The 288,009-nt window shown below is 40.6% G+C and overlaps 2 protein-coding genes across 5 annotated transcripts; both read left to right on the top strand.

The window, feature by feature from the left end:
* The first annotated feature begins 65,709 nt into the window (after positions 1 to 65,709).
* Positions 65,710 to 180,692, top strand: NRP1 (neuropilin 1). Of its 3 annotated transcripts, none has more exons than XM_054189441.1 (18): positions 65,710 to 65,837; positions 66,007 to 66,490; positions 69,780 to 69,954; positions 112,332 to 112,513; positions 117,197 to 117,424; positions 125,055 to 125,210; positions 127,981 to 128,147; positions 145,632 to 145,787; positions 148,678 to 148,822; positions 150,249 to 150,580; positions 155,530 to 155,674; positions 158,601 to 158,684; positions 161,695 to 161,754; positions 168,904 to 169,041; positions 172,886 to 173,160; positions 173,662 to 173,755; positions 175,388 to 175,447; positions 176,936 to 180,692. In XM_054189441.1, exons 2-18 carry the CDS (start codon positions 66,424 to 66,426, stop codon positions 177,223 to 177,225), a joined length of 2,754 nt encoding a protein of 917 aa, XP_054045416.1. In that variant the 5' UTR covers positions 65,710 to 65,837; positions 66,007 to 66,423; the 3' UTR covers positions 177,226 to 180,692. The 3 variants fall into 3 exon arrangements, with proteins under 3 accessions (XP_054045416.1, XP_054045414.1, XP_054045415.1); XM_054189439.1 differs by having other exon boundaries at positions 158,601 to 158,705; positions 172,889 to 173,160; XM_054189440.1 differs by having other exon boundaries at positions 65,711 to 65,837; positions 172,889 to 173,160.
* A 56,663-nt stretch (positions 180,693 to 237,355) lies between these two features.
* ITGB1 (integrin subunit beta 1) lies at positions 237,356 to 281,419 on the top strand. Of its 2 annotated transcripts, XM_054189452.1 has the most exons (17): positions 237,356 to 237,587; positions 257,323 to 257,392; positions 257,638 to 257,723; positions 259,200 to 259,422; positions 260,156 to 260,326; positions 260,644 to 260,882; positions 262,220 to 262,375; positions 263,363 to 263,458; positions 264,374 to 264,463; positions 265,206 to 265,346; positions 265,476 to 265,678; positions 267,673 to 267,911; positions 269,410 to 269,632; positions 270,872 to 271,104; positions 273,083 to 273,249; positions 274,111 to 274,191; positions 280,195 to 281,419. In XM_054189452.1, exons 1-16 carry the CDS (start codon positions 237,579 to 237,581, stop codon positions 274,183 to 274,185), a joined length of 2,421 nt encoding a protein of 806 aa, XP_054045427.1. In that variant the 5' UTR covers positions 237,356 to 237,578; the 3' UTR covers positions 274,186 to 274,191; positions 280,195 to 281,419. The 2 variants fall into 2 exon arrangements, with proteins under 2 accessions (XP_054045427.1, XP_054045428.1); XM_054189453.1 differs by lacking the exon at positions 274,111 to 274,191 and having other exon boundaries at positions 237,357 to 237,587.
* The last annotated feature ends 6,590 nt before the right edge of the window (positions 281,420 to 288,009 follow it).

Below are 288,009 nucleotides of genomic sequence, written 5' to 3'. Positions count from 1 at the left end.
ACCTTTTTTGCTGTTCCTACCTTCTGATATTTGTTTGTAATTTGTGCCCCGGACTCCTAATACATTATTCAAACAATGAGTATCTCCTAATTTCCACTATCTTTTCTGATAACCTTGAGCCTCTTTTTATCTCAAAAACTAAGTGAATGAGCCTGTTTTATTTTTAAATGCTGTTTGCTGAGCCTCAGCTAAGCTTCAGGTTTGAAATACTCAGACTTACTGGAACCGTAGGTTTGAATACAAGCAGGTTAATCTTTCCGACACACATAACTGAAGTGCAACAGTGTTGCACAGGAAATAAATTATTTCTGAAAAGCACTCCCGAAATGACAGGCTTTGCATGGGCACCTTAAAATCGGGTTTTCTTAGAGGCCTTCTCTTCTCAGAGAAGATGGGTAAGTTCTGAAGACAGACCCCTTCACAAACCATAATCTTTGACCGGCAGGCTCCTTTTTCTTATTAGAGCTTAGAAGATATATTGTGGGTCTGCAAAGATTTCTGCTGCTTCAGTACAACACAAAGAAAAAAGTAGTCTCTCAAGGGAGAAATTAAGCTAGTTAGTGTATCGTAAATCCAAACCAACACTCTAAACTCCACCCAAAAATCAATAAGCAATCAACACAGATCACAGGGTACCCAAAATATAATCATCTCGACATTCCTCCAGTGAACAGCTGGAATCCTTTTCTCTGTACCAACCAAATTATTCCAACAGATTTAAGAAGCAGAGTTTACATAAATCATTGTAGTGCAGGTTTGCACCTATGTATGAAGATTGCACCTTCCTGTCCTCACACGAAGATAAGAAAGTTGTTCCAGCTCCTTTTAAGATAATAAAGGAATGACTGAGAATAAAATCAGACTATTCACTGGTAAAACAAAAACAAATGGTTGACAAACACCTGCAATCCAACAGAAAGATAGATTCTTCATAATAATCCCAGTTTTTTTAATTTTATCTAGTTTAGGCACTGTAACAGGATGCCAAACTGGCTACGGTGGGACTGGGTCTAGACCATTCATTGCTCTATAGGGAAATCCTCAAAGAAGACCAAAGACAGACCAACCAGCTTTTATTTGGGAAAAGAAAAAAATAATAATACAACTTTTCAAATAAGGAAAATTAAGTAACCAAGGACAAATTAATAAGACTTCTTTTTGTACACAATCTCTCTCTTCATCCACTACATCCTTGCTTCCAGGGAACTCATTACCATGGAATAGTAACAAACTTCCCTGTACCCTTGTGTTCCTAGGAAACTTATTTCCGTCTTCTCTGAGGCCTGGCTGGCTTCTCTCAGCACCATGCCACAAGCCTCCGGCTCCCTGTTCCTTTGCCAGGTTCGTCCTGCACTTTCTCCATCACATTGTGTCCAAATGTGCTCATAGGCCTGATGGGGAGGAACCATCTCCCCTTTCCCCAAGCCCCATATCACCCAGCCACTGTCTTCAGCAAAGATATATATAATAGTGAAGAATAATACATATTATAATAATATACAATATTATATATTATTATTATAATATAATAAAAATACGTAGAACACAAGTCTCAATTAACTTCCATATATCCATGTGGCAGTCCCAGCCAGACCCAGGAACAAGGATTTAACTGTGCCATCTGGAGCAGAGAAGAGAAAAGATAACGCTAACTTGTGTCTGGGCATTGAAGGCAAGCTAACCAGGTGTTCCTACCAGCACCTTCAGTAGCTTGTTTTCAAGCCGAACAAGAGAAATAGAGCAGGAAAAACTCTACCAAGAAAGTAGTTCTCAGAGGAGAGAAACCACCTGTCTGACATGACTCACTAGTGCTTTCTCTGGGTAAAGAATAAGAGCAGACCGGTGCATACCACTCAGGTTTATAGGTATTTTAACAGCATCACATGAACAGCCAAGCGGATATGCTAAGTGCTCTGACTTCATCCATCAGAAGAAGAAAAGTCATCTGCCAGCTAAACAATGTCAGTCTTCACATTGTGGTCTGACAGGAAGCTTTGATTACACGTATATATGTATATTATATATGTATACGTGAGTGTGTACACAGATAAAACGTGCAATTTTCATTTCACTGTGACCCTGTCAATAAGCTTCATAAAAAATGAAAGAGCTAACAAAAACCAAAGCTTGCCAACCCTCCCACCCATGTCTCATTAACACAAGCCATATCACTGCTGTTTAAAGCAAAGACGCTGGCCTGGGCTCTTGAAGTAACTATTCCATTTGCACAGGATCTGGTGCCTCCTGTTAGGATTTAATAGCTGTGAAACTCACTTTTTCAGCCTCCCAGTCATGGCCCAAATGTCACCAATCTCTTTGCTACTACACAGAGCATGACAAGGACAAAAACGAAGCAGAAATATTGTAGCGTTTCTGCTGGGAAGATTTTGCACTAGCTCCACAGAGACGATGTCCATCTGAAAGCAGTCTGACTTTTCTCACAAGTATCTCATGTCAGTCGTGGAGTGGAGCCAGGTAGGATTTTCCTCCTAGATATCTGTAACCTAAAGCAACTGGGGGATTTGGTAAATCCTATGGGCAAGAATTCTCTTCTTTGCTTCCAACGTTGTGCTCATATTAGAGTTTTTACCACATTTTTGCAGCAATCGGGTAGCTTTTGCTTGACAACCCTCCAGTGAGGGCTCTGCCTGCTTTCTGGGCCTGCTCTGGAACTGCTCTGAATGATCCCAATCAATGTGATCTCCAAGGGCAAAGCCATCTTGGAGTCAGCTCGAGGTCTGAATCCATCAATAGAGTGCCCATGGGAGGATAAATTATCTTCCTTAGGGTTCAAACATGACTTTCATCTGTCTTTTAGAACAAGCCATCAAAACAGGACTTCAGTGCTGACAGTAGAGCCGTGACCAAATTTCTGATTACCAGCCCAAAGGGAAAAATACGCCAGTATCCAAACCTGATCTTAGGTCAAACAATTCAAAAACTCCTCAGACCCCAAACAACAGCTAACTCGCACCATCGGCTGCCAGAAGCAATGAAATAGAAAGCTTCCCTACCCATACCCCCCTTCTCCGGTGGCTTCCCTTCTGCAGAAACTGACTGAGTCCCTAGCCACCTGTCAAGTCATGCCTTACCTCCTGTACTCTTGGCATCTTGCTTTTTTCTTCCTACATGTCACTCGTGTGCCAGCAGAGCTGGCCACCCAACAACTTCTGCTGTGAGTCATCCCTCTGAAAAACACTGCAGAAGATTCCCAATTCTTCCAACCATTTTAAAGAGCACTTCAGTAGTTTTTACAGTTGGTGGTATTTTTTTTAAAGTCATGACCTTTTTTTTGTCTGTTGCTAATCTGCAAAGAAGGTTAAAAACTCTGTGAATATATACACTGCTGAAAGTTATATTGGTGGTGTATGTTTAAGTTATCACAAAGACCCGTGAGAGGAGAAAGTGTCTCAACTTCTAATTGCGAAAGCAAAAATCTTCAGAAGGGGAGCAGCAGGGAAGATCAAGGAATTTGGCAGTGTATATATTCTGGAAACAAATGATTTTCATTTCTTTCAAGGGTGAATAAAAAACGAAATATTAAAGGAGAGAGAAAAAAAACCCTTTTACAATAACTTTAGAGGTTATACCTCATCCTGATGTTTCAGTAATCAAATACTTTATCAAGCAAAAAGAGATTTTAATTTGCTATTTTAAAAGCTCCCCAGCTGGAAACAGTCTAATCTCTAAAGGAAGGAGTGCCAGATGCACAGGACAAGAACAGTAAAAGCTCTAACCCAGCAGTCTTCCTCTTATCTTCACTGGTAAGAGGAAATGAATGAGTCAGCAGATCAGAGAGGGAGAAATCGAGTGTGTCGCTCCAGTAGTTCTAAAACATATGAACCCAAGAAAGTGTCTGAGTTATCAGGCAAACTTTTAATGTTAATAAAGAATCTCATTGGAAGTCAATGGAAGAATTTCAAGTTTGACAGCGTAATAAGCCAGAGTTTCTTTGTACCAGTCATTATTTTGTATCTTGGTTTAGTAATAATACCTAGTTCTCACATAGCATTTGTCATCATTTGATCAGAAACTGCTTTATCAAGGAGTTCAGTATTTTTACTGCTATTAAATTGAAGTAAAAATAATCTAAAAAAAGAAGTGAATGTTGTTTGATAAGACATTTCAAGAGCTACAGGACAGTGCCATGTGATCAAGACCAAAAGAAAAAACACACATTAGTTACCATATTTGCCTTTTATTGCTTAGATTGTGCTGTTCTCACAAGGATAAGCATGTTAATTAAGATTGTAATGTGTTTCTTAAATGGCAGTAAAGTCTCAAATACTATAAGATTAATTTAGTTTTGAAAAAAATGTTTAAAAAGAAAAACATTCAAGGAGAGAAATAACCAAACCCTGTTTAAAGTAAAATTCCAAATGTTTCAGAAAATTTTAGATAAATATTCCATACCTTCTGTACATCAATTCCATTTCCTCTAACCACCAATTTGATTGTAAAGCTGCAAATCTCACAAATTCTCACAAGATTTCAAATATTATTTGCTTTCACACAATTTGGAATGTTCTCAAAGTACAAGTCTTTAAAAATACTTCAGTATTTCCACTTGTGGTCATAGATACATGTCGTGATTAAAAAAAATTTTCCACTTTGGATTAAAGATATTGACTAAACCGCATTAAGCCTGCTAGGAGAGTTGAATTTTTAACCCCCCTTGTATTTATTTAACTTTTCATGGGTAGAATCTACTTAATATATTTCTGATGACCTGTATATCAAAGGTACTTAGAATAAAACCAAATAAGGGCTCTTACCATTTTCCTGTTTCCCCACAGTAAATGACTTGGGAGACTTAATAGTTGACCAACTATGACAATCTAAACATTGTAGGACGTTCTTTCCATTCTTAATTTCATATTTTAAATGCCACTCTCTACAAGAAAAAAAAAATGTTATGGAAGATAAAAAATGAACAGTCCAAATTTAAAAGGTGGCTTCGTGAGGCATGCAGAATTTCCAGCTTGCTTTGGTAGCCTGTAAGAAGCCGAAATTCGAGACCAGTAGTTTTCATTTTGCTATGTACTGGTTAGACAAGTGTGGCTGTAGCATTTGGAGCATGTGAATTGCTTTTTCTGAGGAGCTCTGACATACTGCGCACATGAGATAAGATATCCCAGACCCTGCTGTTACACAACCAAGCCTCAGAGATGTAGATTGAAATTCTCCTGCTCTGCAGAGGTCTGCCAAGCAAAAGCCACGGGCTTTTCCAGGACAGTTTTTTCAAGTGCATGTAGGGGAATCTGTTACCTACAAAAATATGAGCATTTATATCTCACTGGTTTCAACCTTTTGTCCAAGTTCTGGTAGTGATCACAGTAGTATGCACTGTGATTGCATTGACATTGCACTCTCTGAGCATGGATTCCTTTCTAGTTTCACTATAATCACGCTGTGCAGATACATTTCCTTTTCATAATGAAAATATATAGGCCCCCTGCCTCCACGGTGCTCACCAGGCCGTAAGGGTGGCCATGAAGGATAGTGGATGCTGCCTCCCCACACCCCTGCTCCTTTCTTTGCTGCATTTGCTTGACTTTCACTCTCACTGGCAAAGTCAAATGCGGAAAGCGTGGACCCGTTAAGAGATTATTCCCAAAATCTTAGACTGAGAGTCATCAATAAGCACGCCTGGAGAACCACTTTAAAATAGCAGCTCCTGGACATGCCATCGCCAGTAGCTAATTCTCATTCAAATGAAACAATGTGAATGAGGCTCTCGACTGCTTTATTAGGAGTAGAATCACTCAGGCATGGCTTTCAGCTTTGGTGCAAAATGAGCTTTCTCTAACCAAATGGCTTGCTTTAGCAGGGTAAAGTGACCACCTGCTATTCTTTGAGCTGCAACCAAAGCACAAGGAGCACTTTTTTATTTTAACTAGCTTACAGCCTGAGTTGCATATCCCCATGGATATTAATCAGCAAATTTAGAGCTGTAGTGCTACAAAAAACCTAACATTTTAAATTTATTTTTGCAAAGTACAGGGTCAAAGTGAACATTAATCTTTAACGGGATGAAAATATGTCATTTCCTTGTGGGAATTAAAAAGTAGACATAATCTATAACTGATTTATAAAGTAGACAATAAGGCAGTCAGCTTTATCCAGGAATAAAATATTTGGCATTTTAGAGGAGTATTTTCTATGAATTATTCGAAACACAGATAGAACTATGCCTCTGCTGCAAAATTATTTCCTGGCATTTGTCAAAGCTCTTTTCCACTAATTAACTAAATATCTTTAATCAGTGATTTCTGTGTTTATTTATTAAATAGACCACAATACTTTGTAAGCCATGTTGCCAGGTTGTCTTTTATTTTAAAGAAATCATGTTTAGAAACTAAATACAGAATTATTTAGAAACTAAATACAGAATTAGAATACATGCCTCTGAATTTCAGGGTGCCATCCAGGTATTAGTAGAAATTACTTATCTCGGTATTTATATATTACTCTTCTGCTACCTGTGGTGGGATTCCCACTCTGGAATTCAGCATATTCTCTCTTAGATGATCTCTCTACAAAACATGAAATTTCTTTAAAATACCTGACATTTAAGTGCCTTACACAATTGTTTGATTGGTCAGTGCTTATCTATAGTTTGATCTCCTTAAAGGGAATCAGGCAAGAAAGTTTAAGAGTATCTGTAAAGAAGCAGAACATCAGTCCTGACAGGTACTAGGGACACTCTTTTTAACTTTAATTGTATTATGCAAATATAAAACTAGAGTGGTAGCGCCAGTTACTTTTCCTCATCTTAATTATGGTTTAGATGGAATGATGGATTCAGGATGTGCTAACGAGATTAAAAACTTATGAGTTGTTTTGTATTAAGATAATACTTCAAAAGTTCAGAATGTTGCAGAAAAATACACACTCCTGCACAGAAATCACTACGTCCTTTTCAACAAATAATAGACACTTCTGGGTAAAGACAAATCTACTGTTCAACAAGTCACAGTGCTGCTACATAGCAGAATGAGAAAAGTGGGGGCCCCAACTCACCCTCCTATGAACAAAAACCTGCTTTTATGCCCCTTTAGTGCTGCTTCTTTGCCTTCCTCTAAATAAGGTTCAGGTCCAGATGTTCATAGCTCACCACTGCTGTGGGGCTTCTGGTGGGACTTGAGCTGGAGAATGGGATTTATTCTCAGGGTAGTAACATTAACAACATTTTCTCTGACTCTTTTGTTTCGTATAAATGGTTGAGAAAGTAAACATAGGTGTCAAGGTGGCCCACCTAGAGAGGGGTGGGGGACTGCAGGGGCTCCACAGGGCAGGCAGGAAAAGACCTGGCAGCTGGGGCCCATCCCACCAGCCCAGCCAGGGAGCAAAACAGCCTCCTTGGGGATGGGGATGGCCAAGGCTGGGCAGGACATCGGCCCACAGGGGCTCGCTGTGGCGGGAGACCAAGCAGGGCACAGCTGTGGCAGGGCTTGAGATGGCGTCCCATGGCTGGGGCAAGGACTGATGGCCTCAGGCTGGGTTGAGGTGGGACCAGGGGAGAAGACACTAAGGCCCGTGGATGCCCTCAAGGCCCTTATGGTATGCAAGATTGCTTGTTACAGAAAACAAAGGGATTTAAAATTATAACAGTTGTCTTTAGAACAAATATTTCTGGTGGAGCATCATCAGCAAGGAGATGAGGGGGTGAAATTCTTAACTAGCTGGCTCTGCTTTGTGCCAGCTATAAGACAGCGAGGAGTGTTTCCAGGCATCCCCTTCTAGAGGAAGGAGTCACAGACTAGAGACACTCTCACGTGCTGACTGTCTTCAACCAGAATTTGGAGAAACGCTTCAGAAAACAGATAAAGAACCTTAGTGCACATTAGAAAGTACACATCTTCAAGCTGAGGAATGACTGCATGGGCAGAAATTTTTCAAAAGCAAGGGCGTACCTATTCAGTTCAATACGTATATTTCCATCGTTATGTGGTATTATTAACTAATGAACAGCTTCTGTTCTGCTACACCTTATTTTTTAAATAAGCAGGATACTTTTCAAGCTTTTCGGTAGGTCACTCAAAGTGTTCTTGATAGCTTTTCTCCTTTTTAAAAAATTCTAAAAATTGGTCAACTTAAAGAGAGAAACTTTTTTCTACAAATCTTGTTTTGCTCAATCTTCAATTTACCTTTTTCACTGTTGTTGAGTGTTAGGTTGATGCATTCAGAGAACTGCCCACAGTGGTTGTGTCTCATAAAAATATGATTATAACCCATGACTGTTTACCTGGAACAAAACTTACTTTTTTTGTGCCCACTTCCCTGCTTTCATTGCCATTGAATTTTCTATTGAGATGTTAAGTTATTCTCTAGCTGTTCATGACAGTGAGATCTTTTTGTAGCTCTTCAGAGTCAACTTCAAAACAGACTATGCCAAAATGTCTGTACAATGTAGAGACTTAACAGTGACTGACAACACATTCATCCTCATTTTCAGATCCAGACTATGCTGAACTTACATATGTCCCAGTACTGATCTTAAGAAGATTTTGGGGTATCTAACTGTTTTCCATTTCTCCATTTTATAAATAAGTCATTTGTTTCTAACCTTCTTTGATCATCCATTAATCCATAAGAAAAATTCCTCTGTTATCCCATGAGTGCTTAGTTTCTTTAAAAGAGATTTTGTCAAATGCTTTTTGAAAATCCACACGTATTATATCCTTTGGATCAGCCATATCCACATGTGCATTTATTCTCTTCTCAACTATAATAAAACTATGTCTTTCATCAAAAGCCTATTCCCAAATATGTCATATTCCTCACTGCATTGGTAAATTTATTCATTATGATGTTTTTTAATTTCTACTGTTTTGTGGAAATCAGATTTACTGATTCATATTTCCCAGGATCATGAGTGCAGCTTTTCTTCAAAGTCTGATGCCATGTTTCCCATCTGCTTTCCTCTGACAATAAGACAGATGTAAACAATAATCACAAGTGTCAATTAGCCATTCAACAATTTTATATTTACCTTTTTTTAGAATTCTAGAGAAAAAGCTACTAAGTTCTAGTGATTTGTTATTCTTAAGTGTATTAACTTATTTTAAAACTCTTTCATTGACACATCAGTCTGAAATGTTTCCTCAGGCTCATTCCCTATAAAGAATGACTGTGATATGGCAATGATTCAGTCAACCTTTCTGCAGTCGTTATATATTACATAAATATTCCTATCATTTCTTAACCATATCTTGGAACTACACTAGCTTTCTTATTCTGATAGGTTTGAATAAGAAGCAGCTTCTGTATCACTAAAGATTAGTTTCTCCAAATCTTTTTGGCATGTTTTCTGTGATTTCGGTTTTAACTTGTCGAGGATTATGGTCCTTTCTAGTCTTCTTTCCCAGACATCATTTCTGCTTTTTGGTTTTGAGATATGTTCCAGACTTCACCCATACGCTTGTACTTTCTTTTTCCTTTACTCTAGCTTTCACCTTCATTTTTAAATTAGCTCCCTTTTAAAACATTCTCTTTAGTTGCCTTTTTTAAAACTTCCACATTACTTAGAAATGTAGGAGATGGGGTAGAACTCTTTCTTTCTCACATGTGGAATTTGAATACATACAATTTCTCCAAGAGAAAGGAGATCCTTCAGGGGTTTTACCTGAACAGAGAACACACCAGCAACAGGTTTATTCTTTATGTCTTCAGATACGAATGGAATACCTTTAAACAAGGCTTTAATACATTTATGGAAATGAATTAACAGTAGGTGGCCTTAAAATCTTGCTAAAAAAACTCGAATCTCTGAGCTGTAACTTAAGAGTCAAGCTTTAAGATAGTGGGACCTTACTCATTCCTAATTTTCCCATTCACCTAAGCCTACTTAAATAATCAGGGTTTTATAGCTTTCTGTGTAATTTATAGCCTGATAGTTCACATGTGATAAAACTGTAGAATTAATATAACTAACAGATATAATGGATTCTCTGATTAATAGGTTCCCTATATCTCTGGCAATATTTAGCACACAGCAAATAATATACTGCTTTTTAATTAGCACTACTGAGAGAGAATTTTTTCCATTTCAAATTATTATGGTTATTTTTCATATAATTTTTAGGAATGAAAACTTCAAAAGGTTGAGCAATCTTGTTTTGCAAGGACCATAAGATTTCCTGAGAGTGTCCGAGTTTTTTCCTGGTTCTTCAACTGCCTCTTCTCTTCCTTTGGTCTTCTGTCATACATCTCTTTCAAGGGAGATTGTCTCAATCCCACAAAGATTCTCTTTTCTGCCTTTGAGCGCTTATCTATGTTCTTTTGTCATATTTTTGACTTTGTCTTTGACCTTCCAACCAGCTGGGTCTATTAGTGGAATTCTAAATTCAATAAGCATTTTGGCTGACTCATGTAGGTTCTTCCAGTCCCTTCCTACCCTCTTTTGAGGCTTCTCTTTTACCCTTAACCGCATACTCCTTCAGCCAAATCCCATTGAGCTTCTAATTTTTGTCCCACCAAACTGTCTGTGCGACAGTAACAGATGTTGCAAAGTCTGCATAATAACATTGAATCTGTATATTTTTTGCCCTACATCACTTAGTGCATATGACGTTGGACATCAGCAGCCAGCCAAGAGATGATTCGCTTTTTGGCTAAGGCCTTCAACAGAGGGGTCAAATATCAAGAGAAATGTTTGGGGTGGAGGGTAAGTCAATTGTGGGAGGTAGAGTCAGAAAGTGATTCTTAGCAGGGCAGTGATAGAAGCTGGAGGTTAAAATTTCCACTTCAACTTACACTTGTGGTTTTTCCAAACTAATTTATCCCTCTCTAATTAATACTAAGAAATAGTCATGAGCAACATTAGAGTGCCACCACTTAAGATAATGCTAGTATTCCCTCAATACAAATCTATAAAAATTCACTCTCAGTCAGAGGTGCTTAGCCTTTTGTGCTGCAAAATGCAACATTTGCAACTCTGACAGCCTAAGGGTTGAGTTTAATTTGCATAAAATTTTAAATACAATTACATGCACTTGTCCTGCAAATAAACGGTAAAATCCAATACTTGTTATTAAGACTTAACTGAAAATAGTAGTGAAGGTTGTATTTAATGACAAAAGAAAAAAGACAAGACAGAGAGAAAGTTATGCTACGTATAAACCTTATGCAATGTTCTTTCACTGAATATTTTATTTACAAATGAATTCTGGCTAATCTGAGGATGATTCCATAAGGAGCATACACTATTCCATTCCAGATCAAATCTAAAATGTGCCTGGTATGTTACTAGAGGTCGATGGTTTTTCAATACTATTCACCAATTCTATAAAAGTTCTTCTTTAAGTGACAATTCCTTCCAGGAAAATACAACAAACAAAAAAAAACGATCCAACAAACAAACCAAAAAAATCAAAGGCATGAAAAAAAGAAATAAGTTGTCTTTTTAATTTTTTTACTAACTCTTTCCTTCTTTCCCTCTCTTACCTTCTTCCTCCTTTATTTGAAACAGCACTTAGACAGTTGCAATTTCAGTATGAAAGCATATGGATATTCCTGGGTAACCAAACGAATAGTGAGAAGAAAAAACAGCATCTCAGAAAAGCAAAGTTCATTACAGCACCCTGTAGTGAGAGCTGTCAGGACCATGCACTAAGAGCTGTATGTGAATGGCTCTTCTGAACATAAATTTTTTCATTCTACAGAGAAAGGCCACTTTCCAGAAAGATGCTCACAACATGGATTTGTACTAGAGCTTAGTCTGCAAACAGGTCTACAGGAATGTACCTTAATGGCTGATGAGCTTTGTGATAGAAATGTAATACAGATGGAAGCTATGCTGTGCCCCATAACACACTGCTTTACACATTTGATGAACCCTTAACAGAGGTGGAGGTATTGACATCCTAAGGAAACCCCAGTGCTGCTTTGAAGAAGGTTGGTTGTGCTTGATGACCAGTGATTGGTGCTTGCTATAGCATAGATATCCCTGTCAGATAAGTCTGTTTCCGAAAGATTTGGGGTGGATCACTCAGAATGTTCCCCAAAAATAAGGATGTGACCTGCTTTCTCGGTGGAACAGTTTTTCTTATCCCTTTCCACACATTTCCTCATGGGAAAAGGCAGTCAAAAAAAACATAGTGTCTTCAAGCTTCATGTTCTTCATACCCCTTGGTTTTGCTCTACATCCAATTTTAAGATATAGATGTATATTTACTTCCATGTAGGTAAATATACCTGTGGAGTGTCAGTACAATATATCTGTACAGTGCTGCCAAAATGCTCATAATAACAGTACTGTTTTATCTGTCTCAGATAGCCTATGAATTTAGTCATGGCCTTTATTGTCTTTAGCTGATAAATGGCCTCTTCCATTAATATTGCTTTCATTACATCAAGAATCCAAGGCTTAACCCATAACATTGACATTGTCATACAGAGGAGAGGTATTTCAATTTTAGCAGGCAACAAAGGTAGTGATTTTGTTGGTGGGACTAATTAAATGTTTGTTATATTTATGTTGCAACTGATGCATCATGGTCTGGAGATAATTTCTGGAGCCAGTCAGTTTTACTTAATGTTCCTTAAAAACAGTCAAGGGCATCCATAGCTTAAGACTGGCATTTATTTTTTTGTGTGTGGGTAGAAATCTAAGTAAGGTAAATTCTCTTCTTCTGTCAGTGTAAATCTAGAGTAATTTCATTGAAACCAGAAAAGTGAGTTAGATTTGTACCAGCAGAGTAAAGGCAAATTCAGACCTCATAATTTCTTCATTTCTATTCCCAATGCCATGCTATGAACTTGAAGAAGATAGACGTGTCTCTGTTTTCCTTAGTGGTAGCTGACAGCATCTTCATAAGCATGTGCATCTCCATGAACATTTCCATGCTTCAGGTAAGAAGATGTCCATATTAGCACTGGAACTTGAAATTACCACAGTGTGCTAAGTTATCATTCTAAAATATTCCACTGGTTCAGTAGTCACAAAGGTTTTGACAGGAAAAAGTTACAATTCTTCAAAAATTTTGTTAGCGATTTTTGAGGTTTTTTAATCTACATTTTGGCAGATGCAGGAACTGTTCAAACCCACCTATGTCCTTTCTTTCCAGCTGGAAATTTTGCTCAAGGGGACTGTTAGGGCTGTGCACACAATCAGATTAAAAACAAGATTTCCCAACATCCAGCAATCAAGTTAGAGCAGCGACAGAGCAGTATGGAAATCCTGGCTACGTCCACGGCACACATGGAGATCAAGAGGGCAGCACATGCACAGTAGGAATGGCCCGTCCAGATAGCACCATACCTCTTGCAAATGTACAGACTAGTGGTGGGAGCACATGAGCATAAATCACATAGATCAGCTTATGTACTTCATTCTGTCTGAGAGAACCTGGAAAAGGGTATGCCAGCCAGTCCTTATCTGCATTCCCCTTGCCAAGGAGGCAAAGCAATGGACTCTCACTGGGAACTGATTCTCTTTCTCTCTAATACAAAGCACAGGCAGTTTCCACTAGGGATACAACCTTTTCCATCTGAATACTCGCAGACTGGAGCATGGAATGTGGGAGACTGTTCAGTGCCTTTCTCAGATGGAGATTATTCAGACTCCTATTTCTCACCTCCCAGAAGGGTGTCCTAACCACAGAACTAGAAATGAGAAGCCTCTGAGATCCTTAAAGCAACAGCCATGCTGTAGCTGTATTAAAGCAAGCCCACATCTGTCTCCATGAACAACAACCGCTGCGATCAGACTGTTCAGCACAGTTTGACAAGGTGCCCAGATTTCAAAATTTAGATTTACAAATGCCTTCTGAGGCATCATCAGGATTTCTATGCTTCTCAGGGACTTAGGGGAGCCCCTTAGGTCCCTGGATATCACTAGGCATCCAGTTCCCTGCTCCAGCTGATGTGGCTGCTTGTGTGCGTGTGTCAGTCTCGTATGTCTGCACAACTTACCCTGTTCTGGAGAGTGAGATGGGGTCTGGTATTGAATATGCATCAGGGACACATGGATCTGAGCCCATGGCAACCTTCACAGGAGTCCTGTGGAGCAGACAGAGAGGCTGTCAGGCTGACACAGCCGAGTGCCTTGCATATTATAATCTGTTTCTTCCAGTCTCCAGCTGCCTCTGTTACCGACGGTGTTTGCCACTGGGGTTTAGATTTGTGACCGACTCCCCCTACTCCACCCCACCTTAGTCTTCAAATCTGTATTTATGCAGTCAGTTTAGTAAAACTGCATTAAATAGCACCACTGCACCTCACACTTTCACCATTCCTTCACGTCTGTAATAGTTTAACTGGGGTCAATAACATTTTTAAATGACTTGCAGCAAATGTGGTAAGTACTTAAACAATAGACTCCATCAGTTCCAGGGAAGCTGTTTTATTCTACTAAGTCAATTATCAGTGGTTTTAAAAGTCCCTAAATAAGTAGTTGTCTGACAAATCATAATGGCTCCTTCTGTTACTCTATGCCAACTCATATACTGCTACAGAATAATTTGTCTTACTCTTTTGTTTAGGATTTGAAAAACAATCATATTGAAAGGAAACAGAAGAAAAATTATAAAGATAATGGAATAAGAAAACAAAAGCAATTCTGGGAAAAATAAACTTCCTACTCTAAATATTGCTGAGATCTTTTAGCAGTGTATTTTGCCATACGAGCAATGGATTTACCAAAGCTCTCAGTTCTCTGGCAATCGTATTAGTGTGCCACAGTTGCATTGGCTGAAATCATCTGCCCCTTATCCCCACCAGATTGGTGTTCACTGCCAGCCCCTTTCACAACTGATGCTGAGCCTTAGGGAAACCACCTGGTTGCCTGTGCTGTGAGGGAAAAACCTCACTTCTTAGATCTCTTTTATGCCAAAAGCGTTGAGACTAGAGGTAACACTGCCAAAAAAAAAAAATTAAAAAAAAAATTTGCAGTTTTATTAACGGGTTCCCTTCAGGTGTGCTGTACCCTTTCACTTTCCGTAATTGCTTTAGGGACCGGGCTTTGCTGAGTGTTCACAGAAGCCAGACTTCAGGTCAGATGTGCAAATGGCTGTGGCGCTTTGATTGTCCAAGGTTAGCTTGTAGGCTGCCCAGTCAAGGCAAGAAAGCAATACTACAAGACCAGTTGTGACTATCCAAACCAGGCAGCATACACGTTAAGAAAAACCTGTATGATCACTTGCCAGACATTCTTTGGATAACGTCTGCAAATCTACAGGATCCCTACAGATGTCATGGACTATGGACAGGCAGACAGTCTCCGAGATAGCAGCAACCAGAGTTGTCTGCAGCTTGAGGGATGAGGGCCAAGGGAGGGGAACGCTGAGCAATGCAGAGGCCGCAGCAATGTGCTCCTTGTAGCCTATGGCAGCAATAGAATGAATAGATGAAAGTCTCTGAAGTGTTTCCATGCGCTGTCCCAGATACAGGAAATTTCACAAATAATGGATGGAGAAGCTGATTACATGCACAGCCAAGGCCAAATTTTAAGATGGCAAGAAGCCACTGATTCCCACCTGTAGCAAGAAGAGTTGGAAGAGTGAGGGTTTATTCCCTTCCATTGACCATCCAAAGTGTCTGGGACTAATGCGTAAGAGAAACTCAGTCATTTAATGAACTGAGGCACATGCTCTCTTTTGTCTCCTTCTCCCAATCATCCGCATTATTTCAGCCCTGCATGTATCCAGTTTGAGCCACTGCATCTACAGACAGTATCTGCAGGCAGTGTGAAAACGTTGTGGTAGAACTAGTGCACAATGAGGTATCCATTTGGGTGAGGATCCCCATGCTTCCAAATACTGTTTGTATGGACTTCTACTATCTGCCTTTTAGTTCACGAACACCTGCTCATTCCATGAACTTAGAGGTGGTATAGTAACTACTGTAAAAGAAATTATAAAATAAACTGAGATGGACACGTGGAGGCCCCTTTCCAAGCAGAAATCCATTTCCAGTGGAATAATACATAAAAAAAAATCAGTGCAATATATAACCACAAATCTTCAAAGAATAATTTAAGCTGGCTTTACCTGTGCTTTTTGCTGAGCGGAGAAAAGCAGCCAAAAATTTGGCCCAGTGTTTTTGCTTAGCTTATACTTCATATGCAGTTTGCTGTTTGCCTTCATACCATAAAAGCATTTTCAGAAGAGCCTTTCCATCTCTGTGCATGATTATATTCCTACTATCCCATGTTTGGTCAATTGCTATACACAAATCCAAACATTTCTAGCAATTCCTGGGTCATTTTTGGAGAAGTTCTTGAAAAAACATGCATTTATGGGTTTGCTTTCTTTGTCCTCAGAAATTTTCCCTCTTTCTGTGTGTATTGTGATAGGGGAAAACTGAAGGAAATAATCTGTCTCCTTCATTAGAATTCGAAAACAAAGTTTCTTTGATGCTTTGCTCATTATTTTTATAAATAGCCATAAAATAGTGCATTCTTTATCCATAATTTAACAGATCACTATGTTTATTTCCCTGTCCTTTTTTTTTACCCTGCAAACTGCAGATAAGGAGTCACTCATATGTGGCATAAAGCTCTTTTTAAAAAAAATTAGTCATGGTGAGTAATAGTTGGAATCTTTCAAACTTCTGGCTATTCAGCTACTAGATGATTGAGATGCAGAATCAAAAATTCATAAGAAATATCGAAAACCTTTTGTCAGACTGAGAAAACCAAAGGAGTATGAAGTTGTATTATCTCAGGCACAGCGAGATGAGAAACGGTAGCATCCTCCAAATGAGAGATTTTAAAAGGTTTAGCCAACAGTACTCAATGAACACTGCTTTTTCTTAAGGCAAAATTATCTGAAATAGTTTGGGAACACTGCCTAAGGTTACCTTTCAGGGCAAAAAAAGAGGGGATATTATATATTATTACTGTTGTTGTTTTAAATACATTTGACCACATGCCATCGAAGCAGATGATAATGGATTTTTTTAGCAGGAACATGTTTTCCATGCGTAATAAGTAATGATGAAAAATGCATATGAAAAGGAGTAGTCCAGTGATAGGAGACTATTTGTGGGTTTTCTTACTGTAATGAGAAATGGACTTTTATGACTTCTCTGAATGTATTGAGGAAGGCTATTTTTGTCTACCTGGCTGTTGCAGTCCAAGTAACCTCTATGTGAGAGGCTGTGCTAATGCCATGTAGATCTCAAAACACCACTCTCTGGAAGAATAATTCAAATTTACCTTGGAGATATCTGAGACATCCCTCTCTTCTAATTTTTTCTGAGTGGACTTGCCAGCCAGACTGAGTTGTATGTAGTCTATAAGAACTGTCGTCCATTGGTAACTAAACAGGCTAACACCTTAGATGTCCTCCTATCTTTTTGCCAAGACTCAAAACATGGCTTTTATTCTAAGATGAAAAATGCTTCCTGCGAGAACATTTGAACCACTAGCAGGAGACCAGACAACTTGCTGTGCTTTCTGCAAGTTTTTTGTTTCAATCATTGGGATGTCTTTCACAGAAAGGTGTTGAAGTCCTCAGAGCTATGTCTCATGAAACTAATCTTGTGTCAGAGGAAATCTGAGAGAAAGAGAAATCTGTGTCAAAAAAAATCAGAAGAAACTGCAGATTTATATCTTCTGTGCCTCACAGGAAGCCCCCCAAGACACAATCCTTGGTGGTGCCCCCTGAATTTCCTTGTTTGGAACCTCTTCATACCTCTGTTAGCAGCTTCTCTCTGCATTGTACACAGCCTTTCTTTCTTAGTCCACCTCACTTTTAATATTCTGCTCACTGCTTCTCCTATTGGTTCCTCGGTAATATCACCATTTCTAAATCTGCTTTCAGGATTTTACCTCTCCATCACATTCTTTACCCCATCCACCTTGTTCTTTTTTTTTTCAAGGTGCTTGTATCATTCTTATTGTCCAGGACTCACCCATCCAAATCTTCCCTACTATTTGCATGGCCCTTTCTTCTTAGGCGTACAGCCATCTTCCAGCTCCTAATTAGGTCCAGTATTTTAAGAGCATGAACCCTCTTCTCCCTGTGTCATCACTTACCTCTCGTGCTTGTCCTTCCATCCTCGTGCTGCTCTGCATACATTGGCTGGGCAGCTGCAGAAAAGATTAAATGGCCATTCACTTCCTTGCCTAGGGGCAGAATTTATTAGACCTCAGAAGGCTTGATTCTCTTGAGACAGTTCAAGACACAGGGCCACGTTCTCAAGAAATGGGTTTTATGGGCCAGACTACACAAAAGCAGTGTTCAGGCAGGCGGTGTGGGAGGATCAGAGAAGCAGCGTCTCTCACCTCCCACAGCTGGGTGCTTGCAGTGCGAAGCAGAGGGATTGCAGTCTCTTGCTTCCCATCTCTGCTCGCCTCGTAGCAGAAGAGGTACAGGTTTCTCTAACTGTCCAAACTGTTTATGAAGCTGTATTGTACCCCTCCGGAAAGCATAACACCAAAAGTATCAGCTTTTCTTTGTAGGACAGTGCGATTTTCTGCATTCCTCTGGCAGGCAGTGCTGCGAATAGCCTTGACTTACCTAGTGAAAGCATGATATTTCTGTATGCAAACCAATGTTTTAGAGTTCCTGTGGCTGAAAGTCTGGTATCTGAAGTCTAGTACGGATGGAGAAAAATATGACCCTAAACTAATGTTCAAATTTAGATTAATATTTCCCCAAGCACTCTTTCCATTAGTGCTAATACAGGAATGCATAGATCATAAATTGTCCTTTCAGTCTGTGACAATTCTAAATTTAGTGCCAGTGTTAATTAAGCAAGAGAAAATTAGGCAAAGCAACAGATTTGGGGAACAGGCAGTGGAAGGGGAGAGCTGGGTCATCAGTTTGAGGACTTTGGGTGGTAATAATTTCGTGCAAAAACAATCATGAGGATAGACCTGAATACGTCAGTGCTTTTAATAATTTGTAGCATTTAAGGACAGTAGATTATTTTTGGATTATTTAGATTCCACATGAGTAGAGAATAATCTCGATTTACCCTTCTTCTGGCCTTTTCTGTGTTGACAGAAAGAGTTCATTTGTTACTCTGACATACGTGCTAATTACTATACCCATATGTACATACTGCACTTTTTATTGACTACTGTGTGAGAGAGATTTCGGTGGGGTTAACAAATGTCAAAAATCTTACGTAAACATTTTCTTGTCTTTTCTTTCATATAATAGAGGAGTCTGGTTAATAAACCCAAAATCAGTATAGGGTCACAATGTGTTTGGCTTTAAAATTGAAGTTAGGGTAAGTAATTACAAAGGGCCCACTGTGTTCCTTATTTAGTTGCATATAACACAGAACTGAATGGGATGATTAATAATCATGTTCTACACTGAAAGAATGTAATTTATAATAGTTTATGTAAATACAGCAGCAGTATTAGTTGTTCATTTACCATTGCCATGTTAGCACGTATGGGAATTCTAGCATTTTTAGAAAGCAACAAAGCCAAGATCCTCACAGGAGTTCTGTGCTTAAATACCTTTGAGAATGTGGGCCCAAGGTACTAAAATAGCTTAGCATTATTGAATGTTTAGTTAAAATTAGACAGAATACTGGCATGTGTAGCAATGTTTGCTAAGAAGTCTAGGTTATACTGAGCTATGTTGGCAGTGAAGGAAGACGGGAGAGAATTAAAAGCTTTTACAAGATCACTGAACTAAAAAAGAGCAAAATAAATAAAAATTAATCATCAGCATAGCATAAATTACATTTTAAAAATGAAAATAACTCAGAATCTAGTACAGGATGGTCTTTTAATTAATTAATTAATGTCAAAATTTCAATATAAATTATGATGAATTATTTTTTTTAATCAGCGTGATCTATGAGAGGCCTGGGAGAAAATGAGTTCTCTCCAGCTTTGCCATAGCCCATGGCGCACTCTCACGACAGTAGTGAATTGGTACTTACCTGCAGCCTTTGATCAGCAATGAAATCATCGCTAATGATGCTCTGTCATGTTTGTGATAGTAAGCTATGTCATGAATTTAGAGCACACCAGATGCATCTCTCTCACCTTCTGCATGGATGCTCTTATTACACACAGGTTCACTGAGGCTAGAAAGGTTTTGGCTCCTAAGTATCTTAGTGAATCCAGCGGTTAATGAGCACTACATGCAAGGTAGCTACTCCCTTTTGAGGGAAGAGTAAAATTTGCTTCACCGTGCCCTTATGAAGACCTGGTGCTAAATAGAAAGTATTCTATAATTTTCACTTTGGAATACAGTGTGATTGGTCTTTTATGAAGATGATCAGGTCCTGGGTTGTACTATGCATTAAATTCATTATGCTTTTTACTGCTATTCATAGATGTTCCTGTTCAGGAAAAATAGCAGGTTTAAATCTATTTGTGTTTGAGACCATATTAAACTCTTAAACGTGGTGCATAAATGGTGTGCTAAACAGGGTTGCCTTCTTGAATGAAAAGCCCTTGGTAACTAATTGACCAGGTAATTAATGGAAAGTGCTCATATTCCATACAGCAAAGGCTGGATCATGCACCGCCGCAGCCAGTGGGAGTTCTGCCACTGACTTCGGTGGGAGTGCAGAACGAGGCTGTTTTGTTCCTCATTCAGTTTGGTTAATAAGATTTGTGCTGCAGGCCCTTTTCACCAAAATGCTGGCAGGCTTCTTATAGTATTGCTGGAAACTAGACCCTACACAAATTACTAAGGCCTTTTGTATTTTAATGTCTTTTTTGTAATGATATTCAGTCCTTCGGGGCAGCTGCCTAAGAGAGACATTTGTCAACTTCACTTTGTTTTTAGGACAGATGAGCCAGAGCCAAAACCATAGACCTGAATAACTTGAAACTCCAGAGGAGTTTGGATCCAGATTTGAGCCCCGCGATTTGAGGCCCTCGCTAATTAGTGGACCCAAATTTCAGCCTCTCATGGTGTGCTCTGCATTAACCACAAACTGGGCTTGCGCTTACAAAGAGGCTCAACGTTTGCTGCCAGCGTCATCAGTGCAGTAACCCAGCGGTAAGAATACCAAAACCAGCTGAGCAACGTCGAAACGAAAGGCACAGCGTCCTGGCTCTGACACTGTCCTACAGCTATTGCCTATAAAAGAGCACAGAAGCAGGGCAAGCACGTAGTGATACTTCCCCGGCACAGCCTCCTCATCTTCAGCAGCACACTGGGGTGGAGTCTTTGTGTTGGCAGAGAGAATTTTCTTTGTTAGCACCAGCCACTCCTTTCTGAATTATCTGTCACTGCTCCTGCTCCTCTTGCTCCCGAGGCAAAGAGCTAGAAGGGAAAGCTTGTGAAATCCCGGCGCTGCTCTATATGCACGTGAGAGAGCTGAGAAGGGCAGGCCTGAAATATGGGTCATGGGGAAGAAGGTAGCGAGGCAGAGGAGTGGCTGCAGAAAGTCTGTGCTTGGAAGGACTCAAATCCTGGGCTCTAGGATACCCACGATGGCTTTTCGCAAGAGTGTAACTACAACCAGTTAGAAAATGGCTGAAGTTAAATCAGTACGGCATTCTACCTTAGATAAAGCCATAATTCATAAATGCAATTCTGCATTTTTAGGAGAAATTACATGCACACAAACCAAAAAGTAGTGATAGTAAGGGCAAAGTGATCAAAATGTTGCCTGCAAAATGCATGTGCAAAACTAATTAACTTATAGATGGCATTTGTCCATATCCCCCATGTGATGCACTGAGAATCTCACTGGTATTGTAGAATGCAAATGCTTTGAAAAGAAATTGCCCAAGGGACTGAATGTCTTTCCTTTACATTGTTTTTAAAAGGAAGAGTTTCTCGCACTGTGTTTATTTGCTGCTAAGATACTGTTACACTAGCACCATCGCAGCCTGTTTCTCACTGCAGTATCCCATAAATTAGATGGTTGCAGGGAGTATTAAGAATGTACATACGCTGCCTGACTAGAGCAATTTTATCTGAATAATGTTTCATGACCTTTCTTGCAACAAGGTCCTGACTAGAAAAGCATAGATTTACCAGGCAGCCTGGCTGTACTGAAAGATTGTAATTACCGTTCCATTTTATCAGTATTAGCAGAGAGAATTCCTGTCTGACATCTCCTCTCCAAACACAAATGAAAAGTTGGGAAGCTGTGTGACTCAAATAATGAAGTTCATTAAATCCAGGTACCTGTTTCAAATCCAACAATTGTGGAAATGATGGAAGAGCCATCGCCATCAAGATGACTTTCCAACAGGCTCAATGAGATGGTTTTGTGGCCACAGTCCAATTCTTAATGGAGAAGAGTCCACATTACAAAAAGCAACACACAACTGGCAGTAATTGATACTCTTTTGGCACTCAACAGAGATGCGAAGTATTGAATGAGCATGAAGAATGGACTAACCTTTCACCTCCCCGCTATTCCAGGTCAGGGATGAGACATCTGATAGAGCCACATAGGAAGCTTGGGCTGCTGCTCTCTGTGCTGCCCTGTGCTGTACCCAAACAAAGGACTTCTTTCTTAGCAAGCATCAGGCTGACACTTCTCCTGAACTCTAAATTCATGTGAAAAATTTGGAGGCTTTGGAAGTTAGTGTTTAATCTCAGGATTCTGCCTAAAGAGTACAAGCTACTGCTTTGCATAAAGCTGTGTCTTTCTGATTGCCAGCTGCATTAAAAACTATTACACTAATTCCCTGTTATATATATGCCTATATAATGTGTATGTACATGCGTAGCAAGAGTAAACGTATTAGTTATTCATGTATGTGTATACATCATAGGAGAAGTAAAGCCTTTAGCTAAGATTGGCTAATGCTCCTTTGTAAGAACTTACTTTCAATTAGTTATACAGTTTGCCAAAATTTAACTGTTACAGCTTAAATTTTCCATGGTGGGTGTCTGACTCTAACTGAATTGGTTTTGGAAAGTTTTCACTAAAATGGCTCAGATAATTCCAAGTTAGTAAAAATACATCCTTTTAGTAACATTAAGAACTCTTGTGACTATCATGTTGAGAGACTCTAGCATGTCTGAGCTTCGGAGCTAAAGTTTGAAACTCCATAAGGAAATTGCTTTGATGTGAAGACTTATCTTCCGTCACTCCTGTGGAAATCTGATCCAGCTGTAATCTCCTAAAAAACTAAATTCTCATGCGCTCATGTTCTGTTAAAATGTAAGTTCTCCAAAGGCTTTATTTGCAGTAAGCATGCTGTCTTCTCATACAACTATGACATCTTGTGCACAGTGTATATTTGCCTTCTCTGTAGAGAATACCCGCACATATACATACACACATACATATATAAATATTTAGCTAGTCCAAGGCCGCTCACAATGTCATTCATACACATTGCATAAATCAGGCGTGATAGCCCTATAGACCCATCTATCAGCAGTGTTCAGAGTTCAGCTCTTCTCAAGGACAATGTAGATTATTTTAGTTAAAGCAATGAGGAGAGAAAACACTTGCAACAAGGATCGGGAAGCACTTGCATCATGGATCAATGTGCTTAAGTCTATTCTTAAGACTCCTCTTCATCTCACAGTGAACCCATACGACAGATGTCAAATATCTAGTGTCTTAAACAGGACATGCTTAAAACAAGCCGGGGGCTGCCCTGATAGGTCTGTATGACTGCAGCAGCCAACCGCTTTGACCTGAACTTTGCTAAACCCTCTGGGTGAATCAGATATTGCTCACAGGGTGCTTTACAAACAAGTTTAAGGAACCGCATAGTAAAAACATGAGCAGTAAACATATAGAAGGGTCATTAACTTCCGAAATATTCAAAAGTGAGGAAGTGCTTGAATTAACATTGTCCTTTCAAGAACCCCAGTGTGAGGGAGTGAGTTAGAAATCTACACTTTTGTAAGCACTGAAAATGAGAACTAGAAGTCAAAGCATCTCAAAGGGGTCTCACCCTCTGATCATGATATAAACACACAGGAGGAGGTGTAAAGATTTTTCTGGTGACAGGGGTTTGAGTAGCGTGTATTAAAAACAAAAGGCTTAAAGACATCACAAAAGGAATTTAGTCAGATTAAAAAACCATCAACATCTCATTCCTCTTCTGTGAGCTCTCCGAGTCCAGTACATTAAATAATCTGAGGGCCAAATGGAAAAATAAGTTTAACACATGTAATCAAAGGTTTGTTTAAATGCATACTCAGGGGAAGGACAAATTAAGGCTATGCAGACTACCTGAAATCTAGTATTTCCTCAGTTTTAAATCCTTGTCTCTGTAAAAAGGGTTGGACAAGATGATCTCCAGAGGCCCCTTTCAACCTCAACCATTCTGGAGCCCTAACATTCTCTTAATATAGTTTTTGGTATGATAGAGACATGTGTTTAATCTCTAGATGGCCCCCCAAAAAGGGCCATCTAGAGAGACTATGTACAAAACCTAATGTTTTCTTCCCTTTCTATGCCATATTTCGAATTCCATTATGCAAGCTAACACTCAGGTTGCAAGCACTTTCCCACTTTGCCAGACAAATGACTACGATGAAAGGACACCTGTAGGCATATACAGAAGCCAAGAACATGCTGTACATCTATTATTTATTTAGTTCTCTTCTTTAGATTTTGTTTATCAAGAAAAAAAAAACAGGTAGAAAGAGGGAATAAAAGTTCATCTGCTATACAGCTGCAGTAAGAAAAAGCATAGAAAAGAACTAATTTTGTTACCTTGGCAAATAAAATAAGAATGTTCTCCAGTCTGCAGTCTGTGCAAAGTAAGTCCCACAGGAATTATGCAAGCACGTTCTCATTACGATAGTTATGATTTAGATTGCATTACAAAAGTAAAAACAATCATTCAAATAGGCTTGGGTGCAGTGATTTGGAGAGAAGCTGCCACTCTGCCAAATAGAAAAAGAGAGTGAAGGGGTGGGTCAAGGGAAGAAACAAATCTTGCCAAAATGAACTCATGTGAGGGTGAAGCCAAAATGCCCAGAGGTACAGATTAAATGTTCTTATGAATGTCCCAAATGTGTGTAAGCAAAGTGCCCAAAAAAGGTTTTGAACTGAAAGCTCAGGCTTCTGCTGGAAACACCCGGAAACACACAGATTAGATGTTGTTTGAAGAAAAGGATTCTGGTTTGGTTGTCTTGAATGAGCATTTGAAAATCACACTTATTCTGAACAGAGCACATTTTAATGCAACAGAAATGTTTCCAGGCTTTTTTCAGTAACTGAAAATCAGTTCCTAAGTAATTCCATAGCATGAGAGGCAGAGTACCACAGAATTTGCTTCCTTTTTGTTCCAGTTGTTCTCCGTTTGGGTTTTTTTTATTTTGATGTCTCCACCGGCCATTTTAAAAAATGGAATCATTCAGATAATTCTTTATTGGCCCTGACTTTAATGAAAAATTCACAGGAGAAAAAAGTTCTTATCTTAAACATAGCTGCTGACTTCCGATATCTCATTTTTCTCTCACAATAATCCCAGTGTTCAGAGTAGGTATTGTATTTATCATCTTTGTATGGAGCTGAATTTCACTTCACTTTTCTTTATGGTCTTATCACATCGTTTACAAACACTTTATCTCTGTAACTGAAAATAAATGAAATCCTAGGCTTTCGATGAAATGCCGTGATGAAATGGATGGTCCAAAAATCTATATTTAGATGACTGACTCCTGTTTGTAGAAGACATGATAAATGTTTCATGCATATAAACTGAAGGATGATGGATTTAATGATCATAGTCTAACGGGGAAATGTTATTTTGGAATAATTAAGTGTTCTGTCATTTGCAAGTCTAAATAGTCCGTTGTTAGATTGTGCTTTTGTCTGTCAACAAACCATTCCATTTTGCGAGGGTTATTTATCATTAAAACAATTGATGCAATGGAAACACACCACCAGTATGTGTTGTTAACAACACATTTTGTGAGACCTTGATTTGGATCCATATTTCAGGGACGGTTAATTGACATATGTTTCTGTCTTACAGAAGAAATATATGACAAGAACCATTGAAGGATTAAAGGTAGCTTTCTTATTTGAAGTGTGACATGTGAATTGCATTTGTTGTCCTTCCTAGAAATATTTTCAGAGTTATCTGGGTTTTTTTCAGTTTCAAAGTTTCAAATTTCAAAGTTATCAAGTATATCAAAGAAATATATTCAAAGTTATCAAAATATCTTGATTTTAAAACTCACATGTGCAAACAGATTACACTAAGGTGTACATGGTATGTGCAGACCATGGTTTGTAACTGCTGGCTCTTATAGCTGTCCTGGACACCTCAGATGGTATCTCAAATGGACATCTCTGTTTAGACAGGTTAGTCTTGCCATGAGGAATACCTCATGGGAAGTACAGGCTGCCTATTCTGTTTTATGATTTTTAATATCTGCATCAAAAAGTGCAATCAAGACAGTTACAGTAGTCTGATTTCCCCTGTTGTGCACACACAATTTTTATTGACTTTGTGTACAGAACAGAGTACGAGTGTCTTTTTTGTTGACATTCAAACAAAAGCAAATAGTAAGGAATATAAGTGTTGGAAAGTAACAGAAAAGGGGAATTATTTTGACAAAAAAAAAACCATCAGCAGCTATACATTTGGGTGTGTGAGAATAGTGTCTGATATTTAATATCTGAATGATTGTCACAGCATGGGAATGTATAAACAAAAGATTCAGTTTTATTTTAATCACAAACACTATTTCCCGGGTAGTGTGATATTTATAAACACTAAACCACTTCATGTATCTTCTTGTTTCCTGATTCTAATAGCCAGCTACTTTTTACCACTCGATCCCAAACTAGTTTTAAAAGCATTTGATATCTTTTCTTCATGTTATAGATTAAGGACTGGAGCATATGAAGGTGAGGTGATTTGCCCAAGATCACTGACAAAATTTAACCGAGGGCCTCGATCTCCTGACTCCCCACTCAGTGGTCTGATCAGTGGTGGCTCTGTGAAATGTCCTGTCACACCAGTTTCTGTACTTTGCCAGATATGGAAGCCTTTTATCACAACTCTCAGAAGTAACAGTTTCTCCTTTTTACCGGCCAGTAAATTACCTTTGCCACGAGTCTCTACTCTCTGCATTTGTATATCCACAAGACTTGTGAGCCCTATTAGTCAAGAAGAAATCTCAGCATGCACAAGTGTGGAAGCTGTGAAACAGATATATCCGATCACCAATGATTTGCCCTGGGCGGTCAGAAGAAGAGAAGTACTGAAAGTATTCCCGTAAGTCTGGAGCTGGGATCAATGGTTCAGATCTCGACAAAACTGGCTGATATGTTGTGGCATACATATATAAGTCTCAGAACTCTTTAGAGATCCTTCTAGCACTTTTCCCCATGAGAGAGTCTTCTGCGTCACTGCTTTCCAGGTCATTTTCTTAATCCTGGGTGTAGACAGTGAAGAATGTCTTCAGCAGACCCTTGAGAAAAGGAAAAGGGGAGGCAAGGGGGAAGCACATCTACTCTAAGAGAACTTTGAGTAGAAGATTATAGAAGGGGTTGGTTTTTTTCTTTTTTAAGAATAAACCTTTTTTGGTGTTTTTGTACTGAATGACTTTTTATTAGTCATAAAATATGCTAAACCCTGATACTAATCATAAGTCTTGATTTAATAAATGGGTGGCATTTATCAGGCAGGCCTAGGTTACATTTTGTTTCTTAAAAAGCATTTTGGCACAATTTTTTTTAATTATTCCGCAAATGTATGTAAGGCTAGCAATTATTTAGACGCATTGTACTGATGAGACAGATACCCTGGAGCTTCAACACTGCTTTCAGTACATAATTTTATTGCAATATAATTCTCCATTTATCTTTTTTGCCATAATATCCATACCTCGTTAATATCAATTTTTTATTTATGGGAATAATCTATTCAATTCTATGCTCCATAGCCTAATTACATAGCAAAGATAAACTTCGTCCCTTTTGGAGCAGGCTTCCCTGAAAGCCTGGATTTCAACTCCGTAAAGCCAGGACTATAGAAATCAGACATGCTTTGGATGGCATCACCCTGAACTCAGAGCCGTTATCTTGAAATTAAAGCCAGTAAGGGAGGCTGCTCCAATTGTCAACAAGCACAGTTCCTTAATGACAATAGTGTAGGATAAAGAGCTAGCGGGACAACGTCTGATCTGTCCCCTCAGCCCACCCTGGTTATGCTGAGGCTGCTCAGCCTTGATCGTCTTAGAATGCGAGCCTTTGTGCCCACCTTCCAGCCAATGGGAGAAATTGCCACTTGCAAAGGAAAAATAATTTCTAGTCTTTCAAGCAAAAACTGCTGAAGTATTGCTATTATTTCACTCATTGCTAGTACTCCAAGACCAATCACAATTTAGTTAAAGTAGATGAGGCCCAGAAGAGCCCTGAGGACCTCAGCCTGTGCAGATATGAGCCCATAAACATCAAGGCAAACAAATAACCTTTGAGTTCCATTAGTCACAGAAATTAAGAGACTGAAATGCTCAAGCACTTGCAGAATCAGACATTTTGCTGGTAGATTCCTCTAAATACGGCATAAAGAATAGGTCAGGAGGACTGATTTCAGTATTAAGTCTATTTTTTCATTCCTTAAACAGTGAAAGGCTTACCAGCAAACCCATGAAAATTATTTTCGTGGCACACAGTGAATACTTTGAATATATCAAGTCAAGGTTTCAGTTAAATGTGTGCACATGGCATCAAGGTTAGCAATTTATCAGAGAATTTTTACCTAATTTGATGTAATTGATGTTAAAGCCTTTTTTCCTTTGCCTAAATATGCTGTTTGTGTATTCCTTTTAAATGAGGATAAGAATAAACGGATTTGTAGAAGATGTTTTTAATTGATTCCAAAGGGAATACCTACCATGGAATCTGCTGACGAGTTCTGTGTGGCTCTACACTGCAATCATTCAGCATCTATATTTTTAATGACAAGATGCTACAATGCTTAAAAAACTGAATTTAAATTATAAGCACAGATAATTAATGTCTGGTCTCTCCTAATGTCTTATCAATAACCACCAAGCCTCCAGCTAAGGCAGGGACCTCTGCATTGTCTTAGAGACCCAAATTGCATAAAAAGCCAATGGGAGTACAGCTTCTATCAAGCTCTTTGAGAGCTTCAGTCAGACACTGCGTGTTAGATCTTTGATTTTCAGTTACAGGCTGAAGATATCAGCACAATTTATACAACACGCTGTTTTATCATTTGCCACCCCTGGTTATTTGGGCATTTGTTCTTCCTCAGCTTTCACACAGGTTGATATTCTTTCAAAATTAAATAGGACTAATCCTTTGGCCAGCTTCATGGTAGTCATCCTCTTTGTGTGAAAAATCCCACTAACTCCAGAAGAACTAATTGTGTGACTGAAGGTTGCTCAGAATTAATAATGATCAGGCTTGGCACTTGTAGTGTGATTTAAGGCTACCTTCAGGCAATAGGAAGCAAGACCCTTGGGATGCTGCTGGCATTGATTCACTGTGTAACGACTGGGCAAGAAGTTTAACAACATAACTTTAAAACAAAACCAGCAATGGTGTTATGCACCACATAGCTGTGGCATGATTTAATGAATGCTCCATATTACATTCTGTAGAATCATCTGTACCAACTGTATTTTATTAAGATATGAATGCGTAAGCAGGAATGTAGCTTACAGGATACATTCAGTAATCCATCACTTCTCTTTGGCAATGACTTCAGCAAGAGTGACTTCTCTTCAGCAGGGACTTAGAAGTATTTCTCCTAGTTTTGGCTACTACACTCCAAAAGGGCTGTGGACTAATTGCAACAGAGGTGCAGAAAATATGCACTATCAGGAAAGATTGACAGAAGAGGGGACATACAGCTTAAGGCACAGAAGATTGAGGTGCAACACACTAACAAGCTTCAGGTGAAAGTGAAAAGGAGACTAAAGCTACATGCAAGTAAACAATGACCTAGTGATATAAAAAACAGGGACGTGCAACAGATTTCTTGGGGATAATGTGTTATATCACTGGACTTCTTGAAGGAGAAGACACCTGCCAGCAAAGGCAAGTATAGTCAATGTGGCCTGTGGGCAGGGACAGAGTAAATGAAACTTCACATTGCTTTGCAGTCCTACAATTCTACAGCTCTGTGATTGAAAGGTGTTACATAAATGTAAATTGCTTTTGTATTACTACATTTTCACTGACCCTTATCAGGTAGATAAAATTACCGGAGATATAGGCATCATCTGTACGTGGAATCTGTAAAAAAAGTCCTATGCACTATTCCGTTGCTATGCCAGGATCCCACCTATCACTGAAAGATATATTGTGGCTAAAGAGTACCCAGAAAAACATAATGACTCTATGTCGGTAGCTTAGAAAGTAGGGCAAAATATTCTGCTACTTCCACCTCGGCAAGGACAGATGGAGATGCACTCTGTCCATGCAGGCATGAGCAGAATAGAAGTGACCTGAAGCAGAAGGCCTGTTCAGACTGTCTGGCTATGAGGTCCCGGTGAAATAACAGTTCACTTCTTATTTAACTCCTTATCTCCAAAATGTTTCCAAGACCTCAAGTATTAGTCAGGTGAAAATCAGACAGAGTCTGCCTTTAAAGGGTGAGCAGATGGGCACATCTGTTTGTTTGACAGGAAAACGTATATGTTGCTTGACCCGGCAAACATTTCTTGGTGCAGTGGAAGAACTGCGCAAAATATCTCAGACAGTAACTGAAAAGTGTCACCCAGATATAGCTCAATAATTCGTATATGATGGTACAAAGCCCACAACAAAATGGGTTTGATAGTTCTAACTCAGTTAAAGGAAGATTGTTCAGCTTGATAACTCTGAAATTAGCTGTGCTACCTGTGGTAAATGACGCTGTCTTGCAGTGTTACTCATGGGAGCTGTTCCTCTTTTTTTTTCTTTTCTGTGGAACAAGTTGTATGAGAATAAGCTTTGATGGAAGCAAACCAGAGACGGCATTTTCAGAAAGCCCCATCAGGGATTTTCTGTTTGTTCCTTCTCCCCATCCCTGATGATGATTTTAGAAGGTAATTGGGCACCTTTCTTGCCAAAGTGATACTGCAGAAGTTAGCTTTTACTGGCTCAGGCCTAGCACCATGCCTCCAGTCTTAGCTTTCAGAATCATATAATGAAGTCAGTTTCAATCTAAATCTGAATTTAAAAAAAAATAAAAATCTATTCCTAACCATCATAATTCCAAGAGAGTGTCTGATACTTGCAGTGAGATCTGCTGATACCCTCAATATCAGTAGCGTCTTTGCCTAGCATCAGGTGTTGGCACAGAAGATGAAGATATCTAGCCCTGTATCCATGAGAGCAGATAATCTTTACCCTCCTTATCCTTGAGCTAGTACTGGTCAATCTGGTATAACACAGCTCTGATTTCTGTTGGAAATATTAGCTCCAGTCCTAAAAGCTGTATAATTACATTAGCATTGTTCCATGCCTGAGGTAATAAGCTCTGCCTCACTGCTGCGTGACCAGCCGAAGCTCAGCGCCGCTACGACTGCTGCACCCAAAGTGGTATCCGGCACTGGCACAGCAATAAAAGCCTCACCCAGAAGACTTTTTACAATTTTCTGTTGGTGCCACATTTTGACCAACAAAAGAAACACGCCGGGAAGTTTTGGAAGTCCAGAGTACCTAACTCTGCCTGTAAAATCAGTAGAAACTATAACATCGCTGAAAATCAGATCCAGTGCCCATATCATGAGGGCATCTGGAATGCTAGTCACGCAAGTCTTGCTTACTCACAGCACTGTCTCCGGATATTTTTACAAAATCTACATTCTCAGCAATAAAATATGTGTTGCTATGGGGCATCTGTTTATGTTTTTATGTGAACTGATAATTACACTGGAGTTCCTTCTGTCTGCAAAAATGGTAGGGTTTTTCAGTGAGCCTACAAACAATTATCAGTTAAATGTAAGGATGCTCCTGATTTTATATGAGAAAAAACAAATACATGGGATAAATCAGTGCAAGCAGTTATCCAGGCAATTGCAAGTATGAATCATATGTTTGGCACACGTGACAAAATACAGTTTTGTCCTTTTATAACCTTGTAAGTTAATTTCTCTGAGCTCAAGACCGTATTACCATATTCACCTGTCAGCTCTCAGAACTCACAGCAAACTATCCCAGGCTGGGTGGATCTCAGCCTGCATTTCTTCCAGCAACAAATGCCAGGAAAGTGCTAGAAATGTGACGTCATTCAAAACAGATAGGTAGATGGGTAGATTTTATATGTTTGAGACAATTCTATTATGACATTCCCAAACCTCAAAGACTGCAAAAATAGAATATTTATTACAAATAAAAGAGCAAAACGAAAGTAAAATAACTCATGCACTGCAAGCAATAACTCTGTGAGGCAAAATCTACAGGAATAAAGAGTCTCTTACGGTCCAGCTGATTAATTTGTTTTTTGATCTTTTTGCCCCAAAGACACCCCAGCACTACCATAGATACTGATGCAGATGCTGTTTGCTAACTGTCCCCTCGCTTACATTCTTTTGGTGAACCCAGTCATGCTGCTTCGTCTGAAATTTGTCTGCTCACCCCTCTAAGTTCTCTGAAAATGCTACCAATGGTCTCAGAGTTATATGAGCAATTTGTGATCCTGGATTTTTGTCCCTGTGTCGTGGAGAGTCCCTCTGAAACTGAACGAGGATAACGTCTTTTCTTCAGAGATGACTTCCAAATTTTATTTCAACCTTCCCCAGGTTCCTGCCTTAAAAAAAAAAAAAAAATCATGGATTTATAACCTAGTTATTCTGGTTAGAGGTTTCAATTTGTGTCCAGTTCATTTTTCCCTTAAAAAAATATAGGGTTCATGTTTTCTTACAGCTTCCCAACTTTGTTCTGTTCTGTGTCCGATGTAATTGCTGACAGATTAATGCCCATCTGTCACAGTTCCACACTGTTCATTTTTAGTGAAAATATTCTGTACTTACTCTTCTGGGTGTTACAACCTGAAAAGAACCAAATCCAAATCCGTAATAATAACATTACCAGAATTAGATAGATATCAATGACAAGTCAAGGAAGTATTACATATGCATATACATATGTGCTTTGAAACACCATGGCTGGGCAGAGTAAATTACCAAAGGCTCTAGGATAAGGGTGTGTGTAACAGAAAGCAACCAGAAAGCTGGGGAGACTTTGGAAATACAGGAATAGGAGGGGTCCAGAGACCCAGCACACAGACCCATGGATGGTCGTTGATACAGAGGTGTAGCAGCCTAATGAAGCTGCCCATGCACCAGTACACGTTAGGGGCTGACCTGCTGGAAAGCAGCTCTGCAGAGAGACATGGGAATCCTGTTGGACAAGTTGACCATAAACCAGCAATGTGCCCTTGTGGCCTGGGGTGCATTAAAAAGAACGTGGCCAGCAGGTCAAGGGAGGTCATCCTCCCCCTCTGCTCTGCTCTGGTGAGGCCACGCCTGGAGCACTGTATCCAGATCTGGGCTCCCTAGTTCAAGAAAGACAAAGAAATACTGGAAAGAGTCCAGCAGAGGCTGTGAAGATCATCAAGGGAATAGAGCACCTCTCTTATGAGGAAAGGCTGAGAGACCTGGGTCTGTTTAGCCTGGAGAAGAGAATACTGAGAGGGGATCTCATCAATCCTTATAAATATCTAAAGGGCGGATGTTAAGAGTGCGGGGACAGACTCTTTTCAGTGGTGCCCAACGAAAGGACAAGAGGCAAAGGGCACAAACAGGAACACAGGAAATTCCATCTGAACATAAGGAAAAACTTCTTTCCTTTGAGGGTGGCAGAGCACTGGAACAGGCTGCCCAGAGAGGTGGTGGAGTCTCCTTCTCGGGAGATATTAAAAACCCACCTGGAGGCGTTCCTGTCCTACCTGCTCCAGGTGAACCTGCTTTGGCAAGAGGGTTGGACTAGAAGATCTCCAGAGGTCCCTTCCAACCTCTACCATTCTGTGAGTCTGATTCTGTAACTCTGTGATAATGGATAGCATAGGTAGAGTATCTTTAAAATCTACCTATAGCACAGACACAAAAGCAATTGGTTGCCTTTATTCCGTACTTCAGAATCAGGTGTGCAGAACATATGGCACAGATCCTATCCTGAACTCCCGCCTTAGTGCTATGGTAGTAGCACAATAGTACTAAGTACTATGGTAATACTGTCTTACTACCATAAACATAACTGTGTTTTAGTACCTGATTGTGCATGACTGATCTAGTTACCTACTTGTGAGGACTGGCTGTTAATTCTGCAAGCAGCAATTGGTGGAGGATGTAGACAACCCAGGAAATTGAGTACTAATGAAAATCTGCTCATGATCTAACTGCAATTCCACCCCAACAGCCTAAATACCTAGCTGAAACATTTGTCTTTTCACCTTCACCATTTGGTAATAACAGTTTTAAGTATCCAAACAGCCCATGTAATCAAGAATCAGTTAGCCAAGAGGTAGTAATAAGACCTGTAACAGAACAAAATTATCAATGGATTGAGAGGATCACAACCTTTGTCTTGTCGTCTCTAGGATACGGGAAAATGAATTCTCAACTAGAATCACAGATCTCACAATGAGGTTCAAATCCGTGGACAGAGGATGCTTTCCATGTGTCATTCCAAAATGCAGAATGAATTCTTAATGTCTAAGTATTAATATGAAATGAGAAATTTAGTTACAAGCATCCAATGAGTCCAAAAGATGAGCCACTTGCGTATTGCAGTGCACAGGAGAAGAAACCAGAGGTAGGATAGAAGACACTGAAAATAGAAACAAACAAAAAAACACCCAAAGAAACAAAAAATGGAATAAAAGAATAAAAAAAAAAAGTTGAGTAAAAGAAGCTGAAGATTAAACAAAGGAAGATTAAATAAAATTAGAACCAAAGCCCAGGAGATGAACTTCGGGAGTCGAAACAGAAGATAGACGAAAATAAACTCAGGTCATGTAACACAAAAGGATTCTGAGCAGCAGAAATGCTGAGGTTTCTAGAAAAAGGAACATAATATAGAAAAAAAAAAAGTAACCAATTCCCATAAGAGGAAGCAAGAGCTAAACCAAAAATTAAGTGAAGCCCAGGCTACTTTTCAAGTTGTGCTGGAGGATAAAAAGAGGAATCAGAGGAGAAATCTGATCACGTGCTGTGTTACCAGGAAATATGACAGTTTAAAAACATTTTAAAAAATACCAACTTTAAAAAATAAGCAACAGCTGTACAAGTGGAGAATAACTTAATTTGAATGGAGATGTCTGGTATGACCCAAATTTTGCAGGACTGAATGAGAGCCCACAAGAACATAATGCACTCTCTTCATTAAGAAGAGAATGCAAATTAGTAACATTACAACAAGTACAAGAAATGGTAAGACTACTGACCACCAAATTAATTTCCAAACCAAGGACAAATGCACAAATCACTGTTGAAACAGAATTTGACACTAATCACGTTAGAACAACCAAAAAAGGGCTTAGGATCCTTAAATAGGAAAAACATACAAATTGGCTAGTAGCACTGGAGGAATATCCAGGACTAAACAGTGAAGACTAACTTTAATTGATCAAGCAGCCCCAACAAAATTTGTCTAGGTTTTACTTACTCAAAATGCAAAGTAATACAAAAGGTAAAAGTCTTTTAAGGTAGGGAACTTGACAGGTTTGACAGTTCATTTAAGGTGCTGGTAAATTGTTGGTAAGTTGTTTCACACTGCAGAACAAAGAGCAAATTAAAATAGCCAAGGGATATGCACAAGTAAAGAAATTTTTGGGGACTGCAGCCAGGTTAGTGATTGAGAACATTGGGGAATACTTATAAAGAGAGTTTCAAACTACCCATATACGAAGGGCTAAACCAGGCTGAGAAGATGACTAAGCCCAGTAAATCCAGCAACAATGAAGTTGGAGAATTTTGTAGATATTATTTGAAGAGATGAAGAAAATTTATAAGAAGGATGTGATACTTAAAAACCTACCAGGCTAATAAAGCGGAGTGGGGGCGGGGGGGGGAACTATTCAAGTAGCAACCTTCTCTAATCAGTGACTAAAGGGTCAAAAATATTAACAGGTAAACAGGATCATGGATATGACTGTAATAGAAACAACCGTGTATCCAGCAACCAGGGTGAAAATGTTAGCCTGGTCCTAAAAGATACGACAGACAAAAGCACGGGATGGCAAGAGAAACAGGAAAGTAATAAAGTGAGGAACTGATTGATTGTTATTCTTGAAGGGATGTGAAGGCCTACATAATTGAAGCCACCATGCAAAGCTAAAAGATTTTTCAAGTTTAAAGAGTTGCATACTGCACAAATCAACTTAAATATTCCTTTGAACCCAAATTTTTGAATTATCAGCTGGAACATATTTTGGGCTAAACCCATGCAGACAATGTATTAAAAAATATATGAGTAGAATGGAAAGATAGAGACCTAAGTACTTTATTGAGAAGTGTAAGGGTAGTGAGTGGCACATTAAATAGTATAGAACTCAGATCCATACTTAATGTATTGGCAGTTATCATTGATGGGCAATGACACGATGAAAACATTCCTACAGAGAAATGGAAGTTTGCACATTTTAGAACATGACAAAGGAGACCCATCTTCTTTCTAACATCCCTTTCTTCGTGAGTGTAACAGAAACAGCAGAAGAATCCATCTGGATTATGGCCCAACCTGTGTGATGTGCTGGTATGCAAAACTTGTTACAAAATATAATTTTCCAAGGCTTAAAAGAAGTGAAAATGCAGAAATGTCTGCTTTGGTAAATTTTATTTCAGATGGTTGCACACCCTTACATGCAGCTTTACAGCATTATGATTGGGAAAGAGGACAGTTTGTGTAGTGTTATATCGTGAATATTTTAAAATACGTATGTATAAGTTAATGGCCTCACATTTGTCTTAAGAAAATACTAAGAAATGGTAGAAGCTATAAATTGCCTAACTCTGGAGATATACTGGTAATCAAAACACTACAAACCTGTATGATATGCAAGCATGTACCAATTTAGTAGAAAGATGCTTTTGTTTTCAAGGAGGTAATCAAGTAGCTTTAGAGATGTCCAACAATTGTTCTCCTGCTTCAGGAAAACAGCAGCAAATATCCATCAGCATGAAGGATCACTCAATGCAAAAGTTATCTTTTTCAGTCTGGAAAAAGCACACACTTTATGTACTTTGTCATGTGGTATCTTGGCAGTTAGACCACACTTTGTAATTGAAAACCAAACTTTATCCAAAGATGTTTGGTGCTCTGTGCACTCAGTCAGATGGATTCAAGTGCATAATCAAACATACAATTCTGCCATTACAGTAATTGAAAACAACACACAAGCTTTAGGCTGGTTTCAAAATACTCCAACAAAGCCAATGGATGGAAGAAATTATGGAAAAAAATCTTATACCTATGTCTACAGTGAAATATTCAATAACAGAATTCCAGCAAAATTAAAAGATTGAACAAACCAGCAAAATGTCACTACATGGGCATCACAACTTGAAACAAAGTATGGCGATTTTTTATGCTTTTATATAATTTACAGTTCTACAGCATCTAAACTATTACATGTATTATTTCATCCACTTATTCTATTGTTAATAATACAGGCTGGGATCCTGCTATATATCATTATAATACGTAACTGTTTATCAAAAACGCTTGCATATTTCAGCAAGGTTATTTGCAAATAATTATCAAAAAGTCAGTACCTGGTGAGGCAACATCCAAGCATTCAAAATACACTGTCCTGTCAGCAGGCACGGAGCAATAACCAGCCAACGCAGATCAGGGAGCGTACTGTTTACCCCACTGAATCAAAAGATCACAGTTACCTGAATATGTCCCTGTAAAGGGAGAGATGGTTGTAACCTGAACAGAACCAAATTCAACCCCTTTAACACTGCAATAATGAGATAAATACCTCTAAATAAATAAAATTAATTTGTTGTATATGTGTATGCTTCGAAACACCATGGTTGGGCAGAGCAAGTTACTGGTGTCTCTAGGATAAGGACATACGTAGCAGAAAGCAATCACAAGGCTGCAACAAGAGACCCCCGAGAAAACCAGGGAGCAGAGACCTTGGAAGTACAGGAAGAGGAGGGGGCCAGGGAACCAGCAGACAGACAACGTGGACGGTCAGTGATACAGACGTGTAACAGCGGAATGAAGCTGCTACAGACATGTAACATCGGAATGAAGCTGCCTATAACTGGTAGCATACGTGGGGTGTTCTTAAGGTGTATTTATTAAGACTGCCACAAAGGCAACAGGTTGCCCTTACCCTGTCCTTCAGAGTCATGCATGCCTACCACATGGGTGAGTACTGTCTGTGTAGTACCTTTAAAGGGACCTGTGCTTTGGTGCTTGGTCTAATGTTTTGTTAATTCTATTTAGCTGGTTTGGTTGTATGCTTTTGAGGACTAGCCATTAAATTTAAATGCATGGGAGATGACTGGCTGAGGAGACAGATTAAAACTTTGCTTTTTTGTCCTTTGTCTTTGAAGTTCGCAGTTTTTGAGTCTGTGTAGGTCAAGAAATTCAGAGTTCTAAGTATGACTGTTAACCTCAGAAGGCTGGTCACCACAAGACAAGGACAAATTTGAACGGTTCAGAGGGCAATACAAATGAAAACACATTGCTTTAGTTGTGGTGAGGCCATTGGCTTTGGCACTGTTCATTTAAGAGTAATTTGTCATCCGTGTTAGGAACACCGTTGCTGGAGAATTTAATGTGATTGCAGGGATGTCTTAAAACAACTCCCAATATAAAATGGAATCAAAGAAACTTGTGGAGCTCTTCAGTAGAGAGAAATCCCTACTGAGTTGTATAGAAGTGTGTTATAAATGAATATGGAGTGTCTGAGCTGTGACCAAATACCCATTGCTAGCCAACTTTATTTTGTGGTGGATTAATCTTTCTTCTTCCAAAGCTCAGCATTCATAAATTGTTCTGGAAAACATCAAAGTTATTTGAAAAGGTCTATAGCAGTATAAATTTCTCTATGCAAAATGGCTGTTTAACAAGATTGCCTCCTTGAACTTTTCACATGATTGTGACAGCCACTTTCATTTACTAATGGAAGTTTTATAGCGGATTTTCCCACTACTCCCACATATGTGTTTACTATTATTTTATGGAGAATACTTTACAAATTGGGTCTCTGAAACAAAGGAAGAGACATTTGGTGACATTCCCAGACTTCTATGTGGCTTGTTAGCAGGGCTGCCCAAGAGACAGCATGCAGGAGAACCCCAACTCACATGGGCTGCAACGTTGGGCTGCACCTAATGGTCCCATCTACATGGAGGTTAATTCAACAGTCATTATGGTCATTGCTGAGGAACTCCTTTGTGTTAGCCCTGCTTAGATTCAAATTAGGAAGAACAGAAGGTTCATGAGGAATTTTTGCTCGTTATTCATGGTGTAGGCAGCAAAAGGATCATGTGTGTATAGTTAAGTTCTACAGGGATAGTGATCATTTCAGTGAAAAAGGAAAAGAGAGGTTTAAGGAGTGAGTGTTTAGGAAAGCATCTGAGGCTTCATGTATCCAACATCCATCATACCGTAGCTGGATGAGTTTTGGAACTGACTATTTTCTCATCTCATCATGCACAGAAAGCATTCACTTGGTATTTTAGGAAATGCCTCATGTATTCCATCTGGAGAATCCCTGGGTAATTTTACGTTAAATGGTTGAATTCCCTCAGGGCAAGAAGTAAAGATGTTTTCAATTGCTTGATGAGGGAGAAGAGAGTAGAACGGAAGAAAAAATATCTGGAGAAGAGAAGAGACAGCTAAGTGTAGAGTAGCGTTTAGAGAAGCAGAAAAGAAGTGTGAATAACAAAAGTGAAGGAATGATTTGTTTACCTTTTATTTTTCCAAGTTATATGTCTCAGCAAAGTCTCTGTTCCAAAAGACAAACCTCAAGTTTGCCTGATTTGCCATTTTTCATTTTATGAAGGTTTTTCTTTTTTTTTTAGAGAAAGACAGTAATATTTCTCCTAGCAAGTAAAGATTATTTTTTTTTCTCCAACAAGTTGTAAGTGTGAATTAAAACAAAATTGTGACATGCTTTGATTTTACACTTTGTTGAAAAGTCTCATCTTTAAAGGCAGGCATCTTCTTTCTGAATAGTAAAAAAAAAATAATATATTTACAAATATCTTTTTTTTTAGCAGAAAAAGTAGCTTTTGTTCTCGGTGAAGTTCTAAAATTTCAGAGAAGCCTTAATTTTTCTTATCAGCCCAAAAGAATATTTTGCACTTTCCTAAATGTGACATGATGAACAATTCTTAACTTTTGAGGCTGGGTCATGCTTCTGAACCAGGGTCATCCAAGGTCAAGGCACTATCCTCAGCAGTGACAGTGTGAAGCTTATGATGAATCTTTTCTACACATGGGATAAAGGCATTAGACTGCATTTTTCTTCCAGATGTACTCATTAAATTACACAAAAATTAGTGGGAAAAAATCAGTCTTGAGACACACAGAATGTCATGGCTCTAATTGAGATGTCTTGTGCTTACTTCAAGATTGAATTTGATATAGTGGTTCTACATTGTTGGCTAAATACTGTTTTGATTCTGGCTATGTGGTTTCATAGCAGCAACCTTCACTTTAATGCATACTGGCATCGCTGAAATTAAATTTAATTCATAAAAGAATGATAATTTTTAAAACTTTTGATTTCTTTTTGTTTCTGTATAAATACTAACATTGACAGTTTTAAGCACATAGTATGCACAGCAGGAACCAAGCAACTAAATATGCAGTCCTACCTCCAGACCCTTAAATTGCCTACTGTTGAGGCACATCATCTACATCAAAAGGACAGAATTCCGGGAGAGTATGTCCTCATTCGTTACTGTGGCAAGTGAGGAGATGCACGATCAGATTACAACTACACTATGTAAATAGAAAGGATCAGAATAGGACCTCAAAGACATATATTCTACGCTTCTCAAGTAAAAGAGTTCCTAAATGTTATGCAAAATAATATGTGGCATTTAATCTTCTAAGAGATGTAAAGGAAATGTCTTCTACTTTATACATTTAAAGGGAAAAGTCTTTTGTTCATCACATTGGACAGAACTTTTATCCTTAAACTGTCAAGATGATAAAGGCATCAGCATACATTTAAATTCCTTACCTCAAAAGATGGTAAATGATGTATGCAAAAGAAAACCAGTGTGCGCGAGAATTTTCTTTACACAGAGTTTGTACTGTGGAAGAAAGTGAATGTAAAAAAATAGGTGTGTTTTTTTAAGCTAATGCTAATGCACGATGAGGTCAAGTGACAAGCAAATCCACCCAACCACAAGCTTTTTTTTTTTAATAAGAGAAAGGGGCTTTTTTTTGAGATAGAAGATTATTTTTTTTCTTTGCTTTTGCTCATATTGATGGACTGTGAATGTCAAGAATAGATTGATCCACAGAGGCCAGTAAAAGTTAGAAATAATTTAATTAGAGTTGTCCAAATCTGAACTATCTTTTAATCCGATTATATACTTATTTCTTGAGGGAGAGTGTGTGCGTATCTATATTTGCTATAGAAAGACACTTTTTTGTAACCTAAAAGAATTCAGTTATCAACTCTTTTTTAAAAAGCAGAATGTGTCAAGAAAAAAAAATCCCTGAGCATTTTTCTATAGCTAAAAATTAGAATATGTTTATATTAGTTTATATTACAAATTAATTGTATGTGTGTGTGTGTGTGTGTGTATTATGTTTACATTACATAAAATAGTCTTGTTGAGCCCAAGTAAGCAGAGACACTGTTGGTCAGATGTGCCATGTGAGGATCTATTTTAGTGCTGCACTACCTGCCTTACGTAGCTCGTGTGATTCATCATAAAGAAGGACACACTCCGGGACATTTAAAGAGATGTAATTTTGTGTAACTGTCCTGATATTAAATGGACAAAATGCTTTCTGTGAAGAGCAAGAATGTCATCCATCAAAGATTTTTAATCCCAGCTTTGCCATGGTCATCCTTTTAGGGTTTTAAGGGTACAAAATGTACAATAACTGTCAGCACAAAAACTGAGGTGACCCTTAACAACTGTGAAAGCCAATGAGGCATCATATGAAGGTGAATACGCTGCAAATGAGAGCAGAGAGGCTGGGAAGCAAATGGTAGTATCCATTGAAGGGCAGCACAATCTGCATTACAGAGTCCTGAGCTGCAGAAAAAGGTCTTCTTCTCACCACCTCAAAACAGTAATGCTCCAGAGAGGTTTCTGAGGACATCTCTCACCCTCAGATGAGGAAATATTGCAGCCCTTACTAGCATAGTAGAACAGGATTTGCCTGAAAAGTGTTCAGTAGAAATCTTGAGGTAAAGTAGATCTGGGTATAGAAAGCACAGGAGTGTGAGTCCCTTCCTCTCCCTAAGTCTATTTGTGGCACCAAAACAGAAACAAAGGGGGTTTTTTAAGACACTGAGTTATATTTTTTAAAATGTCCCTCCCTTTCATTTCTTGAATACAGAGACAGAAATAGCAGGGCTGAAATTCTGTGAGAAAGGCCATCCTTGCACTTCTGGGAAATACCATCGTTATCTCTATAAAGTCTGCTGCTCTGAGATTTGGAGATGTTTTGCTGACTGCAGAGATCTGGACGTTCTTCAGATAAGGCATTGAAAGTTTGTCTCATTACTGGACGCAAACCTCCACTCTAAGGTCCACCCATTAACAGGTTGGACTGTTGAAGTATATTGAAGTACAACTATTTTACAAATCCAGTAGGGCCTCCTTGACATGAATGTTTGCAACACTGCTTTCAAAACATCTATAAATATGGATGGAGTGGTGATGTTAGCCAGCATGATTAAGATGGTCTCTAAATCAATGCTACCACTGAGTTGCCCACAAATAGTACAGAAATTATTTTATTTTGATAAAGAGAATATCGGAGATAAAAAGCCCTGTGCACTGAGTGCTGTGCCTCCTGAGCTTTTACTTTTTTACCTTAGATGAGCAACTGATACAAGCAGCGATTAAGGTCTTACTTTAAGCAAGAACTTAAGTTCCATGTGCTCAAGTGCTTTGACAAGTAGGAATGAGGCTACTCATATACTTAAAGATTTGTCTTACTACTACACAAAGAATTCAAAATTTGAAATTGTATCCATGCAAATCCCACCCTCATATAACAGTTTCACAAATCAAGAAACGCACTGTGGTTTTTGGAGCTTGCCGCATCCTGGAAAACAGAAAACATATTCTTCTGTCTCACTGGTTATTTCACTGGGTAATTGAATTTCTTGACAAGTATTGGGCAGACCATGCATTCCTAATGAAAAATATGCCAGCATGATAACAACTGGTTTTACCTTGAATGTTTCCCTGGATAGTGATTTTTTTCTAAGCTGCTAATAATATGGCTCACTCTCCCAGAGGGGTAAAAAATACTTTCCTAGGAGCTGTGTTAGTCCATGCTGAATGAGGGCCCTAAGAACAACCCCAGTGAGAAGTCGCACGAAAGCTTTTTTAGTAAAGAAAAAAAAAAAAAAAGAAAGAAAAAAGGCTGGCCTAAAAGAGTTTACACAGCTGTGAGTGATAAAATATAGCAGCCATGGCAACCCACTCTCCAGTATTCTGATAATGCATCAGAAATGAGGCTATTAGAATTATTAATTCACATTAGTGGCTATTAAAATTACTACCTGCAGATTCACAGCCTGAAAATCCTTTTCTATTTCTAAGAGAAGGTTCAATTGCAGAAGGAACCTTTTTGCTAAATAGGTGCACCGTATTGTATGCTAGACCTTATGGGAAGTCCAACAGATAATAAAGCTCACATTGAGCTTTATGTAGCTGCTTTGTAATGCAAGGGTAGCAGATGTAATACTTCATTCTTTTAATGATGGCAAAGAACCAATACAGCCCCAATAGCAGTAACAATAACTGGACTCTTACTGGTTCCCTGGAAGCTAATGCTAGAAATCCAACTTACTGTAGGGCATTTCATTAAATAGCAAGTGACATACAAAATATCCTACTTTGGTAGGTAATAAACAAAGCCAACAGAAATCAGCAGAAAAACTGAGCCAGACCCATAGAAAGGTTTTGTAGAGATGCTGCGGTGAGACTCGGGGAGTCCTGTAGAGATTTGGCTACATCCTTTCCATCCCCCATTAACTTAACTCAAAATGCAATTGCATGCTGTTTTAAGTAAAAGAAGAAACACTATTACACCAAGGCCACAGCGGGAAATAATCATGGGGAACAGCAACATGGCAGAGAAAGAACATTTTATTTATGGAAATGAGCAGAAAAAGTAACACACAAGCTAGAAGCAGCCAAATAGGTACCAGTAAAAATAACAAACAAGCAAAGAACATGAGCTTGGATGACAACCAGTTTTTAGGAATTCACATCACAGTCTATCTCCTTTAAGATCCCATGTACCAAAAATGGATATGACATCCAGTGTTCTTTCTAAAAATTATTGTTCTCAGAAAGAGAAGAGGAAAACAAGAGTGACTGCAAAATGAAATTTAGCACGTCCCCACAGGCTAGAGACAGCAAATGATGTAGGCATATACAATGGGCCTTGAGTAGCCTTTACACTAAATGCTATTCTGAATTTTCTCCCCCTGGTTGCCACCTAAGTCAAGAACAGCCTGAATTCCTTAGGGACTTTTTATTTTTTTATTCTTTTTTACAGGGTTCCCTCAGTGCCTACAGACATTTCTTTCTCCTTCCTGCAAAACTCTACCAGTAATGCCAACAGGTATCTGGAAGCAGATATTTATCCACCTAAGCTTCCTTTGGAGCATGGAATCAGGTTCTCAAAAATACAGACATTCTTCAAACACAGTGGCAATTACATTCCTAACAAATAAAAAGGTGGTACTAGTTAAGGTCATGAATAAGAAGACCTGGGATTGATTTCTTCCTGGGGATGGTTCAAACTGACAAACACTGTGTGTCCTGATGGCAAGCTCCCCAACACTCTTCAGGCTATGCCTAGAAAAGTTTGTTTAATTTAGCTGTGCCACAAAAAACACCAACTGTGCGTGCTCTTATAATGTTAAGAAGGTGAACTCAGAAATTTGGTTTAGTCCAGTTTGGCCAGCAAAATCAAAGAACTTTTAGCCCATTGGGCATGCCAGAAAGTGTTACTGATGATCTTCATAAGAGATGATCAAGTAGCAAAACTATTTGTCAGTGACTTTATTTGTAAAATTGCCAAAGACTACGATTTTGTGGTATCAGTACCCTGCCCTTTTCCCATTTTTCCTCAGGCATTCAGACAAACATTGGTGGATATGGTATTATTCATACAAATAACAGTATCCCTCCACAAGCAAAGGGCTTCATGCATGAACAGAAGTATTTGTTGTTTCTTTTTCACTACTTGCTGTTCATCAGCTCAAGTTCATGTCAGCAGGATGACTCATGTGCTTCTGTTTAGCGCGTGCTTAATGCTCAGCTGAGTGAAACAGAGTCCGCTGTGGCCTCCAGATGGGCCAACTTACCAATGAGGAGGGGAGAGGAGAAGAGCTTATGCCCCATGGACAGCCGCTACACGAGCAACTAGCTGAGCTGCCACGGAGGATGTCCAACACTGCTCCACACGATGGGGAGCACTCTCCCACATAGAGCCATACCTTCTTAGCTCACAGAAGTGTTGGGGAAATATTTTTGCCTAAGAGACTTTATGAGACTTGCTGTCTCATAAAAAACGAAAGGTCTGGCAGAAGTGGTTTGGTTTTGAGATGTTGTGACAGAGCCCTGACCAGGTCTCATAGGCATACCTGCCCACCAAGCCTCTGTTGGCAGTCTCCTTTGTTTCCTGGCATTGCAGCTGCCCAGCTTCTCCATAGCCACTGTGGGGCGTGGAGAGCCTCAGCATGACCCCACAGGAGCAGGGCCCTTCGCGAAATATCTTTTCTTTCCTCCTTTTGAAACCTATGATTATTTTTTTCTTTTTCCAAATTACAGATGGAAAAACATATTAAAATATTAAAATCTTCTACAAGGCAAAATCATCTTTCTCTGTACAGTTTGTGTGTAATGGACTAACAAGCAGTTATTTTTCCCTGCATCAGAAAGGAGATTTTTAGGAAACATTTAAAGTGAGAGACAAGAAACTTTGCAGGGTCTGGCTGGGGAGATCACATGAATCAGAACAGGCAGTAGAAAATTATAAAGTCAAGAGTAGGCAAAAAACACAAGTGGAGACCCCAAAAAGCAGGCTGAAGGGGACAGAAGAAATAATGGAGGTGACACAGCATTTCCCTTTTTCTTCCCACACGCCATGAGTACATTTCCAGAGATCACCAGTGTGACATGATGAGCCCCCTAAAAATGCACCAAAGGACATAGCCCAGAAAGCAGCCCTGCACTGGAAGAAGAGGAACAGTCAAAGTATGAAAATACATTATTATTCCTTACAAAAGTGTCCAGAGTTTAAAGAAAAAGTTGAGTTTTGCAGTAAAATTCAGGTGCACAAATGCTGAAGGGTACGTGATGAAATTCTTCAGTGGGTCGAGGGAGACCAACTGGACGAATGCACAGGTCGCTCCAGCCATGATTCCTGGGAGATGCTGCCCATGCCCCGCACGTCGCTGCCCCAGAGCGGCTCTGCAGAGGAAGCGAACACTTCCACAGCAAAACAGGCTTTCCCCAGGAAACTATTTCTGCTAACAGTGTCATCTGACAAAGACAGTTTAAAATCATTTGCTTCTTTCTATTTTAACATTTTCTGTGTGTTTTCCTTCAGAACATCCTTTTTGAAGTCACCACAAAGGCGCAGCTTTCCTACATTGCCCATTGACTAAATGGCTGCTGCTACTTTTAGTCGTTTTGATTTTAACTTAATCTCATATTAAAATCTAAATGAGGGATGATTTCAATTTCTTCTTGGAGGCTGGAAGGAACAGCAATGTGGGACTGTACCAGCTGCAGCTTTAGAGCTTTATTTGGAAGGCTACAAGGACACACTTTATTTCCTTATGGATCTCAAAGGCCTGGACTAATTAGTACTTATTAGAAAACAAATTAGAAATGCATTTTATTTCTCCATATGGTGAAAACAGGAGCTACAGTAAAGAGATAGGATATCAGAAGAGCTGAGATAGTGATTTGCAATGCATAATTTATTTGACTAATTTTGCCTTTTTTTATGCCTATGCATTGTCTATGAACAGGTAACAAGTTCCTTGAATGTATCCATTGTAAAAAAACAATTCTTCAAATAATTTTTCCTTTGTAGTTTGTCTGTGAACAATTCATTGCATGTATTTGATCACTAAAATCCAAAGTTGCAGTGCCAAAAAATGACAGATATGTAAGTGATAATGTTTTATTTGATAATGTGGATACTACTATGACCTTTTTTATGTGAGTGTGCTTGATTTGATTTTTTAGGTTTTTGCCAGTATAAATTCTTCAAAATTAACTTAAAACTACTTGATTGCCAGTAAAATTGCTACTGAAGTGAAAACAGGCACTACCAGCATTAAGCAGAATTCACAGGAGCTTAGACCTTATCCTCACGGTTTTGTGAATGTTTCTCCCATGATGTACTTTATGTATGTAGGAGGTGACCCTGGCAGGTGAGTAAACACAGTTAAAGTAATTTGATTTTTAAAAGTTAATGAATACCCAGAGAAAAAAGAGAAGTGATCCCAGTAGCTACTGTCAGAGACACCTTATGGCAACTCTGTCATAACTGATACATTATTTCTGTGTTTGTAAAAGACAAAAGCTTTAACTACTTTGAGGCTGAAATAAAGAACGAGCTGTTCGTAACACCTTGAGTACATTAGAAACAGGAACAGTGATCACTTTGATGATCTCCTTCTGATACTGTTGAGCAACAGGATGACTCCAGCACTAACGCCTGCAGAACACCATCACACACAGGCTACGTCCTGGTGATGCTGGACGTCAAAGCATCTCAAATCCATGGCTCTTACCTCCCTTTCCTGAGCAGCACGTAGTGGCCACCAAGATAAACCCATGCTTTGCAGACCAAATCTTGACCTTGGGACTAGTTAATGTATAGAAAGGTGTTCTTTTCCACATGGCCAAAGCTCAGGTCTTTAATTTCTGAATAGACTACTATTCAATAGGCTTGTATATGAACTGTTTCTAGCAACCTGCCAACCACATTTGTTATGAAAGTCATGTCGTGTGGAAGTCAGTATTGCCAATGCGCTAGATGTGCTTTCATCATGCTCGCCTACAAACCAGGGTGCCTCAGGGGAGCAAGGACAGAAATGCCAGATTTGTTCATCCCAAACAATTTCTCCCATTTGTCTGCTCTGGGCAATTTAAAACAGAGAAAATTACGCACAGATAGAAGCGAATAGAAGTAATTATGTCTATATGCATGCTGACCATGCAATTGCATGAACAATTGATTCCAGATACTCCTTTTATAGCCCCTACACCTGGCTGACTCTAAGCTGTCATCTTTAGACCCCGGTACATGGAGGGCACATGCAGCCTAGTCCCATTAGTAAGACATCTAAACCCCTTGGAAACAACCCTGTACCCTTCATACTACTAAATGCTCCAAGAAAAGGCATTCTATACATTCTACTTGTAGAAAGAAATGTAAAAAGAATCTGTGTAAGCATGACAATTTGGGGGAATTGATTTTATCCCTGGATTAAATGGTTTTGTTCGCTATTTGTAGATTCCAGTCAGACATAATCTATTTTATTCCACTGAGAGGAAAAGCACAGGAGATCTGTTATCTTCCTTAAAATGTTTTTTGGCTAGAAAATGCCCCTAATTTGTATGATGCATTACTCCATCGATGTTATAGAACTATATGCTTAATTTATACAAACTGTAAGTATGCATGGATAATACGTAGTTTTTCAAATCATGAAAGACTTTTTGACTTGTTTTTCTCCGTTGATTTCCTTTACTGACAGGACAGAGCTTACCCTTCAACCACCTCTTTTAACAGCACTTTGCTAATCTATAGGTAGTTTATAAACTCTGTTCTCTCTTTGAAAACGTTTTCTCCAATATGTTCCGCATTCAGATCTGTATTTCAAAGTGCCACTTTAATCCTTTTTATCTTTCTGATAAGTTAGAGTATTGGTCATTACTTGGTTATTCTGGTCACATTTCACTGTTCTTCACTGAATCTCAATAGAGAAAGAATGCTTTAGGCAAAATGAACTCTGAACTTTTGTGTCATCAAAATCTTAATGTAAGTATATTGAATACAGCCTGAACAGCTTAACCTAAAATCATAAGGAATACATTCACATTATAAAGTTTGCCCCGGCACACAAATGGAAGTTTTTGAGAAGGAGAAATTCCATTTCTCAGTGTTACTTCTTATGACCCTGGGTACTAACTAAATCTAATAATAAAAAAAATTTGAAAATATTTATATAAAATCCAAGAATGGCAATGCAGAGAAGATAACAATAAGAACTTCCTACTACCTCCTATACAAACCATAATGCTTTTTACTGTCCATAAACTATTAAATGATTTGGCTTTCTACAATTACAAAGCTAGGACATTGTCTTCATGTGCCACATTTGAATACTTACAGGTCATGATGACACCATAAAAGTTAATGTGCATACTCTTTTTTAAATACCATTACTACTCCAAGGAAGCAGTGCCTATCATAAAATTGTGTTTAAATTAAAAAGAGATATTAGCATGAGTTAAAGTGTCCTTTTCTCTTTCATTCTCTTAATGCTTCATCCCTGGGGGTTTGTCAGAAAACTACTTGTTTTCTAAAATAGCTATTTCTGACATAGGTACTTTGTCGCATACTTTTCACATATATCCCCACATCGTTATTACATTAAATCACCATTTCTGTAGCGGATTTTGTCTTCTCCGCTTCACCTTCTGCATTAGTTATCAAACCTGCTGCTCCCTTCTGGTACAGACCAATTTCTGACAGCTTAATACTCAAATTATTATCTTAAAATTCCTAAAATGCAGCTCCACCATGGCTTAGCCACTTTTGCTGCTTTTAAAATTGCTACTTATTAATGTTAATCATGTTAGAATGCGGGGTTTTCTTAACTAGTATAAGAGCTTAAGTTTTTAATCTGAGTCTTTTTTTTCACTCACGAATTTCCAGAAAATTGCTAGGATTAAAATACCATAAAGATTTTCTTTCAACTCCTGTGAGCCTTTAGCCCATATTGCTTAGGAGAGAATCTTTTATGCCATTCAAAGGACATATGTGCAGACTGATGTAAAGCATGATGTGTAGTACATGTGTGTCCACTCCATCGGGACATTTGCACATCTTGCATGCTGCAGTCAATAAAAATGTAGGAACTGAGGGAATTGTGTTACAAGCAACTGTTTCTTCCCTTCAACTTCATCCTGTATCGATGTCGTCACCCATCTTTTATTCACCTTTTGAGTGTCACCCTAGGTGAAATGCATAAGGCTTTTAAGCTGTACAGATCCCAAAGGGTAGTGAAAGCAGGGTTTCCATTCAGAAGAATAAAGGTGACCCTACAGGGGAAGCCAAGCCAACCTACCTCATTGCAATTAATTACCTGGCAGAAAAGAGATGGACAAACGAACTCTTCACCCTCAATGCTCTCCAAGACAAGCAATGCCTCCATCTGTGGTCACACAGCTGGGACTGGAAGAGATAAATGTGACCTCTTCTCTGGTAATATGTCAGCCACTTTAAGCAGCAGCTGTTTTGAAGTTTGAGGAAAGACTTCATTTTGCAACCTGGATTTTGGAACCCAGTTGAGCACAAATGATCAGGTATTTCTGTTTCCTTATGAGAACTAAACATGGTCTCTTTGCAAAACTATATAGACATTGTTCTTTAAAAATGCATGTCTCAGTATGTGCAATTCTGTTATTATCACATTGCTGAACAATCTCCTTTCTAAGGGTCTCCAAGAAGAAAGATGAGACTAGATGAACCGGTCTGGAACCTTAATCTGTCCTTCATCCTTTTTTTTCAGGTTAATTTGAGTTAGGAGAATAGCACAGAGACTATTCTAGTCTCACTAACTGTTGGTTTCTCCCTAGTAATGGGCAAAATCTCAGATGTCTGTTTTAATTTCTTAGATCAGTCAGCAGGCTTTGATACCCATGGTCCTTGGTTGTGATAAACAGCATAGCTTTTACGCTATCACTCACTTGAGTGATTTTGTTCTTTCCTCTCCAAATGTCAACTCCAGTTCCCACTGAACTCAACTACAAAACTGCTTCAGGCTTCAACTAAAACAGGTTTGGGCCCCAGGAGATGAAAGAAAGTGATTTTGATCAATTGCTCATCTGCCCAAAGAACACTTTCACACAGGTTCTGCCAGGCTATATTTTAGCGCCCCTCCTCTATGTGATGCTGAGAGAGATAATAACACAATTTGGGTTGTTGTGCTATCAAGATGCAGATGACACGCAGCTCTATGCCTCATTTTCATCAAACCCAGATGGTGCGGCATCTTTGCTTTGCCTGTGCCTGGCAGAGATTAATACTTAGATAAGGGCAAGCCGACAGAAGCTTAATTTGGACAAGATGGAGGAGGTGCTATTGTGTAAGGGAAAAGAGGCATGATCTTACTTCTTTTCCCTTCCCATCTGGGAGGATTTTGACCTGGACTGTGTTTGGATTCCTATTGCTATTTGAAATAGCAGGTGGCTTTGAAGGGCCCAAGTCAGTATTTCATATCTTCTTCAGTTAGACATCTATCACATTTCTTCTTGGCTTCAGACAGTGCCACCTCCAATCCATGCCTTTGTAAATTCTAGACTTAATTATTGTGATGTGCTCTATATGGGGCTACAGATGAGGACCAACTGGAAACAATAGTGCGTGTTGAAACCAGCTGCTTGCCTGGCTGGCAATGGGAGCCATTGAGCACATACTAGATAGCTTCCCTGGCAAAAAATCTGTCTCCCTCCCCACCGAAGGGATGGTTCCCTCCCTATTGAATCTGGCTCCTACACTGAATTAGTGTTAAATGACCTGGGTCCTATCTTCTTGAGAAAACATTTCCTGCCAAGTGAACTCTCAAAGCAATTTCTGACAATATAATGTTAGAGCTCTAGAATTAAACAAATAGGAGGCAGTAGCAATGCTTTTAAAACAAACAGCTCTCAGCTTCAAAATTGGCTTCCCCAACTATTCCAACAGAGACCAAATGTGTTAAGCTTGGCACAGTAAATGACCCTTCACTTTTCCCTAGCTTTGGATTATCACCATGCTTATCACAAAGGACTGGTTTGGGAACCTCATAGTAATTGCATCTGCATTCATGAGCTTTTTAACATCATCATTAATATTGCAGTAGAGTTATGGGCTCCCCATGAAATTACACTAAACTGACACCAAGAACTCAATCTAAACAGACTTGAACTTTGGATTCTTATTTTAAAGATTCCATCCGTGACCCATTGCTCCTCAAAATGTGTGGTTCAGATAAGCACTCCCAGGATTCAATATTTTTCTGACCTGCCTCTTGGGTCAGCAAAAGTGGTTTGGAAAGCTCATGAGAGTAGCCTTATTTATTACATTTCAGCACTTCTTTTTCTACTCGTAGCTAAAACCAGGACCTACAGAGAGGAATTCTTAGGACATTAAAAAACTCCTTTCGAATTCCAGAAGGACTTTATGTTTAGTCCTAAGATGGGAAAAGCTTGTCACTTCTTATTGCAGCCAAATCATCCATTACAGGGGAAAGTTTAAGTAGAATACTGCAGTAAGAAGTTGTACTACTGCGTATTTAATGCAGAATACTGAAAAATCTTTTCTTTTGTTACCTGTATCCATGTCAGATAATGCTATTCTCCATCAGTAGTAAAACTGACAAAATGGTATAAGATCCTGAGGACTAAGCTATCACTTTATGAGAGTAACAATGGCAGAATCTGTTTTTTATGATAATAGACCAAGAATCAAATTCCTTCCTCTGTTGCTCCAGCTGACCAATTCAGACCTCGTTATTCGAATACAATATCTCTATCTCAAATACTCTAAGTAAATGGGATTTAGAAGTAATTTATAATTCTTGGAAGGGAAGATATTTCATTATTTCCTATATAGACTACATATACCAACAACAATTTAAATTTCTAAAGATATGCAGGTGCTTGGATAGAAAAAGGAGACATTTTGATTCCTTGGTCTCTACTTTGCTTAATTGGATTTTACTGAGCATTTTAAATCGGCTGAGACTTTTGATCAACTGCACATCCACCGTCACTTCCAAGAGCTTTCACAACACTACAGACCTGAATATCTATCTGACAGACATATTTTTGAATCTACTAACAGTTCCTTACTAAGATATTTTCATCAAAAATGTAAAACCTTATAAAAAATTCAAATGTTTTGGTTCAGTTGAAGCCCTCAGCTAGAATAATGTCATCTCATGTCTATATGGCATGGTGTTGTTTTTATTTGGGGGCCTTTAACGCTACAGTGATAGTGATTTCAAAGGTTCTAGCTCCTTTTTAAGAGATAACTGCACTATTCTTGATTTTGATCTGTCACCACCTTGACACAGTACAATATTCCAGGTTTCTTGTTTTGAGTAAATGTATTTTTTTTATCATTGCAGCTTGATAAAACAGAAGCCCATTTTGAACAATAAAGCATAAGTAATGTATTTCTATTTTTATATGTTTTCTTGGATATGATTGCAATTTATGAGAAAAACCACTATAATTATGAATGCAAATGATTTCACAGTTACTGCAACAGATTTTGTTTATATATGTTAAACTATGCTGAGAAAGAGCCGGCTTTGATCTGGGAAACTCATTAATGTCTTTGCAAAACAGCAATCAGAACATGGTGTACAGCATCGATACTGACCACGGTTCACCATGATGTGACTCAAACCACATCAACTTTGAAATTCAGACACCTTTTTGTGTCAACACAGAGGTGAATCATAGGGAAGATAATAAGTTTTTTTTTAATTAAATTGTTTAAAAATTGTGTTTCTAGCCTGGTACTAGGACTGTAATTTATTAAAGCAATAGAACCATGTTTTCTACCAAGGAAAGGCAGAAGTTCCAGTGAAGACTGACAGTGCATATCCATTTCCTGTGAAATTAGAAAGGGTGTGTGTGCAAGTTTGAGCATTCAGCCCTTGATGTCCACTCTGCATTCTTCTTTGTAGTGGTTTGGACTATTACCCTTACATCTCTTCAAGATGAAGCTTGGGTTCATCCTGGGGCTAGCTTCCACCAAGGAGCAGCGTGGACGAGGCCATACCATGTGTAATTGTTTCCATCTGTCACCATCCTCCAACATTAACCCAGAAGATCTCGTACTCTCACATGCAACCCAAAATATTCACACAACGCTCTGGGGCATGTGTATACTCTCCACATCACACTTACTAAAATCCCACTCTTGAGGCTGTAAGGCAGTTTCCTCATTAGCAGCCTGGCTTATGGACCCACTCTTGACGACAAGCGTTGTTAACACCATGTCAACAAATGTCTGAGGAGTACTGTGGAGCCAGCCTGGGCCTCGCAGAGAGAGCAACACTCCTTTCAGCATGCAAAAAGAAAGCCCAGGAGGGGAGGGCCAGCCAGATGCCCCAAAAGAAACATCAGGATATTGCACCATCCACAGGCCACATGGGTAGCACCTCTCAAGTTCAAAAAACAACAGTTACGCTGAGAATATCCCAAAGGCAATGTCTAAAAGACATTCCTGGCCTTCACCTTGCACAGTTTCCTGATATCTATCCATACTCCAGTGTTTAACTCATTCATAGTTGGCCCAAGTGAGCTTTGAAGGATCTAGCTATGCCTTACACAAGGCATAGGGAATATTTGTGGGTGATCCAGTATACAGGGGCAAGATGAGCACCCCACTGGACAGGTCCAAGACCTGGAAGAGGAAGGCAGGAGATATGGCATGAGAAGGGTCATCTCCCACTGCCTTCAATGTTTTCCCAGAACTCACCATCACATAGATGGGCTTCTACTGTGAGGTGGAAAGATACACATGCCCCTCTTACAGCAAATGTGACAACCACTCCTGGATGTGGTGGAGGCACAGTAATACAGGGCGGTGCCCCTCTGTCCCTCCCAAAGGCACCCTCCTCCCTCCCAGTAGGGCATTTGAAACTGTAACAGACACTGGACCCACTCCCCATTGCCAAAGAGCAGCTCATGCTGATGAATGCTGAAACACTTCCTAGACCTTCTGCTAGCCAGAACAGTTGGAAGCCCTGTGCACCCTGGCCTGGCAAGACAGAGAAATTTGGGCTATCACCTAGTAGCTGAATAATAGGAGTCTGAATGGGAGAGGGATGATGAATCTTTTGCATGTCCTCATGCTCGAGACCCTCCCAGAAACCCTGCCTGGAGTATCTGCAGGGCCTGATCCCTAGGTATCAGCCCAGGGACTGCTCTCCACACTGGGGAGCTAAGCAACAGGTTGTAGTACATAGGTTCACCCTTCACTTTGATTGCTTCCTCTCCGCACAAAAAAACATGTTCCGCCAAAAAGTAGCCCTTCATTTTGGTTATCTCTTACTTTGATAGTTTTCCATTTGCTGGACAGCACCAGTTTTGCAAAGATGTAACTGTCTGCCCAGCTACTAAAACTATGTGCTAGTTGATGAAACGGTTCAGGGATTGTGCTCTGGCCTGATGGCAACTTAACCTAGTCTCATTTATGCAGGACAGCTTTGCCCAGACTTCCAATGGGGAATGGTCCCTGGCCCATGCTGACTCCCAGACTTCAACCAGGCGTTGCCTGCAAGCACTAGCTTGCACTGACCAAAAACGTACTGAAATCACGTTGGCAATTATCAGCTGTGCTCAGGTCCACACTGCACCTTAATTAGTTTATCAGTCTAACTATGTAATTCACCAAAATATCAAGCTATTTCAAGTTGATGTAAGTGGGGATTGGAATGACTATAAGTTAAAGAGCAACACTCTTTCCTTGTTCTATCCTTTAGAAAAATAAACTTCTCTTTGGACTCAAAAATAGGTTGACAACTGAAAAAAAAATCCTAATCTGTTTTAATATATATTAAGTTAAATTTCATTAAGAGAAAAATTTCCAAGTAAGCAAGCAACAGAGTCTCCCAGAAAAACTGACTTATTTCAATGAGTATTTCTCAGGTAAATCTTCTGATTAGTTGCCAAGGAATTGTTTCTTTCCAATGTTTGTAATACCTTCCTCTTCAATGAGAGCTGATTATGGCTGGCAGCATTGTCATCCTGGGGCAGTAGGTCAATAGGTTAATATCTTGGCTAAAGGACCTGAGCGTGCTTTACTTGGCAACGCCACAGCGTGCTGCCAGAATGCAGCAGCAGATGATAATAGTGAGCTTAACTTCCCCAGTTACACTCCGCTTCGCCAAGGGAAGCATTCCACACAAATAACCCCAGCCTCCTTTAAATACCTTCTACTCTTCTTCTGCTGGGTTTTGGCTTCTACCTGCAGTCTTGCCACCATGTCTAGAGACAGTAAACTTTTAAGCTACATTTTTATTTTTGAAACCATTCAGTGTATAAAATGTTCAGATTTCACCTGCAAAGGTGTGGGCCTTTGGAAGGATGAGCACCATTTCACCTCTGGTCTTTCTTAGCCATAAAAAAGATCACATTTAAAAGCAAAAATTGTTTGCCAACACTGTCTCATCATGAGCTTCATTTTTTTTTCTCCAAATACCACATTTACATAATTAAGAACCATTCATACACTTTGGTTTTAAATTTTAATCCACATTAAACTCTGCAAAATAGAGCGTCTATATCTTACTTGAATGGAAACCTGAAGAGATTCTGAATATACTGATGAATGCAAAATGTATCACGTTGATACTGATTGCATGAGGATCATATACGTATGCCACAAAATTATCTTGTAAGACAAAAATAAAGGCAGTAAACATAAAAGAGTCATTTTCAATAAATCCAGCAAGTTCCCATCACTCTCAAAAATTATATTTTAATTATATTCAGGGAGTGATACTGCGTATGTCAAAAAATCAATTTCATTAATTTTCTAACGTTTCATCCAGATACTGTATCACAAAGGTCTGGCAGTCCTTTTCTAATTATGGGTAATTGGGTGAAAGAACATTTGAATTTACATTAACACGTGAACTTTCTGCATGAAGGATACAGAGCTTTCCAGCAAGATGCTCAGCGTTTTACTAAGGAGCTGAAAAAACATCAGCTCCTATTCTGTGTTGTATGGCAGCTGAGGTTACACACTCTTCTATAAGATTGCTCCATATCTTGCAGGATTAATTTGAAGTGGGTTCTTGGCCATTGGTCACAGCATGGTATTTTCTGCCTAGCTGAAATCATCTTCATTCCAGTCAATAAAAACCAAGCACCTTTTTGGATTCACTACATGCAGTTACCAAGCCGTTAAAGTGGGCTTTGACCTTTTTCCAGTCTATATGTGGTACCTGGTTTTTGTCTGTTTATTACTCATTAAGGTCTTTGAAGAATTTGCCCCAAAGGAGGAGAAAATAATTGAAGGTTTTATGATACGCTATGGCATGATGAACAAGCCGCGAAGGAAATCTCAAAAACAACATAACATAGAAATATCAGGGAGTTTTCATTCAAATACAAATCTCACCAGAATAAATCAATGACTGTTACTAATCAGAGTCTGAAATAACCTTAAAAAACAAAGGTGTGCATAAGATTATAACTGCAGGGATGAAAAAGGAGACAAAGTCATGCTTATAAATTCTACAATGGTGATAAAGAAGCTTCAAGACAGTAAAGCCAAGGGAGCAGTTGAAAACAAAAAAGCAATGTCTCCGGATAGATTTAGAAAAACACTGAATTTAATTTTTTTTTTCACAGCAAACAAGATGTTCTCTGGCAAATGGTATGAATCCTTTGTCAAGGCTGTCCAGATGGCCTTTGCGAATAAAATACTGCACACAGCAGTGACATACTTGTTGGACAGATAACTTACAAATTTGGAAACAGCCTGTTGGAGAGCTTCTTCATTAAACTAATAATGTTTCTGGTTATTTGGTTACAAGAAGCCAAGGGCCTGGTGACAATTTCACAAAAAGGAAAGTTTTAGCTGCTATGACAACCTGGACAACTGTGTTTCTCCTCCTGACAACCTGCCTGAATTATATAAAATCATGAACCCACTATGAAAACTAGATTCCAGAAAGGTATCTAAGAAATGTAAAACCATACCTGGGAGATTACAAGAATCTAACAAAATGATTCTGTTACCCTTTTCATGAAATAAGATTGAGAAGATTGTGAGATGTGTTGAAAACTGCTTTGGTTATTGTTTAGAAGCATCTTTTAGAAAACTTTTTTTTCCACAAAGTAGATAATAACTGTTAAGTCGACTTTCCTCAAAACAGGAGTTCTTCAGTTGACCTTATTGGCAACTAAATGGTCCCAATAGAGGTAAAAATGCAGTAGAAAAGACAGGGCAGAAGAAAAAGACAAACTCAACAAATTTCCAAGGATGCTGAAGCCTTTTAAAACACAATTTCCTATTCAGTCAGCCCTTGTTTGGGCTCTCTTTTACTTTCTTTTTCTTTTTCTAGTTACATACCAGAAAGCCTACCAGTACAATTTTCTATGACTGACATTGAGTTTCTCTGCCATCCCTCTACTGCACCCTACAAATTCAGATTTTAAAAAATTTTCCCCCCATGTTCCATAGACAAAATGTCTTTCTGTTTAAACCGCATCTTCTTGATGATGTAACAAAACAAAGTATTACTCTGTGGGTTTGTTTTTTTCAAAGCAGTTTTATAAGACACAACATTTCAGAGTAATTTTTCTACAAACATAACAATAAGGAGAAAATAATAAAAGAAACCAACATTCTAAAAATGAACCCACTAGACCAGACCAGTTATATTTCTTGCTTGCCACTTTCAAGCCCCAGTATGAAACAAAATTACCCGTACAGAGCCTAACAGCTCCTTCCAGATCTCAGTCCATATTCTTAAGGTGCAAGACCAACAACAGCAGACATATAAACTAATTATATTTAATTTTTTTTGAATAATACTCCTACCACTATATGTAATCACCTGAATAAAGATCTGTGTGTTAGGGGTTGCTTCCATCTCCTCCAATGAAGCTAACTGACTGGGGGTAATCCATTGCCTAAGAGTTAATCCCTTTGAATACGATTCCCTGAATTTCTAGTTAATCCACTATAGTCTACAAATAGGTTCTCCATTTCATGTATAACATCACAGTATGCCAATGTAAATGTTCTCCAGTTAATAAATAACCCAAACAAGCATTTAGCTGAAAAGCCATTTAACATCAGCTGTAATAAGTGACAAAGAAAATTATGATAGAGAACATCTCTTGAAGAAGATGAGAGATGACTGAGAAAGGGAATCTGATCTGTAATGAATGCAGTACGGCTGCTTGTTTACAGTGATTGCTGCATTGTAGCTAAAGGGGGTGCGTGACAACCATGCAGTGTCGCTGCGACAGCTTCCATTTCCCTAATAACATCGCGCACCCTTCCTAATATTATTCTATCAGATGTAACACATATAAAGTAGTGCATATAATTTTCAATAATATGATATAATCATACAGGCCCACGCAGAGGAATAGATTACATGAGCAGGACACTCATTTTCCAGCCAAAAACAGAGCAAGACAAGAAATACAAAGACACATCTAACACTATTTCCACCTACTACTTAATGATTATAGACCTTCAGTCTGGCAAAGCCTTATTTTGAAAGGAACTGTTATTTTGGCTTTTTGCGGCAGTTATCTTAGTGTAAACACAGGCATTGATATACCCATTGTGCAACCAAATGGAAACAACTGAAGTTGATAAAGACAAGTTTATAATCTTATGGTCCATTATCATCATACAGGGCCTGCTTTTCTCCTTTGAAGTCAGTGGGATTTTGTCATTGCCATCAATGGAAATATAATCAGATTCTTAGTCCATATGGGTAGACTTGCTACATATTACTTCCCTCATCACAGAAACAGCTACTTCAGAACCCCTTGAGTTGATCAGACATTATTATTAAGGACACTACCATAAATCATATGCTGTATATGTCCCCCACTTCCTATTTCAGATAAAAAACAGATTACACTGAGAATATACAAACATTACTGAAGAAAAGGAGTGGGGCAATCTGGAAGAACATGGTGACCATGCTTAGATTTTGGCAGCTGTAGCAACGCAAGCAGAAGAGGAATTAGGCCTAGGATAGACCTGACGAGCTTGTTGGCAAATTGGAAATGGGAGTAGAATGATATGTGTGATGATCTGCCTTTGACACAAATGAAAACATTTGACTTTTGATAATCAGGTAACCAGCTAATAAAGCCTTGGGCTGTGCTAATTTGTTGGAGTGGAATGTGTTTAGACAGGATGATGAACATGTTTTGATAAGGCATTTGTGAGATGGCACAGTTGTGATTCCAAGGAGTTTGGTAAGATATTTGTAAGTCACTCTAACCCTAACAATGTAGTCAGTGTGGAGATGATGTAAATGCAAATGAATCTGATCTCTAACCAATGGAGTATAGCATCTGGGTGTATTTTGCAATACATAGCCATATGTAAATTTAAATTATGTATAAATCAGATGGCATGGTTTATAAAAATACATGTATTTGCCGTGGTTCTTTGGAGAAGGGTAAAATGTGCAGTGAAAGAAGAGTCATTTAGACACATGTGGCTGTGTGTGGAAAAGAGGTGTAACGTGAGAGGACAAGGTAAAAAAGCATTGGGTGTGAGAGACTGAGTAGGAGGATAAAAGATGTAGGAGATAAAAGGGTTGAGAGAGGAGAGATATAGACAAGGGAAAATGTATGTCTGATCTTCAAGATAAGGGTAAATAGCTTTGGTTCAGTACAGTAAGCAACAGGAAGCCAGGTAGTGATTCATATGGCCAAAGCAACAGGAGAGGAGATGACACAGAAGCCTAATTTTGGAGAGATTATTGGAGAAGATAAGTGAAAGAAAAGGAAAACATTAGAGGGAAGGTTATAAATGAGCACCAGACTATATGAGAAGCTATTAGTAGATACTAGTCATAAAGCAAGTATATTTCTATTCTCCACTAAATATTTGTAGGAAGTCTCCATTTTCAGGCATTTAATATTATGGATGGGTGTAATTTGTTGTGTTTCTTTTTCAAAATACTGAATAAAGGTGTCTTCAGCCACCGATTAATCATTTGCCAAACTTAGTTTTTAATTAAATGCATTACCGTGCTATATGAGTGCATAAAGGAGTAAACATCAAAGTTGCTCTGTTCTGCTATTGTTAAAATGTGAAAACTGTTTTTTTCCTTTGGAATTTTAAGTTTTATATTACATGATTTAGCCCAAGGCAAATATTTTTTATGGCTGAATTATAAAGTTCTTGAGAAACAGGTTTATAACAGAAGTGCAGACAAACTTCAAAAAAGCATCATAAGCACCAAGTCGAATTACGAAGGAAAGATGGGCCTGAACCCAAACCCCAGAGCTAGCCACTCCATTAACTTTTACATACACTGGATTCAGATTCAGTCTTTGTAAAACTAACTCATCCTTGCCATAAAAATCCCATTACTGATGTGAAAATGGAGAGCTGAACAAATGTGTAAGCAGTTGCAGGATCAGGACCTAAAATACCGTGACTAAAATGTGAGAAGTGGATTATAAAAAGAGACTTCTGAATGTTTCATTTGATGCCAGTTTATATTCAAGATGATTAAAGATTAAACATTTTCAGATACATATATGTAAACCAAGGATAGAATGCCTTCACTCATCATTCCAGGGCAATTCATACACGGAAGAAACCTGCTCCAGTACTTGGGAAACAGAGAGAAAAAGATAGTTAGAAAAACTAGACTAATTCCATTCACATTATGATAGGAAAGGATGTGAATGTACCAGAGTCTGCTCTATTTCCTAGGCCTAGAGAATTCACAGAATCACAGAATGATAGGGGTTGGAAGGGACCTCTGGAGATCATCTAGTCCAACCCCCCTGCCAGAGCAGGGTCACCTAGAGCAGGTTGCACAGGAACGCGTCCAGGTGGGTTTTGAATGTCTCCAGAGACAGAGACTCCACCACCTCTCTGGGCAGCCTGTTCCATTGCTCTGCCACCCTCAAAGTAAAGAAGTTCCTCCTCATGTTTAGGTGGAACTTCCTATGCTCAAGTTTGTGACCATTACCTCTTGTCCTGTCCCTGGGCACCACTGAAAAGAGCCTGGCCCCATCCTCCTGACACCCACCCTTTAAGTATTTATAAGTGTTGATAAGGACCCCCCTCAGTCTTCTTTTTTCCAGACTGAAAAAACCCAAGTCCCTCAGCCTTTCTTCATAAGAGAGGTGTTCCACTCCCCTAATCATCTTTGTAGCCCTTTGCTGTACCCTCTCCAGCAGTTCCCTGTCCTTGAACCGGGGAGCCCAGAACTGGACACAGTACTCCAGGTGTGGCCTCACCAAGGCAGAGTAGAGGGGGAGGATGACCTCCCTCGACCTGCTGGCCACACTCTTCTTTATGCACCCCAGGATGCCATTGGCCTTTTTGGCCACGAGGGCACATTGCTGGCTTATGGTCATCCTGTTGTCTAACAGGATTCCCAGGTCTCTTTCCACAGAGCTGCTCTCTAGCAGGTCAGCCCCCAACCTGTACTGGCGCATGGGGTTATTACTCCCTGCAGGGATGTGGCACCCTACACTTGCCCTTGTTGAACCTCATTAGGTTCCTCTCTGCCCAAATCTCCAATCTGTCCAGGTCTCGCTGTACGGCAGCACAGCCTTCTGGTGTGTCAGCCACCCCTCCCAGCTTTGTGTCATCAGCAAACAAGCTCTACCCCTTCGTCCAGGTCATTGATGAATATATTGAACAGGACTGGACCCAGTACTGGGGAACAACAGGAAAAAAAATTCGCAGTGTGAAATCCAAAATGCCCATGGAGTACTGAAGAAGGCCAGAAAACCTCCTCCATGGGCCACATTAGCCACAAGAGGCCATTCCTGTTCAGCTGTCTTTGCAGCCTGGTGCACATCTCACCCTGTGAAAGAGGAGGAGACACTGTTTGAGACATGACCATGCTGAAATAAACCTTGATATATGGATTAGTGGTTACAAGGTAGACTGAGGTGATAAAAGCAACCTTCATCATTAGTCTTACAATTTATCACTTTGTACCATCTTCACTAATGTACATGTTCTGTCTGCATTTAAGTGTTTAATTTTTCTTTCAGAGAATGGAATGTCTTTAAAATATACTAGCTACTAATACGATGTGCCTGCATCTGTGGAAAGTGACTTGTTAATCTGATAGGAAAACAAATGGAAAAAAACACCACTGTTGGTTGGTTGGTTTGGATCATCTTTATGGCATACAACTGAGAATGAGTATTTCCGTCCTGCAGATTCATGGAAATTACCTGACAGACAATGCTAATCCCAAAGGAAGAGAGGCATCATCGTCATGTGCTAAGTGTAATTTTTGATATACACGCTCTATGGGTATCTGCTTACTACTTTTCACTTACAGAATTAATCTTGGTTTCTAAGACTGGCTTTTTAAAACAAACATGTATGCATATGCTTCCACAACCCCCCAGTAAGCTACCATCAGCAGGTAATTTCTGTTTTCAGAAATAGATGTACTTTATTTTAAAACCTATATTGTCTCTCAGTCAGTTGCAGACTACGACGTGCTTCAGGACAGAACCAATTTATCTCAAGGACTGTCCAGCAGCATGAGAGTTTTAATAATCAGAGAGCACTGTTAACTCTCCTCTTCCTCCTTGTTCTGGGAACTTCTCTAAAAGAAAAAAAATAAGGGGGCTTAATGTGGTACCCATAAAATATACATCCAAATCAATCAAGGAAATGCATAAGTATTGCATATGATGATCCAGGGACTGCCTAAAGACGGGGAAATGAGACTGAACCCAATAACTCAGTCTGACTACATCCAGCCTGCCTGATTCCCAGCCTGCCTGCAGACACAGGCAAGGGTAGGAGTAGGGGCAAGGGCAGGAGCAGAGGCAGGAAAGAATGATGTGTACAGACAGTATAACGGGAATAAACCGTGCTTTAGTGCCTGATATTACAGAACTGCAACCAGGGAAGAGAAGGGGAATGTCTGGTGAAAACTCAGAAAGCAGTGATGAGAGAGTGTGCAGTATGAAACCAGCAGACAGATTTCCTACTGACTTAATCTCCAGACTTCAGCTGACCTTAAAGTCGGGGCTTCAAAAGGGCAGCGAGGGAGAGTGAGAGTGGAAGGCTTAAACTCGGGACTGGAGACAAAGGGATGGAGGAGGCTGGATCTGTGTATGATTTCTGAACACAGATGTAACACATTTGTAGTTAATCTGTGTGGCTGCAGACTTACAACTATGTTTGAAAACTATTTCAAACATAGTTACATCTTCAGAGTGGACAGGGAGTTACTGCTGCGGCTGCACTGGGAGGATGACCCTGCCCCCAGCAAAGCCCACTCTTTTCCCTCTGCATCCTTCAGAAAGATGTAGAGTAGGTCCTCTGATGGGCCTTTTTCCTGATGAAGCGTTAACAGAGTTTGCCTCGGCTGTGCACCAGTAACAAATTGTTTTCAAACTCTGCTCTGGGAGATGAGAGTGGCTGACATCCACCGTTGGCCGCAGGTCATTTTCCTAGCGCAGACCCATCTTTGGGGACCATTTAACACTGTGTTTCAGCTTTCAGCCTTAGAGCTCTTCCTCTAAGCCCTACCCCAGCGACACTGCATTGCCTCCACACACAGGGAGCTCAAAGCACTTCACATAAAAGAAGCTGTGGGATTCAGCTAGGTAATCACTCTCCCGGTGCAGGGTCAGCCTGTCAGGCGGGGCAATGGGGCAAGGAAGGGACAAGCCCCATAGCTGGCGAGCACCAGACCGTGCAATCAAAGCAGCAGGATTCAGAGCCCACTCTGTCCCCGCTTTGTGCCTGTCCCCTGGTGCCAGCAGGGAAGGGATCGCTCAGAAGGAGACACACAGTTCCCAGTGGGGATTTCATGCCACCTGGGAAGCAGAGCCAGACCCAGGGGACGCCAGCAGCTGCTCAACCCCACAAGAGGCTTCATGAGAGAAGAACAGATTGGGGTATCAAAGCAGCAAGAAAAGCTGAGACAAGTGGCAATGACAGCCAGGGTGGGCAAGAAGGGGCGTGGGAGGAGGGTTGGGAGGCAGAGGGTGCAGGAAGCGCCCCGCCCCCCCCACACCCCGAGATGCAGAAATGCAAAGGTACAAGGGTCTGGCTGAGCCTGGCACCTGGGGATCCCCTCACAGAGGTCCCCACAGCTCAGCCCACACCAGCGTGGCCAGCAGCCCGTAGGGGATGGTGGTGTCGCACTGGGGGACCGCAGGGACAAGCGCGGGGCCGGGTGCTTGGCTGCACACTCGCACGAAACAAAAAGAGAGGGTTGGTGGGTGGCGGTTGCGGGGTGGGGGGGGGAAAGGCGGCAAAGGGGGAGGCCCGGAGGGGACGGGGCAGGGTGCCCGCGGGGCAGCGCGGAGGGAGGGAGCCGGGAGGTGGGCAGGGTGCGTGTGTCTGCCTGTCTGCGTGGGGGCCGGGGCGGCGGGGGCGGCCGGGCAGGGCACGGCAGGGCAGGGCCGGGCAGGGCGGCGGGGGACCGCGGAGGGGCCCGCGGGGGCGGCGGGGCGCAGGTGGGTGCCTCCGCCTGGATCGGCTCTACCTGCCGTGGCGGGGGGGACACCGCCCCTCGTCCCCCCTCTCCCCCTCCGCGTCCCCCCGAGCCAGCCCCCGCCCCGGCTGGGTGTCAGGGATGGGGCTTTGCCGTGTTTGTTTGTTGGTTCTTCCGCGCTGCCGATGTCTTGGGGGGCTGAGGAGGAGGAGGAGGAGAAGGAGGAGGAGGGCGGGGAGGGGGAGGGGACTGGGGCTTGGGAGACGGCGGCTCCTCGGCCTCTCTTATTGCCGCTGAGTTGCGCTCCTCTTCCTCAGGCTGCGAGCAGGAGCCGCCCGAGCGCTTCCCCCTTCCCCGGCCGGCCGGGAGTCCCTGCGGCGGCAGCGCGCCCGCACGCCTCCCGCCGGGGCAGGTGAGTGCGGGGCGCCGGGCACCGCCGCCCCGGGGCTACCGGCCCCGCGGGAGCCGCGGCCGCGGGAGAGCGGGGCAGGCGGTGCGGGGGGGGACGCAGTTTGCCAAACTCCAGCGCCCGGCTGGTCCCCGCTCACCGCCGCTTTCCCTTCCTTCTCTCCTCTCCGCAGAGCACCCCCGCCCCGTCCCCCGGAGCCCGCCCCGGCAGAGCGCTCCCGAGGTGCCAGCAGCCACCAGGATTTTTGTCTGTCTTGTTTGTGTGTTTGGTTTTTTTTTTGTTGTTGTTGTTTATTTTTTTCCCCCCTCGTTTTCATTTGGCTTTCTAGTCTCGCTGGGAATGGCAGGGGCAGCGGCGCCTGGAGAAGGAACAAGTGTGGGGAAAGGGAGAGGGAGCCGGAGCTAAATGACAGGATGCGGGCGACTTGAGGCACGGAAAGAAGCCAGCCTCTGCCCCCGGGACTGCCCTTGCGCACCGTGCTTTCTGCTCCTGACTCCGACTGGAGGATTTAAGACCTAGGAAGAGTTGTGCGTGGAGGGCGTTTTTTATTATTTTTTTTTTCCTCGTTTCCCTGCTGTCGGAAGGGAAAATGGATTGGGGACTTCTCCTGCACTGTGCAGCCCTCACCTTCACCCTCGCCAGGGCTCTGCGAAGCGGTGAGTGTCACAGGGGACGGCGGGTCTCATCCTAGGCAGGCAGCTGCGGGGCTGGGCTCTGGGGCGGGGGGGGACACGACGGTGGGGCCGGCACCAACCTGAGCCCGGCTGGGGGGAACTTTCTGCCGGAGGAGGGAGGCGGCGCGGTCCTCGCCCGCCCAGGCATGGCCTTCCGACTTTATTTTCCGCTCTTTCGGGTTGTTGTAGAAAGCAGGCTACTCGTTCTCACTAGATCAGGACAGCCAATTATCTTAATAATGTTTCCTCCCATAGGCAATTAAATAAGTCTCGCCTTCGATATCTGAAAGATGATGAACACTTTAAAGAGAAGGCTTTATCTCTCCCCCCTTTCTTTTTCCAAAGCATAAGATTTCAGATTATCGTGCCTTTTACTATCTGTGTGTGTACCTACAGATAGTCTTCAAACAGAGAGCTCTCTAGACTACCCCTTTCCCAAGTCTGCAGTTTACGTGCAACTTGCACGGTGCCAAGAGAGAGCTTCTCTGTGAAGGCTCAAGACTCCCTTCCAAGAGAGAAATCCCATAACAAATGACTGATGTAGCTAGTGTACTATCAGGCAGCCCTTGAAAACACAACTAATTAAAAGCAGCGTGCTCCTCCTTCCCTGAACAATGCCAGGGCACTGTGAATATTTCACTGCATGATGCATTTTTAAAGACGGTCTAATTGTGGGACTGCTTGACGTTTAGCTCTTGCACATGAAACAGCTTGTGTGAGTTTTCCTTTCCCGACAATCCTGAGCAATTATTATTAACTAATTATCAAATATTTACTTTTGCCTGACTGGGTTTTCAATCAAAGTAATTAAAAGAAGAGAGCACCCTCCGCTTACGCTAGTATATTGTTTTAATAAGGGACTGCAAGTGGAGTGTCATGGAAGAGAGAGTATTAAAATCGCGTGGTTTATGATGGAAGTTAATCTCTTTCCCAATATGTTTTGAGGAGGCTGCTTAATTTAATCAGGATGAGCTGCCTTCTCCACTGCCGTGGCGCAGGAGTGAAGGCGCTAGAGGCGTGTGCCAAGCCTGACTTGGGGATGCTACGAGAGGTGCACTTTGCTCACCCCCTAGCCCAGGTGAGGGGTGCGGGCAGCCCCTCCCCGGCTCCCACATAAACCAGGACTGCCCCTAGCCCTGCACCCGCAGAGGACTGGCGGCGGGGGGGTTGGGGGGCAGATGGTGCTCTTCTTGATCATTTCTCCCCATTAAAAGAAGGGGAGTAGGGCAGGTTGCTGGGCAGAAGGCTCCACCATGAGTGGTTAATGTGGTGGCCCTGCTGGAGTCACCAAGGCCATTAACCTCCTCTGTAACCTACCAGACCTACTAATGGCACCTTCACCTACAGGCAGTAGTAGTGTCCACTAAATTAATTCATTAACCCTATTTAGAACTAATGGTCCAAAGTCATTAGAAACTGCTCTTCTTAATCAAGTGTGAGAGAGATTGCACAGAGCCAGGGAGTCTAGCAGACCGCATTATCTTATTACACTGTCACTTTCCCAGAAGTCGCAGATTAAGGAGCACTGGTGGTAGTGAGTCCACCGCAGCGTCCTCTGAAGTGACTCTGTCAAGTGACTAGAAGCAGCACTGCTTTATTTCAGGCATTTAACAGATGCCAGACTCTGCCATGTTGTTTGCAGGGCTGGAGTGGGCTTAATGAGACAGGATCACTTTCCGAGTGTGCTTACACAGGGAGGAAAAGGCAAGATTCCCTGAGAGCCCCAGACAGCGGATTAGCAAGATCACCAGTGACAGCTTTTGAGTTTTGAGCTGCAACGCCTTTTGTTCTGACCAGAGGAAAATAGCCTGTTTTTGCAAAGGCAAAGCAGAAGTAAATAATAAGATCACCTTTTTGAGCAACAAGCTTAGCAGTGTCTCTGTTTTGACCATACGGCTGAGTACGTATCATCCCCTTCCCTCCTAATTTATGGCAAATAATTTCTATAAAGAGTGTAGCTTTATGCATTTTTGATGTGTGCTTCCTCATTCATTTCCATTTGACCTGTTTTTCCTACAATAAGGTCCCGTACATTTATAAATTCATGCTGAGAGCAAGGAATGCCATTTTGCTTTTGCAGGGAATGTATTAGATACAGTGCTGCAGCCTGTATATGCTATTATTGGGATGTAGTGATATATAGTCTTGCTTTTTAGTGTGGACATTCTTCCTGTCTGTAGCTCGCTGTCATATTTTATTGCTCTAAATTAAACAATCAACGTGTGGAGAAAGTTTTCCTCTCTGAATATCTACAGAAAGAAATCCATAGTAGTAAAAAAGTGGTAACACAAACCTGCACTGGACAGTGAAGTGAGTGACCGTGTAGGCTGGATTTCCTGGCCCTTTTTATTTTTCCTATAAACCTTAAAATGCAACCCTGACAATGCTCGCTAAAGGAGCAAGATGTAGCATACCACATTTCACAGTCACACTTTGTGATTGTGGAAACTTTTGCAACTATTTTGCTATTAGACATAAATCTTTGTTGTTGTTCGGGGGGAGGAAGGGACAGAGGGAAGAGGAAAGGATGTTGTTCTGCTCCATTACTTTGATGCAGTCTCCAAGCATGAACAAACTTCCTTGAAGGAATAAATAGTGGATGATTTCTGCTTCACTAAAACCACTTTGTTCTCTGCTAGCCTGGGTTTGAAGAGCACAGATAGTTTCGACCCGCCTAGATTTATGGACTGATAAAACAAAGGGAGGGTCTGCTGCGAATGAGCTTGGATCCACCAAGACAATCCCAGTGGTCAGTGACACAGACCAGGCTTATCCCATAGCTGGACAGGGGGTCAAATGGCATCCTTTTAGCTCTCCTCCCAGCTTTCCTTAACACTTCATACTTAAGGAAGATTATACTTTTAGGAGATAATTGAGTCTTGGACACCCTTCTGAGCCAACATTAACACTCTTGTGAGGATGCAAGGTTTTAACACTGTAAGGGGCACAGTTTGCTCAGGACGGGGGGCTTTTTAAAAGGATATTGTTTAGAAATGGGGTATCTTCTGATACCTGCTGCCTGTGCAGCTGCTGGACTTAAGGATGGACAGGGAGAGGCAGGCCTCTTTCCTTCAGTAACAGAGATGCCTTTGCATTAAAGGCATAAGGATGCAGCAAAAGTTTGCTTGAAGAAGGCTGCAACCCCCTCCTCCCCCCAGCGTTCCCACGGTGGTCAGCTGTTTCGTCGCTGCGGGCTGAACCCGGGTGCTTGCCAAGGAGGGGGAACTGAAAAAAAAAAACCAAACGCCAATCTGTTTGCTTCCCCTTGCAGATAAGTGTGGCGACACGATCAAAATTGTAAACCCCGGGTACCTCACCTCTCCCGGCTACCCCCAGTCCTATCACCCCAGCCAAAAATGCGAGTGGCTGATCCAGGCGCCGGAGCCCTACCAGCGCATCATGATCAACTTCAACCCCCACTTCGACCTGGAGGACCGCGACTGCAAGTAAGTGCGGGCGCCGCGCTGCGGAGCGCCAGGGCGCCACCTGCCGGCCCGCCGCCACGCCGCCGCCACGCTCTCCGCGGGGCTCCGCGGCGCTCCGCGCTCCTCCGCTTTGCCGGGGCGACACGCAGGAGGCGCTCAGCGGAGCATCCTTCGGGGCGGGGAGGGGCGGGGGGGAAGGAGGTTTAGAGGTTTAGAAAGATCTTTGCAACTTTTTGAGCTTTATAAAGTGTATTCGAGTTCTGCCTGCCTGACCGGGGAGGCAAGTGGATGGTGGTGATGATGCTTGTTATGGGGGTGCGATTAGGGTGAGGCACCGTGGCGCATTTGTTGGCCTGCTTGCTTCTTTTTTAGTAAGTTCCCAGAGTTTTAAAATTAGTTCCCTTTCATTTTGTATCCCCACAGCTACAAACAGTCTTTGGCAGAAACAGGCAATTTATAAATTGCCAAATCCTCTTAACACAGAGTTAGTCTGGCATTTATTTAAGGGGCAGTGGACTTCAGGACCGAGTCATATTTCCCCCTTTCTCCCTTTGCTGCTGATTTATAGCCAGTAGCTCTTCTTTCCCCTCCTCCTGCGCTACTGTAATGCCCCGAGAGGAGGAAGGGGATAGCTGAGGCTCCCTTTGCTCCCCTGTCCTGGCATTCCCTTTGACCATCTATTTCCAAGAGTGAGAAGGGGAGTCAGACCCTCCCCAGAAGCTGTTCTCTCCACTTTGCCCCCAAATCTGTAAACCACATAGCTTGCACAAGGCAACACATGGTCAGATCATTCCCCTCTTCAACGTGCCCTCTAAATTCAGCCTACTTGTTTCATGAAGACAATATTTTAGTGATTCATTATTTAAAATTTCCCTGAGTATCATGGATTTTTCATCCCCTTCTGACAACTGCAAGAGAGAGTTATTGTTCATTAATGCTACCAGTCAAGATTTTCTCTGCATGTCAGAAAGAGATTAAATTCAATAGCCATTGGTGTTTGGCATTTAATGGGACTATTTGAGATTGTACAGGATTTGGTCCTGTGAAATGATGCTCAGCATCATCAGAAGTGGTTGTAACAGACCATGAGGTTAGAGTGTTGGACTTAGAGAAAGAAAGCGACTGTACTAAAACACTTAATTTTTACCATGTGCATCTTTGCTCTTATTACTTACTAGATTGATTACTTAGATCACAATTATTTATTTGCCTTGAAGTTTCCCTAATGAAGTTCTTTAATGATGCGGTGTGGTGCTTAGTTGCTTTTTTGTTGTTATTTATAACCTCTTATACATCAGCATTTCAGTACCATAGTTGAGTGATAGTGCAGGAAAACCCTATGCTCATAAAACTGAACTGACTCTTCGTTAAAATGAGTTTTTACTGTGGTGCTGGAGCTGCAGCTCATATTCACACCATATGTTCACACGCTGACTTCCCATTCTTTAATTTTTAATTTGTTGTACTCAGGCAATGGTTCACTTCCCTGTGTCTTCTTGATACAAGTTTTGCTTTCGTTCTGTGGGACAGTGCTGATGCTTTAAAATGTTTGTCTGTCTCTCTTTGTCTCTCATATAGAGATTAGGAAATTAAATGAAGCATATTTCAGTGTCAAATCCTTTTTGTTCCTTGCTAGAATACATGTTTTTCCAACGCTGTAAAACCAACATGGTCTTTGACAGCAGTAAAGTGGTGTACAGCATACAATTATTTGAAGAACAAGTAATCTTTGTGGCATAGTGTTGTGCTGAACAGTGCTAGACTGAGCTGAACTGGGTCCAGGGAAGGGATTGACTCCCTCCCTCTGTCGCTCCCTTCTCAATATTCATTGTCCACTCTCCCCCCTGCATTATTTCTTCCTCTGAAAGGGGGCCCAGTGCAGTAATGAGATGGTAGTGGGTGGAAGGCAGTCTCTAAACAGGGTTGTTTGCACTGTCTTTGCAGTGTGCGATGGTGACGACTTTACCGCTATTTGGTCTATGCTGAAATGCTTGTCTTCTAGGCTATGCTAAAGTACTCAGCTGCTGCTTCACTTATATTTAAAATTGTTCTTTTTAACTTGAGAGGGACTGTATTTGTGCCAAAAAACTTAGGACTACAATGATAGAAAATGATTTCAGCAACAGGAATTTGTCAGCAGTCTCTGTGGTTTGAAATTTCAGTGTCTACTTACAAAATTCACATTCCTTGTACCAAATATTGGGTACAACAGGAGATTAATGCAATAAAAGATATCACAAGATTTTTTGGTTTTGCAGCTGAGTACATTTTGATTTCCTAATATACTTAGTTTATTAGCAGCTCAGTCTGCAATCTAGAAATGTGCAATTTAGGTTACACTCCAGTTTATTGAAAGGTTTAGCACTGGAAATTAATAAGCACTTAAATATGAAATGCAGATAGAAAATGAGAGATAGGGGAATTCATGTCTGGGAACAAAAAATGCCCCATACAATTAGAGTAGACTAGAGGAGAAGATTAGCTTGCTGGCCTAGCTCCCAAAATCCTCTTTATAATGCTGTTCATTGCATCTTAGACCTTAGTTAGTGCTGAAAACAACTTTAATAACAAGGACCCCCTGAGCCCAGGGAGGGAAACAATATGACTTTGGAAAGGTTACCTTCTCGTTCTGTAGTGCCAACAAGAAAATCAAGAGACCTTATCTAACTTTTTTTAATATTACTCTATATAAGGGCTAGATGTATTGAAATGTAAAACTGGTGAAAGGTTAATTCTCTGAGGAGAATCAAAAGCAGCAAATCTAAGTATTGGCTGTACGGAAGCTGTTCCCAGTTAGTCTCTTTGTATGTTAGGGTTTGGAATTAATTTTAAAAATATGCCCTTGATTTACCTACTTATTATGCGATGCTTTAATGAATAAGTATTTCTCAAATGACTCCTAATAAAATTCATATATATATGGTTTTCTGACAATCATAACCGTTTGAGTTGTTTTAAATTTCAAGCAAACATGGTGAAAATTCCTGTTTCTCTGGAGGCATTCCAAAGGACTCAACTTTCGCAGTTTTGAAGAATAAAGATACGCAAATAATTAAAAATACGCTCACACAAGTTAGGTTCATCTAATAAAAAAATCTAGCCAAAACTACTGAACCAGCATAATGGAAATACTGGGTCTCGACGGGAAGTATACAATCATGTCAACCACAGATTGTTATCAAGGACATACATAATGAAAAAATACACAGTCTCTTTTTAACTTTTAACTTTAATGAGTGTTATGCCTCCTCCTCAGGAGCCCAAGAAACAGAAATTATGCTTGTACTTTAAGAGAAAAGTAGTTTCTGTTTGCCCTTTTGCCTTTTCTCAAGCAAGTCCCGATAATAGCCATGCATTTTTGGAGTCAGGAACGCGCTTAAGATGAATAGAAGAGACAAAACATATGGCTGCATATTAGTTAAAATGCTCCAGTGTTTGTTGCATGTGGTAAATGCTTTTCAGCACTTTGTGCAAGCTGTACAAGTCTCGTGTTGGTGAAGTATCCTACTGTGTAAATGTAGCCATCTTGAATCTAGTAAAACTTTATACCTAGATAATAAACAAGAATGTCACTGATACAGTACTTTGAATTTATGGAACTTTTCCGGTTTCCCAGCAATGCACACTATCAGCATGATAATTTATAATGGTTTGTGACAAATGTTGCTGAGCAAAGAGGTGTGTGGTTACATTCAGATCAGATGTCATTATCTAGGGAGCAATAAAAATTTCACAGACACTAGGTTAAAAACATTAAGAAAATGAATGTGAAGCTTCAGAAGAAAAGGGCTTAAGAAAGGTGGAGGGTTGGGTAGAGAAAGCCCAATAGTGGTTTGCTTACTGACAAATTATTGACTTTGTTGCCAGACTTGACTGTATTGTTTTACAAGGTTTTCATAGATACACCACACAGCACAATTGTTTTATCGGCCATCATTTATAGACCTAGAGAATAAATATCATCCTTGACAATTATAGAGTGTATACACAACACTGTCAAATCGCTTAGAATGGAAAAATTGCCCATTTTGGAAACATTTGAGTTGTAGAAGGAGAAATGTCATAGATAATTATTCTTTATATTGCATTTACCAGGGATTAGTTACACTGATGAGATTAGAGCTGTATAGAATTTGCAGTCAGTTATAGAATACAGAGCAAAAAATACCTGTGTTTGTTTATACAGAAGAAAACAGCTCCTCCAGATCCTTGAGTAAGGAAAAAAGCATAGCTATCCAGACCTACAGAGTGAAACTGTAGCCCCACAGAACTCCTATAGACCTTAATGATGTTAGAAATTCATCCATCCTTTTTATTTCTAAATAATGTCAATGGATTTATGCTATAAATCTGTAGGTATAACAAACTGAGTCTGGTAAAATAAACAGGAGCAAGGCAAGCCACGGCTCAGCCTTTCTTTAGTTTCTGCAAAGTTTAAGCTTTCATTCATTTGCTTTTGTCTAAATCCTGGTTCCTATTCTTGCACCCAGCGAGGTCTGCTTTGTGCTGACTTTGTGCCTTGTGGCACCCCCCGCCCTCTTGTGCCGGGGCGGTTTGAGCCCTCTGGGTTGAGCTGATGGGAGTAAGAGAGTGCACGTCCTACGTCCTACCCGTCTAAAGGAGAACCACCTGGAAAGGAGATGGCTGGGCTGCCCGTCAAGCCTTGCCTGTCAGAAGGGTCCTGTCAATGGCTGCACACGACAGCTGCTTTCTGACTGCCCAGAGGTGTGGCCGGAGCCTGTCTCTGGCCTCGCCATCCCTGAACTGCTCCCACAGACTGCACCAGGGACATCTCGGGTGTAATGGAGGGTCTGGGCCCAATGCATGCCTGTTGGAAGTGATGGGAATATTGCCCTCCGCTTCCATAGAGCTGTCTCTTGTTGTTCTTTAAGGCTGTGAGGAGGGGTGCAGCGCAGGCCCTGTAGGACTAGTTTGTGACCGTATCAGTCGTTTTGATGGCAAATGACAGTCAGAGCTTCCTAATTCCCTCTCCCTCCGCGGCTGTTGAGCGCGGCAGGCAGTGAGGTGCCAGCAGCTGACATGGCAGGGTAGGCAGCCCAGCTAGCAAAGGAACAGATTCATTCAGGCCTGTGACAGGCAGGGACCATATTTGCCCATGATTGAGCGGAGAAGTCTGAAGGAGCCAAGGCCTCTGTGCTTTCAAACAGAAATACGGTTTTAGTGGCCTGGCCCCGCTCCTCTGGGTGTCAGCACTGGGCTTTCAGCTACCTCAGGAGGAGGTACCCGGGAGAGGTGGAAAGGCCCCCCCACACCTGCTGAGGGCAGCTGGAGGAAGGGCTACGCTCCTGTGTTTGCCCCAGTTTCAATTAACGAGATCGCCCAGCCCACACACCTTGAGCCACCCCACTGCGCGCTTCCCTGCAGGAGGCAGCCTCTCTGCCCGAGCCAGGCTCCACACAGCCACGGGCGGGACGTGGGGCCCAGCACCCACCCGCTGAGAAGGCCGTACCCGGGCCAAAGGGGCGGCTTCTCCACCTCCTTGTCTCCCTCAAAAATCTGTCCCTCAAGAGCTGTTTGCGGTTACAGAGAGATCATTTGGGATGAAGGGGACCGTCTTTCATTCTGTCCCCCAAACAAGAAACAAGTATCTTTGGCATAGTCTAGGATGAGTCATTGCAGTAGATTTGAGGGACATACGACGTGTCATGTTTGTGGGTGCACTTCGAGGGCATTTCTCTATTTAATGTAAAGCACATGAAAGACTTTCTGAGGGAGCATGCTGCTGGACCCCAGAGAGCCCTGCTGGTGACCACCGCTGTTTGATACCCTCTGGAAGGCTACAGTTAACCGCGCCAAGGAAAGGAGTCAGCCCAGAGCCCGTGCAGCATCAGGGAAGCAAAAAACACTTGTTGGAGTAGACATGGAGCACATTGCAACACAGACATGCTCAAAAATCATGCTTTTTCTTAACTTAAAGGTTCTGGATCATGAAAGTATGTACAAGTATGTGCTATTTGCTACAGGATTTAGCACATATTTGCACACAAGTATCAGATGCAAGTATCTAAAGATAATGCTGTTATTTTATTGTGCTTAGGAGACTAAATAAGAGTTGAAGGAAGCTGGAAATTATATTGTTTTTCTGATTACACAGTGTAATAAAATGACTCTCTTGTTGTTTATCCAAGCAGTTAACTCTTGTGAAAGTCTCTATTGCCAAACTGTTTAACAATTCTTTGTCTGAGAGTAGCGGTTTGAATTTTCTCGGGAAAAGGTATTAGGGAAACCATGACCAAGCAGCCTGGTCACAGCTACAGGGTCTGTGCTTGCCTGCGTTTTGGGGCTGAGAGGTTGGATGCAGAGTCTGGTTTGCGCTCTATGCATATGGGTGCATTCCCTGGCACGGTAGAGTCTTGACTTGGGTCTCTGTACAGTAGCACATTAAAATTATAATAACAATCATATGCAGGTGTTTCTATTAATCCAGAAAGTTAAGTGAATTGTAGGGAGAATTCTGTCTTGATGTGCTACAAGCAGATGCCCTTCAGACAGGAGAAAATTTGAGGGTCAAATATGGATTCCCATGAGCCTAATTCTTCATCCTTTCTGTGGACAGAGATAGTCAAATTCAGAACAGAGGGCTGAGTCCTTTCTAAATTGAAATCCAGAGTCGTTGGCATTAGCCCCATGAAACACTCAATGTGTTTTCAGTCAACCCCACCCTGCTCTCCTCTCCACCCCCCTCTCCAGCGCTAATGTAATTAAAACAAAAACCTGTGTGTCGCTGAAAATTAATTTCTTAATTATAGCTTATTGCAAGCTATAACATTGGATCATAATTCAATAATTATGATATAGAGATTTTTATACAGCTGATGTAAAACCAAATTCAATTATTTTCTTTTGTAGTATTTCCAAAGAATGAAATTATGTCTGAAAACAGGAGTTGCGTGCACTCACATGTTTATGTCTAGACACATATATCACACAGGACTACTTGGATATAGGCATATGTGTTACATGCACCTCTTTAAGACTTTGCATTATATACACATGTTTATACATACAGTATAGATTTCCTAGTTTATGTAAAAGTTCCTAAAGTAAATCTACTAATTAAAGCGCTAATACCCATCTTAAGGCTGATAATTAGGTATAAAGAGAAAAAGAGACAGGATTAGTGTTCAGATCATGTTCCAAATGCCTCTTAATTGGGTGTTTGTAATCAATCCTGATTGCAAGAGGCAATGGTTTGGCAGAATAAAGAATGAAAAAGGCTTAGCCCTACTATTTTCCTGTTAGTTGACTTGGCCGTAGTATTTAGGTCAGGATCCAGTGTCAAACAAGGTAATTTTGTCAGCCTTAGCGATCCTCATAAAACATTTAAAAATCTTTTCTAATGCTATTTTTTCAAGCTAAATAATCTCTCAAGCTAGAGAGTTATTTTTATCCAGAATCTTAAAAACTGTTTTCAAGTGAACCACAGGAAAGACTTTGTTCTCCTGGCCTCCATCCACCACTGACTTCTGAAATCAGGTCTGGGTTCACTGTGGGTCTTTCATTGCATTGACCTTGGCACTTTTCTCACTAAGCCACAGTTTTCCATCACAAAACCACACAGCTTGGTATAATGATTATTTCTTTATCCCAAGTAACCAAACAATTTTTTAAACAGGGTGACAGATTTCCCTCTTGCACTGTGGGAAACAAGCACCTGGCCATTTCCAAATAGAGTTTTAATGAACTTCCTGAAGGAGATTTGAAAGAAGTTTAATAAGTCACCTGCCAACTTTTTGGGAGCGTAGGTCATTTGCTTTTCTGTAGGAATTCATGAAAATGTGAGAATAACCTCCTTCTCAAGTCCTAAACTTCCATGGAGGAAATTGATTTTCATGGGCAATATCTAAGTTTTTTAAAAACGTAACCTCAAAAAATCAAATTTCTGATTGTTTCTCACACATAAAGTACTGTGAAACTCTGTGATCCACAAAGCTGGTTGTGAGCTGTGTGATCTTTATAATAATTCATTTAAACAGGAAAGGATTGTGCATATTTAGGCTCATCTTGCATGTTAATAGCATTACAAGTATTTTACGTAATGCTATAAAATGAAGAATTTAGATGGCTCAAAAGGACCATTGAGAAAATATCTCCATATGTGGAAGAGACACCCATTTGACGTGGTGATTTCTTCCAGAAGAAACTATGCACATCCCAGAAGCACAATAACCAGCTGTTGTATAGGAGAAACTGGGCGGTTGTCTGCTGCCTTCCATGCTGGTGTGGAGCTACAGTGGCCACATGCCCCGTGTCTCCCCTAAATACAGATGGGCCAAGCCTCAAACTGAATGAGAGCCTGGATTAATCCCTTCCTTATGCTCCCAGCAGCTTGGGCTCCATTGCACATTTGCACTGTGGGCTGCTCTGTGTCCCTGTGTGAATACGCAGCCCATCAGAGCTGTGGGGTGGGAGGGGGTTTGGAGCACCCCGCTGCAGGGGGGGGACACACTCTGCCCTCACAGCTCAGCCCTGTGCTGGGGACATGCCCTGTTGCTTTTTGTGTTGGAAAAGAAGATACAGATAGTTCTTTTTCTTTTTTTTCACAACACTCCTTCTTAAATTGGAAGTTGGTAACTTTGAGAAAAATAGAGATCTGTTCACACCCGTGTGATTATTCTGCCTCAAGCTCTGAGAAATGCTCCCTCACAGCCAAAGTTTTGCTCATCTTATTCACATAAACAGTCCCGCTGAAGTCAATTAAAACAACAGACTCACTTGTGCAGGGCTAATAGCTAGGACATGCATTTATGGCACTATACAAATTAATAGTTACTTTTTATAACAGTGGATTTCAGATGCTTGCAGAGTAATTTACAATGCAGTGGAAAATTCAGCTTCCTTCTTTTTTGTCCTCTCAATTCACAAATCACCATAAATAAGTTATCATTTCTTCTCCAGAATCTTAGCTCATAATAGTGAAGGTTTGGGACAAGCTGCAAGTGCATGAGTAAAAATCAAAGTTGGCCTTGTTGTAGGATCTTGTGCCAATCTGTCATTAAGCCAGACAACTTCTACCGACTTTCCTCTGATGTATTCATCTGTAACAAGGGGCGCCGATCAGCAATTTAGAAAAGCTTTAGCTTGATCACCATGCAGAAACATAGGCTACGCTGCCTATTTCCATAGCGATCACTCCACTTTGCCAGATGCAAAATGAGAGGCTTACATCCCTCGTGCTAAAAAGCCTTCTTAGAGGAAATCCTAGGCTGTCGCTCCATTTGAGTAGCTTCAGTTAAGTCTGGAAAAATATGCAAAGGTAGCTCTTAAATAAAAGCTCTTTTTTTCTGTTTCACAGCCATCTCCATAATCTGTTTTGGAGATTGAGGCATAAGATGTATTAACATGGCAGGCATATGTTCTGATCGCTGAGTGTTTTTTGACATTCCCACAAAACCCTTGAGACTTTGTGTCACAATTCTATAAACTTTATCTATTTGTACATTCATATCTGGGCTTAATCCCAAAACTTCTTTACATACATTTACAGCAAACAGTTTAGGTTCATCTCCTTGTGTTTCAGATGGCAAGCAGTTAGAGCAGGTACACATTTTAACTACTCTATATAGTCTAACATTCTAATGCATTTCAAAAATTTTCTGTTGTGTTTCAATAGCGCATACACTATATAATGCAGGTATTTAAAATGGATACGGGGTGACATTGAGCTGCGAAGCAAGTGAAGACAGCTCCACTGATGCCAATAGTGTTGCACCTGCTAATAGCTCGAACACAAAATACCATAAGCATATCGTATTATGTTCCTTACTGGTTTCCATTTTCATTTATCCTCCACAGCTATACTAGATGATGGCCTTCAAACAGTATAATAGTCTTCTTTATCTCATTTCTTTGACATCATTTTTAAGTTCCTTATTACTCTTGAACAGTGTAGCTAATAGTGCCCAAATTGCCTCTCATTCTTCTCATCATAGCATGTCATTATTCAAAAAACCAGTGCTCTTCAGCCTTTCCCACACAAATAGCTCTCCCCCAAACTAAACTTAAAACTTACTTCCAAGAGCCAGGCTCACATTTCCCAGGCGATTAGGGTCCTTCGACTGGCTGTTACATTTTTACTTTGCACATGTTTACACTTTTTAATTAACCATACCTGTGTACTCCTCGAGACTTGAATCTTTGTCTTCTAAAGCCTAGTCTTCATACACTGATTTTTGTATTGATTTAATGATTTCAATTAAGGTTTTGTTCGTGTATAGTTAAAACAATTCAGTACACACTGGGGGATACATGTATTCTAGTATAAAGATGTCTTATGTCAGTACTTTTTCAGAAATAAACCTTGCTAGTGTCGGTAGTTTGTAGCAGGGACTGTACTGCTTTATAATGCTTTCTAAACTGGTTTAACTAAAGTGGCTGGAAAAGCAATGTATAGACCTACTTCTTTGTTACTAGTCACAAATGCTAAAGAGGTTTTTGGATACTGTATTTGCTAAAGTTGTTAGCAAAAAAAAAAAAATAGATTTCCTTATTGATTGCAAGTTGCAAATTGCAATATATATATATATATATATATATGCTGATATCGGTGGACTTACTGACATGTCCATTTTCTCCCAGCTTTTAGTCTTTGAACAAAAGCTTAGGCAAAGTGTCTAAGCTAAGCGATTCCTCTGCCTGCTGTAACTTATGCTTTCCAGGAAGGTTTTTTTTGACCTTGCCTCACTAGGCAGCTAGATAAATTACTGTGATGTGACCTTCAAGCACCTCGCTTACTCCATGGAAATTGTCCATATGCACACTCTCACCCCGTGATATTCCATATGACGTGAAAGGTAGTTTATCCCTTTTCTTAGTTATTCCGCCCTCCACCCTTGACATTACAAAGTAAAAACATGCTCATAGGTGTAACCACAGCTCAGCTGATGCTCTGAAATCAAACTCTGAGTGCTCTGAAAATAAACATCTGATCACCGGGTAACTTTTGCATGTCCCCATATGCTCAGCATAGAAAGGAAAATATATCCTTCCTTGCCACATCCCAGCTTCAGCTCTTTCTCATCTGAAAAATATGAGATAATTTTGATTTAAATATGTAAAGAAAGGAAGCTGTTTTCCGTGGGCCATATTCTTAATTCATCCAAAGATCGTTCTACTGAAGTTAGTGGAGCACCAGTGATTTATATCGGCTGAGTGAGGAGCTGACTCTACATTTCTACAGTTCCCTAGAAATTCTCAGAAGAAAGGCCAGTATTGTAGCTGAAATGGCATTAACTCAGAGTGAAGTCAGTTAAAGTTTTGCCATTCAGCAAGATCAGACTTAAATACTCCTGCAGAACGTGTAGGAGCTTCTTAAAAGTAGGTGGCATAAAGACCAGAGTCCTTCTGTCATGTGTACAAACCTTTCTTTCCACTAACGGCTTTAAAGAAGCACACGGGATTGGGTGCTGGGGCACTGTGGCTGTTTACAGTGCTAACGCTCTCCTACTGCTTGGTCTTGGGCCAGTTAATCATCATCTTTGTCCCTCAGTTTTCTCAGAGATGATAATATTTCTCTGGTTTGCAAATATCTGAGGACGCGCTTATTAGTGTTTGTGAAGTCCTTAGAGACTGCTGGGTGGAAATGTAGTGCAGTATAATAGTTATTTGCCATTGTTTTGTATTTGTTCATCTTCTAGCTGTTAATTTTTTTTTAACAATATACTGCTGTGTAAAAATGCATGTGGCAATCTTTTGACTTTCAGAGAGAAGTGTTATCCAAACAAAAATAAAGAATAGGACTCATGCTCACAAGAGACACATTATCCGTGATGAGAAGAATCTATAACAGACACAGCACTAACTCAAAACTGAGCACCAAACAGCATCCAAATGCAAGCAATTTCAAATGTGTGCATACTGCCAGTACAAAACCAGGCCATTCTGCAAACGCAGCGTCCCCAAGGAGTAGTGAACCTAGCAGCAGCAACGCTAATGGCCGTCTTCTCATGTGCAGCGAGGGAAAGCAGCACTTTAGAGCCGCCTTGGGCAGCTGTTAAGTTATTCATTCTTAACTTACTTCTATAAAGCTGTTATTGGGTGGAAGCAGATGATACAAAGATTTTGGGCCTGCTCCGTCTGCTGTGGGGGGAGTATTCCCCATCCTTGCACATAGGGTCAAATTCTGGCTTACTTCAAGTCAATGGCAAAATTTCTCCCCGATCTTGCTGAAAAAAATTATTTTAGGCTCCAGAAAACCCTTTTTTGAAGAGCATTTTTCTGCTGCCAGCGTATCTTGTAGAATTTTCCTCAGTTTGGACATTACTTTCTTTCCAGTGCACACAATGCTTGTAGGGGAGCAAAGAGGCCCATGAGTTTTCAAATGTATTTTTACTGCTAGATCAATGATGAAATAAAAAAAAAATACCCAATTTTCTGTTGTTAGAGTATACCTAATCCGTGAAGTACGGTGCTAGGTCATCTACCTTGTTTCTTAACCTCCTTTCAGAACATTTCAGGCTGTTTTGTGGCTTGTTCCAGCTGATGTCTCATCCTTCCCTATCTACATTCTAAAAGCGATATGAAAGCTCACACTCTCCTGAGCAAAATACAGTAGTTTTCTTTCTCAATATTGTCCACTCCAAATTTTGGACATTGTAAATCAGGCCTCAAAAAATTGTGAAACTTTATAAAAATCCTTGTATCTCAAAAATTACTGTTGATTTCTTTTTCATTTTCCATCTCGTATATTTTTGAGGATTTCCTCTGTGATAGTAACAGCCAGAAAATTCCAGCACCTTAAATGAGAAGTTCGGCAATACCTTGATATCAGCAGCTAATGCTTTAAAACCTGCAACCAAATTTCATGATACTCCTGATAAAAATCATGAGAGCTGGCAATGTTGGATTCTTGCTAAAGTCCCGACTTCCTGATGCTGTTTTTGTTCTCAGTCACAGCCCTGAAACCCGTCCCACTCAAGTGATAGATTTATACAAGAAAAGTAGAATCAAAAGAAGATGGAAGTATTAATTTATATTGATTTCACTGTTATGTTTCTTCACCCCTCACTGCATGATCAAAACTTTCAGAAAGCAAAATTAATCACAGCCAAAAAAAACTCTCTGAGTTTACCACCCTTTTCTCTGAGTATACATAAAATAGCATTAGGAGTCCTACTGTTATGGAGGCTAAATGCTTGGTCTCAAAGCCAACTTACACCAATGAGAAGAAAATTGATTGAAAGCCATTAAATACAAGGACATGACTTTTGGCTCAGGAAGACCCTGATCTGCAAGTTGCTGGCATATCTGGGACAAAGATCACACCAGCCGCTGCAGGATCCTTACACTGTCCCACTGCTATCCCCTGGCAGGCATGCTGGTGATAAATGAGGTGGACGGACACAGAAAAAACTTTCTTATGCGCTATTCTTTTACGTCTTGTGCAGGCTTCTGTTTTCAGGGGTTCATTCTCTTTCAAATATTACACAAAAATACTGTGCAAAACGGCTAACATTGTTGACAGTAAGGGTCCCATCCTCCACCTAACTATACCATTTTTATGTCTGCATGTTCCTAGTGAAGTCAGTGAAGTTGTGACGGACTGCTTTGTATTTCCTTTATGGTTTGGATCCTTCCCTGCTGAAGTTACAATAACTGCAGTAGGTGTAATCTGATGTGCACAAGCTGAGAAGTGGCCATATAGCTCTAAACTCAGGGGCTGTTCTGAGGACACAACTAATTTTCAAAACATTTTTATAAACTCAAGGAAATCTTAATGTCTTTATTCTGTTATTACTTTAAAATAATAATCCCAAACTGACCTGGGAGCTATTACTCAGTGAGCACTGGCCCCTTGGAAGGTTTCAACTTGACAAGTTTAGCCATTTTTTGAGCGCACAGAGGAAGTCATTAAGGCACATCAGGCTGCTGATTGCTATTAAATTCTGCAGAGAGTTCTGTGTAAAAATCAATGCCATAACAGGGCTACAAGAATCTAAGAGGCAGGAAAAGCATTTCTTTACCCTCTGGTAACTCAAAAATGGATTAATAGATTTTGTGAAACCTCAAAAAAAAAATTACCTATGAGCTAGGGGCCAAATGTAAACCTCTGTGACGAAATAATACAGCCCAGAAAGCTCCGAGCACGTGAAAATGGGATTATAATGGAACCGTCACTGCTGTAACCTCAACTGTATGTTTCTGTGCTGGAGAAATCTCACACATCTGCACATATACGCATGTACATGCTTATTTATTGTATCCCAAGGAACACCGGTTTTGCTGTATCGCCACTAAGGAACCTGGAGGGAAAATGCATTTTTAGTAAAGTGTGACCTTATATAGCTTTTGCCAGAAAAGTACTACAAGAATTTTCCAGATGAGTTCAGTCCCGGCATCAGCGAAAGTTTTCCTTAGATGGCTGGTGAGTTTTGCTCGTGTGGGAACTGCACTGAAAAATGTGACACAGCTTGCTACTGGTTGAAGAATTTTGTAGAAAAAATATTTTTCGTGGGAAAAACTAGTTTAAATCACATTAGGAAGTTTTATTGTAAACATGTAGTATATAAACCAGGCAAAGCCCATTATCTGGCTCAGAGGCCAATTGCCATGGAATGGCTTAAATTCAAGCTGTCCAGTTCTCTTCCTTTCAAAAGCAGAGTGGCAGCATTCAATTAATTTTTTTGGCATGAATTTTGCTCAATTTTTGATGATAAAATGTTGAAACATCTTTTTAATTTTATTATTTTTCTTTGATTCTCATATGAAATAAAATTTTACTGAGCTGTACTAAATTTGCTTCATTCTCTCATAGGATCATTTGGGTTGGAAGGGACCTCAGGAAATCATCTCATCCAACTCAAAGGAATTACATTTTATATAATACAAAAGCTAAAATGAAGCAATCCATGTAAAACCAAATGTTTCCATAAAACCAAAGAAGATCTAGCTAGGATGTTTCAGAACCTTTATTTCATAGCCTATCCCAGCCTTTCTGCTCAAGTAAATACTAGTTTCTCACCAGCTCTTCTTGTTCATTTTCAAATTCTAGATTTCATGTTTTTGTTGAAAAGAAGGTTCCCTTCTGTTTTTCCATTTTAAAATACATGGAAATATCATGTGGATTTGACCCACCCTAGGAGGAGGGCTGAGGGATAGGGCCACAAGCATGTCCCTACATGGTGGCTGCAGGGCCCCACTAGGTCATGATCTGATGTCTCAGCTAAGCCCAGAAAAGACCTTTTTAAAGAAAGAGCATGAGGGTGAGCCATCTCAGTATCAGGGCTCAGGGCAGGCAGAACTTAGGACCAAAATAGCCCACTTTGGTCCAGAAGGAAGTAATTTTTGCAAAAATTCACCAAGGCTGCAGGTGTCTGACAGCTTCCACCCTCTCCTGGGGAGCCACCACTGTGCATCCCCCAGAGTCCATGGTGAGAGCATGTTGTCGTGGCTGCCGCCAGCATGGCAAACACACCCAGAGGTTCTGGGCCCAAGACTGAAACCTGGAGAAAAGGATCAAAAATAAGCTTTCTGTTAAGGACCGTATCAAGCACATGCAATGAAAACCCTCGTAACGAGTGAGTTGTTAAAGCCTGTTTTAGTGCCTATGGTCTGGATTGGCTGCAGCAAGGGGGCAGATTGCAGACCGTTTCCCCAGCACGGTGCTGAGGATGGAGGCTCCTATACGCTCATTGTAGCAGGGGAAAATCCACTTTTCTTGCATGGATAATTTGGAAGTTATGAATCAGCCTGTTGTTTTTATTTCAGCGGAGTACAGACAACAGTTGTGTAATATGAGGCTGCTGCCTGCCTGTCAGGCAGCCGTAGTTTTTTACCCTGCAGCCTCTTTTAATGTGCATTCTTGGTGAATTCTGAAGAGAAGCAGTCACAACTGTGCGCTCAGACGTTAGAGCAGATCTCATACCCTAGTCATTGAGCCGGGGACTTCACTCATGCATCACCCTGTGTTTGACGTGTCCATTAAGAATCCTGACCCAGTAACCAGAAAACTGAATTGGTGTCTAAGTTAAAAGGCACTGTAAAAATATGCTCTTGAATCATCTCGTTTTGAACAGAGATTAATATTTTCTTGCAGTGTGTCTACTTTTCCCAGGTGTTAAATAGACCGTTTGCTGTCTGCTGGTTTTTAGGGTTTTTTAAAGTAGGTGTTAAAGGCTATTCCAGCCTAACTCAACAGGGTTTAAAGCGTGAGAGACAGTTATCTGCAGAAAAATGCCCATCTCTCTCAAATAATTAGCAATTATCTGTCAGAAAAGCTTCAGAACTGTCTACAGTAAGAAAAACACTTTTCATCTTCAGCTTTTTTTGTCTCCCTCTTTCCCCCTCCTCTTCACCTCCCTCCCACCTTTCCCCCAGCATTTTCTGAGCAGTCTTTGCCAAAGGAAACACTGATGAAAGTAACTTTCGGTGGCTGAGCAGTTCCCTCTGTCACCTCCTCCCTGTCCGCCCCCTAGATTGCAACAGACATCTGCCTTTGTACACACCATGTCAGAGTCCAGCGGAGACATTTCATCTTCATTGTTTCTCCAAAATAAATAAAAGCCGCACAGACGATGCGAACTGGCTTTAGGCATCCCATTGCTAATAATGGAGCTATGTTGGTAATTGCTAATAATGATGCAGTGTTTCAGCATGGGAACACTGTTCTAGCTGTAAAGTGGATCTGGCCTGAATAAAGTGACACAGATGGTAACATTATTGCATATTTCTTTGTAGTGGAAGTTGAAATTTTACTGTGGGAAAAAAAAAACATTCCTACATTTCCTTCCAGTTATTTCTTTAATATTAGCAGCACTGGCATGCTTGATCTGTGAACTGTGTCAGTGCCACCTAAGGAACTTGAAGAGGAGTTTGCGAAGTGAGGAGAAGCAATTGTTTCCACTTAGCAAAGGAAGCACTTAGATGCTGTTTGACAGAATTGCATTTGCCTCCCTTGGTAGGGATGACCCATTTTGATCACACGCAACAGCCAAACAACAAACAGCCAATTTGCAGTAAATCAGACTTTAAACATCTCTGTAGCTGCTAGCTGAAAGACTGGTTCTGGAGTCCTCTCTCATGAACCAGAGCTCCCACATCTGTACCTCAGTCGTTCGGGAGTGCTTCGTTGCCTTTTTGCAGGCTGCAAACAGCGGGAATACATGCTTTGTGGGCCGGCTCCCGGGTTTCAGCTTCCTTTGATGCACACAAAGTACGTGCTCCTCTGGGAATGCCCAGCATCCTCTGTGCTTACGTGCACAACCACTTCAGCACCCTGTTGAGCCAAAACCGGTGGAAGCACACACTGATACTTTGGCCTGACTGCAACATGTTTCCTTTGAAAGGTGTTTGTAAAGCTGTGGCAGCATGTCAAAGATAAGAGAGGCAGGAATTGCTCATATTTGCCAAGCGCCTGCCTTTGTTGGCTCCGTCCGCAAGAGCAGCTACCCTCACTTTTGAACTCCCCGAACTTGCTGCATGTTCATCCACAAAAAATGGCTAGCTCACCCAGACCTAGAGTGTCAGGGCCAGAGTTGTCCTTCCTGCAAGATTAGGTCACAGCATTAGATCAAAGTCCTCCTATGCCATTTTACACCACGTGGATGCAACAACCAGCCAAGTTTCAAGTCCCAAGTGCAGGTGTCTAGTAACTGTGCGATGCACACATGAAAGTTAGAGCCAGAAGCCAAACTTACAAGCTAAATTTCATCTTTTTCCCCAACATCACACCTTTCTTATCCACCCTTATAACTGCATTCCCAATTTAAATTTCAGAAGATTGTTGCTAATGTCTAAAACTTTCCCACCTGTCTTTCCTTTTCAATTTTCTCTCTTCATCTGGCAATACAAACTGAGCTTAATAATGCCCTTTTAAACAGTTGAGAAAGGGCAGTCCACCAAGGAGGCCTCTTCCTGGCAAAAGAAGTGGTGCACAGTATTAACTGCTGTGTAGAGGGAACATGTAGCAGAAAGCAGTGTTGGCATGTGCATAGGAAATAAACACTGTGTATTTGCTGCAGTTGCCGTGTAGCTGGAAGTGCAAGGCATGAGCAGGAGGGACAAGCAACTGCCATTTAGAAATTATTATGAGGAAAAATAGTGAGAAAGTGCAGAAAGAGCACCTAATTTCACCTAATTCATCCTTCCAAAAGCTGGATGTCTCATCTAAACTGGATATCTGAGTTTCTCCTGTGGTTTATGGGGAGGGAGATACCTCCAGCAAAAACATATCCCACCTTAAAACTGATCACCAAGATAAATCATTCTTTCAAGGTGCCTCTGTCTCTCTCCCCAGACTACCAAGGGATAACTATCTCAGCATATGTCGCTGGGTTTTAGACAGCTACTGTAAGGTGAAATAAATTCCACCCGAAGTCCTCAGGAATGGCTGCCCGAAGTGGACAGGAAAGCTGGCAGACTTAGATAGCTGCAGAAGCTCCTTTCTGTCATAGTGGACACAGAGCTGATTGCCAGGGTTGGTACAGTATTGCCCATGTCAATGAGGTAAAAAAAAATCTTGCAACGCTTTGGAAATTGTTTGCCATGTCACAGGCTTAAGGCTTAATGCTCAACAAGCTGTATAATTGGGTTACAAGTGAAAATGAAAACAGAAAATGAGCACAAGACCCTTATGTTCTGTTCATATAGAAGTAAACATTTTCTTCAAGAACTGAAACTGTTGACTTAAAATATATCACATGGTGATGTACTTACAGTGTAAAATTGCTTTTGTTTGGGCAGTGTTACCTGCAGCTTCTGTGGCTTGGCTCAAAGCCCTTTTGAATCTCGCTGGGGCAGGCTGACAGACCTGGTCTGTGGCATTCAAAGTCACTCCTGCAGAGCACATGCGCCTCAGGAGCCCACTGGTCAGCAGTTAGAGATCTCCTGTAGCAAAGAAGATACTTGATAGGACATAAAGATATGAGCAACATCCCTGAAATGGAAGGCAATGGAAAGGAAAATACCAGAGTATAGTGCACACAATATAGACTGCCTAATTCAGCAAACCCAATTAATTTACTTGAGCTTACTCAATCTTCTCTCAGCACACACTCAGCCCTGTTTAACATATGCTCGAACCCCACATTATTTAATGTAGCCAACAGGTGCTTGCAATTAGGCACATGCTTAGTAACGTGACTGAATTAAGGCCCAAATATTCCTGCTTCGACACATGAACATGACTGTTTCTATTAAGATGGAGCATTGCACGCTAGGATTTGTAATCACTGCAGACCACACCGCGTGGATGATGAGGCACTATGAAATGCTTCTATTTGGAAGACTATTCACATGCTTCCATTTAGGTCTGAGCTCAAAACCTTTCCTTAATCAGGGTCAAAGTAATGATTGTGTCTTAGACCAAGTTATGAAGCCCAGATCCTGAAGTTCTGGATGCTGCAAAACTCCCACAGACTTGAAACATGCAAATTGGATGCCGTTCATAGACTCCTGGCAGATTGTCAGGGCAGTGTCCTAAGTTTCTGATGTTTTGCTAAATTGTAATAAGTCGTCCTGTGGTTTAAAATTCAGGAAAAATAGAGGACACTGCATTTTCACTTACAGACTGATTTGTTGTCTCTACCTTATGTAGCTAAAATAGGGTGGACTTAAGCAGCAATAGGTTAAGCAGTAATGACGCCAGTGTTTTCTTTTGCTGAGACTTTAGCCAAGCAAAGGATGCAATGCTAATCTAGACTTGTTTCTCTTTTTCCTTAAATAATATTTTTATTGAGCAAGAAGCGGATGCCAGAATGGCCTTTTGATCAGCTAAAAACAACAGTGTCTCTAAGGGAATCTTTCCTGTTTATTGTATGCTGCTGCATTTGAAAAATGCTAGCCTACAGTAGAGCTAGACTCCTTAGCATACAAGAAGCAGGGCAAAACAGGATGAGGCCAAAATGGGAACTGTATATCACAGGAACTTGGAAAGGCAGGAAGTAACAAAAGAAGTAGAAATTCTTGATTAAAAGTATAATTGTACCCGCTTGTGCAAGAGGATAATGACTTTCAAATGTCAGCCTTTGTGCCTGTTCATAATGATAAAGCTATTAAACCGTATGTACTGTTCTTAATTCCATTTCTCATGGCAAGTCATTTAGGATCCACAACTGTTCTGTCCACTGAAATCTAAAGTATTTCTTCAGCAGTATATTCAAGCAATAGATTAGAAGGAGTGCTAACTAGAGCAGTGCCAGCCAGGACTGCTGCACAATAGTTTAAAATGTGTTGGAGATTCTGTTATTAGCCCTAATTTCAAGGATTTAAACAGTCACTCCCAGGATAAAAGTCAGCCAAGGAGTGAATGTTTAAACCTAATTTGTTAAAATAAAATGACTTGTTTTTTGTAGTTTAGAAGTTTTATGTGTAAAAAGGAATAAGGTCTTTAAACATTTTTTTGCAGATCTGTAACTGAAAAGTAAATCTATTTCAAAAGTTAACTCAAGAAGAAATGAACTTTTAAAGCAGTAAATGGCTTTGTTACTTCAGAAAATTAGTTATAGCAGAGATAGTCACAAACAAGTTACCAAGTTTTAAAACCAATGCTGCACAATTGAGCTTGGTCCAGCTCTGCGTTGCTAATGGAAAAACCCCATTTGCTTCAGTGGTAATTAGATCAAATGCTAACTTCCTCATCAGGAAGTTAGATTCTGTAAGAAAAAGTAAGAGCTCAGTTTTGCAATCACAACACTTGGTAAAATGTTCGCCTATAACATCAGTAAAGTTGCCTCCAAAGACAGGAAGACAAATAATGTGCTGGTGTCACCGTGGGTGCTTTAGCCTTCCCCAGCATTTCGGTCAGTGTCAGTGCTTCTGATCCCAGGACGTGGGATGGTGTTGCTCTCAGACTGAAGCTGGTAATAACATGTTTTATAATTATAGGCACATGCCAACAGAAAAGCTATAGCATAAATTGTCGTTACCAGATGGTTCAATGTTTCGGGCGGGAAGATGTTAGAGAGAATTCTGCATCAGCTTCCGCAAGTCCTACCCAGCAGGTGATATTTATGGACTGTTTATAAGATTTTCACATATGGCATTCTGAAGAGGTTTGTAACTTTTATACTCTGCCATCCAGTTTATTTATTTTACAAAAATCCCACTCCAAAGGTCAGCTATGTTCTGTCTGTCACAGCAACTCCAGGCCTAGGGAAAAATACTGAACTTAATCTCAGCATGGAGTAGTTAAACAAATGTGCTTTTAAACATGGTAGAGGTGGTTTTGTGTCTTGTTCTCATATATCTTAGACCCTGTGTCTGTTGGCTTTAGGCATCATTTAAATGAGAGCACTGTTTAGCACCTCTTTCACATTCAAATGATATATTTGTGTTCTTTTGCGTGGAAATGTCTGTATATTTTCAACACTGCTCAATTCATGTGAATGCAGACAGGAACAAACCAAAGAGACAAAGATTATGTCAAAGTGGGTGAACAATACTGAAGTGATCATGATACATCTATTCTTTTCAAAATCTTCAGAAGAAACCTTCCTTTCCTTTCCCACCTTCCAAGCAGTGCAGGGAAGCTCATTTCAAACCCTTCCAGCGTGACACTCTGCTCTTGGTATTGGATTCCTGTCTCTGAGCCTCCTCCTCTGCTCCATCTGACTCCGGCGTGGAGGCCAAACCCAGTACTGACTTCCCTGCTTACCTGACAGCAAAACAGAATACCTTCTCTTTTTCTTACTACACCTTATCCATATACCTGAATAGATCCCATGCTAAGTAATGAATCGCTGGTGAAATTCAAGTGGTGCAAATGCCGCTGCTCTCATCTGGTCAATTAATTTTGCCGGTGCAAAACACACTTGCACACAGGGAAACCACAGATCAGCTTTTTGAATCGTATCCTAAACGTCACTGTAGCTGGGAGGCATTAGTACCTCAAAGTTATATTTACTGTAGAAGACCGATGATAAAATTTCAACAACTGATTGAATAGTTGAATCTCTGATTCACAAAAGCAATGTGATTACAGGGTAACTATTATTTATACAATGTCTGATTTGTGATATATGTATATAATCAATTGCAAATTATGTGCTTTTCAAACATCTGCTGTAGTTTATTGTGAGTCTATTAGAGGATATCTAATACCCAGTAAGAAATGATGTGTAAGAAATCCATCACCTCTTTTCTGACAGGAGGGCCTTGTAGCGCAAACAGATGCTGTCTATCGTCTTTGTTATATCGACCCTCTGGGTTTGAGGATCTGAGGCTTTCTGCTGAACCATCATGAAAATACCTTCATGATATGCCATAATAATCCTCTTTTCTGAACAAGAGTACAAAGCAGCTATATAGTATGCAAAAATGGGCACAGCTGTAAACCAGGCATTAGTTCAAAGTCATGAAATAGCGCTGTTAGAAAAATAACAAAATCCATGTTTTTGAGTCAAAAACACAAAATTGTGATTTTCATCATCTGGTAATATCACAAGCACTATTTCTTTTAGGAATACTACCCAGGAGTATAGATCCCCTTTGCTCTTAGGAGTCTGATGTACAAACTTCGGGAGCAGGATGTGCAGTTGCTTGTTGGATGCATAGGGAGGTTTGCGATTTCTGGTCTTGCACAAGTTTTGTCAAACCACCACAATTTACGAATTCCACATTCTTCACTGGAGGAAGAACACTTGAAACCACATTTCAGCTGCAAGGTATAAAAGCAGCTATTAAATATACCTACTGCTACACGTTTATAGGTGTACTAAGGAGGACTTGCCTTGGGGTACCCCTCAGCGGGTTAAATTGCACCCACTTAAATTAATAGAACCGTGTCAGTTTTCAACTTCGGCGGAGCTGGAGCAGCAGGACAGGACACCATGCAGGTCCTGCAAGCAGGACCAGAAAAGCTCTGTGAGAAGGACTGGAACATATTTTCAAATTGCAGATTTCAAATTGCTGTTTGAGAGCCGAGATTCTTCAATCAGTAACAGCTCTTCTCCTCCTGAAAATATGTGGCTCTACCAGCAGACCCTGCATACTGCCCTGCCCTCTGTTAGCAAGGTCTGCAGAGTTTCACAAAATGCCAGAGGAGAGTGCAATTGCAGAGTGATGGTTTTTTGGGTTCCCTGTTGTGTAAAGGTGTCTGCCACGGTCCTGTGCCCAGGATGGCTGCTGGTGGCTCCCTTGGAGCTCCTGGTCTCAGACACGTGGCAGACAGTCATAGGCCCGTTTTTCCCTTTTCTTTTCGTCTCAGCCTGGAAAAAGTTCTATTATCTCTGTGAGAATTTAACTTATGCAGAGACCGTGGGATCAGGACCGTGGCTTACTCTGTTATACCTAATTAACCCTGGGAATTCATTTCCACAACACAGAACCAGGCCAAGAATATAGGTAGCTTTACGAAAGAAAATGAAGGATTTACAATGAAGACGTGGAATATCTACAATTACATTTCATATGATACGAAATAATTAAGGGATATAAGCCATAATGGTTCATCCAAGTTCTAACAGATGGGGATACGATGAAATTTCCCCATGGGAAAGTGATTTTGTAATTGTAGAGGTGGGTGTATTCCATTTACTTCTGTATTTATTTTAGCTGTGTGTTTATATTTGTATAAACATTAAGGAAAAGCATCAATCTATAACCTCTGGGTATTTTTACCATTTCTTTAAAATACAGAAGTAATTGCTGCATACTTCTTAAAGCATAAAAGGGAAAAAAAAATTAAAACCCTCATTTTTCCCCACCCACACATTTCTCTTCACTTCATATATCCCAGCCCTCAGATTGCCCCTCCCTCTGCAGAAGCCTGGGAAAAGATTCACAAGCACATGTGAAAAATGATAGTTTCACATGGCTGTAGTAGGTTCACATCCTTATTATGTAAATGAGTGGTTTTGGTTTGGGCGTCTCTTTTGTGGTTTTTGTGCAGATGGTTAAATACTTAAACACAGTGGGCCAAATTGTTCCTACTGGAATTTCACTGGCTTTGGCTAAACTACACCAGGAATCGAAATAGGCCGTGGAACCGAAATCTGCTTTTGCATATAATGAAATAGCCAAATGGGTAACGGGATTGCTGCACAGTAGCAGAAAGGAAAAAGCAACCATGAACCCTTTGTCGGTTCAGTAATTAATGAAGTACCTGGTGATGGATAGATCTGAGAAACCTCGCTTTGCTCCTGTGATCTACACTTCCTCCAGACAGGTAAGCGCAGAGCCGTGTGTGCTGGAGACTGATTAATTAGCCCAAGCCAGTTGTAAAATCTTTAGGAAACAAGTGGTGTCTGTTTTCTTTTGCACAGGATGCCAAGAGATGTATTTAAAGTGTGAGAGTCAAAGGTCAGCTTGACATCACGTACTCTAAGAAAGAGCCCTCGCTTGGATCCCTGTTTCATGTTAGAAATACTGTCTGCGAGCCGTGAAGCTATTGTACTTGATAAGAGAAGGAGTGGGATTAATCTGCAGCAAGGAAAATTTAGGTTAAATATTATGAAAAATGTTGTAACTGTGAGATCACTTAAGCAAAGTAGCAGGCTGTCAAGGGAGACAGTCAAGGCTGGAAGTGACACTTTTCTATCAGAGCTGGTTTGGAGAATAATTAATAAGCATTTCTCTTTGAGCAGGGGGAGGGGTGCCAGGCTCCGCTAGAAGTCTCTGCCAAACCAAATGAGCCTACGAATCTCACAGACACGCTGTGAGTTAATGCCTATGTACAGATAAAATGGAGCTCTCTGAAAGGACTTTTCCAGCCTCTTCTCAGCTTGTGTTACATATTCTAAATGTAAATTGAATGCAAATACTTTGAGCTGTTCGCCACAAAGCAGTTTACAATCTCCTACACTAAATCTGACCCACTGGAAATTTAAGGGGCCATAGTAATGGTTCATATATTTCTTTCAAAACTAATTGGGTTACAACAGCGAAAAAGTCTGCCCCAATCTCTATGATTTCTTCTGCCTGTTTCATATTTATTTTCACAAATTTCTGGTTATAGTGTAATATTTCTAAGTTTTCAACTGGTCTCTTCCACTATCAAAGTTAATGAATGTGTTAACATTGCATTCAGTGAGAAAATGCGTAAGCTAGATGCGTGGCTCAAGTTCTAAATATTCTGCTAAGGTTTTTATCTTCAGATTGTTCAGGCTTATCCGCTTGCACTGAACCAGCGATAATAAGGTATCTTTCTTTCTGTCTTTGCTCTGGAAAGATAAAATTTGTCATTTCCTAGCATTATATCCAAGTGCAGCAAATTGCAAAACAAATGCATTACCTCTACATTATTTTGGGGGTGCAGTGTGTGTTAAATTCATTTTCAAAATCAGATTACAGGAGGTTAAATCTCATTCCCTAATTTGTGCCAACGAAATTGGCAAATCATCTTAACAAAGGGCCAAAGAATTATTGCCTTGATAATAATAGAAAATTTGAACTTGGCAGTTTTATAGATTGGCCCATGTCTAAAAAGCCTTAGTAAAGGTTGCTCTGCACCATCTCCAGTGGAGTGGTACTTCATAAAAGCAAACATTCATTTTGCCCACTAAAGGGGGTCTTGGCAAAGTAAAGGAGGGCATAGGCAACATGAAATTTAATCCATAGCTTTCCATCTACTGCACCCTACAGAGCCACAACCCAGGGAACCAGAAGAAAGAGATCAAAAGGCTTTAAAAATGTCAGGCAACAGGATCTTATTTAAATTATTAGGTGAGATGCCCTCTTGTTTTTAACAATAGCAAAACATACCACATAGTCTGTTTTGCTCTCTCCGTTTTATGCTGGTTTTGACAGGCTGATGCAAATTGCATATAGAAATTGTATTTCTGCTTTCCAGCATCTCTTTGGACAACATTTGAAAACATGTTTTTGTAAAACAATGTAATATTCAAAGGTATTCGAATCATGTAGAAGCTGGAGGATTTGTAACAGGTTCTTAACCAGTATTGACTGAAATAAAAGTAATTTGATGAAAAACCAGAAACCTGCGGCTGATAAGCACTTAGGGAATATAAGAAGGTTTATCTGTAATTCTGTTAAGTGATTCAACTTTAAGAATTACGCGTTTCCAATTCACATACATATGCTAAAAGTGTTTTTGAGTTTCCAACAATTGAAATCGTTAAAACCACATACATAAGAAGAGATTTTTTTCTTGTTATTTATGTTGGCTTTATTGCAGAAAGATAGATACTGTCCCAACCTGATGTCATACTGCAGAACAGTAAAACCTTTCTCAAGCTCTGTGTGTGACTTCTATGCTGCTAAAGCATTGTGCACATGAGCAGTCTCACTGACATCAGCAAAAGCAGGGCTGCACAATCTAATTCTTAAAATATGTCATGTACATATCAATTCTCGATGCTGGCATTTTTATCTCAGATTTTGTAAGGTGAAGCATATGGCCTGAATATGAGACTGGCTGAATATTAAACTGCTCTAGCTTACTGAGTAATTCACGTTTCTAAATCATATGAGTAGTGGATAGTGCTGATTTAATAAAGCACCAATCAGACAAGACTGATGTGCTTAAAATGAAAGAAATACAAATAAAAGGTCATCAATATACACATGATTAATGATCACACTTAAAAGCAGTTTTCACCATGCCTCCTAATCATGGATTTGCGTGTTTGTGTGTCTACATGTATGAAGGGGGGGCTGAAACGAGGGAAAAAAGATCTCTGCACCATTCTGTCTTCCTTACTTACGTTAATACCTTTGGGATTCTTTTACAGAATAACACAGATTTTGCAGATTAAGGAAAACAGGATGGGCTATTTTTAGGATTCAATTCATATGAAGCCATTTTCACTTACCTTTTAACAACTTCCTGATCTTTTTCTCACAAACTGTGTTGGCTGAAGGTAGATGGGCAGGGGACTGCAAAATTGAAGTGAGTGGGACTTGCATCCTTAGGGACTAAAAGCATCAAGAGACAAAACACATGTTGGAGAGGAGCAAGCTTAAATTCTGGGTGTAAAGGGCACTGGTCATACTGGATGACAGGCATTTCACATTCGGAATGACTTGCCATAGTGAGGTGTTTGCTAATGTGCTCGCTTCCTCTCGCATTGCCCCAGGTATCTGAGACAGTTCCTAGATGCAAACAGAGGGAGAGTCATTTATAACGTGACAGACTCATGCTAAGGCTGGCAGGGAATACTGTTAACCTCACAAGCCTTGATGTGACTGAAGAGGCTCGAGATCTGTATGGGAGACAAGTCTGAAAATTAACAGCCTCATTAATCAAATCACAATGTTTTGACAACTTCATGGTGTGTATGTAATCTATCCTGTATACAATTTGGCTAGGGCTTTTATGCAATGAAATGTTTTTTGCAATAATTTTATGTGAAAAGAGTCCACCCCACAGCACAATTACTGGATTTTATGCTGGTTATCAAAGGGTGAAAATGCATAATCATCTGAGATTCGAATAGAAAATACTGCCAGGATTATGAAGGAGGTAGCACATCTCCTTGTTTCCTATTCTGGTTAACTGACTGAAGTATAATCACCATCGTAATTTAGAAAGTCTGGGGGAAAGACGTCCAGCCTCTCACACCTGAGCTCAGGTACAGGAAATACCCCTCTTCAAAGAAGAAATCCTTTGAATCCATTTGCCCAATGTGTTTAGTCAAGAGTGAAGAAGTGTGGATAACCTGCTGGGGCACCCTGCCAGGACACACCAGAGAGTCTCCCTTAGATAACCAGTTCTCCAGAGCAGCAGGATGCTCAGCACAGGGTAATTCAGACCTATTCTGGTTCCCTCAGATGTCAGACAATTATTTTCTGCTTAAAAACAGACTCTCCCCCAAATTTTTTGTTCTTCAGACTCCTTGTAAGTACCCATTTTAAGGAGCTTAGGGATATGCAGTAGCCTCTTTCCACACCTAGGGATTTGTGCAGAAGGCTTATTAATACTTTGGAGTATTAATTGTGTAAATCCCTGCACATCTAGACAAGACTACATCCATGAGTATTTCTGGGTTATAAAGAAATGTTTTTACTTGTTATAATGTGCTTAGTAGAACAAGGTTTGATGTAGTGGTAAGAGTAGCAAAATGCCATGTTTCACTATGAACATTTTGAAACAGAAGCTCACAAAAAAAACACACAGTATTTGAAGTCTCTTTGTCCTTCTTGTTCATTGTCCATCTGCAAAGGTAAAAATTTTAAATCAAAGCTAAAAGGGTTAGGAGTAATAATGCAGAGCTGTCAACTAAATATGTCAATTTCAAAAGACTTATTAAATCACAAATTTAATGACAGTATCACTAGTACTGTAGCCATCTCAGTTCATCCAATGCCTTCAAACTCTTTCAGCGAAATATCAATATCTGACTTTCCAGACTGGGAAACTGAGGCACAGGGAAGTTTACTGACAGTTGGCCTCACTGAATAGCGATGGCATAGGAACAGAGCCTGTGCTTTCAGCCTCCCAGTCCAGTCTCTGCCCACTTTCTCCCATCATTTCCCATCTCCCTAAACTACCTCAGCCCCATCGTACTGAGGGCCGTCTAGGCTCACATTTGCTTGCATATGAAGCATGAAATCTCAACTCTTTCTTTAATGTCCTGGCTTTATGGCCCTGTTAGCTACTGTGTGAGCAGTACGGAGCTGTAACAGCACAGAAAGTTTACAGGTGACTAAACAGGACACTGGGCAGCATGGCCATCCTGCCCGATTCCCTTCCAGTGCTCCTGCCCTCCCAGCCAGTGGCTCTCATTAAAGCAGGATGACTCCCAGCTTCCAACCTGCCGCATGTTGGACATATGCATCCGTGCTGCAGTCAAAGACGTGACTGCGGCATCCATAATGGTTCCAAATCCTTACCCACTTAGTGACAAAGCTGCGGTGGCATAGGTTTTATTGTCCCCAGTAGGAACGTTCAGCACTGAACAGAGTCTATGACATTATTAGTACCTCAGCCAGTTAAATAAAAATAGTTCAGACATGTGTCCCTGCGTTGTAATCACATCTCCAAATGCAAGAATAGCAATTTTCAGTAGAGTTTATCACTGCTCTGAGCAACACTGTTAACAAGCAATATTGTTATTTTCCCAGAGCATAATGCTGCATAGAAACCTTACTCAGGTTCTTTCCAGCTGATACATCCTTTTGTTGCTGGCATGAGAGGCTGTTCCATCATCCTTATCCCTGTGGGGAAAAAAAGAGACAATCCTTCATCAGTTCTTCTCTTATCCCTCTGCTAGTTCTGATTTTTGTGAATTCCCGTGTGGAATTTTCACGGGAGAAGGGGCAAAGGTTTGATATATGTCTCAAAGTTGCTTGGCTGGGTTGGTTCCTACATTAGACGTGTGGGAATCAAGCAAGGGCAGAGGATACTTTGTGGTATCTGTTTGAGGGGAAATGTGCAGCAGTTGAGGAAAAGCTGAAATACGGGCTGTTATATGCCAAGTACATGAAAATTCAACTCACTGGAGCTGTTTCAGGAATCTGTTCATCTCAACATGTGTCGGTACTGTGAGTCAGGCAGGATTTTGCCTCAGCAATGGTCTGTTAGTCTCCTAACATCCCTTTGTTCAGAGGGGGAGAAAGGACTGGCTTTACAGCGCCCCTGAGACCAAATCCAGGTTAAAGCTAATGAGGAATGCGTACGTTTAATTTGTTAAAGGGTTTTTTCTGCATGTTTCAGGAAAGAGGGGGGATTATTACCATTTCACCCCTGTAATAAAAAACAGGATCCTGTATCTTGGAAATGTTTACAATGCAACAAAATGAGGTTATGTTACATTGTAAAATTTTAAAGGGGACTATGTGCTGACACCTAGCCTGGGCGGCATGGAACACATGAGCTGTTCAGACAGGAAGGGTTTGTATTTAAAAATTATGAAAATCACGTTTCAGTTTGAGAAAAACAAGTGCTCTTCACAAAAAGCTTGAGATTCCTGCAACTGCGTGTCCTCCCCCTGCCAGGTACCAGCTGTTTGTATTCAGAGTAGGGGATGAACACAGTGCGTGTGTCATCTGGCTCGAAGCTGGGTGTGATGTTGGTTATTTGGGTACCTTAGCGCTGAGGGAGCAAAACCGCAGGTTTCCCTTCCATCAGCATGCTACGAGGTGTCAGCGTCGGGCTGTACGGCTGGCAGAGGGAGGACGGCTCCAGCGGTGCCCCGTGCGACCTGCCGTGCGCCCCGGGAGCTGCACCCCCGCAGGCACAGCACGGGAGGGTTTGCAACAGAAGGATGGAGGCTACGCTGCCAAAAGGAGTCCCCAGTTCCTTCTGAGCAAGCCAGACATCTCTGTGAGCCAGCTCAGGGGGCTCAAAGTGAGGAAAGGGATGGGGCATTATCTCATTTCCTTCCCAGACTTCCTACTACTGTTTTGGGCAATTTATACCTTTAAGAATGCATAAGGCAAACAAAGCTTGTTCTCCCTAGTGTGCGAAAGGCTGCATTATTAAACCGCAAAGGAAAGCGTGGTGTTATCTCGCTCAGATTCTCTGCACGTACAAGAGAATCCGGCCCAAATATATTTCATGGCTTGTCTGTCTGGGTTAGCGTGCTGCTTGCCATGAGTGAGGGAGAGGAAAGAATCAATGCCTGATACCACAGGGTCTTATACAGATTGTTCTTGTATGCTTATCACTACTAAGTAGACAAACAAAAGTAAAAGCATTAATAGATACCTGACTAGAAGTGTAAACGAAACAAAAGCCATCAAATCAGGATTTTATCCATTTAATTGCAGAGTAGGTGTTTTCATCAGCCATGTAATGATTTATTGCCTTTCAAGGCTTATTTATTGTAATTGATTAATGAAGACTTATAGCAGCACTCTCTTAGGGGTAACACAAGGAAAGAAGGTGCAACACCATTTATATTTGCAATTCATTGAGTTACTACAGATCCCCTTGATATATCAGGTAAGACATTATTGTAGCTCCATGTCAGACTGTCCACTTCCCTGAGTAGAAAGCAAGGACAGAAGCCTGACCCATGAAATGCAGAAGACAAATCAACATCATTATCCGATGCTTTCTTGGACCTAGTAACAGCCCTTTCCTGAAGACTGTGTTTTTCTGGATCACAGTTGTCAAAGCAGCTAGCACAAGGTTGAGAGGGGGTGGTTCTAGGAGAACATTACTGCTGACCTCAAAAGCAGCAATTTCTGTGTGAGTGTGTTAGTCCTGACTTAGGTTTTGCACTGCTCTGATTCCAAAGGCAGGGGTCATCTCACAGCCATGCGGCTCCAAGCAAGATTTAGCCTTCACTAAGTATAGGTCCAAATGCTCAGCAGATTTAAGACAGTGTATCTCAAGAAGTTGCACTGATGAGGGAGGAAAAGGAAGTGTAAAGAAGACAAACTCGGTCCCATCTAATGAATACTTCCTTGACATTTGTGCAGCTCCCGCTGGGGATTTGAGCTGGTGCGCATGTATGCGGTATGGTCCCAATTACTGAAGCCCACGAGCTGTGTATGTGTTTGTGTTGCGTGTATGTTCATTACCCTGCTTGCTTTCACAAGTAAGTATTTAGTACCAGACGAAAACTACGCAAAATTCTTTAGCAGACACTTGTGAGTTCTGGCAGGTTTTCAACTTAGTTTTCCATTTTAAAATAGCATAGGCCGATCCGCCTCTGATGCAACTCCACTAAACTCTGTAAATTTGTACCAGGGATGATGCTGATCTGCTGTGCACGTTTTCCTTCCTGTAAGTCATTATCACATGCCTCTCTTTCTAAGAAAGACATTTTTATGAGAGGTGGATCACTGGGGTGGGTTTTTTTGTATGGCTGGTTTGCCCCATGCTCCAGCTATAATAATGCAGTTTCACTAGGCGCTGGGTCATACGGCTGACCTCAGCTAACAAGCTGTTCCTGTTTTTAGGCTACTGGGAATGTTTATTGGCCACTGTTTTCCTCCATTCTAAACACATAGTTATTTCTCAAGACCCATATAAATCATAAGGTCACAAAACTCATAAAAACTGTGACATTTTCTGTGATATAGGGTACAAACGAACTAACTTCAGGCTTAGCAGCTTTAAACATCCATGGTATATTTTATCATAATATAAATACATTCATTGAAGTTATATATACTTTTCAGTTCAAGGATACACACAATAAAATAGTAATAAAATTGCTCAATAGGACAAACTTTTATATACTGATGTTTCAGATTGGTACAGTTTAACTGTGAGCTCTATTACAAAAACAATGTACTGTAACTCTGTATAAGTTTAACAGAAATACCGATCTGTTTGCAATAAATGTTAAGTATTCACGTACTTTATAAGAAAATGATGCTGAGGATGCTATTGAATTTCCTAATGTAGATTTCAAGAGCCGAAACTCATGGGGAGGTCTGTACTAACATGCTGGATTGACACACTGATGTGTGCAAAACCCAACTACACCTATAAGGAAACATACTAAGTTATCAATAGGAGTTTTATTCATAATGTCTGTACTGAAATTGGACAACAAATTAATAGAAAAGCATTAGTAGCAATTACTATAATTACATTTGCATAGAGGTTTCCACTCTGCTTCCCTGTTCTCATTTGCTGTAGCTGGTTTGAAATGCACAGCTCCCAGGCTGAAAGTTTCCTAGGCTGCTCCTCTGTTTGAGAATGAACTTTGGAAAGAAACCGCTAAAAAAGATTCAGGTCCTTTTTTTTGTGCAAAGAGTATAAAAATATATACACAGAAACTCGCACACATACGTGCATACACATGTCCCTGTTGCAAAACAGAAGAAGAAGAACCGTGGGAGTTTTTCAGGCAGCTCTTCAGCCACACTTACTTACATCAGGAGGCTGAAATTTGAAAGCACCGTCCACAAGGAAATGTTCCTTGCGCTGTTCTTGTGAAATATCACTTAGATTTCACAAAGCCAGGGCTGCTTTAAAGTTGCCGGCTATGCATATTACTCATGCTGCTTAAGGGTTGTTTGTTGAAGTGGCAATGTACACAACCAAATGATTTTGTGCTGAGATAACGGCCCGCCAGGAAACACGCAGACATGGTAAGTGGGTTGATCTCCGAACTACAAATGCTTCTCATTCAGCTTTGTGTGCCTCCTGTGCCAAAGAGCCCTTCTAGATGCTATGGCCAGGCACTTTGTCTTTCCAAGTCTGTATTGTATGAAAGAAGTAAGGAGAGGTGGTTTTCAGCTTTAAGTGTTACAACAGACTGCTAAAGGTCTTCTCAGCATTATGAGAATATTTAGCTAGTGATGCCACACAATTCACACACTTTAAGACTCCATTTTCAATCCAGGAAAGCCTTGAAAGTTTTCATCACCTTTCTATAATTCAAACTTTTTTCCTTGGTGATAGTTTAAGAGAGTCTGCCCCCCTCCTCCCCTAAAACAAAGCACAGGAAAAGCCATAATACGTGTACATGATTAAACACTGACAAGTCAAAAGTTTCAACAACAAAGCTGTATTTTTTCCGATAACTCTGCTTGTTTGTATGTGCGGCTATATACAGGTTTTACGTACAGTCTCAGCAAAAATCAATCCACTCATTTACATGTGTCACACTTTCAGGCCCGGAAGACCCATAGCAATCATTGATATCAATACAGACTAGGTATGTGAAAACACTAATCCCACAGTGGATTTTTCACTTGGCCAACAGTCTGTCCAAAGGGAATGTGATGCAAAAATCAGAACAAAGGGAACAACACTGAGAAATATTGAGTTCCAAGTGCCTAACGCTGCATCCTTAATACTCTCTTAATATAGTTCCTAACTGGAAATAAATGAAAATACTCATCATTTTACTGCATTTACAGAGCTTCAGGACACAGTTGCCATGGAAGAAAATTGCCATAACTTGTGTTCTCAAGCTGATTCTTATGTCTGCAATTTCCTTTCTCCTTTAGCCTCTTTTGGTTTTGTTAATTGTGGGTGTTGCTCAGAGAGGTTGTAGACAGCCCACAAGGGACAAATATTTGAGTTTCAAAAGCGTGGAACTTATTTTATGTTCTGAACTTTCACAGTTTCTGTGAAAAGCTAACATCTACCTAATACTTTTAAAAGTCAAGTTCCTAAGGTTATGATTAATATACCACAGAGATCCCAACAGGATAATTACAAATTAATCAGCAGTTCAGAATTCCCAAGCGGAGTGCTATAAGGTTGCCATCACTTTAAACATTCCTTTTCTACTTTCATGGAAAGAAAAAGAAATCAGAAATTATTCTGGTCTTCGTTTGATACAACTCTGTTCTTTAGGCATTCGAGGAAGAAAACTTGAAGCTTCTATAACTTACCAATTAGGCAGGCTTTTTAGTGAAGTCAGCACTGTACGCTAACAGCACTAATCCAACCACGAGTCATTAAACTAGTTAGGCACATGAAAACAATGTTTAATGGATATAGAGACATACAGATAGTGTTGGACTCCTTGCAGCAGTGTGAGTGCGTGTGTATGCCTGAGTCTTTGTATGCAAGCAATTTAGTCTAGTTCTCCTACAGAAATCACACAAACGTATTTGTGAAACTGTGTGAGACTTTGCAGCCCCTTCTTCCAGTCATTCTATGGCTTAAGAACACTTCCAAGTTTTGAGCCTCTGTTAAGGAGCTTTATTCAAAACCCAGAGAAGCCATTAGGAATCTTTCTGTTATTTCAGGAGGAGCTAGACTGGGCTCTTATATTTAAAACCAGCTATCTAGGCTTTGTTCCTTGCTGTTCGCAAAATTTCTGGGAGACTGTTGGCACTCAGTCTCTCTCTTCTGTCTCCACATATGTAAAATGAGAATGACAACTTTACCTCAGAGGAATGTTGCAAAGCTTCACTTATAAACAGATTGGCATACTTGGATGAAGTTGCTCAACTAACGAGAAGTTTTCTGATTGATGGGCGTCTCCTGGGAGGTCATACAAACGAAAACAAAACTCTTAATTGAGTTTTTCAAAATAATATTTTTTGGCTTACGAGCACCTACTCTTACGCAAGATGACTGCTTCTGCCATCTTTTTTCTATCTCCTGTCACCTGGAATATCTTTCCGAATCTAACCATGTCAAATTAGTGGCTAAATACCAAACAAAGCCAAGGCATAAACCTCACACCTGAAATGTCCATATGAAAGAATATAAAGTTTAAGGTATAGTGAGTAATATGAAAATTACTTTTAATTTTCTTTTTCCAGTTTCTTAAGCCCTTAGCTGGCTCAATGTAGATAAAGTAACTATGAAAGAACCAGTAAAAATTAGACTGCATTTTATTTTGTGAAGAGCACTGGAAAGTTGGCAAGAGGTAAGATTTTGCAGTGAAATGGGGAGGTGAACAAGTTGTAAATGACTCTAATATCTTCCAGATGGCATATTTTACTCGGGAACTGAGTTTAGAGTAATTAGAGGCATGTGAATTTCCTATAAATACTAAACTTCACCCGTATGACACTAGAAAGCTCCTTCGTCTCTGAAGTCTTTAAACTGCTAAGTGTTTCTTTTTCCCCCACTTAAAGTGGAAGTCATGGATTTGTAAATTTGTCTTATTTGACAGACAGAAACCTTTTTCCATGAAAAGATAGCATTTTTGTATGCCAGAAAGTTATGAACTGAAGTTCCTTGCTGAAGAGGTTTAAAATTGAATGTTTCTTCCCAGAAGAGGTTTTCATTTTTATATACTGGGATCATTATATTATAATTTATTACTGTATGTGGCAAGCAGTGAAATCAGTGGAGTTTGCCCTGACTTCAAGATCAGACCTTTTCGTTGGTAAAATGATTTTTACAGATAGATATGCTGAAGACCTTAGCAGATGAATTTTGCTTTTACTTCCCCTAGGACATTGCAAAATGGCAAAACCTGCCCCACAACCTCGGATTCTTCTTCGCTTTCTGTATGACATTGTTACATTCATTCGCAGAATGAATCCTGGTGTTCACATTTCTGTTGAAGAGTTTTCCAGGTTTTATTTGGTGTAAATAGAATAGAACTAAATAAATACAAGGTAAAATATTCTGTCACCACTTGCACCCTCTTTGGCCATATATCAGTGTAAACTGGCTTAGATCCATTGACATAAGGGGGCTAATCTCATTTGCAGCAGCTAAAGATCTGTCTACTGTTCTCAGTGGAGCTGTATAGATAAAAGTGCAGATATAATCTTGCTTATTTCGTTCAGATCTTCAGTTCTGCCAGTCCCAGGTATTCAAAAGGCAGGAGCCAAACAACCAGAAGCATGTGATAAGATGAAGGATAATCAGATTTTAAAATAGTAGTGATTCTTTTTATTACTTCTGGGTTTTGAAGTTTTATTGGTTAAGGTATGTTGTATTTCAGATTCCTTTGTTCAGCAGAGAATTAAAAGCTTAATTTTAAAATGAAAGGGCAAATCCCAAAGCATTAGGTGATTCCAGAAACCAGTGTAATAACAAAACTGTTGCTACCGTTAGTCACAATCGAACTGGTACAGTGGGTAACTGTAGATCTTCATCAATGTCTTTGTTACATCTTTTGTCTTTTTCACTACAACATTGTCTTGTACTAAAATAGACCCTCACTAGTTCATTCTTAATGGAGACCCACTGTCAGTTAATGGCATTAGTAAATTACTGAACAGTGGCCAAATCCCAATGGCCTTATTCCCAGAAATCTCTTAGGTTGACAGGACCTTTGTATGAGTAACTTCAGTGAATTTTGGCCCTGGGTGAAGACCATAAAAACATCAGCTCACAAAAGACCAACGGAAACAAAGGCCCCCCAGACTGACAGGGATTTCAGTAAATTACAAATCGTTAATCGATTGCAAATTGCGTAATTAAATATCCAGCACTTTAGAGAACTGTGGGATTCAGATGATATGTTGTCTCCCGTAGAGGGCTTCATCTGCACCATGAATCCAGTACAAGCAAAACCAGTTTAAAAGCTTCCTTCCATGGGCACTCGCTCCCACCTCCCCCTTTCTCATGGTGTTTGCTCTGCCTGGCTGGTGGTAATTCAGCTGTATGTGTGTCCACACTCGGCGAAATGATCTGTTGGGCTTTTTAATTGATTTGAGAGAGAGACAGACCGAGAGAAAGGGAGAAAGAAAGAAGGAAGGCAGGAAAGAATAAAAAAAAGGTCCCTTCACTCATTCTGTCAAAGATAGATCCACACCAACAGTTGACTTGGCAGGATGGAGGAGGACTTCTCCTTTGGGAAGACCACAGTGTGTGATGGGAGCGAGAAACCAGGCAGGAATGCACCATGCAGGACCCCATGGCACCAAGCACGCTCGGAAGGGGATAAAAAAAGCCAAAAAACCCTGCAGTTCCTTGCAGTTCCCATGCATCCCAGTTCTCAAGGAGTGCCTGTGCCCTGCTTAGGCCTGGTGGCTAGCTGCCGACGCAGCCGTCATGCCGGATCCTCTGAGACCCACATGGTGCCTTAATCTCCATCAAGTTGTGTTTTGAGGGCCACAAATGGAGAGTTATATCCTCTCCATGTGGATACCTGCATGCACAGTCCAACTGCCAGGGAAGGCTGACGTGTCTCCATGGGAGGGGGCTGCCCCTCCAACACCCATGAGATGGGTCACTTTGCCCAGGTGGGGCACAGGAGGCCCTGGAGAGCAATCAGGCTGCACAGAGGCTTGGATGGAGAGCAACCCGACAGATGCTGAGGTTACAGGCAGAAAAACAGCCCATTCGGGGCTGTGCTTAATTTTTTTATTTTTAACACCGTGTACTTCTTTTTCTTGTTGCTAATAAACTGGGATTAAGGTTGGTGTCTCTCGAGTGCCTGCAGTTCTTAAGCTTTTAGCTCTGGGATACAGATTGCCTTGTGCCACAAGCACCGCAGTAAATCCCACACCGCTAACCCTCAGTCACTAACGGGGCACAAATCCATGGCGCAGAACAACTCGGAACTCTTTATTTAGATTTCCTCTTGCAATGCCTTCTGTTCAGCTAAAATGGAGCCTTACAAGGAATTAAAAAAAAAATCTTTATAAAATAAAGGCAAAAGAAAGATGCATACTAAGAAGCAAATTCTCAGAACCAAAGGTAGTCTGACCAGGGTGGATAATTTGTGTTGGGGAGACATTTAGCAGCTTGGTGGACGTGGAATCAGAGCGATGAAAGAAACAGAGGTAGAAAATCTTTTCATTCTAACAGGTGAATAACCAAAATACTCATAACCACCCTATAGATGCATACCATAGTAGGCTGCAGAAAAATATGGCATATTCAGATGTAAATTATATTTGTATATGCTTCACTGATTGTTTCATAAGGTAAAATGGCAGATATTTAGATTTCAGCTTAGTTCTGCATACGTCTTGGGAAGGAATTTTTTTAGGCAAAAGGCGTAATATCTCACTGCCCTAATAATAGGAAAATGTGTCGAAGTGGAGCGTAGCTTGGCAGAGGGCTGGCTCCAGCAGCAGGCAGGGCTTCCCAGACTTTTCACTTCACTTCCTGCAGTACAAGGTGCTATGGTGCACTTCAGGGGTCTCCAGCACGTTCAGAACTGAAACCAGACATAAGCACTGTTATCACCTACTAGAAACTGGAAATAGAAAATTCACCAAAATCTGTATTCTGCAGCTGTTTATGTTTTTCATTGCCTGGTGCTCATTTTATAGGTATTGCTTGGCCTTTTCCTTGGACCCATAACTTACGCTTTCCAAAATAAGAGCAAGTTTTTTGCAATGCCAGCAAGAATTCATAGAGGAATTCTAGAGTCCCTCATCTTTCCAGTGGGAATCTGTCCCAGACATTGTTCTACTGAACGATAAAATTAGGACCGTCTAGTAATGGCATGCTCAGGCCCGGGCTGGGAGGAGCGGGGGGAGCGTGCGAGCCCTGCAGTGCGTTTCAGCAGGCTCCCACCCGAGAGCCACGCACGGCCCTCGGTGCAAGGTGCAAACAGAACGTGATCAAAAATGAGATATCCAGAAAGAGTCAGACAAGCAAAAAGGGACCGCCATGAACATACCCACCAATTACCCCCAGCGTCTCCTGTTTCTGCACATGAACTCCTGCTCTCGTCTTTCACCTGAAACCGCACTCCATGGTTAGCGCCATGTTTATATTTACATCTATGTGCCATAAACCCTAAAGGACTATAACATTACGAGAAATATTTGCCACACCATTGGCAGCAGTAACTGAGCGAAGAATTGCCAAGTGGGAAATCCAAATTTGCAAACTCAGTATCCTGGGCTGCGCGCCAATACTGTCTGGGCGCTGCGGAGGTGACACATTCAGTCTCCTCACAGGGGTGCCACTGTGCCAACTGCATCCCTGGCACAGCATCTTCTCCTGACAAACTTATGGAGAAGAACTGCTACCAAGTCCAGAGGGAGATGCAAGCTGCTTTCTGAGCTTCCTTGGCAGCAGCTCCATTTGCAAGTTGTGACTGTACTTTCTCCTATTTACAAGAACAGTTGTTTGTGATACACTGTGGCCTCTGGTAGGATTTTGAAAAGTGCAAAAATGACAGAAGGACATTGGTTTTCAAGTATGAACTAGTAAAATCCAGAGTAATTTCATTTCCCTCAGAAAAAAATAATATAGATGCTCACTTATAGCAGCCCAGATATCAGATGCTGCCACCAGCGTGGGACAATCCAAATCTATTTGTTAGCTGACAAGTGAAAGACATGATTCTTAGAATATGAAGGTTGTAGGGCTGATCTCTAAAGTTTCCCCTGTTCAAATCGCACTTCGTACCTATTGTCTTACAGCCAAACTTCTTTTCCGTCTGTCAGTAATTTTTCAAAGCAAAGAAAAAAAAATTGAAAAATCCTCCAGTCTTCCACAGGGCTGCATGACCTATAACTTGCAAAATCCATTAGAAGACAGCCTTTTAGTAACCAAATTGTGTCATTTACAATTGCACAGCAGCCAGAAAGAGCACCATAAATTACAATTCTGTCACTATAAGGGACAAAAGAAAGGTGTGGGCAGGCTATTGCTATAAAGGAGGAAACCTGGGCGAGTGATAGAATTTAATTTGAATAATTTTTGCTGAATGTACTTCATATAATAGTAAAATTGGTACTTACAGGTTAATTATTTGTTTGGCTGTATCCAAAATACTTAGTAAGACTGTAAAAGATTGTTTATTTTTAAGACGTAGCAGAGTAAAAATACTGAATTCAAACCTTTGGGTTTTTTTTTTTCTTTTTTATACATGAAGTAAAAAAGCATGTAAAAATTTGCTTAGCATTTTTAGTTAAAATTTTTCACGTTATTTAATAATTCAGAAATAGGGTTCTTCTTGATATTCATTTGAAAAATTACCTACTGTGGAGGCCTGAGCAATGAATGGTGCCTGGGCAACCAGTGAAATAAAGTCATCATGGAGAGAAGAGCAAAGACTGTCACTCAGATGCTGTCGGTTTATGTGGTTACTCTTTCTCTTTAACAAGCAATTAATTATTCAGAGAAAGGTTGTCTTGTTAAAAATTCTCAACATTCATTTTTTCCCGGAAGTATAAAAACTAGCAGCCTGCATTCCTGAGTGCTTCCAATAGGTTTTGCAGGGAACCCAGAGCTGGTATTCTTAAGGACATTTCTAAAGGAAAAAAAAAAATAAACCCACAAACCAAAAAAACCCAATTCTGAGGTCCTTTTACAACTCTCCTCTCAAATTTCAAATCCTGTTATACATATGTCATAAAGAAATTACAGAAAGAAGTCTTAATTTTTAAAAACTGCAGGTTATGTAAAGTATCTGTAACAGTGTCTCAGAAATGCACTTTTCCACTTTGTGTTTCCACCAATCTGCAACGGGGCAGCGAAGCTAACTAGCTGAGCAATTGCTACTGGAAAAATCAAATACATAGGAGGAAACGCAGTTAACACAATATTTCACATATGTTAATGCTTACAGTTCCATCAGTGTCAGCTTTATTTTCTACTTGATATACACCAAAGCTGGCACAGAATTTTAACTGATGAGGTAATGTCATTTTTAATTTAAGGAGACTTAAGCCGTCCACTTTAACTAGTGATATCATCTTTGCAGTTGTCTCGCGGGGCTTCATGTAAACATAAGTAATGTGCCCTGGACGGTTTGGAGCAGGGTTGTTAAAAATGACATTGGTCATCATGAAGACATTTTTTTCCTTTGATCTCTTTAAAAATGTCAGGCACACTTTATTGTCCTGTCACTTTTAGCTCTTCCTTGTATATTAATATGCTCGGAAATTTTCAGGGAACATAACAGTAGAATAAAGGTCTAAACCAATTAATGGCAACAATTTTAATGTCGGTCGTGGTAGGATAATGAAAAGTAAATGAGATTGTCTGGCTAACAGCAACTTGTTAAATAAACCGGCAGCAGGGCTGAGACACGAAGACGCAGGGGCAGAGAAAAGCCTTTTGCCGCAGTCCAAAAGAGGCTCAGAGCACAATCCAGGCTCCAAATGCCACCACCTTTTCGTAAAAGATTAAACTGATTCTACAAATTGCGTCTGCTCCTCCTTCCCGTCCGGGGTCGAGTGAAATCATCTGCTAATAAAACTTAAAAGCAGACCTGTCTCCGCACCTGCAGCTTCTGCCTCCCCATGGCTTGTATTCTGCCTTCTCTCTGCTGTCTGGGTGCACGGAGCTGCTGGGCTCTCCTCCGCCCCCCGCAACCCAACCCGCCCCACCAAGCCCTGCACATTGGCATCTCTGGTGACAGGGCTGAGGAGCCCCAACATGACTGCTCCTCCCAGACAAACCTTTACCATCAATCATTACTGCGTTAGTATATGCTTTCCCTTATAAATGGAAATTCCTCCTTATCAGTTCCTCCTTAGGAATGAAGCAAGGAACCAGGGGAGGGTTTAGGCCAGCCTGTTCAGTAATCACGCGCTCTACAAGTACGAATATTATAATGTGCACTTCTTGATTCAAATACCTAAGCAAAGATGATTTCTAATGAAACAAGTTCTGTCTGAGAAAAACCAAGTGCTGTGACTGGCGGGTGGACTTTGTGATTTGCTCAAAACTATTTGTCCAGCTAACAAGGAAAATAACAGATTTTTCTACCGCTGATCTGAAACATGGTGGAGTTTTGAATAAAATCGGATGTTTAGGGATTTATTTATTATTCTGTGGACATATGTTTGGAGGACAGCATATGGAAATCAAAGTATTGTTCATAAAGAGCTCCAGCCAAAAAGACATTTTTGAATTCATAACAGAACTTCACAGTTTGAAAAGAATGCTATGCATTATGTATTGATAACAACACTACACAGACAAAGGAACACAATTTAATAATACAGAATTGTGCTCATGAGATTTCCTTTTTTTTTGTTAATTGGTTACTTTAGCTGACATTGTCTGCAAGCATAATGGACACCATTCTTCCTAATAGTTCCATGTTGCCAGATGATGTCTACAGACATAATGTAGTCCATTTTAATTATTTCATTTTGCTTACATCTTTCAGCATAATGCATTTTCCAAGCAAGCTAGCATTTTTCTTGATTATCTATGTTGTGTTATGGTTTCTAAATTAATTAGGTCTCCTTCTTTCCTGGAAGTTAAAAGTTTCTTCCTTCCATTTATCTACCAGGTATGATTATGTTGAAGTGATTGATGGAGATAATGCTGAAGGACGCTTATGGGGAAAGTACTGTGGAAAAATTGCTCCCCCTCCTTTAGTGTCTTCAGGACCATATCTTTTTATTAAATTTGTTTCCGACTATGAGACACACGGAGCAGGATTTTCTATACGCTATGAAGTTTTCAAAAGAGGTGAGAAACGATTCATTGTTATATAGTTCATAACCTGTGATTTTTTGCTTTCATTCACCGTAATTCTTTGGGATGGAGGGAATACATGAAAATGCTTGAAAGGGAAAATGGTATCAGGCTTGTCATTCTAAGGCGGGGCATGTATTAGTGGGTGTAAATCATTATGAATCAAATGGGTCAGCTGCATCTGAGGATTGACTCCTCTGGGTGTAATGTGATAGTCTTCATCAGCTGTTTGTTTTGACCTTCTTAAAACCATTAGCTTTCTTCCTTTTTTTTTTTTTTTGGTGATAATAATTACTGTATGATTTACAATGTTACTGCCTTAACACCATTGTAACCTTCTGAGTCCCTGACTTATTTTGGTTAGTGTTTTGTTCTGCGTTCCCGAGAGATGGCTGTGGGTTCAGAAAGGGCCAGAGTACACGTGGGCAGCAGATGATGGGGTTGGTTTTTTTTTGCTTTCACAAATCATGTTTGGGAGGTAAAGGAGAGGAGAAGCTCACACTGTTCACAGGCATGACCTGCTGGATGCTTGTTACCAGGGGCTCAGTGCCGGTGAGCACAGGTAGCTCTGTGTGGGGCACAGAGAAAGCCCAGAAGAACAAATAGTCCAGAATTAACCAGACCTATAGACAGTCCCTCTTTCAAAACTGTCTTTCCGAGTCAGAATCTAGAAGGGGAGTAAGATCTCTTTTTTTGGCATACACCTTCCCTATACCTGGATGGAGATAAATAATTCCTATATTCCATGCCTGGATAATACAGGACCAAAGCTCATAATATATAAAAAGGCAATAAGCTTAACTTTATAGAAAAGAAAAAAAAAAAAAAAAGACTTCACCATCAATGTTTAGGGTCATATTTACAGAAGCAGCTCAAAACTCCAGATTTACGATGCACACCACTCCCAGACAGTGCCCCATTTTCAGAACCAGTTCAAGTCCCTTTTACGCACCTAAACCAGAGCTGGCTTTTCAGCTGCGTTCAGCACGCGCGCTTGGTGGCAGCTGTACTGTTAATGAGGAGAAGCACGGTAGTGAAGTCTCTTTTCTATTGCATGCTCTTGCTGCTGCGCACAGTGCTAATTGGGGCCACAGACCTCTTGTTCACCATCTTCCCTGTCTGTAAATCCACTCTTGGATCCCAGAAATTCTTTTGGTGACCTGCAGGGTCACATTTTTTGAAAGAACTCAGCATCCAAATGACACCAAGCTTTCCTGAAAAAATATCTCTATTTATTTTGGTGTCTTTAGGAGGCTAAATTCTTGAAACTGTGTCCCGAAGTTTCTCAGTGCTTATATGTACAGTACCATCTTTTGTAAAGAACAAGGCTGAAATACAAGAACAAGTGAAAGAACGACCTGTGAAACAATCTATTTTAGCAACTGAGCGTTTGCAGGAAAAAAGCTTTTATTTATTTCCTAACAGTGTAGTGGCAACTCAGAGCTCTGACAGGAATGTTGTGTTTATTTCCTTGTGTGGTCATTTACATCTCTCAGTGATACACATTAACCATGTTAAGATGGCATTATGAATGTGATTTTATATGCACAGAAGTCAGAAAACTCAGAATTATGGCTCCCAAAGCAACTTTAACTCTAGTTCATTCCACATAAACTGTATATTAAGGCAGGAAAGTTATCACCAGGTACAGTGTTAGAAATGCTGTGTGTACACAAAGGATACAAGTTATAGTTGCTGTGGGAACCCAGCCCTTTTTAACTTTTGAGTTAATGCATATATGCTATTCCAAATTTACATTTTAATTTCTGTACCGAATAAAGCTGACCAGTTTACCCTGTTACGCAGGTGAAGCTCAGTTGCTCGCACCAGACTAATATGCTTCATTATAGCATATTCACAACTTAGCTCATCATTTTCCAGGTATAAGAAGTATTAAAATGATCCCAAGCCCAAGGTCCTGTGGTGCTGACCTGAAGGCTGATCTGCATTCCAGCACACAGTATATTTTTGCCCATTATTCCTGTGAGAGCATCCTTATTTTTTGAAAAGAAAAACTGCATTACACTACCTGTGTCCTAAGCTGAATTCTAAACCTGAAGCTTAAAATGCCAAACACCATGGAAATTGTAAGGAGAGACCAGCATATGTAATGACTGCGATAGATGGGCTTTGAGAGTAGGAACTGCTTTTACTTCTCATCCAGCTCCTTAGCCAGAAAAACACTGAAGAAGTTGAATTCCAGACTAAAACCTTAAAGCCATATTGCCCAATGTTTAGCCCATCTGAAATGTCCATCATTTTGGCTCGGGCAGCCAGCCTGTCTGAGGATGGATGAGTAGTCTATTCACTAGAAGAGGATCTACGCGGTTCACACTCAACATTCCTAACTGTAGTCGAGTAAATTTATGGTGTAAACTGAAAGAAAAGACAGTGTCAACCAGGAAGACAAATGCTTTTCTGGCTCAGTGACACCTGCAGAAAGCAAGTGAAATTATCTCCAGTGCCATCTCTTTCTCTTTCTTTGCTCTCTCTTTTGCCTCCTCTCTCTCTTTCCTTCAGTTCAACTCTCTTCCTTTATTTCATTCACATGCCCGCATGTAGTTTCTCCACCTCACAAGTACCTATTCTGTCCAGTCTCTGCTGAAACCTTTCCTGGCAATTTTCCGTGAACATCACCCCACGGCGCTCCTCATAGCCTTAGTCCTTCCTGGAGTTCCTTCCTTCACAGTGTCAATAAAGGGTCAAAATCTGCGGAGGGCACTTCAGTGAGGCAGCTCTTCTGAAAACAGTTTTTGTTTCTTGCACCAGATTGACTTGAACATGTTTAAAATAAAGCAAGCTGGTATTGAGATACCATGTGTGAGCGTAAGGAGCCTGACGATTGTGCACTCACAGAGCCAGGATCTGGCTGTATTTAATAAAGCAATAATGATTCTGGCTTGCATTTTATATTGCATCTTTTATTGGATTCCAAGAGGAGTACAGAGCACTTTATGCTATGAATGGCATAGCAAAGCTATTTTATCCTGGAACAGCAGCTACTGGTGGGAGTGAGGAGCAACACCAGAATATAACCCTCCTATACATGACAAGGAGACGAGGGAATGACAGGGAGAGAAGAGAAAATATCCAACTAATGTGTAAGGGGGCGATTTAATTATAGGCAAAATGTAATTTCCCAAATTGGAATGGGTCAGGTTACGTGACCATTAATATCTACATCTTCCAAAATATGCCATGAAGTGCTCTGAATATTGATGTGGTAGCTCAAGCGTTTCCTCTCAGTGTCTGTTGAAGGACAAAAATACCTGAACCGACTAAATTCATTTAGACCTCTCTCTCGCATGCTGAATTTAGCTGGGAGGTGGCCAAATCTGTGGGGGGTAATATGTTTGGCACATTCACAAGGAAAACATGTTCTATGGTGAAATAAGAGTATTCATATATGCAACCAGCCAGACTGTTTTCCTTCAATGATCTGTGTTAAGCATTGGAAATCTTCTAAGGCTCCTGACTACAGTCTCTAAGGATGCAGGGCATCCTCATCCAAATTGAAACCTCGCGCACACTCATCCTCCACCACAACTCTGTCGCCTGTGCCCTGCCTATACTCCCTGTCCGAAGACCTTCATCTCAGCCATCCTACCCAAACTCCCCAGGCCAGCTGCTAACCACCAGTGCCCCAAATCCTGTAAATCACTTTCCATTAAATCGAGAGCGTCGAAAGTCAGAGAGGGAGGGGTACCTGTGCTGACCCCATGGGAGGATGTGTAGGTAGTGCCTGCGGCTGACTCTCAGCACACCTGCAGATGTGGGATCCACGGAGACGATTCCTAAGGGACCTAAATAAAGGAGAAATGTGACCTGTCAACAAGAGAGGAGCTCCAGTTTTAGTCCCCTGTATTCACAAAGGCAAATCCAGTGATCTGGCCTTTTATACCCTTGCTTCTTTACTGCCACTTTCCTGCTCCACCAAAAGCAGTGTTTGGAGCATCCCATTATGCCACGGTGGGGACATTGGGGAAAGCTGGTGTGTCAACATTGACATTAGGTGACTTCTAGCAACACGGCCTGTAATCACACAGTTTATCATGCCTGCACTAACAGCAACATTTTACTGGTGCACCTGTGTCAACACCACTCAGAATGAGTCACTCACCCTTGGTACATGTACGAATTACCTTTCACATTTAGTTTGTCAAGGAGGCATAGGTCACATCTGGCAGAGTTACTGAGTCAGTGCTCCAGGAATCTGAAACCACTACTCCCTCTACTGAATTCACTCACCCGCTTTTGTAAAAAATTCTATTTCACCAATAAAAGCCTGTCAGCCATAAGATTTAAAGATTTGAGCTTGAAGGGGCTATAATTATTTCTCTAGGGCTCTGTCGAGATTTCTGCAGCTTACACTTTCATTGTTCCCACATGACTTTGTATTTGTCATAATTTTTTCTAGAGCTGGTACAAGTTTTCATATTGTTCCATACAAATTGAAAATTGGAGATCAGACAGTATATGCGAATTGCGCTTTAAAACCTGACTATCAATAATAGGAACAAGCTGGCTGAATGATTAATACAGCGATTAAAATGAGGTGTTTCATTGAAAAGCCACCTTTGCTGCTGGAGAGACAATACGACCTAATTGGTTTTCCAGCTAACTACTTTGTTTAGTAGCATAGTGTTAACCCAGGTGATTTTTCTCTTTCTCTTACAGGACCTGAATGTTCCAGAAACTTTACTTCATCGAGTGGAGTGATAAAGTCCCCTGGATTCCCTGAAAAATATCCCAATAGCCTTGAATGCACTTACATTATCTTTGCACCAAAGATGTCAGAGATTATACTGGAATTTGAAAGCTTTGAGCTAGAACCTGATTCAAATACTCCAGGGGGAGTGTTCTGTCGCTATGACCGATTGGAAATCTGGGATGGATTCCCTGATGGTAAGAGAAAAATGGACTGTGATATGCATAACCATTACTCTGAAGTGGGCTGCAGAAGGCATATTCTCATTTTTTTAAATGTCAGAGTAGAGAGGTTCTTGCTAGATTTATGTGAAAAGAGTCGAATTAAAGAGAAATGGGGAAAATGCTCTGTAAATTCATTCAGTAAAGCATATCACAGTGTGAATGATTTTTTTTATGAAATATGTTTAAATTTGAACAGTTGGCTTGGGGAAAACCTCTATTTTTAGAGGGAATATGTGATGGATGTCCTACACTAAAATAAATTAAATATGAAGCCTTATAGTGGATCCTCAAACTTTCACAGCTAACACGGGTATTGTCCAGAGATTTCCAACAACTTGCACAAACTGGACTTCAGGTACTAACCTTGCAGCTTGAGGAGGAACCAGGGTACAGACCAGGTGTCAAAGCAGAGAATTTCTTTACCGGGGAAAATGCGGTGTCTATACAATTGAAATCATAGTGACGAAATGATTACCCAGGTCAGTAAACAGTCGTTGAGTTATTCATTCAAGTGGCTTCGGTGACCAGGCACTGCAGGGTTTCCTCCGCTATAGTGCTCTCTCTTCCAGCAGTATAAGCAAATCCAAAGGTTTTAGTTTAATTTGTTAATTTGTAATCTCTGATTAGCTGGGCACATGTGTCAGGGTGGGTGTGTTGGGTACCCTTCTGGAACTTACTTCTCTGCCATCCCAGTAATTTTCCACTTAGTTGTTGACCACACGTGACCTTGTGCAAATTCACTGTGTGCATAGCTAGATATTAGCTAAGCCTATAGAGCCAGCGAGCCCTCATTTCACCCTCCACCCAGCCTCATAGCCCTGCTTTACACTGAGACTGAAGAACGGAATAGCTGCATGGTTTCTCTATGTTTTTTCATATATGGCAATGTGTCTGAAAGATGCAAGCCCCCTCCAGGCAGGGCAGCCATGTACCAGTTCTCCAAGGACTCCAGCTCGATAAGCTGCAGCTCCAGCCTAAAAGGGACTGTTCAAGCTGAATGCCGAAACTTTAGGGTGCCCAGACACCTACAAACTGTGCAAACAGCTGTGTAAAAGTGTTTGTTTGTGATGCCTTTTTCACTGTTTCTACGTATGGCATAAGCTGATAAAGAGAAGCATCTTGAAGCTGTCCTTTTTCTTCTTAATTTTGCAACTTGTAGCAAAATTCAGTGGCTGAGAATTTATGTTGTATGTGTCGGGCACTAATTACAGCTATTTCAGTTTTCCACTGGTGTGATAACCCATATTAATAGATATTTTCTTTGCTTTTATGAACAGAAGTGGCAGTTTCTGCAAACTGCTAATCCTACATTAATATTTCATTTAAATGAAAACGTATAACTTAAGGAACATATCTTAATAACACATTTAAACTTGCCTGTTTTCATACGTAAATCCCCAATATAATTTTAATTAAAGCTTTTATTAATGCTACAGTAAATAGGTATGTGCTTTTTAACGTATATTTGTTTTTCCTTTTTGTTTTATGCTTAATGGGTTTATCATGGCTCTTTTCAATCCACTCCAATAAATAGTGAAGAAAGAGCCATAACAGTAGCCGAAAAACTGTGTAGTATTTAATGCCTCAGTTAGAAACACTGTATTGTAACACTACAATAATGATGTCTGGAACATTTAATAATAGGTTTATTTGTGTATAGGCCAAATCTTTCCAAGCTGAATTCCTGTAGAACTTGCATTTAAACTGACATGTGAAAAGATGATCCAATCAATCAATTTATGTGTAATATTACCAAAAAGAAATGCATTATTGTTAGTGTCAGAGGGTTTCAAAGCGGTAATTTCCTGGTTCAAGAAAGTGACTGAGCCACACTGAAGAGCAATTAACAACAGGCATTACCAGCCTTCCAATTCCCGCACAAACTGTCTAAAGCCAAAATGATCCTGACATCCAATAAGGGTGTTTACATGTTTGTAAATATTCCACTGAATTTGTAGACTAGAAAGGAATGTTTCCTAGATACAAACTACTGGAGGCTGCGTCCGCTGTAGGGAAATGTTTGCTGCATCATTTCACTGTGGGACGATCCTTAGCCAGCAGTCAGTCTCTCTTGCTCAGCTTAACACAGCGAAGGCAGAGAGGACGTGATTGCTTCTCTGTAAATGCATCACAGGATGGGTCCCTGGGAGAAAGAAGAAATATTTTAACTGAAGAGCAAAGCTGACACAGGAAACCGCCGGCCACAAACTGAAGATAGAAATGAAAAGTTTCTAGATATCAAAAAGAGAGCATCCAGATAATCTTGCAAAAAAATAAAAGGAGAAAGGAAAGCAAAATAAATCTGACTTGCGTGCACATGGAAGCAATAAATTTCTGAAAAATATTAGACAGTACCATTTCCTTTGATGAAGGGGGGTTCACCTAGGGTGAGTCTTTCAGCCATTTGTCCATTTCCCTTTAATCCAAGAAAAAGTATTTTGATGCTGCATCTACACTATTAACTGACATGGGGCCAAGGCATGGTTGTGTGTATTTCTTAATTGCTGGCATGCTCCCTTGCACAATTTTAGCTCATGTCAGCTTGCGCTTTGCCCAGCAATTCCTAAACATGGCTTAGAAGACAGCAAAAGCCGGGGTTCATTCCCAACAGGCAGGTTGGACACGACCATCCTGCTTCAGAGGGAAGAGCCCTATGGGAACGAGCTGTGTCACGCTCTTAGTCTGGTGCCAGGATCAGTCTCAGGCCGCTGGCCGCAGGTCTGGAGGGTGGTCCCTGGCCTGCACTGTTTACTAATGCAGATATAGCCATAAAAAGGGAAGCTATTTTGCTTTGTTGTACTGCATTGCTGCTCACAAGCCCACTTGTGTTAGAGGTTAAAGCCCCCATTGCACTAATCCAGTAGAAGGATTTTTTACATGTTTGGAAAAATGTATATCCTTCAGTTCAAACCTTTGTTCCACAGCAACACAGCTGTGGTTTGCCGGGATGATGGCGGTATTTTAGTAGGACACAGAGACAGTTTGATGTAAAATAGTTGCGGACACAACCAGGGCAGAATTAGGTGGACACCCCCCTGAACATGCTGCTCTCACCCAGCTCTGGAAACCAGGCGTCGGTGTTGGAACCAGGCACTGTCAGCCCCCCCGTTCTCAGCAGAGAACAGCACTCCGCTCTGATCTTTCGCAGACATCTACTTTAGGGCACAGTTAATGGACCTCTGGAGGTTCTTATCTCATTGACTGTACTGGGAGCTATGGATTAGTAACTCAGACATAAACTTTAGATACCGAAGTTAGAGCAGATGAAACCCAACATAAGTGGAAAATGTTTTCACTGTAGAATTTGATCAGCTACAGTCGCTAGAGAACGGCAGCAAATCACTTTGCTGTTTTCTACAGCTGTGATTCTTCTTTTCCTTCCTCCTCAGAAAGCAGAAAAACAAGAGAAATGTTCTCTTAAACAAATTGTAACAATGATGTTTAAAAGAATATGTCAAAATCATTATGCTTCCATTTACATTTTGCTTCTACATAATTGCCGATTTTCTGATGGAAAACAATTTTCTATTAAACAATTTGCCAGCAACTGTAGCAGTCATTCACAGAGGCGTTAATGCTGAAACGCTCTGTCATGATCACAGAGTCCTCAGCCTACCTGGTTGTTCATTTAGTGGACTGAATCTGGCAAGTACTATCTGCTGAGTACTTGGATCTTGATTCTGCAAAACACGTGCTTATCCTTGAAGCATGTGAGCAGTTAGATTGACTTCAAAAGGAATTTACTGAGGACACTTCTGGGTCTGAAGTTAAACACTAGTGTAAGTGTTTTGCTGGTTCAGGAGGGGAATGGTAGGCATTCAGGAATGCCTCAAACTGGCATTTTGTTTCTGCATAGCTGCATGCCAAGGGCCCCCTTTGGTCTCTTCTTTAAAACAAAGCAACAAGTGAAACAAACCCTGATGGAGAATATTTGGGAACTACAGACGCACGTTGCAAATATTGTGCAGAAAAGGGGCCATGGTTTGAAGGAGGTAACAGGTGGAGTTAGAGCAGGAAAGTGAGTATGTCACAGAATAGAAATATGTGATTTTGCATGAATAAACGAGACACCAAAAACATCCTTGCCCAAGGCACAAATATACCTCAGCCAGCCTCAGCTGAGAAGAGTCCATTGATGACTTTGAAGAAAAATAGCCCACTCAAAACCAGGACTAGCTTAAGTGATGAATTGCACATATTCATCATGCAGCTCTCTTTGAAGCTCTATAGACTGTCTACTAGGGGCTCAAAAGTAATTTAAAGAAGTTTACATATGGTTTGAGAACCGCAGGCTAAGCATTGCTGCTTCAGTCAATACCACAAGAGCTTCCACTGAATTACAGAGCAAAACAGAATGCTTTACTTCAGTCGTTAACATCAGTGCAAATGAAGGTTGCTATTAATCTAGGTGTGTTGCTCCTCTGTTGTGATTGCTTTCTACACTCTTGTGAGAAGCTGTTAAGATATAAGAGTATACACAAGCCCAGCGTAGGTGACTACTGGACTGGGAGGATGGGATTCATGTTTCAGTTCTTTTCTCTTTAGCACCCTAAATTGTGTGCAAATGTTCTGTCAATAACAATCATGTGATGCTGTAAAAATACTGTTCGCAGCACACCAACACACTTTTAAAGACCAGCTTTAAAATTCAGTAAAATGGCTAGCTAACATAAAATTTCCTTTAATATTTTAGAAGTTTGATATACCATTTTTTTTTGCTTGTGTTTTGTTTAGTTTTTTTTTAACTGATTTCCAAAAGCCAAGATTTCAACCGGATGTGCAAATGTGTATTTCAATAAGTCTCAAAATTTCCTGGTATGGATACTCTTTGTCCAGAAGGGCAAACAATAGAAAAGAAAAGAACAATTAGTAAGGATAAGGTTTCTGCTTAGTCTGAAACCACCAGCCATATTCTATATGTTCCACACTCAGACCTTCAAATGTACATATTAAGAGTAATCAAGGATTTATTCAAGTTCTAGAATTAGACTCTGCATTTTGGTAAAAGTTTGCAAAACAGGTTTCTTAGTTGCCCTTCTGTCTTTTACCTTGAAAGTTACTCAGTTTTCCACTATATCATACTATGCCAGTGGAAAGAGGTCCCAGAAATAACTACAGCATGGGCAGTCAAGTGAAGTAGCTGGCTCACCAAGGTGTCTCTGTTCTGCGGATGATGTAGAAGTGTCCTTAAGTGAGGAAATTTCCAAGTGACTCATATTTGGAGTAAACCTTCCTGGGGGATGTTGACAAAGCAATGTGATGGTCTACAGGTAGAGGCTGCAAAGAGCTTTCTGGGACTAATGACTTTTCAGCACCTGCCCCCCTAAAATTCCCATTTGGAACTGTATATGTTCTTTTATGAAAGTCCATCTCAGTTCATAAGGAAGGGTCAGGAAGATGGTTTAAAAAAAAGCAGTGGCATAGTCTGCCTAAGCAGACAGCAGTATCAGCCCCTGAATGACTGCTCAGATGGTGTTCCCCACACAGCATTTATTTGATGTGGTGACAACTGAAACATTTGTCATTGAAAAGTTTTCAAGACTTGAAAGGAAGAAGGAACTTTGTGTTAGCTATTTATGTAAGAAGAACAAGAATCTCTATTTCATCCATTTCTGCTGAGATCAATACCGTATTAGCTCAGTAGGCTAAGGTTTACACGTTGTGCAAAAAAAATTCAATACCTCTTTGTGTCATGTTCTACAAGTTTTTGGCTCTTTCATCTACACAGCTAGCAAAGGGAATAGTACTGTGATAGCAGGGCCAATCTGTAGAAGACCAAAATGCAGAATCACTAAATATGTCTTAAAAATTATAAACCAGTGAGTCATGGGGAATCTTAAAGCCTGTCTGCTTTAAACAAAGTTCTCTTCTGTTTGTCATTTCAAAGAGGCTTCCCTACAGGAAATGGGAGGAGGGAGGCTCAGAGTGCCATAACGTGGTTGGCCTTACCCTCCTTATTTTCTTGCAGTTCAGAGCAACATCAGCAGCCATAATGTTGAAAGGCCATCACGGCAAAGAGCAGGATCAGAACTGTTTGCACATAGAAAATGCAATGAAAAAAAAACCAACAAACCTGCAGCAATTGGAGTGGGGGCATTATTTTGTGGTTTTATAAAGACACTAATGGTAACAGTCTCAAACAACTTTCTCACTCCATATAATAAAACCGTAAAGCTTTAGTGATTTCTAGGACGAGGAAGAATTCAACTCATATCCTCTGTAGGGTGTTTCATTCTATCGATACTGCATTGACCAGCCCTGGTGGAAAAGGGCTGAACTGGCAGGTATTTTAAATGCCATGGGATTGCCAAGGCAACTGAAGACTAACTATGGCCAGAATACGGATAGAAAAGCACATGCTGGCAGCAAGAGCTATAACATCTGAGCTCCCTCTTTCTGGCAACTCTAGGGCCTTACAGAAATGTGTAGCTTACATAATAAAGTTATTCCAAGCTGGAACTGTTTTACTTGTTGGAAAATGCCAATAAATGACTACAAAATTATGTTAGCTGAGGATTTTCATTGAACTGTGAATAATTAGGATATATAAACATTTTATATTTTAAACCGAAAGTGAAATGGACTTCCTAGAGAAATGACAAGGTGTTAATTTAAGCCTGGAAAGCCAGTGGTGTAAGCATTAGAATGACGTCTTATGATTATTTTCATGATTGACTCCATGGATGGGTTTTAGCATTATCTTTTCTTATTGTTTGTAAGCACAGATGTACCACTATTCAACAGCCTGGGGACCTATCTGTAGGGAATGCTCAAGTGCTAGAAGGCTACATATGTTGGTTGTGAATTGAGTAGCTTAATTAAGGAAAAAGATTATCTCACTGCACGGGAAATCCAGAAAAATATCGGAAACTGGTTTATACATTATTAACACTGAGGCAGATCATGTGTGTGTGTTTATGTGTGTGTTCTGTGGCATGGAGATATACTTAAGAAATCCTTGCTCTTTTGAAAGGATTAAGATTTTCCTCCTGAATTCTTTTACAGCGTTCTTTAATATTGAGCATATGGGCAAAAGATCCGTGAGGGTGTGCTGAAAGCCTAAGTAGGAGGGGATAAAGAGTCATTGGTCATAGCCCCAATATGACTGCAAAAATGTTTTTTCCAAGTTCACTATAAAATTAACAGATTATCTGCAGTATTGAGCATAAATCTTGGAAGGTGATGTTTGAACTCCTATTCCCAGAGCGTCTTGTAGACTGAGTGGGCAAATCAGGACATTCGGATTTCCTTGTCATAAATAGGTGCTTCAATCACACTTTGGAAAATACTTCTGGTGTTTTGTACCTGTAATTTTGTGCATGGTTGCCCTCTCTGCACAGTTTAAAGGACACTTTTTGAAATCCTGGTTCTTTACATTTTCAGAGGTTTATGGAGGGCTGTCTGGAGCATTTTAGAAGTAAGATTACTAGGGCAGGATAAGCCATTTATTGTTCGCCACTAAGTTATTGATGATATTGTGATTTTGAACTGTTGTAGAGGTTCACTATTTCCTGCTGAGGGACTCTCTTTAAGTCGCTATTGTAGTGGCATCTATTGTTGTAGTAGAACTGGTAGTTTACTATTATATCCTGTCTCTTTGCAGTTGGCCCGCACATAGGGCGTTATTGTGGGCAGAACAACCCAGGACGTGTCCGGTCTTCAACAGGGATTCTTTCAATGGCATTTTACACCGACAGTGCAATAGCAAAAGAGGGATTCTCAGCAAACTACAGCGTGTCGCAGAGCAGTGTATCAGAAGGTCAGTATTTATCTATCCCGCAGAGCTTCTTGGAAAATATTCTCTGTTATGTCTTCTTGCACACCAGGTGTTGCATGAAACTTTAAAGAAACCTTAAATAAATAAGGTGGTGGGGAAGGGTTGGTTCTGTTTTGCCTTTTTTTTTTTTTTGCTTTCTTTTTTTTTTTAAAAAAAAAAAACAGCTGCCCTTTGAAAAGCAGTGCAAGAAGCAGAATTCTGCTTACAGTTTTATTCTGCAGTATTGCCAGGAAGTTGGGATAATTATTGTGAAAAACTGTGCTGACCAAGGAAATGCAGGAATGCAGAGCAATTGAACACTCGCATTAAAACAATGAAACATGAACAATGAATGCACTATCCAAAGCCTTCTTTTATTACATGGAATAAGCTTTGATGATCGATTTCTTGAATAAAAAGAACCCATTTAATATATGTGCTCTTGTTAAAGCATTTCATAAGCTATCTAAGCTTTGTTCTCTGTCTCGTATTTTTTTCCCAGTTGCCTCATTTTCGTGCTTACCCTTTGGACAGAGAATGAAACAAAGTGAGGGAGATGCAGGAAAATAACAGGCTGTGTTACACCATGTCCTTGCCGATTTCCTTACTTTGCTCGATGATAAAGCAAACACTTTAAAGCAAACTCTTTCCTTTCTGCGACTTACTGAGTTTTGAGCAGATTCACTCAGATCTGATGTACTTGTTTAGTCAAAGAAGGAACAAAATAAAAATGAGTAAACTGAAATTATCCCTGCTACTCCCCACCTCTCCTCTGCCCCTTGGCCCTTTAATAGCTTTCTCGTATGTGCATAGCCAGGAAGAGGGAATGGGACGTAGCCCGGCCTCTGCGGATGGGAAGCATCTCCTCTGTCTCTCTCAGATTGTATCTCCAGCTAGTTTGCCTTCTCCTTATGTAGGTGCTGCTCCTACCCCTTCATTAGCTGACACAGGCAACTTGGGTTCCCATGTCCACCAGCTGCACAGTCATCCTCCTGGGGCTGTAGAGCATCATCACACTGGAGGCAGAATTAATAATATCTGTTATGCTGGGATGCCTTCAGCTCTTAAACACAGGACAACAGAACAGGAGAAGTTAGGGTGTGTGAAAACCCTTTTGGATGATAAGGGGAAACATTTTCTATGATGCAGGCTTAGACAGAGAAGTGATTTCTCTCACTTAATTTCAGCCACCCTTGCTCTTTGTGTTGTCACTATAGAGAGGGTCACCTCCAGAGGACAACTCAGCCTGCTTATTCCAGACACGTGAGGTGTCCTCAGGAGGAACTTGTCCCCTCAGTAGACTACAGGGAAAGGCCACATGTCTAGATCAAACTAGACACCTACCTTTTAGATATTTTAATGTGACTCCCACCTACCATGTCTGGAGTTCTTTGTAGTGGCCTATGGCTGTCCTCCTGGCTGTCCTTCTGACTCCAGGCAGCAGTTAATTTACTTACCCTAAAGTAGTTCAGTTCCAGTACTTCACCCAAGGCCCCTAATGTATTGAAGCAGCACAGAAATAGGGGAAAGGGTGGTGTGCCACGGGAAATGCAGTTTGGCAACAAGTTTGATAATTCAGTTATGGGGCACCCTAACTGCAACTCCTATATGGTACCCTGGTAGCATTTCTGAATATAAGCTTTTGGGTCACAGATAAAAGGTTTTAAACATTTTTTTCAGAATATTTTCATTTTCATTGAAAAATTAGAACTTTTTTCCCAGCTCATAGATTTTGAAACCTTCAGCTCAGCACCTAACCCTCTGTTAGGGATACACCAGCTCCACAGAAGGTGTAATAAAAAAGAGTGGGTACACAAATGTCAGGGATTCGACTTCACATACTGGTATTTTACCTTAAACTGCTAATGAAGAAATTAATTATATTAATATACTATGAAGTCCCTGAACAGAAGCATAGGCACATGTTATTTTCTCCTGCCCTTGCAATGGGATTGGTAAACCTCTGGCAGCAGGGTGCATGAGCAGCTGGGTGTGAGGTTCTGTCTAAAGCCACCCTCCTGTCTTGCTTTGGTGGGGGTTGGAGCTCTTCTTTTTGAAGAGTGAGAGAAGAATTTAGTCTCCATGCTCTATCGGCCTTTAAACTCACTATAGTGATTGGGTTGTCAATAGATTCTAAATTGTCTTGGTAATTTTTATGTAAACAAAAAGAGATTGGATGGAGATGCTCAACTCCTTTAAAATACATTATGTTATAAAAGAGGTGGTAATTCCCTTAGGTCAATACTCCTCTGGCCTGGATTCAGATTTTGCTGATCTGTTTCTTTCCAGTGTCCAGGATCAAAAGAGAGTGGCTCAAGTTTTAATAATATTTTTAAAACATTTTATACTTTTTGCCCTGGAGTAAATAGTTTTAAAATAAAATTATTTTATACAGTCATCTGGTTTGTCTTTCCTGGCTTTGTGCATAATTATGAGTTGAACATACGTTGCTTTATATTATGAATCCACAGAATTGCCTGTGCTACCCTAGAAAAGAGAATTCTATTGTCCTGTATTGAAATGGCTACAATGCTGGGCTAAAAATATTTGTATAGCTTTATTATTGCAGGAATTGCCATGGCAACTCGAATGACAGTATTAAGAATGACACCATAAGCCCAATACTGCCTCACTTAAAGTTGCTAAAGAATTCAAAGTCACATAAAAATAAATTCTTTAGATATTCATATTCAAAGCAGGAAAATGTTCTCATTATTCAAAGTCTAAATCAAAAAGCTGACCATAATAATGATGGTAATTTATTTTTCTTCAGATTTCCAGTGCATGGAACCACTAGGTATGGAGTCAGGAGAAATTCACTCTGATCAAATCACTGTCTCCTCCCAGTACAGCACTATCTGGTCTTCAGAAAGGTCCCGGCTAAATTACCCTGAAAATGGATGGACCCCAGGGGAAGATTCTATCAGAGAATGGATACAGGTAAAAAGATAACGTTTTAAAGATATTATTAATAATACCCTGCAGAGTTTATTGAATGTGGAGAATGCAAAAGAAAGAAAAAAAAATAACACAGTAAAGTACTTCTACATAATCTAAGAGTCATTGCAAGTGAATAGCTCACATTCCCTATTAGACACACAAAAAAAGACTGACTCCCAAAGGTATAAAAAAAAGAAAAGGTCAGGAAGATTAATTCCTCTGGTTCCCACATCTATTGTTTTTTCAGTCTTCTGGGCACAAATAACAGAGATTTTGGTTTAGTGGAAAAGTCAATATTAGTTTAACATGCACTTAAAGTGGAATGTCCCAGTAAACTGAGCATGTGCTACGTCTCTAGCTGATTACAGTTAAGCATTAATACCGCATGGTGTTTTCATGCACTCAGATTTCACCTCAGAAGACCTATGTTCCTTCTAGAATATGTTACACATGAAACAAGTTCAGTGGTCCCTGTCTAGTGGCTATTCTTCCACATCCTTAAATACAACATTCATTAGCGAGACTGGCTGCCCTGGCTTTGCTCTGTTATTACAGGAGAAGTCATGCAGACATTTGTCGCCACGAAGAGACTCCTTGAATTCAGTCAGTGTGCTTGGGCTTCTTGTTTGCTATGTGTTATCAGGCCCATAGCTCAATGGTGCATGATTCCTGAACAGGTTAAAATTATTCATATGAAGTGCTGTATACAAATAATCTATACTAGCAGGCAAGTATTAGTATCATTATGTGAAAAAAGCACTGATTTGTCTCAATTGTAGGTTGACTTACACTTCTTAGTTGTAACCCAGTTTCTATTTCTGTTGGCAAAAGCTAAGAGAAAGGCTTGATCATATTAGATCAATATTACTAATATTGAAAACTTGTTCATATATTTGAAACATTCCTCCTGCTTCTGTTGTTTTGTATAGGAAATTACTAACTGACATATAAAAACAATGCCTTATTAGCCGGCCATACAAATGTTCACATTGGTGTTTCCTGTGAGGTTTGCTGTCTGCAAGAAAGCTTAAAAACATGTTGAGTAGTAGTTAGTAAAGGGAAGAAAAGGGGGGGGAAATCTTTCATTTCTGATCCTTGGCACACAATGGGACTCTCAGGTGTCCTGCTTAGGGGCCCCTACACATCCTGAGCTCTTGGCAACTTGTTAATCATGTATGATGAACCTAATCAGACTTTAGAGTGGCACAAAAAAACTGTTGATCCTTTTTCCTTACTTAGGAATAAATGTTAAAATCTCCCCAGCCTTATCTAAGTGCAAGGCTTGTTATTAATCATTGCCGCTTGCAATCCATGGAATGCATGTAGAAAAAGGGTGGAATGCATCAGAATCAAATTCCATGTGTTTCATCTGGTCGGAGGGCCGCCGCTTTTTCTTTATTTCCTTCTTTTCTGCTGTCACTTATGCATTTATGACTGGATAATCAAAACAAGAGAGCTGGTCAAATCTCATTCATGTGTTCTGTGTGCTTATTAACTTTATTAAGTTATGATGACTACGTACATATATATACCTAGCTTAATCCTTTCACTCAGAACTAGATCTTTCTGAGAAAAAGTTTCAAAGGACTTTTTCTTACCATTAACTTTTTTAAATAACAAACACATAACAGAATCCAAGCTACTCTGGGGTTTGTGCTTAAAACAACTCAGGATACCTCAGGCCTCCTGCCCATGAATTTCTCAACCTCCTTTGCCTTCTGCCATAACCCAGGGTTCTCAGGGGGTGGAACAACCACTGAGCATGATTTTTAGCGGCTTTACACTGCCTCCAGCTACCACATCAGGCAAGAAGTTGGTGGTTATTTGTATGCTGTACTGCTCAGGCCACAGGTCTTCACCGAGCCCCTGGTTTGAAATAGGTAGCATGAACCATTTCCCTGAGCAATCTAGCTCTAGGGCATCTCCTCCACCACCCAGGGCCCATGTGGAGGGACCAACACCCCTAAGGCAGACTTCATGGCAGAGCAACTGGGATGTAGCAGCCTTTGCTGCGAAGCTGGGGCTTGTTTGCAAGACTGAGCCTACAAAGTCTTGCTTGGAGATTCGTTGCATCAAATGGGCATGCTTAACACATGTTGCAGAAGACTTGTTAATCACTTCTACCATTCAGCCTATGTAGCAGAAGCAACCGAGCTAGTTTGGAGAGTATGCCATCCCCTGGCTTTTCACAAGGTACAACGGTTTAACTCGTCTTTGGTTCTATTATTTGTGTCATTCTTATACGGATTTATTATTGTTTAATTAAATACTATCATAGTTTATTCAAACTTCCAAATGTGCTCTAAATGTTTTCCTGTTAAACTTTATTGACAATCTTGAGATGGGTGCTAAGCGCTTCGGACTATCAGGCACCTCAGTAACGGGGTCCTTACACATGTGAACCCCTACCTTCTACAAAGGCTTGATGCCATTGGCAGTAAGCACATGTTGCAAGTTTGTACCTGGATAAAATATTGAAATCCTGTGTTTCCTCTGTACAAATATCCCCAGGAACAGATGTTCCGCTCCATAAGAGCTTACAGACAAACAATCAAGGACACGCAGCTAATAAAATACTCCGAAACTACCCGTTAAAAAAAAATCGTAGTAGTTTATAAAAGGAGGAAGACACTTGGATATGAATGACTGAGGTCACTTTGTTCTGTTTTGTTCTGTATGCTATTGTAAACTAGTCATTTATTTGAAGTATTTGTTTTTATGCACTACAGCATAAATAGGTTTTTGTTGCACAGTGCAAGAACTCTAGAAAATATTCAACAGCAAAAAACAGTCTGAAGGATATAGCAATGCTGAACTTGGAACTTTTAAAGTGAAACTTTCTGCCTATATGCCCTTGTCTGAGAGAGAAAGATTTTGTGTGTATCAGTATTCATTAATCTTTTCACGATTGCAGGTTTCCATACCTGCACACACGCTGCAGCTGGTTAATAGTGATGTCTGCCTTCAAACTGCTAATATGCATATGCAACTACGGCATGTATATGAGATAGGTACAATCATACATGGGCAAAGCAGCTTGAAAATTCAGCTTCAAATACTACTTTCCTTAGTGTATAATATTTTTTTTGTATAGGGGAAATATTATAGTTCTCCTTTCCCTTCCTTTTACCCCTCCCTTCAAGGTTAATGTTTTTACTAAGACAAAAGAAACAGAAAACCTCAGTTAAGTATCAGCAAAGGGAGATTTGTATCTATAGAGGACGTCTAGAGGGCATGCGATATGATTGTCTCCTTTGAGGTGTTGACGTCTTTCGGACCATTTCGCTCAAAATAATTAGGAAAATAGTGTTGGCTGGTTGTTAGTAATGGATTTGCATGAATTCCATCTGTGGATGTGAAACCCATTCTTTGGTGGAAAAACTACATTGCTTCTTTGTGGCTGACAAGGTACTAATTCCTGAGTTCATCTGAATGCCGCCTGCTTAGCGGGCTCTGCTAAGCAAAAGCTGCCTGAACGTTCCTTTCCTTAGTTTTTTGGAAATAAATGTCAAAGCTTAGATTCAAAATATCCATAGCACAGTCACACCATCAGTCTGCACCGTACTTTCTCCATTTTATTTTTACCCTCAGACACACTTTTGAAAATTGCTCAACTAACTTGAGATTTGGAGTGACTCCATAATCAGAAACAGAGTCACTCCAGATTGAATTTCTTCTTTAAAAAAACATTAATAAAGTCTGTGGATTTTCTAATATGAATGGAATAAAGATATGCAAGAGCCAAGGGCTGCCAAAAATGAGCATGAAGTTAGTTTATTGTCATATGGGATGTTATTACCTTCTCAACCTTAAGCTCAGCCTACTTGTTTATTACACTTACGTTTCACACACTTGACTACGCTTCAGTGTGAAATAGCATAATTTAAAATAAAAAATAAAAACAGCCCTTTAATTTAATCAAGAGCAGGGAACTGCCATTGCAACATAAGTCATTGTCCCTCATTAACGTATCCTTTCACAGGAAAAATAGTATAGTGTTTCCATTTCTGTAATCTGAACAACAAACATGTTAATAGGTATCAATTACCAGCCAGTTTCAGTACTCAGAACCAGTAAGAAGGCCAGTGCGAGGGTTTCACATCTGGTTTTAGTGAAACTGTTCCTGTCTGTGGTATTTAAAATTTAAAGAACTCCTGTTATTGTGCAATTGGGAATCCTAGGGGAGTACAATGTTAATGAAATCCATAACGTGCAGGGATTTTATGATTGCATTTTCAAGGCATTCCTTCAAAAGGGACGACTGATTTCTGCCATGGCAGCAGTAATTGTATTTTTACAGAGTAGATTTAATGTTCGCATCTAAGAACAGCGGTTACGTTTACACTCATCTGAAAAAGTAACATGCAAAATTTTTATATTTAGGGAACTTTTTGCGTCTTGTTTCTGAAGCCTTTGAGCAGGAGCCATGGGGCAAGCTTGTGCCTTGGGGACGCCCCGACGGGTGGTGGCCAACAGCCCCCTGGGGCAGGGCAGGGGCGGGGAGCTCCGGGAGGAGCACCCCAAGGCAGAGGTGCCACCAGCCGAAGACACTTGAGACCCATGTGCGTGTGGTTTTGCGGAGAGACTGATTGCCTATTACCGGGGTCACTGGGAACCTCTGCTATCATCAATCCTCATAACGGTGTGCATTTTCAAACCTGCAAGGAGCAACACCTTCTGGGTACTTTTGCTGCAGAATCTGTATGTTTTCTATCAAAATGTTTCTTCTAATGCATAGAACACAAATCTTTACACTCCCACGAAGCTGGATGGTAGTTTCTGGGTGGCACAATTTTTCTCTCATCCTGAAACACTGAGTGAGACCTCCAGCTTGCCCAGAAAGCAAAGTATGTTTGTTAATAACACGGGATCTTCAGTTCATATTATGGCCGGGGTTGGACAAAACCATAAATCCAGCTTTAAGAATCCTACTATCAGATCAAAACTTTGCAGCCATAAAACAAAAAAGCACTACTCTGGTATAAACACACTCTGCCAGTTCAAATTCATTCCAAAAAGGTTAACAGGAGGTTAACATAAATAGACATTATACTCTGGATTGGGTATTATCTGTCATTCTGCAGCTGACATAAGGCCATATACTAAGATGAACTCCCTATTGTGTGTCCTGGCTAATATGACATAAATGGCTAATCCAGCCCAAATTTGTGCTGCGGGGTTTCTGAGCAGGGCACAGATGTGGTATCACATGGAAATGGCCAGAGTCAGAGGGTTGCAGAGGGACCAGGTCTGGTCGCTCCCTCTGGGCTCTGCCTGCCCACCTCCACCTCATCCCCCACCCATCCCTTTGGCACCTACGACTCTTGCAGAGTAATTCTCTAGACCGGGCAGCCCGAGGAATATCAGCTGATCTGGTGCACGGTTCTCCCTCGGCATCTTGCAGCATTTAGGGATCTGGAGAAAGGCCAGAGAGAGGTAAGAATAGGCCCCCGCAAGAAGCAACCTGGGAGATCCCCCTCGCCTCCACTGATTGAAATATCAGTTGTTTATTTAACATTAACTCTCCCGTTCAAGGAAAATATACTTCCATTGATTTAAAACACTTCTATGTATACACTACTTCTCCAGAATGAGAGGGACCTCTGAGGTGGAATTTTCCTTCCACATTTGTCTTCATTCCTTTACATTTGCAGTAACCTACGTTCTTCATTATTTGTTCCTTTGTAAGTGAAACCCAGAAGCATGCATTGCTGAGGTGAACTGGTATATAGATTAGTACAGATTTATTCCTGTAGCACTTCTGAAAATAATTGCAGTTCATCATTTGGTGTCTCGACCTTTCATCTGTGTCATAGCTTATTTCCTTATCAGGTATTCCCTTACAAATGTAGTCGGTATTTATATATGCTGCTGCACAGCACATTTGTTTCATTAACAGGTTTATTCTTACATCAGGCAGCTGTTTAGGTTGACTTTACCAAGCCAGCTTATCTAAATATTTCACATGAAAGCCCAAGGAAGTGCAAGTCAACAATGCCTGTTATTTTTATTCTTATTATTTCTGTTTCTTTTGGAGTTTGGTATCGCAGTGAAGTGCATCATATTACTGCACAGAATAACATGAAACCTGGGAAACCTCAGCCTCCCAGTTCTCCTAGCCTTTGAAGGACTGCCTGAGAGCTGAAGTTCAGAGGCTTTGTGGCAGGGCTTGCCCATCATTAGGGAGCACACTGACATGAAAGCACAAAATCTGTCAGTCCTTTGTCTTCTCTACCGCTTTAGAATACAAGTCATGTATTTGGTTCATGACATTTTACAGTTCATAACTGCACTCCAGAAATTACAAAAAGCAGAGTTAGCTTTGTGTGGAAAAGTGTTACAGTTATCTTACAGTCTTAACATACTTTGCACATGGGCAAAGAATGACAAAAGAATATTCCTTTCTGGAAATCACAGCCAGTACAGACTGTGACACAGCGCAGAACCGGGGTTAATTGACCCAGCAGGATACATTCGTACCTTTATTTACTGTGACATGCGAATAAATGGTAGAGTTTCACAAAGGCAAGTACTGAAATTAGACAAGAGGGAGAGGGAGAAATAAAAGGGCCCTACAAAGTATGAAGGTTTTTTTGATTATTCAAAGTGCTTTAAGAGCTATTTTAGTACCAGAAAGTTCCCAGCCATAGATTTATCACTCTGGGGAGGCTGAAGGGATGCTCAGAGAACTGTGCAAAACCATTGGCAGCCTTATTGCTCCAGAAGTGCAGGTGCAAAATGCAGTTTAGAAGAAAATTCTCTCTACCTCCCCCTGACATGTTTCAACATCAGCCCTAATGCAGAGGGGAGTCCTGCGTGGCTTCGAGCAATCCTGCGTGCAACATATGGAGGAGCAGCAGAAGCGGAGCCCCTCCGAGCCTCCGCTACCAGCCTAATCATTATAATAGTTTCAGTTCTTTCAGGGGATCCATTATGCCGAGATCTGAGTAGTTTGTATATAACTCTGTAATTACCTATGCATCCACTTCCCAGTCCAGCCCTACATCCCCTCAACGGCTGTAAGACAGATGGCCCTTTAGAGCTGAGATGGCGAATTAAAAATGTGTCCAGCAAAAGCACTGATTCAGCATCTACTAAAATAATTTTGTAAATTTATCTCACTTTCACTGTTTGGTTCCAGGAGGCAAAGAAGTTAAAACTTTTAAAAATGTTTTTAAACTGAGTACCACAGTTTGCTGGGTTTTTTTAAATCACATCTTTCTTTTCTGCTTTCTTTCACAGAAATTAAAGCCACTTAAAAACCTCTGTATAAAATTATTCTTCTCTTTTTTTTTTTTCCATATTCACGTGTCTGGCTTTACTCAAAACATTTATTATTATTTGCTGGTTTTTCAAACTGCCATCAAGCCAAAAAATCAGTTGTTTGTGCCATTCTGCTTGGTAGGGGAGCTCTCTCCCAGCCGGCTTGCAGACCCTGCGGGGGCTGAGCAGCCTTGCCCACCCAGCTACCAGGCACTGCAACACATCTGCTCCACCGCAGCCAGGACTTTCTGCAGATGGGAAGGAAGGGATCTCAGAAGGAGATTTTTCGGAGTCCAGCAGAAATAAATTAGTCTACAAGACTAGGCAGGTGTCAAACTGCGGGTGAGGTAGAGCTCAAGGCTAGAAGTTCAGTGACTAAGGGTAGTGGCTCGAAACACAGGGTAGGAACGCACAGCTGAGGCATGTTATAATAAGCAGAGTTGTTACTGAGCTAAAGGTCCCTGTTCTCCCGGGGCCGACCCTCGGTTGGAGATGATAGGTGTACTGCTGAGTGCTTCACAGAGACGATTGTGCATTTTTATTCACTCTTTCCGCACCTGCACAGTAGTATGAAGCTGAAGAGTTCATGAGTCCTACGGGCCCTTCCCCATCCCAGCATCCGTGCTCCAGATTTTCTGTTGCTGAGCTACTATTTGCCTCCACTATCCTTGTGTCATCCTGCTTTTCTGTCCCACTTTCATTCTGTTCTGCCCATTAGGTGACATTTTCACAGCAGTAGCAAAATAGGTAAAGTAGAAAGATAAATGAGATTTCTTCCAAGTGGTAAATACATGCCCTTCAGAAAGCAATTTGTCTTCTTCCCACAAAAAAAAAAAAAAAAAGAAAAGGAAAAAAAAAGAAAGACAAAAAAAGGTATATTTCAACAGGCAAATACTTCCATTTTTGCTTTACCTCTGATATTTTCATTCAAGTTTTTAAAAGACTCATTAAAAAGGCATGAGTGAACTTCATGGCTGTTTGATAAACAAAACCTACTAGCAGAGAAAATGCAGTTGGCCAGACATTAAGCTAAGGTTTGGTTCCTCTGTTTTCAGGAACTGGCTTCTCATCAGAGCAGCACTGTTTACACGTAACTTCCACCAGCCAGCTGTACCTGTGTAGTCTGCTCCTCCTCTTCGTTGCAGCCTCCTGTGTTGAGCACTTTAGGCCAAACCCATTTCTGGTGCGGATCCTCTGCAGCTGCTGAAAAGATCGATTTGTTCTATCACATATAAAACCAGGGTGTATTTTAACTGGTCTTATTTAGGGTATAGCTTATTGTACTATAGACTTAGGCAGCTTTCTGCCTGAATACAGAGAGGAGCAGGCTCCTCCATTGCAAATCCTATTTAATTCAAGCTCTGGGCTGAAGGGCTGACATAGCACAGAATAATTTTAAAATGCTCTTATCAGGCCATAAAAATTAACTGTCCATAGGAGTGTTCCCCCCTTTCATGATACGCTTAACTAAGAAAACACATCCTGTGTTTATTTTTAAAAGCCACACCGCTTAAAAATCAATAGCTTTGCTCTTTACATAGCTGGAGATAGGGCAACTTTTCAAGAGCCCAGGTGGGGCTACACAAACCAGGCACCATTCTTTGGTCAAGAAAACCCTGGGAATGTAATCCCCACGGCTGGAGTTTGAGCAGGCTTTGTCGAGAGAAGGGCAGAGCTGGAGTGCAACCAGTCTCACTGGTTTGCTTTAGCACCGGGGGGCAAGTTGTCTCAGTAGTCACTAGCCTGCACCATCACTTCTGCTGTCCCCCTTCCTCCTCCGAAGGAGGGGACAAGAGTGCATCTCCCAAACCACAGCCTCGGAAGCATTTCATCTGTATGTGTGCATTTCCTCAGAGCTATGAGGGACGTACCAAGGAAAAAGCAAAATGATCTTTGCCTGTGTCGTCTTTGCCTCTCGTTTTTCACCGTACATTTGCAGTACCCTCACCACACCGTCTAACTGCAGCTACTTGACATTTTTCTAGAAGGTAGCAGAAACTCATATTTTAAAAAAGCAGTGACTTGCTTGGTGACCCAGTAGTAAATTAAAATCATCATACACAATGCGTATGAAATAGAAAATCGAATTTTGGTGCAACAAAACTGACAGTTCCATTTAACAGAGAATAAATGAATGCAGACTCCTGTGGATGACTGACTGATTTAAAGAGACTGTGCCGATTTTCCAAGATGAGAAAGATGATCACAAGAAAATACATATAGTTCTATACAACACAGGTTATACGCCTATTCCAATTGCCAGTGAAATTACGTTTAAAAAGTATTAAATCATAGACACTGGCAGTTTTTCCCCATTTTGTTGCTATTTTTAATAGAAAAACCCAAAGCCTGAACTTTCAAAAATATCTGAGTGTAACAAATTCCAGTGATCTCAGTGAAACTTTCTCTGAACACAGTGATTGCACAGTCAGATCTATCTACACCATCAAGGTGTGCTGTCTGAGACAGGAGAGGTTTAATCCTGCATATTATATCATCCCCTCGCCGGCTTCCTACCCAATTAACGTAGGTATGCTGCCAAACAGGAAGAAGCAGAGGTTATTTCTGAGTGCTTACGTATGTGTAATATTGTAGCTAAATTCAAAAGACCAAAATGTATTATAAATCAAGCCCTGCTGCCTGTACCCTGTGATTCCAACAGGACAGCAGCTGGCAAAAAAATGCTACAGAAGAACTTTTTAGGCAAAAATTAGTGTTTTCCACCCAAAGCCCGGTTATTCACATGTGAAGCAGTCTGATAGAGAAGCTTTGGCTTACTTGTTTCCCATTTGTGCATTAGTTGCTCAGTACACTTGGGCGAAAAAAAAGTCCTACAATTATGTCCTTCTCTCAGAAAAGAGTGGTTCTGCAAGTATTGCTATAGAGTTTCCTTTTTCTATAGTTTCTAACACAAACTGGGGAAGGTTACATTCAAACTGCACTAAATAGTTGTCTTCATTCCAGATCAGAGGATTAAGCTCAGGTTTAAAATTAAATGTAAATTACAAATGAGTATTCAGAAAACGTTAATTAAAAGTATTACGTTCCTGACTCATTTATTGCTCAGCAAGGGTTCCTAAGTATCTTAGCTGGAGAAAGGGGCCATTCACATTCCTCCTTTTTTGACCAAGTCATTGTACATGTCTTAGGTTATCCATTTGCAAGTTAATGTAGTGCCGAAGCGAAGGTTCTCATTTTAAAGAAGTAATATTTCACAGCAAGATATGCTCCTGCAAGATGTAAAACAATCTTTTTCTAAAGCACTGGGAGTTAATCAGCCTTTCTCTTCATGGCTACAGGGAGGGTTCGAATGGCATAAGATGCTGATTACTTAGATCCCAGAGTCTATAGAAATCCCAATACGATTACATTTTCCTCCCTTTGTTATCAGAGTTTATTGTGTCTTGGTGTTCAGGTTTTAAGTAGTTTCCAAGTAAAAAAATAAATTAAGAAGAAGGTATTTTCTGAGTCTTCTGAATAACGATCGTGTTACATCAGAGCGCCACATGAATGCGTTAAGGTGGAGCTTGCAAATGAATAGCAGAAGGATCGTTCCCTATCACTGCATGTGCACTGGATGCGTTTCATACAACACAGCGCGCCCATTTCAGGGGAGCGTTGCATCGCCCTCGCTTTTAAACCAAACTCCTTCAAAGACTCGCACTAAAAATGTCACGCAGAGCTAATGTGTACCAGTGGCAATGCTTCTCCCGGCCCACTCGCAGCATTTCTCTTTCACATTTGATCTTTATAGTTTCCATACTGGAGCGATTTGGTTTGCTGAATTCTGGAAATGTCTCAAGTTGAAATGCTAGTGTATTAACCTGCTGTACTGAGTCTCTTTTGTTTCTCTTTACCAGAGTGCTGCTTGCCAATTTTTACAACTACAGCAGATTTTACTATTCAAACAGAACCAGATGGAACACCAGTTCAAAGAACATGTCAGAATTAAATATTTCTTTTTTAATTAGTTGCTTCTGATTTATGCAAAAAAAAATTAACATAAGAGTGGGAGAATGTGCCATGAATCCAGATGCAACACAGCCCACACAAGCATTATCTTTGCTCTGTCAGAGACACAGAGGCCTTTTCTTTCATTTTTTCTTGTCTTTTCTTTTTTTTTCTTTTTGTTTCTGGATTTCATTTTTCCTACACTTTCTGCGTCTTTCCTTCTTGAACCAGCCGCACAATGACGACTGAAGTTCTCTTATGTTTGTCAGTCATACTTTTTGATCATTATCTTAAATTTTCTCTTGTAGAAACTGGCTGATCTGCCTCTAAAAAAAATTACTGTACTCAATACTACAATCCTAGCCTTGGTATCTCAGTGTGACGGCATCCTTTGAGTCTATTCTTTGTTTTCAGTTGAGGGAATCTTTACACTTACGTTTTTTCTGCTGCAGAAAAAGATTTGGGCAGAAGGTGAAGATTGTGAGGAATATTTCAACTGCTAAAGAAAGTTCATTTCCTTTTTGCTGCCAAGTATTCCTATTCCTTTGGCACGAATGTTTGCTCGTCTTCTCTTTCATGCTTCCCCATTTTTGCCAAGTCACATAAGCATCGGTTCAGTAAAGCACATGGACTAAGGACAGTCGTTAGGCACAGACTAGAAGTTGAGCATGTGATTAGCTGCTTTCTCTCCGGGGGCTTTCAGGATGTTGCTGTCAAGGTCAATGAGAAAGACTGAGAATCATAGACTTCAGTGACTCAGGAGAGATCTTACTAACAGCGATATTTTCTCCTCACTTTCTTCACGGAGCTGGCACAAATATCACAGAGAATTTTGCACAAAGATCTGAGATGGTTTACAGGCTTAACTATTTTGACTTAAACCCGGGATGAATATTTACTCCCTGTCATTAATCAAGGAGTTGTGCTTTTGTAATGACTACTCATTTCAAGGGCGAAGACTTCTGGATGTAATTTTCAAGCCAAATTAATGAAACTATTTTCAGAATTTCTACTACAGCCTGTGCCATTTTTACTTAGCATGACAGTCTTCTTTACTTAAAGCTCAATAAATAAAGGAATTAAGTGACAGTTATATATACATCATGGGAGAGCATGATTGGTCAAATCAGCAGCAATACCTAATAAAAAAGATTAACTCTTGCTTAATTAAATATTTGACAGGAGAACAGTGAAGCGTCACAACAGTTAATCTGACCCAGAGCACTGTATGCTATCTAGGGAAGTGACACAGTTCTCTAAAAATATTTACTTTGGTACACTGTGTCAAGTGATGGATTATACAGCTTTTCAAGCCACAAGAGATGCCCACAACAAAAAGCTTCCTGTTGTTAATCAAACTCCAGCACTTTGTCCTTTATTTTCTCAGGCTGTTGAACAGACCTACAGTAGGAGTGTTAAAAGCTGGTAAAACTGCTCCCTTGCTACAGCTCCCTCAATGACTGTATTTTATTTAGCAAGGCAGATTTTCATTCTGAAAATAAGGTCTTCCATCCTATGACATGGTTATGTATGACGACAGGAAGCAGCAATATTCATTTCAAGTCGTGCATCTTGTATGTTGTTCCTTATCCAGCGGTTTGCTAAGCTTTCCTACATGATATATTGTGCAGAGCTAAATGTTATTCTTTTTCCCTCTCCTCAACTGGTGTCTAATAAAATGCATATGCCACCCCTTGCATATCTATGTCTTAAAAATGTGTCACCCACCCACATTTTTTTGGAGACAGTAAGACAGCAATAAAAATGTTTTTCCTGGATGCTAAAAGATATTGCAGAATAAATAGAGAGGAAGTAATTCGTATGTAGAAACAGCTAGCGTCTTGCAATATGCATTCACAGGAAAGAAATTGATTTTAGAAGTAGGAACAACTGGGGCTTTTTTTACATGAACATTTCTCTCCTGGAAAAAAATACACGCTTGAGATGTTCCTCGTTTCTTGTAAGTTAGGGGCCAATTCCTATAGGCAAGTCCGCTCCCACTCTTGTAGTTACCAATAAAGGCGGTCACATTGCAACACAGGCAATTATCAAAGGCTGTGGTTTTGGATAAGGCCCTAAGGCATCATTTTCCAGAAGAGATATGCTTTTTAATCTGAATGAAAGTGAGAAAAATTGGGAAAAAAAAGAACTAGCAACATACTGCAGTTAGTCAAAGCTGAAACTCTGGTCATGGAAATGAAATGTCAAGATTTCAGGTTTGGAGACAGCTGCCTGTCTCGGATCACAGCCCTACAGCATGCAATAACTTAGAAAATCACTTGCATCCTCTAAAATAAATACCAGATGTTTGTTTATCATATGTGCAGAAAGTTAAACGTCAAATAATTACAGGGAAATGCATTTGATGTTCGTCTTCAAAAGTACTGTATTTCATCACCACTTCTCTCCACAGTTCATTTTAACGTGAAACACAAGTTCTTGAAACAAAAAGGCACAAGATACCCAAAACAAAAAGCTAGTTGTTAAATATTTGTATTACTATCACAGCTGGAGGAGACTAGATCTGAGAAAAATGGGTTACCTCTGGTTACGTTAACACTTGGAGACCTCCCTGGAGAGGACATACTAAGCTGACTGGAAATTACACAGACAGTTGGACTCTATAAACATAAGCCTCCAAAAAGCATGCGAACTCTGATCTGTTTGGTGACACAGCTGTACCAGAGCTGCTGTCCTTCACAACGGTTCCTCTGGACAGCATCGTATGGAAGAGCTGGGTCTTAACACAGCTGCATCTTGGTACCTTCAGGCTCCAGTTGTTAATAGCACTTGATGTGGTTAAACATCAACTCTGAGCAGTCCCTGTGACATTTAGAATGTGTATTTTATGCACAATTTTGCATTTTACAGAAGGTAAACTTTCAAAAGACATTGGAAAGCAAACAAAATACGTCACAAAGTGATTAATGAAGGTGAGCTTAACAGCCCCTTAAGATGTGTCATGCAGTTTCCAAGGTAGTCTTCTACATAATTTATTTCTATCACCTTACTTAGAGAAGAAGATTGGTACATTTACAGCTTGATTTACAAAGATACTTAGGCACCACAGAGGGGTGCTCAGTGTTGCAATTCCATTTGTGCACACCTGGAGAGGAGCGTTTCCTCTCCAGAGGCCGCTGCAGAGACGTGTCAAAGGGAGGAAAATGCCTTAAGCTCTGCCTCTCTCCTGGACCTCTGCACTGACGCAGAGTTAGTACTAAAAACTCCAACTGTTCCACTTCTCCGCTGTTTAGCCCCACCTTCCTTGTTTGCACTGCTCCTTTCTCACAAAACACTGATGGAGAAAGGTTATTCTTTTTTCCTGTATCAGCTTGTGAGCAAACACCTCCCAGCATGCGGCAGGTTGGGGGTTACAGCTTGTTTTTGCGAGGGGTTTAAAGCTGTGGCACGCAGCTGAACGCTCGACCCATCAGCTTCTAGGGCTCCAGGAGAGGACTGCTGTTGACGTAGTTCCAGTTTTCAAGAACCAAGTAAAGATTTGCTGATCCAGAGAGGGCACATCTATGTGAAGAGATGTTCTCCCTAACAAGAGATACCTCCTGTACCGTATTACGTAGTTACTGGAGCCAGGGGCACTAATGAGGTTGCCTCTTCCCTACCTATAGGCAATAAATTAGAGGTCTTCGCAGAGCCTCTCACAGTGAGCTGCTAACTTCTGGCAGGAGAATTTCTGCCTGCCTTTTGAATTCTGCCGGGTTTTAGGCATGAAGACAGATGTCTATATCATTTGTGTATCCCACTGGGCAGTGGGATAGATGCTGTAGGATATTCAGTGCCTCAGGAGTTAAGGGGGTGTATTGAATACCAACCAGCATTTGGGACCAAGCAAAATTTGGGGGCCTGAAGTTCTTTGATGGGACAAGCCTGAGTCGCCTGAACGGTCAGTGACTGGTAGCTGCAATTGTTAGCTCAGGCATCAACTAATCAAACCTTCTCCTAAGGCCCCGATATTAAATTTTAACTTGGCTTCAAATGCCTAGAACTCTTGTAATAGGCCATTGCTTGACTTTATTCACAATGAAGTACTTACTGTATATTAAAAAGCCCCTACTAGAATCATTTCAAATCAGTTGGAACGGTGCAGGCTTGGGACCCTAATCATTTCAAAACTGAAGAGCTGTTTCAGATTGTAAGAGAAGCAGATCATTTAAATAACTTAGCTCTGCACTCCCTCAGACTTCCAGATTTTCAAGTGCACTTCAGCCTGGAAGTGAATGTGGTATTGGACATAACTCCGTGCAGCACACTTTACAATCAGCGGAGTACAGTTTGGAGAGCATTTGAAGTTAGGCTGAGATTGCTCAGCGCAATGATGCCCAGATTCCCCCATTAACTTTCAGATTGCAACAATCTAACATCTGAGACTCTCCAGTTACTTTAAATCACTTGATTGTTTTTGTAAGGCGGTGCTGGGATTTTTTTTTTTTTAAGACTGGATTTTTTTTATCAGGACAAAACAAAATGTTACAGTATTTCACCCCTAAAGACAAGGGCTGAAATGTTACATATGGACTTTACCAGCCTTAAAAACTGGGGCAGGGGCTTTGCCCTGAAAGCTCGTTCTATCTGTCACGCACAAGGCCGCTATTCTTGTGTTGGAAGACTTCAAAATGCCTTGCCTATGACATGGGCATTGAGAGAGCAGCCAGCCTGTCCTCAATAGCACTTCCTTCAGCCTTTTGAGAGAGAATGCAGAGTATGTTGATTTAACCGCTCCAGCGCCTTTGGATATATGACATACATCCAGGAAAAAGGATGCCTGTGGGACACAGGGGACATATATTCTGCATCCTGTGTACTTTGGAAATAATGAAAAAGCCTGAGACATTCATGGGACATTCACTTGAGAAGGGTTAATTCAACCTATTATTATCCTACTAAAGTCTGGACAACTGAAGTTTAGGGGAATAAATTACTCTGATTAATATATTGTGAATAATGTCGTTTTATATTCAAATTAAATGGTTTGCTCTAGGAAACAAATAGAAGGTTCTAGCCGCAGAGAAAAAGGGTGATGAAATTGATTTCAATTGGTTTGTTGTTATGGCTAAAGAAAGGCTGGGAGGAAATGGCAGGTGTTTCAAAGCTGTGGTCACCAACCTGGCTGTGAGAAAGCTTTGTGCCGATTTCAGGCATTTGGCAGCTGGGCTTGTGCACCGGGACGAAGGTTTCTTTTGCCAGTAGAACTGACCTGAGTAGCCGCAGTCCTGCACCCTACATCATCCTCCCAACCATGCCGATACTTCTTCTGTGATGCCACATGATGAACTAGATGAGGAAGCAGATCTGGATGACAAATAAATAGCTGGGGGAGAGGAAGGTTAACACAAATCACTTGTCCATTTGGTTGCAATATAACTTCATGAGAGAGGGAGAAAGGGAGAGAATGAGTGTAGAAGAGAGAAGGCCTCTAACGTGCATTTATGTGCACACCATAGCATTCATTTCCCCAGCAAGTTCAAAATGCCATTATTTTCTAATGATTAAAGTTTACTATGTTTGGCAGTTGGAACAGAATTATTGCACTTGTGATAATGCTTCTTTCTGTTTTCTTCAAACACGTCATACGGTACAAGCAACTCATTTACCTTTTTCCCAACAAAATCACACAGTGATTCATAATTATCTTGTGAATAACTAATACACCACGGGATTCTATTCTCCCCTTCTGTTTGCAAGTGGTGAGCTCCTGGGTTTTTGCAGAATTCTTGTCATCATTCCCTAAGTGCGCAACTTTGATACTGTACTATTAAATTTCATGCCGTTTCTAACACTGCAGTCCTCAGGGTTGTTCAGTTCTCACCGCGTGACTCTCCTCTGTATTGACAATGCCTTGCAGCTTTGTGTCCTCAGCGAATTTCATTAGAATCTACGCAAGGTAGTTCATGAAAGTATTAAGTAACATTGTTCACCAGACTGCTCCTTGAGGACAGTAACTTCTCTGCAGTCTGGTGGTTCCCACTCCCACTGATGGGGTCTCTGGTTCCTCCCCCGTAGAGGAAAGATAATTCTCTGGCATGTAAATAGCCCTTCTGGCTAATTAGGCACATGTTCCCATCTCCTGCGATGACACTGTTTACAGAAGAGGAGATTATTGCTATGTTATTATCAACAATATGTTGCAGTTTCCTTTATATAAAATCCTTCTTATCTTTGTAAAACATGGCGGGGTGGAGGGGGTATCACCTCTGCATTACTGTTATGCTCTGAACTGATTGTCCTCACGTCCCAATTCCTTCCTTACCACAGGTAGATTTAGGCCTTCTCCGCTTTGTTTCTGGAATTGGGACCCAAGGAGCCATCTCAAAAGAAACAAAGAAAGAATATTACCTGAAAACATACCGTGTTGATGTCAGCTCCAATGGAGAGGACTGGATTACACTGAAAGAAGGAAACAAGCCTGTTGTAAGTCTTTTCTCTTTTACCTCTCTTCAGCCATGAAATAGGCTGTTGAACTGTCTAGTTACTCTCAGTGGTTAAAAAAGAAAAAAAAGAGAGGAAATAAGGTATCACAGGTTTAATCAGTATAATTAAGGCTTAAAATATCCCAAATCCAAAAGATAGGTATTGTCTCAGTAGTAATGGGCCACAGAAATTGTTTATCCAAAGCCTAGAGTAGCTGAAAAGGGTGCAAGGTGCTGCCCCACCTGTTGTACCCACAGTGTTTGAGTGGTTTGGGTCTTTTCCCTGAAGTGTGTTGCTGTTTCCCAGTTTGCTGGAGATCTTCTATGTGACCTCAAGAAAAACTTATGGGGAACCTTTTAAAAAATACGTAGGTCCCATATCAGCAGTGAAGCTCTGGATATGCAGTGTGTCAGCGCCTCAGCTCCGTGTGCATAGCCGTGCTGTCTGGCAGGAGTGCTGGCAAGTCACTAGTAGTTTGTTAGACTTCCAACGATCTCAGTGACAGGGTACATGCAGACAGATAATTAGGCACATCTTTCCATCCTTATAGATTTTTATCACCTTTCCATTTATCGCAAGATTTCCTCTCTGTGACCTCCCAATGAAACAGCTTTAGACACTCATAAGAAAAAACCTTCATTATCCGCTACCATGAGCATAAAGCTCGTTACTGAGAAGTCAATTCTGCTCCAGCTCTCACATGAATAGTCCCAGTGAGGCTGTGCCTCCCTTCCCACCTCACTCAGGATGTGCCCGGGAGCAGCATCCCCAGAGGCTGCCGGGGGCTGATGCAACTGGAAATGTTCTGCAGTACCTCCCTTCAAAATAACCTTTTTGTGACCCTTTTGTGAAGACCCAGAAGAGCTGTGTAATATTAAACTCTATCAGTGTAACCATCTCTAGCTCTAAATATTTGGTTACTGGTTTGTCCCTGATTCATCTGTAAGTGCTATGCCAAGACCACTACATTTATCTAATCAAAATGGTAGCAGTGTTTAACACATACATCTTTCTTCTCTGAAGCACTTTGTGAAACAATAAAAAATGAATCCCGAAAGCTGCTCTTTGACAGGCATTATCCTGGTTCCAAGAAGGAACTTTAGAAGGTCAAATGCCACAATGTGGGCACTGTGTAATGATATATAAAGGTACAATAACTGACTCGCCCAAAGTCACAAGAGGAGCCAGCGCTGTGGCTGGTACGAGGCACAGGGTTTCCTGGCTCTGGTTCCTGTCATCTGAACAAATGCCTCTTTCAAAATCAGACCATGCCTGATTTTCATTACCAGCTTCAATTTGTAAACTCTCCAAGAGTATATTTTACATGAGTTTCTATTGTACATGCTGTCCTTCATTATGAGAACACTTCTTAAACCTGTGTTATTTGTTCAAAGGGTTTATAAAAAAATCAGGTTTCTAAAATGGCAATATTTTGCTGTTGATCAGAACAAGAAAAAACTGCACGCAAGTCTCCCTCTGATATCGTTTTTCAAATGAAAAGTTAAGGAGACTTGGCTACTGAAGGAACAACAAAAGTAGGTAGCCGCAGATCTCTTCAAGGCAGCCCGAGACGGGCGTTGCACTAACCACGTGTAAGGAGTTGGGCACTTTTGAGAAAGATTCCTTTTCTCTGTGAGATGCAGACCTTGAGAAAACTACAGCAGGATCTCCAGGAGAAAAAAAAAGTTGCTGAAAAGAAACATAGCTCCATTTAAAATCTCTTGCTAGATATGAAACTCCTATATTAAATTACTTGAGATGTAACTGAGCCTAATGAGTTGACAGCTGGGCGCTGCTGGCCTCCGCTCCAAATTAGTGCAGTTATTGCAAGTAACAAACAGGAAAGCAGACACTGTATGTAAGAAAAGGGAGAATCTCCCATAAAAGGAGAGGGGTTTGTATCCATGGAAAACAACAGGAAATTGGTCCTCTCTACGTGAGGAAGAAGCAGGAAACTGAATCACCTTCTTTGCACTAGAACACTGCAAGGTTTCGGCTCTGCTAGGAAGGAGCGCGGCTGCAGGATCCTCAACATGAAAGCACAGCACAATCCTGTCCCTTCTTGTGGAAGTCTCATTGTTCATCTAATTTGACTGTTAGCCTCAGGGGACGCAGAGAAAATCTTAGAGCATGCTATATAGATTTTAAATAGACTTCCATCTCAGTATGCAAGGAGAAAGAAAGTCTGAGTACTTGTTAAAAAGGATTTAAAAGCAGAATGTTAACAAAGCAAGGCTTGCACGATACACTCTGCAAAACTCCTAAGGCCAAGGACAGCAAAATATTATATGTTTTTATCCTAACGCCACATAGGATTTGTATGTGGTCTAATTGAAATCCAAATCTTTAATTTGGGCCTGAGGTTCTGTAGCTTTTTGCATCATTTTGCAAGTGTACGAGGAATAAAACTGCCCTAATGGGGCATTGAGGGATTCTTCCGGGACACGGCAGTCCTTGGGTGACAAAGGCCAGTGTATGTCATTCCTATATGTGTGCGTATAGATCTGGGCATTAGGAACACCTCAAAATAGTCAGGGAGTGGAGAGACCCTTGTTGCATTCAGGTGAGCTCCTGCTCTCAAGATGGCCCTGAGCTCTCCTGGTCTGCTCTGCAGCATTGTGGTGTGTTATGGGACTCTGCTGGTGGCAAGTATTTTTTAGTATCATTGAACACCTTACATCTTCTTTTTTCCTCCTCAAGGAAAGCTCATCTGTCTGCAAAAATAGTGTTAGGAGTTTAATGAAATAGTTCCCCATGCAAGTCTTTTGTCTCACCCCCCCCCTGCAAATAGCCCTGGTTAGACCTTGTATCGTAACTACTGTAAAACAGATTTATAAACACCATTTGAGAGAAAGCCTAACAAATATATACTTTTTCTTTCCACACAAAGGTGTTTCAAGGGAATAGCAATCCCACTGAGGTTGTTTACAGACCTTTTGCCAAACCAGTTTTAACACGGTTTGTGCGAATTAGACCTGTGTCTTGGGAAAATGGAGTATCGCTGAGATTTGAAGTTTATGGCTGCAAGATAACAGGTAGGTCTTGGGAAGGATTTTAAAACCAAGGGGATTTATTGTGCCTGTACTGTGGCTTTTATTTTTATGAGTGAAATGCATCTTCACGATTTCCACTGTGGTCCGAATGTAGAAATGTTAAGAAAATAAAAGAAAATAAAACAAGACAGCTCAAACACCCAGTGTTATCTGAATGTTGTTCTGGCATTATCTTTTAGGTGCTCAGCTTTAAGAAGTGAAAAAAAAAAAAGGTTTAATTACTTTTCTTGCAATTATTTTACAGTTCCATGCAAAATACCTGAGACACACAGATCTTGCTTTTCCTTCCTAACCCTCCAGTCCCTCTCTCTCATGCTTGCTATTTGTAGTCAGTTCTCAGCAGGCTTCCCAAGGAACAAACATATATAACTAGGTTTAAAAGTATTGCAAGGTCATCTGAAGCCTGTTCAAGCAACTGGACATATACAGTCAGTTGACTGATAGATCCGTATTGGAATGTAATTCCTTTATATCACACAGTTACCTATCAAAAGAACTATCCAAAGCACTTTCTGAAGTAACGGCAAAAGACATTCATTTTCATCAAAATACTATCTTGGGGGGGGGGGGGGGGGAGCTGATTTTTCTAAAAAAATACCTAGAGTCATTTTATAGCACTTAATGCAGTTCATTGACGCTAAAGTTTAATAGTTCTAGGGATATATTTTTTTTCTCCTTAAGGTGTTTCTTTGGTCTCGAAAATGTTTCTCAGGACTCGTTCCCATACAGCAGGAAAATACTATTACTGATTACTGTCTTACAGAATTCCAGGTTATTCTATGAAATCTTTTCAGATTAAATGAAGGTAATATCAGCAGAACTGCTTTTACATTATATATTGGAAATTTTTATTCCTTGTTAGCAGCTTTTCCTACTTCTAATTTATATTTATCTGGGACCATAAAAAAAGCAACTATTTAGCTTCTGTGACATTTGACAAAGCCCGAGAGAGCAAAGAAATGCAATAGGAAAATCTCAAGTACAGCAATAAATTAAGTTTTATAGAATGTATAAAAGATTTACATTTCCAATGTCACCAACATTAAGTAATCTGCAACCAAGTTTTGGCTGATTTTGGAAGTTTTCTCTAGGGAAATATTCACAAATTCAGATGTGACCCTGCACTCCTTGCCTTAGCAAGAAGAATAGAAAACAAGAATAGAATAGGATTTTCTGATCCTTTTGGTTCCCATCAAGCCAGAAATACTTGTAGTATTTTGGTACTTCCTGCCAAAACTAGGATGTGCAGGTTTGAACAAATGAAAATTATATACAAATCCAAAGAGATTATTTTGGATATAAGAAAGAAATAAGTACTTGCATTTGCTAGTTGAATTGACTGATATGTCCTGTTTCTGTTTTGGTGCTTGTTCAGATTAACTATTTTTATTTTTTCTTTTCTCCGTAGATTATCCTTGCTCTGGGATGCTGGGTATGGTGTCTGGGCTCATTTCTGACTCTCAGATTACTGCATCTACTCAAGTTGATCGAAACTGGATCCCAGAAAATGCTCGCCTCATAACAAGCCGTTCAGGTTGGGCACTGCCACCAACTACTCATCCATATACGAATGAATGGCTTCAAATAGACCTTGGTGAAGAAAAAATAGTGAGGGGCATAATTGTCCAAGGAGGCAAGCACCGAGAAAACAAAGTGTTCATGAAAAAATTCAAAATCGGCTACAGCAACAACGGATCAGATTGGAAAATGATCATGGATTCCAGCAAGAAAAAGATAAAGGTAAGGAGGAAAGCTCTGCACTAAAAAAAAAAAATTGCATTAAAAAAAAATGTTTGCATTAAATTTATAGGCATCTATCTCTGACCTTAGAAGTGGCACACAGTTGGGATGAAGCCAAGGACTCCTAGGGCAGCAACCCTGAAGGGATGCTGTAGGAACTGTCTGAGGGCAGGAGCTGGCTGTAGGACATTCACCTGTCTCTGCAGCAAAGGTTTTGTTTATTCAACAGCTAGATCAGACTTGATTTCTGACAAGGGTGGTGTGCCTCTGTGGCCCGTAGGTTACTGCAAAATCCCATGCAATGGTGATATACAACACTGCCAAAAAGGTAGAATTTCCTCTGCAGTTTTTCCACTGACAGTGAACAAACCAATTTGAGACACTGAATTACTTTCCTTTTGCTTCTTTTTTGTCTGAGCTGTAGATTGAGAATGGTGTTATTTAACTCAGTGGGGTACCTGTTGGACTTCTGAGCTGCCTGTAGGCTGCTTTGAGAGCTTTACAGGCTCTCTGTAATGGTCTGATCCAAGTCCCTCTGAAAGAAAGTGATGGAGTTATCCCATCCCAAGTGAAAAGTACTATTCCACTGTCACAGGCGAAGTGTCTTGGAGGTTGCTTGGCAATAAAGGGCAGCTGGTTCATAGGTTCAAACCGAAACTGCAAGAAATTTACAGAGGAGGGCCAAATGAATTGGGTTGGGTTAGACACCAAGGGTTAGACACCAAGGAAAAGAAAATGAACGTGGCCCAGAAAAGTTTCTGGGAATATACCTGTTTTTGTTTGTCTTTAAATGTATGCTTTTCAGGACATAAATTGCACTGAGTGTTTAGCTTATTTACCCCAAATCCCATCCGTTAAGTCTTCCATCCCATTTTGCTATTGTTTCTCACAAAGTGCCTTTTTGCCTCAAAAAGCACAACCCTTTTTTAGTCCTCCTGCCCTGTTCCTCAAGGAAAGCAGTGGGGGCACAGTCCTGTTCACGAACTGGTGTTGCAGTACCGGGATGATCAGGGAACCATATACCAAAATATGACCTCAAAAGGCAAATCAGTGCGGTGCTTGGCAGATGGGAATCCTGAGAGTTGCTCCGTATCTCATCTGCGTTAGTCTGAAAATTAGATGTAAAAGCTGTTTTGCTATATATACTCATCCATTGGACAAACCTGTGTTTCCTTAAAGGAAAAGCTGAGTGGGCCCGTGGATGTAGCTTTTCCAGGCACATTTGGTAAATATTGGACTTCATTCTCTCCTGTTTTAATCTCACTGAATATGTCTGCATTTTCTCACTTCTCATCACTTTTCATCATTTGTTTGGGGGATTAAAACTAAATGAATTCAGCCTTTGCAGTCAGCTCCTTTCTCTTGTTACCATGAGTTTTGACTTCATCATAAAGTGTGAAGAGAGTGTAAATCAACAATGGGATCTAACCATTTTCTTTCTAAAATAGATGTTGTTTTGACATGTACTTCTACACTGTGGCTCAACGAGGGAAAAAAATAATGCCATATGCTTTCAAAGCAGTGCGCCGTCTGCTGCATGGCTTTCTGTTTTCTAATACAAGCACTTGCCATCATTGTCAGAAGTTAGCAGTTTGACAAGAAAACTAGTGCGCTAACTAACGCACTGAGCCCATCCTCAGCTTTCATCCAGAAATTAACTTTCAAGATTAATGGAATGGAGAGGGCTGGAATGCAAATCTCTTGTGGCATAATTATAATCCTTCCCAAAAATTCAAGACATTTAAAAAAATTCCTTCCAAAGCACAAGTTTTCTTTAAAGAGAGTCAGATAAATCCCATGATTTGGGAGTCTGAGGGATTTAAAATGTTAATACTGGAATGTAGTATTTTTAAATGTAAGTGGAGCTGGATGGGACAGCATGCTATAATGAGTCACAGCAGGAATGTGGATTAGAAACAGCCCTGTTATATGAAATGAAACACATCGTTTCACTTGGTTAAAGTCTTGACTTTCAATAAACAAACAACTGCATTTCAGGAAAAGAAAGAGCAGTGACAAGCTAAATATAACAACAAAATATGTCCAAAGGATGAAACATCACCTTGTTTCTCAACATGATCTTGTCATCCGTGCCTGCAGCTCCTTTCACTAGGACTACCATAACTCCTTCCTTTTTGGCTGACCCAGTTTCTGCTATTTTTGAATGTGCGGACTTTTCCCCCTTTAGTCTAGCTCAAGCACTCAAAGGAGTGCACATCACAAATCCTCAAATGACCACACAGAACGCCATTTTCATTTCAAGATCCAACTTGTATTTCTTGTCCGTAGTCTTACTCGAGCTTACTCCATAAAGTCATCTTTCTCTTTCATACTTCTTTCCTCCTTCCCCTTTGTTGAGGTTTTTTACACCTCCTCTCATAATTTCCGGTACAAGAAACTTCTGGATATCCTGCCATTTGGAACAACCTTTGTAAATTTTTCTGCAATGCTTATTTTGCTTTTAAAAGATATTAGGAAGAATTGTTTTCCTCTCACCGGTTTAGCTTCTTTTTTGTTTAGGTATTATTTATTATAATTTTTCTTTGTAATGAAGTAAAGCAATTTGTGACATCGCCTGTATAAAAGACACTCACAAGGTGAAGTTTTACTGTATACTCCTCTCTCCTCCCCCACAAAGAATATCGGTACGTGTTTTAAATGAACAGTCAAAATTGAATCACAGGCAGCTCTGCACTACAAAGGACAATGATTCAATATAATTATGATTCAATATAATTCTAGATGCCTATTGAATTCTAATGTCTATGTGTCAGTACTCCAGTACTGATGTCTTTTATAAAACAGTTTTCATTATTATATGTTGCTATTAAGACTACTATTAAAAAGGAAGCAAGGATTCCTCAGATACATGTGTCTGTCTACTTCTTACGCATAAAATGGCATTCATTCTTTCTCATACGGTAGGTAGCTTTTCTGATCATTTGCACTATATTGCTATTCAAATATAATAATATGTAATTCCATGTTAATTAGATCTGACAAGCCATCTACATGTGAATTCCTGACAACTGTCTTCCAAGCACTGGCAGAACAGCAGGTCAGCCAGTGCCCCTTGAAGCCACCTTGGAGGTACAATCTCCCCTAGGAAGTAGGAGCAGATGCATTAACATTGAAATTATTTTTTTAATTTAGTTGGTTATAGCCTCCAATCATCATCAGCTTTTGAGACTGGCACTCTATCCATCGGCCAGAAAGGGTTGTAGACCATTGGTTCATAATAGAATCATAGAATTGCCTAGGTTGGAAAGGACCTTTCAGATCATCGAGTCCAACCATCAACCAAACACTGACAAAAACCATTACTAAACCATATCTCTAAGCACTATGTCTACCTGTCTTTTAAATACCTCCAGGGATGGTGCCTCTACCACTTCCCTAGGCAGCCTGTTCCAATGCTTGATAACCCTTTCAGTGTAAAAATTTTTCCTAATATCCATCCTAAACCTTCCCTGGCACAACTTAAGGCCGTTTCCTCTTGTCCTATCGCCTGTTAGCAACCCTCACCTCTCTACAACCTCCTCTCAGGGAGTTGTAGAGAGCGATAAGGTCTCCCCTTAAGGTTCCCCCTGCCCTGTGGGGAAACCTGGGGTGCACAACACGAGGTATACAGTAAAAAAAACCAAGGCTTTTAGGACTGCACTGAAAATACAAGTAGCAATCAGGTTTACCTATACTGGTTTTGTGCCTTGGGAAATGCAGCCTGCTTTTCCCATGGCCTCTTTTTTCTCTGCCCCAGATCAATAGGAGGAGTTCATTGTGGGCTGGGTTTTGTTCTCATCCAAAATGAAGGGCATCTGGTGTATTCTTCCTGAAGAAGGCTATAGGCTTTGCAGCTATGAGTTGGAAGTATCTTTATAATAGCACTTCTAATCCCAAATTTGAACACTAGTTCAAAGAAGATGTTTTTTAATGTTTTACCCTTTAACTAGTTCATAGAAAAGAAGAGATTGAAATGCTTTATTCCTACTTCTTGTTATATAAATTTTCATATTTTGTACTTTAGAGTGTTCTGTACATGATATTCCGAAGTAATTTGTTACCGTGAAATAGGGTAAAAATAACTCCTTTTGCCTGTCTTGGGTTATAAAGTCTTCATGGCAAGGACTGTTTCTTTCCGCAGTTAATTCATTCCAAGGTCCGATCATCTCTATGGAGGCACCTGAGGTGTTGCTATAAGTACAAATTGTAACTTGTTCTATATGCAAAAGATCACTGACAAGAGAAGCCGAAGGTATCAAACAAATAGCATTGAGAGCTGCTTTATGGCTGAAGAACTCTGAGTGCAACTCAGAGAAGAGATTTTTGTCTGAAATGTACATTTGCTGACCTGCCTTGCCCGTTGGATTATATTGCGGTTTTGTCGGGAAGCAGCTTTCTTCTTTCTTTCTTTCTTTTTATTCTTATTCAATAGCAGGCTCACTGGAAGAACTCTTGCAGCTACTGTTCCTGGAGTTTAATTTATGCCTTTTGAAATAACTACAACTTGTGAAACTCTGTCACTGGGGGAAATCAGATTGAAATTTTCTCTTGAATAGTCGGATTATTATTGTAACCACTTAAAAGGTGACAGGATCTTCACCTCAGCCATTTTTTTTCCCTGAGAAGTGTTGAAAATGTCACCCAGTTAAACCCCAGATCAGAGTGTCATTTAAAAACATGTCTCATTAAACACTCAGCTCTTGTTATGACCCTGACGGATTGGTTGCTACTGAGTTTATGAAAAATGAAATGCATTACTTTTCCGAGAACCTTTAACTATGTATTTTCCATTCTCATTTAGGACAGGAATGCCTGACACTTATTAAGCAGTTAGAATCTGGCCTGCTGCTCATCTAATTCAAAGACTAGAGAATGAAGGAAAAAAGATGATTGTTGAAATAGCTTTTTTTTTTCTTTTTTTAACAAGTAGCATTTGCCATGCTTTGCAGACTTTTGAAGGCAACACCAACTACGACACGCCTGAACTGCGGACTTTTGAACCTTTATCGACAAGATTCATCCGCGTCTACCCAGAGAGAGCCACACACGGAGGACTGGGGCTGAGAATGGAGCTGCTGGGCTGTGAACTTGAAGGTAATTGCTCTGCTAGAGACGAATGCACTTTATTATTTTCATAAATACATTCTCCACTTGGACTGCTGCTGAACACTGCTGTGTCTGTACAGGCAGCACGTCAGACTCTCGCTTCCGTGACTGCCATTAGTGCTGTTTCTTGGCCTAATCAGTTCCTTCTCTGCAGACATTTGAATATGCCCAAGGCACAAATATTATTCTTTCTCCCATTCCTTTGTTGAATCACAGTGATATTCTCCACATGGTTTTCTGTTCCCTTAAGCAGCCTTATGATTATACTTTCGAGAAGCATAGAGCTATTAGGAGACAATAAAGACAGGAACTTAAATTTTATGTTACCATGATACAACCCTGGAAGAGATGTTTTCTGAGAATGCAGAGGGAGTTTTACACTAAATATAGCAATTATGTCCCTTGCTCCATCAAAGTACGTGAAAGTCACACCAGACGCTATGGCGGGCAATGATTACTTGGCTGGACAGTGTCTGTGCTGTTCCTTTTTGGGGGTAAAGAGGGCCTCTTTGTTCCTTACCAAGCTTTAATTTTGCAAGAGTATGTGGGAGATGAAAGACCAGGAAAAGCAAAGTTTAGACATTTATCCTTGGACTGTGACATGAAGTCAAGCTTTGATTCTTGTTACATAAACAATAATTATTTAACTTCATAGATAACTACAGATAACACTACGGGAATTTCACAGCTTTATCTGGTGGATGATGGTGTAGTGGCGTGGCTCATAAACCACACAGCTTAACAATACACAGAATAACAAACCATGTTATTCAGGGTTTCATATGATACCTTGTATAGAAGTAGCTGAACAGGCTCCCAAGATGAATGGAACCGACTGCTCTGCCTTCATTTCTTTCTCACGATTTCTCCCCCAAGGTGGAAGAGTGGGAGGCATTTGCTGTGAGAACTGATGAGTTCTGTGTTGTTTTTTTAGTGAAGGCCAGATTGAATAAGTATGCTTTTTACTTAGCCCGGAAAGTGGGGAGGTTGGAAATACTCCTTAGTTCCTGCAGGAAGTCCTCATTTCCTGTGGGAATATTTAGTTCCTGCAGACTATTGTGCTACTTGGTCAGAAAAAAGAAAACACAGCACCTGCCTTATGTAAACTCACAACCTGTGGGCAAAGTCCTTCAGCCACAGGGCTCCTGTAGACACCTAGACATCAAGAAGTGAGTCCATGGACCACCTTAGAAGAACACATTGCTCAGTGGTATGGAGGAGCCAAAGAGGAGACTGATCAGGCTAAACGTCTTTGCTTTTAGGCAAACCGCAACAGCGGTTTTTCCCTGGGACACATCTTCTTGCATTTGTCTCTCTGATATGGTGTACTTTTGAAGGGTGCTCACCTGTAGGTCACCCATGGACAGGTGAGGTCAATTCCCATTTACCCGTGGGAGAAGCATAATAAGAAAACTTTTGTTGTATAATTGTATCTTAAGGAGGGAGTTGAATGAAGAGAAGTCACTTGAGATTTACTGAGCAAGAAAGGAGTTGCGATGAAAAAAGAAGCATGGAGGTAGGCACAGACAGTAATAGAAATTCAGCTCTCCAGCAGTAATGAGCAAGGGGAAGTTTTGTGTGCTCGAAGCATCCCAGGGGGCTTTATATGAAATGATGGCAGAGATGTAGGCAAGCTTGAGGCTATACAGGGGCATGAAGATCAAGGTAAGAAACTTAACTGGATGTAGAAAGCTAGAGGGAGCTCCCAGAGGGGTTTTTTAAGCGATGTGGGGAACAGACGCTCTGCATAATTCATAATAGGTACAGAACTGTTTCTTTAACTAGGGATAGATTGTACCCATAAAGCATAGGTCAGGGTCCTAAAGAGCCACATTTTATCCTAGAATATAGCTACTTCAGAAACCACCACCCCTCCTGACATCTTCAGGCCAAGAAGTCAGTGCATAGGATCTTATGCAGCCAGCAGGCTCTGGGGGCATTAGAAGGGCAAAGAAGAATCTGAGAAAGGGATCCATTATTGCATAGCTTATAATGAGAGTAAAAGATTGTTAATGGAAATAACAGTAGGTGAGAATAGACAAAAGCCTGGATCACATTCCCAGAGTGGTTATCTTAAGCCAGGGAACTATACACGCAGCATAAAACATAAACCTAAACATAACACCAAGTATCCTGATTTTCCAGGTGTGGTATGTTTTGCAGATACTGCGGTATAGATGCATTTTCTGTCACCTTGCACAAATCTCAAGCTTTTAACTGTAATAACAAAGGTCAGATTTTTAGTGGTTATGCAGCAGCTACCGGAAAGTCATCCCCAATGAGAAGCAGGCAGGTGGCCGGGAGGAATGACTGACATCACTGATGTCTTATTTATTTATAACTTCAACAAAAACAAAAGAAACCCCTTCCAGATCTCCTCACTGAGCACAGAGTGATTCTACATCACGCTGCCTTCCTGCCACTGTTACCAGGACTCTGCTCAGACATTTCCTCTCTCGCATGTGCTCTGCAGAGAGGTTTCTTCAGAATTACCACCTTGAGCATCACCCCTCCTGCTCCCCTGTACAGGCCCACTCACAGGCACTTTTGCCTGCAATAAAATGATGGGGTTTCTACCCCACATCCTGCCCCAAGACTCCCATTCTGCCTTGCCAGGCTTTCACTCTGTTGGTAGGAACAACAAACACTCATCAGCCAGTGAATAGAGAGTCTGGGGCTTTGCTGCCCAGCTCCGCTCAGCCCTTGAGCTCAGATACAGCAGAGTGCCTTATTGCAAGGAGGCAGAGCAGATACGTCCCGTTGCAAAGAAATACTAACCTCCAAAGTAGAGTTGATTCGTTCCTCAGATACAACACGTGAAGACAGTGTATGGTGCTCATCAAAATGTTACTGCCAATTGTTGCATGCTGATTCTCCAGCATGTGTTTTAACCGAATGACTGGGTTTGTTTCAGCTCCTACCACTGTCCCTACCGTTTCCGAAGGCAAACCTGTGGATGAGTGTGATGACGACCAGGCAAACTGTCACAGTGGCACAGGTGATGACTACCAACTGACAGGTGCAGAAACCATCTTCATTCCATTGCAGCTTCATTTTAGCTCATATCCATCATCAGTTACCAGCTAAATGTTTGAACTGATTTAATCACTCAGCATAAATGGACATTGGTATGCAGTTCGTATTGTCAGTGCTGTCAAAACACAGGCATCTGCCTTTTACGTATGACAATACTTTTGATTGTTTTCTCAGATATGTAATTTTTGAAGCAAATAATAGTGACTAGCTGGAAGAGAGGGCATTTTTTGTTGAGCAGGAATTGTGTCTAATCCAATGTCCTAATCAAACTTTCTCTTATTAAGAAAAAAATCTGGACAAACCTTTTGAGGTTTATTGTCTGAGATTGAAGAACTCAAAATGAAATATTGTTTAGGTTCAAGATGCATATACGCTTCCATACCTAAAATTTAGCATAGGACTCAAATCTCAACCCCAAACCTTTCCCAAACAGAAACAGAACAGATTTGTTTCACCAAAACATACTCACACATACACCACCAGAAAGACTTCCATGAGCTTCCCCACCAACACTTCATTAGAGCCACAGAGGGGCTGAAGTTCTCCAAGCTTCCATCACTAGCAGAAAAATAGGAGGGAGAGACATAACATAGTCTGGATCTGGAAGGGCAGAAGCTTGCTAATTTTCTTAGTCTCCCACTTTTGCACAGAACCACTGTCCTTCTGAGAGACCTGACACTGCACCACTATGTTTTTGATCCCTTCTTGGAGGTCACTTGCTCCGCTAGGCTCTGGGCCTGTTTGATGAGATCTTCCTGTAGCAGATCTATACATCTACAGTAATTGAGCTTATTTTTGGACACAGTGACACAAGTTATTTCATCACTGCTCCCTGGTTTGCTTATCTAATAAATGTTTATCGCTTCTTATATCCATGATATAAAATAGCATTAAAATCTGGCAATAGCTGTCCAAGAGGACATTGGGAAACCTTAGGCAAGAGATTGGCTTTTTGGAAGCAGCCAAGTAGAACATCCAACAGCAAATACACATGAAAGTGCAGTTTCAGAGTCAAACTTCTGAGCTTTGCCAATGTCTCCTGTAAATGCATGTTGAAAATCATAAATTGAAAAACAATTCTTGAATGGAAAAGGCACTGCACCGTCACTGTCACTGCTTTTCCAATCAGTGCCCCAGTCGCAGCTTATTCTTTTTGAAAACAGCCATGCAAGGAGTCTGATAAAATAGTCTGTATTGTGCTAAGGTAGCTCAGAAAGCTTCCAATGTTACTAAACATTGTAATTTATTTTTTTTCTGAAAGGAAAAAGCAACGTCAGGAAACCCTGGGGCTTCCTGGAAAGCCCTAAACTGCGGGCTGGCTTGCAAAGCCCAACAGATAGAGACATACTTCATGTAGATGGAGGCTGTGTGAGGGGCAGGAGGCAGATCTGTGCACGCACCTTCCCTGTTCACTCACTCATGCTCCCTGCACTTCAGGGAGCTCAGGACTGCAGCCCACATGTCCCTGAGGGAAAGCTTATTGAGCAGAGAAAACTCCCTCTGGCAATTTTTGCAGGTTGTGCTTAGGGAGCAGTTTATAATCTCTAAGACAAGGGAACAGCCACCAGCCTTCCTGAGCACCAGCTCTTTTGGGAAACTGAACCTATTTCAGTACTAAAATTGAAAATTACTATGCTGCCCTTCAACAAAAGTGCAGACACTTGAGTATAATTTATCACTATACCACCTAGGAACCCTGAGCAGTGCATGCCCAGTTGTTCTGGACACTGTAGAAACATTGCACGGTACCTACGACGTTACTTATAATACTAAAATCCACAGAAGCGATTTTACCAATAATTTCATCATAAACATTCTTTCCTTCCTCCAAAATCCATAGAAGGAAAGTATGTAAATCTCGCGGCCCATTAAGAATAGCAGGAGAGTGCAGGGGGGGTGTCATCAGTGCTTTACCCTCTTGTATCCACTCCCAGCTCCAGTGTGGCGCCCGCATTCTCATGGGTATGACTGTTAGAGTCACTTCTCTGAACATATGTATCACAACAAAGCCTCCCTTGCAATTAACTGTAATTGTGCTGTAGGCCAGATTCCTTCCTGCTCTATTTGGACCCCATACAGAGCTACTCTATTTGCGTGGCTTATAGCATTTCCCATCAGATCATTCTCACAAACATAAAGCTGATATAGCGTGGGCATTCATTCTCATTGGAAGTCATCATAGTCATCCTTTCTATAATGCTTTAAGCACTTGCTTGCTGGAGAAAAGAAAAGCCATTGACTGGTAATCAGCACCCCACTGCGCATTTATAATTGTGCTAATTTACTTTTTGTTTCCTTTATCAATATGAGGCTGAGGCTTGCTTTAAAAAGTCAAGTATTTTAAAAATATCAATTAGTGAGCTTAGGAGAGGGCCATGACCCCACTCACCTCTTGTTCATCTGCTTGAAGGAGTCGACAAAGAGGAAGTCCTTAATTCCTCTTGTTCTTTGAGACAGAAGTTAAACCTGCCTTAGACTATAGCCTAAAGTCAGGCGATTCCCATGCACCTCACAAGGCAGCTATGAAACAATGCACAAGGAGGCCCCAGCGTGGCAGGGGCTGGAGGACCTCACATCCCTGCTATGAGAAACGACACGTCATGGGTGAATGCACAAACTGGGGACTGTTAGGAAATGCTACAGAGTTCAGTTACTCACTTCCCACGAGATTCAGAGCAAATGAGTGTCTATACAACTAGGATGGCCACAAGGGCGTGGTGAGGATTGATTAGTTGGTGCTTGCAAGGGCTCCAAAATACACGACTTCATTTAATGATGAGTTCTTGTTTTCTTTTTTGATAAAGGAAACCAGATCTTTAATGTCATATTTTCATGCTTAAGCTCACATACTCAGTTACCTACATGACTAATAAAGACGGTAATATTTCAGATTTATATATAGGATATTCCTAATGACTGCTGTGTCCTTTGTGGTGTCCCATGTATCATGATATGCATAATTTCTTTTCCAGGTGGCACTACAGTGCTGAATACAGAAAAGCCAACGGTAATAGACAATACATTACAACCAGGTAAAAAAAAAATATTTTTTTTCTTATTAAAACCATAATAAATGCCATAAACAAATTTCATGCCAGAGATGAAATAATGAATTGCAGCACTTCCTGACTTCCCATTCCCTAAAAGTCTCTGAAGTAAAGAAGCATCTGGTCTCTCAGCTCTGTACAGTAAATATTTTATTCCTTTCATCCACATGTAGACACAGCAGAGAACAAGATTTCCTTCTGCATCAGCAAATGCCAAATGCTGACAAAATTAAACTAACTTAATCACACAGTGCACTCTGTTAAATGTGGCATGTCAGTGACATAAAGTGTGTTTGCAAACTCCGGGAAAACAAAAACAGAGCCACACAGGCCCACTCACTATTTATATCCATGGTTTTACAAAACTAATACAAGTAAAGTTTGCCAGTTTTCTCCACCAGAGAGCTGGCAGTTTTACAATACTGTTTTCTAGCAAGTTTTCTCAAAATGGGGTTACATAAACGGCTACCGTGAACTTGAAGAGGGAAAAACAAGTTGTCACTGGCAGCAGGTCCTTTTTACTTAATCAATACAATAACTGGCAGCTTTAAAAATCCTTAGCTTGCTGCTTCCACAGCTTTCATACCATTTTTTTAATATCCTGTACAATTTACTGGGAGAGGGGGAGATGATAGATTTGGGCAGAAAACCCAAACTTCAAAAGCTATGAGCACCAGTTTAAAATCCTTTGCATTAATAATTGTGGAGCAGTAAAGAGGTCAGTTTTCAGCTACTCCCATTTCCTCCATTAAAGTACAGTCAGGCACAGTCTTGCAAGTGATTTATTAGTGGGGTGGGTAAGTGTTTATCATTGTTTCCTCAACCATGTGACACAATCCCCTTCTGCTTCAAGTAAAAGAAAGGGACTAATAATGCCACAGTTTCCTAAAGGGCACTGTCGGTGTCAACCTGATTAAGTGATAAAGCTGACTTATCTCGGACGTTGTTCCCACTCTCAGCCTCTGCATTCTGATATTGCAGAGGTGAATGCTTTTACTCCCCTCAAAATTCATCTCCAGGGTAATTCGGTTGGCTTAGTCAGCATACGCTGTTTCTAGCTCTGCCCTGCTTGGGGCAGAGGGAGATTGTGGAGTACCAGTGCCATGAGAAACACGGCGGCAGGCTGGCCCACCCTCGCGGGACATCCTTCCACACTGCTCTTCCACAGGCAGCGCTGCCGAAGGGCTGGAGGGCTGCTGGGGATCCCACAGTTCGGGAAGGGGTAGGGGATGCAAAGGAAGAAAGGATGCTGTGCAGTGGCTTTGGAGTAAAATATTTTAATCTTTAAGTCTGGAATGATCTTTTAGCTTTCTATTTTGGTGAAATGAAGGCTTTTTTACAGTTTTTTAACTATTTTCTTGTGTTTAAACAAATTGCAAATTCATGAAGTGCCTCTGCACAGTGCAATTTCCCTCCCTCCTCCCCAGTGCCAGTTGCATTTGCAGGTTGTGTTTAATCCCTTTGGCTTGGGTGTGACTTTCCAGTAATAGATTGTTTCTGCCAGAGATTAAGATATCCTCATTTTCTCTCCTTATTTCCCTCCTGCACCACCTTCGCTTACTCCGTGATGAGCCAAGTTTTTTCTCTAATAAAGGAGTTTCTGAGGTTCCCTTCAGAGCATGCCAATGTTACTTCCCTGCATTGTGCTGGTAGGAACTGTTTCCTTCCGGGGAATAAGGGACAAGTTCACATCCCAAACTCTAGGCTCCCACATGGCAGCACATTACAAAGATCATAGATAGAGATCAGTCAGATGCTCATAAATAATAAGTTTTCCAGAATCTCCAGTTTAAGACATAAAGGTTTCCAGCTGCTTCATAATCCCTCACTGAAAACCAGCCAGAACACACCCAAAAAGGGGCAGACAGACATTCCCCCCAACATGAGGAAACCCCTCCTGGCACGAAGGTGGTGTAAGTGTTTCCTTCTGCTGAAGGGACACGGGTGGACATAGCTGGCACGATGAAGCACATCAGAGCAAGGGGCCACACAGCAGGGAGCGAGAGTCTGCTACCGCAGCCGTGAATAACGTAGTTTAAACTGGCCTTGTTACAGAGCTGCTCGGGGCCCCCCCAGCCCTCAGCCGGCTGAGGATAAGTGCACTCCAGCTCTTTCAGCTACTCTCAAGCGGAACAAAGTATGACTTTAACACACCAAGGACTGAGCCTTCAGCTTCAGACTTAATTCCCTTTAAGGGCTGTTTTACCTTAAGATGTTAATACACCTTGAGGTAACTCGTGAACTCCAAGCCAAAAAGCTGTTCCAGATCAGTGGCAGGATGCAGGGTCCAGCGCGTAACCCTGCACGAGCTATACCATGCCAGGGCTGGCCACAGCAGCTTGTGCCACAGTGATTCAGGACAGAGATTTACCAGCCCTTTCAAGTAGCAGCACCTGCCGTGGTGCAGGTGCTCCTGCAATAGGTGCTAACGCCACGTATTGCTGTCCTCCTGCCCACACTCAAGCCTGCAAACACCCCTAATCTTGTTATCCCAGACTAACATGCTTGTGTGTGTCAAAGCCTGAGATTATCCTATTCCAACCGGCTTTCATACGCTATGGAAACAGTTAAGAGCAAATAGCTGGAAAGCCTCCATGTATAAACAAGCTTTCCATCAAGAAGACTTTTACAGTTCATTTCAAGGCGACTGAATTGTAAAAAAAGAAAAAAGAATTGTGGTTTCAAACTGCTAAAAATGTTTAAAGGTTTGGATTTTTTTTTAAGAGAGGATCTAGTTTCCTCCTCAAACTTAAAAAGATGACTTTAACAAATCTGTCTGTCAAGGTAAATACCTTTCAGGTCTCAGTCCTAAGACTCACCAACATCTAGTCTTTTTGAACATATCTTTTTGAATTCCAAAGGACTATTTGAGATGCTTGACTCTTAGCTATTTACATACAGAGCAAGCTGTTCATTTACATTATGTGCTCTCCTCATGTAAGATCAGTCCTTTGTAAAGCAGACTGTTCAAGAAGCGAAGTATCTTGTTTTTCACATATGTAATAGCTATTTCAGAAAAATATAACTAAGAAATCCTGAGGTTAAAAATCTATGCTAAGAAATCATTTAAAAGTAGAATAGGTCCGATTCTCATTTACAGTGGGACAACTTTGCATCAATAAAGGAATATTAAAGCAGTTAAATTATCATTTACTATCATTTAAGGTAACTTTGTGCTGCCAGCAGAAGTGGTATAAAAGGGTGGAATGCAAATAAGGATCAGACCCAAGATACTACTTTGAAGTGGTCCAAATCATGTTTGTAATTTCCCATTTTAATGTTGATCTACCCTTTGGCAAGAGCCTCCTATAGAGAATTTTCATAGCGTCTTTAATGCCATCATGCTCCTTCTTGCTTCTTGTTGGAGGAGTTATAAAAATATGTCAAAGTCTGTGGGCCACGAAAGATTAATGGACTTGCAAGAGACTCACTCAACTAGATTTTCAAATGACTTTCTTGTTCATGTGCAGTAATGGTTCCAGCTGTGAGCAAGATGTGGTCAAGTACAGCTGTTGGTTATTCTTTGAGAGGATAAATCTGTTTTAATTCAGTATCACGTACCCTACGTTTTGAAAAAGGCATATGGGATTTCGTCACACCTCCCTCTCAGATTCTCATCTGAACTGCTGCTATTTGGTTACATAATAGCTGGCTTTCTTCATCCTCTCAATACGTGCAAACCCGGAGATCCATCACCTATTGGCAGGAGAATTATCCTGGCAGGGGAATGGGCCAGTCCTGCAGAGGGGGCCCACCAAATGCTACTCGTCCCTACTTCCCTTCCTTCCAGCAGAGCTGCCAAGCTACAGTTCAAGGACAAAGATTGCCTGTAGCTTACTGTGAGCTACTGTATCAGCCCCCTGGGGCCTTTAATAGAAATGTTGAACTATTCTGTCTTTCACTGGGGCAGATCCATTGTCCATACGACTAATGAACCTATCCTGATGCTACAAGTGTCTGATATTAATTGGCTAGCTGGTCTATTTTTTCTTTTTATGGGTCCCTGGGAGAAGCATTGGAAGAGACATAAGAACAGACGATAAGAGATGGCATGTTTAAGGAGCCCATAAAATAAGAGCACTCTGAAATGCCTTGCCTTTGACCTTCAATGCTGGTGCTGCGATTGTCTAAGGAATATATTAACACAAACACTTTTAAGAAAACAATATGAACCTAGCAAGAAACAGCTAACTGAGAGCAGGTTACTGGTCAAATCCTGCTCAATTTCAGGGGTTTCTCATTAACTTCTGCATGGAACAGAAGTTCATTTTTATGCTACACCATGCTGTCTGTGAGACCAAAGCCGAGGAACACAGGCATGGCCAAAGCATATCAGACTTAGGCTCTTTGCCAATTTCCTGGGCTATATATTTCAAACGAAAGTGCAAGAAATTCTTTATTAGATGGTGCTGTGAAATTTAGCTCTGCTTTGAAACTCTCCTTCTAATCCGAATGTTCAGAGTTGGCTTCAGACCATGAAGCAAAAGGATTGTGTCACTCCCTGCACTTCAGAATTACAATTAAATTCTGGATATTTTCCTTATCCATTTCAGTGTCCAGTTCTCTTTGAATTGTGTTCAGCCTTAGCAGCATTAGAGGGAAGCAAGTATCGCTCATCTCATATGAGAATTTTTTCCTTTGATCTGTATTGAACTTCAGTGGATATCTCATAGTTCTCAGGCTATGAAATGGAGAAAACAGAACATTGTAATCTTCCTTCTCTGGATTCTTCACCCATTTACATACTTCTCCTGTGTCTTCTGCTATTTATTTTTATTCAGAGTTGAACAATACCAGTCCTTTCAGTCTCTTTGTGCTATGTGCTCATTTATGCTGTGTGATATCTTCAGATGGATGTGATCTATCTACCACTGTTCTCCTTTCTTGTGGTTTGAATACCACACAGGCTATCACAAGCTTTGCATGATATAATCCTTCGGGATTAATAAGATTAATTTTGTTTTACGTTTTCTAAGACCTTTTCTAAAGTTCTGTTTCATGGTTCTGATGTCAAAACCATGCAATATAGCTCTCCCTAGGCCTCCTTGACAATGGAAGGCTATTTTTCACGAACTTAAAACCCTTTAATTCATTTCAATGTCACTCTATTTCTTTAAAAACTCCCCTTGATTTTCCGATGTCCCCTTTTGGGCAAGACGTCTTTGATCATGGCCCCATTGTCTAGAAGAAAAACCCTGTATACGGAAGAAAGAAACATAATGGATTGCCTTTCTGCACCCATGTGCATGCAGGCTGAGTTCTGCTTCTTCAACATTTTGAGCCCCAAAGAGAGATTATTCACCATCATCTGGCCCTTTCCTAGAAAGCATTAGGGTCCTCCAGGAAACATGTTTTCTCCACATTGAATTCCTGTGCCAGACATTATCTGTTTAATTCATTTGTTCCCAGCGAGGATGCCGTATTCGTGACAATGTGGAGCAGACCCCTCTGGAGGCCAGCGGGAGGGAGGGGGGAGGCAGGCGGGATGGGGCAGATGAAAGGAAGGAGCGAAGAATGAGGGCTCAGTGGGGAGAGATGCCTTCAGCACGGCTAAGGTACTGACAGGCAGAGGAGAGGGGCAGGAGCTGCTGTACGCTCAGACCTCTCTGCTGACAGAAAGAAATTTTCTAGGGGCCAGAGGGGAAAGGGCAGAGTGGCTGCAATGCAGGAATCCAATGAGTTGAGTTAAAACTGTGTCTGGGAGCAAGGACTTGCCAAACAAGGACACAGCAGACAAGGAGAGAATGATAGATGAACCTTTTTTATATCCATTCTGTCTCAACCTACTCACCTGAGGTTTTCTCTGTGTTGATAAAATGATTATTCTAGTTTACTTTCCATTAAAATCTGGGTTGTGAGTTCAAAAGCCGTTCCCTGGGCATCTCACTACGTGGAGTTCTTTGCCTTTTCAGACTGGAAGAGCTCCACCTCAGAGGTCTGGCCAGCCACAGGTCCCAACACACTTCCATATTCCTCCATATTTTCCCACAATAAGCAAAACACATTCTAGGGGTTGCATTATCTTTCCTGGCCTTTTTTTTTAATAATGGGCAAGAAACACAATTCTTCCCCCAGAGCTGATATTGATGGGAGCACAGAGTCCTTTGTTCTTAGTTCATACTTGCACAAAGCATCTCATTAAATTAAACCTAAGTTATTCCTTTAATAAGGTGTGAGTCATGCCTGAGAAAAGACTTCAGGATTTGGTCACACTGCAGTGGGAAGAGTATTACTCTACTGGGAGTTGACATTGCTCAAGGTGAGGTAAAGGTTCATACCAATGGGGTAGGAACCAAAAGCCCAAAAGATTTCAAACTGATTCTGAAAATAAGAAATGCAAGAGATTTATGTGCTATCTTTGTATAATCTTTCCATTCAAATTCCAAGTCCTATTGAAGAAAATAAGCTACCACGTATTAAACCTTTGGGCAGAATTGAAGAGGAGCTGAAAACAAGATATGATCTCATCCTGACCATAATACCGGACTTCTCTTGTTTTACGTGGAGCCTGTTTTGAAGCTTATTTTGAGTTCATTTGGCAATCAGCCACATTTGTCCCTTCTCTGTCTCAATTTGTCCATTTCAATGCTGCCATCTTGTGGACCTACTTAACTGTCTGGAAGATGCTGAAATAAATTCCTTACTGAAGCCACACACTATACATTTCACCAGAAATCCTTTCCTGCCAAGGACATTCTATTAGTGTTTCTGCCCTTTCTTATTTTTGTCCAAATCTTATCGTGAGTTGTTGCAAAACTTTGCACAGTTATGGTACAAATAGATATTATCAACCAGCAAATATTTCTGATAAGTAAGCCAGAGCTTTCCTTTTTGAGTCATATATGTTACAGTGCAGTTACCAGCCAATGTGGGCAAATCAGAAGAATTAATCTAACCACAAAAAAATCCCAAAATATGGGTCATCAAGAGACAAGAAACAACCACATCATTTACTAGAAATAGTCATTCTTCATCTGTTTCCCAGCAGGGCTGCTCTTGCTATAGCTTCTCAGAGTTTCAAGTACGAACGGCTCTGTTAATGGTCAAATGCATGCATTTGATTTTGAAGTACAAAATCTGAATTATGCAATTCATAATCACATTTTTTTCCTCCTTTTCCATCTTACCCTGCAGAGCTGCCACTGTACAACTTCAACTGTGCCTTTGGCTGGGGATCCCAAAAGACTTTGTGCCACTGGGAGCACGACAACCAGGTGGATTTAAAGTGGGCGATCCTGACGAGCAAAACTGGGCCGATTCAAGACCACACAGGTAATCATGAGTTCATGATTTAGCTGCTTTACATGGGTAAATGTTGTTCTGTTTAATACCAACATGCCTTCCAAAACCAGAGGAGAATGAATTATACCTAAAATATGTAGAGTCTCAAAGATGATTTTCTAGGCAACCTAACCCATTATATGTAGTCACAACTGCCCATAATTGGCCTTTCTGTTGGGGAATAAAGATCATTTGTTGTCAGGAGCTGAAGATACCCCCTTCTCCTGACTCGCCTTTAGATAACCACCATCTAGGGTAGAAAAAAATCAGAATGACCAAGTATTCTGCAAAAATGTCTTGCCAAGTGATACAGTCATAAACAAATCTCACATTGTTCCTGCTCATAGTTACAGGGATTGCCCACCACAGAAAGGTGTTTTAAGTGAAACTTCCCAGATGGATGTATTTCCATGCCCTCCTCCTCTCCAGCAGGAGTTGGAGATCATAGCCATCCCTTCGCTCACTCACAATTTTTCCAGAAATATCACCCTGGGAAATTGATTGGTTGGTTTTGTAGGATCTAACTCATGGCTCTGCATAATTAGGCAATAAATATGCTGCTGGCTAGTGGCAAAGGGAGGGCGCTGCGTGACCTGCACAGCCTCTCACTTTAGTGTTCTCTCTTGCATACGTGCAGATTAATCAAATGTGTTGAGATGAATCCCCCTTCCCACTTCTGCAACCCCTTTGCCTAATGAGAATGACAAGGAAATTAGACAAAATTGGACTTTTTACATTCTGAGACACTTTCAATTGAATCTTAAGACAAGTACAGTAGTTTCAGGGAAAAAAAAACTTATAATACTTTGACTATAAATGGCATTGTACAAATAAATGGCATCAAATTAACTAAATGCAGTTAGCTGAAGTGAAGGCTGTAATGGTGGAAAAATTGATGTAGAGTAGAGTGAAATGGCTCAGTAGGATCTGACATTGAAAGGAGGTTAAAAGCTATGTTAGCCACAGACTGACAAAATCTAAAAGGCATGCATAAGTAAAGCTCTAATTAAGACAATGAAGACAGAGTTCCTGACCCAGCACTGCAATAATATTCTGGAAATGAGAGCTATCTGCACTTTGCCACCAAGGATTATAGAGAGACTGAACCTGTCTTCAATCAAGAGATGAAGAAATGATATTCTTCAAATGAGATTCTGTTGTTTCCGCTGGGCCCTGCTAGTGCAGAAGACTTATTTGTTCCAGTTGCTGCAGCTTCATTAGGTCTTACAGGCAACGCCTTTTGCTCCTTACTGCACTAACTTTCAATATTTTCCCAAATTTTCCTTCCACTCTAAGGGCACCCTCACCTGCCAGGTCTGCCATTCACTGGCCAGCAGGTACAGAATGGGGGGGGTGAACCCAGACCACAAGCAGTCTGAATGTACTGCCATCCCAAACAAGCCCCTCAGTGTCACCACTACACAGCAAGGCCACCCTATATTACAGGAGAATCACAATGAGCAGTTCCCAGGCAAATCTTGCTCTCAGCTGCACTTGTATAAAACTGAAAAAACTCCACAGACGTGGTCTTCAGCAGCAATTGCTTTAAGACAGTAGGATATGCTGTATGTCACTTCAAATTATACATGTTATGATTAAATATGGCCAGAGTTAGGTCTTCCAACTGAGACAGTCATCCTAATGCTGTGATTATTTTTCTTTTTTCCTCCCTTTGGATTTTCCTATCACCATTCTTTGATGAGATTTACACATGTTGTGCTGCCCTCAGCACAGAAGCAAAGTTGGAAAGAATGTATAGGCACTGCTGCTGAAGAAGTTGGACAAGATGTTACTGCAGTAAGATTAAAAAAAGAAAGAAAGAAAAAAAAAAGGCTAAATTTTTTTGGCAATTCAATATCATCTTCCCTTACAAAATTCTTTCAAAGACCAGATACTTGCATATGCATATTGGCCAGGATACCTCTGACTGCCCACAGAAAAATCCAAATAAAATAGAACATCCTTGTCTCCTGTTAGAAGAAATATTCCCCTTTCTCATTTATTAGGTCTGCTCCTTCCAACCACTGGGTTTAACCCACTCCTCTTTATTCCTCGTTCACCTTTTACTACCCTGCCCTTCTTATACTTCCCAGAGTAGCAATGCTCCTCTTCCATTCTTCATTGATGCAGGACTATACTGTTACAATCCAGCAAGTCTCAATTATACATTAGTTCAAATGAAATTCAACAATATCATGTATAAGCAAAGACCAATGCTGATAAAACATCACCCTTCCAAAAGATCTTATTTCACCTCTTTTTACTTTTCTTTTGTTTAAGCATTGGTATATACAGAGATATATACACTTATTTCAGCATTTGAGAAATAGTATTTCATATTTTTATTTTTCTCCTTCCAACTTGCAAAATAACTTTATACCAATACCAGTAAATGCTGTCCCCATCCATTTGTGTGAGCGTGTCACACATGCAATCTATTCTTACACACACCAGGATGAACTTCATATTTTTCCACCATAATTCTCTGCAAAGAAGCTGTGCAGAAGCTGACTGGAATGGATGCCTGGCTGGTGTAAATCAGAAGCACTTCCCTGTAGTCAGTATCTTGCTTGACAATTTTCTGTTACCAAACTAATCACACTCCCACGTGCTTCTCTCCCAGTATGATTAAGCAAGTCATTTTCCAAGTTAAGGATATTAGGTGTTCACATTTCAAAGTGTATAAATACATTATGCTTTTCAGAAAATAATTCAGCCGTAATCTTACTCTTTTGGGAAATGGCTATATACAGAGCCCAATATATTATTACAAAAATTAAAGCAATAACTCTGGCACTGTTTGTGACAATGCTCAGACTCTGTTTAGGAGCACCGTTTAGATCTCAGTTCCTGATCTCTGACCATGCCTGTTCAAAGCTATTTTATCCTCCAGTGTTCTTCCCATTCTAATCTTGCCTTCTTGAGCACAGATTACTTGAAATAGAGATTAAAAATAGCTCTTTGCACAATTAGTGTAGAGTAGGCCCCAGGGATTTCTGTCTAGCCTGCTGAACTAGGGCTGGCTCTCTTCAGGAGGTGCACGCTGACTGATGGAGTATATGCTGTTGCACCAAACACGCTTTTGCCTCCTTCCCTGAGCAAAAGCAAATGCCTTTTGTGTGCCGTGTAGTGAACATGTTGTTACAGTTCACTCTCGGCAAAAAGCATCCCAGTGAACAGCAGAGGAGGCTGCTAGAAGAAATCATAGAATCATAGACTGGTTTAGGTTGGAAGGGACCTTTAAAGGCCATCTAGTCCAACCCCTCTGCCATGAGCGGGGACATCTCCAACTAGATCACATTGCTCAGAGCCCCGTCCAACCTGGCCTTGAATGTTTCCAGGGATGGGGCATCTACCACCTCTCTGGGCAACCTGTGCCAGTGTTTTACTACCCTCATTGTAAAAAATTTCTTTGTTATATATAAGTCTGAATCTCCCCTCTTTTAGTTTAAAACCATTACCCCTTGTCCTATCGCTACACTCCCTGATAAAGAGTCCCTCCCCGTCTTTCCTGTAGGCCCCCTTTAATGCCTGAAAGGCCACAATAAGGTCTCTCTGGAGCTTCCTCTTCTCCAGACTGAACAACCCCAACTCTCTCAGCCCTGTCCTCACAGGAGAGGTGCTCCAGCCCTCTGATCATTTTTGTGTCCCTCTCCTTAGAGCAAATCAGCTTTCCCAGAGCTCCCAAACCAATGCCCTGTGACTCTCTTGGTTGTGAGGCCTGACCCATCGGCATGGAAAGAAAGCAAAATGATCATGGGTGGTTGGGGCTTCTTAGGTAAACAAAAAAAAATGAGAACTGGTGGCCATTCCTAACGCAGTCCTTCTGTCACAGTAGGAGATGGCAATTTCATTTACTCGCAAGCTGACGAAAGCCAGAAAGGCAAAGTCGCCCGACTGCTGAGCCCCGTGATTTACTCGCAGAACTCTGCCCACTGCATGACTTTCTGGTACCACATGTCCGGCGCACATGTCGGCACCCTGAAGATCAAACTGAGGTACCAAAAGCCGGATGAATATGACCAGGTGCTGTGGACCCTGAGCGGGCACCAGGCAGACTGCTGGAAGGAAGGACGTGTTCTTCTTCACAAGTCTGTGAAACACTATCAGGTGAGCTTGGCTGCTCCTCGCCGAACTAAGAGACAAGGCCCGTAAGACCTTGCTGGTCATGTTTTGAACACCGTAGCAGAAGACGTCACTGAAGGATTTATGTAGACAGTATTATACCTACAGATGAGGTGTTGTTGCTGTGACAGTAATAATAGAGGCATATTTCATGGTATCTCAGATGACAGTGATACAAGTAATTTGTTATTGAAGGCCAAATAAATACTTTAGAAATCATTTTTCATCTGTCACAAAACTGCATCCTTGCCACAGTTTTGCTGCTGATGTAAAAGTATTTAATGAAGTTATGACAGTATATACATTCACATTTGCATATATAAGTTCATAAAGGCACGCAGTGCAGATTGGCAGGCCACAATCAACTACACATAGATGTGGCATCCTGACAGGTGAAGATGTGTGTTAACAACTAATTAAGATATCCTGAATGCTGCAATTGTGTGTTAATGTGAAAACAATGTGAACATTATTTTATTTTGCCAGGTGGTTATTGAGGGAGAAATTGGAAAAGGAACTGGAGGAATTGCTGTGGATGATATTAAAATTGACAATCACGTAGCACAAGAGGATTGCCGAAGTAAGTATGAGTAGCAAGAACATATAGGAATCTCATTTAAAACATTATTTATTTTGTTTTGATATCTGCTTTTATCTGTGAGAAAGGGATAGATAATTATTGGTATACAGGAAGTTTTGCACTGAAAACATCCCGATCTAGCCCATAGCTTTATTCATAGTAAGTGCCACTGGTGTCATCTCAGTACTGCAGAAACTGCAGTCTTTTGGATCAGGACTGGCATCCTACTGAAATGGGTCACAGCATGTTCACATTCTCACATCTCTCCCTGTATTTTATATTGCTGCCCTCTTTAAATTTCTCCGCTTTTCCTAATGCTCTTCCCTGTTTTAACTAACACCGCTCAAAATCCAATTTTATTTCTTCACCCTTTTTAGATCACTTACTACTGAGCCTATTTGAATTCTATTTGGAATGACCATGTCAAACCCTTATAGGATACACAGATAGGGTGAAATGGCCGCTGCTCTGTCCTCTCCTGTCCTGTAATTCTGACTTTGCTGTGACTCATTTGCTGTAGTCATCGGCTCTCAGACATGTGGGACACAAAGTAATGTTAGAACATGGCCTTTTCCACATCTAAGCCCAGCTATTCCTGAGATGCTATTTGAGTCCTTTTATTTCTGGCCAGTCTTGTGTTATTCCAGTCACTGCCGATCACATGTACATTGCCTACTGCACGTAATTTGGCAGCAGCAACCCCAGATAAACACGAGCAACTGAACCCTGTCCTTCATGATGGAAGTGAAGCAATGACTTTTATGTAGGAGAGGGAATAGAACTGAGAACCCTTAGCATTAGGAAGATAAACTTAAGCTACGCGAGTTGGCAACACAGCTGAGACTAATTACAGAGGGTGTTCCTCACCTTTTGTAGCTGATATCCTTTTGAGGGTAACATAACAGACTTCAGCTACATAGTAATTTCACTGCAGGATGAGAAAACTGCACAATCTCTTTTTATCACACAGTCTATCTTCTGGGGTTCATCATGTGCCAGTTGCCAGGCACAGTTACCAGGACAGAGACAGCTACCAGTGACGGTTCCCAGGAAAGAGAGGCAGGATGCACTGCTTGGTCCTCCTCCAGTGTCCTCAGTGCCAAGAAGGGTGCTGGGACCACAGTGATGGTATTTACCTGACTCCAAAATGAGAAAGTAACTCCTTTCCTACCTCCACGTGTTTTGGTTGTTCAAACCAAGTGCTGAGCACAGATTTTGGCCTGTGGGAGCTAAAGCCAAAAGCCCTGAAGCCCAAACAGAAGTGGTCTCACTGCAGTCAGTGAAACTATTCTTGTGATTAGCTGTGCCTACGCTGATGAAGTGTTATGGAATTGGGCTCCAAAATTGTAAATACAATGAATGAGATGCTAATTCATCACACTGATTTCTCTTTCCCGGGCATGGAAAACCCCTGCTGATAACTAAAACCATGCCAAGACTGGGCGGAGAGGAGTTTTTAAATCTTTCTTTTTTCTCCATTAATTTTCAGAGCCCATCATAATGAACAGTTCTGTCAAGCTGACATAATGATGCTCTGACACAGGAAAATCTGCTCTACCATTATTGCCAGCATGATAGTCAATCAGTGTTTGTAACCCTAATAATCAATGTCAATTCTCTTTGCTTCATTAGAATCAACTGATGTGGAGAACGAAATAGATGAAGAAGAAGACCCAGAAAGTAATCAAACAGGTAAAAACTGTATTATTGTTAAAAATGAATGAATTTTAAAGTGTATTTTCATGTGAATTTGTGTATTCTATTTATTTATTCATAGAGTAGTTCTCTAACTGCATATTGTATTAAGGTGTTTTGATTTATCTAGATCAGATGCTAAGAAGGCTTACGTTTATTTGAAGGATGTAATGGTTTTATTCTTCAATGTCATATAATCTTATGGACTTTGTGTTATTTATACCTATTTCAAACATTCCAAATTTTGTATACATAATTTGTTACATTGTATACATATATATGCATGCACACTATAGCTCCTTAATATTTTGTTCTCTAGAAGGCTTATCCACAGCTGAAGAAACAGCTATTATTATATCTTACAATTTATGACTCGCGCAGTGTCTAGGTAATTAGGCTCAAAACTCTTCAGGCTAATTGTTTCACAGACCTGGCTGAAAATGTCATTTTATGACCAGTCTACCAAAGCATTATCATTTTCAATGATGATAGCTCTAAATGGATCATTAAATGGATCATAATTGTCATATTGTCCCAATAATAAAATATACTTGCATTTTTCAGACAATGAGCTTAATTTTTTTCTGTTACAGTCAATGGGATTGCTATCATTGATTTCAGTGAAAGCAGGGTTTGTCCAAAAAGAGTTTTGGCTTTTCCTACAACGATTAGCAGGGTTTGCAAGCTTATTGGATTTCTTTCATAAACTGAAAGGGTTGAAGGAAAGCATTATGATACCCAGTGAATATTTTACACAAGGGAGCAGAGCTCTCTTCTGTGTCAGTTCGGTCACTATTGCCATTTCAAGGTCCAGTCCTGAAGTCAGTGAAGTGGAGATGGATGCAAAATGGCTGGAGATTCCCAACCGATGTCTAAGGCTATAAACATTCACACTAAACTGAATAAGATTAAATTAACATTTTTGAGCTAAATACTGCAAGCTGGAAAAATATAATCAAAAGGTCTGGTTATTCATTCCAGAGACTCCCACGTAATCCAAGACAGAATCAGACCCCTGCTAACATGCAGCAGGCTCAAGGATTGGAGAACAGTGTGAAAAAAATCAAAAACTATTTGGGCTGCATTATTGTTTTCAGTCATTTATGACTACCTCCAAGAAGCTAGGTTTTTAAATTATCATAGAATCATAGAATCATTCAGGTTGGAAATGACCGTTGGGATCATCGAGTCCAACCATCAACCCCGCTCTACAAAGTTCTCCCTTACACCATATCCCTTAACACCACATCTAAACGAGTCTTAAACACATCCAGGGATGGTGACTCCACCACCTCCCTGGGCAGCCTATTCCAGTGTCTGACCACTCTTTCTGTGAAGAATTTTTTCCTAATGTCCAGTCTAAACCTACCCTGTTAACAACTTATGTCAAAAACTTGATGTCCTTTCTCCAAATTTCCAACTCATCAAACAAAGTTCTAACTAGAATCAGTTCTGAAAATTTTGCAATCCTTTACTCCATTTCAGGGTTTACACCTCCATACCATACAGGCGAGGACTATGATGATAACATCTCCAGGAAACCAGGCAACGTCCTGAAGACCCTAGATCCAATCCTTATTACCATCATAGCCATGAGTGCACTCGGAGTGCTTTTAGGAGCCATCTGTGGAGTTGTCCTGTACTGTGCTTGTTGGCACAATGGGATGTCAGAGAGGAACTTGTCTGCACTGGAGAATTACAATTTTGAACTGGTCGATGGTGTAAAACTGAAAAAAGATAAACTAAACACACAGAATTCATACTCGGAAGCATGAAGGTGTAAAGCGACTGGAGAAGTTTCAGAGAATCGGGATGGAAGGACATAGCTCGGTCGTGCTGGGGAACTGTTGATCTTCTTTTACTGTACAGGCTGAAAAGTGCATTGATGACACTGAGCCAAGCTTTTCTCAGGAGCTTCAATGAGTGTGTAACCGACAAACATGGACAACAATCTGTGTTAACAATCTGAATCATGTACAGTCTGCTTATTCTGTTGGGTTTATTTGAAATAATCAAATGCTGGTGTTGAGACCAAGTATGATTGACTTATAGTTCATTTTGTCTTTCTTTCTCTCCCTCTCTTTTTTTTTCCGTTAACGGATAATTTTGGTTTTACTGTGCAAAATCCAAGATGCTGTCACAAAATGTATTCAGTGGGGTCCTTTGGATGGACATGCTGTCTGTAGCTCAGTGCCCAGAAATTATTGGAGTAACAGCAATTTAGTGGACTCCTGCACCTGTATTTGTGTATAATTGCTCGTGTTGTGCATAGGCAAAAGAAGGGTTAGGATGTTTTTGAAAGTACTGCTGCATCAGTACCGGTATAGTGTGTCAGCTCTGTTTACGAAGCAATACAGTCAAATTTTATTGATGTTTTTCAGTGTTGTACTAAATTTTGTGCTTGTGAACTCCATAAAAGAGTATGTGCCATCATCAGAAACAACTGGTAACCGAGTGTACTGCCTAAAAACTAAACAAAAAAGTCCTTGGCACTGGCTAGTGTATGTCCTCTCAAGTGCCTTTTTGTTTGTACTGCTTCTCATTGTGTTAACATTAACTACAGCTCTGCTTCTCAGCAGTTATGCCCTAGTCTTTAATCATATTCTGATGGCTCACTGACTGAAAGAAAAGTATATTTTAGTGTAAGTAAGTAGCCTCAGCAAGGCAAGGGCTAATCAGATTTGACAACCTGGCTCGATTGTTCTGCTTTCTGTATTTCAACTTCATGTCTCTTGACCCTTTTGTATAAAGCTGCAATATCCCCTTTTATTGTTCTTTCATATAGAATGTATTTTCAAATGTAAAATCTCTCTCCCTTTCTCTTCTCTTTCTATTTCTCTTTCTCTCTCCGAGTAGAATTGCATAAGCATTTGCCATTGCCAAGGAAAGAAAACTGCAGCTTTAACTTGCTGGTAATGGCAAAGGATTTTATTAGAGTTTGTGTTAAAAAATAAGGGAAAATTCTTAACTTTACCCTCCAAAGTCGAACTTTGGGTTTCTTCTTAACAGCATAAAGTGACAGTATCTTTTTTCCTGAAGTCATGAAACATATCTTTTATCCTGAACAGCTTGCCTGTTAATTACACTAGGGAAAACGATTCCCTTACTGAAAAGATTGCCTTTAAAATGAGAAACTTTCCTCCTCCTGCCCCTACCTGAACCCAGAGTTCTGTTCTCTGAGTAAACGTGTATTTTCATGCTAATCAATGCTAATTGGGCTTACGCATGGGTACTGAGGGGGGAATAAAATCCCACAGTGTATGTAGGGTATGTTCTTACCATCCTGTTACATCCAATTGGCATTTCATACCAGAAGTGCAGATAGTGACAGATTCACTGAGCTGAGTAGTGTAAGCTGTCAGAAAAATGTGTTTGACAATTACGTGGCAATTTTTTAATATTTTAGGACAAATATTATTGGACAAATAATATTCAACAGCCTATGCACCTGGTCCAACAGGGTAAAAAGAAACAGGAGTTTGTTTTCCGCAGGGGTCCGCAGGAGGAGGCGAGGGGCTGGCGGGGTCGCTCCCCCCTGCAGGTGCGAGGGGACCCCCCTGTGTTTTCTGTGGTGACCCACCGCAGCACAGCCATAACTGGGGAGGCAGCGCAATAAGGCGGTTTTAACCTTCCCCTGGGTATCTACCAACCAGCAGATAAAACCAGTGCAAACATCGGGAAGGGAACATCCTGCAAAGTGCTGAACTCATGCTTTTCCTCACTGAATTTCCCGAGTAGCGTCGGGGAAGCGATTGTGACTTTCTGAGTTACTCTTTTCCAAAATTGCTTTTGTAGTAGAGCAATGAAGTATCCTGTCCAAGATTAGGACTAAAGAAGGGCTAATTCAGCCTTGAATTACTACAGGAACAGAATCCACCCCTATTTATCAATTACATGTTTTGAAGCATATCATTTCACCAATACGAGCCATAGGACAGAAAAACATATAGAAAATCCGCCAGTAACCTAGAAATGGAAGAAAAGGGAGGGGGACTAGAGGTAAAAATATGAGTTTGGAAACTGAAAATATTTTAAAGGAAGACCCAATAGAAAATGCAGTGGGCAGTTGTTACTTCAAAGGAGTCCTAAAGGCAGAGATTATAAGGAATACTCAAACACCCATTTAGATGCCTTAAATTGGAAGAGTTACCTCCCCAGGCTCTAGATCCTGGGTCCTCCAGAAGGTAAGACAGAGCACCTAAGGCCTGAAAGTTAGGCCTATAAGTTAGTCCATGAAATGTCCCAAGTGGCAAACTCACTTTGGCAGAGGCAGAATTTTCATTTGTATTCAACAGTGTAATTTGACCATAACGGTATCGCAGCAGCTAGTTAATTAACCCAAAGAAAAAATGAATTTTTCAAAACTATTTTCAGCGTACCACCACCATGTGATTCCGGTGTTAGCGTCTGTTCTCCTTAGCTGAAAAACTTCTTGTCCACTAACCTGACTGCGAGTTACATGCATATATTGCCTTGAAGAGCAAATCCCATTGGGGAGCCCAAGCCCAAAACCTTTTGAAATATTCCTATGGATTTCAATAGATTCTGGACCAGCTCTTGGTCTTGATCTATTTGAACAGTAAAGCTGGTGGCTGGTGATTTTTTTTCTTCTTTTAACATGCTGAGAATAGTGAACGTAAAAAGAAATATATCTCCTTTGTGGTCTTCAGACCTTACTATGATAATGAGGATCTAGCACTGAAGATTTGATTTCTCTGAAGGTAACAGAATGAAAGTTGCCCTTCAATAAAGGAAAAATGATACTGCAACTTTACATTGAAAAGTATCTTGCACTGATAAATATATTTAAAAAAATTATATGTTTATAAAGTTATTAATTTGTAAAGGCAGTGTTACAAAATGTTCAGTTTATATTGTTTTAGATTGTTTCATAATTTTTAAAGTGTAAAATAACATATTTTTTTCTTTATTGAAAAACTATAAAATTCTTCTGTAGTAAAATGATTTCATTTTACTGGTATATTATTGCTTCATGTTTTGTACCATCATAAAACTTTGTGCAAATTTTTTTTACAGAAATTTTTATTTTCTATGACAATATGACACTTGTAAATTGTTGTTTCAAAATGAACAGCGAAGCCTTAACTTTAAATGACATTTGTATTCTCAGACACTGAGTAGCATAAAAAAAAATCACATAGAACTGAACTGTAACTTAAATTTCCAAACTATGACTACTACATTCCAAAGAAACAGTTGAATTAAACATTTTCATAAAATATCCCATACCTGATGTATTTTATTATACTAAAATGGATTAGTTTTATTAAATGGATGGTTTTATTTAGCATCTTGCAACAAGCACAATGTTTTAATCATCGTTAAATTTGTTGGTAGGCACCTCCAACAAAGAGTCACCATTGTGGGACCATTCACGGTTTAGGATGGAGGGATTCACCCTCTGCCTGCTCAGTTCTCTCTCCCTGCTGGAAGACACTCCCACTACATACCTAATTTTTAACTGAACAGCAGGGATTTAAGAGGACAAATCTGCCACCACTGCCCTTAGGTTGTAATTCACCTCGCTGCCGTGGGAAGCCCGAGCCGCACACACTTTGTAGGCCATACGCGCACCTTATGGCTTGCTCTTAGAGGAGTAATGTCCACTTTTGACAAGTTGCTCCACTACATCTCTGCTCCAGGAATAAGGTTTGTACTGATGAGCTTCCTGCGAATTTCCGCTGAAGTTGTCAGGACTTACCCAACCATGGCCAAATCTCCCGATGCAGAGCACAAGTTGCTGAAGGGAGCAAATGCTGCAAGGGCAGCCCATTGGGCTTAAGTCAGCGTTCAGGTGGCTGCTGAGCTCATCTGTGGAACATACAATCATGCGTAGGGAGCCCGTCAAGAAATCTGCGTCCAGACCAGAAGCTTTAGATTGCACATTTCCTGTTTTGTGCAGTACTTACCTGTTGTTTCTTTTTAATACAGCGCAGTCTGCACATTAAAGTTTGTCAAATCCTTTCTTTATGTCGCACACACGAACAATGCACATACTGTCAGCATGTCGCTAGGTTGAGTACTCATGGATAAACATTTTACTTCAGCTACTTTACTACTCCTGGGAAAAATATTGTACTTATTACCACATATTTGATGATTTTTATACTTGAAGAGAAATTATCACATCTTGTCTCCTCGAGAGAGCAGCTTTGTGGGCACCTGTTTAAAATACGAGATGGAACTACGATGCATGTGAGCAAAACTTGTTGTGGTCAGGGTAGGGACTGCCCTCCAAAGACAGTTATGAAGGTTGTTGTCCATATAATCACTAAATCCCAGTTCCTCGGAAATTTACATCATTGCACTCTGTTTGCTTCTACAACAACCAGCCAGGGGGCTCTTTGAGGGAAAATAAGTGGCAATGGAATTAATTAGTGCAAAGAAGAAAACTATAAAGTGAATCCATTGAGGATGAAGTTCAGAAAAGGGAGACAAGTATTTTAAGTTAAGAAAATTGTCTTTCTTTCATTTAAGGGAAATTAATTAGCCTAGAAGCTAACAACTACTTGGCGTTAAACCTTCAGTTTTTCACACTAAATAGACTGCATAAAGGAAAGACAAAAATCATGCAATGGGATCTGAATTACATTTCAGAACATAACTTGTAAACTTGAAAGAAAAAGAAGAGCCGATGGAAATAGCAGATGGGTCAGCTACAGACAACTAGTGCCAGCAGTGCATAACTCTGAGGCTCAAATATTAGGGTCATGGTCTGTAAAAAGGGTCTTTGGCAGGTAGAGACAAGCAAACCCTATTATTATTTCACCAATCAAACATACCAGCCCTGAGACAGCAGCCACATTGCCACAGTGCTGAGCCCAACCCCATTTCCTTGCCTTTTGGCAGGATGTAAAATGAAATTACACAGCAAAGGCAGAGGTACAGGAGAGGCAGGGGCCACACAGTTCATATACGGTTGGGTAAGGTCCACTGGCATCGTGGCAATGACAGCAGCGCCGACCTGTACAAACCTGCCCTGGACCACAGCTTCCAGTCCCAGTGGAGATGAAGGCTCCTCAGTCCTCCTAAACTACATTTTATGAGGCATATAAGGACTTAACAGGTGCATACCAGTATAGCTCAAAAATTGACCCTTGTAAGTCTTTTCTTATGTACAATTAGTCCATTTCTAAGGTAATTCCCCTAACCCGCTTTCCCAAAGTCAAATGTTGAAGTCGGTTTTGATTTTCCGATCATGGCATCTAGACATTAGATTCCAGAAGTAATTCCCTTCCGATTGCTTAATTGTCCTGTCCTTTGGAATGCATTATGCCTAACAGCATATTGGTTCAAACAACATTAATTTATTAGAGCTTTAATTTCTTCTTTATAGCATTTTATGCCTCAAGTCACCCATAACCACGATTTTATTTACAAGTGTTTGTTAAATTATAACTGAGTGTATGTAAATTTTTTTCCATGGGATACTTTGTATAGCTATTTTATTTGCTGATTAGTCCTCCTATAGACCCTAATTGCTTTTCTACAGTAGGTCAGTTCTCTATATACGCTTCTATTTTCATAGCTACACACAATCAAACTCTAATCTTATCATCTCAGGACTGATGGTGTCTCAACATTTATAACCGAAAATCTCATTAAAAAATCTTCTGGCATTTTTCACAGATGGATGGAGTCTTATCATGTTTCCAAACCTAATTCCACCTGCAATAATCATATTCCCCTATTTAAATTTACATTGTTTTTATTCATCTCTCAGACATTTGATTCATGTCGCTGACATTGTACAGCATCACTGTGCACCATGCGCTGTGTTTTATTACAGAGAGTTATGTTTCCATAATGGGTGAGGTGAGTCCGATGGAAAAAGGAATTGCAGTCTTTCTGGAGCACTGTTGGTACCAGGCAGAGAGGTCAGGCGGTGCTCTCAAGGGGAGAAGGTAGGGAGGAGGTTTGACAGGGTTTGTCAGGTGTTGCCATGACAAAGACTGAGGGCTTTAATGACGAGAGGCTGGAGGATGAAGGGCTTGCCTGAGGAAACAAGGATTTCAAGTGACATGAGCTGCAAAGGGAATTATCAGAAAACTCCCATGTTCAGTTCTTTCGGTTTTCCCTCACAAAGAAAGCCCTTCACCATTCTCAAAAAACGTTTTCTGCATCACAGATGTCTCTGGCAGCTGTCATGCCCTTTTACACCCTCAGGCATGGAAGAAGGGAGCAGGGGTACCAACCCATCTGTTAGCTGAACCTAAATGGTGGATTTCTACACCCAAAGACACAACAGGTGTGGATGTGTCTTTGAAGACCCAGGCAGCATCTTAGAACTCTAAGATTGGCATTCTTCATGCATCATTTTCATCTTGAGCTCTTTTATTTCCTTTCCTCTGTAACATCTTGGTTTGGACCATTTGTTTCAGAAGTAAATTGCCTGGCCTGAACTGTTTTTTATGATTTTCTACTGTTAATGTATTTTTCCTTACTGTAATTTATGCTTCCCTCACTTCTCAAATACTTTTAGAAACCTCTCCCTATGCGTTACTAAGGCATGCATAGCATGGAATAGCCACACCCGGTGCCTCACATACTCTTCGACAGAAGAGAGAAGAGCCCACCTCGTCCCACCCCTCCTCTTCCACATCCCTGCCAGGGCTGTGTTCTCCATGTTAGGGACCCAGACACTATGCCCTTAATACATAATCTACCTTTCAGGGAGCCTCAATGTTTTCTACATTAGGCCTGATACCTTTGTGTTAATTCGTTAATTAAATATTGATACCAGTCTTCCTACCAAATATTTACTTACCAGTCTCTTAACTGTTATCATACCAGAGTGGGTCACTCTCATTTTGCCTTTTGAGACTACTAACTAGATCCCAGTGTTTTACCTTTCTCCTGCTTTAACCTTCTAATCTGACTCTGTTTCCCATAGTTCTATCAGCAAGGAAAAAAAAAAGGAGAAACTCTAAAATTAAGGCATAGCGGTGTCTGCTTTCTATCTATGTGACTAAACAAACCTATTGAATATGTAAAAAAAATGAAATTTCTCTTTATTCTGAAATGTGTTTTTGTGAACTGAAGAGGAAAGGCACCAGACTGGTTGGAGGTGGTATTTGAGATGTCTGGGAAGCAGTAAGGAGACAGCCACTGGAGCCTTCTGAAAACCATGCTGTAACATCTGGAAAGGCTTAACAACTCCGCAAAATGATGGGAGCACAGGATTATCGATGTAGACAGGCTGTGAAGGTATTGGTTTACCCCAAACACCGTTGACAAAACGGAAGAAAAGCGGGAAAATATTTAGCATTTAGAGTAGATCAGAAAGGACCTCCTTATTCTACGTTCTGGTAGTTTCTTTTTTAATCAGTCCTCAGAAGATGGGAGGCAAAGCAAGGAATGAACTCAACTACAACTCAGTCCCAACTACAGCTCATGTTGACTAATTCATGTCCTACAGTTATCATGCAGCTCTGAGACTGAGGCAAGAAGGTGGTTTGCCACCACCCTTTGTGTGAAAGATCTCAACCATCAACACCAACTCCTTTGCATGGTTACATGCATCCAAACGGTTACACGCAGGAAGCGATACCACTTTGTACCCATTGCCCACTTATTCAAATGTATTTTTTTTCTTGTGGTAGGCCATGTTATCTTCCTTTTGCATTTCTTTGGCTTTGCTTTTTCTTAAGACAAGGCCTGCCAAATAAGCCATGCTTGCACAGAGTCTCTGTCTTGCACGGTGCGGGGCACCCCAGTTCCTATTTATCAGCTTAGGAAGCCCAGTGTGGAACCAGACCTCCCATTTGCCCAGCCAATGCTGCTCCAACCCCCAGTCCCTTGTGGCCTGCTGGTTGTTTTGCATCACTATCTTGTTTGCAATAAGAGGTCGTTGAAAGTTCACTTGAAATCTAGACTCTCATTTCAATGCCATAATCTGCAGGCGACTAAGGATCATCTTTACTACTTTTAACAAGTCTTTTCACAATCTATTCCCTTTTCTTCGTGCATACTGAGGTCTTAAAGTGGTCAACTTAAATCCATATATCTTGATAAAGTGGCTGAATTACTGCCGCTGAATGGTAGGCCATTATCTACAATTAGTTTATGGTTTTTAATAGCTGTTATTGCAAAAGATGGATTTCTCTATAGGATAAGTGTCCTACCAAAGATCCTGTTAGTACTCTTGCTTATGAAAAGTTAAGTGGTAGCTGCTTTCTGTAAAAGATCAGGTTACTCTCCAAGCTGAAATAAACTGGTACCAGATTATTACTATGGGTAATAAATAGGTTATGTGCATTATGAGGACTATTTGGTTCGTCTTTGCTATGTACTGTATGTAATAATGTAAAAGTGCACAGCACTATATAGACAAACAGACTGAAGAAATGCTGTGAAGTTGTCACTATCTAGTTTAAGAGAAAAATACCAAACATCTGTCAGTCACAAGCGGACGTAGAAACCTACCTCAAAGTAGCAGCTTTTCCTTCTCTGTTTATAGAAGTATGGTGGTTAGAACAGTTAGAATAAGTGTGTGCCAGTTCATTGGAGAACACTGTGGATTTATGAATCTCCTTGAGGAAGTGCCTTCTGATGAAGGACACAAAGGAGCAGAGAGTAGAGGCAGAGTAGATGGGGTCATGAACTTCATTTTACTTCTCATCATGAGTAATAGTGCTAAACTGATAGTCAGTCAGATCCCTCATTTTCTTTAATTTAACACTATTCTTCTTGCTCCTTGCATTACTGACCCCACATTATAACTGAACCGTGTGTTTTATTACAATGCTAAGCACTGCTTTAAATGCACATGAGAAGATTTCAGTGCTTTTTATACTGCACAATTATGTGTGGTCTTTTCACATAGAGAACCATCTCAGAGCTAACAACTTGTATTATTTTAATCAAGTCTCATTTCACACAGGTTGTGAACTGTAATAGAGATTGCCATTTCTTCCGGGCTTCAAATATATTGCACAACTCAGCACAAGTCTGACCTTTATGGTTCCATATTGGCACATACTTGCCGAAGGCACTTCATTAGACACCAATGGCAGTAGAGCTTTCAGCTTTTTTATTAGCTTTCTTTAAAGCTGCTACTGATTGCCAATATATGCATTTTAACCAATAACACGTTGTGTGTGTATTGAATGCATATCTCCTGAGATGCAACCATGATTCTACAACAGAAGGTGAAAAAGCACTAGAAGTACTACAATAGAGGGTTTGCCTAAAGGTAAAGATCTGTGTGATTATTAGACATCTGAAGGTCTTAGTCAGGTTTGGGGATTCCTTGTGACAGTGTAATGCACTTAGAAATACAAAGACCATCTCTACAGGCAAAAGTATTTTCAGGCTGCTCCCACATTGCTCTTCTAGATCACTTCCTAGCTCAGATTTTGCAGACTAAAGAGAAAGTTTTCGATATTCGGCAAATATTTCCCCCCACTACTTTATGCATACAGTATTTTTTGAGCTAAAGGAATTTGTATTTAATGTTTATATTGTGATAGTGCCTACAGGATTACAAAATTGTGGTTCTGTAGTGCAAAATAACATGAAAAGATACAGAAAATGTACACTCCTGCCTCACAGACAGGAACTGTAATGTGGCTGCTGTGAGCATAGATGGTTCTGAACTCAGTGTCTTCGTCAAGCACCTTTATTGCCAGCTCTGTCTCTTGTATTTTCCAGAGCTGTTGCTGGGGTTTTTTATGATCAATACATCAAAAGTGTGGAATGCTACTACAAATGTGATCGAATAGACTTCAAGGGTAGCGTTCAGCTTATCTACCACTGGCTAAGTTGGACATCATCTCCAAATTGTGAGTTATATCCACTGTTTCAGACAACTACCTCAGGATGGGGTGAATTTTACTCTTACAGTATCAGTTTCTCTTGTCAATAGAATAGTCTAAATTAATAGTTCAGATTTAAAGGCCAAGATTTTGGATGGCTAAAATGAAATAAATAAAATTTCCTAACTATTTCTAGTTATGAAAAAAATAGTGGTGGTTTTGTTCGGTTTCCCAAAGATCTGAAATACTTTTATTTTTGTCACAGTTGGTTTTGACACCTGAAAGTACTGGTCCACCTGCTAACCAGCTAGCAGGGGCAGAGCTTAACCATTTAGGTTATAGCAGGACTTTCAAAACCCACTAGTTCAATTTCAGTAGTGGAGGCAAATACGTAGTGTGTGTGCAAGTGGGTACAACGATTGCTCCTTTATCATTGTGTCATCCACTGCTGCCTACAGAATTACAACAAGCCTTGAAGAAGTCTTATCCAACCCTGATACTTAGCCAGACTTGGGTCTGGTCATGTCTTTATTCAGAGTCTAGAACTAAGAATTAAACCTGGATTTTTATAGGTTTGTTAAATTTTCTTCTCAAATTGGTTTTGCTCTGGCTGCTACAAACTAATTATACTGTATTCCTATGGTGCTGCAGCTTAGTGTGATCATTGCCTAACTCACAGTTATCTATTCATTTTCTCACTTTCTCATCTTGTGTTTTGGTTTCATTCCGATCTACATGTACAGCTTCATGCAAAGCGGGGCTTTTTTTCTTAGAGATTTGATCTACCTACAATTTTATTCTCCGGTACTCCTTCTGACTCCACGAATAAAAAGCATACATTTCAGAAGTGCAGCTCTTCTTGCTCTCTAGGAAGTCTCAAACTTCTGCAACTTATAGCTGTATTTCATAACTTCCCATGCATTTCAAACCATTATTTTAGATGGATTATTAAGTATTTTTCTCAGCAAGAAACATGCTTATGTCTATGACAGGAAGCACGAAGGATGACCAAAATCACTGTCTGCTTTTGATACAGAAGGAGTCCTAGTGAACATATTAATGAAACCTGACAGTACCTTGAAATGATGTGAAAGAAACTATCAGAAATGTTAGTAAGCATTATTATAGATATTGGTATTGACACCACTGTGCTTGCAGTGAACCTCAAGATCTTTTCTGATTACCTTTTCTTAGGAAAACTCGTATTTCTTACCTGAATATGCATTTTAACAAAAGGGTCATGGCATTTCTTCCTTCTTTTTTGCATTTATGTGGGCAAATGGGACATGCCCCAGTATGTGCCATGTAAATTATCATCTTGGTGAAGTTTGTTCTGATTTCTTAGTGCTTGCTACACGAAAGAGACAGAGGCATCCATATTATCTCCATGTTACTCTTCAATATATTTGGGAACCTCCATGTTTCGGAGGGCTTTGATTGTCATCTCTTCCAAGACCATTTTCTATTTCTCCATCTTCACTGAGCAGAATGAAGACAACGATTTGCTGAATCTCTCTTCAATCATTCTGAAAAAAATACCTTTTTTCTTTTATGATTATTGCCTCAGGTCAGTGCAAGTTCTAAAACAAATATAAATGCATACAAGAGACAGCTGTGATCCCTCAGGTGCGTATGTTATCAAACGGCTGGAAGATATTGTACAAACAAAATGTGCAAATGATAGAGAAATGGGAAATGGCTCATCATTTCCAAGTCCTTTAAACAGAAGTAATCAGACATCCCAAAATCTTCTAAGCTATGCTGAGGCTGGGGAAAGCACTGAGAAATCAAAATGTCCCTGCTCCTCCGGCTCATGGTGGAGCCAGACTCAATTCTATAGGCCTTACTCAAGTGAAACAGCCCAGAAAATCAGGGGGAGCTTTGCATGAAGGAGAAATGTTCAGGGCCACTGTCCACTGTTGCCAGCTGAAAAATAATGCCAGTCTTTTAGAGGACCATTAGCAGACAAGCAACAAGTGCCATAGCAAAAGCAGACTGCAGAAAAACTTGAAAAATGCAAAATAAATTTTAACCAACCGCAGAAGCAGAGGAAACTGGTCATTAGTAATTCAAACAAACTTTCAAATATGAAATAATCATTATCATCTTTTGCACAGAACACAATTTTATCTTTTATCATTACAGCTTAGATATACCTCCCGGTGGTGAAACTGTTTTTTACATTAAATGCAGTATAGTAGTTGATGCTACCATATGAAAACCGGGACAAGTTCATAATATACATTCAAAATGTAAGAAACCCCCAGATGGCAAGTTTGAAACAACTACTGTTGCTAACAAATATATAAGGCCACTTTTTATATAACCTCATAAAGTTAGTAGCCCCTCATTCCTCAAGCAGTTGAAGTAACTTCAGATCTCTTGACATGTTGTTTAGCGCATAACTGCACGCAGATACTGGTTCACCTTAGGCACCTAATTCACAGAACTCATTAAATGTCCAGTTTAGCTGTTCCAAATTACTGTCTGTGAGAGCTTACTTCTCTCAATACAAAAGAAACTTTAGAACACAAGTCTTCTCCTCTCCCCCAAATCGGTTCCAATGCTCAACTCTTCTGCTGTAAATTACTATTCAGTGTAAGCCAAAGTCTCAAGAATTTACTGGCTTGTTTGCTATTGGCAAGCACGTTGTGATCATTCAGCAGTTTTTCAGGTTTTTTTAAACTCTTCTGCTCTTAATTTCACTGGAAAGAATGAAACCAGAGGTGATTGATTAACATGCACATAGGATCTGTTCAAGATTTTTGACCCAAGAACCTGGTGGCGATCACATGCAGCCGCATAAATAAGTAATACTTTAAAATACATCTGTATGATTTGGCATCATCTCAATATTCCACACACAACAAAACTATATGACTGCAAAATGTATTTGACGGCCATTAGTAGTGACAGGACTTGTCTTTTTAAATTCCATCTCATCTCTAGAGTAATTGAATTCTGGTGCAGCTGCTGGAAGCTCAAGTTCTACTCTCCAATACATCATTATCATTTGATTGTAAAGACTTCACTCCTTTGCAAACGCTGAAGAGCAACACAGGACCAACTCTGAGAATGAATATTCCAAAGATCATGGATATTTTTAGACCTTTAAAACAAGCTATCCCTGTGGACTGAGTAAAAACATATCTTGTCAGCCTATCAAGATGAAATGATCCCCTGAAGCAGGGGTTTGGCACTGTGAGAACATTTTTAAAGCTTGGTTTGAAACCTGCTCGAACACCAGTTCAAGTGTATTGAAAGAGTTCCTGAAGAGCACTTAAAATACTACATATTTTATATGTGACCCTACATTCTACATGGAAAGAATGATTACATAAAAGTGAAGTAGTCCATTAAGCAAAGAGTGTGACTGCAGTCTTCTAACGTAAGTCTTCGTCTCTGTATGGATGATGGTTTCCATTGTTTTCTTTAGCTTGTGATATAGAACCAGTTGTCACCAACGCTGTTGCCTTTTCAATGAAACAGAGCATTTGGCTGTGGCAGATTGTCCAGCTTTTTCTAACTATTCAAAGTACAGGTTCAGCTGTCTCTTTTCTGAAGACTTTGCACTGAAGACCTAACAAGAAAATACACAGCTTAGTCATACTACTGCCTTCAGCACTTAATTAAAGAGGGTGCTACTATAAAAGTGGATTTAATCCCAGTGTTTTAATTAAATTCTAGCTTGGCACAAGTCCACCTCTCTGGATTCAGTTGTGTACAGTTCCCTTTCCTTCTTTCTCCAGACGTTACCGTTGCCTGCTCCCATTGAACCGCTGCAGTGATTCTCCCATTGCACTTCAGCGCAAATAAAGGCAGTCCTCAAACACAGAAAGCCTCTTGCATAAAAGGGATGTAACATCAAAGCTACTATTTAAGACTAAAGTGTCGCACCGTTTACATGTTCAAATTGTCTGAAGCAGGCAGTTGTGTTCACACTCTGATTCTGAGTGCGATGGTGTAGCCATGCACGGAGCTCAGTGCAGACTACTAAAATTAGTTTGGAAAGGCATCATCTGTACCACGAGCAAGAGCCAAGTTATCACTTCAGAATTGTACTGGACAAGCTTCTACAAACTGCAGTGACTTCATTATGAATTACAGAGGGGACAGAGATTTCCCACTCGGAGTGGCAGAGAGGGTGAAGTCAAAATCCTGAAGGTATTGAAGGTGGGCAGTATTTTGCAGCTTCGTTTCACTCATCGTTGAAAATCTTAACTAGTTAAACACAAAAGCTTTCAGAGAACTAGATTTCCTGGGGGCAGGGTTGTAATAAGGAAATTACAAAATGTCTGCTATTAAAATTCCTATGTCAGTAGTCTATAGGTGGTAAACCTCCTCGTAGTGGAGAGGAACTGAGTATGACCCAAGGTCATAGTTCGGTTGATCTTATGGTGGAAAGGGTTCTGAATCACGTGGGTAAGTGTAGTCACCAGGCTATCATTCTTTCACCAAAAAGAAAACAAAGCAGCACAAAATGGAGGTCTCATTTTGTTCCACTGCATACAATGAATTTTAAACCCTGACATTATTCTTGAAACAAAAACTTTGTTCATTTGCTGCCTCTTGCCACAGAGTTGCTCAGGCATATCATGGGGAAGAGGAGAGGATGAGGGTGGAAGGAAGCAAGGAAAGAGGCTTGGAAGCAGGAGACTTGAAAGGAGCAAGTTAACACCCTTCCTGCTAAACACCAGAGAAAGAGATCAAGTGCTGAGTCACAGCAGTGGGATTCATCTTCATCCTCTTGTCATCCAAAAGCGATGTCTAAGCCAGCCGTCCAGTTTTCTTCAGTGAGTAGAGATGGGCACCTCCAGATGGCAATTCAGCTCCCAATTCTTGGATGTGTATCTTAGGAAAAGACAAATCCCCAATGTGCTCCAGCAGTCATGTAGCTACATGCCACCACTGACTCAAGGCTTCTTAGTTAATTAGAGTTGAAATGTCAACATATGCATCGCTCACCACTGCCACAGCCTTAATCCTCTCTCACATCTGACTGTTACTGCTCATCTTTTTATTCCCTTCTTCAGGCGTAGGAAACAAGTGTTGAAAGATATTTGAACTTCTAGAGAGGATACTGCTGGTAAGGAGAAAGCACAGACCATGTGATTCATTATATTTTAGAACTACTGAAAAACAGACTAGTCTCAGCACGGATACCGGTCTGTACCAGTATGATGGCTTTGTTTCGCCTTAGGTGGCATATGTGAAATATTGAGACTACACCCCCTCCCCACATGAAAGCAAATACCAAGAAGTGCACATGTTTACCAGCCTGAAAGTTGTGCCACATAATACCGTTACGACCTGTCAGGCACTTGCCAGTTTCACTCTCTGAAAAGAGCATTTTGCCACTCTCGGTTTGCCTACCCATTCTGCCGTTAAAAAGAAGACGTTTTGCCAGAAAAAGAACATTAGTGCCCAAGAAGGAGATATTAAGGGAGAAAAAAAAAAAGACAAGACATTTCTTACTGAACACGATTGCATAATTAAGGAGTAACCCATACCACAATGTGCATTGTTAGGCTTGTTGAACTTACGTGACTCTGGCACATTATGAAACTAAATGCATTCAGTTACCTGGCAGGAGGCAAATGCCTAACTCAAAGTTGCATGTGCCCAGATTCATCTTTACAGGAAATTATAAAACAGCCAGAGGCGCGTTTTGGTTTGTTGTTTTAATTTAGGGTTCGCAAAAACTGATAGATCCACAAGTTTTCATACTGAGCAAATTCTGGAGATCAGAAAGCGCCTTGTAAACTCATCTAAATCTCAAGTGCGCAATAACCCCATGCTGTTAGTAAACACCCTGATCTCAGTATTCAAGCAGGTGGTCCAGGGAGTGGTTAGCTCGCTGCTCCCTTCTGCACAGAGCCACTGAAGGCATCTTCCCAAAGGTGAAGCAATGACCCATGTCTGTGTTTTTGCCATACTTCTCTCTTTCATGACTTATAATTTTAAGAAAAACCGATGCCACTGGCAGGCAATTTTCTTTTCCTCAGTGAGGCAGTTCCCTCCTCTATATCATGTTGTAGACATCTTGGTACTTTGTTAGTTACTTTATTGTTGTGATTAGTCTTCAACCTCTTGGAAGGCTGGAAGACGGGCTGACTGCCCTTAGAGATAAATTATTTAGAAGTATTTTTATGCTCTAAGCTCCTCTAATGTTAGTTAGACTACTAGTTCGGTTACACTGATATGGGGATATGTCACAAAAGAGAAATTGATAGCCCCAATCAAATGAGGACCAAAGAAGACTCTGCGATATTTCATCCACCAAAACCAAGGAACAAGTTAGAAACACTAGACATGAATCCTGTCAAACTTTCATTGGTCATTCTTCCCTTGCTCTTGGAATAACTATACAATTTTTCCACTCCTTCCCTGCCTACCAGTCCCACCATGTCTGCAGGAGACTCGAGTTTGGCCCCACACCTTTTGTGGCAGTACCAGTGCTGCAAGAGGATCTAGGAATAAGAGGAGCCCCAGAGCACAGAGGCCGTGCTAGCTGCGCATGAAGATGAAAGCACTTCTTGAAGTGCAAATAGCCTCCACTCTTTCAGAGCTAACCTCCCACAGTGGCGCCTTTGCTTTGCGTCTCCAGCACTTCGGGACCACAGTACAGGGTGGCCAGACAACTCTCCGTGATCCACACACATCTTGCCGGCACCCCCAGCCTGCTCTCATTTTCTTACATCAGATGTGTCAGAGCCAGGGGGAGAACAGCAGGTCAAACCACAGGACGGGGAAGGCTGCAGCTGGTAAGGAGGCCCCTTTGCTCGTGGCATCCTGCTGGAAGCGGGAGGGATGATTCACGCATGGTTGCCTCTCGCCAGCTCCAGGAGCTCCATGAGACATGCAAGGAGACAGCAGATTGCAAAACATGCCTGTGCCATGCGGCACCCGGAGGGAGGCAATGTGTGGCACCGCGGATGCTGGAGGTTCTGCCTGCTGCCTGCTGCCACAGCCACTGCTGGACCCAGCAGGCACCAGCAGGGATCTACAGCAGAGGTGGTGGGCTGGCAGCTGTGAGGTGTGATCGCCCAGGCTGTCTGGAGAGGTGGGAGTTTGAGAGAGACGGTGAGGGGTTCGGGTTGTCAGGAGCCAGAGGGGGCTTGCGGCAGGGTCTGGGGGGAGGTCTGGGTTAGGGCGGTGGGACTCACAGGGTGGCTGAGGGAGACACTGGGGAGGTAGAGGCTCTCAGCCAGATGAAAATTTTGGATTGCGGCTTGTAGGACCTGGCAATCTGGGCACCCCTGTCATAAGCTTTAGAGGCACTTTGGGTTCTGTCTTTCCCAAATGAGTACTTGTAAGTCGCCTTGATGTTAATGAGAATTACACGCACACATCAGGGAAAGAATAGTCCCTCTACAATGGGCATGTGACAGCTAAAGTGCATCAGTCAGCAGGGAAACAAAAGAGGTCATAATTTATGTAAAAGGTTCATTTTTAATGTAAATTCTGCCCCCAAATGCTCTGCTTACCAGCCTGAATCTGTGGTATTTGGCAGTGGAAAATGAAAGGGGTGAAAAACTCACTGCTGGCAGGTAAATGCATAATGTGATAGATTGATTTAAAATCCTTGTCATCTTTCTTTTTCACCTGCATACATAACGATCCTCTGTTAGTCATTAGGGCTCCTTGTACCTTCAGTGCTCTGAAAAAATATTGGCTTTGAAATGATACTTCATTGTTAAGGAATTTTTGTCAGCTAGCTCCATTTATCGATGTATCAAAGCCATTTTACAAGAGATAGGCTCCACTTTGGCACCGATAGCGCATACATTACGTGCCTTGTGAGGACTTGCATCTCATTCCAGCACTGAGTGGAAGTGCCAAGTGCCACCGCAGTACATAATGAGACATGTCACCCGGCGTTGGGGACAGCAAGGAGACGTGAATGAATCGGCCCCGATGTTTTCTCTCGGCCAGAGATGAGAGGAGCAGGGACTTGAGGGGTCGCAGCAGACACATGCTTTAGGGTGCGACTCTGCACAGAGGAGCTGAGGACTCTGCTGTCAGAGCCCGGGGGTGGGGGTAACATATGCCATCAAGCTGCATTTTCCTGTTGATCTATTTACACCTCCTCCCCAGACAGCAAGAGCCAAGCCAGGAAACAGTCTTTTCTCCAGCCATATGTGTGTCTGCAACAAGGGGTATTTTCAGCATACCGGTGATAACTGGGGGTGTCACGCTGTTTTGTGAGCAAAATTTTGTAGCATAAGCCAAACCACAGAAAGACTACTACCAAGTAACTACCTCCAAAGCTGTTCAGGCTGTCTTGTGAATTAAATCATTTTTCTTTGTCCTTTTGTTTAGATCTTTACCTTGTGTTGCCAAGCAACTGCACAGGGAAAGTTAATGGCAAAGCTCCCCTATTAAACCAGGCAGGTAGGAGATCTTTGAACTGAGGTGATTCGGCGTGGAAAAGACAAGGACTGAGAGAAGAGGGCCCATGGCCGTTTGGATCTTTTTTTTTATTTTCCATGCATCCTAGAAACAGAGGATGCTGCAGCAGAGATAGCCAAAGACAGGGCTTTCCTGTGCATAGTTTATTACCATGTCAGTTCAAGGAAACTGAACCCGAGTGCAGGCTACGCACTGAGAGATGTCAAAAAGAAAATATTGCACCAGTGATTTCCACTCCGAATTATCCTACCAACAGGATTTCTCCCTCAAAATGGAAATCTTGACCCAATTCACTGCCACTCAGACACTCGTAGCTTAAGCCTCTACAGCCCAAGAAGGAATCTCTGCCTCCATTAAATCAGACAGAAGTTACAAAGGATGCCACAGCTTCCTCCCAGCAATACCTACAGCATGTTCCAGGTGAGAAAATTGAAACCCACGGGATCCCCGTGAACTAGGATGTATTTTTCAGGCTGATGGTTCATAGCTTAAATAGAAAAAGAGGGGCCCAAGACACAAGGAAACTGCTGCCTCATACTGGCTCCCACACTCACTTTGCACAACTCACTGAACACAGTCCCAGGACTCGAGGAGTCCTGACCATTAGGCACTTCTACACACCACCATCAAAGTCCCCTGGTCCTTTCCATTCATTGCCTATTAATGATCCTAGTTTTCCAGTTATACCACATAACATCCATGCCTCTCAAGGCCAGGATTTCAAAGGACTGGTATTACTTCTAATTACATGCTTCATTTTGTAAACTCTTGGCTTTAGATGGTATTAATTAGACTGGCCTAGTTAGTAGTATTTTCAATTCATGATTTTACCATGCCTTGTACATTTGGCATTTCTCCCAGGAGCTCAGCTGCTGGATGCAGGACGCTGCAGGGGGACACTTCCAGCTCTCTTGGCAGAGAAGACACCCTGGGGAAGCTGAAGCTTTTGTACCCAAAAACTCAGAAAAGCACCAAAAAAGTATTAGTTATAAACAAGCCTCTTGAGTTTTTAAACCGATCAAGTCAGTCCAATGACATTAGAGGTCCTTTTTGACTTTTTTTAATACCAGTAACACTAAGTTGATTTAGTGTGAACTCGTACATTTAAACCCTGGTCTAGACAGAGTCAAGATAGAGGAATTCATCTCCAAAAGCTATATGTGCTACTTCTGCTTCTTTTAATCTCTGAAGGCCAATAAATGCATCAGTAGGAATATACAAGAGTTGTGCATGGAAGCCAGACTCAATAGGAATGGTTTAGTGGCTGCTGGGTATATATGGGAACCACCAGGAGCATGGAAAAAGACATGGGAAAGGGAGAGAACTGCTGAAGGCTCATGGGATGAACTTAGCAGTCCCAAATGGAGCACGAGGGAAGCTGTGCTTCATAAGGGTACAGAGATGGAAAAAAACTCTCTCTCTAACTGGTAAACCTACTTTGAAGTGAACATTATTCTATGTTCATCATTATCCATGTTTGCACAAAATTACTATTGCAGATGAAAAACTGTTATCATGTTAAATAGAAACTGCAATCGAGACTAGATTTTGTCACACAGTAGTATGGGTGCAGTTGTGACAGTTGTGCTGAGGCTTGGCTAAAAATATTCCTACCGTATTTTGCAAAGTTTTACAGGCTGATCTGACCTGGCAGTTCCTGTGTTTCTACCTAGTCTAGTATCCTGTCTCCGAGAAATGCTAACACCAGCAGCTTCAGATGAAACCGCTCACAGTCAGGTGGCACAGTCTACCTTATAAAAATATTACTTAGAGCCACAACAGAAAAAGATTGATTACTGAAGACAAACTAGTTCAACTGTGAACAAAAGCCCCATATGCCATAATAGCATACTATTTACAGCTCATATGCATTAAAACTCAAAAACTTTTTATCACTTACAGCATCACGGACTTTTAGCAGCTGTAGAACTGTACACAGAGACAACCGTCCTATACTGAGCTGCCGACTCTCTCTCACTACCTTTTTCTGAACACAGAAAAGGTTAAGTTATTTAACCTGGCAAGGCAAATTTGGTTGTGAGCTATAAGAAACAGGAAATGCTCCTGTAGGTTTAAAATCAAGGAGATCCAAATTTAGGATCTCAGCTAAAACTACAGAAAGCCATCAATGTGCCAACTTTCTAATGTAATTGTGCACAGCCCAACTCACATTACTAATATGGTCTACAATTTCCCAAAAATTTTGTCTGAAATTATCAAATATTTTATTCTAGTTTGATAATGTTTGATTTTATTATTTTGTAATTGAAAGTATCTGTGTGCATATATATCAAATATTACTGACAGGCCCGTAGTTCTCTTACTTCTACACAGGAAATTACACTGTAGATTTTTCTTCTAAGATCTCTGATAAGGTTCACATGTATGTGTGTATATGCACATATATATATATGCACAGGTACATAGTTGTTAAATCCTGTGGTTTTTACACTTGTATTTCTGTGTGAAAAGATGGGTTCACACCGGACAAGCCTCTTCATCAGGAAAGAAAATAAGTTTCTCTTTGCAAGCATTCTGCTTCTTCAGACTCACCTAACCACCATTAAAGCCTTCCTGGTTCTTTACTAACCTACCTTAATTAATATTAGTTATATATTAATAAGAATTTTTTGTGGCAGACAGAGCAACTCTAGACAGACCATAGATAGATCAAATTGGAACTTTAATTGTCTTTAAAACATGAGAAGTATAAATTCTATATAACGCTATTGAAGCTAAGAGGTCTAGGAGTACTGCGTCCAGCTCTGGAGTCCTCAACACAAGAAGGACATGGACCTGTTGGAACGGGTCCAGGGGAGGGCCACAAAGATGATCAGAGCACTGGAGCACCTCTGCTGTGACGACAGGCTGAGAGGGTTGGGGTTGTCCAGCCTGGAGAAGAGAAGGCTCCAGGGAGACCTTATAGCAGCCTTCCAGTACCTAAAGGGGGCCTATAGGAAGGATGGGGAGGGACTCTTGATCAGGGGGTGTTATGATAGGACTAAAGGTAATGGCCTCAAACTGAAAGAAGGTAGATTTAGATTGGATATCAGGAAGAAATTCTTTACTGTAAGGATGGTGAGGCACTGGAACAGGTTGCCCAGGGAAGCTGTCAATGCCCCATCCCTGGAGGTGTTCAAGGCCAGGCTGGATGGGGCTTTGAGCAGCCTGGTCTAGTGGGAGGTGCTCCTGCCCAGGGCATGGGGGGTTGGAACTAGATGATCTTTAAGGTCCCTTCCAACCCTAACAATTCTATGATTCTATGGTTCTGTGTGAGTATGTTGCACTGGTCTTTGTCCTTCCCAAGAGCCGTGAGATAACACACTGACAGGAAATCACCAGGTAAATATATACAGAGAGCTCAAGGGAAGTGCCACAAGAGTTTCATGTTAATTACTCTCCTTCATCCCACACACTAGTTCTTAATGGACAAACAGATCAATGTGGGTGACCACGTTTCAGGTACATGTAGATTGTTCACCTAGAAGCACCAAAGATCTCCTCTGAAGATGTCAAACTTAGCCTGAGAGAGGCCACTGCACAAGGGCTATCTGCCAGCTGCCACAAGAGTGTGGAGAAGACCACAGGCCACCTCCAAAGAAATTTCTGGAATAAAACAGAAAAAAGAAGTCCTTGCAAAGGCTGCCACACTCCTACTTTGCTCCCAAGCTGGCAGGCAGCAACTGGCAGCCCATGTTGCTGGAATTCTGAGCTGCAGAGCCTTCTGGTGCTTAGAAGGTAAGAACAGCTACAGAGCTTGTCGTAAAAACAAGATGCATGTTCTAAGGTTTTACACTGAACAATGACGTGCATAGATCAATGACTGTATTGCACTCTCCGAGGCCAAGCACATTGCCAGACCGTACTGGAAACTCATGGTATCCTCTGATGAATAAGATACCTTCTTCATTTAGCATTCAGAGATGAGACTTCAGGGTGTGAGGAGCTACTGGGAAGCACAGGGATGAGCTATGGAAGAGTGTCTGTAGCCATGTGGGCCACCTTTGTGTGTCTGCAAAGAAGGATTTTATCCACCTCCGAGAAATGCTGGGCAAACAGCTGAGCACTCAGTCGCCCCTGACATTTCCCCACTGGTTTCTCATGCTAATATATTTAAATTTATCAGCGAGCACTGATTTTGCTATTTCAACCTCCCAGTTATCTTTGTACCATTTGTTTTTTCCCAAGAAAGGTAGTTGGCTAATCCAAAACACCGTAGCCAGGAAATCAAGAGCTTTTTTTTCTGTTCCCAGTTCTGGCACTGCCTCCCTCCATCGGCATCGTCTCAGGGCTCTCACCCTCCCCGCGCATACAGAAGATTGTAACACTCACACAATTGGAGGAACTTGCTGGTTACATTTGACCAACCCCATATAAATACCAGAAGTTTTAAGAGCAAGGAACTCTTTATATGCCATATGGCATTGATATTAATATATCAATAAATTCCTCCCTAACTGCAACAGATGCTCAAGTCAGTAGTTTCACTGTACAATACAATGCACTGTTGTGTCCTTTTCTGTGAGCAAGAATAAGCCAGATGCTTTTCCACATCATATTGGCAGAAATATGGTGCTATGCAGCCAGAGAAAGCAAACTTTATCGCCACTACAGATGAGCCTCTACAGAACTGATTTTTAAATCTTGCTGTCTTAAAGCTGATTAATTTTGACAAAAGATTTACCTACTGATAGCTATCCAGATGATCAAATACTGCTGTATCTGAGACTGATGTATCATCAAGGAATATGAAACTCCCCTAATGTCACAATTATATTTTTCTTATTTCTTTTATAATACCATTAGACAAAGGAAACAAATGAGTGATTTTCATTTTTCGTCCATTAACTATTTTTTTGCTTTTTTATCATCTCTATTCACTCTCATTTATCTTTCTTCTCATTTCCTCAGAGAGCAAACAGTGCTAGCCTGCTTCCCTGCTTCCCTCATTAAATATAATTTTAATTATTTTTACTTCACCCTTACCCATTAGTTGTCTAAAGTTCTCTTCCAGCTGCATATATTAACACCTCACTATTCTAATCATTCTCTGTTGCAAATATCATCACCTAATTTTGGCACCCGAATCTTTGCTCTTTGATCCTTTAATTGGCATCTACGGTTGAATTCCTGCGGGGCTATGCTCTTTCACTACTCCCCTCCCCAGCAATTCACATCACCAGCTTCTACGTCTCCCTGCCTGACTATATTTCAGAGTTTGCTTTCACAAATGGCTTCAGCCATGTGAAGAGTATGTGGCCACCAAAAGGAGTTATCCCGCCACCCCAGCATCCCTGGGTGCATGTTCCTACAGCATTGCTGGCACTGGCATTACCACTCGTCAGCCAAACCACGACTGTTCTTTCAGTTCTTTGTCCTTTTTTCGGTAGGGTAAATTTTCTGGCAGATGAGTTAATGCCTGCTCAAGGCAGACAGCAGGGCTACAAGCCGAGAGAGCAAGGCAGGACTGCTTCTTTTGGCCACAGGGCACGCGGATGAGTTTACAACATGCATGAAACTGCTGTCTGGTAAGCACAAAAACCGCACAGTGACAGGGGGGAAATGTGCCTTTAGATTCTCGCCAGCTACCACTTTTCTGTTTTAATCACAATCACAGTCTTATGCGGGCAGCGCACTACCCTTTGGAGGAGGGGGTTGCTCTTTGCTTCACTGTTGAACTTCACCAGGCCTTCAGTTCCGCCAAAAGTAAAACACATGGCAAGAAAACGGATGGGTCTTGCAATCCTTAGTCATCGACTTCAACAGGAGTTTGTCTGGAGGGGAAGAGGGAAAACCGTTAACGAATAGGTCTAAAAATAAATGCAAGAGTTTCCTGACATTGTTTTCTGGTCTTCTGTATTCCCCTTATGAGGGAAAAAGAACAGTGGGATTCAAACTGCATTTTACTTTATTGTTAAAATTCAGAACCCGAGAAAATATGTAAGTAATAGCAGGACTCAGAAATAAGAGCGGGTCTTGATTGTAGCCATGATGACCTTCACTGCTGTTGTTTCTGGGGTTTGTGAGAGAGAAAATAAATCACTCACCATTACCAATACCCCATCAAATTATTTGTTACAAGTTTAGGTATCCAAAGACTTAACACTTAAAGGATTATTTTTCCTCCAAAAACTAAACCACTTTTATAAAGGAAACCAGTGTGCTATATTTATAGGTAACATCTTAAACTCCTACATGTCAGAGAATATAATGAAAGCTCTAATTGTTTCTTTCAGTATCTTCAGGGAACCTGTCAGAAATTCTCTCACATCTGCAGCAGCCAAATACACAACTTTTGTAGTGATATATCTATCTATGTCACAGGACGGGCTTAAAAAAGAAGCAGCACTATTGATCTTTCAGAAATCTATACAAAAACTATTTAGGTTCATCTGTCTTGGATACCATAATTATAGAGCACAGCTCTGGCTGTAGATTCCTTGATACATGCTGAAAGCTAGCAGTTTGAGTATTTATTTTCTCCTTTGGAGTATCTCATTGCAAACTGCTCTAAAGAAGTTGAGAGAAATCCACAAGTTTTCCTAATGGTTTACAAAAGTGAAAAAGGCAATTTATTAGGGTTATTTTTCCTGTTCCACAAGATCTATATAAGAGGCAAGTTCCACTGGGGTCTGGAGGTACCTGGTGCCTGTTGTACTGATGTAGCAATCACTTGGGAGGTACTACGGTGAAATGACTAAACCAGACAGAGAAGGTGCTGGGCCAGTTGATAGCTCCCAAACTTGGGATGACACAGCTACAACTGCCGATGGGCTAATTTCTACAACAAACCTGGGCTGCTTTGTTTGAGTCATTAGAGTAGCAGGAAATTCACTTCTGCTGCATCAGCTCTCAAAAGAAAATGTCTACAACTAAAAGCAATACCAAAACGAATACAATAGAACCAGCAGGATGCACTTATGTACTGGTTTTGCCTGGAATGGAGTTAATTTTCTTCATACCAGCCTGTATGGTGCTATGTTTTGGATCTGTGACCAAAATAGCGTTGACAACAGTTGGATGCTTTAGCTATTGCCGAGCAGTGCTTAGACAGCATCAAGGCTTTCTCTGTTTCTCACCCTGCCCTGCCAGGGCACAAGAGGTTGGCAGGGGACACAGCTGGGACAGAAGACCCCAACTGACCGAAGGGATATCCCACAACATATGACACTGTGCTCAGCAATAAAAGCTGGGGGAAACAAGAAGGAAATGGCGGGACATTTGAGTTATGGCATGTGTCTTCCCAAGTAACGTGTTGGAGCCCTGCTTTCCTAAACACCTGCCTGCTGATGGGAAGCAGCGAATGAATTCCTTATTTTGCTTTGCTTGTGCATGCAGCTTTGCTTTACCTATTAAGCTGTCTTTAGCTTGACCAACGAGTTTTCTCACTTTTGCCCCTCTGATGCTCTCCCCCACCCTACTGCAGGGGAGTCAGCGAGTGCCTGTGTGGGGCTGAGCTACCTACCATGCCTACCAGGGTTAACCTATAAGAACTTATTCCACTTTTTTTGCTGTCCCAGTCAGCCTTGACTTCATTTCACTGAGTTTAAGATCCCAAAGCATCATTGGCTTACCTCATATGACCTTCAGTATGCAGACATAAAGTCTAATTCACTCACAACCCTAGGTCATAGACATTTGCTTGACTAAAGGTCTCCAGCGTGAGGAACAAGAGCTAGTTTAACTGGTATAATTTGCTGCAGGGACGGCTCCTCACCTGGTTCGCTGCTTCCCAGGTGCTCATCCTAGCCCTTTGCCCCTGCAACACCCACAGCTGCTCCGACTGTTCCCCACGGCATTTTGCTACACCTTGCACATCTGGCTGGGATCCTGCATCTTTTTGGCCTGGGTGAGCAGCTCTCCATCACCACCCTGGCTTCTGTTAGGCAGGAATTACAGATGGCCAGGGCCACAGTGCTGTGCTACCTGCCACTCTTTTACCCTTTAGTTCCTGCCCATCGATTCACACTGCTCTTGTTTGTTAGGGGGCAGAGCGCCTTGAACACAAGATGAAGATGCTATCGGCATTGTTTCTGTGTATGTATCCTGTTTTGGTCCCTTTTTCTTGTAGGTTCTGCCCTCCCTGTGACTTCTCCATGACCTTACCACTTGCTCTGTGTGAGTGCCTCTGGTTATTTTGCATCTATGCTCAGATGCTTTCCTGTTATTGCTTTACCTTGATCTGCTGCATGTGCTCCCAGCAGACAAAATACAAGTGGGAGAAGGCTGAAGCTGTAGTCAAAATTCATTGATTTGGAAGTATAGCATATCTACCTGAGGGATAGGGGAATGAAAAAGACCTCAAAACAAAAAAAGTGTACTAGATATAAGACAGTGTGTCCACAGTTTCCCATTTTTCTTCTGATGTATTTTAACGTGATGGTTCAGCTTAGAGAGCCAATTTGGGTGCTGTCCTTCACCACTCTGTTCAGTGAGCATTAGCTCAGCAAGATGGCTAAATATTATCTAAACTGTTATTAGAGACAACTTTGGAAAATATTCATCTAATGACCTAGGGCTGACACCATTTTTTTGAATTTTCGCTCTCCATCTCCCCAGCTCACAGCCTTTGTTTTGCTGGAGGGTAGCGTGTTCCTGGCTGGCTGTTGAAGCTGCTGCACCCTCGATGGGAGGCAGAAGACAGAGAGGAGCCAGCCAGGCCAGGAGGCAGCTGTCTCCTCTACATCAAAGACAAGCTTGATTTCTGAACCATGACGTGCTCTTGGGACAGTGAAATTTTTACAGCCAGGACAAAGCACACAACAGGAGCTTTTACAGTCAGGATGGAGCTGAGAACAGAATATTTTTGGATGCTGAGCATTGACTACAGACATTCTTCTTCGTGAGAAAAGACCAGTCTGAAGTCTGATTCATTATATAAAAATAAAAGTTATACACAAATATACAATTGGGGAGTATTTGCTATAAAGCTATGAATGTAGTTTAAAGCTGGAATGGACCGCTGTGATCATCTAATTTAATCTCCTACAGGGCGTTAACTATTGGAATTCCCTAAAATCTTGATATAAAAAAAAATCGTTTCACAAAATTTATTACAAGCCTGTGACTAATAATCCTCCTTACTAATAAATTGTACTTTTATCAGTGAAAATTGTGATAAAATGTTGTAGTTCTGTAGTTAATGTAACACAGTAAAACACTGGTTCCTTTTCTCATAAAACATTGAATTTACAGGTTAAAATTCATATCAAATTGTAAATATGGAAATAGAGATTTTCATTGTTGTGACAGCCTTTAAAAATTGTCAAATACATATAGTGTTGGCATTACTGAAAAGCTGTGTAGAAACCTGGTTTGTATCCAAAGTCAGTTAATCTCTTTCCAAAACGCATTATAAATAAGAATTGATTTGGTAACATTTTAAAATTGTATTATCAAGAAAGCTGGGTCTAAACGTACCATTTTAACTTGATTTGCCATTTCTCATTATCATTTTACTATTTATTTTGTACCATTTTTCAATTGAATGACTTAAGTATTGCCCTTGAGATGCTCCTATTTATAGCATATCTTAGAATTTATTAGGTTCACAAAAATTCAGTCGATGATGTTGACCTTTACAAGAAAGAATCACTCAGACTCCTTAATTCCATTTCACTGCATTGCAGTGCTAGCTATCTTTCTCCATTTTATCTAAATTTTACTTATTAATTTCACTATCCTAAGGCTGCCTCATGCCGGAGGACATTTTCAAGCTTCAGTTTTTCATAGCTTCTTTATTAAATGCAAATTTTCTTCTTTTGTAGTTTTCCTTTTCATTGAAAACTTGGGATAACAGACAAATAAACTATCTAAGAAAAAAAGAATGCTAGTTAGTGAGCTCCCATTGTAAGGTATATACTCTGCAGACAGAGAAGCCTTACCTTCCACAAAAGCATGGCCAAGTCCAGACCAGGGCTAAGAATCAAACTGAAGGATGACAATCCCGGTCACCTTACAGTAATGTGGGTTATCTACTTCGAAATTAATAGAAAGACCAGGAGCATTAGAAATACCAGCATACAAAAAAAAAAAATCATGCAAAACTGAATGAACTTAGTAGATTACGAAGAGGTTAAATAAAATGTCAGCACAGGGAGGAACATACATCACTGAAAAATTTCAGCATATCAAGTAGATAGTGTGACTACTGACTCACAGAAAAGAAGGTGATGGCAGGTTAATTAACCACATTTCATGTAGCTGTAGAAAGATCACAAAAGGAGCAGAGACTCAGAAAGGGCAGTAAAAGCTGCTATATTTTAACTTTCAAAGCCGGAATTGGCATGGATTTTGTTTGTAATTGCTGTCACTAACTGCTGGCTCTTTCATTCTGGTGTTCAGGAGTATGTGCCCAATGAGCAATGCCTCAACACAGAGGTTCATTTAAAAACTCAAGAGAAGCTAGAAGGACAGCGAGCCCAAACAGAATCATAATATTTACTCAACCAGAGCCAAATTCAAACGCAAAAGCTCCAATGCACTGACATAACATGCAGAAGACGCAGGTAATTACCATGGTCATAAGGTGATTTTGCCACAAAGAAGGGTCAGGAGAGCTCATAGTTCCAAGCTTTCTTCTCACTTTCTTATGATTATGAAAAATTTGGCAAAATAGCTTCCTTTTTGCAAACGTAACATTCTTTCTATCTGGCAGGGCATCTCTGCTACCCAGGGTCACCCCATAATCTCGGCTGCTGGGAGAGCCACTGGAGCGGGAGAGCATCCCAGCCCAGCTGAGGCATCACGATGCAAATGGAGTGATGTCCAGATCCAGAGCCTGGAAAACTCTCCTCCTTTCCCATTCAGACAGTCAAACCTACCAGTTACAGCACGCATTTGCAGAGAAATGGACGCTACCTTACGGACCCTGGGGGGACTTGTAACCATGCCTACAGTGTGTGGTACTCTGGGAGAAATCCAGCAATAGTGATGATCGCAATTACAGTACCCAGTGGTAATAGCGAATCAGTTTACCACTATACAAGATAGGGATAAAAAATAAGGAGCATTTAATTTTGTAATACAAAGATTAAAAGGTCTGCTATAATAAAATTGCAATAGAAAAATACAAGGCAGGAATATACCCTTCTATGTTATATTTATCAATCAAAATGTCCCCAGTTGCTTGTGCACAGGAGCTAGCTTGCAAGGCTGGACTCTTCGCCTTCTCACCCTGAGGGCAGGGTTTTTCCGGGAAGGACAACACATCTGCTGTTATGGTTATGCCTGTCACCTTTACCATGCTGGGAAAAGCTCCTTCTTTTCTATCAGGGTTTGCCACTTAGTTTTCTGTGACAAGTCACGTGGCAAAGTGAAAAACTAGGTTATTATCCTTTCCATTCTTCCTTGATGTTTCCATGAGTCACATATCCATTGGATCCCTCTGCTACTTTTCCCATGAGGGGTATTTTTAGGTGGGGGGAGGGTGAAAAGGAAAGGAGTGTGAAATTTGTCATCTCATAGAGAAAAGTCTCTGGAGTGCGCTATTTATGGGACACATCTACCTTCTCACTGACCTTGCCTCCTTTGCACATTTATATATCCATTAGAATTTATTAACTATGAATACATTAGGCTCCAGGTGCATAACAAAGTGTCCAGAAAACGTATTTTAATAAAATATCCAAACAGCACGTCCAGATAATGCCTGCAATGTCCCCATATGTCTCACTACACACGCCACACAACTTAGTATGTCCTGGTAATATGACCTGCAATAGGTATCATCAGCTACATTCATTACCATTTAAGATAGGACAAAAAGGCAAGCTACTATTCTTTTCAGTTTTCTAACTGCGCTATTTGATACTCAAGAGCATAATATTTTAATTAAGGGTGTTTTTTCCCCATTATGGAAATAATTTTGAAGCAACTTTCCTCCTGGTTGCTTAAGGAGGTTCATTACAATGCAATGCAATTTACCCAGCTGGACAGGTCTGCAGGTGGCCAGAAACCCATTAGAGAGGTATCTACCTACTACAGGGGAAACTAATATTCAGGAGACAGGAAATCTCACAGGGACTTCGATTTTGCCAGGCATTAACACAGTTGACTGGGTAGCAGGTGGCTGGAAGCATAAATTTCCCTGTATCTTATTTATTAGGGCTCCCTTGCCTCCCTTCTTCTAGAATTATAACATGCTCTTGGCATTGATAAACCCCAGCAAGGGCACACTGTAAAGACACAAGTAGCAAAGTCTTGATAAATATTTTTTATCTATTTGACCTAAACTATTTGAGCCAAACTGGAGCCTTACATAGATTATTTTTTTCTTTTCTGAGCAGAAAATAAAGTATTCCTATGATGCAAACCTCCTCATTTAGAAATAATATATAACTGCCTGTCTTCCTGAACAGACCATGAGTCAAAGAGGAATTACATTCTTCTGTCACAGCTCCAAACCTCCTTTCAGCCAACTCTCTGCTTGGAAAGCTCTCCATCAACTTTTTTCCTACACCATAATCTCTCTTTCCTCTGTGGCTTTTTCCCCTCTCCACGTTTCCATGATGTTTTCTCTCCCACTAAAGCCCTAGCCCCAGTGCTCATTCCTGTGAAAATTATTTGAGCCATGAAGCTCAGTTTTCGTTCAACATATGCCTGTGTGCTGTTTATATGTTTCAGTTATCTAGTGCCCCAAAGGAGCTCATCTGTAGTTTATGCTTCCCTGGAAGGAAAGCTCATCGCCAAACTCACCAGCTCTAAAGGGGTTTACTTCTGTGTATAATGAGAACATAGAAAAGAAGAATGTTTTCTGTTCGTTCTGTGAGGAAAAGCACAGAAAACTCTCTCATGAGTGCTTCAGGGCTAGTTATTCAAATTCCCGAGAATATTCTGAAAATTTCAGCATTAATTCACAAATAGCAAAGCCCGTACGATTGCGCTGCATCACATACACAGTAGCTTGTGGACCAGCGCTCACCACACCCTCAGTTTCACAGTACACCCACCTCTTCTGCTCAGAGCAAAGCAGAAACGCTACATTTAGGCATTTCCATGGGTCATTCAGGACAACCTCATATTCCCTCTCCAGTCCCATGACCACACGTGCCGCATGTGGATGGCTGTGGATTTGTGTAGGATGTGATGGGCTGATCAGAAGAGCCCCGTGCTGCAAGGATCCCTGCTGGATGACAGGGATCTGTGTGCCACGGGCGTCCCGTGTCCCAGGCTCTGACACCCCACTACCTCCCATACTGTCGAAAGAGGTCCTGCAGAGGCCCAGGGGCATATATGGAGAACTTATCCATGTATCCATCTTTCAAGCCCAAAACTTTTTGGAAAATACATTGCCTTATGCAAATTAAAGAAATATTTCTCCCTGCCCACTCCCTGCTAACACCCACACATCTTTTCCTGGAACTCATAGTATCCACGTAAGCAATAGATCCAGAAAGTTGGTATAGTTACTGTAAGTGGTTTGGAGAATGGAAGTAGGTCTTATGTCTGCTTCTAAGAAATTTCATTAATAAGTAAAGATATCCATAAATATTCTGAATAAAACAGGGGCAAGAAAGACATGCATTTCAGGCACTTACGCTAAAGCAGGAAAAGCAAGAAAAGATTTCTTTTCGCAGACTTTTCTTGTAAATTATATGGGAGAAGTGCATAAATCTTTTTTGACCTGGTTTAGCCATACACTGTGTTTTCCTGTTAAAATATTCACATACAATTAAGTATCCACAGGCAGACAGACAGGAGCAGAGATTGTGGAGATGTAGGAGGAGTCTGCCACGGACACAGACTCCTTCTCCTCCCAATACAAATTACAAAAATCTCTAAAATGCTCAATGTAAATTTAATCTGTTGAAAACTGTCTTTAACTTATTGTCATTGCCTTTGTCCTTTCTCCCAAATCATTCCAACTTTTCTCTGTTCAAGTTGGCACACAGAAAACAAATCATTAGAGTTATTTTTCTTTTTCTCAGCCCTTTACTACCACACACTGTTACTAGACAAATCCTGCTGGCTTTATTCACACAGATCTCATCTTAATGGCAGTCTAAGGCCTTTTAAAACGAGCCGTTAAATAATAAATTCAACCACAAATATATAACCATTGCAATAAATTCACATTAGACATTCAGACACTATGGCAATAAGAGGTTAGATGACTAGAAAGACACTCTTAAAGCCACTTAAAACAATTACAAAGGAAATGCTATCGGCTGTGTTTTCCCTTTAAAAAAACAAAAACAAAAACAAAACAAACAAAAAAATCCAATGAAACAATGCACTGTTTCTTCAGCACCTTCAGTTCTTTGCCTTACTTCCACGTGGAATGGAAAAGGGCCATTTTGCAACTTCTTGACCCCAAAGAAAGTGTCTACATCAACTTCAGGGACTCCTGGGTTTGGCCCCAAACTATTTTTTTCATAGCTGTGTTGTGTAAATGAGGCCCATTTCTCCTTTGGAGTACATGGGGCAAACATGTCTGTGGAGATCTGCCCTGACCCTGTGTAACAGGGTTCAGCCATGAGAAGGGATCACCACGGCGTGACTATGGGCAGCTCTGGGCTGGTGTTTCTCAGCATATTAGAACTGCCCAGCCCAGAAGTTCCCTCTGCTCAAAACACACCAGAGGGAGAACAACTTCTTTGGACCACGTTGTGTTCAGAGCCAAAGACCACTTGTGTTTTCTCCCAAGAGTCACTGGACACAACGTGCGGTCAGGACTGATGGCAGGTCCAAAGGCTTTCTTTCACTCTTTCCCCTGCCATGTCTTGTGTTTCCCACTGTACAGTGGCTCTGCACAGGTAGGTGAGAGGGAACCTCACTCAGACTGTTCTGGAGGCTTATGGTAAAAGCACTAGCCTGGGAAGCAGTAGATGTTTCTTAGCAAACGCCCTGCTTCTTAGCAGTGTCCTGAGCAGTTCCAAGGTAAGCAAGTGCCATCACATCCTCAGCAATTGGGCACCTATCCTCGAAAAAACCAATGTACTTAATTCCAAATCATGAAGACACCAACTCCAAATGGAGCCAAGTGTCAGGCACCTCTTCACCATCAGATACATTCTAAGACGTAGTGTTTGATGTTGGCTAGTCTTAGAGCACTGTGTTCCACATGCAGGAGCCTTACATCAACATACATAAGATACTAAGCTCCCTATTTAAACAATTGAAAAAGCATTTTTCGTGCTCTAGATAGGTCTTCAAGGGTGCTCTGTCTCTGCAGTGAGTGCAGAAACCTACACACCTAATTTTGGCAGTCTGAATTCCCTCTGCCAAGACTAAACACTCACAAGGTTTTTCACTGCCTAAATAGTGATGGCAGGTGATCAGAATCTGGCCTAATACCACATAAAAGTCCCTGGGGCTGAATCATCCCAAAAAATGTGTTCATCTTAATTATCTGGTAGGAAAAACAACATTGCTTATGATGTTGACCCTTTGTAGAGTGAAGTTGATGCAAGCTATACATTTTACTTGTTTCCTCTCTAATATGTTTTGTCTTGATTTTTTTTAAGTCTTTCTATTGCTTTTTCCCCCCTTTGCATTTAGGCAAAAGTATTGTTTACTGTCTCATTAAGCTCAACTGAGAACAATCAAAAGCTCCATTAGACCACACTGACAATATATGGCTTTAATTATTTTTTCATAGAAAACTCTCACACTGGAGCAGATTAACAGAGTGGCTGTGACATCTTGCTACAAATTCTTACGTGGGAGTGTGCGTGGTGGGAACAGGGCCTAGAGAGGGCTGATGGAGAGGTAGGAGAAGGCAGAACCATTCTTTGGGTTTTTTTTTAAGGAGGAGAATCTTGGTGAAATACTTCTGTATGCCACATATGCTAAAAGCACTTCCATCTTTAACATCATCTGGTTAGAATTATACATTCAGCATGCACTAAAATCTAAATCAGGTCATTAGTTACTTCTTGAGATGATAATCATACTTTTATTACAACTTTTAAGAAGTTTTGAGCTGATAGATTTTCATAACACTTTATTTGTAAGCCATATTCTGCTGTTCCTGTATTTGCTGTTTAGCCTGTCTTATGGCACAGTAAAAAGTCCTGCCATCTGGCAGAACAATCACAACCTTCCAAATTAGAACATAATTCTATACTTTCTTGGTTTGTTTCCTTGGCAAAGATTTGTCCCAAAATATGAATTCACCTTACAAGCTAGAAAATATTGCCTAAGATATTTAGAGTCAGAAAAACTTTGGTACAAAGCGTCTCTTTTTACCAACTCATGCTGCTTCTAAAAGCAGGGAAAAATAGGCCTCAGCATCCTTAATGGTCTTGGCTTTCACTTCATCAAGGCTTTTTGGTTGAAACATTCAATATTATTGATATGAGAATTCTTGTGCTGGCAAGATGATTTTCCTCTTTCAAGGGATCATAAAATAGTGTTATGCGTTGAGAGGATCTTTATTCATATCCTACATAGTAGAGCTTATTCCACTGGCAAGCTTGCTGAAGTCTAAATCTTAGCCTTACTTTTCCATCTCTAAGATATTTGCCATTACTTCATCTCCAAAGAACTACGGTTTTTTTCTCCAATCTCCCCTAAACACACTTAAAGAAAAGGCTTGCATCCTCCAGTAAGCCAGTGTAAGGGCGTATGTGCAACTGGTGTACACCCCCCCAGAGAAGCCAGCAGAGTCTGGATGAAGTCTGCAGGTGGGAGGAGGACAACCCCACTCAGTTTTCCTACAGGCAAGAGGCTGCTGCCCGTGGAGGCATAGGGCAGCTTTGCAGGGGTCTGTGAAAGGCCAACTGGAAAGATCTTCACTCCTTCAGCTTCCTCAAAATTTCCCAATATTTTTTAAAATAGCCAGCGAGGTCCTGTGAATTGGCATGACACCATTGACTTTCTGTCAATTTAGGGAGGAGTTCAGATCCATTGTTTCCATCCCAGACTCCACTTCCTTAAAACAAATAGTCGGTGTATAGTGAGTGTATAAACATGCACAGAACTCCAGAAATTTCCAAAATTGCAATTCAATTGTTCTATTGTGTTCTCTTGTTCTCAGGTGCCCTTAGCCTTCGTCAGTGAAACCCTGATGATGACGAGCAGAAAACTTAATCACCTTGAAATTAAGGTTTCAGTCTCAGTGTTACCTAGCAATGCGTGCATTGAAAGCACTATGTTTTAAAAGCCATTTGAAAGCACGGGAAGGTTGCCAGCTATTCAAATATTGTCATAGTTCTTATTTTTCTCCAGCTCCCCTGATAGGCGCTCAGAAATGAGACCAGCCTTCCAAGGGGGAAAGACAGCTGGAATCAAGACATCTCCATTTATATATCCTGAAACTTTCAAAGCAAAGAGCTGTAACTGGCTTTGGTTTGGGCGTGTGGGTGCCCTCATTTCACACCAGGGAATAAGCACCTCCCTCCACTCTCCGCTGCCTGGAGGAGGCAGGTTCCTATTGAATCAGAGGGGACGGGAGCCCTGCAGACCCAGCTTTTGTAACAAGGAGGTTTGTCAGGGTGTCTCTGATATGCCTGCAAGATTGTCATAGCGACTACACTGTGTTTACTGTGGATTTCTGCCTCCTGGTCCTCACTGTGAAGGCTCAACCTCAAGGAAGATGGAAGGCCAGGAAAGAGTGGTAATCCTTGAAGGATTCACCTGAAAGCCCCAATTCATCTTTTTCACCATCACTGCATAGATCTACCTGTTTGCTCCAAGCCTGTTACATCTCTCCAAAGTAAATCCTTTTCTCAAACACCTCTTTGCTGCCAACTGCACCATTGCAGCAGGGTGACTGCTGATGGACAAAGGGCACCAGCTGTCATCTCGGCTGGTGTCCTCTACTCGCTGGTTGGTTGTATATCCCTTCGCTGTGTCCTACCACCGCTTCTGCAGTCTACCACCAATTCTGCAGACTTTGGGGCAGGGCCTGTCATTTCATACTGGGGCTACTACGATGGGGTCCTGCTCCAAGATGGAGGCTGCTAAGCTCTAACATAATAAAAATAAATAAATGAGACTCGGGGCAGCCTTTATCCTGCTTCACATTACAGGGCTCAGAAGATCTTTATCATATGGTTTGTTCTATTTATGTTTGTCCAAGAGAGAAACTTAGTTCTCATGCAAATGTGACTGGCCATGATAACTCATCTGGAGAGGTTTAGTGCTCTTTTTCTTGGAAACGCTCTCCATTTTAACGTCCTGCATTCTCTTCTGTGGACGCATCTTCAGAGCTGGACAGATAAAATAGGGAACGAAGGATCTCTGAGACCAAACAATGTGGAAGGTCAGAGGAAAGAGTAAATAACCTCACAGATATTTACCCTTCCCCTGCTGTCCCAGGATGGAGCGGCCCCTCTCTTCAGAGCGACAACAAAACTCCTCTGCACAACCCTCTCTCTTGGCATTCTCCCTTCCACCACTGCTAATAATCCTCTAGATGCTGCCTTAAAGAACCTGCTTATTTGAGCTAAAACTCCATGTTTGTGCTGAAACACAGAAGTACCTCATTAAATTTTCTTAGATAAATTGTTTAGGCTAAGTAATTCTCTCCTTTCCTCCCCTTGTGTTGCCAGTCTATTGTTTATAGCCAGCATTCCAGGCTGCGTGTGATGAAAATGCTGATGTGTTTCCTGAGTTACAGACCCAAGCTTTATCTCATCTTTCATTTAGGAAACTGGCTGCTTTATCATTTTATGCTGCTGTGTGCAATGTTTATTTTTTCCCCATTATTAACATTGTATAGGAGGATGTGCCCAGCCCCATCAGCTGTTAGTTGTATTGTGCATACCATACACACACCTCTCAAAAAAAACCCAAACATATAATATAATAGTTTGGGGAAATTATACACAGAGTTCACAAATCCCCTCTGACTGGGGACAGCTTCTGGGTAACAGTGTCAATGTATAACACTGTCATGACTGTGGAGTTTGCTGGTATTCGCTGCTGTATTTTACTTCTATTTTCCAATCAAAATCCAAGGGATGTGACAAGGAAAACTCCTGCCCTTTGCACAGACTTAATGATCATCACCTATTCATCTGGATTCCTCTTAGAAAGAAATAACTCCTCCTTAGGTTTTCCTCTGTTTCAATTCCAGGGCAGAAATTTCTAAGCGGTGACTCGTCCGATGGATCATGAAGGCAGAAAAGGGGACTGGAGGTTACACTTGAATCTTTGACTAGCTATTCTGGTCAATAGCAAACTAATTGGAAAAGTCAGAGACATGGTTCATGATTTATGAAGAAGCTATATTTAAGAGAAAAAGAATCCTGAATTTCCGATAGGATTTTGATTTAAATCCAAAGAATGCACAAGTGGTTAGGAAAAGGAGGCAGATACTTATTCTTTTGTCTGCAAGAGATATCTCTTGGGCTAGTTCAAGTGCATTGATTTTTTTTAATCAATTTTTGCAAAGCTTGTTTAACTTTTTGCTTTAACTACTGAAAGAGGTAAGTACTGTGAGAAAAAGGTACTACAGTATTAGAAAGAGGATCAGCAGATGTCGTAGGGGTGAAAAGCAACTGAATTAAAAGATGTCATTGCTGCGAAGGTGTAAAATTTCCTGTTTGGGGCTGTGTGCTGCCCACGAGGATAGCATCTACATCTGAAACATTCTCACATGTGGTAGTCACCACAATTATTTTCAGTTACTGTTTTTATCAAGTATAATGGATTCGTTGCATGTGCACAGTGGATTGCCCTGGATTTCTGAAGGATCCCAAAAATAAGGTTATCATACACTCTTAGTGTCAAGCAGTTTAATTATTTCGTAGTGGTTCTATCAACTGCTGTTCTTGAACCACTTCTCTTACAATAAGCATTTTAATAATAAGCATTCTAATAATAAGCATTTTCACGCTGAACTTTACCTACAACCATATAATACCCAGAAAACGAGTTACCAGTTCAGTCTTTCTTTCTACATTGTTTACATTTGCTTATGCTGATCTTCCTTTGGAAAGAATCATCTCTCCAAAATAATTTACATTTACCTAAACTGGAACAAAGGGGCCTGATAAAAATATGGCCTGCCAAAATCCAGCTTGAACTTAGACTGCTCAGGTCTGCTTCCTTCCCTCCCCACACCCAGTAGTATTTTATTTCTCTAATTCAAATATTTTCAGTTCCATTTAATGTTCCCTTTCTCAACACCTCACTTCCTCATTAATGCACAGAACAATGTATGGTTTCAAATGTTTGCCCTGTGGTCATCCACAAAACTCACATAAGCAACGCCAGAGCTAACTGATGATCTCCAAGGCTTAGTTGTCTGAGACTTGGGCCATGTGGATCCAATTTTCTGAGTTTTCACAGACTTTTCTTTATAACCTTGGCAAAGTTCAAACCACCTTGGTGTTACTGCATTCCCTGCAAGTTTCTCAGCTCTCCAGCCACATTTTGTTTACACCATTTAAAATTAGTCTCTTACTAACCATTACACCCATCTCAAGGTATTCAGATTAGTTATTTTTGGATCAATAAAAACAGACATACTGGAAGTGAGACATAGTAAACCAGAAAAGTTTATAAAGATGAAGTATGTAGACCGCTCTCCTCATTGTGAGGATGGTATGTCCTGCAGGGCCCCTGAACAGGAGGCCCATGCAGTACCGAAACAGGATCTGAACTACGCCGAATCTATATTCAGAGTTACACTATACCCAGCTGCAGCACAGGGGCATTCAGTTCATTTGCTTTAAGCCAAATTTCTGTTCTTTAAGCTCAGGGACTGTCACAGCATTGATGTGATCCTTGTTATATCCCTGTGCAACCCGCAGGTGATATTTAAATCACGGTATCTATCTATAATCTGAAAGAACCGATTCAGCGCTCTCCCCTCCCACCGTTCCCTTTCTTCCTTCCCTTTCCCAGCCTGGTGCCAGCAGCACAGAGGCCACCGAGGCTCCACGGCCTCACACCTTGCGAGCGTTTTGCAGGAAGAAAGGCGGGCGATGGTCTTACAAGCGCAGGACGTGGGACATCCGTCCCGGGGGAACTCAGGAATCCTTCTCAGAAAGTCTGCTTCATATGAGGAACACTAGATGGCACACAACAACCGCTGTATTACTTCTTTTTTGGTTCAGAAACCAACCATTGGCTTCAAAGCATCAGCCTGGAATGTGACTGAAGGACTGAGCACAAAACATGAGTCTAAGTACACTATAAAAACCCCCTGGGAAGATAACCTTCCCAATAAAACCTCACCCCGCTTCCTCCATCAGAATTATTTTTCTATTTATAGCTCTGCCTAACTTGGCAGCTTCAGAAAGTAAACACAGATTTTATTTAGAGGCTTGTTGAGAAGCAAGGGAATACTGTCATTTTGGTACAATATAAAATAATAGAGTGGCACGCACAGTAAAGCCCACTTGGATCAGCAACCTCTACAATTCAAAAGACAACTGCTGGGACAAGATTCAAGTGATATAATAACCGATCACATGGATTCTGTTAAAGGCTCTGTGCTTCGCTTTGTAAGTAAAATCAAGTACTCACTTCCACTCTTTATATACCAATAAGAATTTTTTCCTTGTCCTAAGAGACCTAAAAGCCCAGGGAAACACACATTTTGCTATTCCACCTTCTTATGCTTTATCGTATCAGTGTTTAGCATACTTCTGTTTTAATTCTGGGGGGAAAAACACCCAATAAACATTCTTTTGGTCAAAAGAATCCTTTACATTCTGTTGTTCATAAAAACACAGCATATAACAAGGACAAGCATTTACAGGACTTTTCACACTTCGTTTCCAGAACATGGAAGCAATCAGTTCCTGGTGCCACTTCACAGATTCATCCCATCAGCATAAAGTGGTACAACTTCTGTGCATGGGTGAGGTTATATTTAACTGAAAAGATGTGAACTTTCAACTTCCTGTGAACTGCTAGTAATTGGCATGGCTTCTTTAGAAAACAAAATGATGTCCATGATTACCTGATAGAGGTCCAACCCTAAACTCACCTAAGCAGGAAGTTGTAAATGCCAATTTACTGGCAGAAGGGTGTGAATCCTTCCTTGCTTGTATGAATAAAAACTAGCTGATGTAGGCATGGAGATTCCCCTCCTCCTCAGAAGTGGGCTAGAAAGAGACCTAGTGGCTCCCTAGGAGGGGACTTCTGCAAAAGCAACCTCAAGCTGTAGAGTCAAGACCAGTATAAAGCATCCATGAGGTTGAGAGATGACTCATCCAGGGAGAAAGGACCTTCAGTGCAAACCAGAGTCCCTGGCAGAGATGAGCATTGGGTTTTTTTGTTTTAACTTTCATTTCCGTTCATGTATTTTTGCATGTTTTGCATTTCATGCAAAACTGTGTTTTCAATTGTGTAAATAAGTAGTTTTATTTGGTTTTAACTTACTCTGCTTTGTGTCAAGAATAACTTCTGAGTAACTGGCTGAACCATACAGTATTCCAGTCCTCTGGGATAATAATCCTAAAGAAACAGGGTCCTGGGTATCTCTCCCCTGCTTCTCCTCTTTGCCTCATATAATAAGGCATGTTTCCACATAGTTGCAGGGACCAGTTTGAGATGGAAAAGTAGATGCCTTGGGAGAGGAATTTATGCCTGCAAGTATCATCAACCTAGAAAGCTCTCCAGCATTAGGTAAAAAAGAGGGGGAGGGAGCACAGAAAAATTCATGAGATTTTTAAAGGACATGTAATAGTAATTATTGATATCTTATTTTTCAGTTTTAAACTAAACTTTCCTACCAAACATTCCTGCCAGTTTGAGTTAAGTAATATCTGCTTCAAGGATGCTGTGGTAAGAAAACTGATGAAAAATTTTTAGTACTGTGTAAATCCATATTCTGGCTTACAGGAAATACGCTTCCAAAAACACTATCGCAAAGTTGTGCGTGTGTGTTGACAATTTGCTGTAACAGCTGCATATAATTAAGGGATGGAAAGGAGCTAAGTATATGTAAACAGTTGTCCCATCTTTTTTAAAAAGTCATAAATTGTTATGTTACTTGGAAGTGTAGTTGCTAATTCTATGTTTGTTGCTTGAAATGAATGGCATTTTTATTGGATTTGTTATTTATACAAAAGATTTTGTGCAAGATAATTTGCTAAAGTTAAGCGATCTACATATCCGCTTTTTCTGTATTTGTTTCACCTCTGTACCGTGCTATAAATTCATCTCATAAAATCCTCAGTTCTTCAGAAACAGATTTTTAATGGCATCACACGGGAACTTAATATCAGCAAATTAACAGAGAGCAATTGCAAGCTTCCTAACAGTATGGGAATGGTTGAACACACCTGCCCCAAGTGCAAGGACAGGGAGTCAGAAACAACCTCAGGGGCCCAGGGTCCTGTGTTTGGGACCAGTTGAGTGACAATCCAGCTCTACAACTTTCAGAGCTACACTAGTACCTCCACATGTTGACCTGTTGTACCGGACTGATGGGAAATAACTGAAATAAGGAAGAGCCATTCCTTTACAAAGGCATTGAGGTCTCAGGGTCAGGTGTCTACCAGCCTGTCTGAAAATGCCCTTGGGGTCTACCTGCATCTTTAACATATACACACCTAACTACTTTTCACTAACATTCTATGGTAATTCTTGAAAATTCGTCTTACAGTAACCTATATTTTAATAAAACTACACAGAAATTAAATGTTGATATTTTTACTACCATTTTATCTAACCATATCCTATTATTCTACTCTATGTTTTATTCTATCTACTGTACAAGAAGAAGTAAAAAACGTGACTTGGTCACAGTCCAGAGGAAACAAGCGCAGATCGGAAGCAGGAGCAGTAGGACCTAGGCTGTAAACTGGCAACAGACTTCAGGCTGTAAATTGCAGACACTAAAAGAACATGCAAGGGCTGGGGTGGATTCGCCATCAGTTGAGGCTTTCAAGCGAAGAGTGAAAAGCTCTCTGAAAGATAGGCTTTATTCAAGCAGGCATTTATGCAAGGCTTGTGTTATGCAGGAGATAAACTAGATGATCTCAAGGATCCCTTATGGCTTTAGAGCCTATGAATAAAGAGCCTCTTTCACTGTAACAGACTCAGCATTTCAGCCAGTTCGGACCCAACGTGGTGTGTTAGCAAGACTGCTACAAAGCAAGAATTGTGTCAGAGACTTCTAATGCTGCGAAGGCCCCTGCAGAACACAATGGGGGACAAGTGTGTGAAAGAAGCTCTTTCAGTGCCCCATCAGGTCAGTTGTTTGAGAACAAAGCAGTGCTGAGTAAAGAATTACAGTACCTTTGTTCTAGTCTCATAAAATGAATCCGTTTCATTGACATACCCGTGGACCCATTAAATGTGATATTATGGCTGCACAAACATGAAGTCTTCCATAATTGGTGAGAGTTATATAGGTCTTCTGTTTTGCCATTTCATGTCATCATTACTGTTTGGGGGATAAGGGGGGAATTCAGAACGCAGTTGGCCATGGTTTACAAGAGAATCTTTCAGACTCAAAAGTCGAGCAGAAAAGTGATTTGTTTTTTAAAGGGTAAAAGAGAAATACTGACAGGTTGTCCTCTTTGAATTCCAAATGAGAGAAAAATCGCTCCACTAATACAAGCTCACAGGTATTAGTGTCTAGACAACAGAAGAGCTGGGTTATAAAAAAAGATGACATCCGGCAAATGAAGACGCTTTGTTTCTTATTATAAAAATGAAAACAGTTTCATAGATGTAATCTGCAACAAGTTGATTTTAGGAAGCACTTTTAACAGTAACTATGATATCTTAAATGGTGAATGCAAATTGAAGAAACTCCAGGTATGTCTTGACTGTAGCTTCTGTAGTATTTTTAGCTAAAACGCAGATGTGTGTAAACTAGCTCTTCCCCATCTACTTCAGATATTACAAAGAACATAACCATGACACCACAGAGCTCAACTCCAGTTAACCACAGAGCCTTCCTAGGTGTGTACTGCAAACCATTCTAAGTTTCATTTGGCCATTTCTATAGAGTTATCTGTAACCACGCTAATTTCCATTGGAAGCCAGCTCAGATCATTTTTCAGTTAACACTAGGTACAGCAGCTACTGAAACACAGGCATAGTTGAAGTGGCTGGGGATGAAATACAAAATATCCTGAACAAAATAACTCTGAGCTGGAAGAGAGAAGAGTACATGTCCAACAGGAAAGCTGTTACAAGTCTTATTTAAAATATTTATTAAAGATTTAGAAGAGGGATAAACAGTACATTTTGAAATAAAAATTATACTAATTTAGAACGGGTTGCATATCTTCAGCTCACATAAATCACCAGTTATTTCTGGAATGTAAAAAATATCTCAAGCAGAAATATTTGCTCTCACAATCCATTCTCAAAACCCAAATTCTTGTCTTGTTTACTGGAGTAAACTTCAGTTCAAAGGTTACTTCTTGATGTCCTTCAAAAATAAGCATATTAGATATGTCCTTATTGGTGTAGCTTAGCTTTATGGGTGTTTACGTTTCTCCCATTCATTAACATTAGGGATAAAGGCCAAAGTCCTTAGTTCAGCAAGGCAAAAGCCAGGGAGAAGCAGAAGAGGAATGGTGCCAGTTCAGGCTGGATTTTAAGCATGCATTCTTTCTCTCTTCACCATTTTTTTTTCCCCTCTTGCTGACAGTGCCACACCATTTCATGAGTAAGAGCTTCCTCTTTGTTACTGCACCCTCATTTCCTGCTGCTTCCATCCTGTAAGATTCCTTCAGGATTTTCAAAGTGTTTTTCCACTCAGGCTGTGATGGTGGGGGAGACGACGTGGAAGAAGAAATAGAAAAGGAAGTAAGAGAGAAAGAGATGAGAAGGTATGGAAATAGAAAAGGCAGGTATGAACGAAATTAAGAAGATCAGAAGAAAGGACATGAATAAACGAAAGAACAAGCAGAGTGGTGAACAGCAAAGTAGAAGCAAAGGGAGGCTCTACTGCTTCCCATCATTTCTGAATGATGGTCCATGGAATGAAAAAAATAAAACACTCTAATATCCATTATTAGTAAGAAAATTAAAAGAGGTAATTTCTCCAAAATCTACCTGAGCTGGTAGTGTCATATGATGCAAACAAATCCTCCGAACCCCGATGCTACACTGGCAGCTAAACAAGAAAAACTGTCCTTTTGCATGCAAAGGTTCTAAGGTGGATTTAGTGAGTAACTAAGGCATACAGCTGTGAGCACAGGTCTTAAGAAAGCCTCATAGTATACAATTTCACATCTTAAAAATAGATAACTTTATAGTGTACATTTCTGATCCCTCAATGAAAAAAATTGAACGGTTACCTGGACTACAATTCATATAAGATTGTCATAGCAAGCAGGACAGAGATCACTACTGATCTCACATCTTCATCTCAACAGTACAGACTTCATACAGCTTCAAGTATGTTCCATGAATAAGTTATGGGGTTGAGATATTCCAGTTACATTTTTTAAAAATAGAAAACCAGACTTTCTGTACATGAGAAACTAAATGTCCAAAACTAAAATAATGTGCCCCCAAGCAGTTTTCTGTACAGCTTCTGTACGTAACTCCCATAACAAGACAGCAAACATGGGTTTGGGGCTTGTTTTGCGCTGTCCTGTAATCATCCCATTTGAGAAGGCTTCTCATTTTCCTAGAAAGGGTCTAGGAGGCCAAGCCACAAACATTTTCAAGAGTCAATCCTTTTCAGGCAAGTTACTCAAAAAAATTAAGGGGAAGGGCAGTTCCTGCTCTACTCACAGATCAGGTTAGTCAGGCCGACAAGTCCATTCTAGTAGCACGTAAGGATGCCTGAACATGCACTAGAAACCTGTGTACTGAATCCTGGGCTGGTAAGCACTCTTCAAAACTGTGCCCTGCCTCTCTCTTTCACCACTATTTAAAGAAAAGCACAAGATAATATCTCTGCCACTTTTTAGAAGAGGACAAAGGCATTGACTGGAACAGCTGAAACTGATGGGTGTATTCCATCAGCAATTAAGCCCCCCAGAGCTCCAGATAAACCATCTGAATACCCAGGGCTGCGCTACCTACACACTTACTCAGTGGGTACAAGCTGAAGCTGGGTCTCTTCACGCAGGCCTTATTCTGCAGCCAGATCAGCAGCTCTGCAGAGCCCTCCAGCCTCTGGATTTCCACCGCACTGTGCCTCCAGGGCCCATTCCTACAGATACAGCTGCAGGATCAGAGCCTTAAGCTGTAATTCTCTCAGGGCATGGATGGTGCCTTCCTTTTAGTCTTATTTTCTGTCTGTAGACTGCCATCACATAAATAACACCAATAACAAATTTGATTCTTGATAGAGAATTTCAGTCAAGGCTCTTGGGTCATCTTTTCCATCCTTCTACTGTGTGCTTCCACCCGGAGTATTCCAGAGGTCTCTGTAAATGATGAGGCATAAGGGTTTTATTTCTGGAGTCTCTTCTACAAAGCAGTAAACCTGAGAATTTTTTCCCTTGTACTTGTCCAAAAATATTTTTGCTCTATTTTAGTTATTCTTGATTCTAGTATAAGCTCTTGGATACTCCTAGAAAATTCCTCTCCCTCCTTGATGTCAGTGCCCTTTGAATACTTGTAGGCACTAATCGTCCTCCCTCTGTTTTCTAGTCAAATTCTGTATATTTAGTTTGTTTACTTTTCTTATACAGTTTGCAACAAAAACTCAGCAGAGGCACAGAAATTTCTTCAGAAAATGAAGTGCCTACAAATTTTACAAAAACAGGCAGAGGAGAGAAATCTGTCAAATCTCCTCACAGAGGCAAAGGCTGCAAGATCAGCTGGTGTCCTGTTAGGCAGCAGAAAATGTTATTGGAAGCAAATCTACAGGAAAAGGGAATATGCTATTGTTCGACAGCAGAAGAGGCTTCAACAAGGCCTTGTCCTTGTATACCCAAAAATGTAAGAATGATTGCACCACAGCCACTTAATCTATTGCTGTGTCTCCAGCAATGATCAATAACCTCGGTAAGAACCAGAGCAAGCAGACACTGCTGCTTCCCCAGAAGTCTCGCTCCAGAGCCGTGTGGCCCAGGGTCACAGTTCCTGTTCCTGCTGTTACCAGGGAAAGGATGCTGGCAAGCTCCAGCGAGCCAATACCTGCATCACAATTTTTAAGAAGGGACAGAAAAGCAGAACTCGGCTTACAAGCTCTATTAAAAATGTTATTTAAGCTAAAATTAGCCCAAGGTCATGCTAAAAGATAGTATCTCCTATCTCCGTGCTTCGTACCATAGCAAAGGCAAAGGAGTTTAAGCTAAAGCAAATTAGAAGATTACTTCTGCAATCAAGTTTTATCAAAAAAAATCTGCATTATTGAATGTGAAATTGTCTGCCTGGAATAGTTTTTAATTGGCAGGCCTTAGCCAAAGCCAGGGTTTCTGAGGAAGCCTAGCGGATGCGGGATGGACAACAGCTTTACAGCCCTGTCGTCAGCTACAGCTCTGAGCGGGGAGACAGGCAGCTCCAGCAACTTCTGCCTCACCAAAATGTTTTGAGACCAAGCTGGAAAAAACATGATTTTTTTTTTTTAATAGATGTGCTGCAAATGGAAAGTCTTCTTTCTAATCAGTTGCAGTAAACTCAGTTGAGGCTATCTCAGTACTGATGTACATCTCTCCACTACTGAACTCAATTTAGCGTGGTGACAAAGAAGAATACTAGAGTTTCAGATCTATTGGCACTATTTCAATTTTCAGGAAACTATGGGAGGAACATTTTTCCTTTCTTCCTGCCCAAGAAAACAAGAGAGAGGAGGACAGCCTACTGCCAGCCATGCCTTTTCCCTGCTCTCTGGTAGAGGATTAGTGTCTCTGTATACTAAATCTAGGTATTTTTAATTCTCTTTAAAAAGGTGCTACCTCTTTTTTTTTCTAACTATTTGTGTGTGAAGAATTCTGACTTGTTTTAATGAAATCCAATTTTGAAACTATTTTGGCAACATTTTGTGGAAAAAAAAATCATAGCATAACCGCTCACTTAACAGTGTTAAAATGAGACAATCCCACATGAAGCAATGCTGCCCTGCCTTGCAGCAGTATTACCCAGAGGAAAAGCACACCACACCTATTGTACAGTTTCTATCTTCAGAAGCTTCTGCCAGGACCTTTAGGGTGCTGTTTTCTTTCACCGCCTATACAAGTGAGTAACACAAAAAATAAGAAACTAGTTCTGTATTATTAAAATAGAAAAATAACATAAAATTGTTATTTAAGGTATTAGAAAAAAAAATAAGTTTTGTCATGTGAAATACAATTCTTCTATAGCATCTGCATTTTCCATTTTTGTTCTTTATGCTGCTATTACATTAAAAATATACTCTGGTAAAGATACCAAACCTCGCAGGGAACTCTAGATTTAGAACCTCAGAAGAAAATGAGCCCAGCATTTGCAAAAACAGCTGCTCAGGATATCTTGCAAAATCAAAACCATGCTCGATTTTGACTAATTTCCCTTTTCAGTACTGCAATTTAAATCAGTCTATGAGGCCAAAGGACTCCAGACTACATGGGTTTACCCAACTATTACAACCAAACTGGCAATTTCTGATAGTCACTCGTTGTGGTTAAAGTTCACGGACTTGTAAAGGAGCTAAAAAAAAAATCCTCTGCACAGTAGAAATGTGAAGGGAAAGACTTGGAAGTCTGTCAGGGAGGAAACCGCTGGATTTACACTTTAATAGATCCAGTGGTTACAATAGAGACGTGGATGAGGATTACAGCTGGAAACAGAGCTGACACCCCCTCGGTTTCCATGGCGTTTCCACCAAGTCCTACTATTTATTCAGAAGCTATTTTCCGGGAAAACAGCCAGCCAGCCTGCAAAAGTGTTTTCAAGAAAATATTTTTCAAAAGATGGCGGAACAACAGAATAATCAGTCCACAGATAGCAGGTAGCTAGGGTTACCTGATTTGCGTGTTTGAATAATTTCAAGCTGATGGTAGTCCATTAAAAAGTAGTATATAGGTAATATTTCTACTTTGTACGGCCAAAATATATTTCTACACTATTTGCTCAACTTTTACCCCAGTTTAATATGGAAACATGAAAGATTTTTCATCCCATCACTAGAATCAGGTGTATGTATGCGTGCCCCACTGTGTTTGGACCCTTTAGTGCATTTCCAGCAAATGCGGAAAGAGATGAGACATGAATATTTTTGGTTGCCTGAGGAATACTTTTCACAGAAGAATGTGTCTTGAACTACCAAATGGCTTTTTTTTTTTGCTTTTTAAGGGATGCCTTTCTTCCTTCTGTGCCCTCAGATCTACTCAGATGGATTTTTAGTTACAGCTGCTTCTGTCTGGCATTGTGAAAGCCTTGTCCAAAGCCAAAAGTTGAACAGGGAAAGGGGCAGCACAAGAGCAGACATCAGGAGAGATGAGATTTGGCCAGCAGCACCAGTAGCCAAAAAGGTGGTGGTAACTGAGGGGCTGGGAAAGAGCTCTAGCAGAGGCGTGATGCTTTGGGCGGCCAGAGATGGACCAAGGCTGACAGCCGGCAGCCTGGGATGAAAGTTTGTATGGAGGCTGACCTGGAGTGGGGAGAGGTTTGGGCATGGGGTTATAGGGCACTAGGAGTAGAAAAAGGGTTGTGAAACAAAAAAAAAGCAGTCATCATAGGACGTTTCCTTGCTGAGATAACTCAATCCAGGGGTCTAATACCAGGAAAACGGCGTAAGCACAGGACTGCTGCGCGATGCCAGCAGCAGCACACCACCATCCTTCGCGCTGTCAGAAATAGGGCGCTGCAACCATAAATACAGCAGTCTGCGTGCTGCTGCCCAAAGACCCCCATGGGAGAAGAGAAGAACAATTTAGTTGCTCAATATATGTTGATATCAAATTGAAATGTTACCATAGCTCATTTTAAAAAGCAAGGAAACCATGAGGCTGCAAACGCTCAGCGGAACAGCCCACACTAGTTTCTCACGAACTCACGTGCTCACCAAGGTTCCTGTCTTCTCTGGAAAAATCATGAGTAGTGGTGGCATCTGAGAGCCATGTGGTAGCAGTTAGAGCAGTTATCTATCTAAAATCCAGTGTGACAAACCTTGCTTATTTCTAGAACTAATAGGAACACCAGTGGGATATGAAACACGGGAACTTAAATGCTGATACGAGACATATCAGTCTTCTCAGCGAACGTTGTAACAACACTGCTAAAGAAATGAAAAGGAGAACTATTTTTGTCCTGAATGTAGCCCATAAGATTTAGCCTACAAAGTTTTAAGAAATCACTAAATAGCTATTTCATCTAGATGAGTTATTTAAACATTCTGAATCAATACTAAAAGCAGATAATATAGACAGTTACCACTCTGGTACAGTTTAAAATAGAAGCTTTTTTAATGCAAAAGAGAAACTGGTTGCTTCCTAGTAGAGGATGAAAGCAGAAAACTTGAAAATCTTTATAAATCATACACACACACACATATATATATGTTTCTATATGCATGTATGTATGCGTACAGACATAAACACATCAAGGTTTAGCTTCCATTCACACAATAATCAATCCACCTCTTTTCCCTCACTTCAAGAAATGTAAAACCATAAAATTTTGTCTTTTGTTTACCAGTACTGGAAAGAAAGGAAGCTGACAGGGGGTGACATCTAAAATTTAAGGAGCCAGATGCAAGAATTCACATTCCTGCCTCAGACAGAAAAGCACTCTGTGCCACTGGGGGGACACGCTATCACTGGATATAAGCTTGGGATATTAAACTTTAAATACCACGTGCTGTCAGAAGCCAGTCAATGAACTCCTACATGAAATTAACTGCATATTGTGTAGCGTGGTGGATGAAACCTCCTCTGTCATATAGCAGATCATTTAATACAACGGTCTTGGGATTTCCTTTTAGACATGAATTATGTGTAAATAGGCGCCTAAGCGCTATTTTGCTTCTCGCACCAGTCTATCCATCATAATTCCTCCTCCAGTGATCAAAAGACTAAATCAAATTTCAGAGTACTGCAGAGTCAAACCATTTTGAGTGCCAAAAATACACAATTATCTCACAACCGAGCATTTCTTTTACTAGGTGATTCAATAATTTATGTGAAAAGAGAAAATTATTAAAATGATCTAGTGAAAAAAAAAGTCTGTTAAATTAGCTCATTTTTATGTATTCCATGAAAAAACTTCTTTCCAGAAATACCACAGTTCTCTTAAGCTAATAAGTCCAGTAAGAAAAAGAGAGTAAGGTGACACAACAAGCTCAGTATATGGATTTGTCAGTGCTGTGTCATTTGGTTGTACTCCAGCAACTGAATCAGAGCAAAGGACAAACTTTCTGTTGCAGGTGAAGTGTCATAAGGAAGCCTGGACCTTTTCCCACAGGTGAATCAAGTTCCTGTTTGCACTTGGAAGTCAAGGCTGTTCCTAAGAGTATGACTGAACTGAAAATGTCCTAACAAGAATAACCACCTTCATTTTCACTTCAGTCTTGCCCTTTCCCAACAAAAAAATGAAAAAAACCTGCACACAAACAATACACTACTTGTATTCAGTTTATCTCCACTAAAAAGGACAAGGTCTAACAGATTAAACAGTTACAGAAACACCCAGGGGCTGCCTGGTATAAAATTAAATTTTAAATAAGGTAGAATAAACAAGTGACTCGAAAGCCTTAAACATTTTGTATAAATAACCTGTGATGCTATCCAGAATCAGCTGAGCTGGAGGCATCATCTGCCCCAACCATGAGTCAGCTTGAGCCAGTTCAGTGTACTTTTATGGTACTATCACAGTCAGAAAATACAACTCTCGGTAGCACAAAAGAAGTCTCTGAAATATGGAACAAGTATTTGGTGAGAAGGCATTCTCTGCTATAAGCTGGCAATGAAATTAGTGGAATAAATAAAATGCCAGCATACTTAACATTTCTGTCTCTTTATTTTTAGCCCAAACAGGGGACTGAAATCAAGGCATAAAACCACGTGCTCTTAAGGCCAAACAATTTGAAACTCTTTGTGAACTGTTCCTTCTGCACAGCAATTCTCCGACCGTGCAAAGACGCACTATGGCAATATGGATTCAGTAAAGAGGGAATGCTTCCAGCTGTTTGCGTCCCTCCCACTCCCAGTATGCATAACATCCTGGCTGGTAGAAGTTATATTTGCGTTTAAACATGATAAGACTGATTTATATTAGAGGAATGTTTCTGATCAATCATTCGTGCTGAATAGCCAGTGACTAAGTGGAAATGCTTCACAGAGAGCACTGCCGAATAAGAACTGAGTAAGAAGTTTATAAAACTTCAGGACGTGGCCAACAGTCTCTAATCTACTTAGCAGACAGCATGCAACTTCCTGTAACCGCTTAAACTGGGCACACACACATTTCTCCCAGTACTCACAAGAGTCCCAGAATTCATAATTATGGAACATAAAAGGTAGGGAGGGTTCGTCACACTTAACCTTGCCAATGAAAAGTTAGCTGCTAAGTACAGACTGATTATTACAGTCAATGGGGAGAGATATGAGACTTTTCAGTCACTTATCTTCAGGCAGCATGAATCACTCTGTCCACTGACTATGGTATCAGCCTAGAAACTAATTAGATGCCTCTGGGTGAGATAGATCCCACTGAAAGTTTCGTGCTGTCTGCTTGTAGGATGGATCACCGGCTGATGTTCTTTGTCAAACTGTCAATAGCTGAGGGTCCAGTGGAGCTACGGAAACCCCCAGAGGCAAGATCTGCTCCTAGCTCTCTGCCAAGTTTGCAACCCAGTGGCCTGAGTACAACCGATGTGCTCGTGAGGGCTCCCTGCAGAATAGTTTTATAATGCACAAACAAATATTTACACCAGTAAAACATTTTTCCTTTGATATTTGAAAAATAATAAAAGAAAGTGATTGAATTTAAAATAAAGTGTTAGTCTTTCAGGATGTTTTCATAAAAAAAAGCTTAAAATGAGGGGGGGGTGGACAAAAAGGCTACACTATTTTTAAAATTACCTGTGTTGCCAGTAATGTCGGAAGATGTTAAATTATTAAAGTGGATATGTTCCAAAGCTAGTTTACTATTAATCACGAGTTTTAAACTCACTATGTTGTATCTGCTTAGACAATGAAATTACACAGGCCAATTTTAATTTAGGGTTCACATGTTATCTCAGTGCTATAGCATCTGAGAGAATTATTTAAATTAAATAGTATCTTCTTTTGGTTTTATAGCTTTTTAAAATATTACAATTGCGGTAACTTATTTTAAGGTACTAGGAAATTTAGTACTGTGACCTCAGCAATGTCCCTGTAAACCTACAAAACTAATGTGGAAGTATTTCTGCCTTCAGTCAAGGCCAAATTTCTGTTTATAATCCCCTTTCATCTATTATACAGCTTTGCTCTATTTATGCACCAGGCTGAAGACATCTAAGAAAATCATCTTCCTGAAGTTGTATGTCTGTCTTTGGAAAGCAAAAATGGACCTGCCATTTCCAATAGCATAAAACTAAAATACAAAAAAAAAAAAAAAATAAATTGTAAAATAATTCCTGCAGCCTCCCATCCTTGGGGCAAAGTTGCAATGTTCAGCACTTAGCTGGCCTTTGAGCCATTTGAGGTATCTGTGGCCTTTCTTATCACAGTGTAGTAAATCAGGCTACTTTATGAAACTGGACTACCTCAGTTCATGTGTATTCGATAGAAACTTATTCGCGTTTCACATTTTCCAAAGCTTTGTCTATAGCAAGTACACCGCAGTCTGGAAAAGCAGTGGATGGGCAGGGTTTTCTTGGAACCTGCCCGTCCATCTTCAGAGGAAATGTGGGACATAACTGCCCTTGAAATTTGTCTTTCCCAAAGGGGAATGGGGAACAGATCAGCACAGCTAGAACAGGTAAGCATGAAGGTGTAACTGTGGCTGGTGAGAGGGAGAACTCGGAGCCCACACTGTGGACCAGGATGAGGGGACTATTCAAAGCAGATGAGGAAATCTGGAGGGTCACGAAGGAAAACAGGGGGGAGGAAAAGGAAAGACAGGGTAAGATGGAAGATGGGTCACAGGGGGAACAAGTTTTTCTGTGATATTTGTACTAGCTGAGCAAAGAGAATTAGGATTCACATTTACCAGTTTGAAGACAGTTTAATTTTAGCTAAACCTCAGCTACAGCAGAAAGGCAATGCCACATATTCAAGTATGTGGTTACAGAAAACACCACAGATCCTGAGTAAGCTGTGAAGCAAAGGGCTGAAAGCCAAACACTTTTCCATGGGACATCCATGATGGCTTATATGTGGATTATCCTTTTAAATACTCTTTTAACACGAACTGGACTGATAAATTTACCTTCTTGCGATGTCTTGCCTCATTCTTTTTGAGCTTTTCTAAGAATTTGTTATGAATCTTTCCATTATGTATTAGTTCATTGACAACGACCTTTTCACTTTCATTCCTTGCTGGTTCATTACACCCAGCTGAAATCAGAATGGAACTTTGCATTTGTAACAGTTATAACATCAGCTGTGGCCAGAATATCCTACTGCCAAGGGTACTAGCGAACTAGAATACTCCTCACTGTCCTTTCACACCTAGGATTTAATTAATGATGTATTTCATTTAAGAGCCTGCACCTGCAGACTGAGAAACTGAATTCTCTTGATGAGCCCTCTCAGTTACAGAGTTTACTATTGCAAAATACTGCAACTGCTGGCAGAGTCATAAAGAAGAGAAGAAAAGCTGGGTGAATAGCACAAGGGAAAGTCAGAATTGCTTTGTATTAGCTTCTGCTTAGATGACAAGGTAGTGGGATAAATCAATACTCGGGCAAAACTGCTATTAACGTCCAGACATAACCTCTTAAGAACAAGAAAATTTATGACACTTGTGTTAGAATGAGGACAATATATGGAGATTGCTGAGACTGTGCAAGCAGGAGATTTTGGCTGTAAATCACTGGCATCTTCATCCAAACATCATTACTGACAAAGCACTTTAGATGTAAGTCTAGGAAATTAAAAAAAAAAAAAAAGAGTCAGTAAAGGAAATTATTTGAAGAAATACAATAATGAGAGTAAGTCTGGGTATGCAGAAACGGGGCAGATAAATTGGGGGTTCCAGAACAATGTCAATATAGGACTCCACCTTCTACTTGACAGAAATACTGTTATAAAAATTATGTTCTGCCTTTTTTGCCATTGTTTTCCATTAGAACAGCCAATCACTTTATACAATAGTGATTGTATTTGCCCAAGTCTCCTTTCTCAGAGGCAGCATTTCTATTTATTTCCTTCAGACTTTATTTGTCCCGTTTCTTGCCTTGTGGTCTTGCTTTAAATCTTCCGTTTTCCACATAGCTCCTCTTTCCCGTATATACCAGTGAACATAAAATCTGTCCTTACTCCTGCTCTCATGACACAAAGGCTCTCACTGCTAGTAGGTTGTTCCCCTGTCCTACTTTTTCTGCAGCAGATATCAAAATCCTCCTCTCTCATTCGTGTCCCTCCTCTCCTCTACAAAAGTCTAAATTTCAGTAATTGCATGCAGCCATAACTACTGCATTGAGCTTAAAATATTGCAGCATGTCCCTCACGGCAAAATTAAGGCAGAAGAATTCTGCAAAGGAAAACTCTCACCGCCCTCCTTGAACACTTCGTTGGGGGCAGTGGAATTCATTTTTCCCCCAAATGAGCACGAGCTGCTTCTCCAAGCAGTGGGAATCCCCTGAGGAGGAGGGAATGGAATATGTAGGCACGTGATCTCAGAGCCTCACAGAACAAAAGCAGCACATGGTAAGAATTAACTAACTGCTGAATCTCAGAAAGTTATTGTACATTCAAAATTATCATCCTTTGGGGATATTTCTAATCTCCCATAGGCATCTTTTCTTGGGTAATTAAACACTAAAATATCTTCAAGCCTGAAGTTTTTAAATCAAGTTCTCTAGAAAACATGCTTTAGTTCAAGCAACATAGGGAGCTGGTGCAGAAGTTCTCTGCCCTGTGTTATCATTATCACAAGTGTTTCCTTTGAACATCAATCTGAAAGACTTCATTCTCCTCCCTTAACTCCTGCTCACTTCCTTACCTTGGAACACAGGAGGAACCTGTGCTTCATGCCTAAGGATGAAAAAGGATTCCTACCTTGCTTACAGAGAGTCAAAATATCTTACAGAATTCCTGCATAAACCAATGATCTTCACAATAACAAAGGAGTCCCACAAAACAGCTTTGGAAGAACTATATCCATATGACAAACAAGAAGGAACATGTATGCTAATGGCAGCAGGGAAAACATGGGACTGTAACAGCAACAGCTTAGCTTATCCAAACGCGTGCACAAAAAGAGAAGAGGGCAGCTTTGCAGGTGAAGTAAACACAGAAAAAGAGTCAGAGGAAGTCAGAAGGACCACAAGCTGTAACGAAAGCTGCCCTTCAGCCCCTCCACCCTAACAGCCTGCTCTGTGCCCGTGGCATGGATGGCATGGGCCAGTCCCACTGCAGGGGCCACACGGTCCAGCTGACCTCTCCTTTCTTGCTTGCCTGGCAGCCAAAAGGGAACAAGTTGCTTTTTAAACACTGGTGAGCTGAAGGAAGGGCTTGGTGGACTTTGACCTTTCTAGGCTCATGCTAGACCCAGGGCTGTTGAACAAAGTAGAGATACAAGTATCAATCATAAACCAGGTGTTAAAGTACCAACCTGATTGCGGCTAAGTGCCAACTGTTCCTCCCATGAACAGCAGGCATGTGCAGCAGGACATTCAGTGCCATGTGGTAGGCAACCTTGGAGAGCACACCTTTGCCAACAATCTACCGCAATCTTCCAGCTGGACGTATCTGTGACTTACTTCACTCCAGCCCTTGTGTGTGGCAGGACAACCTCGCTCCAATGTAAACGTAACGCTCCAGAATGGGCACATTGTATGCGGCTGACAAGCTGCCAGATTTGCTCACTGCCTGCCTCCAGAGAAGTGCTGCTTATTGTTCACGAGAAGAGGAGACAACCAGGGGCTGATATCGAAAGCAATTACAACCATTTAGCGCCATCACTTCCTGTACTGAGTGACCCTATCTTCTAACAATACTTTCTGTATTAATCTTGTGTCCACATCTAACATCTCCATCCTCTACGTTGGAAGGCATAGCCCAGTCCTGACAAGCTGCCAGCAAGTCCTCAGCGCTAGCTCTGCCCCTCAGTGACTGCACAGCCGCTGCTGCAATAAAATAATGGCAGCAGCTGCTGCTGCTCTGCTCCAGGCCAGGAGAACCCCGGAGAACCTGGAGCTGCCACAGCCGGCGCAGCCCAGGTGGTCACAGCCTGCTGCGGTCCCAGGAGACCTGCCTTCTGTTTCTGGCTCCGTCACTAACCCTGGGAAAATGACTTTGGCTTTCTGTTTTCTCTCCCACCCTTTATCTGTCTTTTGTATTTAGACTACGATTTTTCACCTCGTGTTTATGATTTGGTTTTATTTAGTTTGGAAAGAAAAATCGTAGGTAGGGAAGGAGCATTTTGAAGAGGGAGGGGAAGAAGAGGGGAAGAAAGAGACTCTGCTCTCAGTAACAAAGTGTGTTGGGAAAGAGAAGCCATACAGATAAATTAACACTGCCTGAGGGAGATGTGGGCGAGATATGTAGTACAGTATGAAGAAGTAAAGGGGAAAAGACCTGTCTTAAAAGGTGGTGAAGTTATGAAGCAGCCCAGTGGGGTGCTCTGATGGAAGGCATTTGGAGGCTAATGCGCAAACCATGGCACTCCTCATTGTGGCCCCAGTTGCAAAGTATCTCCCTTTAAACCCTTTGCAAGCTTCAGAAGCAGAGGAGGAGATGGTGGGGAACAGGGTGACAGCCCCGCTGGCTGTGTGGGCTTTAGTGACTCAGAGCTCAGTGGCTTGGCAGTGACATGTGGCGACTGGGAACCTGCAGCCAAGGAAATACCCTGATAACTGGGCAGGATCTGCGGCAGCTTCTCCTACCAACCGGCTCCTGCTTACCAGGAGGCAGTGGTCCCCGAGGCAGGGGAATGACCACGCACTCCTGAGGTTACCAGCCAGGCACTGGGAGGGATCGCAGCGTGGCTGCTGGGCTTATGCAGCTGGCTTCTTTACACACCCAACACTGGACACACCAAAACCTGCTTTGGGATTCCTGGGTGGTTCTGTAACAGTTATAATAAAACCCGTATCTGCTAGGCAAGCTGTAGCTACAGATTGATTCTTCCACAACACAACCTGGTCATGCAGATAATATGTATTTATATTATATATGTGTATATATATAAAAATGACTCACTGACAAAAGGCCAAAGATTCTCAGACTGTGACCACTGGTGCTCCACCAACCACTTCTGCGATTCCGGGCCCCTCTTTTGCTAGTGGCTTAGATTAAAAGATAGCCAGACAGAATGAAAATACATCTTTCAATGGGCTTTTAAAGCAAAACTTTGGTAGGTATAAAAGATAATGCCACGTAATTAAATCAGCTGCACCTACTAAGTAACATAATTTGCAAAATATACCATAAACACTTTGAAAGCAATAACCAAAATACTAAAATATTTATTTTTCTGCTTACTTGTGTGAATTTCTCAATAATACAATATGCAAATAATCAGAAACCAAAGTACTTTACTATTTCTGCTAATATCTGCTGGCCTGTGATGGTATATTCTACAAGACAGAAATTTACTTCCTATATTGTTCACAGAAAATTAACATACGTTACACATAAAACAAAAGGCATCGCTACCAAATGACAGTCCTTATTGTCTTCTAAATATAACCTGAGTATTAAATACACATAAAAAACAGGAAAAATGCTGCATTAATTTAATATAATTAAGCTAATTAATTAAAATTAAGTTTAACTGAAGTATTATGACTCTGATATTTTCCAATTACTATATGGGTTTGAAATATGCAAGTACTTGGAGAAGGAAGAGTTGAAAACTTATATCCAAATCTCGTAACAAAGACCCACAATCTCTCAAAATCACAGAAAAAATCAATAGTGAAGACAACAGCAAATCCAGCAGTATCAAAAAAATCAGCATATATATTAAGTGAATAGATATCATTCACAGTCCTGTCTCCAGCGCCATTTTCTCACCTGTTTTCTGTAAGATGCAAGGATACGGATTCTCAGAAACAGTACCCAAGCCTAACAGTGACCCACACACTCCCTACCTGCCTGCTCCAGCCATAAAAACCTGGGGTTTTTGAGCCCTTCTTTGCAAAAACGTTCACTCATTCTCCCAGATGTCATATATACTGCAGTATGGAGATGCTACATTCAACATTTTGACATCATCTGCAATTGTGTCTGCTGGCTCAGACACCTCCAGCACTTTTTTCTGACATCTTTAGTACTTCAGAAGTGTTGGAAAATAACGAATGGCATTCATGCACATCTGTACTCTCCAAAGGAGTCCAGAAAGCAGCCAAATAATTCCATGATTTTTTTTCAGCCATTTGGAGATTTTTTTCCTCCCAATTTCCCATCACATAGCACAGCCAGCCACTGGCAACTTGGCACCACATGTCTGAGCTGAGCGTTGGGTAGTACTTGAAGCACCAGTTTGTTAAGCAGTTTTATTTACTCCTCATAGCCCCAGCAATCCCAGGCACACTTTTGCCACTGCTTGTTTGCAGTCCACCATAGTGGACTTCTGCTCACCATTTGCATATTCTGGCAAAAAGTGCTTTTTTCCCTGCAGTAAGGAAGCAGGGAAGAATACCTTGGCTAAAACTCATTTTTCTCCACTAGTACTTAAATTTCTTACATTTTTGGCAGATCACTACCCTTCCAGCATTTGCTTTTATTTTGCACGGCATATATTTCTACCATTTAAAAACGCTGGGTTTATAGTAGCTTCTTTCCCTGTTCCTGTCAGTATTAATATTATACGCTAATTTACCTGTTGCAACATACGGTCTCTGGCTTCCTTATCTCTGATAGTCAAAGTTATTTCTCTTCCACTTCATTTGTCCAGTGTTTACTTTTGATGAAGCTGCTTGGAGCAGCAGTCTATCATTTCAATCTCATTTTCTAACACCATTTTAAAAGTTTTAAAATTATAGTTGTACCAGCATTCAAAGCTTCCGCTAATGCAGCGATGTTAATAGACTACACCCCAAAAAACTGCACTGCCCACATGGAACACAGGGTTGAATCACAGGGTGTGCTTGAGTACGGCAGAAACACCATTAATTTTTTTATTTTGAAGTGCAGCTGGAAACAAAGCAGGATAAAAATTGTTCTCAATTTGCAGCACCCCTCTTTTAGTCAATCATACCAATGTAAGAACGGGCAAAATAAGAACTCCAGTGGCCACACATTTTATGACTGTGAGCTGTGCATTCATAGTTTGGGTTCCCATCGCTCCTTACCTCAAAAAAGTGACAAATGCTATGTTTTGGGGTTTTTAACGAGTAGATCCTCCAAGAACCTACTTTAAGGAGCACTAAACGCCAAGGGCACGCATCAGCAGACTCCGGCCAAGGGACTTGGGGTGGATCCGCTTTTTAGCTTGGACTACCAGTCTCACGCCGAGCTCCCCCATCGCTTACTGACTCCCACCGCTTTTGGGGACCTTTGCGAGCAGTAGGGGCGGGCGCTGCCCGCCTTCCCCGGCCACCCCGCTGTCCCCACGCATGTCCCGGCCCCGCGGGGGCTGTGGAGCGGGGCGACGGGCGGCCGGGGCACCAATAAACCCCACCAAATAAGGCGCTGGCGGTCGCCGCGAAAGGAGGTTGGGGACAAGCGGGGGACGAGCCCCTCTCGCCCCTCCCGGGGCAGGGAGAGCCTTTCCCTCCCTCCGTCCGTCCCTACCCCGCCGCAGCGGACCCGCCTCCCCCGCCCGGGCTTGACGGCAGCGGGGAGGAATGTGTTTCCGGGGCGGGGAAAGCGCGGCCGAGCGCGGACCTTCCCCTCCCCCGCCGCACGGGGCTCCCCCTCAGCAGCTCGGAGACGAGGCGGAGGCGGCGGGCAGACGGACGGACTGAGGGGGAGCGAGGCCGGGCGTCCCGCCGCGCCCAGCCTAGCTCAGCCCGCTCCCGGGACGCCGGGGAGCTTCAGTCAGACAGGCGGGCCGGAGCGCGCCCCCTGCCCGGAGCCCGCCGTGCCGCGGCCATGGCCGAGGTAGCGGGGAGGACGGGGAGGGGGTTGGAGCCGGCCGGGGAGCGGACAGAGCGGTGCCCGCCCGGCCCGCGGGGCCTCGTCTCGGGCGTGTCCAGAGGGCGGCGAGAGCGACTTCCCGCTGCCCGCCCGGCAGCAGCCGGGAGCCGCCACCGCCCCGGGGCGCGGGTCCCTCAGCGCCCGTCCCGGGCCGACAAGGGGGAGTCTCGCCTCGCCTCGCGCCTGCCGGGGCGGTGTGCTTGTCCCGGGCGGGCGGGCGGGAAGGTGTCGGGCCCAGCCCGCGGCTTCCTGTGGCGGCGGGACGGCGGCCTCGGGCCTCCCGTGCCGGTAGGGGCCGGCCAGGCCTTTGTCCGCCCGGAGCCCGGCCCTGCCCTGCCCGGGCAGCGCCCACGGCCGGGCCGCCCCGACCCTTCCCTCACAGCGAAGGTGGGCGCCGGTGCCCCGCTCGGAGCTGCCATGTGCCGTCCGCTGCCTCCCGCCCGGCGGTGCCCGGGGAAGGGGCAGCGCTGGGTGAAGTTTGGGGCGGCTTCCCCGGGAGGGCGGGCCGCCCCCTCAGAGCCCGGGCCGGCTGAGCCGGGCGGGGGGGGAAGGCTCGTCTCCCGCGGGAAGCGGGCGCTGGGAAGGGGAAGGAGTTGCAGGAATGAGGCAGTGCAAGAACTTGGATATCTAGATTTTTGACCCGCAGATATCTGCTGAAAGTGACCATTAAGAGCGGGGTGCGGGCACCGTTTGAATGACGGCACGATCGTAGTGCGGGGTTTTGACTGCTCGGTGCGTTCAAATTCGTGCGCTTTTTGCTCTGAGCCTTTATAGCTTGCTGTAGGCTTGTGTCGGGGTGGAAGTGGGGATGTGAGGCCTCTGAGTGTGAAATGCTTCACGTGGAGATTTCTGAAATAACTTACAGTGATAGGAGCACGGTGTTTTGTCCCATGTTACTGCCTTCCTATGCCGATGGTTGGAAGGAAACATGAAGTGATATGAAATTCCTTCTGACTCACTGTTTAGCCCATGTCAGATGTCTTTATCTTATGGAATAAGTGTCTGACTGCCTGTTAGACTCATCAGGTAGTCTTTGTGACTGTTTTTCCTGATGGGAAAAAAAAAAAGTTGATCAGTGTTCTTGGTTCCTTCTGCATTTGTCTTTGGTATAATACAACAGTCCATTCATGCCAACACATGTGCACGTACCTGTTGGGTGGAAATGTTGATTTTTCTGGTAGATTTGCCATTGGTGCTACAGTCGTGTTCATGCCAAGACACACAAACCTTTAGGTTGTCTCTATTCGTAGTAGTGGAACTGCTCACGGCTAATGCTGCATTTGTGCTTAAGTACTGAAATGGAGCAGGATTTTATGTATGTGAAAACAGATTTAGATAATCTGTACTGTCGGTGCATTAATCATTTGGTAGGTGATGGTGATAGGGTGAGAAAAATATTTTTTTCTATTATGAAATGAGTATGACTTGGTAGCAGCTTTTTTTTTAAGAAATGTTTTACTACTAAAAAGATGTAAATTAGGCAAAATTAAACAAGACTTTAAAAGTAGCGAAGACGTTCATTGTCCACATCCATCCCAGTGATGAAATTGATGATTCATTCTCCTGTCAGAAAAAATATCACTTGCCTCTGGCAAATGATTAAGTAGCATTTTGTAAGCCTGCCTAAGGCTATATTTATAAGGGTTGCAAAAACAGTGAGCCATTGGCAATAGGTAGGCAAGATGAGGCAAGTTTAGGATGCGAACACCTTCAACTTTTGTCCTTTTTCAAAGATGTTTCAGCTGAAAGGTGCAAACCTGACAGGCGTGCAGAACGAAATCTTACCTTGATTAAAGTTGAAGTTGGTAAATGCTGTATCTGTTTGCCAGCCTCGTCATAAATGAACCAGACTTATTTCAAAATGAAATGTCAGCAGGTAAAAATCTGGTGTTCTTTGTGTGTGCAGCCAGCTCTGTACATTTGGTCAACCGACCTGCATCATGTTCCTGGGTATGCCCACCCTTGTGAAGGACTGATTCGGAGGGATGCGAGCTTCTCTTAAAATACGTATCAATTTGTGATGCGAGTGCAGAATTTCAGTGTTTTGTCTTGAGTTTCAAGTGACTCAAGTGGGTAATCTTCTACCACTTCCTTTGGGAAGTGATTCCCACAGCTGAAAACAAACTGTCAGGAAACTTTTCCTGCTGTTCTTTCTTCCTGATTCATGATTTTATTCCTCTGCTCTTAACCATCCTCCCTGTAGCTCTCTTAAGGTAGCTCTGTTATGGTGCAGTTTTGAAAAGAGCTTGTTTGCTATAGCAAGGCTCAGGAAGTAGATAACTTGCGTAGCAGAAACGCAAGCTTGGGGAGAGCGATGCAAACATGGGGTGGACACGTGCTATGTTCTCCATTGCCCTGAATATAATTCCCTCGTTGCCACTGGTATGAGTGCTCTTCAGTTGTTTGTAAATAGTTGTCATGCCTACCTTTCCACCCAGTCTTGATTTAGTCGGGTGATGTGATGCACACTTAGCTGGTGGTTCTCCCAGCCCTCTGATCAGCCTGCTGCAGGCTTCCTGGCTGTCCGTGGCTCTTGGTTACGTGGCCTTCAGAAATGGTTCCAATTGCAATTGTGGCAGGACTGCAGTTAAACAGGCTGTTGAAGTATCTCCTCTTGATGGGACTCGTTCTGTAAGCCACCATCAAAGGCTGTAGCTCTGGAACAGGCTCCATACACATAGAAGTTTCCTTCTAGCGGACATGCATGCAAAGTCCCTGCTGTTCCTCTCCTGCCTGCGGGCCAGGGGGCCTGGGCTTCTTCAGTACAGACCTGCATGTGGTGCCTTCAGTCGTGTCACTATACAGGTAGGGAGCAGAGGTGTGAGCTGCGCTGCCCTCTGTTCCCTGTTAGTTCAGAGGAAGCGTCATACCCACCATGTGCCTTGGGGAGTGGGTTTTTCAGGGGAAAGAGTAGAGGCTGCATGGAACTTTGCTGGCGATTGGTATACCCTACCTCCTCTTCCTCCCCACCCCTTTCCAAATATATTTTGTACCCCTTCTGTGTGAGAGAGACTATTATAATCAGTCAGATGTTGCAAAACTGAAGTTAAAACAGGCAGGGGTTTTCTTAATTGTTATTAACTGTGGCAAGCTAGCTAGCTTTAAGATTGCTCATGCCTCCTCACATGGCACTTGGAAGAGAGATTGGTTAGATCCAGAAAAGAGAGAATTCAGGCTTGGCAGTAGCAGAGCCTATTCTGCCCTCATTTGCTTTTCTAGAACTTCGAGTGATTTATTTTTTCCATCTTTTTTTTTAGGATGGCCAATCCCCTTGGCATCCTTTTAATTCTTACGAGCTGCAGTCAGCCCTCTCAGAGGGAATCCTTGAGACTGCCTTTTTTTCTTTTTTTTTTAAGCTTCTCAGGATCTATTGGTAGAGCTCATAAAGCAATTACTTAAATTAAATAATTCTTAAAAATGTAATTAAGGCAATATGTAGTTAGATTTATTTTGGAAGTGTCATTAAAAAGTACTTGCCAGTGTGTGTACTGATGATTTTTAAGTCATCTGCTACGTTTTGTGCCTTGTAGAAAGTTCCCTGTCTCCCAGCATCAGAAAACTCAGAGTTAAGCCTGTGTTTTCCTACCTCTTGCAGAGCTTCTGTCTGTTTTTATATTGCTGATTCTACAAATTGTTCCCACTTGCTCTACTTGCCTTGGTTTGAAGGCACTTACTCTAGTAGTAGTTTTCTTGTTAGCAGTTTTAACGTTCCTGGTTAGACAACTTGAGATTTTTCAGGCTTCTGTTCTGGTGTGTGTGCATGGGTGTTTTTTATACAAACACATGCATCTCAAGGCTTTACAGGAAAATGAGTTTTTGGTGTAGGGGAGAGTTAGCTATTGTTTCTGAAGAGGTTGGTTGTTTGTTTTTCAAGAGGGAGTGTCACAAAATTATGAACAAATGAATGGATGAACAAATTCTGTGGCTCTGTCTCCTGGACAGACACTGGCAGTATCTTGGCCTGATTTAAGGCTCCTTCTGTGTCAAAAAATTTAATTTTTTTTGTTAGTTCTAATGGTAAATAATGTTGACACTTATGTTGGCCGATACCATCTGCTTTTTTCTGTGTAGTTAGTTCCTCCTCACTCTGTGTTGCTCGGTTCCGTTGTGTATTCTGTTGCCAACTTTCTGAGAAGGATGATGTTACTTGTCATGCAGTAACCGCAGTGGGCCACAATATTGACCAGTATCTGTCAGCTGCCATGGTTATGTAGTTTCTGGGGTGGCCTACAAAGTCATTTTTGTGTTTACCCACAGATGGGAAGACAAGTTCTACTTTTTTCTTTTTTTTCTTTTTTTCTAATTTGTCCTGCATAGGCATGGCCCAGTAACCTAAACTGTTGAAACTGTAAGTCAGGATAAATCTGCGACGAGATCTTTCTTTAAACTTTCTTCTCTCCCACCATATGGATTGGTGGTGAAAGCACCAGTAAAAAGTATATACAGCTTCATTGTAAGAAACTGTCATGTGCTTTAGCTGTGTTCATAACAGGCTGTATGAGTTTCTAACCCGATCTAAGATGTGCGTAGGCTTGCTGAATAGCTTGTACTGGGAACGTTACAGAAAGAAAATGAAAATTCTAGCTTCTGTGAGTGAAAAATGAGACACTGGACACCTGGTTATGCATCACTAAATAGTACAGTTGTCTTTTTCAGTACTAAGGTGTTCTTATTAGCAGAATGTTGTTATTAAACATCCTGTATTTTTGTAATAACCACCTTATTTTACTTTTTTATTCTTAGAATAATCAGAGTGGTTAGTGGACTTCCCAGGCTATCATACTCTCCCATTAACAGATTGAAGATGTTCACAGAGATGGTAAAGTCACTAAATTAGTACATAATTTGCACATAACCAAGCACATGGTAGGGAAAGTAGCCTGATGAGACTATAATATTAATGTTTTATTTGGGGAAAGGTAATAGGATTCCTACTTGACCTGTAAGCCTCTTTAATATTAGAGTGATATTTTTGTCTATATCTTTCTCAATTTCTCTTAACAGTCATCTGCAAAAAGGGTTATGAAATATGCTTTCTGTCTTAGAAGCAGTTTCATGTGCTTTGTTTCTTTCCCAACAGCAGCAGCAAAATATCATTAGTATTATTGTGGTTTTTATTACAGTGTGAAGTTTGAGTAACAAAATTGAGGCTGGAATCTTAACTTTGTTATTGCTAGTAAGAGCTAAGAAGATACTGGTGTTTTCTTGCCGTTCTTTTCTTTATCCCACAGAAAAACATCTTGTGTATCTTTGATAAATTAATGCAGTTCTCACGCTCTGCCAGCAAATAATTAGTTTTCTGTTTATAGTCATTTTCTCTAAACTTCTAATTTGTAAGACCATGTTTAAGTGCAGATTCTTCTCAAAATGCTCATAAACGAAAACATATTCAATATCTAGTGCCAGTATTTTCTTCCCCAAAATGATCAACATAATTTTTGCAGTTCATCTATTTCTGATTTGTGTTTTGTACAAGATCGGTTACGCTTAACTTAGTCCTAGTTTTGACTTAGCTTAGTTTTAATTTCTGCTCTTGGTACATCCTAGTTCATAAGCAGGAAGGACAGACATTGTTTATATGGATTCTTATTGTGTTAAGCTATAAATATCTGTGTAGAATACATGCTACGTACAAGTACTCACATGCAGTTAATTTTTCTGTTATGGCTATTAACAAATACATTTTTTACATTTAGAGCTGTTCAGCTAAAGGCACTTTTGGTGTGGAAGCTGAACGGAAAAAGTGAAAGCTTTCTTCTTCTTTTCTCGTCCTTTGTGGTAGAATGAAAAACAATAATTATATATTGGGCTGAACTGAAACACTGAACCTACCCTCATGCAAAGATGACTGATTTGTGGTTATTTACAAAAGAAGAAAAATAATTGCATTAGATTAATTTAGAAAGAGTCAGTATTTCACTTAGGAAATGGTGATATTGTGAGTCAAAGGTAGTATCTTGGATATTAATGCGTACTTCGTCCCTGAGGTTGTGGTTTCGAAAAACAAACCTGAGACCGGGATGTCTGGTTTGGCATAGCCTTGACCTTGAATTAAGTACTGAGATAAGGATGTGGGGGCCATTCCCTATTGCAAAGGAAAAAGGAGGATAAGCTGCCACTGTAGGGTTTGTTCATTTTCTTTGGTGGAATTATAGTTCAGTGTGTCTTAACGTGGTGCTAACCTCGGGCATTGGCACTGAGAGTTGTGTTTGCCTTTTGTGTAGCTAGCTGCTCCACGAAGCCGTTTGATCTGTCCTCATCTGGTCTGTGTCTTTGTAGGCTGGCACGACCCACGAGGAGTCATCTGTGGCCTTCTGCTGCCATAAAGCAGAAGATCACAGGATGCTGTCCCAGCGAGTTGTGGGGTAACCTGAGTGTCAGGAGCATATCAGGGACCGTAGGGGGTCATTTGAAGGACCCGACATTCTGGTAGCTTGGCCGGCATCCTCTGCAGATTCAGTCGCTCAAGTATTAAATTGGGCAACATCCAAGCTCTGCCTAGACCCTCAGTTGTCTGGTTTTCCAAGTCTTAGGTAAAAGGGTTTTGTGTGAAGATGAGTACAGCTAAAGGGAAAGCCTATTTCTGAAGTGGAGATGAATGCAAAATAACATAATCTTTTTGATGTTAAATAAAAAGCACTCTCCCAGGGATCAGAAGATGACACATGTTAGTAGTTGGTTATCATTAAATTGGAATTAAATTTTGCATTGGGGTGACTTCTCTTGTTATTACTGCATCTGTGGTAGTGGAGTGTCTGAAGACATTGTGCTTGTCCAGTCAGCAAGTGAAATGCTTCCTCTTCTGATAACAAAAAGGAGAAATGAGGAAATCTTTGGTAGCATCATCCACAAGATTGACAAGGGTAAGCAAGGTTGATTATGTGCTGCCAGTGTTCTGGCTGTTGATTTTTTTTTTTTTTTTATTTTTATTACACTGATATTTTATTTTTTAGTTTTGGTGGGCATAGGATAAAGTCAGGAATTACCTTCTCCGAGGTTCCCTTTGTATGTTTGCAAGGTTGTATTTAGTGTATGTTAACGTGCTTGCTTTCTGGTGCTAGCTAAAGATTGTCCTGATGCTGAAAGGCATACTGTAGCCCATCTGCACAAAATACAAGGCTTGACCATTTTTGAAATGTCACTATGCTGGTTTTATGTCAGAGTAGATTAAAAATCTGTCTTTCAGTTGTGCATGAATGTAACCTACACACATTTCCGAAACATCTGTAAGTGCAACATTTTAGGAGGTAACATTTGCTCTTTGCTTTTACTGTACAGTTCAAAAATGGGGAATATTTTTTTGTGATGTTTTTGTCATTTCTATGCAAATACAAATCTGTGTGAGAAATTAGTGTTCAAGAATTTCAGTGTAATTTTTCCTGGGTGTGGACTTGAGCATAAAAAAGGAAACAGCGAATTTCCTTTTTTGGAAGAACGTACTACACGTATCGGCTATAGGTTGTTTAAAATGCATCATAAAATTGATAAACAGTGATAAATGTTATTTTTTTGTATGATTGTGTTACCTCCCTCTGCTACAGATGTTGTTTACGTAACTTTTCAAAGGCTAGACTAATATGTTATGTAGCCATGTTGCTGGTATCACCAGTTTCAGTGAAAAACTCAATTTTAGCATTAAAGAGTAACTGTAGTGTGTAAAATTTCTGCCAGCATTTTTATCACTGCCAGCTGACCAATCTGGAGAGTGGTTAGGTAGTAATGAAAAAGCTTGCACAGATACTGTCTCTTTTTGGCACATAATTCACAATACAGTTTCACTTCCTAAATGAATAATGTCTGTATTTAATATGATTAACATTTGCTTGTTGCTGGAAGCAATTTTAATACTGTGCCTCTGCAGAGTTTTAAAAAAAAAAAAAAAGCGCGCACTCATTAGCGATAACTCAACATTCCATAGTAGACAAGTGATTTTCAAATTTACCTGAATTACGTATTTTGTAAAATGTTCCAGTGGCCGTTGAACCATGAATTCAACTGAAAATGTGTTTTATTTTCATAGGAATGTGTCTCTGCAGCAATTTATACCAATGTAGGTCTTAACTGTCCCTTCTACCTGTAGCTGTGCAGTCTTGCTGTCCTCCTTGCATCAGTGGTGGAAGTCATAAGGTTGTACAGTAAGTCATTGAAGTAGCTGATCTGGTTGACATGCTTTAGACCAAGGGGAGGAATAGGAAAATGTGCAGCTAATAGCGAGAAGAGTGTGGGACTGTGGTAGTCCAGAGATAAGTTGGTATAAACTGCTGTGGCACCTCACAGCATCTGCTTGTACATACTTCAGTACTCTCTTGACTTGAGTAATCCATCTTAGCTTGCTAGATCAGGTGAGAAATAACTCAGCAAGGAGTTATTGCTCAGCTTGTTCCACTGTCTTAGTTAGGAGGTGCAAGTATCGTCCGCAGTTGGCACCAGATAGATGAAGGGTGCAGACTGGGAGATTTTAGGGCCTGTTGAGCTGTCTCTGTTCAGTAGTGGCAAACTGGTAGCAAATCTGCTTGGCTGCTTTGGGAAACCTCATCTTTTTATTATCTTTTGCAGTCCTCTTAGAAGCAGCCTGTGGACTCCAGGCTTAAAATCCAACTCTGGAAAGCAGCAGAAGTGTATTAATAGGCAGGTTTTTCAGGCAGGTACTGCTTTTTTATAAAGTACTTCATGATGGGTCCATTGGTTTTTTTGTTTTGTTTTTTTTTTTTAAAAAGAAAAAAAAAAAAGATTTATTTTAAGGTTGAAGTAATTTTTTTCCTGAGATTGGTGAGCTTTTTGCAAGTGCTCAAACTTCAGGATTAAAATCTGAATAAAGTCCACTGTTTCACTGTGTGCTTGTACCTAGCCAGTTATCACTGCCATTGAGTTAATAATCATCATGAGATAGATAGATATAAATATATATATCACATAAATATGTAAAATAAAATATATATGGAATTAAATATATATAAAACAATCTCATAGGTATATACAGATTTATAAGGCTGTATGTATTTCTGTGGCATGACCAATTTTTCATTATTTCTTCATGTGCGTTTTCCTTACCACTTGCCTGATGTTACCTACTTACCCCCACCATCACTCCCCAAAAAAAACGCCCAAAAAACGACCCACAAACCAAAACCTTCAGTGTTTTGTTTTTCACTTGTCTTAATTTTTTGGCCAACTAATTTATTCTGTTAACCTATTGGAAAAATATAAAAGTGACATCAGAATAGCTCCCCAAACTGGCTGGCTGTGTTACAGAGCATTCACAAACAGTTCACCCAAGGCCAGCTGAGGAGGAAGGTGGGCCTGTGACAGTCTGGATTTAGGCTGGTTTAGAGCACGGTGCAATTTCGGAGGTCAGTCAGTCTGACAGCCACCTCCCGCTTTATAGAAGTTGTTTCCTCATCACCTCTCTGTCTGTTTGGAGGTCTGTTTCAGCTCGCTGAGGCTTAAAGAAAGCGGGTTTCGATGTGGAGGGGAAGGGGGTGACTCAAGTTCTTGCTCTGCCAGCCCAGTAAGTGGAGCTGGCTTGGCATGGTGGTGGGGCAGGTCCACGAGTGGGAGCGCAGGGGCAGAGGTTGCTGTTTCGGAGGCGAGGATGCTGTAGCGCTGCTGCTCCTTTCAGCAGCAGTTTGCTTTCATCTTGGTTTTGGTTGCTGAAGCTGTACCCTGAGTGTTAATGATAGCTACTGGTGGGTGAACACTGCCATGTAACGACGGAGTTTCCGCTCAGTTTACCCTTTGCGGTGTGCCAGCTTATGGCTTCCTGCAGTACCTGCAGCAATAGCCAGCAAGACATTTGCAACTGTTTTCTCTTAAGGAAATAGATGAGCGAGACACTGTATTAACTGGAATTCTTGAGCTTTTTCCTTAAGAATGTACATGCTTCCGTTCTGCTTTTCCTTTAAAAGAAAAGCTTGAGTTAAAGCAAGTTTAGCCAGATGTTGTGACAGTTGTGGACAGCACAGCCTCAGAAGCATCAGTTAGAGTCAACTGCGTAAGAGCTATATTTATATGTTTAACTAAACTTTTTGTGTCCCCCTGTGTGGATGAATGTGAGGTTTAAGTTGCACAAAATTGAATAGTCTCTTTATGGGAGTAGTAAGTGGTGCAGAGTGTGTGGGGAATTTAATACTACCACAAGGAACAGACACCCGTGTTTTCTACTAGACTGGCTGAAATCATTATGTGACATTGCTAATTGTAATTTGTCTGAGATGGAAATTCTAAACTTAGCCAAGAAGTCTTGTGGGCTAGCAAGACCTATGTAAACAAGCTAAATAGTCAATTCACACTCTCCACCACCAAGAAAAGGTGTCACATTTAAGAAAGAGGAGAAATGAAATTATCATGGCAAAAATAACTGATGGGTCTAAAAGCATTTGAAAATTGATGAAACAACAGAGATTTATTTTTTTTTCTCTTGCTTTGATCACAGTTGCATAAAGAGGTGCTTATAATAATGAAAACCCTGAAATATTTGTTACAGAAAAATGCCCACTTGATAACAGTGAGATTGAGTACAGTGAGAATTCTTACAAATTCATGGAGGCAACATGCTTCGAGTCATTAATGCTGTAATAGGCTTGAACTACTGGAAACTTCTGTTGGCAAAAATATGGAAAACAGGTATTTTTGACAGTGGTAGTTTTAATGGGGGGGGGGGAATCAATTGTTTTGGTTCTTAACCAAAACTTACCTACATGTCCTTAACCTTAACTTACGTGTCCTCATTATATATTTATCCTTAAAGAGGAAGCTTTCAAGGTGCACATGTATCAAAGCTGCTGTAGATACAGAAAATAGTTTCAACCACAGTATTGGTACCCATGGGCTTGGTTTGTTAGCTGTTTAGCCTTGGAGAGGTGCTGTCTTTGGTGTGCACTTGCATGCTAGCATAAGCCATCTATGAATAGGTTTTATTATTTTATCCTTGCTTAAAATTCTAGGAGCTTCATAATGTCCTTGTAGGAATCCCAGCTTTATGTGGGCAAGATGCACTAACACGGGATTTCTTTGTGAAAGAGAGGAGTGCAGGCGTGTGGTGGTGGGATGTTCTGCTTTTTTAGTCCATGCTTTAGTAAGCACAATAGTTTGAGAGGTCTAGGGTAGCAAGAAGTAGTTACAAACGGGCTTTTCAGAAAAAGATGCAAAAGTTTTAGCTGAAACTAGGTGTAAGCCATAGGTAAAATACAGTAAAAGCATATTGCTGGTGTTTTAATTAGATGTAGCTGCAGGCCTCTGCCTGCTCCGTTTGAAAATATGCAGAACTGTATTTTTCTCCTAATTTAACATTGAACATTAAGCACAATACACTTCTTTGTTAGTCTAGTTTTCCAAAATACAGTTGTCACGTGGATAATTGCCTGTTAAAATATCTAAATAAACCTACGTGGAAAAAATAATATTCTCATATGAGAAAGAGCACCTCTCTTGGCTTTTAAAGGGTTTCCTATATGTGGTTGTCATACACAGGTTGGTTGTTCACAAGAGCTGTGTCTAAGCACTACTTGCCTTTCAAGCATCAAGATGCTTTCCAAAGCAACTCCTAAACTGTGGAATCTTGTGTTCAAATTATGATTCCGCAGGTCAAGAAAACATTACACAAGTAGTCGCTTTGTTAGCATTAGGGCCAAATGAGGGACAAGAATGGTTAATACAGTAAAGTGTTCTTCTTAAATTATTAATTGTTGGTCGTATGGTGGTACTAAGGAGGTCTACTCATGAATTATAAATCTTCCGTGCATGGGGTGTGTACATACGCTATTTGAAAAAAGGTCGCTACTTCAAAAGTAGTGCTGACTAACCAGTGTCAGTCCTGCCTGCACCGCAGTGCTCCCTGAAAGGTGTCAGAACAAAGGGAAGAGATCAAGGTTGCACTTGGGGTTTGCTGACTTGATAGGTGAAGGCTCTTTGTCAGTGGCAGCATCTTCACATCGTCCCTGCGCATCTTTTTCTCATTCTTTTACTTTCTGTCACCATTGTCAGCGTGAAATCTGGATTTGTGTGACTCTCTAAAGAAGACAAAGACAAATTTAGTAGGCTTTAGCAGCATTAATATTCTTTACAATTTACTACACAACTTGTTTTTGCTTGTAATGAGTATTACTTAGGTTTGCAGCCAGTTGCAGGAGCCTGTCATCAAGGCGCTCTTCTGTGTCTGAATGTGAACGTCTGTTTCCTTTCACTTTCCTGCAGGTTAGGGTGTTTGGCGAGAGAGAAATAAAGCTCATACTCCAAATCATGGTCCCAAGACTCCCTTTGCTTTTATCCATTGACAATGCGCTGTAAAATCTGTGTGTGTGTATATATATATATATATATATATTTTACAGGGAACAGGATCTTGAACCCCACTTACATCTTTCTTCTGCCTCCTGCCACCTGAGTGCTGCAGTAGATAAACAAGAGTCAAAAATTTATCAGCTCATTTTCTGTCTCCATGCCTTTCATTCTTGGTTGCATAGCAGCTTTGGTTTAGTAAGAGTGGTGGAGAGTGCTCTTATTAGTATATCCTGTAGGCTGATAGAGCATTCCCAGGAAATTAATTCAAACCCTTTGGGCCTGAGGAGGGACTGGAGCCCAATTATCTTACTTCTTGGGTATGCCTCAGTGCTGTAAAATATCTGGGAACCATTGCCACCCTCTGTCATACAAACTGTATCACAACTGAATTTATCACATTTCATCTTTCTCAAGGTGGAGAGGTGTCAAATATCAGAAAACTTTATCATCTGCAGTTGTTCTGAAATCAGTACCTCTTTTTTCCTGATAATAGAGGAAAATTAGGTGTTCTATCAAAAAGAATCTCCATCTTCACCCCCCTCCCTGCAGCCAGGCACCTAACTTGGGTGGATTTCCACCCAAGTGGATGGAAATTACTGGATTCCACTCAAATTCAAATCAAGACCAAAAAGTATTTTTCAGAAAAATACCTAATTGCTTTTCATTCCCCTATTTAGAACTGTCATTAAGTTGAGGGCTCCTGTGAGATTCAGGAACAAATATCAATGAATTCTATACAAAAAGAATAATATGGTCAAACCGTGTGAGTGCTTGTGAAGTTCGCTGCTCTGTCTTGAAGCAGCTGTGTGCTATATAAACTAACAAACACGCCATACTCTGGGGACACAAGCAGATACCATGAACAGCCTTCCAGATGTGTTCTCATGAGCTGCGGCCTCAGCCTCCTCATACTTGTACATGGACACTTTCATGTATTCTGCTGAAGAAGTGGTGCGGTGCAGGAGCCCATGCTGAGTTTTCAGTAGTGGTTTCAGACCCGCAAGTCTATTTTAGAACCTAACGCTTATTGATTTTTCCCATTGAATCCAGTCATTTTTGGTGGATTTTAAGCGACTTGATCTCCTGAAAAAAATTTTTAGAGCTGTAAGTATGAATAAACTATGGGTAGTAATGCACTATAACTGAGAGTCTTAGCAAACCAGTTGAGTTATTGTGTATGTCTGCCTTCCTAAGCATAGGAGGGGGGCACAGTAGTTACCATGCAGAATCTGTAGAATTCTGATATGTTTCCCTGTGGTTCTGACATGCAGAAATGTATATACCCATATTTTTTTTTTTATTCCCACCCCTGCAGGGGGATCTTCTGAACTAACCAGTAATGTACACTAATTGTGGCAGATAATCTGAGAGAACTGTACTGAAGGAGCTAGTCTCCCTAACCTAAGCAGAAAATTAGTTTTCTGTCCTAACTGGTTTATTATGGTTATATATTAACTTGTGATGCCCCACTAAAACAGAGTGGTTATGGAAGTGCTTATCATGAGTATTTGGTGACTATGCTTGTTTTATTCCATTAATTTAGAGATAATAACTGACAGAAACTTAAGTCCCATGTGAAACACTGCTGATTCTTTTATCCTGTAGTGCCACAGTAGCTGAAGTGGTTATGCCTTAAAGCTTTTTCAGGACACAATTTGAGTAAGCAGTCTTGATGAGATGAATTTTTTGTGTGAAAGCTGTTTCAGTGCTAAAGAATTTCTTATTTTGCACATTAATCTGAATTAATATCCCGTTCTTTCCATATTACTGCACACAGTTCAAAACCTGCTCCATTAACATCTGCGAAGTTGCCAGGGGGAGAAAGAACATTGTGGTCTTGATGAGCCATGTTGTTGGTAGGCTAGTAGACAGGCTGTGGAAAGCAAGCTTACTCCTGGCATTTTGATTTGGATTGGGGTGCTGCAAAGTCCTGCTCTTGAGACTGTACTTTTGTTTCCATCAAGTTCACTTCCCCTACATGGGGATACTCCGCTAGCTTGTCTCTGATGGTGCAAGATCAGGAGCTGGACCTCCCTGAAGGGCAGCCATCACAGGGCTCGTCCACATTCAGGGAACAAGCAGTGTCGCAGGGTGAGTTACGGTTTTAGTTCCTTGATTCAAATTTCTTGCTTTTCAGACACCTGTGTTTACCCCAAATCTCCACCTCCATGAAGAAGAATGCATCAAGTAGTTTCGTGATATGGTGGTCCTGGAATTTACTGTGCAATCAGTGTATCCCAGCTATCATTCAGTATTACAGTAACATTTGCATTGATTAAGTAGATAAGATAGCTGTTGAGGTCACAAATGAAGAATTACCTATTTAAGATTCATTGGAAAATCTACACCACAAACTTGAAGTTTTGATTAAAAGTTAACTCCTTTGTGTGAAACATTTTAATTTCTGTAGCTGTGCCTTTGAGCCATATACTTCTCTCAAGACAGAGCAGCAAGATACCATTTTACCACTTTCTTTTGTAGTGAGTTGCTGCTTTGTAGCAAGTTGTTGTACAAGCAGACATGCTTAGAGTTGCTGCATGCCCAGGCAAATTTGGGTTTGTAATTAACAGTGGCAGTTCTGGCTCTCGGGAGTGCTGGTGGAGGTCTGTAGTGTCTGTGTAATTGCTGTCCCATGTCACTGGGGTTGTTTGGTTTCTCCAGTTAAAAAAATTGGTGTCCCCCCCCATTTTTTTCAGAAACGTGAATGGGATTCGTCTTGCCAATCCATAAAATTCATGCTGAAAAGCGTGGCCCTTGACTAAAGCCACTAAACCTTCTGGAGTGAGGGGAAAAAGGAACTTTTTTAGCAGGGTAGCCATCAAGTCCTGAAACAGGCATCTCCAGAGACTATTTAATTCTGCTTATTTTAGAAACATGTCTCTTCCTGCTCTTTTTATAGCCAGAGCCTTGATGACTGGGGGTGGGGGCTGGCTGTGTGAGCACTGTAGTCCAGCGTACGGCCGGGGACTGTGGCTGAGAAGCAGTATCCTTTGCCTTTTTTAATTTTATTTTTCCCCACTAGTTTTTTTTTTTCTCCGTCCCCATCTCATCACCTCTGCCATGCCAGGACAAGCATTTTTGTACCCAGGTGGCTAAAACTAGCCACTTTCTTTGTTGGATTAGTGTTTCAGCCAGACCTTTTCCTCTCTTCAGCATTCCTCGGTGGCTGCGCTGATGCTGGCACTGTTCAGAAAGGAAAGCAGTAGGAATAATCAACCAGGAGGTTGATTAACATGGGTGAATAATCAACAAGGAGGATGAGGCAGCTCTCTTAAGTGACTTTCCATCCTTTACACTAGATGAAAGTGTCTGTAAACATAATCTCAGCTCTAGGAGGGATCAGTTCCATACAGCATTTCTGAATCAAGCTTTAAACCTGTGACAACACAGCTGATGCAAAGAGGTGTCAGTCTGCGGGATTCAAAGAGATGTCGGTCTGCGGGATGCATGAACGCTAGTCCAAAAGTGTGAGTTGCTTATTCATTTCTAGGTTTGTAATTATAGTGGTGTGTGGGGATGTGAATAAGTAGGCTGTCTGGTTATTGCCTCAAAAAAGGTGGCTTCTGCACAACTCCTCAACTCTTGCTGTGTATTTCAGTGTTTCCCTTGAGGTCTGAAGTGTGGTTATGTATTTCGGCAGAAAGCTTTGCAGCAAGGCACACTTCAGTACACAGCAGGGGCAGATGCCTTGTAGTGTTTTCCTGTGCTTGGCATTGGCTTGGTGGACGCTGGAGTACTAGGGTGGATGAGGATGGAGCTGCTGGGCTGAGTAGAACAGAACTGCAGTGGCCGAATGGCTTGTTGCCAACGTTGCCTTAATATCGGTATAAATTGTGGCCTGTGTCAGGTGTGGTGAAATGCTAAGCTGAAGAGTGGGGGGAGGAGAGCAGCATAGCCATCCATATTTTATTTCAAATGAATTAATGTTTCTATACCTCTTATCCTTTTCACTTGAACCCATTTGCCCACTTAATTTTCTGCACAGATGCTATTGCTGTTCTGATAAATAAATTAAAAAAGCTGAAAAAGGCTTTAGTGCTGTGGATGAGTAAATTTAATTTCTAAGTACCATGAAGATTAGCAGAATACAAAGGTGCTAAATATTTGATTTGCAAATTCAAAATTAGTCTCATTATGGAGAAATTAATCCTTCCTTTTTCCTGTTGTCACTTAATGAGTCTCTCATTTAAAATTAGAAGCTCCAGAGATTTCCATCAAAGCTGGTTTTATAAAGAAAAATTTCTCTTCAAGCATCACTGTTTGTAGAGACAGTTAGCAAAAATACTTGGAAAGCAACAAGTCCAAACATTGAAGGTTATATCCATGTTTGTCTTCCTAAAATATTTAACAAAAATAGAGTACGGTTCACAAATGTGTAGAAACAATTTTAAAATCAGTTTTTCAACAGCACACCATTTGCAGCCTTTTAAAAAGGATCCAACTGGTGATACAGTTGTTAAAGAGATTCCAGTTCTTGGCAAGCTTACCTTTTGTAAGCTTTGAGCTGCTTTTTTTCATGGGGAAAAAAGAAATCACTTTTTCAAGGATTCTGGGATATTTTTCAAGTATTTAATTAAAACAGGGAGAACAAGTATAATAGAAAATATGTAAATGTTGCGCAAAAAAATTAATTTATTTCTTGTAACAATGAGTTCTTTTCTGTTCTCGTCGTCTGTGGCTGAATACTGGCACGGGACTTAGTTCCCACTCCACCAGTGGTTTCCTGGCTGTCTAGTGTAGTTAGGCGTTATTTGTTTTGGTTTATTCCCTTAATAGAAAGATCTGCAAGAGGGCAATGCACAGCACTAACCGGTGACTTGCAGGAGGATGTGTTTGACACGGCTGTGACCAGGCTGCTGCAGGGCTCGGGAGCTGGTTTGGAGTGTGAAAGAACAATCAGAATTGAATCCAGATTAGCAAATCTTTACTTGAGTTTTTCCAAAACTCAGCAGATGGAAAAGGTCTTAAGTGGTGGAGGTAAAGGAAGTGAGCTTGTGTGTGTCGGCGGGCAGGCGGCTGGCTTTGGGAGAGGCATTGCCTCAGCCATATATGGAAGAGGACATTTTCCTTGTTAACTTTACGGGGAATCTGTGCCCAGAACTACATTCATCATGCGGATGCATTTCCACAGGAACGGTTTCTCTTCCAAATGGTCTTAGTCATAGTTTTAGCACTGTGTCACATCTTTGCTGACTTATTTAGATAGTCTGCATGGGCTTGCTGTGCATCCGCTGCTAGTCTGCCCTAAAAAGGTGAACTGTTTATAATTTTCTTGTTTTAGCTAACAGAAATGACAGTACTAAACTGATGCCAGCAGCCTCTTTTTTTTCTTACGAAAAGCCCACCCCGTTCTGGGCTGTACTTAAAGCAAAGCTTCTTCTAGAGGAACAAAATATCCCTTCATTTATGGGAAGTAAGGTTTGTTAAACACAGAACACATCTACCATAAAACCAGAAAAGAAGGAACCTAAAAATTGAGCGACCTGGTGAGGCTTTCCCCTCCAGACTCCTGCTCCAAAAGGTGTGCTCCTATGCCATGTAACCTTACGTTTTCTCTAACCTAGATTCAGTCCCTTTGTCTGTCTTCCACCTGCTCGCGCTTGTTGGATTATGGTTCCCCTCTGCTCAAGGTTCATGGTTGCTCGAGTTTGCTTACAGAGGCTTCATACAAGAGTGTTCATGAAAGAGAGGTTTTGGGAATGAAGGACTGATCACCTCTGCAGGGATGGGCAGAGGGAAAAATTGGAGTAAGATATGTAATGCTCAAAAGTTCAGTAAGGTATAATTCACAGTTCAGTATCTCTTTGTTTTGGGGTTTTTTTTTTTAATCAGTAATTTCTTATATGCATATACCTAACATCTAGCGAAGTCGTTCCACAGCAAATTCTCTTAATTCTGCGTCTAAACTCCCTCCCCCCACCCTCTGGCTACAGCATCCACTGCGGAGAAGAGTGGGCCAAAATGATTTATCAGAAAAATATGAACCATCTAATACTGTTGTTGGATACAATTTGTTAGCAAACGGTTGGCTTCTGTTTGAAACCTTCTCCAGCAGATTTTAGAGCATCTATCCCTTTGTTAGGTCTGGCTGAATGTGCAAAGTAATGATTATGAATGACCCTAAACCAGTGTGGGAACAGGAAAATTCAACTTCTGTGCTAATTCAAGCATTGCTCACTTTGCTGCTAATTTATATGAATAATGGCACGTCTTCTAGAAAATGACAGGTTCATTTTAAGACTCTGCCAAATTCACTTTTCCTTGGCTATATTGCAAGATATTTTTTAGAACAAAAAGGTATTAAGAATATTGATGTTTCCGGGATGACTAGAAAGGCTTTAATTAGCAATAACATTTTAGGGTGACCAAGAAAATTGGCAGCCAGGGTCCAAGTTCTCAGAATTCTTGTAATGAGGAAAAGAGAAATGGAATTTAAGATAGTACCAAAATTTCAAAGACATGACAACTGACCCTGGCTGACTACCTGCTATTAGAGTAGGAGAAGATTTAGAAAAATATGGTCTATTTGAAACCTATTTTTAGAATGTAATCCTAACCCTGGAGTACTAAGTGAAGTCTCACCACTAATTAGGGTAAAAAGCAAGTCAGTAGCCCTAAATTGTGGTTTATAAGCACTCAAATCTTGTCTCATAAAACATATAGATTATATAGTTTGTACACATTTATTTTTTTGCCAGGCTTTCATTAAGATTTATAGCACTGAACAAAGAGTAGAGCGTTTTTTCCTTTAATAAGAATGGTACCCATTAATTTTTTCTTGTCTAAAGAAGAAAAATGGGGCTGAGTTTATATCAAGGATGCTTTATGTTACATATTTTGAGAGGAAATTTCTAGTTTGGAGTATAAGTTAGGCTGTAAAATGCCCTTTGAAGATTCAGAGGAAAATATTTTGGAAAGGGCCTTGAAGTTTATCTTAAAACAGAGACCGGAATAGAGAAGCTTCATTTCCATCTTGCATTTCTGGGTTTTTTTTTTTTTATTATTTTTTAAGAAGCTTTTATTTATTTATATTTTTAATAAGATTTTTTGGTAAGATGTTAACAGAATGTTAGCATAATAATATAGGTTTGGGTTTTTCCCCCGACCTCCCTTGACTGAACAGTATTTCCTAATTTCTCATAGCTTGCTGGTTTATCTAACATAAGAGTGTTTCAAAATAATTTAAGAAGCAGCAGCTACTCTGTTTGATGTCTTATAAATACAAAGTTTATCCCGCAAACATGATTGTGTTAGAGCAAAACTCTGACTGGTACAGCAAAGATCATTTGATTTGCATCTGTTCCATGTTCCTTATCTTCTCTGAAACACAGTTACATATCTGCAGTTTCATGCAACTTTTTTTGTTTGTTTACTCATTATGATAAATCATACAATCTGGTCTTCTGTTTATGTATTTCAGACTAATTTAAAATTGCTCATATGGGCTGGCGTCCTCTGTTGCTTGCTACAGAATGGATTTGCTCAGCAAGGTAAGTCACTTGATTTTATTGCAGTAGTTTAATGTTGCTTTGAAACTATATATATTTAGCAGTTATTTATGTAGATAAATATATCATTGATAGACAATTAGTAATGGCAGTGTGTCAATTATATCGTGTTAATAACCTGTTTGTAGTTAGAAATTAGCTTACAAAGCCAGAATGAAACAAACTAAAATTCTGTTGTTGTTAGCACCTTTTTATGAATGAAGTGACTGATCTGTGTTCTTTGCCAGGTGGAAGTGACTGCATAAAAGCTAATGCAAAATCATGTGGTGAATGTATACAAGCGGGACCAAACTGTGGTTGGTGTAAAAAAACTGTAAGTGTTGCAAAATTCCTTTTAAGGTTTGTTTTTCCCCTTGCTTTCAAATTTTAGTAAGTACTTGAAGTGTGTAGAAATGCCTATTTTCATTAATTCGATACTTATTTGTACAATGGCTTTTCACAATGTGTTTACTTCTCTTTTTCTAAATCTCAAGTGTATACAGACCCTACAGGCTGTCTCATAGTTACTTAAAATCATTCAGCATGGAATCTGGCTGGGTATGCTTGATTATATTCTTCCAGTGACATTAGAGTAAGTGGTAATTTTAGACATAGGTGGAGTAGGGGAAGAGATTTAAGGTTTTCTCTTATAAAAGAAAGATGTTCAAATTTTGGTTTTCTGTTGTTGGTAGATTTGTGGGGTAGGAGAGTGGTTTGTGTGGGTGGGTTGTTTGTTTCAATATGAAACATAAAAAGAGTACTTATGTAATTAAAAATTAAATTCAGGAAATACAAAATGTAAGATTATCTTAAATTGTGTGACTTAACCAGTATCTGCTGAAGTGTCGTCTTCAGGCTAGAAACAGAAGAAAATGCTTGCTACAGCTCTTCTTTGGTTTGTTAATGAAAACTGGGAAATTTTCCTGTTTCTTGCTAGAAGATGATAATGCATATTTATTTCCGTATAGTACATACGTGCTATCCCCCAAACCAGCTTGTAAACTTTAAACACTTAATTAAACAGACTTTAAAATTTGGCCTTGAGCTGTCAGAGTCATTGTAGGTTCTAGTCATCAAGAATGGACAAGTTTTAAGATAAATTTATTTATATGCATATTTTTGGGTAGGGATCAGAATTGCAAAATTTCTCAGTTGGAAACCTTATTTATTCATATTTGAGGGTAGAGCTTCTTTTAGGTTGGAGGTAATGGTAATTTGTTTTTCAGAACAAAGTTACCTATTGGTTTTGCTTATGGATCTTACTTTTGGAATTGAATTTTCCCAAAATAAGAGTTGTCATCTGTCTTTCCCCTGCTCTGTCAGCATATTGCCATTATTTTGTTGTGGAGTACCAGGGTACACTTACATAATCTTTAATTAAAGCCTTTCCAAAAAAAAAAAAAGTGGAAAAAAAAAAAAGTTAAAAGGGAAGGTAGTTGCCAAGTAGGCTGTACAAATAGGTTCATGTTATTGGCAGCGACATGAAGATGAGAGCTTTTTCCATCTGCTGTCACTTTTAGAGTAGCCGATTTAAAAGGGTGTCCTGCTTCTGTCAGAGGTGACATTGGGAATTTTTTTCTTTCATCTTTCTTACATCTTATACACAGATTATTTAAGTAGATGCAAACTCCTGGACTAAAAAGTGGTCACTGATCTATTTAGTACAATTTAACATACTTCAGGATTGTGTGTTTTATTACTGAACTTTAAAAAAAAAAAAAAAAGAAGAAAAAGATGAAGTTATTGTGGGAAGAGTATAACAAATTGCAGATAGCTGTAAACTTGGGACTCTCTTGCCTGTGTTTTCTAGGACTTTTTGCAAGAAGGAGAACCAACATCTGCCCGATGTGATGACTTGGCAGCACTAAAGAGTAAAGGCTGTCCTATGGAAGATATAGAGAATCCCAGAGGTAGCAAACAGGTGCTTGAAAATAGAGAAGTAACGAATCGTAAGAAAGGTGCTGCAGAGAAGCTGAAACCAGAGGCCATTACACAGATCCAGCCGCAAAAATTAGTACTGAAACTAAGAGTCGGTAAGGACAGTTTCATTCTTTACATCTGCTTTTTTTGTTTTGAATGTGTAACCATTTTGTTGCAGGAACTACTATTGTTCAGGTAACCTGAATGATAGCAGCAGAGCCGTTCAGGTCAGCCCCGGGTTTAGATGCTCCAAATCCTTCGACATCAGAGTGAGATGACATGCTTCTGTTGGCAAAACTCAGGGTTTGGACTTACAATAGCAACAAACAGTAACTTGCCTTTATCTCGCTGCCTTTTCTCAGCCCGTATTGAATACAAAGTACCTTGAAATACTCTGTTCAGAACTGATTTTCCTTTTATAAACCTATTTAAACAATGTTTTGTAAAAACTAAACACTGATATTTTTTTGAGTCATCTTAGGTGCAAATAGATATGGAAAACTTACACTATTCGGTCTTACGGGAACCTTGTTAAAATTATCGCAACTGTCAAGATTTGAAACTGCAGCAACAGAGAGGCTTGACTTTGGCAGGCTAGTATTTTCTATGGGGAAATAAAATACCTTGGAAGTATAAAGTTGGACATCTGAAAGAAATACTACTTGAAATTTTTTTCATCATTTTCTTTGATGTTAAGCATTTCAATTAACAGGAGGAAAAGATCGCTCATCTTGAGTTCAAAACCTCCATCGATATTTCAAAGAATTTCCTTAAAAAGGCTTTTTTCTTGTCAGTGCAGTTGTGAATTTTTAATGGCTTCTGTTTGTTGTTTGATCTCTGAAACAGGGGAACCCCAAACATTTTCATTAAAATTCAAGAGAGCTGAAGACTACCCCATTGACCTTTATTATCTTATGGACCTCTCCTATTCTATGAAAGATGATTTAGAGAATGTGAAAAGTCTCGGAACAGCTCTGATGGTAGAAATGGGAAAAATAACTTCAGACTTTCGAATTGGTAAGAAAGATTTGCCTATTCTAAATAATTAAAAAAAATAAAAATCAAGTTTCTTTGTTTTTTTTATGTGATTATGGATGAAGAGTAATTTTTTAAAATTAGCAGTATTATGGCAGATATTCTAATACATAGAACCTATTGAGGAACATAAGTGTACTTGGTGTTGATGGAGAAGGTGGAATGTGAACAGGTATGAGAGCTATTTCTTACGTCAGTTCAGCTGTAGTACATTTGTATTCTGTTGTATCGTGATATAAATCAGAGAACTCCATTCTTCAATTTACAGATTATTTTTTTTTTTTATTGTTCTGTCTTAGGCTTTGGCTCTTTTGTGGAGAAAACTGTGATGCCATATATAAGTACAACACCAGCCAAACTCATAAATCCTTGTACAGGTGACCAGAACTGTACAAGTCCATTTAGCTATAAAAATGTGCTCAGCCTTACTAGTGAAGGAAACAAATTCAATGAACTTGTAGGTAAACAGCAAATTTCTGGGAATTTAGATTCTCCTGAAGGTGGATTTGATGCAATAATGCAGGTTGCAGTTTGTGGGGTAAGTGTGTATTGATTTTCTTTACTATTAGGTGAAATTGTTTGAATATAGCCTTAGTGTTTTATGATGGCTGACATCATGAACATGTCATCTCATGCTAGCAAGACAAGGCAGACTGGGCAGACTGCATGGATGTATGCGTTTGTCTTTTGTAGAGACCTCTAGTGAGCAAATGAAGCTGGGAAATGTGAAGGTCATGTTCACAGCAGATAAATGCATTCCAAGGACAATGTTTTTAAGGGTTGCTGTAAAAGAAGAGTCAAATTCTGCTCATAAGTGTATGAAATCCTGAATAAGCAACTATTCTCAAATCATTTCAAAGCTTTATATGCTGTTGTTTCAGAATAGTTTGGTGAATTGTAACTTCTACTAGCTTCTCAGACAGAAGTAGGTGGAAACCTGATTTTTGTTTATGTTTGAAGATCTGATCTAGGTACTGCATTTTTCTGTGATGTTTTCATAGTCTTGACAGACCATTCTATGCACTTGCACAGCATGGACTCCCAAAAAAGTCATATCCAAGTTCAGTGCTTTGTTACCATATTATTATGCAGTTGATCAATAGAGTCAGGACTTTCTGAAACAATATGGAGTCTTATTTTAAATAACTGCAGTGTCAAACATAAGCCTTCTGGGGTTTTTGTTGTTTTTTATTTTTTGTGGTAACTGGTATTTATATGACCTTTTTCTGTGGCCTTCTCCCCTTAAATTAACTGAGGCTTCAACTCTGGAAAAATTAAGAAAAAAAATAGAAAAGGGTGGGTTACAGAATTAGGCCCTGAAGTCATTGGTCACAACGCTCGTGGTACAGCAAAATAGGACAGTCCTCTGGCAAGCTTTGTGCTGAGTACAAATCTGGACTAGATTGGCAAAGCCTAATGATTCTTCAGAGCCTAACACCGGGCAAGACGTAATCTTTAAATTCAAGATTGCGGCAGTATTCTACACACTGATGATGTCCTCCGTGCTTGCGCTGTGTGGTGGTGACATAGAAGTGGGCTTGGGGGCATCAAAGAGCGGGACTGATGTGCCCAATGTCTAAAACCCTATTGCTCTTCAGATACTCTGAGAACTGAACAAACCAAAGTACATCTCAAAAAGAGCGTTTCTTGCCTTTGGTGAAAGTCCTACAGCAGATGTTTTAAAGCAGACGTTTAATTCAATGCACGTGCTTTTAAGGTTTGAGTAAATGATATGATTTCCAGTGTGGCACTTTTGCAGTATGGCTTCTCCTAAGTCTGTCTACTTTTTCATGTATTTATCCTTCAACTGTTGGTCCTATTGCTATAGAATAAATTGGTGCAAAATACCAAAAACCCTTTTGTTTGTCTCCCAAGGAACAAATTGGTTGGAGAAATGTTACAAGACTATTAGTGTTTTCCACGGATGCTGGATTTCACTTTGCAGGAGATGGTAAACTTGGTGGAATCGTTTTACCAAATGATGGGAAATGTCACCTGGAAAATAATTCATACACAATGAGCCACTATTATGTAAGTCTTTACATCATCTTCTAGAGAAATTAGTATTTTGTGATGCTTAAGCTCAAAACCAACCCAGCTCATTAGGTCATCTGGTATAGTTTCAGATCGCTAGATCTTTTGAACTTGACCCATTTACCTCTGTTTTACATCAAGTAACTTTAGCTTAACTAAAGCAAATGCGCAAGAATTAATCCAGTCTTGATTGGTAAATTTTGAGAAATGACAGCTTTCACACTATGATTTGTGTTGTTGAATTTTAACCTTTTTAATAATAATCCTGCCTGTCCACTGGCAAACTGTGGTGAATCTGTCCCATTATTTTATCATTTCACTAGTCATTGCGTTCAGCAGTGTTTTACTACTGTTAAATAATAGTGTAAAATAGAGAGATCCTTGTCAGGTTTGTAATACTGCTTGAAATTTTATGATGCAAAATTTATGCTAAAAGTATGCTTAACAACATTGACTTCATGGTTTATTGATGGGTAGATCAGACAGAAGGTGAAAAGAAAAACATTTACTGGATGGGGCAAACACAATAAGCTTTACAAATTTTATGTGTTCATATATTCCTAAAATTGAGTATTGCTCAATAAAAACCTAAACTAAATTCAGTTTTATTTAATCTTTTCTTTATGAAACAGTGCAGAAGGTAGTGGTTTTCACTGAGATAAGTAAGTCTCATGGAAAACTACCAAAGGTAATTTTCTGACAACATTGAGATGAGGGATTTAACCTGGAGACTTTAAATGGCAGGGAATACAATAATGTTATTGTGGAAAAAAACCCACCTACCTTCATGGGGCGTGTATGGAATCTTCAATATGTGTTTGTTTTCAGAGGTTGTTTTCATTTAGAACTGTGATGTAAGCTTGCTAGTTAGAAGTCTTACCTATGTTTCTAGAGGTGATTTGTATTTATGATGCCGAAGTCTTTCTGATTGTTTTCTAGTATGTGTCCCAAATTTGAATTCCATTTTATGCTTGATTTTTATAGGATTATCCCTCTATTGCTCATCTGGTACAGAAGCTCAGTGAGAACAACATTCAGACAATCTTTGCTGTTACTGAAGAATTTCAGGCAGTTTATAAGGTAAAGATAAATAACGCATATTTCTGATCTCTCTACTTTTTTCCCTCAAACACAAAGATTGACTCAGATTTGCTTTGAAACCCTTAACATTGCTTGATTTGAAATTAAAATGAGTATGGAAGTAAGTGATTGTGGAAGTTATATTTTCCTAGTCACATTTTTATTATTAAGCCTTTTTTCACTTGTTCAAATGGATACTGAGTGCGTGTGTAATTTCCAAGGAGAAAGTGCCCTCGTCCTCGCCCCTCTTTATAGGTAGGAGGGAGTGGAGAATATATTTGCAGTGCTACTTCTTACGAACGTTTTTACAGCTACATAGCTGTGGGGGGTGTGGACACTGAATCAAGAAACACACTTATAAAAGAGCATATTTTGGCCTTTGTGGTCTGTTTATATTCCTGATGTTTAAACTTAACTAAACTGCTGGATGTGATTGTGAAATAGGAAATGACTGTGTAAAGAAGATGCATATTTTCCTCGTTTTAACCTAACAAGGTATTTTTCTTTTTTTAGCAATACTCAAATTGTAGCTTTTTTCTTTTTCATTGGAAATCTCTTCTATCTGCCTGTTTTTAATGCACTAGGAGTGTGGTGCTGCTTCTTTAAGGTCTTGAAGGTATATTGTATGTGGTCAACTTGTGCAAAAGAAGGTCTTAGTATTCTATTACCAAATTTAACATGAAAATGCAGAGGAAAAGAAAAAACTCGATATTTGTTTATACTAGTAGTCCTGTGTATAACCTCAAAAATCATGAATATCCCTGGCAGCACTTCAGCCTTCTTTTTTGAAGTGCTTGATCTTGAGTAGTTAATCCACTAAAGCATTATATCACCATACAGATATTTATAGTACAAATTATACTTTGTTTGTTAGTAAGACTGTAATTTTCCTTTTACTTTTGTAAATATTGAAAGGAATTGAAAAATCTGATACCAAAATCAGCAGTGGGAACGTTGTCTTCAAACTCCAGCAATGTGATTCAGTTGATCGTTGATGCATACAATGTAAGTTCAGATTTTATTTGGATTTTATTTATTTTTCTTGCTTTTAAGTTGTTATGATTTTTTCAGGCAGATACTCCAAGGTGGATTTTATTTTTTTTTTTCTACAAAATAGGAAGTCAGTACGCCAAACTAGAAGTATACTGCTGTTGCAGTAAAACCACATTACACATACAGACACTGGCAATAAGAGATTAGATGACTAGAAAGATGTACTCGTAAAGCCACTTAAAACAACGCTACAGAGAAAAGTATCATCCGTGTTTTCCCTTTAAAAAAATAAACCCCACAACCAAAACCCTGCTGTTTCTTCAGCACCTTCAGTTCTTGCCTTCTTTCTGTGTGGACGAGAAAAGGCCCATTTTGCAACCTCTTGACCCCAAAGAAAATGTCTACACCAACTTCAGGGACCTCAGGGGATTTGCCCCAAAATATTTTCTTCATAGCTGTGTTGTGTTAATAAGCCCCACTTCTCCTTTGGAGTACATGGGGCAAACAAGGGCCTCCAAAGTCCGTAGAGACATGCCCTCACCCTGTGTCGCAGGGTTTTCAGCCATGAGATGGGGTCACCACAGCATGACTATGGGCAGCCCTGGGCTGGTGTTTCTTGATATATTGGAACTTAAATAGTTCCAGTGTGCCCATGGGATTGGTGCTTAGACTGTGTATAGTTGCATAATATCTTTTCTTCAGAAAAATGCTTATGCGACTCAACTCAAAGTTTAGCTAACAACTGTTGTTTTAGTCCCTTTCTTCAGAGGTTATCCTGGAAAACACTAAGCTACCAAAAGGAGTGACAATCAGTTATAAGTCCTTCTGCAAGAATGGAGTGAATGACACACAAGAAGATGGAAGGAAATGTTCTAACATTTCAATCGGAGATGAGGTACCTTACAGTACATCTGCTCCTGATCAAATGTAAAATTCACTTAAAATGTCCAACACTCAGTATTTTTTTTATAATACAGACAAAACTCTTTTTAGTAACGTGGACTCCATTTATTTTTCTTTTCAGGTTAGATTTGAGATTAACGTAACAGCTAATGAATGTCCAAAGAAAGGACAAAATGAAACAATTAAAATTAAACCACTGGGCTTCACTGAAGAAGTAGAAATTAATCTCCAGTTCATCTGTGAATGTCAGTGTCAAGGTGAAGGAGAACCTAATAGTCCAGCCTGCCACGAAGGAAATGGAACATTTGAATGTGGTGCATGCAGGTAAATAAAAAGACATTTTGTTTATTTTTGCAAAAGAGAAATATGAGTAAGACCTTTGTTTCCTTAATTAGGGTTTTCTTGGGTTTACTATTTTTTCAGTGAAAGGACAAGAATTACTGTTACAGACCTATTTATTTTAGGATATTTTGACAGATTGCCTTATTTCTGCAAATAATCCCTATGCTGGAATTCATAGTATTGATCATTAGATTGACACTATTGTGCAAGTCAGAATTCAAATTTGGCCTTGAGTCAATCCTTTAGAGCATATAAGTCTTACTGCTTTTTATGTTTCCTCATTTAATTTTGAGGTCCATGTAATACGGCAAAACTATGGATTTATGGGACAAAATGAATGGTATTACTTTGATATTTTTGCAAGTGTTCATACTCATCTAACTGTATCCTTCCAATTTAAGGTCTGTTGATTTACAGAAAATAAAAGGCTTTCTAGTGTTCTGGTAGGAGCTCCTACCCAGGTTGGAACCAATTGTTTCATAGCAGGAAAGAGTAAAAAGTCATTAAAAAAACCACCTTTTATTTTGGATGACATCCTAGTCTCTTCTTCCTGCTTTAATTCTAACTTTCTGGCATCTTGTTACAATGCTTCTTCTAATCTATAGATTTTCTAATCTATAAATCTTTCGGAATACATATAATTTTTTGTGTACTTACGCCTTTGAAATGTCCGTTATTGTGCAGCACAGGGATTAGATTACACCTGTATTCCTTATTACACATTCGAAAATTAAGTAAAATGATACTGGACTTTCTGGAATTGCACACAATGAATGCAGAGGAAAATCCTAGAGTGTTAGTGGAGTCTGGTTGAAGATCAATCTAGTAAGTTAAGGTTTCGGAAGGTTCAAGAAACCTACAGCAAAAATGAAAACCATTTCCTCTTGGAAACCCTTGAGACAAGAGTGGTAAGAGCAGAGGAATTAAGATCTTCTCTAGGAAAACAAGATTCAGGACTTTGGAAAACAATATTGGTTCCCACTCAGTGAACTGTAACTGAAATAAAATGTAGAATTCTCATTCCTTATGGTTTAATATGTGACTTATAAAAAATAAAACAGAAGATACTGACTTCGCTCTTAGAGGACTTTTGGAGTAGGAGTGACTAACATCTGCCTGGTGCAGTTGTTGGTGGTTAATGGGGTGTTCGAAAGACTGAGGTATGGCCTAACTGCTTAGTATTCTGTAAATTGAGGAATTAAGCCACTTTGGATCCAGTATTTATGGTCCGTCGCTCCATTTTGGAGTCAGTTTATGATGTTCCCTTTGTATAAGGAGAACGGATTTTTCCCAGTTTTGTGTAGAAAGACGTCTTAAATTTGGTATTGCTGTCATTGGTGACCCCATGATATCACATGGAGAACAGACCCGTGGATAAGAACAGCCTTTTGCTTTTGCAACAATATCAGTTTCCTGATGGAACCGTTGTCTCTGACTGATGCCCCACAACAGTTTGTCAGTCGTTGCTGCGAACAAGAACAAACTCCATTTGTTCATCAATACTTTAGCCTTGAAAATGAGAAGTGCTGATTCCTGAAGATTTCAGCTCAGCAGCTCTGAAGATCATCTACTTTCCTGCCTAATTGCTGTTCATGGGAAATCTTTTCATTGAAAGATGACAGCAGCTACAGTGAACAGTCACTGTCACTTAAAAATAATTACTGTTCTGTCACGTGAGAGAGGGATTAATAGTGGTTATGTGGCAATTTAGTTAGAGGTGGTGACAGTTTCTCGCCTGGAACGAGTAATCGTCATAGGAACAACTTACGTTTTGCTCTGGCAAAAGTCAAAAAAGTTTGCTCTGGCAGCTTCAAGAATGGCTACGTAGATGTCAGCTGGAAATCTCATTTGAAGTTTAACTCAGAATATTCCTTGAGAGAATAGTCGCTTTTGCTCCTTTTCTTTGTGCTATTTTTGCAGTGTTTTTATTGTGTGAGTTTAAACTTTATATCTTCAGTTGTGTTTTTCCCTTGCAGGTGTAATGAAGGACGTATTGGAAGACTATGTGAATGTAGTACAGATGAAGTAAATAGTGAGGATATGGATGCGTACTGCAGGAGGGAGAACAGTACAGAAATATGCAGTAACAATGGAGAGTGCATTTGTGGACAATGTGTATGCAAGAAAAGAGAAAACACCAATGAAGTGTATTCCGGCAAATACTGTGAATGTGATAACTTCAACTGTGATCGATCAAATGGTTTGATTTGTGGAGGTGAGAAACTACTTCAGAGCTTTCCGCAGGCAAAACTGGCCAGCAGTTTACAAATCTGTCAGCTCTGCCCTGCAGAGTAGTGATACTTAGCTTATAGATCATAGCTACTTCATAACAGAGATGAAAATATCCACAAATATAGTGATTGAAAAAGTCTATTAATAAAACAGCTCTCTGATCACAAACATATAGTGTGTTAATACACATTACACCTTCCTTGAATCACAGCTCTAAGAAGGATGTAAAGTGAACTTGACTTCTGCTGTTTATTACAGAATTCCCCCCAGGTATTATAGTAAACAATGCTGAGACAACTGGCCTGAGATTGTAATGTTATACTGGCTCAGTGTAACCACTGCGTCAATAAAAAGAGATAATGACCTCAGCTTACTTGTAATAGTGAGTGTTTGACTTGGTGCTTGACAAGATACCAGTGAGATGCTATCATGAGACTATTCTGAAAGGTAAGTGAAGATGAGAACATGCAAGAAATCCAGAAAATCACCTTAAGTGCTTGAAACAAGACTCTGATGGCAGTTAATTCCCAAAATCAAAATCAGTTTAGAAACTACTCCAGCAGCCAGTGTCTAAATTATTTCACTGCATGTATTTTTGTTCTATAATTTCCCTGAGCTTCCCTTGCACATGGAAGTACCTGGTAGGAGTGTAACTACTACCTCAATTTTGACTGTGATACAAAAATAAAACAAAGAAGCCACTGAGGTTAAACTGAATTATGAGAATACCTCCTCTGATTTGCTCAGAATGCACTGTTGCTTGCCAGCTCCACAAAGGATAGGAGCAGTGGTGGTGGTGTTCCAAAATAAATATGGTGACAGAGAAGTATTGACCTGAACACTTTATTCTCAATAGAGAAGGAGGTATGTAGCCAAGAATCTTTCCATTTCATCCAAATCACCCTTCTGGAGATACAGGTGTCCTTATTTCCGGTGTAGGGAATGTAAGGAGCATGAAGTTTGGTGGGGTGGATGAGGTCAGAAGTACAGCAGCTTGAATGGTGGTGTTGCAGGAAACCAAAAGTGTTTCATTTTTCTGTGCGGTGAAGTCTAAGTTAGCGCATTCCTCATCTCTTCAGGTCTTCCTTTATAAACTTTGATAGTGATAGATATGAAAGCTGTAGTGCATCTGCATACATATACAATTGTGAACTGAAGCATTGCTGTAACGCTCTCCACCCAGCAGAGATGGCCATCATGTTATACCGTGCTTCATCAGCTTTCCCTAGTCTTATTATTTTGCTTATGAAAGGAAATCCAAATGTAGGAGAATAGGAAAAGGGGAGAAACACCTGTAAGTAGTTTTCCAAGGAGATTAAATTTATTTTGTAGCTCGTAATTCATCAGTGTCTTCATTATCTCACCACCAGAGTTTTCTTTTCCCTGTGTTTATCCTGAGACGGTGAACATTTATTTCTTACTGTCACAAATTTTGTTTTGTATTAGACTTCATTTCACTGTAATATCTTTTCAATGTGCAGGAAACGGGATCTGCAAATGCAGAGTGTGTGAGTGTTTCCCCAACTTCACTGGCAGCGCGTGCGATTGTTCTTTGGATACTTCGCCGTGTATGGCATCTAATGGGCAGATTTGCAATGGAAGAGGAACCTGCGAATGTGGGACCTGTAACTGTACAGATCCCAAATTCCAAGGCCCCACATGCGAAATGTGTCAGACTTGCCTTGGTGTCTGTGCAGAGCACAAGTACGTACCTAGAAAACCAAGTCACAGCTTCTGTGTATTGGAGTTTGTGATATTTACATGTGCAGAATTTTTAAAATTAGGCTTTTGATACTCCTTTATTCTACGCTGAAATGTAGGGACATCATATCACATCATCCCTTTAGACAGGAAAAGTTGTTGGGTGCGAATCAATAATTACAAACAAAACATTATTAATGCAGTATTTTGCTTCCAGGTAGGCTAATTATTTCTTAAATTCTTTCCCTGACATTTCTTTTTAAGCATAGAAATGTGTACATTATGTTAAATCAGTTTTAACCATTCAGATTGATTTGAGCAGGTCACAGCTTTTCCTTACTTTGTGTGTGATTATCGACAGCCAGCCTTCTGCAGAGCTGGAGGGAATGTAGGTCTGTAATGTGACAGGCTGTAAAGTCCCATCATCTTGCTCTTTTGAAATTAATGTAACAAAGTATACATATGCTGTGCAATTTCCAGAATAGTTAAAACTTCAGCTAAGCTTTTTGCTTAAAATTCTTATCTGAAACGCAGTTGAAAAAATCAAACTATCCTAACAGTTGAAAACTAAACCTAGATTTTTATGGACTAGTGAAATATTTATCCCTGCCTTTGGAAATCCAGGTTTTTGGAAAACAAGCATTTTCTGTGTGGAAACTTTGAAATAAGTTTATGATTAGTGTGGGGCTGATTCATGGCTTTGTGCAGCTGACTCTAAGGTTTTCTCTCAGCACAGTCTTTTTAGTATAAAAGTCCTGCTCAGTCTCCTTTGTCAGTGAGTTATTCAGAGTGATACCCTACTGTACAGCTTGGCAGTCAGTTTGTTCTTTTTAACCTGTCTGTGTCTCAGATGCGGTTTCACTGAAAATATTCTGTTCCTACACTGCCTTCTCTGAGAGTATTTGTTTTCCAGGAGGAGGGGTTGAAAAAGTTTTAGCCTTATTTCCTTCTGGAGATTTAGGTTGGGGTTGTTGCTTGTTTGGTGGGTTTTTTTTCTGTCCTTGAAGCTTGTGGGTCATCTGGGGAGAAAGTATTAAAGGGGGCTTTTGTTAATCATAAGGTATATAAATGTTCTGACTGGTAAAAAGCTCTGTCTTGCTTTATTTTTCCTGGCCGTTACGGCAAAAGGGTTGGTTTTGTTCGGGTTTTTTCCATATTTTCTCCTTTGTTTCTTTAGATTCCATGCTAGAAATCTCTCATGAACATATTAAAAAGCATTGCTTCTGATTTGTACTTCCACAGGGACTGCGTTCAATGCAGAGCTTTCGATAAGGGAGAAAAGAAGGAAACGTGTTCTCAGGAATGTATGCATTTCAACATGACACGGGTAGAAAGTCGAGACAAATTGCCGCAGCCTGGACAGCCCGATCCGTTGTCTCATTGCAAAGAGAAGGATGTTGACGACTGCTGGTTCTACTTCACATATTCTGTCAACTCAAACGGTGAAGCCAATGTCCACGTGGTAGAAACCCCAGGTATGGACACGACGTTCCCTACTCTGCTTTTGTCTTTGTTAATTTGTGCAGTTGTCATGTACTACGAAGTAGCTATGATTGATTTGCCTGAGTTAGGTGCATTCGGGAATCGGTGCTTATTCCCTTGAGTGAGAGTTGTGGATGTCTGGAAATCGAGTGGCTTTAGAAAAACATAAAGTCTCTCTAGATCTAGTTTTTTCAAACCTTTAGGCTGACAGAAATAGGTTTCGTTTTTTAAAAACAAAAATTCAATCAGATAAGCATATTTATTAAAGCATTTCATGTTTCCACTTGACATACTTTGACTTGTTTTACCTGTCCTGTAGCAAGTCCTAGAGATCTAAATTTTGATAACTTTTTTTGGCTGGACTTCTGCTACAGGTTAGAAACAGTGGTGTCTGTGGGAGTTTGCTGGTTTGGGGTTCTTTTTTTTTCCTTTTTTGAATAATATGGGACCAGTCACGCACAAAAAAACCCCCACAAAATTGTGTACTGTGCTGCAAACTGCTTAAGTAATTTCAAGCAGGGAGCCTTTGCTGGATCACATCACAACACTGGATGTTGCATCTAACAGTGCAAAAATTCTGGTTTTGTACACTAGCAGTGTGTGGTCTGCGGATTTTTATAAGCCTGAACAAAATACACACTTTACTTGTGTGTTGGAAAGTTTAGTTCTGTATTCTGCTCAAGGAACTTTCAGAATTGATCATTTTGGGTGATCATCACTTAACACGGACCAGTGGTTAGCGGCCCTTAAAAATAAATACCACTTCCATTCAGAATGTTTTAAATTCTCTAAAAATGTAGTCCAAAGTGTAGAGGAGGACCTTGAGCCCCATCTTCCTTTAGGACAAGTCAACACATGCCCTACACTTTTTGGGGTCTGACCTTCTCTTCGTGGATAAACTTCTGTTGTCTTAGTTAAGAGCTGAATTGAGCCTCCCATGCACCAGGAGGCACCTTAAATTTTGTGCCGTACAAGTGCCACAGGAACAAGCTCTGTTCAGTAGAGCTGTACTCAGTGGAGCAGACACTTGTTCCTTACTGGTTCCCAAGGAATTCCTGTCATGTTCCTTCCTATTTCCCTCGCTCCTGCAGAGGCAGCTACATGATGAGGAGTCTGCAGCTGGGGGGAAGCAATGTTCCTATTTACAGCACAGGAGTTGCATTTATTTGCTTCTGACTCCGTCAGTCTGTGCATTGAGCTCTGCAAAAGCCCTTGTTCCGTTTGTGATTATTGAGAATTTTATATTAATAGAAGAGTTGGGTTTTATTTGGGGGGTTTATTAGTTCTATGTCAGTCACCTTAAATCATTTTGCATCTGTATTACTCTTTTCAAACATGTATTTCACTTATTTTGAAAGTACATGATATTTTTATCCAAAGATGTGCTTTTTAAAAAAAAAATTTATTCCAGCAGAGATCAATTCCCAAGATGAGGAAATACCCTAATAAAAAAATCAGTCTCAGAAGCAGAATCGTTACTTATCTCTATATATTAGCTCCTAACAATAACAGCCATCTGAGGTAAAATGAGGAACACCCTTTTTCTGTAACGCTGTTGATAAGAGTATGCGGGGGCTGTTTTGCTAATCTCTATTTGTACTCCAGTCGGTTTATCCCTCCGGCATCAGCTTTGACTTGGAGCTCTTGCGTGTTTAAAATAAAATTTGCTAGTTATTCTACTCCAATACTCTAGATGAGTAGCTTAAGGGGTTAGCAGTGTGTAGACTTCATCATCAGAATGCGAATTGTTCTATGGCTAAGATTAAACACAAATTAGAAGGATAAAAGTAAGATGGAATGTTACAGGATGTACACATTCCAAAACTTCCATTATTTGAAGGGAAAATAGTATTGGCATATCTCCGATATTCAAAATACTGGCTTCCGTACAAAATAAAATTTTAAAAGCATCTGGATATGCATTACCTTTAGCATTTTGTAAAATCATGCTTCTCTTGCTTTGTTCCCTAGAATGCCCCAGCGGCCCTGACATCATTCCCATTGTAGCTGGTGTGGTTGCTGGAATTGTTCTTATTGGACTTGCATTATTATTGATTTGGAAACTACTAATGATCATTCATGACAGAAGAGAATTTGCTAAATTTGAAAAGGAGAAGATGAACGCCAAGTGGGATACGGTAAGTCAGGAGGCTTTTATCTGTTTAGAAACTATAGTAGTTGAGGAAGAACACAAAACTTTTGTTCACGTGCCTTGAATATTTCAGATTTTATTCCTGCTTTTTGGCCTACGGAGGAACAGAAAGATCTTTATTTTAAGCTGACTTTAAAACATGTTATGTGTTACCACTAGTAAAAAAACAAACAAACAAAAGGAAAACAACCAGAAAACCCAACTCTATTTCGAGAAGAGAGTTCTCTTCTCTTGGGTTAGAAAAGCTAGTAACTTCAGTTGAAATAAAATTTCAGAGAGAAAATGTGATGGTGACAGAATAGTTCAGCTTCGCAGTTCTGCCACACTTTACAGCACATTATTAAATGTTTAATAGAAGATGAGAGTCACTTTTGTATAAAATGAAGAAGAAAACTTTACACTTGTGAAAGAGATCTTGCAAATATTCATACCGGTTTAGTTGGGAGATTTCAATAACTGGTCACAAAATCAGGGCTGGTTCTGGTTTGTTGGAATCTTCCCAACCCCTTGTCACCAGAAAAACAAGGCTATGGTCTATAGGCTTGCATAGGCCATAGGGTCACTGCCTCTGGGAAATTTTAGGAATCTGCTAATCAAAAACCCTTCGCTATACTTCTGTAGAAGTCAAGACCAACGTATGCTTGATGAGAATAATTTTTAAAAAAATCTCATAAGAAGGCTTTTGGTTTTAGTTAAGCAAATTAATTAATTCTACGCTGGAAAAAGTATTACTAACACTTCTCTTTACATATAGCATGATTTTTTCAGTGATAGTTGAGAATGTTACTCTTTTTTTTTTTTTTTCTCCTGTTGAATTATTCGCCATTGACCATTTCTTTTACTTCAGCAAGAAAATCCAATATACAAGAGCCCTATTAACAATTTCAAGAATCCAAACTATGGACGTAAAGCTGGTCTCTAAGTCTCAGTTTGTATCTTCTTTCATTTTCTTCCTTTTTTTTTTTCCTTTGCATGTCACTTCAAACTCACTGTGTGTCACAGTCAGTTAATCACAGTTTGAGTCTTGCCTGGTTTCTCTAGTGCTGCTTTGATTCTGGTGTTTTAAAGAATGCAGCTTGAAAATTTTTAACTTGTTTTGACAGCAAGATTGCTTGCTTACTAATACCACTGGTACTGGCTTAGACTATTAAACAAGTGATTTTTTTTTAAAATTGGAGGTGGGGGGGGAAGCAGAGCAGGAGGGGGGATAAGTGTGTGTATATATAATAGAACAGCTGTTAGGATTGAAAAAGCTCTTTGGATTGTGGAGAGACACAGTGTTCAGGGGAGGGTTTGTCTTCTGTTTCCTCAAATCAGCAGTCAGTTTGCTTAAAGTTGATATGTTTGCAAAGCTAGTTTAGATATTCCTCCGATATCCCAGCCTATAAATATCACTGTTTTTATTAGAATAACTGGGAACGTTCAGAGTAGCCTTACAGATATTATTTTTTTAACTGCTTTGGTTTATTAACCTAGTATAGAACTAGCTTGCATTTAAAGTGTGAAATGCATATACTCTACTGATTTGATAGTTAAATATGCATCTTGATTTTTTTCATCCCCATTCCTATTGGAACTGGCAATATCACGGTCCTTGTAGCCCAGCCAGCCTAGGGGTCTCCATAGAAAAAAACATTACTAAGAGAGGAGGAATGTTCTTGTCCCCTCCAGGTGCATTTTTCCCTGGTTTCTTAGTCTCTCCAAAACTCTGCCTGAACACCTCATTTCTGTTTGGAAATGCTGACTTTAGTAACAGTAGTGTCCAGAAGACCAAGTCAGTAAACCAGAAGCGATGGGTATCTTCTGTAGACTTTGAGGTTGCACTTTTTTGAATGTTTTAGGTGTTCTCCTCCTTCCCTGGGATCCTCAGCTGCTGGGGAAGGAGTGGAAAAGGGAGGATGAGATGGGGAATGGATGTCAGAAGAGCATTGAGAGATAAGTAGAGAGATCAGATTAGAGGGAGGGGAATGAAGAAGTCGGAAGGCAGCACGTCCCTTTAAATATCCAAGGACTTTTTTCAGGAGCCAGTGGAAAGGAAGGATCTGTATCTATAATGTTATTCTGTCTGCTGCCTCCCTTTTTCAGATTTGTGCTCAAAAGATTTTTGTAAAGGAAAAACGAGGGGAGAAAGCAGGAATTAAGAGTATTTAAGCTCTTATGTGTCCTCACTGTCACAACATTTTCAAATAATTTGTCTAGCATCCTGAGCCCTTCCTTGATGAAATATACTTTCCTTTTCTCTTTGCAATCATTTCACTTTCCAGTGTGTCCAAAATTGATTGTAAAAACGTTTGTTTTGCTTGCCACACCAACCACATTCACCTCCTTCCCATTTTTCTTCTCAGAGTCGGTTATTCTGGGGAGGAAATGGGATTTTTTTTCTTCCTTTCTAACATGTCACATCTGGTTAAGTCTCTGCTACCTTCCCTTCTGCTATTACTTGTGTACTTTCTGTTGCATGCAGGACAAGCATCTAACAAACCATATGGTGTGTAACTTCCATTCTGTCTTCTCGTCTCTACTCCATGACTCTTTCAGGACGTAATGTCCTCAGTGCTGCCATTTCTCCTCTTCTTGCAGAAAGCTTTCCTCTTCTGTAAATGGAGGGATTGACTTCTGCCTCTTTGTTTCATGCACGGCGAAGATTAAAAATATGAGAGAGTGTGTTTTTTTTAAACGTGACCGTACCATTTTTGGTATTCATACAAATATCAGAACTTTGGGAAGAGGGGGAGGTGGGTTTACCTTTATTGGCCACCTAAAAGGAGGAGATCAGTATTGGCAGAATAGATGACCCACAAGAAGTAAAATAAGAAAATCCTCCTTTCCCTTGTAACTAAGCTTTTCCTGAGTCTTTTGATTGTTGAAGTAACCTTTCATTTAGGTGAAGAAAGAGTTGTCTTGTATTGCCAAGGCAAGAAAGTCATCTGAAATCCCGTTACAAGAAAATTCCGCTGCAGTGGGTTCCCTCCAGGTGTATACCTATGCAATAAACCTGTGTGCCATTTGTGTGACCCTTGCCTCTTTTCAGCAGTGGTCACGCGCACACGTGGGCTTGGCTACTGCAGTGAGCGAACTGCAGCACCGCAAAGCTTGTCATGGACCGAGTGCCCAGCACAGACCAGTCCCGGTCCATGATGTTGTGAATGACTTGTCGCCACAGTGTCCATGCAGCTAGGTCGAACCGAGTTCAATTTGTCCTTGGCCTGCAGCATCGCTACTGTCTTAGTGTCCTTTCACTGCCTGCCTGGTTTTAATTTGTGCCATTAAGAAAGTATTTACTTAATAGCAGGCGAGCTGCTTTCATCTAGTCTTCCAGTCGTGGTAGATGACGCCCTCTGTCGTCTGTGTTGCCCTTAACCTTGGCCTTTGCTTCATCCTCTGATGCAACTGCCGCATTTATGGGTTGACAGATGATTTATGTTACTGTAAAATAATGATGGATATTGAGAGCTGAAAAGAGTAAGAACTGGCTCTTGAACAATAAGTTTAGATAATCTGGAGTGCAGTTTCTTGCAGTGATTTAGGACTTAAACACACTATAAAGGTAGCTTCAGTGACTGTTGAAACAGTAAGTCCATGGAGAAAAAAGGAATAAGAAGTTTAATCAAACATCCTATATAATAGGTTCATCTTTAGGCAACATTAGACTGAAGTGTCATCCTCTGAATAGCCCAGTCTAGTTGAAAATGAGTACTGTTGCAAGAACATAGCTCTCTGTTCTCTGCTGAAGGTACTTTTAAAAAATATCTCTATCTTGATTTTAATGTACTTCACTCAGTCTTGTATATGGCTATTGTTTGTTGGTTTTTATTTCGGTTTAAGTGTGCATGGTGTTTTCATTTATAGGGGCATGTGGCAAACGTGTTTTCCCTAACTGCATGCTTAAACCAGTGTATTCTATGCAGTGGCATAAAGAAAACAGGTTTATTTAATTACAGTGGTATTTGTCTAAGACAGCAGATTTGGAATACCACGTTTCAGTGGCCAGTTAAAAATCTGGAATGCTGCTAATCTCTGAAAGCTCATACCATGTGCCAGCTGTGAAAGGCCCTAAGCGAGGCGAGAGTCGTGTTGGACTAGTGGACATTTATTTACCTCTTCCATGTTAGTTTTAATGATAAGGTATCTGTAGAAGACCTCACCGAGCCAGGGCTGAGACACAGTGATGGAGCGTGGCTGGAAGGGGCAGGGCTGTCGCTGCCAGACAGGAGATAGCAGGGAAGAAGTTGCCAGTCCATTGGGTGCCTACGTTTACAGGGAGCCTCGAGAGCTGTTCAGCTGATCAAATGCAAGGTTGGGTTAAGCTGAATAGTTCTCTGTGTGTTGACTAAATCTCCATTATTTGTAATGGGAACTGAGACACTCCAGTGAAGTGGGGAGACACCTAGTTAAGTGCCTTATTTAGTGACCTAAATCCTACTGTGTGCTTCTGAGAGTTCTTGGAAACATAAAGTGCAAGTACAAGGGAAAACGGTACAGTGTTTCGGTTTCTTTGTAAATAGGGCTTGTGCTCAGTAAAGAGCATGTAAATTTCAAATTCTGTTTTCTCTTGAAAAAGCATTATAGCAAAAAAATTACAATCTTATTATGCAAATTGCATTTTAAACCTGATTCCAAATTCAGATTCATCGTATGAGTGGCACGCTGCAAATTTCCAAGTTTTAGTTCTAACATTTAGACAGATTCCTACACTATCTGATAAAAGTTACCTCTCTTTTACAAATGAGAAAATGTAAACGTACACCTCCCTGTTTGTGCTGGGGGGGACTGTTCTGTAAAATGTGGAAGGTTAAAAGCAGAGGATAACAAGTGTTACCTTGCCATGCCTTGCCATTGAAAAGCTGTGCAATGTCTCCTAGCCTGCATGTCATGCAGCCTCTTCAGCTTAAAGACTTACTCTGCATCATAAACTTTACTGATGTAGATTTATATTTTTAAGAATTCTCCATTAAAACTTGTTGAGGAAACAAACAATGTACATTGCCAGGAACTTTGAGGCATAATGAGATACTTCAGTTACAGTTTAAATCCCTCATCCCTGGATGATTTTCCAGTTTCATTTGCATCTTACTATTGCAAAGCTTTTTATTAAAAACATTGTGAGAGGGGGTAACTTTGCATTGATTAATTTGTCTGGCTGAGAATTAGCCACAATATTGTATGTCCATGATTAAAAAATAAAATAAAATAAAAAATCTTAACTCCCCATCCCTTTCCAAACCAGTAGCTGATATACTTTTAAGCGAGATAGAGTTGGCCTGGGAATTGGTTGAAGGGTCTTTTGCTGTTACTATGAGTTTGTGAAGTATAGCCAGCACTGGACACCCAGTTCCTCCTTCACCTCGAGCCAGATGGCATTGGCTCAGATCTTGAGAAGAGTGAGCAGAGAACCTTGACTTCCATTGTCCAGCAGTCCCAGTTCTGGCTGGACTGGAGAGAGACTAGGCTGGAGTGTCTCAGATCTAGGGGAAACTGGATGTGCCTCTTTGCTCTATGCGTGCACAGAAGCCGGCTTTAAGGAGAAACAAACACCCTTTTTCTCTGAAAGGAACCACGACAGAAAGGTGGTACACCAGCTACCAGTTACTTGCCCCATACCAGGCCTTGCAAATAGAAGGCAACAAACTTCCAGGAATTGTGATATGAAAATTTCACACCAAGTTGGTTCCTTGCTTGCCTTGTCATCTTTTGGCACATCCTGTGGTATTCCCAGTTGATTTTCCAGGTTTATGACCCTGAAAAAACAGATGCACCTGGTGTTTGTGTGTCCAGGGGGAGGATTTCCTTTAATTGACTGTAGGAAAAGTTGTTTTAACCTGAAATATTTAAAATGCTATGTAATTTAATAGAGTAGAATTTAATTAATATGGTTACACAGGCCATCTCAGGCTGGGGGGAACCTCAAAGGGAGAGAGGTTCCCTTCCTGCTGCTGAAGGCCAGGTGCGGTTCTGGGCAGAACGGCGCTCAGGCCGACATCTGCGCTGCATTTGCGTATGCACAGAAGAGCTTCCTGCTGGTAAAACAGTATTTATTTAGGCTGAAGTTCAGGTTGTGATCGGAGCACAGTACTGCAGATCCAGCTGTACTGGTAGAGTCCCAGCGGTAGCTCTTTCTCCTACTAAGATTTACCTATTAATTTTAAGTTCAAGCTGTTCATCTTAGGTGTGCAAGGATGCCATAAATGGAGTAAATTTTACTGAGATAAAAGGAAACCTGGGAACAAAGGAAGCTTAAAATAAGCTGAATTTAGAGGTTCTCAAAACTTAGCAAGAGAGATGTAAGAGGTTGTTCTGTAGGCATTTCTCATATCAGTAGAAATAATGTTTTTATTACAGCATTTGCACCAGTACTGAGGTTTCCTAGTTTTAACTGTACACTTTGCACATATGAGGATTGGGGGGGACCTGCAGGAATAAAATCAGAATGACAAGTACTGAATGTTCGATATAAATATTGAATGTGTATTATCAAAATATTACAAGCCTTTCCACTTTGTTTCTAGAATTAAATTCTAATACAAGATAAGCTATTTAAATGTTTATTATAGCAGAACATGGTCTGTGGGCAGTCATGGTTTCAAACGATGTTGTTTGCAATTCTGTTCTTCAAAAAAATATTACAGCCTGCAGACCTCCAAGTTGATGGCTCAGCCCTGAGGTCACCACACAAGGTTCAGCCGCTTTGAAGGAAATCTGTGGTGTAAACTGAACAGGATTGTGCCCTAACCCTTTGCTTTATTAGCTGAGCATGCCTTTGTTCAAGTAGCTAGAGGGAAGACTAGTTTGACTTGAGCTGTTTGTGTGTACAAACAAAACATTAATGGATAATTTCTTAAGCTAATTTCTTAGGCTAATTGTTACACTTCTCACAAAGACAGTGCTTTGTTCATGTCTTTAAATGTTAATATAAATATTTTTCTTTTTCTAGGGTGAAAATCCTATTTACAAGAGTGCAGTGACAACTGTGGTCAATCCTAAATACGAGGGAAAATGAACACTGCTTGTATAACTTCACAACACTGTATGCAGCGTAGCAATTTTTGTAGTCACAGTAAGATAGATTTAGGGCAAACTGCAGTGATTTTACTAATTCATTACATATAGGTTTGTTTTCCTGTGCAGGTTTTGAAAATGTACCATATGTAATTTTTTTTATTTTTATTTTTTTTGCAAATAAAAGTAATCAGTGCCAGGGGTCTGACAAAAAAACTTGAGACTGTGTAGCCTATTCAGCTAAGGTCACATGGTGCCTTTTTGACCTTTTTCCACTCCCGTGCTGTGAATCCAGGTCTTCTGCAGGATGCGATACTGCTATGGCATGACTGGGAGGGAAATGGTTAAAGCAATCAGCATGAGGGCTCTGCCTAGCCATTTAGTATTAAACTTTTTTAGCTTTACAGGGAAATCAGGGCTTGAGTTTGCAGATATAATTAAACTCATGTAGCATGGAGCGGGTGGTTAATTGGTCTTCTACTTGCTAGACATATGATTAAGTATATGGTAAGTTGAGTAAGTTGGAAGTGAGCCGTATAAAAGACTGAAAAGTGTGTGCATACTTATTTTTAATTTTTAGATTGCTTATTGCCAGGTTATGGTTAAAATGAAAGCATTTGAGAAGAATGTTAAGAAGGAAAAAATAGCTTTAAAATACGTGCCATTACTGAAAAAGTTGCTGACTGGTAACTTGCTTCGTCTTTCTTTGTAAATTCAAGCCCTGGGTGGCAGTATCATGAAGTACCTTACCAAGACATCCTCAAACACGTAAGGGCCTTACGTCATACTGTGTCTTTATTCTATAGTGTTTCCTTGGTTTAAAGCCTGGTGCTTTGTCACCCTTCTAATCTTTGTAACGTATTTGGTTGCGATTCTTTTTGTAATATTTTTGTATCAACACAAGCTTTTTTTTTTTTCCTTTTTTAGGGCAGTCTTAGCTGTAAATTTGCCTTTACCCTGTAGCTAAGATTGCATAGTTTGTCATGTGACATGAGTCACACATCATTCTTGACATGTGCCATGTATATTTGCCTTTGACCATTCAAACTGCATCATAGTCATATTCTTGTTTTAAGTGCCTTTTTATTTTAACAGATGTTCACTTTTTACAGTGCTATTACTGAAGTTATTTATTAAATAAAAGTACCTTAAAATACTTACATCTCGACTCTCTTTCTTGTAGAAGTTGATACTATTCAAAAAAACTGAGAACTGTGTTTGGGCAAGAGGTAATAGACATTGTAATAATACCAGATATGTCCTTTAGATCAAATCTGAGACAAGTTCAGCAGAAGTGATCTTGGGTAACAAATGTTAGCTGTGGTATAACATGCACAAAGGCCAGGGGGCAGCACAGTGCTCCGTGGTACATATGGTGGCCAGTGATGTAAAGCCCCAGGCTTTCATTTGCATGTGTGATAAACAAGTTCTGTAGTTTAATAACTGTTCCAGCAGGTGAAATATCTGGTTAATATTTTTTTCACAACCCATGACAAATGTGGAAAAACTACTGCATTTTGTAGGAAAAGAAAGTCTTCCAAATTTTTTAAGGGTATAATGTTCTAGATAGATTATCAAAACCACTTTGTAATTAAATACGTTCCTAAAGTATATTCATGGAATCTGTATGATTCTGTTTTTTTCTGGGAAGCTACTGGGGATGTGTTCTAAAAGTCCCTTTTAACCTCCATGTGAGGGCAGAAGGAGCCTGGCTTCCATGAAGTGGGACGGGGGCATTAATGGAGAGGTTGGGCTCTGTGTGTGCGTGTGTGTCTGTCTCCATCTCTCTCTGAAGGAAGCAATGGGAGACAAGAGGATCCAAGGGCCAGTTATGAGGTAGACTTGATTGTCTAGGGCCAGTTACTGGGAGGGACCTGTAATGGGGTGGGTGGGCAGGTGGGTGTTGGTGTGCAAGGGGGGGAGATTTGCAGCAACCGCTGGAGCAGGGCAGGCATGGGTGATGGCAGCGGGGGAGAGCGGAGATCCAAGGGGCAGCTGCTGGATAGACTGTGTAAGCCCAGCCACGGGAGGGATGGATGCTGTAGGTATGTCTGTATTTCCACTAACGAGCTTCCATTCTTGTGAGCTGGGAAGGGGAGGAGGCCATCGGTCCTGTTTGTATTTCTGTGAGTGCTGTTTTCTGTGATGCTCTGTGTGTGTGTGTATGCATGCTCTGTGTACCTGCTGTGTGTGTGTGCACGTGCTTACTGGGAATACATGCTTAGGCTCACTGCAGGTTGGACCTGGAGACACGGAGCTGCTGCAGCCTTGCTTCTCTTGAGCTACCAGATCTGGTAACAGGTACATTTTCTGCTGGTTAGTGCAAATCCTTCATAACAATGTCCACGGTACCGCTCTGGATTAGTTCTTATGTTGTGAATGCGCAGTCTTCTGTTGCCTTTCCAACTAAGGGAACCTGAGAATGCCATCTAGCCTGACCATGAGATAAGAAACCAGTGGGAGCTCCACCTGCATGTACCTGTGTTGTCGGTTTCTCTTGATACTGACTTTACAGAATTGTGACTTGACTGGGGCCACAATGCATAAGATTTTGTTTTGGACATTTGAGTACTTGCCTCCCTTCCTACTGCTTTGGTCACTTCCCTAACAATACTGAGGATTTGCAATAGCTCCATAAGAAAAGACGCAGAAATTTTTTCTAAATACATTCTGTATTACTTGTCCGTGAAAAATGTCTTCGTTGGCCACAAGGCAGGTTAAAAAGAAAGGATAATTTCTGACCTTTACGGCTGTTGTTTTTTCAGTATTCTAGAAAGATTAATCCCATATTTCTGTTTCAGACTACATCAGTCTCCTTCAGATCTGTCTTTTTACCTCTCAGTCTTTCCCCGGCTGCACAGAACACTGGAATCCTGAACTAAGTGGAATTCATTCATACAGGTAGCGGGATGCTGACCTTAAGGAATCCTGATCCCTAGACAGTGTTACCAGTCCTCCTAAATTAAGCAAATTTTTAATTACGTGTGCATTAACCTAATTCTGTCCACTCATCTATGTTACATGTTCAGCAGTTTCTTTAACAAGTCTGCCAACCTACTAAAGCATTTTGAAATCAGACGACTTTTCCATAGAGAGATGCTCCTGAAGGCTTTGAATTCAAGTGGCCTGTTACGGAGAGCTTTTTTTAAATCCTTGTTTAAACTGGATTTCTAGTAGCCACTTCCAGCCAGATGGAACCTGCTTAATATCTCCAAGTGAACAGTTGCTTAAATGAGAGAGAACAGCTGCCATCCCACAGTATCAGATTCAAGATACTATAAGTGTCACGGAATGTATGATTTGCTGTAAAGCAGGATTAGATGTTCTAGCTAAGAGAGATACTGTAGTTCAAATATGGTAAAATTTCAGTGCTGGAAAACAGAAGTAGTTGTGAATCCTTCCTGGCTTATAAATACTGGCCTCAGCTACTTACCCCGAATTCTGCAAGTTGCTGAAGCAGTGAACTCCTGCTAAAATACCTCAGACACGTAGACTCAAAAGGTTCTGATCCCACGCAAGCCAGATGTAAGATCCCAGCAGTATATCTGTTTTAAAAGAATTACAGTTAGTATAACCATGGTCTAGCTATCATTAATCCATCAATTCCCCCAATTCCCATCCAGTAACTAAAGTTAAGCTAGAATTGCTTTATGGCAGTTGTTAATAAAATGAAGTCTCTTATCCTGGATTGAAAAGGCAAAAATACAAGGCAGCTAAAGAAAATAATTCTCTGTAACCACGTAGTTTATTAAGTAACATCCATGAACTAACTTTGCCACAGTACATTGAGCCTCTTGCCTTAAACTACCTCTGCGCTGCTTGAAGACTAGTATAAAGCACAAACTGAAACAGCCTCTTAGCACAGTCTCGAGCACCTATATGTGAAGAAATCTAGGCCGATAAATATATACTTCCTTTGGGATTCTGCTTTTTTTTCTGGTTTTTTTCCTTTTCTGCACAATCGCATTGCTCTACAATATGACCGCTTTTTCTTTTCCATAAGAAATACAAACTCACTCGCAGAGCAGTACAGGATGTGAATAGGAAAATAACCCCAACCTACTACTTTTTAAAGCAAAACTCTTTTATTTACTAAAGCTTTGGTATTGATCAAGTAGAAGCAGTGAAAGGGTATGCTCTAGCTACAAAGTTCTACTACTTAGTTCTATACTATTTACTACTGTTCTACTACTTACTTATCGTAAGTGCCAAAGTAAGTAAGGTCTGACTTTTGCACTGAAATCAATCATCTCCTTTATAAACACCAGTCATTAGATTTCTCTGAATTAATTCCTTTTGAGATAAAAAATTAAAATGAAAATAATAACCAGTTTTTATTTTACGTTGGTAAAGGACCACATTACAAAGCTGACAAGCAGCTGGAATACATTTGACAGGACAGTTAATTCCATATTTATCTAATTTCATAATAAAAATATTTCTGTAAAGCTTTAGTGCCTTGTAGATCTCAGCTATGCCAACATTGTAACTGCTATTGAGCAACAGGGTAACTTCAACACTGCTCAAAAAAAATTAAGTGGGTTTGCATGTTATCCTCCATAAAACAATATTGAGTGACAGCAGTTATGTTTCCTTCCCTTAGTTTTCTATTAATATAGTCCTGCTAAATTATTCCATCCAAGACCAACATCAGGCTGATATTGTCCCGTATAGCGTTTTAGAACACTAGCACAACAGTAACTCCCTTACAGCTTTCTGGAAATTTTCTAGTGTTTCAGGAATTACTATAAATTATTATTAACTGTCCAGACAGCTCCTTGATCAGCTCATTTATTCAGTACCTTTATGAGACAGTCTTCAGCTCGCAAGGATGTAATCAGCTAATGCATGTGCAGACTGGAACACTACCTGTGCCCCTGTAGTACAAAATTTTCATTCTAACAAGTTTAATATTAATTTCCCTTATATGGTACATTTTCTGAAATAGCCCGTCAGTTCCATTAGAGTTTAATAAAACCTGAAAATCTGACAAAAATTAGTACAAAACACTCTACTGAACAAAGTTTTTCCTGCTCTCAGAAAATCTTTCAAAGCTTAAATAATTTCCAAAGATATTCTCTGAACTTAAAGTCTCACTTTCAACAATTTTATACTGGAACGGTTTCTTATAGCTACATTATATTCCTAAATTTTCATATTAAGTTTATATGTTAAAAATTCACTAGCCCCTTAAACAATGGCAGATAGCTATTAAATTAAGATTTGTACTTAGATGTAAAACATATTGTAGTTGACACCTTAAACCATAACACTGTTTTTCAGAGCCTTGTAAAAATGAGATCGCTGCAGCAGAATAGAGAAGGTGAATTCAGCCTGTAAGAACTCTGCAGCTCCAGTAGAAGCACAAGAGCAGAAGCCAGTAATGGCTGCGGCCATAAAGAACCCAAAGCAAATACACGAAAGAAAAAGTCTACATAAATTAGCCCTCCCTTCTGTGTTTTAGAACATAGGTCTTCAAGGAACTTGGCTGCAACATCAGTAAGTAAAACTTACTGAGAACTTTAAGGTAAATTTTATTAATGTTAACATTACATAAATACATATTTGGATCATTAGCTATATTTTTCAGTAGTATTAATTAAGTACAGAATTGGGCAGAAAAAGATTGAGCGATCTATCAAAAAAGAATTTACAGTCTTCTGATTTGTTTGCCTATCTTGGCAGGGCAGAAGACAAAGTTAATTATCACTTAGTGTATAGATCAGTTCAGAATATTTGTTCACATTTCTTCTATGACTAAGAAATATAAGCATCTAACGTATTCCAAATCAGCCACAAATGATAATAATACATATTTTCAGTGCAAAATTAGATATTTAAGCATCCATCCAAGGACTGTCTACCAACGCCATAACTTTTACTGATTGTATGTATAGATGAACGTACATGGAGGGTCTCACCTTTGGACCCACATACGCCTAGGTGATCTGCTACAGAGTTTCTCCACTTCCTGCAAGTCTTTCAATTTTGCTTCCAGACTTGCAGCTAGAATCCTTTTTAGCTCATATCCTCTCCTCTCTGTAGAAAATGACAGATATATTAGTCAATTTAAAGTTTTACAAGCTCTTGTAATAGAATATTTTAAGCTACAGTGTTTATTGTTGAGAGGTTGCCTTCACATTCTCGCAGTAATTACACACAGTAATTACTCAAAGGTGTTTTTTAAAAATATTTAAATTGAAGAATGAAACTGTTCTATAAATTGTTATGGAATATCACACAAGGTACAATGCAGGTGTGTAACACACTCTCCGTACAACTTAAAGAATAAAAGCAAGTAATTTCTGCCTGCTGAAAGTTATACCTTTGATAACATTTGCAATTATAGTGACAATCTAGTACTGCAGACATAGATCAGAAGTATATTTTTATGCATATTCAACTATTATGCTCCTATAAATTATCGGTCATTTAAAAATGTATTTTCTTTAAAACTTGTAGCATTCAGTCAACCTAAAATATCATACCCCAATGTCAGAACTACAGTCAATGACCATTTTCACCTATGTGAAAATACATATACCCTTCAACTTCTTACTTATTTTATGGCCACGCAGAACTGTTAGTGAATAAATAATATGGTACCAGATTTCAGCTGTGTCCGTACCATTCCTGCTGCCTGTTTGGCTCGCCGCCAGAGCCAGCATTTCCTGCAGGTCTTTCAGATTGGATTCCAAAATTGCAAGGAGCCTGCTCGGGTTTGGTAGCTCATTTAAGTCTGTTATCAGCAGTAGGTGCAAAATATCAGTCATTAGTTAGAAAACTACATTTATACATTGCTTTTAAAAATCGAATCCTATCAGATGGATCCTGAACTTAACATTTACTTTATATTGGAAATGACGTCCATGATATAGTAAATTATTAGCCTATATTTCGAATAGTGTTTAAAAGAAATTTCTAAGCCTTGAAAAGAAAGCATTGTGATTTGCTCATAATTAAGCAATACCAAAATTAAAAAGTGCATAAGAAATGAAAAACGATGGCACTTTTATTATCTTGTTAACCCTGCCCTCCTGAATGTGTTATATTTCAGATATAAGCCCCACAAAACAAAGATTATCTTTTTGTTTGTGTCACAACGTAACTGTGATTCTCATTCTAGCCTCTGGATCATAATATCTTATTTTCCGATCTTACACGTTATAACAGCAAGAAGGAATTATGGTCAGACATAGGACTGGGGATGAGTTCCTGACCCTAATTAAACCAATCACAAAATTCTCATCAGCTGCAGTGGAGTCCACCGTAAGTCATTAAATAGTATGAATCACCTGGGCCCTGAGTGCTACCTGTTCCCCCCTCCTAAGGGTTCAGCTACCTGTGCTCAAGGACAACTCTGGTATGATGCAGCTTGGGAACCTGGGGAGGAGAATGCTGTGAAAAGAGCTGTGTGACAATAAGTTGTGAGAGTCTCTTCTCCTTGGCTTGGGAGCTGTGGGAGCTTTCAGGGCCTTGCCCGAGCTATGTTGTAGGCATGCTTTTGCCTGGCCGTGAACTTCACTGATCTTGACCTGCTGACTTGATTTCCTAGCTTGACTTTGGACTTGCCTTGTCATTATAGACTGACAATCACTGGACTGTTGGCTGAACCTGGTTGCTGTCACCAGCCTTGATTCTGACCCTGCCATGCTGACTTGACTTCAGATTATGTCTCATCATTTTGGACTTGTGATCTGGACTGTTAGGTGATCCTAATTAAGATAACCAACTCCGCTTGCCTTGCCCA

Source organism: Rissa tridactyla, chromosome 2 (assembly GCF_028500815.1).
Source record: "Rissa tridactyla isolate bRisTri1 chromosome 2, bRisTri1.patW.cur.20221130, whole genome shotgun sequence".
Taxonomy (NCBI): Eukaryota; Metazoa; Chordata; class Aves; order Charadriiformes; family Laridae; genus Rissa; species Rissa tridactyla.
This window is presented reverse-complemented; position numbering and strand designations above follow the sequence as displayed.

Coding starts and splice junctions, on each gene's coding strand:
- ITGB1 (XM_054189452.1), top strand. Junction 259,423..260,155: donor AGTACTGAAACTAAGAGTCG/GTAAGGACAGTT, acceptor TCTCTGAAACAG/GGGAACCCCAAACATTTTCA. Junction 271,105..273,082: donor CCACGTGGTAGAAACCCCAG/GTATGGACACGA, acceptor TTTGTTCCCTAG/AATGCCCCAGCGGCCCTGAC.
- NRP1 (XM_054189439.1), top strand. CDS start 66,424: ATGGATTGGGGACTTCTCCTGCACTGTGCAGCCCTCACCTTCACCCTC. Junction 66,491..69,779: donor CGCCAGGGCTCTGCGAAGCG/GTGAGTGTCACA, acceptor TTCCCCTTGCAG/ATAAGTGTGGCGACACGATC. Junction 175,448..176,935: donor CCCAGAAAGTAATCAAACAG/GTAAAAACTGTA, acceptor ACTCCATTTCAG/GGTTTACACCTCCATACCAT.